Source organism: Eublepharis macularius, chromosome 2 (assembly GCF_028583425.1).
Source record: "Eublepharis macularius isolate TG4126 chromosome 2, MPM_Emac_v1.0, whole genome shotgun sequence".
Taxonomy (NCBI): domain Eukaryota; kingdom Metazoa; phylum Chordata; class Lepidosauria; order Squamata; family Eublepharidae; genus Eublepharis; species Eublepharis macularius.
The window spans coordinates 139797449-140064129 of record NC_072791.1 but is presented as its reverse complement, the minus strand read 5'-3'; the positions used below and the strand labels follow the sequence as shown (position 1 = coordinate 140064129).

At 42.1% G+C, this 266681-nt stretch overlaps 2 protein-coding genes across 4 annotated transcripts; one reads left to right on the top strand and one right to left on the bottom strand.

Annotated features, from left to right (window-relative positions):
* The first annotated feature begins 25581 nt into the window (after positions 1-25581).
* Positions 25582-164385, top strand: LRRC56 (leucine rich repeat containing 56). 3 transcript variants are annotated; one of them, XM_054970202.1, is made up of 15 exons: positions 25582-25608; positions 27154-27463; positions 30625-30728; positions 55827-55993; positions 62006-62093; positions 67455-67515; positions 102495-102591; positions 103718-103915; positions 135027-135204; positions 138590-138787; positions 139960-140024; positions 141733-141851; positions 144159-144349; positions 161363-161726; positions 163371-164385. In XM_054970202.1, the coding sequence occupies exons 4-15, from the start codon at positions 55838-55840 to the stop codon at positions 163561-163563; spliced, it is 1908 nt and encodes a 635-aa protein (XP_054826177.1). In that variant the 5' UTR covers positions 25582-25608; positions 27154-27463; positions 30625-30728; positions 55827-55837; the 3' UTR covers positions 163564-164385. The 3 variants fall into 3 exon arrangements, with proteins under 3 accessions (XP_054826177.1, XP_054826176.1, XP_054826178.1); XM_054970201.1 differs by having other exon boundaries at positions 25587-25670; XM_054970203.1 differs by lacking the exons at positions 25582-25608; positions 27154-27463 and adding an exon at positions 29327-29352.
* A 777-nt stretch (positions 164386-165162) lies between these two features.
* Positions 165163-231836, bottom strand: LMNTD2 (lamin tail domain containing 2). The gene is made up of 14 exons (XM_054970011.1): positions 231649-231836; positions 228274-228459; positions 206399-206480; positions 204779-204940; positions 197708-197806; positions 193770-193885; positions 192026-192177; positions 189954-190074; positions 184790-184985; positions 184125-184244; positions 182613-182824; positions 173644-173747; positions 167134-167219; positions 165163-165309 (listed from the first exon to the last, which is right to left on the bottom strand). Exons 1-14 carry the CDS (start codon positions 231834-231836, stop codon positions 165163-165165), a joined length of 1971 nt encoding a protein of 656 aa, XP_054825986.1.
* Positions 231837-266681: the final 34845 nt, after the last annotated feature.

Sequence of the window (266681 nt, the reverse complement as noted above, 5' to 3'; positions counted from 1 at the left end):
AAGTGTGGAATTTTTGTTGTCCTTTAAAGCAGGCTTACCAACATTCTCACCAATTATACATTATTAGTAAAATACCTTCATCACAAGATAAAATATGTAGAGAAGGGCATAAATATTGCCAGAGGATATATACGTATTCACCTCTCCTTTAGTTTTGACTAGTGGTTGGTAATGTAGTATTCCCTTTTTCTGCAAAATGCTTGAACAGGTGCTAGATGTACAACTCTGGGCGTTCTTGGTTAAAATCTGGATCCATTTCAGTCTTGCTTCCAGCTTAAGTAATGAGAGGATTGATACTGCCTGAATGGGCAATCTTTGCCTGGAATCAGGAGGAATGCTGATTCTCCCGGTCATCCAACATCTTTCAGTTCCATCCTCCATGGGATCCTTCAGAACTGGGTGGCCAAGATGGGATACCATATTTTGACGGTTCCAGTCCTATCAGATTGACTGGTTCTAGAGGGTGGTACTAGAAGACAGTTGCTTAATTTGACATTTATGCTGTGAATGTATGCAGGATTCCATCAAATCCTTTAAGCTGTTCATCATGAACTTGTATCTTCTAGACAGTTTGGTGAGTAGCCATGTTGGTCTGCAATAGAACAGCTGGATTTGAGTCTAATGGCACCTTCAGAGACCAACAAGATTTTCAGAGCGTAAGCTTTGAAGAGTCAGAGCTCTTTTCTTCAGACTTTGTAAGGTGCCACTGGGCTCAAATCCTGTTGTATCTTCTAGAATAGGTTGTCAGCTGATCTGAAGTGAGATGTCATTGGTATACTGATGACATCCAGCTCTTAACTGTCAGGTGAGACAGTGGCTGTTCTGGATATGTATTTGGAATCAATAGCAAGCTGGATGGGGCCAAACAAATTGGCAGTCAATTCAGACAAGATTACAGTGCTGCTGGTTGGCCATGTAACTAACCACAGATTAGAGAGTGTTCTTGATTGAGTTGCACTGTTGTATTCTTCATAAAGAAGCAGGTTATCAATATTATTAGATTTGTGTCTACTGACTGAGGCTCAGGTGTTTTCTGTGTCACACAGCAATTTGACTAGTCAAGAAATATCCTTGAAAAGCATGATCTAGCTATTACTGTGTGCACAGGCCTCAATTTCCAAGGCATGCCAAAGAAGCAGTTTGCCAAAGAAGCAGTTCATGCTCTGATCACAACCAAGTTAGTTAAATATCATGTGCTGTACAAGGAACTGCCTTTGAAAATTGTCTAGAAACTTTAAATAGTGCAGAATGTGACAGCAAAGCTGTTAATGGGCATAGACTTAAGATATGCTAACGTTTAGTTTTGTTATACCTATTGTGCTGATTTTTTAAAAATACCTATTTTGCTGCCAGTTTCTGGACCAAATTCAAAGTTGTTTCTTACCTTAAAAGCCTTATATGGACTGGGATCAGGCTATTTACTTCATTTATATCCTACTTTTCTCCCTGATGGGAACATACATTCTCCTCTTCTTCATTTTATCCTCATAACAACTCTGTGTGGTATGTTAGGCTAAATGTGTGTGAGTGGCCCAAGGTCACCCAACAAGCTTCCATAAAAGAATGGGAATTCGAACCTGGGCCTGCCAGATCCTAGTCCTGTGCTATAACCACTACATCACACTGGCCATTTGAACTGCCTACTCCCATACAAACCTTCTCATTAGTTATGATTAGTTTGAGTTTTACTATGTATGTTCCCACATTCCTAAGCAAAGTTGGTGTCAAGTCAATCCAGAAAACATTGAGGATGCAATCAAAACAAGTTAAATATCCTTTAATAAATAAATGGGTCTATAATCTGTAAATCGTAACAGACCATGTAAATCATAAAATACCAAACGCGTTCCAACAAGATGTCTTTGTCATTGGTCTCTTTACAACTGATAAGCTATTGTAAAGATTTGCTTAATTTTGAACCACCCTGTAGTGATCAGCCCTGTTTTTTAAAACCCATGGCTTTGAACCTTAAACTACCTTACACTACCTTAAACTTATGCCACAGGAGGGCTCTAGTTCCAGTCCACACTCTTTATATTTCCACTCACACAGAGCTTCAGGTGTTCTCTACTTTACCCAGGTTAGTATCTCAAGAACACTTTCCCCATTTTGTTTGTTTGACCTATATATTGCTGCTTCCCCAAAAGGTTTTTGCTGCCACCAAAGGCTTTCGCCTTAGATCTCTTCTGCTTAACTGCTTCTACAGGTGGTTATGAGGTAAAAAGGGATTTTTTTTCTTAAACCAAAGTAGAATTCATTCTAATTACATAAGCCTCATGGTTGCAGTTTTGATAAGTGTATTGGTTTCAGAATAGTTCTTAAGCTTGGTAGTTTCAAAGATGGTTATATATTCACAAGCCCAGTCACACAGGCTAATTTTCCACACAGATCTCTAACAATATAAACACTCATCCACACAGAAGCTGCCAGCACCGATCTCAGCGGGGCCGGCATTTGCGGGGTGAAGGGAGAGAGGTTCTGCCTTGCCCTCCCGTCTGGCTCCTGATGCGGCTCCCAAAGGCACGCAGGGAGCCGCTGGATTCAAACCTAGACAGTCAGAGGCTGGCCAGGAGGAATAGGGGCGGGGATGCAGTCCCCGACCTGAGGAAGATAGTCTTCCCTCAGGTCCACCCCCTTTCATTATTAAGGGAGCTGGCTGGGGGTGTACAGCAGTTGGGCTCTGACAGCAATCAGAGCAGGTCGCTTCAGGCCCTTTCGAGGCCATAGCTTGTACTGCCGGCTAGCTCTTTTGCCGCCTGCGTCAGTCCCCGTTAGGCACTGATTGTCAGGGGAACGCAGCGCGGCGGGGTTGCTAGGCGGCAGGCTCTTTGTGGCTTCGCAGGCTTTTGCTCGGGGGCGGATCCCCTTGGGAGCGTGGTTTCGGGCTCCTGGGCTGGGCCTTCTTTTGCTCCGGGAGCACTGCAGTCTCCTTGGGGGAGCATTTGGGGTGGTGCAAACGCCCTCATTTTGCAGGTAGGCTTTGTCCTGTCGGAGTAGGATTGCATCCCTCTCCCCCCTTTTTTCCTTTGAATCCTGGGAGGAAGGCCTCTGTGTTGTGGAGTTATGCCGCCCAAAGCAGCAAAAGGGGCGTGCGGGTCCAAGGGGGGGCCATCTCCTGTTAGGGATGCCAGGGGCTATAAGGCTGGTGAAAAGCCTACAGCCGGCAAGGGTAGGAAAAAGGTGCCGGCTAGGCCAGCCACTGCCTGTGCGGTAGATGCTGTTGCAGGCTCATCTGTAAGCGAGGAGGAAAGGCCTGTTGGGCCTACTGCAGCCACGGAGATTAGGACTTCTGGGAGTGTTGGGGGCAGGCCTCCCAGGACTGTTTGTGCCTCCATCTATAGGAGGGCCTCAGGGAGCTGAAGGAGGAGCCCTACCAGGCCTGCTGGAGCCAGTACATTGAGGGCCTCTGGGGGCGGGGAGGAAGGGCCTTCCATGAGAGCTTCTGAGCAGGGAAGGAGACGGCCAGCCAGGCCTACTGGTGCCTTTGCCCGGGGAGCGACAGCTCAAGCTGCTGGGAGGGCCAGGTCATCTGGGTCTAGGCGGGCCTCCTCTGAGGCACATCAGCCTTCACGGGCATTGGGGTCAGCTGCCCCCAAGTCTCAGACGCCATCTTTATGGGGCCTGACACAGGCTCTGGACTAGCTTTCTCATAAAGTGGACCGGTTAGGGACGGCAGAGCTGGGGTCTGGGTCTGAGCTATCCTCTTCAGGGCCAGAGGATGCCTTGGATTGTGCTGCTGCCAGGCAAGCCCCCTCTTCTAAAGGGCGAAGGAGGGCTAGGACTCCCACTCGTAGTTCGTCAACCAGCCCTGAACGTGGTAGGTGTCCTTTGGCCAGGAAGAGGCACAGGACCAGACGACCTAAGAAGACGTCGCATCATAGGCGGGGATCCAACTCGTTGGAATCTTCAAGTGAGTCTTATTCTTCTGAGGAAAATGACAGGAATTTGGATGGGGATTATTGGGGTGTGGCGGCCGCGGTTCCAGGCATCCCACCTTGGGCCGCCCGGCAGCACAAGGTGAAAGGGTCGGATCCAGCGGCCCCTGGGGCAGTCTGGACTGGGGATGCATCTGAGGTGGGTACCCCCTTTACTGGAGGTTACGGGGAGCGTGATGACCCCCCTGGGATATATTTATCTCGGAAGGTGCAGAAGTGCATCCTTGAAGGGTATTATGTGGATGTTTTTTCGCTTCTGCGTCCTGAGGCAGAAGATGGCCTTTCGCGTCCTCCGTCCAGGAAGCGGAAGGGCAGGGATAAACGCTGGGGAGTGGATAGGACTTTTAGCAATTGGCTGGAGGGGTTTACCTTCTATCTGGGGGTTGTGCAGGTTGCCTACCCGGAGAGGGGCTGGCACCTCTCTAACCACTTTGCCAATGTGCTCCGGGCCTGGGCCCTTGCGGGAGAAGGGGCTGCCATAGAGTATAACGAGGTGTTCCGCAAGCATGCTTCGCATGATGCGTGGATGCGTTGGGATCTCATCAGCCAGAAACTTTGGCTGTGGCTGGTTGATCCCCAGATGAAGGGTAAGCCTGATGCCCCTGCCTCGGCCCGTTGGGGTACTTGGAGGGAGCATGGGCGGGATACTTGTTGGGAATATAATCGGTAAATGCCAGCATTCCCGGTGTAAATTTGAATACTTGTGCGATGGTTGTATGGGCCCTCATCCCCCCACTCTTGCCCTCGCCAGGGTTCTAATCGGCAGCCCGTTCAGGGCAGCTGGCCCTCCTCAGGAAGTGCCCGCAAGGATGGAGGGTCTGCCAATGCCAGTGGCTCATCAACTCAGTCCCAGGCCACTAACAAATAGTGGGGAGTCCCTATTCAGCGGGAGGCCCTCCGTCTCTTGCTGGATGAATACCCCAATAAAGCAGCAGCGGCATATTTGTGGGAGGGATTTTCTGTGGGTTTTCGCATCCCTTACACTGGCCCCAGGGTATCCACGTCTTCTGGCAATTTGATGTTGTGGCAGTCAATCTCGCCAAGGAGCTGCAGGCAGGCCGGGGGTCTGGCCCCTTCACATCCCCCCCTTTTCTCAATTTACGGGTATCCCCTTTAGGGGTGGTACCTAAGAAGGCCCCAGGAGAATATCGCCTCATCCATCATCTGTCATACCCGCGGGGGTCATCAGTAAATGATGCCATTCCGTCGGAGCTCTGCTCTGTTTGCTACGCGTCATTTGATCATGCAGTTGGCTTGGTGCAGTCTTGTGGTCCCGGCCAAGTGCGATATTCGGTCCACTTTCCGGCTGCTACCAGTTCACCCGGATGATTTTTGCCTCCTGGGCTTTTAAGTTTGAAGGGGCCTGGTACTTTGACAAGGCCATGCCCATGGAGTACTTGATTGCCTGTTCAGCTTTTGAGGCTTTCAGCACTTTCATCAAATGGGCGGCCAAGGGACATCTGGGGTGCCCACAAGTCACACACTATTTAGATGATTTCTTCATATGTGGCCCTGCGGGCGCTTCCACCTACCATGACAGATTGGTTGAGTTTCAGGCACTTGCTGCCGAATTGGGTGTGCCATTGGCAAGGGAAAAAACTGAGGATCCCTCCTCGTGTCTCACTTACCTGGGGATTGAGTTTGACTCCATGGCAAGCTGTTCCCAGCTTCCACAGGACAAGCTACAGTCTCTGCGGGACCTCATTAGTTCTCTCCTAACCTGGCCCAAGTGCACACTCAAGGTGCTGCAGTCCATCATTGGTCATCTTAATTATGCTTGTAGAGTCGTTGCCCCAGGACACCCCTTCTGTTCTCGCCTTTCCAGGGACACAGCTAGGGTTTCTTCTCCCCGGCATCACGTCAGAGTCACCAAGGGCATGAAGGAGGACCTACAGATGTGGTTAGAGTTCCTTACCCAGTATAATGGTGTCTCCTTTTGGCAAGACACTTGGGCTGCAGGTTCAGAGTTACAGGTTCATTCTGATGGAGCCGGGAGTGGTGGTTTTGGGGTTTACCTTCGGGGTCGTTGGTGCGCCCAGCCATGGCCCCCCGAGTGGCAGGGGTCAGGTTTGGTTAGGGACCTCACATTCCTGGAGTTCTTTCCCATTTTGGTAGCGGTAACCATATGGGGGGAACACTTCAGAAACAAGTGGGTTCTGTTCTGGTGCGATAACATGGCTGTTGTCAAGGTCCTCAAAAGGCAGTCTTCACGCTCTGAGCAGGTCATGCGTTTGGTGCGCAGGTTTGTCCTGACGTGTCTGGGGTCTAACATTTGTTTTTCTGTGAAACATGTAGCAGGCACGAGTAACAACATAGCCGATGCATTTTCTCGCTTCCAGACAGAGCAGTTCTTTGCCTTGGCACCAGAAGCACGACGTGACCCAGACCCATTCCCGGAGGAGCTCTCCGTAGTCCAGGGAGTATTGTCATCGGTTTCCACCTCTACAATTAAGAGTTATTGCAGGGCGCTGTCTAGCTTCTTTTCAACTTGCAAGACCCCTTACGTGGTATATGTTGTTAGGTGTAGCTGCCCCTTATATCATGTGGGTAGCACCACCCATGCCCTTAAAATCAGGATGCAGGAACACATTTCTAGAATCAGGCACAAGGTCAGTGAGGCACCATTAGTCGCCCATTATTGGGAATGTCACCACAGTTTGAACGAATTTAAGATCTCGGTAGTAGATATGATTATAGAGCCACCTACCTTAGATGCCCCTAAGAGGCTATTACAATTAGAAATGAAATGGATCTTCAAACTTGGGAGTCTTGCCCCGTCTGGGCTCAACAATGAAATTGATTATTCCTGTTTTTTGGGGACCTAGGTGCTAACTGGGAATACTACATATATATGGGATTACTATTGTGATATTATGTAACCAAGTATAAGATTGTAATTTTCATCGTGTTGCATTCGTTTTGTTGCACATGGCTCTTCCAGCCGAAAGTCTTTCTTAAGTCCACTGGGATGTAAATAGAAACTATGGCCCTTTAAGGGGACCACGGGCTGGGCTCTGAGAGCATATTTATGAGAGTCAGCCAATTGGCTTGTGACTGTCCGTTTTGAAAATTCAAATGCATGTGGTTTGAGGAAGAACAGAGGAGAATCATGTTATTGGTGACTTGTGAGTAATGAGATTGCAATAATGTTTTTAATGTACTATTTATATATTTTTATGTGTGTATCAATATAATTTTTTATTTCAGTCCAATAAATTGTGCCCTGGAAGAAGATGCGAAACGGGAATGTTTAACATGCACGCATAAGCCTGTCGGCAAGCCCAGTTACCATCTGCTTTGGACTGGAAGTCGCCCTCTTGACCCTCGCTCATATGCTTGTGAATTTTATGATTGATAAAGGATTTCTGTAAAATAAGACTCGGACTCGGACAGAATCTCGTTTACATATTTATTTATTTATGAAATTGTATTTATTGATTATTTACTTATTCACTTGCACTTGGCACTTTACACAAATATGAATTTGAATATTTATGCACTGTTGTATTGTATGTATATTCCAGGACTTGTGTTGTTCCGTAGTAGTACTATCCGGACGTCCCCCTTTGTATTGCAGTATTGTCGCTTCCAGACAGAGCAGTTCTTTGCCTTGGCACCAGAAGCACGACGTGACCCAGACCCATTCCCGGAGGAGCTCTCCGTAGTCCAGGGAGTATTGTCATCGGTTTCCACCTCTACAATTAAGAGTTATTGCAGGGCACTGTCTAGCTTCTTGACACTTTCTGCTAGATGGGGAGGGTCAGGTTCCTTGCCCACTTCCGGGGCTTTAGTTTTGCGTTATCTGTCCCACCTTCGGGATTAAGGTTTTGCACCCCGGACTATGAAGTGCCACCTGGCTGCCATTGCCTTTTTTAGTAAGGCGTGGGGTTTCCCAAACCCATGTGAATCTTTCGCAGCCAGGTGGGCCATTGAGGGTTGGAAGCGTCTGGCTCCACCCTCTCCAGATTCCCGTAGACCCATCACATACGAAATCCTGGTACAAATTTTGGGGCACCTTCCTCGGATCTGCCACTCTGGATATGAGATCACATTATTTGAGGCAGTGTTTATTTTGGCCTTCTTTGGGGCTTTCCGGGTGGAAGAATTGGTAGCCAGCTCTCACTGGGACACTTCAGGCTGGGCCCTAGCAGTGGGCGATGTGTCCTTTATGGGCGCTGGGGTTACTATTACCCTTCGGAAATCTAAAACGGACCAACTGGGATGGGGGGGCAAGGTCTCCTTAGGCAGCGCACCTTCTGGCCCGTGCCCCCGAAAGGCGCTTTCCGCCTACATGGCTGTTCGCCCATGGGGTTTGGGTTTTCTCTTTATTCACGTGGACAGGGCCCCTCTCACCCGTTTCCAATTCTCCAGTGTTCTGTGCATGGCCCTGGCAGCGGGTGGGTACCCCTCTGCAGATTTTGGGGCCCACTCATTTCGTATAGGTGCTGCTACTGCAGCCTCAGAGATGGGCCTGCCCCGGGCCCGAGTTCAGGCCATTGGGCGCTGGAGGTCCACTGCTTTCAGGTCTTACATTCGGCCTGAACTGGTGCTGGATTTACATTCTTGTTAGTTTCCGCAGGTGGACACAGGCTAATTTGGATCATGGGGCACAGCATCGTTTACTGGGTAGCTGATTACGCCAGACGGTCAGCCTGAATCTGGGACTGCCGGAAGATATCACCATCCAGTGGTTTGGCATAATAGGAATGACTTGGGATGCTTTGCTTCCTCGTTTTCTCCATCTGTCCAAGTGGTTCAGAATGCCGGATGCCGTAGTTATCCAACTCAGTGAAAATGACTTGCCCACATGGTCCTGCCTGGATTTGCTGCACACAATGCTGAAAGACCTAGAGACGCTTCAAATTTGCTATCCTAAAATGGGTATTCTCTGGTCACAGCTGTTGGAGTGCTGCTCTTGGTGCGGGGCTCGAAAGAACAACAAAGTTGACCTGGCTTGCAGACGATTGTCAAAGAGGGTGGGCTGTTATGTTCTTGAATCTGGAGGCCTGGTGATACCTCACCCGGGCATTTCTTACTGGTTACAGAAGTTATATCGAAAGGATGGAGTGCACTTGTCCAGTTGGGGGCAAGATCTTTGGTTGCAGGACATCCGGGAGGGTGTGTGGAATTGGTTGTAGTTTTAGGAGCTTTGGTGGGAGCCATTTTGTGGCTCTGGTGCCAGTTTTTGGTGTTGGGCATGGATCCCCTTGGGGAAAAACAGGGCCTGTGAGTGCTGCTTCCCCATAGATGGAGATCCCCATAAGGGATCTTGGAGCCGGCATGGACAGGAGCAAGCCCAGCTCGGGGGGCTGTCAGACCATGCCTGCTTCCAGGTGGCGGGGGAACCAATCAGAGGCTACCACCCATTGGCTCCCACTAACTGTCATCCTGCGGTTTCCCTTTCAGTGGGCAGGCTGTAAGGTGAGGGGTCATTGGCTGGCAGGCGGGGCAGCCGATGCAGGGATCTGCACCCTACGCCAAGCCAACGCTCCTAGCACTGTAACCAATAAAGTTGTGGCCTATTTTACTCCACACAAGGTGTCAAGCGTGTTTATTACAGCCCGTTCCCTGAGCCTTAGAGCCTGCACTCGCAAACATTCATTTGGGCCTTTTCATACTGCTTGCCTGATCTACATAGAATAATCACTCTCTGAGATACACACAGACTGCCCCAGGCGCGCACACAGTTTTCCTGACTTAAAATCTTTTGTCTAAGAAACACACATACTTTCTCAGGAATACACAGTTTCATGGAACTTGGCAGAATAAATACTTTATCTCAGAAACACACCGTTCAGGCTTCATACAGGTTACCTGACTTAACTAGAATAACCTCTCTCTAAGATACATACACGCGACTGAAAAACTTTCCCTCAGCGCTGAATAAAAACTGCAATTAACTCTACCTCCCAGGGTATAGCTACCATTTAATTAGAGCACACTTACCCATCCAGTCCCCCTCCTCCTTCCCTCAGAGGCCTACATTTAAACTCTTAACAATAACTTTTAAAAATCCACATTAGCAAACAAAAATAAAATACTCAAACTTAATTATATGCAAGACATTACAGCTATGATGATGCGCTTCTGTCTTTTTCTCAGCTGAGGTCTAGATACGAGTTGTCAACTTCTGATGAATGGCAGTATTTAAAACTGCAAAATTTGTTGGTATTTCAATATAGTCCTACAGCACTGAGTATTTCAGAGTCTTCCCTGCTTTGAGAAACTCTTACTGAATAATGCAGAATATGAAATCTTACAATATGTTTGTATACATATTTTATGTCAGTTAATAAATATGATATGCAGAGTCCCCGGAGTTGAATGGAATAAAGATTTAGCTCACCCAGTTTTGCCAAAGCAGTGGGATACGGTCTTAATTTTTATACCTTTTATTTCCATGGATCTTAAGCTGTAACATATTCAGCAAAAAATTACGTTTAGGGTACGTTAGACACCACAGCACCTTTTTATGAAGGGGTTAAGTCTTTTAATCGTTGGTGTTGTGACTTAGAGGATGCATATCTTATGCATATGTTTTGAATGTGTCCAGTTACCTAGTCTTTTGGGGAGGAAGTCCTTGCTCATTAATTTTGTCTTAGAATACAAATTGATTTTTTAAGATGTTTATATACTTTTACAGTACTTGCCTATTTCCTGGACCCTAACCAGTGGTCAGCCCTCAATGCCCTTACTGTAGCTAAAAGACTAACATTACCGCATTGGGAAGACAAATGCCCACCTCTCATATTTCAATAGAATGAGGATCTTACAAGTTTAGCAACATTTGAACCAATGGCATACAGACAACAGTTGCATATGGATTTATTTTTAGATATTTGGGGACCATTCATAGAAGATTACATGTAGACTTACCACCATTGTCGCTACATTTTTATTGTTATTTGTTCTAATAATAATAACTTTAAAAAAAATTAAAAAGTGATACCTTTCCTAAAGTGTATACATGCAACTGTTCCTTTATAAGAGATAAATACATAGAATTAAAATATCAAAATTGCTGATGAATTGTCAGTATGTTTTTGAGCCAAGCCCAGTCAGTTGTTCTATACAGGCTTATTCCCCAAGACCTAAACAATGTAAAAGGAATATATAAATATATTTTAAAATCAATTATATAAATATAGCAATATTTTTACCAACTGTAACATAATAATTCCACTGAACATCAGAGGGTAAAATTAAAACAAAGCAAGAAATTAAAATGACACCTTTCCCACACTCTTTTTCATAACACAGAAGCCCAATACAGATGTTCCAATTTTATATTTTATATATAGGGAGGGCTGGGATCACGTATGTGGAATCAGTCCATGTACAGTTATAACCATAAAGCCTGGAGTTATAAAAATAGCAGCCCTTCTGGAATCAGTTGTCAGATGCTATTGCTTCATTTTACCCCATGGTAAGACTAGCCCTTAATTATCACTGTAAACATGTTTCATTGTGTAGAAATAAAACTTTCATATTTAACATATTTCTTGCCATTATTCCAGATTGCAGTATGTGGTTCTCACCTCATTCAGTTTATCCTCACCACCACCACATTGAACTCATTGAGATTTATTTCTCAGTAAACTTGTATAAATTCTATAGGAATTGCTAAATTCTGTGGAGTAGAATCATAGAAGACAAATTGCTCTAGTTCAGTCTTATAAAGTTTATAATCAGTCTAGAGATGTAGCATTTATTAGTGAGATAAAAACTAATTCATCTGTGATAAACATTCCTGAGGCTACATGAAAAATTTAGGGATATTTTTAAGAAACAGATACTAAACATGTTCATACGTATGTTGTCACTATATATGCTAGTAGCCCAGTACAATTCTATGGCTAGGAAACCATTGTTCGAGCCAATGATCTGTTATCATCAGGGATGTAATTCTGTAGAATCTCCTGTCATGTTAGCCTTGAATCAACATGAGACACTTATTCATCAAGTGTAGGGAGATGCAATGTTAGCCAGGAAGCATAGTTTTAAAAGACAGAGCCTGCAGAGATTGCTCCTAGGAGGGTTTGTTAATTTCATTTTGACCTCCCAGAAGGCTCTGTCAATTTCACCTCTCCAGTCTAAAACTGTGTGGGATAGCAACCAGAAGGCAGTGAGGAATGGAAATGGGCTGGAGCTGCCTTCCAGAGCTGGACTTGGACCTGGAGAGGTTTATATAGACAGAAGTTTCCCTTCTAGCATTTCACAGCTCCTTCACACATCTCCAGTGTATAGCAAAGTCTTTACCCTGCTGCTGGCTCTGTCTTTTTAAACTACCCTTCCTGGCTACCATTGTATCTCCCAACACATGTTCTTCACATGTCAGATGTCTCATGTAAAGAGACTCAGAGATGTTTACTCCAGTGATGTTAGAACTACTTTGGCTTGTTTCGGCCCTGATCTGGCTAGCCTCCTCAGATCTCTGAAACTAAGCAGGGTTGGCCTCGGTTATTAATTAGACAGAGACCACCAAGGAAGACCAGGGTCACTATGCAGAGGCAGGCAATGGCAAACCACCTCAGTTAGGTTCTTGCCTTGAAAACCCCAGAGGTGGTTGCCATAAATCAGCTACAACTTGATGGCACTTTCCACCACCATCAAGCCCTGCTTCACTTAAGACTCAAAGCAGGTAAAATGGATATGTCTTTGAGACTTGTTCATTTATTAAAAAAGGATCTTTTCAAAAGTGGAAGGGAGAAATGCTCCTCTGCAGTTCAAAGGATGAGAGGAAAGCATATGTTCCACTTCTATAATTGTGAAGACTGATTAACAAATGTATGGCAGATGCAAGTTCAGTATATGGTAAGCATATCTCAGTAGCAGAGGAAGGGAATTTAGTAATATTCCAGTAGTAAGGGGTTTTCAAGTAGGTAGCTGTGTGAGAGCCAAGCTACAAGTGACGCCTTACACAGGTTGGACACTTGTCAGCTTCCCTCAAGTTTTGATGGGAAATGTAGGTGTCCTGGTTTTACAGCTTGGCTCTCCATTACAGCTGCAAGATCAGGATGCCTACACTTCCCATCAAAACTTGAGGGAAGCTGACAAGTGTCCAACCTGTGTCAGGCGTCACTTGTAGCTTGGCTCTTAGTCTGCAGTAGAACATCAGGATTTGAGGCTAGTGACATCTTAGAGACCAACAAGATTTTTAGAGTATCTGAAGAAGGGAGATTTGACTCTCAAAAGCTTATACTCTAAAAATCTTGTTGGTCTTTACATTGCTACTAGACTGAATTCCAATGGTTAGGGGCTTTCTTTAGTGCCTTGCATAGCTCTTGTCCTTTCCAGTGAGTAACAGAATTATTCTGAACTAACACAATTATGCAAATTAGCTTCATGTGCATAATTTATCCAGGTTGAAATTTCAGCTTTTCTTGGTACATTATTTGGATTTCCTTGCCTTTGATTTGTTTTAAAGTCATGGGGAGATGTGCATTTTTAAACAACCTTGTAGTGTTGATCTATGATGTTTTCACAGATGGAACACACATTTCCCATTCTGGAACCAGATAGATGACTGTCCCTGAAGAATCTAGCAAAAAAAAAAAAGATCAAAATAAACAGGTCTTAACGGGGGGAAATGCCTTAAATTGAGCTCTTAAATTGATTTCATAAATATAATTTTGTAGCAAACAGTACAACACCTCTGTTCATATGCAGAGTGCTGAGAGAATAATGGCTTGCCTATAGACGCCCAGTCCAGTGAATCATCAAGGTAAGGTTAGAATTAGTGACTCAGAGCTCACATACTCAGCCATTTTCCCCACAATTTTTGTAAGAGAGGATGCTGTTGTTTTCTTCTGAGTAACTATAGCAATGCCAAAGGGGTATGTTTCTTCACAAGCACATGCAGGCGTATCATTACCATCTTTCTGCTCTGCCAGTCTAGTCTTGTCCTAGCCATAGGAGCATCCAGGCTGCCACATGTGAAATGTGCTCTCCAGAGCAATCTGGAGATTGAATTTAACACATAGATATTTATTGGTCATGCCTGACAAGGAGGAAGATTAATAGGACAGAGGAACATAGACATATCCTGGGGGAAAGGGGCAGGAAATCTTCAAAGTTTGGTTCTGGGTTTATTTTTTTAAAATATTTATATGTTCACCTTTCTCCCGAGCATTTATTTGATCCGATAATGTTGTCAACTATCTAAGAAGGATTTTCTTTTCTTTTTGCAATGTGAACATATTCCAGTACCTTTCATGTTTTCAGTTGGTGGCACACCTTCATACACAAATATTTCAAAGTAGCAGCTGGGGTCACCTAATTCTAATGGGTCATATTCACAAAGTTCTACTGTGGTATGACTCAATGTTGCCAGGATACGGATCTGTACATCCTTTCCAGAACTTCTTACCTTTTTTAAAAATCAGACATCTGGAGCTAGATTCTCATCTAACCCAAATAATCAGCCTTGTAATATTTTTGACAAGACATGACAGAATCACACCTGCTAAATGCCTTCAAATAAGTAAACCTAGTGAAGAATTCTTTACAAAAATCAGCTCAGAGATTTTCCTTCCTCTTGTGTTGCTATCTGAATATATAACTACTTAAGTAATTCAAAGAATTCCAGGGTATTTCATTCATATTTTCCTGCTGACTTTTGTGTAGAAGTCACAGGTCTATCTGCTTCTCCACGGAGCGTCCATTTGCCACTTGAACTGATGTTTGCGTAACTTGCTTTCAGCCTGTGACCGTACTCTGGTTTTGTAACAGCTGATTTTCTAATGTGAGTCCTGATTTGATACCAGCTACGAGTTCTAGGCAGTTCTTCTGTGGGCTTGGCCTTGCAAAGTCCCCCACCAGCTAGGTTAATAACAAAATGCTTTTACTGGTGAAGTTAAAAGCTACCGTTGAGTCTGTGCCCTCTTAATTAGTCCATATTAGCATGCTATTAATTACAGAACAAAATTAAGAAAAGAATGAATGTTTGTTGAACTTCTGAACATCCCACTCCCCAGCCATTTATTTTCACACACATACTTGCAGGTGATGCTTTGTGATGAGACACCTATGGCTATCAACAGAACTTTTGCCAACTCTTTATAGGCTGCTAGAGCAAGTCGGATTCAGAGACAAATGTTTGATCATTTGTTTTGTTTTCATTTTGGGGAAAGCAGAGTGCATCCTTTTATTACCCAGCAATATGAGACAAGTGCTCTGCCATGGCAACCCAGCTCATGAAACAGAATAATGTTGATCATAAAGTACTGGTTGCTATGGGGATGCAAAGTTACCAGTTTCAGCTTTACACATCTAGTAAGGAGGGCTGATGTCAATAACAATTCTCATCAGAATGCACCTGAGATAGCACTCAACCTAAAAGGCCCATTGCCAACAAGAAGTACATAAATGTGCACAAGGCATAGTGCAGAAGTCATAGGGCATGTCTTGAGGGCTAATAATTAATTATTTGCTTAACTCATGGACAGAACAACTTTGACTAATGTGTGGAAGTTAGAGAAAAAATTCTTAATTGAATGGGTATGTTGTAGAATAGGAGAAATCTGTATGAAGTCGTTCCTGGTAACTCCACAGTTCACTTACTGGGTCAACAATATAAAGGCACTGGATTGCAGAGTGTAATGTAGATTGCATGGTATAGACATTAGGGAGGGCATAAAATACAGATACAACCCTGAAGATTTGCACCAGCGAAGACATGCCCTTAAAAAGGAAGATCAAGAAGAAAACAGCATTTATACAGAACTTTGGACATTCTAAAACAAATAAACACACCAATTATTACCAATCATTACTGTCATGAATGATCACAGTTCTTATTTTACATACATTTGAGCATTGCATAGAAATGTTACAAATGTTCTGTGCCTCTTGCATCTGATTAGTTTTTGGATCCACTGTCTATAATTATGTACAAAACAATGAGTTTCTGTTGGGTGTTGGGGTGAGGAAAAGAGATTCCAATAGCTGTATATGAAAGAGGAAGATTAAAAGCGAGGGCTGAAGACCTGCTGCTGGATATGCACAAAGGTTATTTGCAAAAAGCAAGGATTTAAAGAATATTTGTCATATTTACTTTTAATATCCTATAATCAGAATCCAAACTCACCCAGTTTTGCCACTCCTGTGGATGTTGTTGCATATGAAAGTGTCAAACATTAGCCAAGCTACCCCCACAGCAATCCCTCCATTTAATGGCTCTTCCTTCTTTTTTACTTGCATTTTTTAGGCCACATGCGCTCCTAAAGTAGCAGTGAAGCACAAACCTCCATGGAACATTTTTAGAAAATTGCAAAGCCTTGCCAAGAGATTTTAGATACTAGGAAAATAAAACTGACAATTCTGTATTGCAAGATATCTCTCCCTTTCCCTGTTCATAGTTGACAGAATATAGAACCATACGTATATTACAGGGAGATTACCAAAGGAAAAATTGTAGGTAGTTGCATTGGTACTTAGAAAAAAGAGTATGTTTTTTATCTGAACCAACCAATATATCACAAAAGAGTGAGTGCAAACATTCAATGTGCCCACAATTCTCCATTAGGCTTTTTTTAAAAAAAAAAAAGAAGAAAAAGAAGAAGAGGCAGAGAGGAGAGGATATTTCAGAGCTTTCAAAGCCAAGTATTAAAATGGAAAAGTGGCAGTTCTGAAATTCTTTGTAGGATTAGGTGGATGAACCAGCATTCTCATATAAAACTGAAGCCACTAAGAGTCAATTATTCTCAGATGGCAAAGGACATAAAATGTAAATAATTAGCTTATCTGTCAAATATTTAATGTGTCTGAAAAAGCTGATGTTAAGTATACTTTGACTTTATGAACTATCACTTTATTTTGTAGTCGCATTACTTCAACAGAATGAAAAACAGAATAGGTGAATTTATAATATTGGTCTGGGCTATGCTGTCCTGTTGTTGCCTCCCTTTAGCTTTGGCATAGTTTGGCCACTAACAATAAATTATAATTAGCCAATTTAGCAAATTGTTTTGGCAATTTGAATGGTCAGTTCATGCTTACTAGCAGGGGGGAGGATGCTGTGAAACTTGTTTTCCTAGTTTGTGACCAAGCATTGGTCAAGAAATCTGGAAAAGCAGCTGTTCTGAATTCAAGCAGAGAAAGAAAAAGCTGTGCTGAGTTTGGGAGCTGACTGGGAAGGCTTCCAAAGGGGATTTTTTTCTAGTGGGAAGAGATTTTTTAGGATTTTAGTTTTGGGAGATTACGAGCAACTTTCTGGGTTACTTGCTGAGATGCTACTGGAAGAAGCCAAGAAGGACCAGCCCAGAGGCCCCTTTCAAATCCACAGACAGAGCTCTTGTACCCGAGCCTGAATTTGGTTTCGATATTGAGGCTGTTTGGATTCCATTTTTTGTCACAAATACCTTTAATAAATAATGTCAATATTGAAATAGGAGTTTCAATCAAGACTGCCATGTATTCCACTGTAAACTTCCATGAGTCAGAGTTTACAGGTGCTTTGAAGATGCATAATGGTTGCCCAAGTCAGTTACCAATTCTTACCTCTAAATAATTATCCAATAGTTACCCAGCAAGTTGTATGCTTCTCTCTAGTCATGAAAAGCAACCCACTAGGGACTCAATAAACCTTACAGAAGACTGCAAAAACACACTATGTGTCTGTGGATCAAGCACCTAACAGGCACCTTGTGAGCTACATTAGAGTCACAAGTAGTCCAGTTCTGGACATATGCAGTTTCTCTGACAGGAAGCCCTTGAAGAGTGTTCTGTTCTTCAAAGGTTTTGGATAACCCTTTCTTCATCGTCTGCTGTGAAATTCCCATATGCCTGACAACATTCAATATCCTCCAGCTGATCTGAGGTTGTTTATACCCACCCCCACAAAATGAAGCATCTGAAATTCATTATTTGCTTTGAAAAATCCTGACAAGTTTCTGAGTTACCTTTGAGTTTTTTTCCTAATCAGTGAAACTCCTCCACATGAAAAGGACTCTTGTCAGTTGAGGCAATGATTGGACTGCTGTCCCTTATAAAATATGTGACTAAGATGCTCATCTGGTGATGCTGTACTAAATACAGTGTGATTTCCCAGCACTCATTAGTAACATACTTTATAAGAAAAGCAAGTGTTAGCTATAGTTTCCCTGCAGTAAGATCCTTAATCATTGCAGTTTACTGGCAGAAGAGCTTTTGGGGTAGCTTATGCGATCACAAAGAGAATTAAAAGAATTCTATAGTAGGACACAAAGGACACATAATTCTTTTAATCCAGATGAAAAATATGAGATAGTTCAGGTTTGATATGCATGCAGTATTGAAAAATAATGTACGGAGTTATGACAACTCTTTTACACAATCAAATCTTATACCTGTTCCACAGAATAAATAACATATTATTTAACCAAGCAGTCAGTTTAGCAATTCTAGTTTCACTCATTCTAAGCACCTCTTTGTGCTGTTTCAGATTAGTATTCCCATTTTACAGGAAGAAGAACTGTGAGTAAAAAAGACTGGCTTCCCTAATGATACAAACCAAATAAGTGAGTGGCTAAAATTAATTTCCAATGCAATACCACAGCAATCAAATTAAGACCACTAAAACTAAGTTTATAGTATGAGCTAATAGTTGGGTATGTTTATATGTGAGAAAAACCTCAAATTGTTTGTGACAAGAACAAGCCAAAGTCCTCAGGCTTGCATGCTTCCCCTACCCTACCTTAACCCACAGCACTAAAGACTGCAATCTGAGAAGTCTCCAATAACCATCATTTCTTGCTAAATCCTAATCAGGCACTAGAAAACTGTAGTTTCTTCTTTACTTGCAAACAGGAATTCTAAACCATATTTTAATGCCGGTTTGGAATCATGATTTGTAAGCAAAAAACAAACTGTAATTTATTGAAATACTTGGATGCCACAACAAATGGCAGTTTACGAAGATTTCCTGGTTTTTAAGCTTGGTCTGAGGAGAGGAGAGAGAGCATGCAAGCCAGAGGTTTTTGACTAGAGGAGGGCACAAACCAAAATACGAACCAAAGTTCAGCATGAACTGGGCCGGTACAGCATTCGCAAACCAGCGATTCATGGGGCCCTGATTTTCACGAACCATGACAACTTTTGGGCCACTTCGTTCGGTTCGTAGGCGGTTTGTGAAGTTAGACAGCCTAGTACTGATCTATCAATTCCCTAGGCAACGGAGGGGCTGGACGTCTGCAGACCTTCTGCAGCCCTAGGAACACCAATCTTAGTCCTCAAAACCTTGTTAGGCAGCTCTGGCTGCCAACCAGAGAGCTCCCATTCTGATCTATGAGAGCAAGGAGTATATAACTCCTGAGTCCCAGCTCTCAGCCTCATGGTTTCACTTTCCAGCTGGTGGAGAGAGAGGGAAGGACTGCTGCGCTGGAATTTGGAAAGAGAGAGGGGGGGGGAGGATTTTGGAGCGTTTTGGTGGCATTGCTGATAAACTAATCAGTCTCTTATTTAATTCTTATTAGAGAAACCACTCATGGCTAGGAAGGTGCCTGAGTTATGGGTTAGGGGCTTCTCCCACCCCAGCCTCTGTGGCAGCACCAGCCTCAGGGGCCAAGCATAGTAGGTTCCTTGGCTGAGGGCTCACAGTATTCTGTTTTATTTTTGTTCTTATTCTTATTTTGAGCACCTCTCCCAGCTGGGAAGGTGCCTGAGTCATAGGTTAGGGGCTTCTCCCACCCCAGCCTCTGTGGCAGTGCCAGCCTCAGGGGCCAAGCTTCATTCTGGATATCTTCATGTAGCCACTGTCTGAACGTCCACTGCTGTCTAAAGCGGAGGAAAACAAAAAAGGCATGTGCTACTTTAAAAGTGTTTAGTGGATCAATGTAAGGAGATTGCCTCCATTAACATTTCTGCAGTCCCTCTGAGATACCTCAGAACATGCACCACTTGCTTGCTAGCATGACAACTGTGACTTAATCAAGAAACATGCTCCCCCCTCTCCATGTTAGAACAGAACAAGAAATGGTGAACCGTGGGATATCAGACATCAAGATCAAGGTGAGCTCTAGGGACCAGAAAATTTAGTATACTAAGTTTAGTATAAGAGAAAGAAATCACCATAATAGCAAAACACTAATCTTTGATACTTCAAATTTCTGCTGCCATACAACCAGAGAGCTTTTCCAAGTTTCTTTTAATTGGGAAGTGCTTATTGTACTATAGCTCAATAATGTTATAACTATATAAATATATTTATAATATATTGTATTCTGTATAAATTTAAATACTACATGTCTGAAACCTTTTTTATTTATCTCCACATTGAAACCACAAAATTAGCTATTTGATTTTGATAGATTTAGATTGGAATTAATCTGCATGCTGTTAGGGAATAATACTACTCAGAAGTATGTATCCTTTTATTCAGGGCTTTTTTTCAGGGGGAACGCGGGGGAATGGAGTTCCGGAACCTCTTGAAAATGGTCACATGGCTGGTGGCCCCGCCCCCTGATCTCCAGACAGAGGGGAGTTTAGATTGCTCTCCGCGCCAGCAGTGCGGAAGGCAATCTAAACTCCCCTCTGTCTGGAGATCAGGGGGCGGGGCCACCAGCCATGTAACCATTTTCTCCAAGGGCAACCTACTGAGTTCCACCCCCTCTTTTCCCAGAAAAAAAGCCCTGCTTTTATTCAATGGGCTTGATCACAAGAAAGTGTTCTTAGGATTGCTGCCTCAATTTCCCCCTTCCTTTCATGTTAGCATACCTAAGATATGCATGTATATACCCTACATATGCAGGTTAAAGTTATATCTATCCTCATGGAGAAATAAAAGAGAAAGTTGATTTTCTTAATTAATTTCTGCATGGAACAATCTAAAGAAATGTATCCAATCAACATTCACTAATATCACACAGTGCTTAAAAACCCTAGGGTGCATCCACACCAGAGATTTTCTCAACCTAAGCTTCCAAAATACAGCTTTTAAGAAACAGTATCTGAACATCATCCTCTAATAGTTCACTTTCCAGCTTTCTTTGTTCTTGGTATATTCTTTCTCAAATCTTTCTAGAAAGAACACAGATCAAGCTAATGTATAAGTTGTCTGGTAGAGAAGAAATGTATTATAGAAAGTCCTGCCCATATCTGAACTAGTCTCCTTGCAGTCTCTGGTGGCCACCATTTTCACCTCCACACTTCCAGAGGACTTTTTTAAAAGATTGCAATTACTATTGTATTATTTTGTGATAATGTTATTATGCTCAGTTGCCATGATTTATTCATGCCTCTGAGTTCCCAGATTTTTTAAAAGAAAGTCCCTAGGCCTTTTTGTTGCAGAGATATAAGGCACCTTCCCCCTTATAGCTCCACAACAAAAAGGGCTAGAGAGCCCCCTTTAAAAAGGAGATCTGGGAATGGGAAATATTTATTTCCTTCCTAATGGAGAACAATTGGGGCTTACATCATTCTCCACTCCAACGCTGTGAGATAGATTCGGCTGAGAATGTTACCAAGGTCATGATGCAAACTTCCACAGTAGAGTGGGAATTCAAACCTGGGTCTCCCAGATCCTAATCTGCCACTCTAACCACTATACAACACTGACTTAATTAAAGAGGTAGCATTATAAAGCTCTCTTACCCCCCCCCCATTTCTGAATAGTTTTCATATAACATATGGCTGCCTAGCAATCAATGTCACACCTTCCTTTGCATCTCCTAGTATTTTAAGAACACTCCTCTTCCTTAGAATACTTCAACAAAATTCTGTGGAACTGATATTAAAATTATTAATTGCATGTAATTTCAAAGGCAATTCCTACTTTGCACAATACTCTGATGGCTGGCATTCAGTTAATGCTCAGCAAAGAACCTAACAGCAACCTAAAAGTTATCTCAGTCATAAAGAATACTACTTTCCTACCCTATAGGACATTTAGGCTTTTTTTTGCACAGGAGATTTTTACTGCTTTTGACCCCATACCTCTCTGGGCTTTCTTTTGAATTCTGGACACATAACTCCCCCTTCAGATTTTCACGGAGCATTTCAAGGGTTCTCTTCCTCATTTTCTGCCTGTACTTTTCCTGCACATCAAACATTGCTCATGCAAAAAAGACCTTAATTTGAAAGCCACACCAAACTTACTTGTGCCTTCATTAAGACCTAAGGTGTGTTAATTCCTAAACTGAAAAATCCAAGTGACAAACACACTCTATTTAACATGGGCCACAATCCACTGGGAAGCTTTCCTTTGCAAATTTAATTGAAACGAATGGAACAACACATAATTTCCACTCTGCCACTATGAATGCTACTCAAAATTAACTTCCTGTGGCAGATGCATCACTTTATCTCGTGATAGCACTGCCTCAGTGTCCTGATTCCCTCTTAAAAAACCCTGTTTAATCTTTGATATTCTGATGTTATATATGTGTGGATGGGTTGTGTAGATCTGACTTGGATAGCCCAGGCGAGCCCAATCTTATCATATCTTGGAAGCTAAGTAGGGTCAGCCTTGGTTAGTAATTGAATGGGAGACCTCCAATGGACAAGGGTTGCCATGTAGAGGCAGGCAATGGCAAACTATCTCTGTTAGTTTCTTGCCTTGAAAACTCCAGCAGGGGTCACCATAAATCAGCTATGACTGGACAGCACTCTCCACCACATGTGAGTGTGTGTGTTTGTATTCTGCCTTTTTCACTGAGACTTGAGGCGGATTACACAGTGCAAGTCAACATGATCAACAGTTAGTACATTCAATAAACAGATACAACAGAGTATGGGTTGCAGAAATTTGAAAACAAGTATAAATCCAAATACAGAGATGAAATATTGCTGAAAAAGCATAAGAAATTAAAACATTATACCTTAATGACACAGTACCTAGTATTATAGTCTACAGCCTCTGTCCCTTTTACTAAAGCATCTCTTTGAGCCATTTCTTACAGCACAGACCTATTAATTGAGTAAAAAAGCCCTTCTGAATAATGCAATTTTGCATAGTTTGCAGAAAGTGAGGAGAGTGGGAGCTTTCCTGACCTCCTCATACAAACCATTCCACAGAGAATGTCTATGTACGGGCAACTGCTGATTTTGCCCAACTGCAAGATGGTATCTGCAGAAGGCATGTTCAGATCAGCAAAGCTGCCGTGGTGGAGCATAAGGGGAGAGGCAGTTACACAGATATGAAGGTTCAAAGACATGAAGGGTTTTGTATGTAATAGCCAAAACCTTGAACTGAGCCCAGTGTCTGATGGGTAGCTAATAGAGTGACTGAAGAAAGGGAGTAATATGTATGTTCCACCAAGCCTCTTATAATAAATGAGCTGCAGCATTCTGCACCAGCTGGAGTCTCTGAGTTGATTTTGAGGGAAGACCTATGTAGAGTGCATTACAGGGGTCTGGTCTCTATGTTAGCATGGCATGAATCCAGGTGGCCAGATTGGTTGTATCAAGGTATGGGGCCATCTTCCAGGCTAATCTGAGTTGTGAGAAGACTTTTTTTGCGGCTGCATTTAGTTGCTTCTCTAGCAGCAGTGTAACAGAGTCAGCCAGAAGTCAGTTCTGTTTAATGGACACCTTTGAAAGCATTCAAATTAAGGTGAATTAGATCAATCAAAATGAAGAAAACAGCAGTATCTGCCAAATGAAACAGTTCATTTTTCTAAATAAAATATAAAATTTAGAGAAATTTTAATACTTAAAAGACAATACATAATTCCACAATGAATACTTAAGCATATCCTGAATAAAAGGGTCCTGAATTATGGCTTAATCTATTCACATTTCAAGTCTGCCAATATCTCAAGTCCCTGAGATATTTTGGAGACTGTGTTGTATAAAACTCATCCCTAATATTCAATTCACTTTTTAAAAAGAAATCACAGACAGAGCTTTCTTCCTACTGCAGTTCAAGTTGCTAACTTTTTTACAGATAATCAGAAGTGGCTTTTCATAGCTCAAAGCCGCACCTATCTCCTTCAGTCATCTGAGCATGAGGCATTTTCTGTCCTTTGTTGCAGCCCAAGGGGGAACTTGCTTCATCAAAGTACAACTGCACTGTCTACAGATCTAACAGGTTTCCATATTCCCTGGGAAAATGCCTCCCTGTGGTATTACACAGTGACAATAAATCAGAACATAAATGGTTCCTTCGGGATGTTGTGCTAGCAAGCTGCGGCTGCTTCTTGAACAGACTGCAGAAGGAAAAGTAAGAAAGCATATCTCATTATGTTTGTGAGCTCTCTGGAAGAGTTGTTCAACATATACCCCAGACGGCTCCAACATACAAGGTTTTGTGCTAACTCCTGCATAAGGATTACAAACTAGGTGTCATATTAGTTTTCTGCTTCTGTACACCTGTGAAGGAATTACTAGGGCTGATTCATTGTATTACATTTTTTGTTCATAGGCTTTTGTGTATGTGCATGCTTTACAGTGTAAAGAATGATCATTTACTCCAGTACACTTACTAAGAAATGGATATGGAAATTGCATTCCCAACAGATATATCTCACACTGTGTAATCCACCTTGAGTCTCAGTGAGAAAGGCAGACTATAAATGACATAAATATCTGGAGGAACAAGTATACTACTGCACTCATTTTGTATTACAAAATACACGTTTATACGTAGGTATTCAAAAGTCTAATATATAACATGTACATACAAGCAATTTTCTCCCCCTTTTTTCATTAAAAAGTAGTCTCAAGAGACTAGAATGGGGAGAACACACTCAATCCTCCTTTCCCCTGTGGTCACTTTTCAAAATTGGCCATTGGAGCTGCTTCTCTATCGGGGGTTGTGCATCTTTTTTTTTTTCTCCATAGGAGGGAGGATGCAGCTAGGTGGCTATTTTGAACAGAAAAGAGGACAGGCATGGAAATAAACTTCAGAAGCTTCCTTGAAATAAAAAATTGGGATAGGTGTGTGTGTAAAACATTTAGTTTGTCTGTGATGAGAATCAGTCCTCTGCCTGGATAAGAGACAAGGTGACCTATACTGAATTGCATTTGTGGAAAAGCAGTAATGAATTTTAACAGGGGCATAACTGGAGCTAACAGAAAGTGACCTCTGTGCCTTTATACACAGGCGCATCCTGCCATGGGAAAAAAATGGGGCGCAGGAGAACAGCGTCTGACAATCTCTTGGAGCCTTTAAGAAATGCTCGAGACAGAGCGACGCCCTAGTCGGCCTTTCCACTTTCAAAGGAACGTGAGATCTCTTGGCAAGCAAAACAAAAATGCTGCGATTCTCTGCATCTGATAAGGTGAGCTCTAGCTCAGAAAAGCTCATGGCGGAATAAATGCTTTAATCTTCCAAGCCTTCTGTTTCCTTTTGCTTCAAGAGATCGCATGACCAGTCCGTGTCATCCTATGCACACTTATTTGAGGATCTCCTATTAACATCAATGCGCCTCTTTGCCGAGTAAACGGGCTATATAGTACGTATTCCCCTGCGCATCTCCTTGAGGGAGCAAAGCTAACCAAGCAGTTCGCGGCGACATTCACTACTGCCGAAGAATTTTGCCTCCCACTGCTCGGCGCATTCCATAGGCGGGCACTGCGGCGCACACGCCGCGCCCATCCCAAAGGCCCCGCCGCCACTTTGCGGCCTCACTGCGAGGAGGGGACTGACTCTTGAGCGCCTCCGGGCTCATGAATATGGAATGAGCGTATTCAAATCAGCCGGTTGTCACGGTAACCCGAGGCCCAGCTGCTCAAGCAAAGCCCTGCAAGCGCAAAGGTAGCAAACATAAGACCAGCTTTGGAGTTTGTTTGGGAGTGAAGAGAAGGACCACTTTCGCTGTGAGGCGGGATCTTTTGGTATTTCTTTTGGTTTTGACGCTGCGGGTGGGAGGGATGTAACTGAGCGTGTCCCCATGTGTTTGCAACCGGAGATAGTGAGAAGGAGGTTGGCAGGAGACTTCTGCAAGGGTGGGTTACCACTTTGAGAAGCAGTCTGGACATGTAAGTGACGCCCGCACCCTCGGACCCAGAGCTTCTCTCAGTGGTTACCTTACATGGTTCGAATTCAGGCCTGCTTCTTTTACTTGGAAGTGTTGCTCCTGACACACACTGCATGTGCTCAGGGGTTCTTTTTACTTTATTTGTTTGGGAGCTGGGCCCTGACATTTGCATAGGATCAGGCCGGAGCTGGGTAACGGCTTTCAACAAAAGACACAAAGCACAACACACCATAATAATGATTTTGTTGACTAAATATCCCATTGTATAGGGAAAGTGTTATCTGGTTACATGGAGGTAGCTATTTTAGTATGACACATCTAGACTATATAATTACTAAGTCTTGTGGTGCACCTTAAAAACTAATGAATTTATTATGGCTTTTGTGAGCTAGAGCTCATTTTGTCAGATGTTTGGAGTGTTTGTAGCACTCATTGAAAATATATGTATGTAGACAGTTGCTTAATATGTGGATTTAAAAAAATGTACAAACACTAGAAAACATTAAAATAAATATCAACATAACAATGTGTGAACAAGCTGGCCAGTTATTTCAAACCCTGCTGGCTATGCTCCTGCCTGTAGAAGTGGTGACCAGAAACAGAGTTTTTTTAATGATAGTACATCATATGTAGGGTGTCCTCCCTCTTTAGGATTGCCTTACACCTACCGTACTTTCCTTTAGGTGTCCAGTCAGAACATTTATTTAAACTCAAGTTTTAATTTTCATCTTTTTAGCTGTTTTTGTGGCCAACTTCTAGTCTGGGGATTGTTTTATGAATATCGCTTTAGGTTGCTAAGCAATGTGTCGTGTGGTGCTTATGCCCTGGTTTGTTTTTATGGCTGTTGTTTTTATGATTTTGTGTTGTTTTATTTATGAGCAACTTCAGCGGGTCTCTGGAAAGGGGGCATTACATTTTCTAAATTAATAATAAACAATAGGAGGTAGATGCCATGCCAGCAGACTGTAATATATGGTCTATCTAATGCACTTACCTAAAAAAATGTTGGCAGCATTTTTTTAAGGAACCTTAAAGAAAATATTTGCTTTCTAATATGTACCTAATAAATTATAACAACACAGATGCTCATGTAACAGCTTGTGCAGGCTGAAGTCATAATACTATAAGACATTTGGAACTTCTGTGGCTACACACAATGCATCTTTTGCGTATAGTCTTAATTGCACAAATTGTAACAGAGTTGGAATGTATTTGTTAGGGTTACTAACTGATATGGGTTGATGGCCATCTGTCTGTTTGTATTAAGACTTCTCTTTCTTTAGCATCCCATCTTATTTTATTTATGTATTTATTTATTTTAGGAGAACCTCTGGCTTGAAAGAAGATTACAGTAACTAATGAAAACAGTGCACTTGCAAGTAGATTTTCTGTCGGAAATGATTACTGTATGATGGATGACACAACAAGTAAAAGCTAACCTAAGAGAGAGTTGAATTAGGAAGAATGATAATTTAATGGTGCAAAAATGTTACAGAATTAAGACAAAGAGGAACCATAGTGTGCATAGTTCTAAACTTGGCACCTTTTTGCAGAGACCAAAAATATTGCAAAACTCAAAAAATAAGTATATAAAATTAAGGGTATGTACAGGATAAGTACATAACATTAAGGGTAAGTTCATTCTTTATTAGTGCGAAACAATCTTCTATTAAGTATTACTAATTAGGCCTCAGTTATATTTCATGTCTATGTGTTTCCAAAATGCAAAAAGAAAAACAATTAAATTTGAAAATCAAATGAGAAAAAGTAACCTTAACAATTTTTGTTTTGCAGTCTATGTGCTGAGACAATAACATTTCCATTTGCAGATGTTTAATTTGCTTTATAAGAGAAGAGCATCCTGAAAGTAATTTTTTGGGGTTTGAACCCAGACTTAAAGATAAGAACCGGTAGTTTGAACTGTGCTTGGAAACAAATTCACAACCAATGAAGTTCTTTTAATGCTAGGAAGCTGGGTTCAGTATAACCTCTACCAGTAAAGTCTAGTTGCAGTATTTTGAACCATCTGACGTTTCTTGATCATCTTAAGGTAGCCTCAGCTAGACTGCATTCCAGTAATCTATGCTGGATATGATCACAGCATGGATAACCCAGGGACAAATCTCACTTTACAAGGAAAGATAGTAGTTGGCATACCAGACTTGGTTAATGGCACTACTTGTTTGTGTATTGTATATTAATTGTACATTTATGCCTTTATAAGCAGCAGTGGGAAGGAAGGTGGCGTGGTATAGCTTAGTCTTTCAGATCTTGGAAACTTAGCGGGGTCAGTGATTGGATGGAGGACCGCCAAGGAAGCCTCTGCAGAGGAAGGCAATGACAAAACATTTCTTATCACTTGCCTTGAAAGCCCCTTGTTAGGGTTGCCATTTGTCAATTGCGACTTGATAGCACATAAATATGTATGAGTACCACATATGTGCATGCCTGTGGTTTGTGTGGAGAACAGCGACATTCCACCTGATCTTCACACTAGTGATGCCATCGAAGCTGGGCTTCGAGGCAGAAGTCAATGGCCTCAGCTAGAGTCTCAGCAGGGAGGCAAAAGCTGTAGCTTCATGTTACACTGTACCAGCTAAATGGGCCCACTCATAAGTCCATACAGTCCAGAGTCTAAAGTTACCTTATTTCCCCACTGCCTTGAACTGTTTCATTGACCTAGTTGACATGGTGTTCCTTCCTTTAAAATGTCTTTCTGTTGTTCCTTATTTCTGTAATGGTGTGAAGAAAATGGCTTTCCTGATTCAAACTCAAACTGTAGCCATGTTTCAAATCTTTGGTTCAGACAGAGAGGACAGGGAATAGAGCTTGTTAGAAGCTCTCGGTACACAGTGACCTTGGAGATAAGATAGCATGCTGCCTCATTAGCTGGTTAGAACCTCCATGGTACAGCTTTGAGCTAATTAACATTGCTGAACACTCAGCACATTTTGCACCTGTGGGAAAGGGGTTGGGACCAAAGCTGCAGATTGGTTTCATCTCTGCCCACTCAAGTATTCCCCCTAGCAACGGTGACGTCAGCTTTTGGGGTCCTGATTGGCTAATGAGCCTGAGCCACTTAGGCCCCCAAACCCATAAAAATAGATTAGCAACATGGAGCTCTAGGCTTTAGGGAGGCTTTAGCTTTGTTCAAGCTTTCAACTTCAGCATCACTATGGCTTCAGCTCTGGCTCTGAATCTGTAAGATGGAAGTTCTTCTGCAACCATCTTTTTGTCTGCTGTAATGGACTTGCACAACTGAAGTCCGGTTTTCCTCTGTGCAAGTCACTCTGTTATTTTGCACCTGTGCCTAACTTGTGTTTTGCCTTCTTGAACTACCATTGTATGAATAGTTAGAGCTTACATGCTAAGGTTTTGTTATTTTATTCCCCAGTCTGTCTTGTATTATTTTGAATATCTTTGCACCTTAAATCAATAATTTTTTTTTTTATCTTGTGTGGTTCTTGACTCTGAAACCTCAAAGAGCTAACCTGCGTCTTAACTCTTGAACCACCAACCAGGTAAATTTCTGTTAAAGAATTCTGCTTGCAAATCATTTTTGCAAGATAGACCTTCTGTTTAGTTCCCTGATGGGCTTGGAGATTTGACCTTTTACTCCTGTGCCTTGGGATAGACTAAAAGGACTGGTGGCAGCTATTGAGGTGAATGTGAGAGCAGTCTCTCATTGGCAGTTTTGTAAAGTTCTGTCTAAAAAGGAGCTGTGGGCTCTGTGCATGTTCTCCCCTACCCTGGTTAAGGCGACGGGCCCCGCGCTTCCTTGATAACTGGTATATGGTGATTCCAGTAACAGACTGCAGTGAAAGGTGAAGGATAGAGAAGTTCTTACCTATAACACCTTAAGCAGAGACCTGGTCATGTTTACATATGTTGCTTTTTTAAGTTAACGTATATTTTATAAATAAATGATAAATATTTTTCGTCCATTTGTGGATTTTTTCCTAAATCAAGGCAATTTAAGCCCACAAAGCTAAACTTTATCCTGTATGAATATCATTCTAATACATAATTCATGCTGAGATTCCTGCTGTGAGTTTTATATCCTAGATTCTGCCTAAATTTCTTTATATATTACAATTACGATTAGGGCTTGATCTAAGCTACTGTGTAAAATGCTTCATTTTCAAAAGTGTCATATTTCTAGGCTTAGTTTGAATGTTGTAGTGGGATTTTCTTTTGTATTGGTGCTTCTGACAGATCTTCAGCTCCTTCAGTGTATAAATAGCAGTATAGGGTGGGGAAATTTGGATTAGGATAAGGAGGTGTGACTCCTCCCCATTATCCCCTTGGTATGTTCATCCTGAGGAGAGGAACATATGATAAACAGAGTGTGTGCACCTGTGAGTGTGCCTGTATGATTCCCTTATGGAGCAGATAACAATTCTAGGGGAAAAAATTAAGGTTGAGAAAATTATTCAAGGAGAAAGTATTAAACCCACTCTCCCTTCATTGAAGCCCAGTCTAAATTGGCCAGTCCACATAGCTTTCTATTTACACTGTAAAAGGAAGATTGATGACAGATCTCCATGCATAATGTCTCGTTTAGCTCTAATACAGTCAATTGGCCATCTCACTTGCTGGAGTACTCTTACCCAAGTTAAAAAGAAAATGAACTAGGAGGTAAGATGATACTATTAATCTTCCCTGGCAGTCCTGCCCTGAATCTTGACAATTGGAAGAGGGTTAGGGGAGGCCTCTACCAGTAAGTAGCATTATGCTGTTTTTGGAGGTCACAGTGCTAATGGCAGTTGTTTCTTTCTTCTTCTTTGGGCTAGAGCCTGCAGCCTCAAGGCCAGCTGGATTTATGTCTCTTGCACTCTCTTTGAAGCTGAAGATCACCTTGTTATCTGGGAGATTTGTACTTAACACGAGCGAACAGGTAAGATATATCTTTCGAAGAATAGTGAAACAGTTTGCTTCAACACTGACATTCATAATGGAGTCTACTTCTCTGTTAGTTTTTCTCAGCATTTAAAAAACAAGACCTTATAAAGCAAGGAAGAGATGTGCAGCATATTGTTCTTACTATTAAGAACTGATTGATGTAACAGTAATTTCCTGTTGACATCATAGTAAATCTCAGCTGCCTAAAGATTTTTTTTTCAGGAAGAGGTTATCTTCAGGGCACTTTCAGAAAATTACACCTGAAATGCCATTCACAGCTCCCTAAGGACTTTCAAAGCCAAACTATGCATGCTTTGATCTGTACAGATTTCTTTCTTTATTTAATGATGGTAGTACCACTTATGTACATAAAAATGTATGATTATATACTCCTGGAATGCAGTAAAAATCCATAAAGGAGAGCACTGGGCTTTCAAAACAATGTTTTAGGTCTATAGTGTAGAGAGAAGTTTGATTACTGGTATAAAGCTACTATAAAATTTATAGCAAAATAGATAAATGTGTTCTTCAGATAAAATGGGAATTATATTATTGAATGGATAAATGTAATGTTTAAAACAGTTCAAACTTCTTCAGGAATAAGAAGATTCAGAACAAATGTTTCTTATGTATCTAAATTTGGCTGTGTATTGATCATCTATGGGGCTCTGAGAACAAAAGAGATGTCATAGAAACCTTTATGGATTCTAATACAGTTCATTTCATTTGTTTGTTTAAAACATTTATTAGTTGCCTTTATACTTTGCAGGAACATAAGGAGGCTTACAAAATAAATAGGATAACAATCAAAGTGAACAAGACAAAGTTTTAAAATGCAGTTATAAAACAAAGTTTAAAAACAAGGGTTAGTACTGCAAATAAATATAAAAATTAAGTTAATTAAAATGAGTTCTGAATAAAAACATCTTTGGCTGCCTCCTGAAGATCAGCCATGAGGGGGCCAGGCATACCTCCCTGGGGGATTCTGTTCCATAATCATGGGACTGCCACTGAAAAGGCCCTGTCTCATGTACCCAACAAGTGAGCTTCTTTAGCAGATAGCATAGTCAGGAGTAGACATGGGCACGAACAGCATTACGAACGCAAAAAAGCCACGAACAGCCCGATTGGTGGTTCGCGAACAAACTGTTTGTGAGACCCCATTCTAGATGAACAAGTGGTCGTTGCAAGCCTCGTTTGTTGCGTTCGTCCGCTGTTCGTGAAGCCAGACAGTCAGGCGCCTTCAATCAATTCCCTTGGCAACGGAGGCAAGGACTGCCTGAACTCTGTCTGCACTCCTTCTGTCGCCCTGGAAACCCCAATCTAAGCCCAACTTAGCTTGATGGGCACGTCTTCCTTCCAAGTGTGGAGCTCCAAATTGGATACAATTGGTTACATGGGAGCAGACACCAGGGAGGGGGGAGGGGGTGTTCTGTGGCCATGGGAATTCCAATTTCATCCCTGCAAACCCTGTTAGGCAGTTCCGACTACCAATCACAGACCTCTTGTGTTGCTCTATGGGACCTCTGGTTATAAAAGGCACTGTGCTCCCAGGCTGGCTTTCAGTTTCAGCAGGCAGTGGAGTGGGACAGAGCTGTTGCTAGCCTTTTGGAAGAGTGCATTGGAGCTGGGATTTTTTCTGCGTGTGGTGGGATAGGGATCTATCCCCTCTGGTTCTAGCGCTGCTGCCAGGCCCTGGGGCCAAGCTCAGCAGGCACCTCGGCTGAGGGCTCACACTGATTAATATTATTATCAGTGCCTGATCTGGTCAGATTTCTGGGAGTGCTGGGCTAGGGCTCTATCCCCTCCTTCTGGTTCCAGGGCTGCTGCCAGGCCCTGGGGCCAAGCTCAGTGGGCACCTTGGCTGAGGGCTCACATTGATTATTATCGGTGCCTAATCTGGTCAGGTTTCTGGGAGTGCTGGGCTAGAGCTCTACCCACTCCCTCTTGTTCCAGGGCTGCTGCCACGCCCTGAGGCCAAGCTCAGTGGGCACCTCAGCTGAGAGCTCACATTATTATTAGTGTATGATCTGGTCAGGTTTCTGGGAGTGCTGGGCTAGGGCTCTATCCCCTCCCTCTGGTTCCAGGGCTGCTGCCAGGCCCTGGGGCCAAGCTCAGTGGGCACCTCGGCTGAGGGCTCACATTATTAGTTCCTGATCTGGTCAGGTTTCTGGGAGTGCTGGGTTAGGGCTCAAGCCCCTCCCTCTTGTTCCAGGGCTGCTGCCAGGCCCTGGGGCCAAGCTCAGTGGGCACCTTGGCTGAGGGCTCACATTATTATTAGTGCCTGATCTGGTCAGGTTTCTGGGAGTGCTGGGCTAGGGCTCTACCCCCTCCCTCTGGTAGTTCTTGTTTTCTGGCACAATGAGGCTTCTGGCGGGGGCCAAGGGTGGTTGTGGGGGGAAGTGCAAAGATTGTCCCTGTTGCCCCTTGGGAAGCAGTACTGGGCAGGGCTCTGGGGCAGCAGAGACTCCCGCTCCCCAAAATTCACCTGCGGGGGCTGTAGAGGAGGCTGAAGAGCTCTTGCTGCTGGGGGAAGAGGAACTCTTTAAACAGTTTGAGGAGGAGGAGGGTGAGGGATCTATGGAGGAATGGTTGGGGTTCGATGAAACATCCATCCTGTCCCCATCCCAAACTCCCGGTGCTGTCCCTGCCTGCAGTCCACTCCTCACTCCATCTTCCATTGCCAGCTCCGCAGCGTGGCCTGTAACCCTTTGGCCTCCTTCTGCTGGAACAGTTAGTAGGCCACAGTTCAAATTCACCTGTCATCAACGATCCTGACTAGGCACCTGAAGACGCACCAACCGAGCCTGTGGTCTCCGTCCTTGGCCAGTGAAACATCCAGCAGGGGGATACAGAGTTCCTCTGAGCCGGGATCAGTGGGAGGGTCACCGGAATCCACCCCAAGCAAGAAGCCTTGTCCCGAGGGTGCTGCTGGTGGGAGCGGAACGGTCAGGCAAGCCGCCCTTGGGGAGATTGTTCCATCAGGGTCAGGGATAGTGCCGTTGGAAAGGGTGAGGTCAAGGGCTTAGGAGGTGGGCATTCGTGTCATGGCAGAGACAATTGCCCTGCAAGGATTCCCCCTATCTCTTGTGGAGGGTGTGGGCTTCCAAAGGCTGCTTCAGCACTTTGCCCAATGGTTCTCCATGCCTTCACGGCACACCGTTGGGCGTCGAGTCCTGCCTGCCCTCTACTAGTCTGTGCAAGACATGGTGCTCAGGGAGCTGTTGGCCGCCAGAGGCCGTACTGTACACTTCACGGCCGACCTCTGGAGCAGCTGCCATCATAGCTACTTTGCCATCACTGCCCACTGGTGGCAACCAGAGGACCTCTGCTGCCCCAGGCCAAGAACTGACACCCGGAAAAAGGTGCCATGCTTGACACCAGGCTACAGGGTAGTTCTTCTCCAGGCCCAGGGGATGGATGATGTCCATACTGGGAAGAACATCGCCACCACTGTAAAGGTGGCACTGAGGGAGTGGACAGCCGGGGAGGAAGGGTTTGTCCATGGCTTCATGGTGACGGACACAGGAAGCAACATGTTGGCAGCCCTGAAAGAGGCGTCCCTCCTGGGCCTGGTGTGCATGGCGCACAAGCTGCACCTGGTGATGAGGGACGTGCTTGAGCTGAGGAGTAACTCAAGGGACAGCTGGGACGAGGGAACATTGTGGACGTGCAATCTGCTGGACAGCTGCTGCTGCATTGCTTCCCACTTCTCCTGTGTCAGACTGTGGCTTATTAAAAGTTGCAATCCAGACTATCTCTGGCAATTAGACATGAGTCCATTGGTTTCAAAAGACTTTACTGAATATAAGCAACCATTATAGTCCACTGGCCAAGATTCAATATCTTGGCTGGTACAAGGATGTTGTTACGAATGAAGGTAAAAGTTAGGATACAGAATAGCATAGCCCAGCAAATTCCATCCTCCCCCCACAGTTCTCAAAACACGTGGCTTGAAGCTGAGAGAATGAAACGTTCCCAAGGCTGGAAGGACTGTAGTCAAAACATTCCTCTTCTTTGAGATAAGTGTTGCTGGACTGCTTGTCACCTGCAAAAGAAGAGCTTGAAACACTGACAGGATTAAAATGGAGTCTCTCTGGTTAGAGCACATAAGACACACATGTCAGACCTGACATCCTGCAGCATCAACTCTTCCCACAAGCTGTTCCAGAGGTAGGGGGAGGTGGGGACCCTGAGCACCAACTCTTTCGGGACCTGCCCACCCGCTGGAACTCCACCTACAATATGTCGTCTGGTGGAGCAGAAGGGCCCATTGCAGGACATCCTGTCATCTATGGATGTTCTGAGGAGGGGAGAGGAGCTGAGCCTCAGCTCCATGGAATGGAGAGTCCTTGCCCAGATGTCCCGGATGCTGAAACCCTTCAAGGGTGCCACCGAGCTCTTGTGCGCATACAAGGCCAGCCTGGGTCAGGTCATCCCCTTGATCCATGGGCTCAACCAGTACCTGGCCAAGGAGCTCGAGCATGAGAAAGAGCTGCTCCCTAGGGTCAGGGACTTTAGGAGGAGGATGCAGGCATGCGTGGCCAAGCACTTGCATCCTCTGTGCCACGAGGTGCCATACCGAATGGCCTCCCTCTGACCCCCGGATGAAGGGCAGCATCGTCATGCGGACGGGTCAGATGCAGCACTGGAAAAAGGAGCTCTGCACAGCAGTGCTCCATTTCCAGAAAGAGAAGGCAGGACGGAGGGAACCGGGCAGGGGCGAAGGGCAGGCGGCAGAGAAGGAGGGGGAGGAGGTGGGAAGAGAGCTACGTCAGGAGAGACCCACCCAAACAGCCCCACTTGATCTCTGGGCCTCGTCAGTGGGCTGTGTGGTTGGCCGCAGCACAGTGGGCGCTTCTCTCACAGTGGAGGACTCGGCGGGGGCTATGGTGCGAGGGTACCTTGCGGAGCCCCCCGCACCCCTCCTATTCCAACCCGTTGAAGTATTGGGCGAGTAAATCTGCCGTATGGCCTGACCTGTCCATCGTGGCAACCAACATCCTGTCCTGCCCTCTCACCAGCATGCAGAGCGAGCAGGTGTTGTTTCACCTGGGAGACCTCCATCCCTGCCGCACACGTCTGCACCCGGGCCTGGTGGACATGTTGACCTTTGTCAAGGTCAACCTTAACCTACTCGGGTATCCCTTCGTGGACCTGGACCTACCTGGGCTCTGAACCACCTCAAGTCTACTGTGGTTCTAGGCCAAGGTCCTCTGCAGTGGGCTCTAGCCCCCCTCAGTTCTTGGGGCTGCTTCCACGGCTGGTAACCCTTTGTCCTCCTCTCCTAGATAAGTTCCCGTTTGTCTTTCAACCTCTCCCTTTCTGTATGGCACCAATATGACCCTTCCCCACAACTTGTCCTGCCCATCACGTCCTCTCCCTGACAAGTTCCTGGTCCCTCTTTCAACCTTGCCCTCTCTGGATAGAACCACTATGACCCTTCCCAACGACCTCTCCTGTCCTACCCATCCCGTTCTTTCCGCAAAGGCAGGAAGGTGGGCGATGTCAGCTGCCGCCACCTTTGGGCATGAGGGACAGCTCAGCTGCTGTTGTGCATGTAGTTGTACGGTACCGCACAGTGCCCCCTATCCATGATGCCTTCTGTCCCCTCTGATCAGGGGGGAATGGGTTCTGTGCCATGACTCATGTCCTTTCCGTGAAGGCAGAAAGGTGGGTCATGTCATCTGCCGCTGCTGCCCTGCGACTCAGTGGGTTTCTCTGCTCATGGCTCACCAATGAAGGGGTCTTCCCGGTCCTGCTCTGCAATGCGGCCAGTAACCCTTTGTCCCCCTCTCCCTGCCAAGTTCCTTGATGGTCCCTCTTTCAACCTCTCCCTCTCCGGAACCACTCAGTTCCCTCCCAACCTCTCCTGTCCTGCCCATCCCGTCCTTTCTGTGAAGTCAGGAAGGTGGGTCATGTTGTCTGCCGCCACTGCCCCACAACTCAGTGGGTTTCTCGGTTCATGGCTCATCAATGAAGGGGTCTTCCTGGTCCTGCCCCTTGATGTGGCTGGTAACCCTTTGTCCCACTCTCCCTGACAAGGTCCCGGTCCCTCTTTCAACCTCTCCCTCTCTGGATGGTGCCCAAACTACCCTTCCCCATGACTTGTACTGCCCATCGCATCCTCTCCCTGGCAAGTTCCCAGACAATCCTCTTTTAACCCCGGCTTCTGTGGATGGAAGCGTTTACTATTCCCCTTACCCACTTCTGGCAGCTTTTATCAGCCAAGAAGGACGTCAAGGGCACAGGTGGTAGGCCTTACCTCTCCAAGGATCTTATTCACATATTCATTCCGATTCCCATTCCCAGGCCAAATTCATCTTCCTTAATCGGTTCCCTTCTCTTTGTTCTGCAGGAGTTCTAAACGCCTCCCACAACTTCTCTGCATCACCGCAAAGTTGCTTCTTGCACAAACCCTGCTTCTGGTAGAATGGGGAGTTTGTTATCCGCCCTGAGCCTGCGAAAGCAGGGAGGGCGGAATATAATATAATAAATTAAATTAAATTAATTAATTTAATTTAATAGCGCCTGAATTGTTTAGCCCCCAAATGTTCTTAATTAGCTTAGAAGCAAAACCAGCATTCCATAAAGAGTGGCTGAGGTTCTAAGCTGCATGATTCCCTCTTTAGTTTTCCCTTTTTCTAGGAAGCAGGCGATTCTGCCTCCCATTGTTTAGAAGTGCTTCCCTATTGACAAAGTGCTTAACTATGTTATTGTGACTAGGGCCTGGGAGACCCAGATTCAAATCCTTTCTCTGCCATGGAAGCTCACTGGATGACCTTGGGCCAGTCATACACTCTTGAACTGACCTACCTCACAGGGTTGTTGTGAGTATAAAATGGAGAAGGGGAAGAGGATGTTGCAAGCCATATTTGGTCCCCATTAGAGAGAAAAGCAGGGTATAAAATCAGCAGGAGAGAAAGACACACTTTTGCTCAATGCTATTGTCCAGCCTGATTTGGGTGTGACACTGGTGATCTCAAAGAACTCGCTTGTGCACCTTTGAACTCGCACAGCATCTCATTTAGCCCTGACTGTATCTGAGGCAAATGCCAGCACTGCAACTGCCTGTTTCAGCTAGCAGCTGCTGCGGTGCATGGGATTCCAAAGGAAAATGCAGTGCCTGCACTCCTTCTGCTACCAGATTGCCTAACCTGCTGTGGGAGAATCAATAGACCAACTGTATATAGCAGAGCACATATGAAGGTCTTCATAGAAAGATCACATCAGTTGAATTTATTATGGATCACGGATAATATTATTTCAAAGAATCCTGTGTGCTTCTCCCTCATTTCCCTCTTGAGAGTTCCACCACCTCTTTTCTCAGAAAAAAAAGCCCTGTCCTTTTGTATTGTTTATTGAATGTTCTGGTCGATTACTGTATTGACTTCCACTGTGTAATCCTCCTTGAATCACATTGAGGAAGGTAGACTATAAATAATATAAAGAAATAAATAATAAATGTTTAAAAACAAAAATAATGATCTACACCTTGTGAAATATCAAGACACATGTAACATAAAATATTTTGGAATTCAATCCATTCAAGTTTTACAATACACTTTCTCAATTTTGTTTTTAGTAATCCCTTTATGTTTTCTTTTTCTTCATTCTGCTTCCTTCAGTGAAGAAAAATCTTGTCTTTAGGTTTTCACTAATTTTTTACTCCACAATTATTATTTTTCTTCCTTATGACAGACACACAGTAATTTAAAGAGAAATGCTAACTTCACCATGTGTGCTGAACAGGGGGCTGTCCTGCCCCTGAAAGGTAAAATAGCTACTCAGCTGTTTCATCCCTGAGCCAATGGGAGTGCAGCCCCATCATCCAATCACCTTTCAGAGGGGAGAATAGAAAGTTGGAAGGAAAGAGAGCAGCAGTTCAGTTCAGTTAAGTCTGCCTTAGCACGAGAGCAGACAGTTTCATATATAGCTCTGCCTCGTATTGTGGTAGAGTGGTTTATTTGTACCAGTACTGATCCTTTACTCTGTCTAGGCCAGGCTATCTGTGTGGAATGGCCTGAGTTAATATACGTCTGTGTGGATGAAAAGAAAGTTTATTCTGTTAGTGAAGATCTGTGTGGAAAATTACTGTGTGACTGAGTCTGTGAACATACCTTTAAGACGATATAATTATTTTTGAAACCACCAAGCTTAAGAACTATTCTGAAACCAATATGCCTATCAGAACTCTGCAACCACCACACTGATGTTTTTACAAATCTACTTTTGTTTAAGCAAGAAAGATCCTCCGTACAACTACCCTCATGTGCTGACTGTTCTGTCAAACTACCATCTGAGAGCCAAGCTACAAGTGACGCCTTACACAGGTTGGACACTTGTCAGCTTCCCTCAAGTTTTTTTAAATTTTTTTTTATTATTTTTTACAAAGTTTTTCAACTAACAACAGTACTTCAATATACAATATATTAAACAGATATATTCATTAACATGGAAATAATGTTCAACATTAACCATAAACTTAGAACATAATAACAATAGAAAAAGTTTTTAACTTGTAAACAGCACACCACAAATCCTGCAAGGTGGTAGCCTATTTATCTTAAGAAAAGAAAATGTGAATTTCTTATAAGCAGAATTGAATATTATAATTATAAATAAGCCATGGAATAGTAGAGGTCTTGTTTTGTTGTATTTTTATATCCAGTATCTTCTTTAGTCAAGTAGTCTAAGACAGGAAGCCATTTTTCAAGAAAATATGATTTGTAGTTAGGGTTTTCTCTCTGAGCCATCTGGTCTGTGATTTTTTGCATAGTAAAGTGGTCCCAAATGCGGTTTTCCCAACTAAATGAGGTCCAATCTGGCAGTAGGAATCTCAGGATTTTCCCAATAGTTTAGTAAAATTATTTCTGGGGATTTTGGGACCTTACAGGTTGTTATGTGTTCAATTTCTTTAATTATTGCATCCCAAAAAGAACTAACAAATTTACAACCCCACGAGCAGTGAATATAAGTACCCTGTTCCCCACATTGCTTCCAACAATTTGCAGATAAAGAAGCGTTCATATAATGCAGTTTAACTGGGGTCAAGTACCAATGAGAAATTAATTTTAAGAATTGCATCTTTCTGTTGACTATTTTTGACCTGAAGATTTGAGATTTCCAAATAATACTCCATTTGTCATTGGAAGGATCAAAATTACATTCTTTATGCCACATTTTTTGGTAGGACAAAATTTTAGTCTTCTGTTTTTCTTCTAAAAGAGTAGAGTAAATTCTGGACAATAGGCCCTTTTGCTTTTCTGGCCTTTCTTTTAGAATTTTTTCAAAATTTGTAAGAGGCTTTTTTAGTAAAGCTTTAATATTGGGAGACTCAATAAGATGCTTAATTTGTAAGTATTCAAACCAGGGGATATGAAGGGCTGTGTTTCTTTCAAGTCTGACTTTTTCTTGCAGTGAGCCTCTATCTAAAACATCCGTTAGTCTTGTTTTGTTATTAAGTCTCCACCATTTAAATGAGTTTGTGTTATAGGCTGGGGGAAACCAATACTGTCCTACAAAAGGAGAGACTAATGAATGCGACTGTATTAGCTTATTTCTGAGATTGTCCCAAATCTTTAAGTCACTTCTTATAAAGGGATTATTTTTTAAATTGGTAGGGCGCTCAGAATTTTTATTCCATATACATTCACTTATAATTTTTCCTTGCATATAACTTTGTTCAATACTCTTCCAGTCAAGTGATATGGATTCATTTATTATCACTGCTATGTTTTTAAGGTGGGCAGCCTCATAGTAAGTTTTTAAATTGGAGAAGTCAAGACCACCTCTGCTAGTGGTTCTTTTCATTGTTTCTAATGATATTCTTGGTTTTTTCCCATTCCAAATGAATTTGCTAATTCTTGATTGCCAGATGTTGAAGGTTTTGTCAGCTATGGTAATGGGAATTGCCCGAAACATAAAAAGAACTTTGGGAAAAATAAATGATTTAATAAGATTTATTCTTTCAGTTAATGACAGTTGATTTCCCCCCCATTCATCTAATAATGAATTAATAGAATGATTGATTTCAGATAAATTTATATTTAACAGGTCACCTAGGTTAATTGGTATTTTGATCCCTAAATATTGCCAGCTCTTTTTAACCCACTTGTACTTATAACTACCTTTAATATCAGTAATTAGATCTGTTGATAGATATATAGGGTATATTTCACTTTTATTAATATTGATAGACAGGCCTGAAGCTTTTGAGAATTCGGTTGAAATGCCATCTAATTTTTCCAATGAGAGCTTAGGATCTGAGAGATATAAAGCCATATCGTCTGCAAATAGGGAGAGTTTGTATTCTTTTTTGCCTATGTTAATACCTTTTATTGTAGGACAGTTTCTAACATGGTTTGCGAATGGCTCTATTGCAAGCGCAAAAAGAAGTGGGGAGAGAGGGCATCCCTGTCTGGTGCCTTGAGAAAGGTTAATTTTTCCTGATTTGTAACCATTGATTTTGATTTGAGTAGTAGGGTTGGCGTAAATCGTATGAATAGCCCTTAGAAAGTTGTCTCCAAAGTTCATTTTTTTTAGTAGCTCTTTAAGGTAAGGAATTTCCACACGGTCAAAAGCTTTTTCAATATCTAAGCCTAGAATGAGTGAGTGTAGCTTGGCCTGCTTCCCATAGTTAATAATATTCAATGTTTTTCTAATATTATCTGTTAGTTGTCAATTTGGTATGAATCCAGACTGAACTTCATTGATATAGTTTGGAATAATGTTATTGAGCCTAGCTGTTAAGATGGCTGTAAAGATTTTTGTATCCTGATTCAATAGGGATATTGGGCGGTATGATGTTGGATTGGTCGCATCTTTTCCAGGTTTTAAAAGAAATACCATACTTGAATCAGCCCAGGAGGGGGGAATTTTCCCCTGATCTAAGATTAAATTACAGACGCTAGTAAGGTGGGGGGCCAACAAATGCGAGAATTTTTTGTAATACTCTGCCGGAAAGCCATCGTTTCCAGGGGATTTATTGTTTTTCAAATTTTAGATTACTTCTTGGGTCTCTTTGATTGTTATTGGTTGGTCAATAAGTTTTTTATGAGCTTCTGTTAGTTTGTTTTTGTCATCTAGATTGCTCAGATAGTTATGAATTGTTGTTAAATTTGGATTATCTGAACTATATAATTTTTGATAGAATTTTTGGAAGGTTTTAATAATTGTTTCAGATTTAGTTTGAAGTTGACCTTCTTCATCTCTTATATGGTTTATTAGTCTCGCAGCTCTTTTTTCCCTACTTTCCAAGCAAGAATCTTCAGATTTTTAGAGTTTTTTTGCCAAAACTTATGTTTTAAAAATAATAAGTTTTTCTGAATAGATGTAGTTTCGAGAGTTTCTACTTTTTTTCTTTCAACTAATAGCTTTTTGTATATTTTCTTGCTACAAGTTTTCTTATGAGTTTGTTCTAGTTGGGAAATTTTATTCAATAGTTCCAATTTAACCTTGTCCTTTTTTCTCTTATAGGCCGAGGCAATAGCAATATATCTGCCTCTGACAACAGCTTTCATTGCATCCCAGATTAATTCTAATGAGACACCACAGTTGGAATTATATTTGAAATAATTTTCTATTTCCTCTGTTATATCTTTTTGGGCTGCAGAGTCGAATAAAAGGAATTTATTTAAACTCCAGTTTAGTGGTCTGATTTTTTGTTCTGACAGTTGTAGTGAGCATTCTACCCATGAATGGTCAGACCATAGTTTGGGGCCTATTTTTGAATTAGAGATATGCTGTAGAAGGTTTGGTGATGCTAAAATATAATCACTCCTAGTATAAGAATCAAATCTAGGAGAATAGTAAGTATAGTCTCTTTCAGTAGGAAATTGTGTCCTCCATATATCCTTTAGATCAAATTGTTTTAGGATGCTTGCTAGCTGGCCTATCTTAGAAGGGTTTAGATTAACAGAGTTGTGATTTTTGTGTTTTGCGTGGTCTAATTTGGGATTGACAATTAGATTTAAATCTCCCCCTAATAAAATGTCTCCCTCCTGGAATAGTTTTAATTTAGCAAAGGTTTCTTTTAAAAATTCACTTTGGTTGCTATTTGGAGCATAGACGGACGCTAATGTGAGTTTTTTTTAATCAAATGTGCCTTTTATAAATAAATATCTTCCTTTCTGATCTATTTCTGTAATAATTTCCTCAGTTCTAATATTTTTTGATATTAATATCGCCACTCCCCTAGATTTTGAGTTGCCATGTGCTTGTTCTAGGAGCTGGTGTCGGGCAGTGTGGCGCCGGGTAGGCTGCGGGGGCTGGACGTCTTAGTTGGAGCGGAGGTCGTTGCACAGGCCGGTATGGACATTGCGCCGCAAAGTGACCGCATGCCCGGCCACCAAAATTGGCGTTGTACTAAATGAAGTGTTTTTAAGTACCCATAGTGTCCTGCCGTAGGGGCATCGTGACAGCGTTGTACAACTTCCTTTCTTAGTTGGTGGAGTTCCCACCACTTGGACTTAAATACCTGCTTCACTTTTTCAGACAGATGTGTTTCCTGCAATAGTAGAATATCAGGGCGTTGTTTCTGTAGCATAGATTGGATTCTTTTACATTTTATGACATTATTAAGACCTCTGCAATTCAATGAAATAACTTTGAATTCCATTTTCCTGCAAGATATAGAATTAAATTAATAGACCAAAAATATATATCTCATTCAACTTTTCTGATACTATAGATTGCTCTGTATCTTGAATGAACTTTAAAAGTAAGAATTTCCCACAATAGCAAAAACGAATTGACTCTTATATGATATATAATTTTGAGATTTGATAGAGAAGTCAGATAAGGATCTGAGATGTATGAAGTTGTTTAAGAAAGAGGAAATAGATAGAAAAAAGAGAAGGGAAAAGTAAAGTATAGAAAGAAGAAGAAAAAACCCCACAAGCCTCCTTTGTGTTTACAGAGGGAAACTTAAAAAAAAAAACAGGTAGAAAAAGCGGGAAGAAGAAAAACAGGTCAAACAAACAAACAAGGCAACCAGCCTCCTCTAACTACACCAAGGAGGAAACCACCAGAGCCTTTTCCTTTTTGGAAAAGGAAATATAAACGCTAGTAACCAAAATTTATATTCCACTGTTCCTGAGTTAAGCTCAAGAAAACCCAGTGTCTGGGGTTTGTAGATATGCTGGGGGTAGTCAGTACCTCAAAGCCATCCCCCCACCCCCACCCAGCCCGGCTTTATATTAACTGTTATAAGCCCAAAATACCAAATAAGCCATGAACATGTTTTTAAATAAAGTCTACGAATGCCCAAATATTTCTTTTCATTCTTCTTACTTGTAAAATGTTATAGTCCCTTTAGTCAAGACAGTTCCCATTATTTGCTTGCATCTTTTTTCACAGGAATCTTGCTCCAATTGTTCTGTGAAGATCCAGCTTTGTACGTCTTAGGTTTGCTTGGAGAAACAGATTGCCAGTCTAACTGAAGATCTTTTAGCATTTTAATGCCACTTTCTACATTGTTAGCTTGAAATGTCTTCCCTTGTAGATGCACCAGAATCTTTGTTGATGAAGCCCATCTATACCTTATTTCTGCTTCATTTAGTTTGTTTATGATAGGCTTTAACTCTCTTCTTCTGGCTAATGTTTCATTTGAGAGGTCCTGAAAGATGTATATTTTTTTATTTTGGTAGGAAAAATTCCCTCTGGATCTTGCTTCTCTCATGATTTTTTCCTTTGCCCTGATATCAGGGAGAGTTATTATTATGTCCCTCTGTTGTCTGGGTCTTCTTGAATTGTTAACTGATCCCACTCTATAAGCATGGGTAATAATGGGTGTAATGCCTTCTTCTAATTTCAGTTCTTGTCTAAGCCATTCTGCAATGAAGGCTATAAGGTCAGAGTTGCATTCATCATTTTCTTCAAAACCCTTAATTTTGACATTATTAAACCTTGATTTATTGTCAAGGTCCATTATTTTTTCTTGAAGAAGTTCATTTTCAGCTTGCAGGACCTGGATCTCCTTTTGATTTTCTTTGCTCATTTGCATAGCATTTTCTGCTGTTTGAGCTGCATGTTGAATAGATTCCTTAAGGTCACTCATTGCCATTTTGATTATGCCTTCTAATCTAGAAACTATTTTATTCTCTAGTTGTTCTAATTTAATTTGAAGTTCGTCTTCAAGAGCCTGCATTTTCTCAGGCTGTTCTAACTGCTGCACAGTCGCCATTTTGATCAACTCTGGATGATTTGCAGCCAGAGCTTGCCTTGTTTCTAAGGGCTCAAGGAAGGCTTTTAAGGAGGATTTGCTGGGTCCTACTGGTTTGGCTTTACCCCCTCCAGCTTTTCCCATAGTTTTTATGAGCTTACCACTGTTTGGGCGCTTGCTGGGAACCACGGCAGGGGATCAGGGTATGGAGTGAGGCTTTCAGACGCCTGCCATCTTTGCACGACGCCACGCCCCCCCCCCCCCAGCTTCCCTCAAGTTTTGATGGGAAATGTAGGCATTCTGGTCTTGCAGCTGTAATGGAGAGCCAAACTGTAAAACCAAGATGCCTGCATTTCCCATCAAAACTTGAGGGAAGCTGACAAGTGTCCAACCTGTGTAAGGCGTCACTTGTAGCTTGACTCTATAACAAGACTTCCTTATATTACTAATTAAACTGAGGAGGTCTAAGGCAGCGTTTTTCAACCACTGTGCCGCGGCACACTAGTGTGCCGTGAGACATTGTCTGGTGTGCCGTGGGAAAAATTCCAATTTCATCCGTAACATGCGGCTTCGGCTCACAAATAGACCAATCATTAGATTCAAATAGACAGGAGGAGACATCACAGTAGATCGCCGATGCGCAGAAGAGTGCCGATGGATCTGGACTCTGGAGGATTATCGCGGACGCAGCACAGAAGAGCGCTGAGTGATGGATCTGGAGGAGACATGAGCAGAAGAGCGCTGACTGATGGATCTGGAGGAGACATGAGCAGAAGAGCGCTGAGTGTGACGGACAGCGGCTATCTGGAGGAGACAAGCGCAGTAAGTACTGAGTGACAGTGAGACAGGAGCAGATACTGCAGTGATGGACAAGTTTTTGAAAAGGAAAGAACTGGACTCAGAACAAAATTCGGAGCAAGATGACAGCCCAAGTATGAGTGGGGATCAAAAGAAAGCAAAGATGGTTAGCTCAAGCAAATTCTCTGGCACAAGGCAATATAGCGAAAGCTATATTTCATTTGGATTTACTTTCACCGGAGATGCAAAGAAACCAACTCCACGGTGCGTGGTGTGTGGTGAAAAGCTATCTAACAGTGCTATGGTCCCAAGTAAACTTAAACGCCATCTCCAAACGAAACACCCTTCGCTTCAAAACAAGAATGCGGACTTTTTTGTTCGCCTGCGTGAAAACACGGAGAAACAGGCAACTTTCATGAGAAAAACCACAAAGGTAAATGAAAGAGCTCTTAAAGCTAGCTATCAAGTTGCTGAACTTATAGCCAAGTCAAAAAAGTCGCACACTGTGGCAGAGAAATTAATACTTCCCGCCTGCAAAGCTATTGTAGAGGAGATGCTCGGACCTGAAGCAGCTAAGGAAATAGCCAAAGTCCCTCTCTCAGACAACACAATTTCCAGACGTATTAATGACATGTCTGCAGACATCGAAAGTGTGGTTTTGGAAAAGATCCGTATCAGTGAGAAATTTGCATTGCAACTTGACAAGTCTACTGATATCAGTGGACATGCTCAACTCTTGGCCAATGTGCGTTTTGTGGATGGTGATGCAATTAGAGAAAACTTCTTTTTTTGCAAGGCGTTGCCAGAAAAAACAACAGGAGAAGAAATTTTTCGGGTCACATCAGAATACCTTGAACAAGGAGGACTTAAGTGGGAAAACTGCACAAGTGTCTGCACCGATGGAGCTGCAGCCATGGTCGGGCGCACCAAAGGCTTTGTGAGCAGAGTGAAGGAAAGAAATCCAGATGTGATTGTTACGCATTGTTTTTTACACCGTGAGGCCCTTGTAGCCAAGACTTTACCAGCAGACCTAGTTCCTGTGTTGGATGATGTTGTGCGCATGGTAAACTTCGTAAAGTCACAACCCGTGAAAAGTCGCATGTTTGCAGCTTTGTGTGAGGAGATGGGAGCGAAGCATAAAACCTTGCTGTTTCATACGGAGGTCCGGTGGTTGTCGCGTGGCAAGGTCTTGGTTCGTGTGTATGAGCTGCGGGAGGAAGTTAAAGTGTTTCTGACAAATGAGAGGTCAGATTACGCAAAGCTGCTTGCAAGTGATGAGTGGTGTGCAAGGCTGGCATACCTGGCAGATATTTTTCATCATCTGAATGAACTGAACACACGAATGCAAGGCTGAAATGAAAACCTGCTTACAAGTACAGATAAAATAAATGGATTCCGTTCAAAGGTGCAACTCTGGCATCAACACGTGGAAAGTGGCAATCTTGAAATGTTCACACTCACCAAGCAATGGCAAGGTGTTCACACTGCTGCACTGTGTGAGATAATAGTTAAACATTTAAAAACTCTCGAGGAGAAGTTGTCATTTTATTTCTCTTCAGTCTCCACTGAATGCCTTGACTGGGTTAGGGACCCCTATAGCTCAGCATCAGTTGGTGGAAAGGACATGACTTTACAGGAGCAGGAGGAACTAACTGAACTGAGACAAAATCGTGGTTTCAAGCTAAGATTTGCTGATCTACCTTTGGACAGTTTTTGGTTGGATACTGCCAAGGAGTTCCCCGTTCTGGCAAACAAAGCTATTTTGACATTGCTCCCATTTTCCACTACATATCTGTGTGAGATGAGCTTTTCAAGCCTGATTGCTATGAAAACTAAAGACAGAGAGAGACTGAGAGCTGTTGACGAAGAGCTACGTGTGTGTCTTTCTTCGATTCCTGCCAGAATATCATCTTTGTGTTCAGCCAAACAGGCCCAAGTTTCGCACTGAATAAGTAATCAGAAAATTTCTTTGTGTTTATTTGATTTCTTTTGTGTTCATTTTGATAAGTAAACAGAAATATGAACAATTATAAAATAAAGTATTATTATTTCATAATAAAGTAATTATAAAATAATTTCTTTGTGTTTATTTGATTCCTATTCAAGAGAATTACTTTATATATAGTCAATATAGGCACAGAGTTAAATTTTTTAACATTTTCTAATGGTGGTGTGCCTCGTGATTTTTTACATGAAAAAAGTGTGCCTTTGCACAGAAAAGGTTGAAAAACACTGGTCTAAGGTGAGAAAGCCTTGGGTGTCAGTGTAAACTTTTGAGGAATTCAGGGAGGCAGAAATATGAAGGTCACACAAACACACAAAGGAAGGTATTTTCGAGGTCAAAGCTTGAGTAAATTAGAGAACACCTGAAGCTCTGTGTGTATGGAAAATAAAATAAAATAAAAGACCAGAGCCCTCATGAGGTATTAAATTTAAGTAAGAAGGAGCTGGATTAAAGGTCCAAACATAAGGTTTAAAAGGTAAAAAACCCCAAATAAACAGTAAACCATTACAGATCTCAAGAAGGAAGATTTGATTCTTGAAAGCTTATATCCTAAAAATCTTGGTGGTCTCTAAGGTGCCACTGGACTCATGATCAAGAATGTGTTTCTTGCCCATCACTGAATACATCTTAACACACTGATTAACAGACAGAGGCCGTTTTCACACTGCTTACCTTCCCTCGCAACGACCTGGAACATCGTGCAAAAAACGTGGATGATTGCGTTTTCTCGCACGAGTTTTGCGTGACATCGCGCAAATCTCACGTGAGAAAACGCAATCTTCTGCATTTTTTGTGCGAAGATCCGGGTTGTTGCGAGGGAAGGTAAGCAGTGTGAAAACAGCCAGATATTCAACCCAGAAAGGAATGTAGAACTAAAGCCTCCGCCTGCTTGGAGGAAAAAAAGAAAGTTGTTTGAATAGATAATCAATGAAGGTAAATGGCTTATGTGATGGGTCTCAAAAACTGCCCTCAGGAGTGAGCTCTACCATTCTGCTTACTGGATGGACAAAAAAATCAGTTATTTAGACTGAAGGAAGTACTTTAATCATGGCAAAATGCAACAGTGTAGATGACATGAATTGACATATATTGAACTGGATCTAAAGAACCACAAGGAAAAGAAGATGGCCTTTATTGCTGTTAACCAAATCCTTATGCAACAGCTTGCACAGAAGTTCACATGGTACTGTAACAAGTAGGTACTATATCATTCTACTTGCTTCTGCAGACCATGCACAAGCAGAACACTAATGAGGGCTATATATGTAAAGTAACACTAAGGATATTGATTAAATAATGCAACTGTATTTAATGTCCTTACTCCTTAGTAAATATCTTTAGGATTCCAGCCTTTGTATTTTTCCCCCTGTAATACTTTAACTCAAGGCACAGAAACACCATTCCATGGACAAAAGACGGTCCCCACATGAGGAAGATCTCTTAATTCTGCTCAAGGCTCACAAGAGTGAATCAACACATGTAAAATAAATACCTCATCCCCTCAGTACATTGCTGTTGCAGTTCAAAACGTCCTCTCATCTCTGAAACGTGTTGAAGCAGCTCTTACTTACAGTTTGACAAGAAGATCAATTTGTGGTTTAATATCTGAAGCGATGCTCTTGATTTTATACTTCCCAGTGTTGAGCCTTTACTTGTAATTCACGTAGAATGAATTAGCAGGGACAACAATCTTTTCATGGCCAGCTCCTTAAAGCACTGTGGCACAGTGAAGGAAGGCATGAGTGAGGGTGGGCTTTAGTTCTTATCACCCGTGAGCTCAGTTTTTAAAATTACCTCCTTACTTCCTTTATATGTGTGTGTTATGTGTCATCAAGTTGCCTCCAACCTATGGCGATCCCGTGAATGGGAGACCTCCAAAATGTCCTGTTATTAACAGACTTGCTCAGATCCTGCAAACTGGGAGACGTGACTTCTTTTATTGAGTCAAGCCATCTCATTTTGGGTCTTCCTCTTTTCCTACTGCCCTATCTTCCACTTTCCTAGCATTATTGACTTTTCCAGCAAATCCTCATCCTCAAAAGCAGCCATTTTATCCAGGGAAACTGAACTCTGTAGTCTGAAGATGAGTTGTAATTCTGGGAGATCTCCAGTCCCTGCAAGAACTAGCAGATGCAATGGAGGCTGCTTTCACTGCCATCCAGCGAATCTTGATCTTCTCATGATGTGACCAAAGTACAATAGTCTCAGTTTTGTCATTTTAGCTTCTAAGGAGAATTCAGGCTTGATTTGATCTAGTACCCACTTATTTGTCTTTTTGGCTGTTCATGTATCCGCAAAACTCTCCTCCAGCATCACATTTCAAATGAATCAATTTTCTTCCTGTCAGCTTTCTTCACCATCCAACTTTCACATCCATTCATAGTAATGAGGAATACCATAGTTTGCAAAATCAAAAAGCTTTTTGATTTTGCTACTACAGACTAACACGGCTAACTCCTCTGCATCTATTACCATAGTTTGGATTCTCTTGATCTTGGTTCCCAGAGAGACATCTTTATCTATAAGAATCTTTTCTACCTTCCTCACAGCTGCTCTTCCCAGGCCCAATCTTCTCCTGATTTCTTCATTGCAGTCTCTTTTTTGGTTAGTGATTGAGCCAAGGAATAGAAAATCTTGAACCATTTCAATTTCCTCATTGTCAACTTTAAAATTGTGTAATTCTTCAGTGGTCATTACTTTTGCCTTCTTGATGTTCAGCTGTAATCCTTCTTTGGTGTTTTCTCCTTTAACCTTTATCAGTAGTCGTTTCAAATCTTCACTATTTTCTGCCAGTAACATGGTGTCATCTGCATATCTCAAATTGTTAATGTTCCTTCCACCAATTTTCACTCCACATTCTTCTAGGTCTAATCCATCTTTTCTTATGATATACTCTGCATAGAGGTTGAACGGATAGGGAGATAATATGCATCCTTGTCTGACACTTTTGCCAATTGGAAACCATTCTGTTTCCCCCTATTCTGTCCTGACAGTAGCCTCTTGCCCAGATTACAGGTTGTGCATTAAAACAATCAGATGTTGTGGCACCTCCATTTCTTTTAAGATTCTCTATAGCTTTTCATGATCCACACAGTCAAAAGTTTTGCTGTAATCTATAAAACACAGGCTTATTATCTTCTGAAATTCCCTGGTATGTTCCATTAGCCATTGTAAATTTGCAATGTGATCGTTAGTGCCTCTTCCTTTTCTGAATCCAGCTTGAACATCTGGCATTTCTCGTTCCATATATGGCAAGAGTTTTTGCTGTAGAATTTTGAGCATCACTTTGCTTGCATGGGAAATTAGTGTAATTGTCCAATAGTTGCTGAACTCTTTGGCATCCCTTTTGTTGGAACTGGAATGTAGACTGAGTGTTTCCAGTCCATGGGCCATTGTTTTTTTTTCATATTTGTTGACAGATTCTTGTTAAGATTTTGATGGACTCCATTTCTGTAGCTTGAAATAGCTCTATTGGTATTACATCTACTCCAGCTGCTTTGTTTCTCTCAATTGGCGGTGCCCCCTAGCTGGGGGAGCACAGTATATGCCCTCCCTACTAGTGACACCTCCATCTCTCATACATCCCTGGCAAAATACTCTGGAGAGGGCTAAATAGGGGGTTGTTTGGATTATGTGCCGCTGTGTTTACATACATACATACACATATATATATGTGTGTGTGTATGTGAATATGTTTACATGTATTTTAATCTATGTATTGGGATGTTTTATGATTTTAAATTGTATATATGATGAAATTTGTTTTTAAACTTGGTTGTGATCTGCCCTGAGCCTGCTGATGTGGGGAGGGCAGAATATAAATTAAATATAAATAAATAAACAAACAAACAAACAAACAAATAAATAAAAATTGCTTTGAGTGCAGCTTTTACTTCACTATCTAAGATTTCTGGTTCTTCATCAAAAGATTCTTCGTCAAAGGTATCTGTCATCATTCCATCTCTTTTGTATAGCTCTTCAGTGTATTGCTAGCATCTTTCCTTATTTTGTCCTGATCAGATACTGTATTTCTATGTTGATCTTTCATCATCCCAAGCTGTGGCTTGAATTTCCCTTTGGTTTCTTGGATCTTTTGGAACAGATCTCTTGTTCTTCCTTTTTTTGTTGTTGTTTTCTATTTCTTTGCACTGGTTATTATAATAGATTTCTTTGTCTCGGCGTACAAGTTGCTGAAAAGCTGCATTTAGAATTTTGACCCTATTTCTGTCACCTTTTGCTTTTGCTTCTCATCTACCTTTAGCAATTTTAAGAGTTTCCTCAATCATTCATTTAGGCTTCTCCTTTTGGCTACAGGAATAGTCTTTGCACATTCTTCCTTGATACTATCTCTGGTTTCAGCCTATAGTTCTTCTGTCTCACGATCAATTAAACTTGGTATTGCAAATCTGTTCTTTACATGGTCTTTAAATTCTTCAGGAATATTGTTTAGATTGTATTTTTGTATTTAAGAGTTTTTTTTCAGCTTTATTCTAATTTTTGATATTAGCAACTCATGATCTGTATTTCAACCAGCTCCTGGTCTTGTTTTAGCAGAGAAGATAAAACTTCTCTGTCTTCTGCTTCCAATTATGTAATCTGTTTGGTTCTGTATTGATCACCCAGTGATTTCCACGTATACTATCAACTTTTTGGTTACCTGAAGCATGTGTTAGCAATGAACAGCTTGTTGGCTTCACAAAATTCTGAGTCACTCTCCTGCTTCATTTCGTGATCCTAGTCCAAACTTTCCAACTATGTTTGATTCTGCTTTGTCTCCTACTTTTGCATTCCAGTCACCTATGATTATCAGCATATCTTGTTTAGGTATACGATCAGTTTCTTCTTGGACACTTGCGTAAAAGTTTTCGATTTCTTCCTCCTCAGCAACCGTAGTTGGAGCATAAACTTGAATGATGGTTATGTTAACCGGCTTTCCCTGAAGTCTGATTGATATTACTTGGTCAGACTTTGCGTTGAAGCTCTTAACTGCTTGTGCTATGTCTCGCCTCATTATTAGAGCAACACCCTTTCTTTTGAGTTAATTTCCGCAGTAAAACATTGTGTGATTTTCTGACTGAAAATGTTCTGAGTCGGTCCACATTAGTTCGCTCACATCCAGGACTGCAATGTTTAAATGTTCCATTTCTTGTTTTATGATTTCGAGCTTACTTGGTTTCATACTTCTCATTTTCCATGTTCCTATTATGTGTGTCACACAGTTTTGGATGTTCCTTTTGCATCTATTCATGTCCACAACTGGATGTCCTTTTGGCTTTAATCTAGTCCCATCATTAAGAACAGCGCTATTTATACTTGTCCTCAGCTGTTCCCCAGTAGCCAATTGAGTGCCATCCGACCTGGGGGTCCTGTCTTCCAGCACTATATCTTTTTTTCATTTTGGATTGTATCATCATAGAGTTTTCAAGGTAAGAGGTTATCAGAAGTGGTTTTCCATTGCCACCTTCTGCGCAGTAGTAATCAGGGTTAGTTGAAGACGCTCTGCTGTTGTCTGTGAAAGATCCTCCGCTAGTGTCTCCTTCCACTACTGCTGCTGTCCAGTAGCTAACCGTCAAGAATTCCTCTGCTCCCATCACCATTGGAACTTTAAATTCTCTTCTGCTGATGTGACTATTGATTCCTGAAAGAGGTGGATGCATCTTAGTCTGGTGTATCAGCTCTAACCATTCTGCCTTGAGTGACTCTTCCAGGAGTTTAGGCTCTTGACCAAGTCTGTGCTCCTGACAGTGTTGCTCTCAGCTTCACTGACACATCCAACCCCCCTCACCATGTTAAGATGTGTATCCAAGAGGATCCTTTCTATAATAAAGAATAATAAACTGAAGCTTAATCCTGACTAGGTGGAAGTGCTACTTGGGAGCAGAAGGTGAACCTCCAATTGGGAGAAAAGAAATTGTTATCAGTCCCTGGCTCCAAGGAGGCCGGCCTGGCCTTGACTAGAGCCAGAGCTTTCTCAGTCCTGGCTCCTACCTGGTGGAATGCTCTGTCTACCAAGACCAGGGCCCGGCAGGATCTACTATCTTTCCACCGGGCCTGTAAGACAGAATTGTTCTGCCAGGCTTATGGCTGAGGCTGGGCCTCCGCTGGCTGGAGGATACAACATCTACCCCCCTCCCTATGAGAGCTGCCCACCACTGTTCTTAAGCTGCTGCTATGTTCAATTGTACTGTTGCATTATTTGTTATTAACTGTATTGCTGCCATCAGGAAAAAGAGTGCTGCTATTTTTTTATATTCTTGTATGATGCTTTTAAATGTTTTATATGGAATGTTTTAAATGTTCTTAATGCTGTTATCTGCCCTGAGCCTGCTCGCGGGGAGGGCAGAATACAAATACAATTAAAAAAAAAAAGGTCTGGTCCAGGATTTAAGGCATCACCTGTTTTGAATGGAGTTTACATTCCCCTTAAAAGACCAAGTCTGTAGTTTAGGGGTACTCTTGGACCCAACCCCACTACTGGATAAGCAGGCGGCAGCTGTGGCCTCTTACGAGCTTCATCTGGTTAACTTGCTTCAGCCTTCCCTGAACAGAAAAGATCCAGCCACTATGGTCCATGCCCTGGTTACATCTAGATTAGATCACTGTAATGCACTGTACATGGAGCTGCCCTTGAGAAGTTTTCAGCAACTTCAGTTCGTGCACAATGTAGCAGCCAAGATGTTGATTGGAATGGATTGTAGGGGCCACATCTTGGTTCAGTTACACTGACTCCCAGTTTATTTCTGGGCACAATTCAAGATGACAGTGTTGACCCTCAAAGCCCTATATAGTTTGGGACCAACATACCTGAAGGACCATCTAGTCATGAACCTACCTGATTACTGTGATCATCTTTGGAGGCCCTGTTTCTGGTGCCCTTTCTTTCTGAGATTAGGTGGGTGGAAACACAGGAGAGGACCTTCTCAGTTGAGGCGCCAAATTTTAGAACTCTTTCCTCAGGGAGATTCGTCTGACCCTTTCTGTTGCCGTCTTCTGACAAGCAGGTGAAGACACTTCTGTTTTGTCTGGCGATTTCTCTGTGATCTCTCCTTTGTGCCCAATGTTTTAATTATTTTATTTCTTTGTATGTTTTTAGGTTGTTGCTATTATTGTTTTAGTTGGTTTTAATCATTTTTAAAATGTGGTTTTATTATGTATGGTTTAATTGGTTAACCACCTTGGTGGCCTTTTGAGGGTTGAAATGCAGGATATAAATTTGGTTAAATAAATAAATTTATGTGAACAAATGAACTCATGTAAATGCACAAAGATAAATGTAATTATTACTGTACATTATATGTGCCCATTAATTGCTTTTTTGGGCTGCCAGATGCCTCTCTGTACCTAGGTACCTCTGAACCTATTGTATAAGCAAGAATTTTAACTGTTTATAAAACAGGTGCTTTCTCCTATCTGTATAAAATATGGCAGGGAAGACCCTTTGCATGAGGAGTATATTCCCTGAGAATGGAGAGGGGAAAGTTGTAAGTGGAAAACATTTAACCTGTGGAAATGAAAATATCTTAGACATAAGATTCCCTGACCTGTATGGCCCAGGCTAGCACAATCTTGTCAAATTTCAGAAACTCAATAGGGTTGGCCCTGATTAAAACTTGGATGGGAGACTGCCAAGGAAATCCAGGGTGATTAACAGTGCAATCCTAAGAAGAGTTAGATCAGTCTAAACCCATTGAATTTATGAGTTTAGACTGGAATAACTCTTCTTAGGAATGCACTGTAAATGGAGGCAGGCTATGGCAACTCTGAAGTCTCTTGCCTTGAAAACACTATGGGGTTGCCATAACTTGACTGTGACTTGACAGTACTTGCACCACCAAACATAAAACAAGTAGCTTTAGTAGCTAATTAATGAAACCCAATTAAGTTTGTTTTTTTCTTAAAGATCTATTTGTGAAGGTGATCCTGTCAAATTATTAGGTACTAGAAGTAAAATATAGATGGTAGGCATTTGAGTATTGCATTAATTTTATATTAGCATTTCTATCTGTTTTCAGTATTATTTTAGAATAGTTATCAGAAATCTGGATACTTCAGTCTCATATTAGCTTACACATGTTAAGAAAATGCTGGTATCAAAGAACTAACTTTTGTTTATGTTTAATACTTAGGGCATTCTGAGATGGAGCTAACCTGGAAACTAGATCAAGTTCCAAGATCAGGTTCTGCTACAGTTCGGGTGACAGACTTGGGCTGGCAAGGACTCTTGAATCCCAGTCCATCAATTAAAGATGATGGAGAGTTACTAGTGGATGAATATCTTTCTCCTAGTAAGCTGGTGAGTAGTGCCTTTTTTAATACATCTGTTACGAAAACAATGGAATATAAATTAGCCTTGCTAATCAACATTGCATTACTATGGCCTGTCTGATAGAACTATAGTTGAATTACTAACATAAAATTTGAACATTCCTGGCTGTTTCCAGTCTCTTCTGTACACAAATGTGACTAGCATGACTTCTCTGTTAACTAAATTTACCAAAGGAGGAGGATGGGAGAGCATACCAAATACTTGAGAAGAGACTGAAGCCAAAGCCGAAAGATATAATTTAAAAGACCTATGTAATATTTCCTTTTGCTGTAAAAATACAACATAATGTTCCTATATTATATTAACTGCAAAAAGGAACTTCACATTAAACTTTTGCTTATGGTTTCTTAGTTAAATTTATACTGAATGGCATACTTGTTCTTGTTTTAGTATCAGAAGGATTTTTTTACAATAATTAACTTTCCTGAATCAGGAAGGCCAATATCTAAAAGAAGGCCTTTAAAATATGACTCAGACATTTGAAATATATAAATGAGTGCATTTGTCATGCTAGAGGGTTTTTCCTTGTCTGGCATTGTGTACCCTGAATGTCAGTATTCCTTTAGTGTCTCAAATGCTCTTCTCCAGGTGTGATATCTGATATGCTGTAGGTAGCAATGCAACAAATTGAACCCAAGGCCTGTCACTATTAAAATCAGCTCCTTCATCCATCCTCTCTCTTTACTACATGACAGTCTATTAGAAAAATGAATACTCAGCAAAGTGCATAAACTTCACATTTCTGTTAATATTTGAATAATGTTCCTTGTTAGTAAAATAACAATCTCTTGAAAGAGGAAAAAAATCTGAATACCCTTGTGATAATACATTTTTGTGTTGTAGCATGCATTATTTATTTGATCACTAATTAAGGACTGATTAAAGCTGGCCAAGGATTGGTAGACAACAAGCTGCATTGGAGCCACAACAAGGCAGCAAGGGGAGATTCCCTATCTGAATAGAAATGAAAAATATTCTTTTGTTTCAAACAATTTGATGATTTCAGCACAAAGCCTTCTTCTTTAAAATAGTATGAGTCTGTCAGAAAACGGTGTATGGCATTTCCTGATAAAAGTAAAACTTCAATAAGAACTGCAATAGAAATTAAGTGTGATAGAGTTGGCATTTTTATTAAAGTGATAATCACTTGTATAGTAAGGTTTATTATTGTGCAGTGTGGGGCACAAAACCCTGAGGATGTCCCCTCACTAATCATCCTTCTCTGAGAGTTAAAAGACTAAAGAAAGACCCTGCTTGATAACGGGAGATAGAATGTTTGAATACGTTGCTCACATTGTACAAAATTGCTTGTACATATAGGAAAAGGGTTAATCTAGAACCTTATCCTTTATACACTACTTTTTTATGTATGGGGAATAGAAGTGGGCACGAACCAGAAGAATACCGAACCGTGCAGTTTGTGGTTCGATTCACAAACTGCAAACCACGAACTTGCTCCAGTTTGCGAACTGGTTTGTTTGGTTCATGAAAATGTCACTTCTGGGGTGCAGAAGGTCACTTCCGGTGTTGCAGAAAGCCCATCCCCCAGGTGCCTAGGAAACTAATCGGCACCAGGCTGTCTGCAGTGACAAACAGAAAAACAAACCAAATGAACTGGTCTAAAGTTAGTGGCAGTTCGTCAGAAATGGGCTCTGACGAACTGCCGGCTCGGTTCGTGACAAATTTTGGTTCGTTTTTTGGTTCATTCCCGCCTCTAATGGGGAGTATTTTAATCGTTTAGAAGAGTGATATATAAACTCAGTTATTATTAGTCTTCCCCTCAGCTCATTCAGAGACTGTTGACTCCATTTTTCTTTTGAAACTTTGGGATCTTTCCTTGCCAAGGAGGAGTGTCCCACTTCTGCTTTATCTTTCATTTTTTTGGGACGGGGGATCTTTGGAAGTTCTGCCTAAGTCCCTTACTATGCTACCACTTTTCCCCCTGGCATAGCCATTGCCCTAGTGGTTCACTCCTGTGACATCCTTCATGAGTGTGGTTAGAAGAACTTGCTTAGGCTCAGTTTCTGGATCATCACCCTTTGGTGGTGTCAAATTTCTTGATTTCATATTCAAACTGATTTTTAGGTACAGGGAGTTGTGGATTCTAAACCTAGAAATGAAAAATTGAGACCTTGTGTGAATGTGCATTTCGTAGAAAATGTTGAGGATTTATTATGAGGTTTATGAATATATTCCGTAGAATAAGATGCCTGCCCCCCTCCCCCACCCTTTGCCAGTAAATTTATTGGAACTTGCTGGGGCCCATAGACATTGCTACACTGAATATACAGAATTGTGTAATAGGTTTTATGACTCTGAAGCAGTGCAGGGCCAGTGCAATAAAATCCTAGTCAAGAGTAAGCTGTCTTTCACACTGAATGTCATCCAAACCTAATTTCTGCTTATTTGGATTTCCTTGTTGTGCCAAAACAGCTGGAAACAGATGCTGAAACCATTATCATAAAGGAATCTTTACACAATATAGGGTTTACTGTTGCAAAGAATTGCAAAAATTAGCAAAGAATCCTGGAAAAGAGGATGAAATACTCCAAAAATCTCCAGTTGTAGAAAAGGTGCTTTTAATTTATGACAGTTTAGAGTAGTCCAGAGGTCTATGTTGCCTTTGCAGCTTTTTGTTAGGCAGCCATAGTACCTACAGTTTCTTATTCTGGAGTACTTTAAAGGGAGTAATCTATTTTAATGTTTCAAAAAACAAAAAGACCTATAGTATCTTAGATAAACTATTTTACATTGGCATAAATTTGCGTAGATCACAGCCTATAAACTGATTCTGTGAATTGTGAAAAATAGTTTTAATCCACTTGTAGGCTGCACTGAGATGTCATGATAAACCACAGTTTATTGTCCAATTAACCTCTGGTTTAGTATGATGTCTGCAGAGTGCCCAAGCAATAGTGGTTGCTGGGTGCTAAATCAGAATTCTAAACTATAATTTGTTGGAATTGTCACAGTGTTTTAATACAGAATGTGTGTACGTATGACATCATTGTTCATCAAGCTAGATTCCTGGACAAAAAACAAGAAGGGTGGAGGGAAAAAAGATGTATCAAGGTACAGTGGAAGGATATACAGTGTGGTTCTGGACCTGGGGAGAAAGCTCTGCTCAAGCAATGTCAATTGCATGGTCACTTCACCAGCAATAATCATCTCACCCCACTAGCTGGGAGTCCAGGGCTCATTTTGAGGGGGAACGCGTAGGAACGCAGTTCCGGTAGTTCTCCAAAGAGGTCACATGTCAGGTGGCCCCGCCCACCTGATTTTTGGCCATTTGGGGCCTGTTTTAGTCTGGATTGGGCCCAAAATGGCCAGGATTGGGCCTAAAACAGCCAGGATTAGTCCCAAAATGGCCAGGATTGGGTGGTGGCTCACTCTCCTGCTCAGCAGCGGCCCAATTCTGACCATTTTAGGCCACTTTTCAGCCATTTTCAGCCCCTTTTTGCCATTTTGGGTCCAATTTCGGCCCTGAATGGCCAGGATTGGGTCCAAAACAGCCAGGATAGGTGAGGTCAGGGGGTGTGGCATATGCAAATCAGTCATGCCAATGACACACTTCCGGTGATGGCAAGGGGCGTGACATATGCTAATAAGTTATGCTAATGAGTTCCTGCAGCTCTTTTTCTACGAAATGACCCCTGTGGGAGTCTATTCATCATGGTGAAAGCCAGAATGGTTAAAATACTGGACTAGTATCTGGGAGATCCTGGTTTGACTACCTTCTCTGCCATGGAAGCTTGCTGGGTGACCTTGGACCATGTTATATGTGAAGGACAATGCAACATCTCTTTGCAGCAAGCACACCTGTACTTATGGGGGCAGTAGAACTAGCAAGGTGGAGAAGTCAAATTCTTCTGTTTACTTTTCTCTTGCCTTTTCTGCTGCTATCTTTTTGTTACTTAGACTGCTGCTCTTAGGGGGAGGAGAATTATGATGTAACCTAATCTACTTTGGTATCCCTTAGGGAGAATTGCAGGGTATAAATATTTGAATAAATGCTTTCTTACCTGTTGATGCTGAAGTGGGCAGTGGCTGGTGCCTACTGTGTGATTGCATCTATAGTTCAAGGTTCTGAGGAGAAAACAGTTATGAAGTCTTGGCGGTATTTTTCTGTGAAATTCCCTTTCATCAGGTTACAATCAACAAAGCCCTCAGAGTGGTACATGACATGCAGCCAGCATGGCATATTCTCATCAAATAGCCCTGTATTCTGAGCTCTGGGCATCCTAGAAAGGGTTTATATCTTGCTGCTAATGTGCTGTAATTAGTTAAAAGTTTGCTAGAACATAGGCCCTTCTGGAGCTGCATGAATGTTGCAGGAAAGAGTCAATCTTGCCTTTTCATGGACCTTAATGGCAGTGTAGCCATGTAACTTTACACTGCTGGAGAAGGAAGGACTTTTCAGAGGGGAAACATAGGATCATGACTAAGCTGGCCACTCATCTCTTTCTTCTCTGGAACACCCCACCTCCTCCCATTTCTGGCTAGTTACTGTCAAGTAGTTAGTAGTCTCTTTAACCATAACTTCCTTAGATTTCCATACCTTGTAATTATGAACCATGTAAGGATTTGTTTAAATCCTTACCTCCTTCTGGCAGTTGTAAACTCAAGGTGTAAACTTAATTGGATTAGATGGGGTTGGATGTAAAAAAAAGTTTCAAGGTGCACCAAAGTTTAGTGGCACAGAGAAGCAAACAAAATATGGCAAATCTTCCTTTGAGAATTAAAAGCCGGCAGTTAATGAAGTCTTCCCAGCACTAACTGGAACACACACGGCCCTTGTAAGACAGAGAGCAAAAGAAAAATATGGTAGTCATATTAACAAAACAGGAGATTAATTTTAGTTGGTGCACTAGGTAAAGATAAAAATCACCCTCCAAACCTCCTACCTTTGTAGCTGGTTTTCTGAATCCAAGACTGCTTCCTCACCCTCCCAATTGGTTCACTTGCTGAAATAACTCAACCTTCTCTCATCTCCTATTCTTGCCATTCTATTTTTCCATTCTGTATTATGGAAATAATCTTTCTAATTTAAGAGCTATTTTCTCACTTGTTCTTTTGGAGTGTTGTTCTGAATTGGGAACCTGGTATTCATAGGCAGATGTTTCCAGAGTTAATTGCCCAGGTGATTTGTGTTGAATCTTACAAATATAAAGGGAGCTTTGCACATTTTAGCTCCTACACAGGTACCTCATTAGGTAACACCCTGCAGTGCAGCTTAACTCAGCTTTCTCTGGTGGCTTCATGGTGCTGACGGTTTGCAGCTTGTCACATGCAACTGCATGTACCCCACTGAATAGAAGAAAGCTGCCCATCCTGATGAAGCTTCACTGGGCTCTCCCCTCTACCAAGCTTATGTATTGCCACCCCACCACCAAGCAGGACACTTGCAGCCCTGCTGAGGAAGAGGGAAAGTTCATTGTCTGAGCAGGAAATCCTTATGCCACCCTGCAGTATTTGGATATGGGTCTAGCGACCTCACAATGGAAAGGTTACCTCTCTTGCACTCTGGTGCTCTAGTTGCAGGTCCACTCTTCCCTTTTTTTCCTGCCTGGGCAACGTAGACCAAGCCAGTAAACGCCCCAATCTCAGCAAGCCAGGCAGTAAAGGGAAGATTAGAGATAGAGTCTTTATAGTGCTAGGCGTGTCTCCTGCCCAAAGCCAGGCTTGCAACACTGGGGTGGGCTGCTTCGATGCTTCCTCAGAGTGAACCCAGCTTGGAGGCTAGCTGTCTAAGCATGCTTGCCTAAGAGTAAACTCTACTGAACATAGTGGCAGTTACTCATGAATAGACATGTCGCAAACCATTTTGGGACTGAGAAACAGAGTTCAAAGATGCAGGAGAGGGCACTATGATGCTTTCTTCCATGGCTGTTATAGTTTCCCAGTTCCCCCCAGACTTCTTCATATACTGCCACAATGCAGGACTTCAGTTTCATAGTGACCATTTGTTTCCTGTTGCAGCAAGCATTGACAGGGCTAGATGATCTGCAACAAGTGAGGGCCCTGGAGATGCGGGTTGACACAAGAGAAAACAGCTTGGGAAACTTTGGTGAGAAACACTTGATCTGGATTTTGTTGTTTGTTTCTTAATAATCAGGGGCTGGGAGTTCCCGAAAATGGACCATGGGGTATGTTTTGTGGGGGTTTTAAAATTAAGTTCTTCATTTCTGAATGCGGACAAATCTGGAATTGTATTCAGCAAGGAAATTCTTAGAAAATAGATCTAGAGGAGTTAGCCATGTTAGTCTGTAGTTGCAAAATAGTAAAAAGTCCAGTAGCACCTTTAAGACTAACCAACTTTATTGAGGCATAAGCTTTCATGAACCACAGCTCTCTTTGTCAGATGCAAGGACGAAGAGAGCTGTGGTTCTCGAAAGCTTATGCCTCAATAAAGTTGGTTAGTCTTAAAGGTGCTTCTGGACTTTTTACTATCTTGGAAAGTAATGGTAAGTTTCTTATAATGCTGTTAGGTTTCTTTAAGCAGTAGCCACAAATCAAGTTACTGAAAATGTACCTTTATTTGATTTTTGCCTTCTGGCAGACACACTAAATTGATTGTGACCTTGATGCTGCGTTTTTCTCTGGGTGAGGAAGCAGTTTAAAAGCAGAAAGTGGTCTTAGAACAATTTTGATAAAAGAAAAATAGGGTTTGTTAATTATACATTTGTAGTGGAAAATACTTAACACTCATTAGCCCTTTCATCCTATTATTTTTAGTCCTGCTTTTCCCTGTAGCCATAAATGTATTGCTTTCTAATACAGGCTTGACATAGAAATTAGCACTCATAAACCATATTATCAGTAATCACTTGATGACAGTATTAAGAAAATCCTTAGTATACTAAGAGTTTTATGTTTATTTAAGGAGTCATAACTAGACATGGGCATGAACGGAGGGAAAACCCCGAACAGGCTATTCAGTCTTCATTCCTGACGACGAACACGAACAGCTGACTGGAACCGAACATGTCCCGTTACTGAACGTGTTTGGTGTTCGTCAGCACCAGAGCAGCCGCATTAGCACTTAGAGAGCCCATATTCACAGGGAATGTGCAGCAGGCTCTTCTCCAGCCACCACCCAAGTTTGGTCAAGTTGCAGTATGGATCTCGGAGTTATACATTCCCAAATTCGACGCCCCCAGAAAACTCGCAATCAACACAAATGGGGCCACCCTCCCCAGTTCACTTGTGCCCTGTGTGGTGATCCTGAAGGCGTGCTGCCTCCCCTCTCAGGGACAGCAGGTCTGGCCACTCATCAACAGGAACCCCCATGTGCCCCCCCCCGCCAGGCCTGCTGGTGGGAGGAAAATTATCCACTTATGCAGCAAGGTGAGTGAAGACTGCGGCTGCCGTGGGAGGTTTGGCTGCTTGCTGACGGCACCCCCCCCCATGTGCCCACCCCAAGCCTCTGGGATGGAGGCAGACAACGCATCCGCTTGTGCAGCAAGGTGGGCAAAGACTGCGGCTGGCGGGCACGGGAGGTGGTGGCGTGCCATGTCCCCTCAGGGGGTGGGGGGTTGGGCCGCTTGCCAGCGGCACCTCCCATGTGCCTGCCCACCAGGCCTCCGGGTCAGAGGCGGACAACACAACCGCTTGTGCAGCAAGGTGGGTGAAGACTATGGCCGCTGGGCATGGCGGGCACAGGGAGACGGTGGCATGCTGCCTCCCCTCAGGGGTCGGGGGGTCTGGCTGCTCGCCGACAGCACCCCCCATGTGCCCGCCCGCCAGGCCTCCAGGTTGGAGGCGGACAACGCATCTGCTTGTGCAGCAAGGTGGGTGAAGACTGCGGCCGCCAGGTGGTCAGAGAGAGGAGGACCCAGGGGTTCCGGCCGTGGCAACGAGCCACACCTGGAAGATCCTGCGAGTGGGATGGGAAGACCCCTGCCATCACAGAAATGAGGGGACGGGGCGGTGCAAGTGTTGGGGAAGGGACTCGTGGCAGTACCCGAGAGGGAGAGGAAGAAAGAGGGAACATGAAGTGGTCAGGGTGGAAGAGGGGGCTCAGGGGTTCCGGCCGCGGTGATGAGCCACACCTGGAAGATCCTGCGACAGGGCCTAGAAGACCCCAATCCATCAGTGGCTGCTTCACCCACCTCCGTGCCATCACGGAAAGGAGGGGACGGGGTGGTGCAAGTGGTGGGGAAGGGACTCCTGGCAGTACCTGGGAGGGAGAGGTATGGACCGGGAACTGGAAAGCTCCCATGCGAGAAGTAGTTGGGAGGGGTCAGAGTGGTCCCAGAGAGGGAGAGGAAGAAATAGGGCAGTGGCAGCAGCTGCCATCGCCCACCTTCCTGCCTTTGCGGAAAGGACGGGAGTTGCGGGACACATTCCCACCCGGCTCAAAGAGGCCCAGTCAGTCCCGTTGACAAGGGAGCCGCCATGCTGTGCAACCGACTGTATCCCTATACGGTACAATCAGCTGTGCGATCGCAACCGAGCTGTCCCTCATGACCAAGGAGAAAGCAGTAACAGGATAGTCCCTCGTGAAGCGGCGGCTGATATGACCCGCTGTCCTGTCTTTGCGGAAAGAAGGGGATGGGCAGAACAGGAGATGTTGTTCGTAAGGGTCAGAGTGGTTCCACAGAGGGAGAGATAGAAAGAGGGACCAGCAGCCCTGAGAAATGAGTGGGGGCAGAGCAGTTCCACACCACTCCGAGTCACCTCACCTGTGCAGGCAGTACGGGCACTAGTCATAACAGTTTGGGTGGCATCGCCAGACACCAACTGCCTTCCTGCCTAAGGAGGGGATGGTAGGGACAGGAGACATTGCTTGTACAGGTCAGAGTGGTTCCAAAGAGGGAGAGACAGAAACGGGACAGCAGCAGCTGCTGACATTGGCCGCCTTCCTGCCTTTGCAGAAACAAAAGGAGTCGAGGGACCCGTTCCCCCCTGCTCAGAGGGCACAGCGTTTGCAATGGATAGGGCCACCGTGTGGCTCGACTACATGTGCAACAGCTCCTGAGCCCAAAAGAGGCTGCCGCCAGCATCACCCACTTTCCTGCCTTCGCAGAAAGGAGGTGTCATGATGATCTGGCTGTGCCAGGAAGGCCTGTCAAGGTCTCAGAAGCCTGTTAGCAGTGGGAGTGGGCTTGGCTAAACCTGACCCAAATGTGCCAGCCCTCATTCGAGATACCCGCAGGACTCAACAGGCAAGGGTGTGCGGCAACGGCATGGAGAACCAAGTGGCAAGATTCTTTAGTAGCCTGTGGAACCCCACGCACTCCACGATGGATATGGGCAAGCCATGTAGTGCAATCGTCTCTGGTGCCCACTGAGCTTGGCCCCAGGGCCTGGCAGCAGCCCTGGAACTGAAGTCTGAGGCTAGAGCCCTAGCCCAGCACACCCACAAACCTGACCACCAGATCAGGTACTGTCTGATACTGATGATGATGATGATGATGATGATGATAAGGATGAGCCCTCAGCCGAGGTGCCCACTGAGCTTCGCCCCAGGGCCTGGCAACTGGAGGCTGAGGCTAGAGCACTAGCCCAGCACACCCACAAGCCTGACCACCAGATCAGGCACTGTCTGATACTGATAGTAATGATAATAATAATAATCAGGGTGAGCCCTCAGCTGAGGTGCCTACTGAGCTTGACCCCAGGGCCTGGCAGCAGCCCTGGAACCAGAGGGGATAGCTCTCTATCCCACCCACCACACACAGAAAAAAGCCCAGCTCCAATGCACTCTCCCACTCTCTCCTCCAAAACGCTATTAACAGCTCTGTCCCACTCCACTGCTTGCTGAAAGTGAAACCAGAACTGAGAGCGCAGTGCCCTTTTATAAGCTGAGGACTCATTGAGAAACGCAGGAGGCCTGTGCTTGGCAGTTAGAACTGCCTAACAGGGTTTGAAGGGATGAGATTGGAGTTCCCATGGCCACAGAACACCCCCTCCTCCCTCCCTCCCCTCTGGTGTCTGCTCCCACGTTCCCAATTGTAACCGATTTGCAGCTCCACGCTTGGAAGGAAGACCTGCCCATCAAACTAAGGTGGGCTTTGATTGGGGTGTCCGGGGCGACAGAGGGAGTGCAGACAGAGTTCAGGCACTTCCCCCTCCATTGCTGAGGCAATTGATTGAAGGCGCCTGAGTGTCTAGCTTCCTGAACGGTGGCCGAGTGCAACCAACAAGGCTTGCGCCGACTGCCTGTTCAGCTGGAATGGCGCATCATAAACAGCCTGTTCACGAGCAGCTGAGCGGCCTGTTCATGGGTTTTTTCCATTCGTAATGCTGTTCATGTCCATGTTTAGTCATAACCTGCCTAGTTTATTCGAATCTGCTCCTATGTACAGAGCTAAAATCACTATAAGCTCAGAATTCTTTCCCAGTCCTGCTTAAACCAATTCACTTATTACAAAGTCCATGTGGCAGGCCTAAGTCCATCACAAAGACTTTGGATCAGATGTCTGCCTGGAGTTCCATTCTGGGAAATGGGCCCAATTCAGATTAGGATTGCACAGCATGGGAAGAGGGATCTTAAGCATTTGCCCTGCACCATTTTCCTAACAGAAATGGCCCTGGGGCGCCACAACTTGCCTCACTGAGAAAACTTACATGTACTGATGGGTACATGTAATTTTCTACTGTGCGGCAAAGAGCCGTTCCTGAGACTATTTTAGGCTGGGAAAACAGGGCAGAGGAAGGCTGAAACTCCTGTTTCCAGTGTGCCACAGTCCTGATCTGAGTTGGGCCTCAGCATACTTCGGGATTAATTTCCCAGCTGGAACTCCAGATGCCCATCTGGATTTGAGTTCAGTGGCACCTTAGAGTCCAACAAGATTTTCAGGGTATAAGCTCTTGAGAGTTAAAGCTCCCTTCTTCAGACACATGACAGATGCCCATCTATTAACATTCAATGTTTCCGTCATGTGGATTTTGCAATATATGAATACGCTTAGATGCGGATGGAGCAAGAAATTACATGACAAAGTTCAAGGATAGCTGTAAGAAACATATCTTCAAAAATCTGACTCAGTATAAGGTTGATTAATAAGCTCTATAAGGGGTAAGTGATTAACATAAGTTGAATACAGACGATAGTTTTTGAAAGAGTTGAGGTGAACTTGCTTCTTTTTGCCCACTGTTGCCTCTAGTGAAGCAGATTTCACAGGGTTTGAGAACATAGTCTGTCTCTTGCACAAGTAGATATGAGACATTGGCTGCATTTAGATGTCGCAACAAACTGTGGTTTATAAAGCATGGTTTGATTAGTTCTGGTTTTTCATGATATCCAAATGGAACATATCTTTTTAAAATTTCTAGCCAAGCTTTCTGTTACTGTGTACTGTGTATTTCCTAAATCACAGTTTAGAGAAAATGAGTGGGACCACTGTATTTAACTAAATGTTATGGTGATCACATTCTAGTGTAGCAACCAACAAATTGTTATTTTTCTTTCCTGATTGTATAGGTGCTTATCTCCCTAATTTAAAACAACTGAAACTGAACAACAGCATGCTTACATCTGTGAGGTAAGAAGCTAGAAGTAAAATCCACTATACTCTTACATTGTCCTCCTCTACTTAAGGCCAAAGTATATGTTTGTGTTTTTGAAGAGCTAGGTCCAGGTCTCCCAGACAGTCCCAAAGCAGCTGCAGGGAATGGATTTTAAAAAATAAATGAAAGCCCAAATAGGCTCAGAATGCCATGCAAACAAGCTCAGAACAGGATCCAGAGGAGTTGGCTGTTTTAGTCTGTAGTAGCAAAATAGTAAGAGTCCAGTAGCACTTTTAAAACTAGCCAACTGCATCTGATGAGAGAGCTGTGGTTCTCGAAAACTTACGCTACAATAAAGCTGAGAACAGACTCCTTCCTTCCCCCCACCAATACACTTTCCCATGCAGAAACAGTGCTGGGGGAGTTATTTCTGTTTTTTTTCTGTGCCATGAGCATAGAGTAGTAGCAAAAACAGGGAAATAACTCCCTCAGCACTCTTTCTGCAGTGGAAAATGCCTTGGTGGGTGGGGGAGGGGTTGGAGAGGCAGGAGCCTTTTCTCACCCCAGGGCAGTGTTCCAAGAATGTTTGGGCTCTAATTTTTAAACAGCCATTTTCTGCACCTGCTGTATGGCTGTGGGAAACCCAGATAGGGGAACCTAGTCTCAACTCTTTAAACTACAAAGATGTAGTTTGGCCCTTCCTGTACTTAGACTGTTATAATCCAGACCAAGATCTTGGATATCTTGGGAACAATCCACTGATCTCTTTTGTTTTTTTGTAATTATGCTAGATGTAGATTGAGTACTTAAGATGTGAGATTCATATTATATGCAGCCTGCAAAACCCACAGCAATTCAGGGAAGCCAATGCATGATCCTTATTCTGTCCTTTATATCCTTGGACTCAAGAAGAACATTATCAGAGAGTCTGGGGGGCGGGATTATTCTCACCCACAATTCTTCAAAGTTTTCCATTTGCATTTTTTGATGCAGTATTTTGAGCTTCTGATAAGGTGCATACTGGAAGCAAGAGATAGAAGTACACAGCAGAGAGCAGAGGGTGTAGCACATGGCATAAGGGGAAAAGGACTAGAGATGTGAAAAAGTTGAAAGTGCTGCTTCCTAGCTGATGGACTGCTTTTGGTTTTCAGAACCTTAATAAATTCTGCTTGTGTCCTCAGCAGAGATGTGAAGGACTGGAAAAATCAGGGAGTGGGCAGTGTTGCTTTTTTCCCAAGCACTTAAAAAAAACAAAAAACAATTTTTCTGATAGGAAAGATTGGGAAATTTGGAGAAGCACTGTAAAACAAAATCTATGTAATATTTTAAGACAAAGTTTTTTCACACCCAAAATATGTAGCATGAAAAGGTCTTATATTGGAGATTAGGGGTGTGTGCTTTGGGTTTCCAATTCAGGAAAAATGCCCATGCCCAAATCAGACCCGATCTATAAAGATTCGGGGTTCCCAAATCAGGGCCAGCATGCTTCCTGAAAGCTTCCTGAAGCAATTCAGGTCGCTTCAGGAAGCTTGGGGCCTTTTAAAAGGGCTCCCTTCCAGTGTTCCCGCTAATGTGAGCACATGAGCAATCGCTCATAGATTCTGACTCCTCCACTCACAGCTTCTCAGATGTAGCTCACAGATACTAACCCTCAGGCGGCCCCGCCCTCCCACTCAGCCAACATCTGCAGGTGGGCCCTATAGTGATGGAGCACGGATGGAGCCTCATCCCACTTCTCTCCTCCCTTCCTGGCTGTGGCTGGTTTGGCCCCCAGGGTGGTGCCAGAGAGCACCTCCAGCCACTGCTGGCTCTCTAGCTGGGGAACAGAGCAGAGCTGAGTGATCGGGTCTGGCCTGACCCATGCAGCCTGAAATCGCTAAGATCCCCTCAGCCCCAGAGAGCAGAGGAGAGGAGGTAGCGCCTCAGCCACCACCATGGTGAAAGCGTCATTTAACTTGGCCTTGGCGCAGAAGGAGGCTGAAGAAGTAAGCAAAAAAAAAAAAGCTCATCTTGAAATAAATGTGCTACTCTTTAAGGTGCCATTGCGTGTCTGCTTTATTTTGCGGCAACAGACTAATACAACTATCCCTTTGTAATCAGCATGGACATATCCATTTTTATACAGAAGTATACTCTGATTTTTGTGGCCCTTTCACCTAATGACTTTTATAGTTAAATTGTTTTAATTGTAATCAAAACAATTTGATTGTAATTTTTTTTTTAAAAGGAGGTACACTCAAAACTTTAATGAAAGTTGTTTCGGCTCACAAAGTAGATTTTTAGCTCACAACACTGCAAAGCTTAGAGGGAACATTGCGGTCCCCTGGGCCTTCCTGGCAGCTGCAGAGGTGGCTGCGCAGGTGGCAGAGCTGGCTGCAGCCTTCCAGGCCATCCAGCTGACCGCTGTGGAGGTGGCGGTGCGGGTGGCAGAGGTGCCAGCTGCAGCCTTCCAGACCCAGCTGCAGCCTTCTGGAGTGGACCCTGCCTCCCAGCTGGCCACTGTGGAAGCGGAAGTGCAGGCTCTGGCCTTCCATTGCCCAGCTGGCAGCACAGAGGTGGCAGCACGGGCAGCAGAGGCGCCGGCTGCAGCCTTTCAAACCCAGCTGTGGCATTCCGGAGTGGACCCCACCTCCCAGCTGGCCACTATGGAGGTGGAAGTGCAGGCTCCAGCCTTCCACCACCCAGCTGGCCACATGGTAGCAGTAGTGGGGGTGGGGGCAGGGGTGGGAGTGGGGGCATGTAGTGGCACAGGCAGCGGAGGCGCCAGTTCTGGCCTTTTCCGCCACTCTGCTGGCTGATGTGCTGGCGAAGGTAGTGACTCCAGGCCTTTCTGCCTCCGAGCTGGCTGCTTCGCCGGCAGAGGTGGTGGCAGCATGCTCTCCCGCCGCCCAACTGGGCGTCCCTCTGGTCTAGAGTGAAATAAGTGTGGTGGGGGGCGGGCTGGGACAAAGCTTCCCCCTTCACTTCGGTATGCTCCAAACCTTTACGGAGCTTATCGAAGCAATTTAAAGATCTGAATCCCAAAGCAGCAAGCCGTTATTCCAGATCAGAAACCTGAATTCCCCCCCCCCCCCCGTGCACACCCCTGTTGGAGATATATATAAAATTTTCAGTTTTTTGCTTAAATGTAAATTTTGTCAACAATTAATATTCTATAATGTTTTTAGTGATAATACATTATTAAAGTGTTCAGTGTTTTCAAAGTTATAAAGTTTAGCTTAATATGTAGATATGCTGGAAAACCTACCTACTGTGACTCTGTGATACAGTTTCTGTCCAAAAATTATCCTTTCTTTTGTTTTTTCCAAAATTTCCATTTTTTTCTAGAAAAGGGTTTTTAAATTCAAAATTTCCAAAAATTTTACATCTGTAGTCTTCAGTCTTTCTGCCAGAACAGTAAAGTCAATGAACGTGTTCTTTTGTTAACTGAAATGCTATCTATCTTTTTCCTGCTAGCTTACAGCCGTGTAGGTTTCTGGATCCCCTGAATATGATATATGAATAAGATACAAAGCTTTATCCACTATTGATAGTTGCAACATTTGGCATACAATGCAGTACATTGATTTTAATATGGTTAGACATGGTGATAAATTACAAGATTGCTTCTGTGTATCAGTATGATGGATTAGATCCCACAAAAGATTTCCACATGCATAACAGCCCTTATGGAAATACTAAAAGTACTCCTTATGGTTTATTTGTGCTAAATAAAGTGATTGTATCAACAATCTTTTCTGTGTGCAAAACAAAGTGCAAGATATTCCTTCTAATAAAATACCAAAAACAAGTAAAATCATGCAAACCATCTGTTGTACATTCCATTGGTCCATATGTATGATGTTATTTTGTTAAAAATTATATTGAAATACAATGTGCTGCTGCAGCCCTTGCACCATTGCCTTGCAGGTGGGACTATGCCAAGTATATTTTCCTTTCTGCTCAGACTTTGCTCAGACCTGAGCCATTGTGGGAAGCTAATGATATGGCTAAGAATGATAGCAGGATACCTTGTAGATCTACCAAAAACAAAAACATAAAAATAGTTCTCTGATATAGACTGAATATGAAGAACACTCTCGTATTTTCTCCAGTATGCAAGACATGGGTCGCTTCCACACATCCTTAATGAGACGGCCTGCCAATGGAACTTTGGAGGGTTATCTCACTCATTACACACATCATCGTTTCCCATTTGTGAGCAGGTCATCATGATGATCCTCGTTTTTAAGTGTTTTTTGTGAGACCTGTTTTATTCCAATTTTCATTTTTAATGCCGCTTTTTCCACGCGATTATTACCGTATCAATGCACGTGGAGGCTTTTTTGCACTTTTGAAGTATCCTCCCACAAATCGAACGAACACAGACAATTTTGCGCCTCCAGAATGTGAAAGAGGAGGAAAATAAGGATTTACGGGGTCTGGTCTCGGAACTACTGGCGACACCCGCAAGGGCAACTAAAGAAGAAGTAAAAAGCGCCATTTTGGAAGTCCGTTGGGCGTCAGCTGCCTCGCGAGATCATCATTGATTTTTCATCTAAGAGGATCCGGGACACTATCCTATATAATTCATACAATGCAGATTTGGACTTTTTGGGTAATAAAGTTAAGATATTGAAAGACGTCCCATTTTTAGTTCGGAAAAGACGTTTTAAGTATAAAAAGTTCGCAGCTCTTCTGAGAGAACGTGGAATAAAGTACAAATGGTTATTTCCGGAAGGAATCTGGTTCAGTCACAAAGATCAAGCTTTCAAGATATTATCAGAAGATCAACTAAGGGATTTTGAGGATAAAAATCCGGAATTTCAGTGCACCAAGCAAGACGAAAAGGAGAAGTCTGAGGGGGGGGGGAGGAAACGAGCACTGCGGCTGCAGTTGATCAGAGAGAACTGCGTCCGGGACCCAGGAGGGGAAGGAAAATTTAATTTGAATTTAAATTGTAATTTGCATTTAGTAAGGTCAACCACTCCATCAATATAACATAAAGCTTTAACTTTTGAATAATGGCAGTATGAAGGGAAAACATTTTGTGTAGCATAGTGGTTACATGTTGTAGTTGTTGTGTTTTTTTTTCCTTCCTCCCCTTGTTCCCTTTCTTCCCTTTGTATTGTTAGTCAATGTAGTTAATAAAAAATAAAAATATTATAAAAAAAAAATGATGATCCTGGTTTTTAAGTGTTTTTTGTGAGACCTGTTTTATTCCAATTTTCATTTTTAATGCCGCTTTTTCCACGCGATTATTACCGTATCAATGCACGTGGAGGCTTTTTTGCACTTTTGCACTATCCTCCCACAAATCTCCAACCCCTCCTTTCACCTTACCCCTCCTTTCACCATTACCCCTCCCACACATACGTCTGGCTCACATGCACGATCATATAATTCCCTCCCCCTTTTTTTACTTTTTAAAATGGTCCTTGCGCTATTACGATATCTATGTATACAAAGGGAATAATACTGCAGTGCTTGCTACACTAGATCGCTCAGCAATCAGAGTATCAGTCTAGGATCAACATTGACAATGGAATGCCATTTCTAATTTTATTTCAAACTATCAATAAGGCCTGTTGTTTGGGAAAATATAATGGGCTCTAGCAACAGTTCCCCCCCTCTCCCCACAGCATCAGTCAAGGGTGGGGCGGGGAAAAGAGCAGGGGCTCCCTCCTCCAACCCTTCGGCCACTGCTTGGCTTGTGCGCAGCCCTCCCAAGGCCCCACAGAGGTGGTGGGGAGCCCCGCCCCTGCTGCTATGGGACCTTGGGAGGGCCTCACTGCCGTGACTCGCTTCTTATCCCTGCGTACTGCACTTCTGCGGGGATGAGGAGTGAGTGGGGGGGAATATAGTTTGCCTTTTATGGAGTAGGATATGGAATCGCATGATCGTGCTACTTTCCTGTTTACATATTTATTAAACACTTTTGCATTTAAAACATTGAGTGGGGAATCAACGGTAGAGAAGGAGCACTTCGCATGCCCAGTTTCTGCAGAAGCTGAAAGACAGGACAGTGGTATAGCGCAATCCTGCATGCACTCAAAAAAAAAAAAAAGGAAAGTTGGGCGGGAATGCACCAACATCATTTGTGACGAGGCACAGATAAAGAATGTATTTTCTGTTTTGGGACCTTTTTTTTTCTGCGACAAACACCCACAAAACGTGCATGAGGACAGTGCATGTGGAAGGTGAGTTCTCAAAGTGGATCGGGAAGACATGGCTTTGGAACAGGGAAAACCTGAAAAAATTGGAGCGTGTGGAAGTGACCATGGTTTTGAAACTCTTTCTTGAGCTCCACAGAAGAGCTTTTGGGCTCTGTTGTGCTCTTTGATATCCTATTTTCAAGATCAAACAGAACGAGTTCTCTGAGTTTTCATTTGCTTTGCTAGTTGTGAGGCAGAATTCTGAAAAGTGAGTCATAAGCTCAACAAACCCATGTTCTTCCAACTACAGCAGAATCAAAGCCTTTTAATATTTGCATATTACCCTGTGGATTGCACACTTATTTCTCATTTGTCTGGATGTTGGCCAACTTATGGTGTGGTCAGTGGGGAAAATGTGTACACAGTATATGATGAAAGCTAAGAGCCCCGTGGCGCAGAGTGGTAAGCTGCAGTACTGCAGTCCAAGCTCTGCTCACAACCTGAGTTCGATCTGAGCGGAAGCCAGGTTCAGGTAGCCAGCTCAAGGTTGACTCAGCCTTCCATCCTTCCGAGGTCGGTAAAATGAGTACCCAGTTTCCTGGGGGTAAAGCGTAGATGACTGGAGAAGGCAATGGCAAACCACCCCGTAAAAAGTCTGCCAAGAAAATGTCATGATGCAATATCCCCCCATGGGTCAGTAATGACTCGGTGCTTGCACCTTTGCCTATATGATGGAAAGGTACTGCTTTGAGCCCTTGTTAATTTTCTACTATTCCCCCTTTTTTATGAGGCTTTTACATCCATTGCTTCTATCTCGCTCTCTGCAGCCAAGTGATTTCAGATTTATGAAATAATAATTGAGGGAGAAACATGGAACATTCTCCGAAGAGAGCAAGTTAAAAAACTATCTTATTCTTCCATGATGACATATGTTACTTGTCTCCCTAATGATTCTGGCAAAAAGGGCTGTATTTCAGAGTTAATGGGGTATTCGTTCTAGTCTGGCTAGCAGCCACCATTTTAAAATCTAATTGCTTCTAGTTTCTAATTTCAGGGATGAGTAAAGTGATATATGTAAAATCCTAAATAAATACTTTCTGCTGTTGTATTATATGCAGCTTCTGTAGCTGTGCTCTGGGTCTAAACAAATGTCCCCAGTTGCTAAGTGACGTATCATTTTTAAAGGTATCACAAAGCTGCTTGTTTACTTTGAGCTGACCTTTTCTTTGCAGTAGCAGCTAATGTATAGTAGCTGTTATTTACATATGGGAAGTGCCTGGCTGTGGTGTGTGTGGGATAGCTGCAAAGACATTGGGTTACATCCAGACAACCTCTAATGAAGTGGAACTTGCAGAAGGGGCCTTGGATCCTATAAATGAGTTCCATGTGTGTTAGCTAGCTAGTCTCTGCTGCAGTGTGTGATTCCTTTTCTTCTAAAACTTCCATTTGCACAAGGTCCCATTGAAAACCAGTGATATATTGCACAAACAGTTTTGGAGGAAGACGAATGTGCTCTGCAGCAGAAACTATCCAGCACATGTAGGACATAGGATTCAAGCTGAGATCTTTGTTGCTTTCTTCTTTCTGTAGCCCTCCCCTCAAAGGTACTCTGAGAATAGGGGCAACCTCAATCACAATCTGGGACGCAATGCAGGGAGATACAATGAGATGAGAAAATCTGTTGAGATTGTCCTGTCCTTACAAATTGTTGTGAGAACTGAGTGGGATCTCATGTGGAGGCAGAGGGCTTCTACAAGTTTCTTCTACCTCATATTTAGCGAGACAGACAGACTCAAAATTCCATTATAATTAGGTACACAATTTTTTTTTAAAAATCACCTTCGGTATCTTTCCTAACAAATTAAGGACACTGATTTATCAAGGACTGGTACTTGAAAACAATGGGTCTGTCCCTAATGCATAGGAATAGTTGGAGCATATGTGACAATAGAACTTGCCCCTCCTTCACAATAAAGTTATCAAACCTCCTGAGCCTTCTAGCCACTTCCCAGCAGTCTTAACAATTTCTTATAATTTTGCTTTGTCAGTAATTCAGTTGCGCTCTGTAGGATTTACTACTAAACTTCTCCACAGATTGTTGCCAATATGAAGGGCATCAGAAAGACTTCTAAATCATCCATTTGAATTATCCTACAGCATTTCTCCTTTCTTACTTATAGCTGTTCTAAAATTAAGAAATGTCATGTGATTCAGCTATCTCAGGATTATCTCAGGATTATGTCTGTTAAAATCTAGATAGTTTGGTATCAGAGTGTCTTAAGGGCTGCTTTCTCCAACATGGGCCCTCCATCACTCTGAGATCATCTGAGCGCTAGGTTCTGCCACCTTTAGAAGTTTTATATGACAGAGCCTTCTTGGTGGTGGTGTTGAAACAGTGGAATTCCTTCCCCTGTGAGGTGTATTCGGAATCGGCACCATCCTTCTAGGTTTTTCATAATCTAGTGAAGGCTGTTTCATAGAGTAAGGCTTTGAATTGGATTTGTTATATTCTATCCTTTGCCTATAACTACTCAGCCATGAAAATATATCTGGTTTTTTAAAAAGTTTTATTTTGCTGCTGCTAAATGTTTTATATATTTTAAATATTTAATTGTGCTCTTAGTTGTTTTTGATCTTCACTGTATATTTTAAATTGATATTACTTTGTAAGCTGCTTTGGGAGATTTCTTGTGGCCAAAAAGCAGGATATAAATATTTTCATTTATTTTTAAAATGTTTCATGTACAAGAAGGTTTTTTGTTTGTTTTTACACAAGAGAATATGTGATCCTCCCACCTGCATTCTGGAATGGCTCAACATGATAGGGTACTACCACATGATGTTTCTGAATGTTCATCTTGGCTTTTTCAGTATCTGGGCAAAGGATGCATTTAAGGTATAGTTTCAATAGCAACTTGTACAATTGGAGTATTTTTAACAATTGCAAAACAGCTTTGATTTTGCTGGAAGTAATGTTGATAAACATTACCATTTTTTAAATACCAGGTACAGCTTTGAAAATCGGGGGGGGGGGGGGAATCAGAATTTACATTTTGCAATCCACAGTCATTTTTATTATAAATTATGAAATAAAGTATCTATGATTTTTCTGTGTAATAGAAATTACTTTGTGTTGTAAACAGTGTCTGTATTTGATGTCAGAGATAATTCTGGTATCCATCAAACTAGCAATAAGAAGTCATGCACACAGAGTCACAGCTGGCAGGTGCCATTGCAGTTGCATCTACTGAAAGATGTCTTTTTTCATGCAGCAGGGGCTTGCTTCTTTGGCAGGACTATTTCATTTCATGGTTTATATTTTACAGGATATTTGATGTCTTTTAGTTTGTCCCTGATTTTAAGATATTTTGTCCTGGATCTGACCTTTTAAGGAATTAAAAGTTAACAACTTTTAATTCCTTATGGAGCACAGGGTTTGAGAAGTATGTGAGTAGTCCATCCCTGACTGCTTCAGCATGATGCTGAAGGCTCTGTTATAGAGGTTCTAGTGCTTGACATTCAAGGGGTCTAGTAGGCATAGGAGTAACTTCTTCTGACCTTGGTACAATTATTTTCTCTCTTTAAGAGTAAGCTCCAGCTCTTCTAAAATTTCCCTTTTGTTCAGTGTGATGGTTACTTTTTTTCCCTTCTCTTCCTCTATGTCCTATCTTTGACCACAAAGTTTAGAAATATGAGGTTTTGGAACAAACTGGAGATCTAATAATTTAGTGTGCCTCCAGATTTCTATTGTAACGTGCAATACAAGCCAAACCCTTTTGTTAACTTAAGTATCCTATCAACTTGAAATGCACCTGCATTATTTTGCTCCCAAAGGTTATGTAGATTGATTTAGTGTGAAATGAAAGCAGAGCAGTTATTATCACCTCTGAGAAAATGCAAAGAATTGAATGTTGGGAACTAATAGTATAATTAGACAACTGCCAGAACAGTAGCCCATCCTTATCAGTCTCCGTGGCAACAGTGGTCCAAGGAACCACTGAATAGGATATTCTTAAAGAAATTCATAGAAAATCATCTTCAACAACAACTGTGAATAGTCTGTATCCATTCTTGCCTGTGACTAGTGTTTTTTCTAAGAAAGTTGCATTAACCAAGAAATTTATAATGCTGGAAGCAAAACTGGAGGCACTTTAATTTATGATGGTTGTTGTGGGGATCTCTCTTTTGGTGCTACACCTCTGAAGATGCCAGCCACAGCTGCTGGCGAAACGTCAGGAACTACAATGCCAAGACCACGGCAATACAGCCCGGAAAACCCACAACAACCATTGTTCTCCAGCCGTGAAAGCCTTCGACAATACTTTATGTTGCTTATTTGCTCCTTGGGCAAGGCTGTGCAATAGTATTCAGAATATCAGAGTTAATTCATAGACATGTTATCAAAATAGATTATATCTATACATTATTACTGTACGTGCTTTATTATTCAGTTTACTGAAAGTATTGTTGAAAACAGAAGTTGCAGCTTTGGCAGAAGAATCCTGTCAAAACACTTTGGGTGTTATTTTATTTAAAATGTACTGTTTAATGTGCTGCAATTAATGTGCAGCAAATTTATAATAAAATACCTCTTTTACACGTTTCTTGAACATATTGAAACAAGGAAGCAGTAATGCCAAGAAATATAACTGAGTAGACAGAGGGGTCCAAACTTGTTGGATTATGGAAGTATTAACTGGAGCTATATCCTTGTGCAGGGAGCTTTTATTAATCTGGAAAACTAAACTTGTGTTCATGGTATTCCCATGATATGCTTCACCTATGGGATATCTTCTCACACGTGGTCCACTGGCTAGTACAAACTAGCCCTGTTTCAGTTTTGTAGAGTCTGCTTTATCTTAAATCTGCATAAATTCATATATGCTTTATAGGACACATATAATACCTATTCTGCATCAGCTGCACTGGCTCCCAGTGGCGTTCCAGATCAGGTTCAAAGTTTTGATCTTAACCTATAAAGCCCATAAGGGTTCAGTATATCTGCGGGGCCACTTCTTGCCATATGTTCCCTGGATGGTGCTCCAATCAGCCGATATGCAGTTGCTGGTGGTCCCTGGCCCTACGGACGCTCACCTAGTCTCAACCAGAGCCAAGGCCTTTTTGATCCTGGAACTGGCCTGGTGGAACTCCCTGTCTGCTGAAACTCAGGCCCAGCAGGACTTGTTATCCTTCTGTCAGGCCTGTAAGACAGAGATGTTCAGCTGGGCATATGGTTGAAGTTAGGGCATGGGTAGGCTCTCTTGCTCATCTCCTGTTGAGGGGGAAGTGTAACCTCCTTGCACTGGTTCTCTACTGACTCTTTTATCATTGTTTTACCATCTCCCACCCCATGGGATGTATTGGCTTGCACTGAGCAACCTTGAACTGCCATGTAGAGGTGTTTCCGTTTTTACTGTAATTGTAATGTGATTATATTATATGATGTCATTCACTCTGAGCCCATTCATGGGGAGAGTGAATTATAAATTTAATAAATCAAATCAATCAATCAGTTGTCTTAATCATGCTAGATCGCATGCATTAAAGGAACATAAATGCAGATGTGGCACCTGTTATACTGTAAAATACAGTGAAATGCTAAAAAGTAAATCATGTAAGTATGTTTTAGTACACTTTTTAATAGACTTGTACTGCTTCCATGCCAGGGTGATTTTCCATAGTAGTCTGGTTGCTGATGCAATTCTATGTGAAAACACCCTTGCAACAGAGATTCCAGACAGCCCATGGTAATCCATTTCCTCCATTTCTGGCCATGGTTCCCTTTCATACCTGATGTGCACTGACACCCATACACGCATACACACAGAGTGTTCTCACTTGACCCTCAGGATCCTCTGCCTACCTTTTAAAATTTTTTTGAGGAGCATGGGTAAAACTGCATAGAAATAATGCAATACTTTTTAAAAAGACCTTTTAAAAAAACTCCACATATTTGCAGACATCTCCAATTATCCCCTCCCTAAAAGGCAGGCTGAGCTATGAGTGAATATGTTTAAAACACACACACACAAACATGGGTGACACTGGATAGGAATAACACAATTCCTTTAACAACATTTTTAAAGATCAAGATGGGTAGCCGTATCAGTCTATAGCAGTAGAAAAGAGCAAGAGTCCCATAGCACCTATAAGACTAACAAAACTTATGATAGGGTATGAGTTTTCGTGAGCCACAACTCACTTCTTCAGATATCTGAAGCTCACAAAAGCTCATACCCTACCACAGAATTTTTTAAAAAGAACTTGTGTTTGCAGAGATTTTAAGGATCCCTTCTCTGTCTAAAAGGTAGGCAATTCTCTTCTGTTATGTTAATTTCTACTCCTTGCAGTCATCAACAAATGAATAGAGTAACTGACTGGCACTTCACTGAAGTCCTTCAGATTTCGGCCTCTTTGCAAACAAAGGGGTTGGAGACCAAGTGGACAGTTCTGACAGACATCCTAAACTCTGAGAAATACCAGTTTCCATTCTATGTCCATTCTATGTCTATTTCCATTCCTGGCAGATGAGGTAACCCACAAAATGATGAAGTCACATTGTGGAATAAGTGCTCCTGTACAATGATTTCATTAGCCCTCTGTGATACCAGCACGCAAGTAAATCTGACTGGCTATGTCACACTGTGGCATTATCATATTTACTGCATGATCTGCACTGTTTACCCTTCAGATACAAGAAACTGCTTCTGCCCAGGAAACATTTTTTTTACAAGCTTAAAATAAAGCATATTTTTGTGGGAGTAACAGGCTGTTAACAGTCTGTCCACAAATAGAGGACAATATCATGTGGAAACATGAAAAAAGCTCTAGTCAGGTGGCTGAAACTTGGGAATTCATTGTGTGAAAGCAGCGTTGTTTTAGAATAATATGATAGATAGTTGAAATCTTATCATGACTCCCGTTGGTCTACATTTCTTTTATATTAAAGTTACAATTAATGGTAGAATTCTTTTCTTCATGTTGTTTTGGAACTTACAATCAGCCTCTTTGATTCTAGACAGAACATTTCTCCTTAGACTTTGATATATTCCCTGGGAAGCTCTCTAAAATTTTTATCAAAATACTGAGATGCCAGATTTGTTTTTCAAGAGCCCTATTTTTCCAGGGTATAATTATGTAACCTTTTCTTTGTTCTTTGGATTCAGATTTTTTAGTAGAGAGTGAACATTTGGAAAGCTTTCTCTTACCTTCTGTCAGTTACTATCCTCTGCCATGGCAGCTTTGCTCATCACCTTGTAGAATGGCCTGCCTGAGGAAGTTAGGCTTTTGGCTTTCTACTAACTATGAAATACTGCATTATTTTTAATGCAGGTAGTAGGGTGTTACTGTACCAAAATGGTTAAGAGAGATGCTTTGGAAAATGGATAGGGACTGCAGACGACAAACACATAAAAGTATGTTAAAAATGAGCCCTCTAGTAACTGACCGGGGTTTGAGGCCCAACCCTGGACTTACTGGGAGGAGGGGATGGGAGACAGACAGGAGACAGCCACCCCAACTGACACCCCGGTCCAAAACACGACAGCAACAGAGGGAGGAAGAGAAGCACCAAAGCCTCAGAAGGTCAGGCGGAGCAAGTGGAAGCCAGCTAGCCTCACCCTCCAGTGGGAGGCTAAGAGCCCAGGCAGGGAGAGAGGGGACAGCCAGGAGGGGACCAGACCAAAAGGGAAAGGAGACATGGACAGCCAGCCAGCCAGCAGCTTTACTGGCAGGGGAAGAAAGGCAGCAAAAGCAGCATGACCACACCCCAACTTGCAAGTAGGGTGGAAAGGAATAGCAAGGGCCAGGTGAGGCTGGGAGCAAGGCAGCCTCAGGTGGGAGTGCCTGAGGCGATCATCAAAGAGAGCCCAGCAGCCAGCAAAGGAGGCACATGTGTGGCTGGCCAGAGCAGCCAGTGGAGCAATACCAGGTGTGGCTGCCTAGGACAGCCTGGGCCATGGCTAGAGTGCTGGGGGGCATGGCTGGCAGGTGGAGCCAAGAATGTGTAAAGGGATATAAGGGAAGTTCTCTCACAAGGTGAGGTGGTGAGTTAGGAGCAGGAAGGGGGAGAAGGAGGACAGTGTGGATTGTGTAGGAGCATGATGGAGTTTGATAGAGAAGAACTGGAAGGAGGAAGATCGTAGAAGATGGAGAGGAGGAAGACTGAGCCTGGAGGAGGCAAGGAGGCCGAAGGCTGTGGAAGGCGAGAAGGAAGGGGAGGCAACTGAGACTCTGTCAGGTTGAGCAGGTCTGTGAGTGGACTGAGAGGGAGCAAGGGTGATGTATACCCTCCTCCTTCCACAAAGCGAGAACCTGTGTTGTCCCTGATGACCTCCCAGCGTCAGGATCAGGCGTGTCGGCGCCTGGTCTAGCGGTGCCCAGGACAAGACCTGACACTGACCATGACCATAGCTCCTCCTCTTTGTTCCTCTTCTTCTCGCTTGTGCCTTCTCGGCTTCTTCCAAACAGCTTGCCTTCCTCCCTTAACAACCTCCCTTTTGATCTCTGGGGCTCCACATACGCTGGCCAGCCTCAGCTCTGCCCCTCCCTTCTTTGAGCCCTGTTCTTCTCTTAACTCCTTCCTGGCCTTACTCCACCTCAGCTGGGTTTGCACAGGGCTAGCCAGAGCCTTTTGCTGCCAGCCCAGCCCCCAGATGATGCCTTGGGGCGATGCAATACCTGACCCTGCTACTGTGCTCAGCAGCTGATTTTCAAGGGGCAGGATCTCTAGTGGGTGGTGCACCCCCACTCCTGCTGAGGCCATCAAGCTGCTACTGTCATCTTGAGCTGTGCCCCACCCTGTGTTGGAGTGGTTCAGGTCTCCTTTGGCCTCTGCTGCCACCTTGCCACACTGATTTATGACACCATACCTTTCTCTGCCCCCAATTCCTTCCCTTTCTCCCTCCCTTTCTGTAACTTTACTGATAAATATGAGAAAAAATATCTTCATTGCTTTGGGGGAGTGAGATCTGTCTCATGAAATTTCATGCTGGAATAAATGGGAACACTTTAGTGCCACTGGAGTGTTTTATCTTGGTGCTTGCCTTCCAAACCAGAATTGGAAGTTAAACTCTGATTTCCAGTTCTAGTTTGGAGGGTGTGTACAAACCAGGTTGATGTGCAACAGCAAATTATGGCTTGTAGGAAGTCTGGAAAAGAAATGGATCATGTGAGAGAAGGAGAGAGTATGCAAGCCTCAATTATGGGCCTAGCAGCCAGTGCATGGTTTGTGAAACACTTTGAACTCTCTAAAACCAGTGGATAAATGATGTGTTATTATATGATGCCATCCTATATAACCAGTTCTTCTGCCTTTGCCATGGCACTCCCCTGAGACCTTCAGAAATTGAAAGTGACCACATCTTAAATTAGGTTTCTACTGACCTTGCATTTCTGGGTTTCAAACAGCTCATTAACCATTGTAACAAGCAAATTTGACTCACAGCAATTACTGTCCGAGCTGGAAACAGCATGTATGACCAATAGACATAATCAGGCAGGGGGTTGGATGAGATAGGATTTTTTTTAAAAATCAAATGTCATAGGAGAACAAAGAGCATCTGGTCACATAAGTGATTTTTTTTCCCAGCAGAGCTGTCCCATCTTGGTCCCAAAATGAAAACTGCATTAATTTTAATGATGTGCCTGAGATTTAAAATCCATTCAATATAATAATACTTATTAACTTGAAAGATCGTTACTTCTTTGGCCCTAATAGTCCTATTCAGACCCATATTATAAGTAACTGTTTGCATCCAGTTTGACTGTTTTACGTTTTGTGTTTGGGTAGCAATTAAAAGTTTCTCGACATTCACCTTTGTCCATTATACCTGACTATACAGTGCAATAGAGATACCATCCCTGTTATTTTTATAGTATCTGTGGAACTCAACTGCCCTTATTCCCTATTTCTTTGTGTACCTCTGAGTAATAGTGTATATTAGAATTTACTAGCTCTGTGGGATAAAATTGTAGTGGGCATGACTGAATCTCTGGCAGTAGACATGATCTGTGATCTCATTGATTGATATATATTGTTGTGATTTAATTATTAAGAACTTAGATAAGTAGTTGCTATAAATAATTACCACTTAATCAGTACAAGGTTGCTGAAATGAGAATTTAATTTTGTGAGCAAAAGAACGATACAAAAGTGCATATATCCTACTCACACGTTAACATAGTCATGTGCTGAAGAAGTGCTGTTCCTCACAACATATTGTTAGTGGTCAGACTTGCCCTCACAATATTAAGAAGGCTTATGAATATGGCTATGCCATAAGCCCCTTCTCTGCATGTTTCAAAAACAAAATACTGCCCAAGCAGGCAGGATTATGGAAGCTAGATCCTGGCCAGGAGATGGAACGTTGATAGTGTGTAAGATGTCAGGTGAGCCCAGCTTTCAGTCCCCAGTGCCCCGGACAAAAGGGTCTTCCCAGAGTTCCTGAATTAATCACTGTAACACACCCCACCAATCTTCCCTTATTCACTCTCCTATACTCAGGTGACTCAGGGCTCTGATAGTTCTACCTACTCATATCGCGGATCATTGATCATCACTGATAACTTTAGTTCCACTCAGGAAGACTTTATCAAACCTTCCCAGTTAATTGTCTTGCCCCAGAGACAGCTGTCCAGTCCTTTGTCCCACCCCAGGGACAACCATTAAGTTATTGTTTCGGGGCAGAAAATCCAATCTTGCCCCAGCATACATTCCACAGTATGACTGGACTACCCCTCCTCTGTAATTGTGTTGATCTTTATTATTTTCAATTTTAAAAACCCTTTGATTGAAATGTCTGCCTCTTCATTGAAAAAGTTCTCTAGCCGGGACAATCCTCATATACATAGGTGGACATCTCACAAGTTCCATCTTGTTGCCTCTCCTTGCATGCTGCTTGTCCCAACTCACAAGGAGACCTCCTCATTGGGTAACAATATATCAGTTTTGATCAAGATTGTTATACTGGACAAACAGTGAACATGAGATTCAGAACTTTAAAGTTCTAAAGAGTTTTGCTCACATAGCAAAGGAGCTGAGTTTTGGGTGCAATCCAGCTAATTAAAGCTGCAATGTTAATGAAGATTTAATTAGTTGGTTTGCAACTGAATTAAATCACAGTTGTGACATGTTTCATGCTAGCCTTTCCTGGTTATGTGAACGTAATTTTTGTAGGTTGATATGACTGAACTGTAAGTTTGATGAAATTAAGAGAATAGTGCCTGACAAGTGAAAGGAGATAAAGACCTGGTCTTTGGAAAAGGAGTAAGATAGGGAGAGGGATGGTGGGGCTGGATTCCACCCCCTCTCCTGAAGAAATAACTTTTGCCAGGAGTTTCAAGAGAGGCATGCAAAAGGGAAGGCAACAACTTGTTTGGAACTATAAAACTACTAAGATGGAAAATACTTGTTGAGTGAGTAAATACAGTCCACAAAGTTAGAAAACACATTAAGGACATAAAGAAGGGGAGCAGAGGAAAATACTCACAGTGCAAAAGACACAGGGACAACTTAGCTGAAAGTTGAAAGTGAGAGAGATTGCGGAGAGGCTAAGTACACAAAGCAGACCAGAGAGAGAGCCTGGGGGAATCTCTCCCCCTCCTTGGAGTGATTACCTAAAGACAAACAGCCATTTGGACTAAAGAGGGAAGCACGGAGGGAGAGGGAAAGGGTGGAAAGAAAGGGGAGGAAGAGGCCTGGGTAATTAATTCAGTCTATTTATGTTAAAGTGTGTTAAAGCGTGTTAAAGAAGAAGAAAGTTGGTCTTATAAGCTCCATAAAGTGTGAGAGTTTGGTCAAGCTTGTTCCTAGGAATCTCTCCCAATGCGTGTGATAATGTGAGGTCAGTGAGGTCAGTATTGTTCAATGTAACATAACTATTGTTTAAGGGTGATAGAAGGCTTTGACAAGGCAATTTAATAAGAAAAGACAAAACAAGAAAGAGGACACAATAATTGGGTAGGGCAAATTTAAAGGACTAATAGCAATAACGTATATAGATAGGAGATTAAAAAATTGAGTAAAACCACAAAGCCAAATCCTGCAGGGCAATCAAAATCCATAGGCATGATGTTGACACAGGAAGCTATAAAAGAGCTTCAGCAAAGTTTACAACAGATGTTTACATCAAGTATAGTGCAGGTGCAAAACAGCATTACGCAGGTATCAGAACAAATTAACTAAAGGGGAAAATGCATGAAGTTCAGGGATAGCTGAAAGAAAACAAGCAGGAAATAAGCAATTTGAATCAATTGTTAAAGTAGATGAAAGAGTGGATTTAGTAAATCAAAAAATGGAAGAGGTTGAAAATAAACAGAGCTTAAGAAGAAGCTATAATGGAAATGGAAAGAGCAGCTTGCATGCTGAGGTTCCAGAATAATCCAGAGAATAAGGGAGAAATACTGAATGATATACCGAGTGAAGCAATTGCCCCTATACTGAGAATGGAAAATGAAGAACTTCAAAAAGAACTGGACATTGCCTATAGAGTGAACTCAACCTTTACAAGAGAAAACAAGTTACCAAGAGAGGTACATGTGAAATTTACAAAGAGAAGAATGAGAGAAATAGTATTGAAGAAAATGAGAGACAAAACCTTAACTATAAAGGGAAATGAAGTAAAGATACTTAAGGAGATGCCATGGACTCTGAGGCAAAAAAGCAGAGAATATTATTTTCTCTCCTCAGTATTGAGCCAAAATGAAATCACCTACAGATGGCTCATGCCAGAAGGCCTCCTTTTTACATATAAAAAAGCCAGAGATTTAAGATTGATTCCATACACAAAGCAAGAGACTTCCTAGACACGCAAGGGAGAAACCTTAAGAAGGGAAGAAAGGAGAAGAAAAAACCCAAAGAATTCAGGAGAGGATGAGCGCTCACAAGAAAGCTCAAGAGAATCAGAACTGGAATTAGAGGAAAGAACTAAACTATCCCCACTGAAAACAAGAGGACAGAAGAAAAAAATGGTAATAAACCAGAATTGGGAAATGGATAAGAAGCAAATGAAGATCCTCTCTATAAATATTAATGGATTAAATTCACCACAAAAAAGGAAGAGAACATATGCACAGCTTAAGAAGTTAAAAGTAGACAATATGTTTGCAAGAGACACCTATTAGAAAGAGTGATCAGAGATTGTTGGAATGTAAAAGACTGGGAAAAAGATTTGCAGCTTCGGACCAAAGTAAGTAAAAGAGAGGCCTTGTAACATATATCAGGGAAGAATATGATCCAAACTTAGTATATGCATCAGAAGATGGAAGACTATTGCTAACAGAGTTCCAAAAAGAGGGAAAGAAAATACTATTAATAAATCTATACGCACCGAAAGACCATCAAGAAGGCTTCTTCAGAACAACACAGCAAATAATAAGAAACTATGACTACTCCGAATACTGTTGGATGGGGGACTTAACGCAGTATTCAACAGACAAATGGAAAATCTACCTTGGATCACTGTATAGTATTGTCCCACCTAATTGCCAAATACACTGGGGTATCTTGCAACAAGTTGTTCGCTGCCTTAGATCGCAGTCCCAAGAGACCTTTTGTGGGATAAGTTGGCCAGAATGAACATGGAGCCCAGACTACTTTTTTTAGTTAAAAAACTTTACACAGACACTAGTTGTCAGGTTAAACTCAACCTTTTACTGTCTCAACCTCAACTCTAACCCCTAAAATTCCAATTCACAAAGGAGTCAAACAGTGCTGCATTCTTGCCCCCTCATTGTTCAATCTGTTTTTAAACGACCTGGCCCCTACCCTGTCCGAAATTGATGGACATTTTCCCAAAATTGGTCACCGCCATATTCCAATTCTTCTATATGTGGATGATGCCGTTTTATTATCATGCTCTCAAATTGGACTGAAGCGACTTCTACATCAATGCCTGACCTATTGTAATAATAACAGGCTAACTTTGAATTATAAGAAAACAAAGATTATAGTCTTCACTAAAGCCTGGAAACAGTTTGCATGGTCAATTCAAGGAAATCCTATTGCAGGTTAAAAACTTTAAATATTTGGGGATTAACTTTTTCTACAAGGGGGGATGGGCTACACACAGCAAAGGTGCTATTAACAGAGCAAGAATTAGTGCAGGTGCTATCACCTGATTTTTCTATCTGAGCGGCAATAGGTATGTTCCCATGGCTCTAAAAGCCTTTCATGCCAAATCTAGTTCTCAACTCCTCTATGGAGTGCCTGTGTGGATAACTGCAATCAATCACTCAACAGAGGGGGTACAATCTTATTTCCTACGGAAAATTCTGGGCCTTCCTGTGTCCCATACACTGCAATCTATCTTGAAACCAGACAGATGCTGTTAGAAACTCGGGCCTGGCTCCTAACCATTAAATTCTGGCTTTGCCTTTTATTCAGTTCCAATTCAAACTCTTTTACTTTTTTAATGCTTTCAGATTTTCATGAATCCAAGTGGTTGGAATTAATCCACAAAAAAGTCAGGTGTATGGGTATACCTTTAGAATCCCTTTACCTTGCATCTGCTTCAGCAGCATTTCAGATAATTAAACGGAGGTTCCTAGACATTCAGTTCCAGCACCTAATTGAGGCAGCTGGGAAAACCTGTTCCCCAATTCACCTGGGTATTTGACAGAAAAATGGACAAAAAAGTTTCAAAGCTGACAAAAAGAGCATCAATGCAACTGCCAATTTTTTTTCTACAAATGGCAGAAGAATATAGCTTGGTGGATGTCTGGAGAACAAAAAATCCAGTAACAAGGGACTATACTTTCTATTCACAGAGATACGAATCATGGTCAAGAATAGACATGTGCTGAGCTTCTGCAGCCCTGATGAAGGACGTAATGGAGGTAGATATATTGCCAAGAACTTTTGCGGACCACAACCCACTAATGGTGACAATGATAGGATTTACAAAAAAGTGTAACTGTAGATGGAACATATTCCAGCTGAAAAATAAAAATTTTGTGGAAGAAACAAAAAAAGAAATGGAAGCATTTTTAAGCAAAATATACAATCAGAAATTGCCATAGCGGGGGCGTGGCTTCAGCTCCAAGGGAGAAGGAAGCTTAGAAAGTTAGCTCCATCCCTCCCCACCCTAAAGCCTCAAAATAAAACATCATAACAGAACTTAAAAGTGAATAAAGAAAGAAATATGAGCAAACAAAACCTTGAGAAGGAAAAAATGAAGGTAAACACTTCAAAAAAGCTTCAGGAATTCTTCCCAGCCTTGCAGCAAGCAACAGAGAAGAAAAGTGCGACATCCAAAATGGCTGCTGAAAACAGCAAGGGTAAGAATAAACTACTCAACTTATCTAGCTCAGCAGACCCAATACTAGCCAGAATGCTTGCTCAATTGGAGCAAAAAATTATGAATAAAGTCTCAACTATTCTTCAACCCTTTGAGGAACAACTTGCTGAAATAAAATCGGCTATAGACAAAGTAGCACAAAAGGCTAATCGTGCCCTTATATTAAGCAATTCATTGCGAACTGAAATAGCTGTTTTACAGCAAGAAAATAAACAGCTACAAGAAAGACTATTACAATTGGAAATCCAGACAAAACAATCTAACCTTAAATTCAGAAAGTTTGATGAGAAGATATCTGATAATGCAGATCTACCCTCCTTTTTAGAATCATGGCTGTTACAGCATTTACATCTTGAAAAGGAAGCAACTCCTATAATCACCAAGGCTTTTCGCCTGGGGTCACAAAATAATCCAAAGTATAATAAACCAAGAGATATATTAGCCACAATCCCAGACTGGAAGACAAGGAGCAAAATACTAGAAATAGCAAGAAATAAAGGATCAATCCCCTACAAAGGGACAAATATTCAAATACTTACAGACTTGCCATCTACAATATTAAAGAAAAGAACTCAGATCTACAACAGAAGCATTGAGAAAAGCCCAAATAAAATATAAATGGACTAATTATACATATCTTCAAGTCAAAATACAAGATACAATCTACCAAGTTTTAGATCAGGAAGCTGGAAAGACATTATTGCAAGATCTTGGCATTGAGACTTTTTCAATCAGAGATGGAATATCACAGAAAAGAAAAATGCTCAGTTTGTTATCACCCTTTAAGGAAAACAAGACCCAAGCAAGACACATTTAACAAGAAAGAAAAAACAGACTGAAATGTTAAAATCCAAGTTGATAGCAAACTAAAATATCCTGTAAAATGTTATGACTGTAAAATACATATATGTAATATCAGATTAGAGGCATGGTGGGGAGGGAATGGAGCTCACAGACAGGGCCTCCAGTTATTTACAGTTCTCCAAGTTGGTAGTAGTAGACCAAATAGTCTATAGGGGGTTACTCTTGGGCTATAGAGAACTGTTATTAAGCAACTTAATTAATCCAATTTAAATAGCACTATTTAGTAAAGTAAGAGGGGACAGAGGGAGAGGGGAGGGGAAAGGGGGTTAATTTAGCAAGGTTTATAAGGGTTACAATAATGAGTATATAATATCATTGTTGGTTCTTCTATTAATATCTGTAATCGAAGGGTAAAAGGTTTGACTTCATAATAATACTTATTTAATCATTATTATATATATTGAAAATATCTTCCTTAAACAGTATTTTTATTAATAATCTAATCATTATCAAAGTAGTTCAATCGTCTATGTTTATGATATAAATCCTCTATAATAAGGTTAAGATTTGTTATCATTTAGTATACCAACCTTTAATGGAAATCCAAGTTGAAATACTCATTTGTAAGAAAATTCATGGTTACAAGGGCATGTAAATTATTATTAATATGTAACAGAAGATTTCTTAGTTATCAATGTTTAATGACTTTCTCTCAATATTGTAACTATTAATGTGCATAATTAAATAAAAACTTTTTTTAAAATAAGAAAGAAATTGCCGTAGCAACAGTGTGGGACACAAGCAAGGCCTTCTTTAGAGGACTAGCAATTAGGTTTGCTGCTCAGCAAAGGAAAGAGAAAGCATGGAGATTCCAAGAATTGACAAATACTATAAAGAAAAATGAAGAAGAATTAAAGAGAAACCCTACAATACAAGATTTGGAAACAAAAATAAAAATATTGCAGCACCAAATTAATGAATGCTTGATGGAAGAAATTGCAAAAAATTAAATTTGCAAAACAAAAGTATTTCGAAAATGCAAACAAACCAGGGAGATGGTTAGCATATAAAACCAGGAAAGAATCAACAAAAAGAATAAATACATTAAAAGATGAAGAAGGAACAGAGAAATATGGAAAAGAAGACTTTTAAAAGATCATAGGAAATTTTTATAAAAAATTATATCAGAAAGTAGAAATCTGCCCAGAAAAACAGAACTACCTGAAATTAACTACAAATACAAAGTTAACGGAAGAACAATGTAGAATATTAAATGATCCATTTACTATAAGGGAGATAACTGAAGCAATTGCAAACCAAAATAGAGGTAAAACACCAGGACCGGATGGACTCCCATCAGAATACTATAAAACATTTGAAGAATGCTTGGTAATGCCCTTTAAACAGCTATTGGAAAAGATTTATGAAGGAGAGAAGAGTCCAGATTCATGGAATAAAGCAATTATATCTCTAATCCATAAAGAAAATACAGACCCCAAAGAAATAAAGAACTATAGACCTATTTCATTGTTAAATGTGGATTATAAAATATTTGCCACAATAGCAGCTAGGCTGAAAAAGATATTGAATCAAATAATCCACCAACACCAAATGGGTTTCCTACCAGGAAGACAGTTAAGAAATAGCATTAGAATAGTATTAAATATTTTAGAATATTACGAAGCACACCCAGGAAAACAAATAGCTCTAATATTTCTGGATGCGGAGAAAGCCTTCAACAACGTCAACTGGAGGTTTATGGTAGAACAACTAAAGGAGATGAAATATGGAGCCAAATTTGTAAACATGATCCAAATGATACATACGGAACAAAAGGCAAAAATAAGTGTGAATGGGGACTTAACAGAAAGTATAAAAATAGAAAAAGGAACAAGACAGGGATGCTCTCTATCGCCACTTCTATTCATCTTGACATTGGAAGTGCTAAACAATGAAATCAGAAAGACAGAAGCAATAAAAGGAATAAAAATAAAAGGGGAAGAATATAAGCTACAAGCATTTGCAGACAACTTGATATGTATTTTGGAAGAACCTATAGAAGCAATTGATTCCTTGTTGAAGAAATTAAGAAGATTTGGTGAAATGGCAGGAATGAAACTTAATTACCAAAAAACAAAGATAATTACCAAGAATATGACAAAAATACAAATTAAGAAGTTAATGGAGAAATCCAGTTTTCAGTGGGGAAAAAAAGTAAAATACTTAGGAATCCACATAACTAATAGAGTTACCTCCTTAATGGAAGACAACTACTAGAAATTACTAAAAGAAGTCAAGGAAGATCTGAATAAATGGAAATACATGCATATCTCTCTCTTGGGCCGAATAGCTACAATTAAAATGAACATATTACCAAAGTACGTTTCTATTTCAGACCATTCCAATTATAAGAAATCAATAATATTTTCAAGAATTAAATAAAATAATTTCAAAATTCATATGGCAAAGTAAAAGACCAAGAATAAGATTCAAAGTCCTACAGAACTCCAAAGAGAAAGCAGGATGTGACCTACCTGACTGGGAACTATACTACAAGGCTTGTACATTGGTATGGATAAAGGAATGGATCCTACTGTGCAACTCAAGACTTTTAAAATTAGAAGGACATGACCTTAAGTTGGGATGGCATGCCTACGTCTGGCACCAAAACACAGATACAAGGAGAAAACTGGCACCTTGTTCCATATATGGTGGCTATGTAAAAAAGAAAAGAAATATTGGAAAGGGATACATGAGTTGCTGCAAGAGGTGCTAGAAATGAAGATACCCTTCAAACTGGAAATGCTCCTACTAAATATAATGCCGGAGGAGATAAATACGGAAAATAGATATTTGATAATCCATATAATAACAGCAGCAAGAATAGTATATGCCAGATATTGGGAAAATACAGATATACCAACAAAAGAATTGATAGAGAAAACCTTAGAGACGGCAGAACTGGACACACTGACAGAATTAATAAAAGAAAAAAACAAACATGATGGGAAACAAAAATGGACCCCGCTCTATGGATGGGTTGAATGGACGTATAACATAGGGACATAACTGTATGTTATCAAAACACAATTAAATGAACGAGGAACAGAAAAAAAGTACTAGAATTAAAGAAAGTAGACGTACAGTGATAATAGCTTCTTGAAAAATAATATAACTATGATGGAATTTGTAGAGACGAAATGAAATGCATGGTATATATCATGTAACCAAAAAATGTAAGATTTTTTATTAACTCTGCTATCAGTATAAGCTGGAACTAAAAACTAATGTTTAAAAAAGTAATTTTTTAGGTAAACAGAATTTTATGTAAAATGCATATAGACTCTTCTGTGAAGATGGCTCATTTGAAATGTGGTTTCGGAGGGGAGTTTTATGGATACCATGGACTGGCAAAAAGACAAATAAGTGGGTTCTAAATAAAATCAAGCCTGACTTCTCCTTATAAGTTAAAATGACAGAACTGAAGCTATTATAGTTTGATAACATTATAAGAAGACTCAACCCACTAGAAAAGACAATAATGCTAGAAAAAGTTGAAGGCAGTAGGAAAAGAAGAAGACCCAACGTGAGGTGGATTTACTCAATAAAGGAAGCCACAGCCTTCAGTTTGCAAGACTAGAGCAAGATTGTTAATTCATAGGGTTGCCATAATTCAGAAGGAACTTGAAAGCACATAACATGCATGGAAGTGGCAAGAAGCTTGGAAGCAGAATTCCAATATCTTTATGCCATGCTTGTTAACATTAACACTTAACTGTGATACTTCAGTAACTGCAATGAACAAATGTACCTGGAACTGCAGGATGGAAATATATTTATAGTAACTATGGGACTGATAATATATCTTCAGGTAGTTTTTTATATGTATGCACTTTAGGAAACTTGCAACTTGCTAGAAAGAACTTTGGAAAGTTGTCTTATGAAAGGGAACCAGTGCATCGGACCATTTCTAATTTTGCAGTCCATAGATAGTAGCTACAATGAAAAGTTCTGAAGGACTCTGATGCAAACTGCAGAGAGTGGGTCAGTACTACTTACACCAAGTTTTATATGCACCAAAACCATTGGATCATGACAAATATATATGTGGTTCATTCGAGGTTGGTTCTACTCCTGTAGAAGGTAGCATAAAAGTTAAAACAGTCTACTAAATCCATTGGAGAGCTCCAGACAACTGCTGTCCTCTTCCTGCAGCCACAATGGAAGATAGCATTCCAGCTAATTGAGAGCAGTCGGTATTAGCAAATCCTGAGAATCAGCTCTAAATTTGTTGGTGAACTAGCTGATGACCTGATACACTTTGTTAAAAGCTTGAGTAGACTAAATCTGTAATACAATGTTAGTTTAAAGTCAGATGAAGCGCATCAAATTCTTATGGGGACTTGTTATAATACTCGGTGTGCTTTTTGAAAGTAAAATTAAGAGGGCTAAAGAGAAGATGACTCTTAACAGAACAAAATGAATAATGCATACTTTATTAGCATTGCAGGTTCCAAATATTTATAAAGACAATCACTGTCAGATTTTACTTTCATAACCTATTCTTCCTATCATTTATAACTAATTTGTAGTTCTATTAGATGCTTCTTTTTGTAACTGCTGTTCAAGGAATAATTACAATAACATTTTGGGTAGCATTCTTTATGGAACTATATGGTTAATATATCTGATTGTCTTTCTAAACTAAGAAACTGCAGGCACAACCGAAAGCTCTGCACACACTGCTACATTTGTCCACTAGCTGTAAACTTCCTGTACATATCAGCTGCATCCTTTTGGATCTGCATACTTGGATTTCTTGGGGGAGTAAAGTGATGTGGCTATTTCCACACAGGTGATTTGCAGTGATGTTTTTGGAAAAGATCACAGTAAAGCCAGGCTTGCTGTCGTATGTGTGTGAAAGTCTATTTTCCTGGTTCTACCCACACAGTAGCCTTTTTTCCTGCCCTACTCTCTCTGGCAGCCGTCTGCCTCCTCCGTACCACCAAGGGGTTTTTTTTGAGGTTTTAAAGAAATCAGCCATGGTTAGATTGATATAGTGGTATATTGGTTTGTCCATTACCATCTTATCTCCCATGTTATTTAACCTCTAAAGGTTAAATAACCATGTTGTTTAACCTTTGGGAGGATTCATTCACAGCTATGGAGTGGATGTCATCAATATGCAGATGACACCCAACTCTATATCTCACTAGCCAGGCCCCCACAAGATTTAGTAGAAATCTTGGATTGCTGCCTGACAGTTGTGGTAAAATGGCTGAAAATGAACAAATTGAAATTGAACCCAAACAAGATGGAAGTGATGCTTGTTGAGAAGGCAGAGATCCTGAAGGAAATTGTACCCCCCACTTTCAATGGAGTTCATCTAACTCTTGCAGACTCTGTTAAGAGCCTAGGGATAATACTGAATCCAGCACTATTACTAGAAAAACAAGTTAAGGCAGCCACAAAAAAAATGCTTTTTACAACCTCTCCCTAGCCTGGAAAATGGCTTCTTACCTCAACATGGCCAACCTGGACACCTGGATCTATGCTGTGGTAACATCAAGACTTGAATATTGTAATGCACTATACATAGGTCTCCCATCCAAACTAACTAGGTGACTCCAATTGGTGCAAAATGCCGTGGCTAGACTGTTATCAGGAGCGAGCAGGAGCATGAACATCATTCCCATCCTGCAGTCACTCTGTTGGCTACCTATTAGTTACCGTGCTCAGTTCAAGGTATTGGTTATCACTTAAAGCTCTTCATGGCCTTGGTCTGGCTTACCTACAGGACGGCCTCCCTCCCTGTGCTCCTCCATGGCAGCATCGTTCTTCCAAACAGGGTCTCCTGCAGGTGCCACCCTGTACATGGGTGAAATCAACAGCAGCCTGTGCATGAGTTTTCTCTGTGGTGGCCCCTACCCTGTGGAATGGCCTGCCTGAGGAGGTCAGGAGAGAAGTGAGGAGATCTTGAATTTCCGCAAATAATGCAAAACTGAATTATTCAAAAAGTTTTACTCAGATAGGAGGCTTGTATTGTAGGGAGGGGATCTCAAATGATCTGCTAATGTGTTAGAAACCATAGACTTCACCACTATTTTGTATTGGATTCCTGCTAATGCTATGTCTTTGTGAACTTGTATCTATTTACCCTATGGCATTGTTTATGGAAACATCCTTGCTATTGACTGTATTAATCTCATACTGTGTAATCCACCTTGAGTCTCAGTGAAAAAGGTGGACTATAAATGACATAAATAACAATAATAATAATAATAAACTTTTGTCTTTATTGAATGTGAATTATAAATTTTTTACTTCGATAATGACAGAAAGGTTAGGAAACTGCATAACAAAAGTAATTCATCCTGACCAGACTGGCTTTGACCAAAGAGATTTATGAAGGAAAATGTTCGATTTGTAATTGATGCAATTGAATTCATGGAGAAAAAAAGACAAAAAGCAACATTTATGTTCTTAGATGCTGAAAAGGCCTTTGACAATCTTTCCTGGTCTTTTCTACAAAAAGTATTACAATATCTACATTGCGGTTACAAATTTGAGAATTCAATACAAGGAATTTATACAAAGCTGAATGCAAGAATTTTAATTAATGGAGCATTAACAGAAGAATTTCAAATTGAAAAAGGGGATAAGACAAGGGTGTCCATTATAACCAGTTATTTATTCTTGCAATGGAAATATTTGCTTTTAAAATAAGACAAGACCCCCAAATTGAAGGATTAAAAGTAGATGGAGAGAAATATAAATTGAAAAGTTACACTAATGATGTTTTGACAGTCTCTGATCCACATAAAATACTACAAGATGTTATAGAACAAATTGTAAGATTTATTTTTTTTTGAAAAATTTTTATTGGGTTAGAATCCATTATTTCCACATTTACATTCAATTTTCCCCAATTTTTTCATCTCTAACCCCCTCCCTTCCCCCCCCTTTTTGTTGACCTCCAACAGCTTTCCAACCCTTTGTCCCCTTTCCCTTACTTTTATTAGCTTCCTCTATCTAAAACAAATATATATTCTCCATTATTCTAAGCAGTACATCCTTAACTATTTTTAACATTATATGCCCAAACTGTAAGCCTTTGTTTCCATCTTAGATAAACAATTTATCCCAATTTTTCAATTTCAGGTATTTCTATATATCATAAACCATATAGATCATACGTTCGTTTATATCAAACAATTTGACTTATTCTCTATATATATTACTCATTCTATCTTTTTATAATAGTTCTATATATCTCTCCTCACGTAGTCAATCAATTTGACCCATCTATATCTTCAGACATTCAGTTTGGTACAAAACTTGTCAGAAAAAAAAGAAAATATTGTTAGTTAATCGCTCCTTATATTTAGTCCTTATAATTAATTATTTTCTCTATGTTCTGTTTGTTAACCTATATATATCTATATATATGTCAATCTATTAATCTGACTGCTTATTAATTCACATTTATCTCTTCTCCCCCCGGTAAAGTCTCCCCCCTCTACTTCAATACTTCAGTAGTTCTCAAACTGCCACAGTTTTCCTCCCACCTCCCATTTCTTCTCCAGGTATTGTTTCAGCTTCTCCCAGTCTGTGTTGAACTGCCCTGAGTCCAGATCTCTCAATTTTCTTGTCATCTTGTCCATTTCAGCCATATACAGCAATTTGTAAGTCCAATCTTCAATAGTTGGCACTTCTTGTACTTTCCATTTTTGCGCATACAAAAGTCTAGCTGCTGCTGTCATATAAAATATCAACGTCCTGTGTTGGGCTGGAATTCCCTCCATTCCCAAGTTCAGTAGCAGGAGTTCTGGGTTCTTATTAATTTGAAATTGTAAAATTTCACTCATTTCTCTTATTATTTCCCCCCAGTACTGCCTGGCTACCTCACACGACCACCACATATGATAGAGGGAGCCCTCATGCTTCTTACATTTCCAGCATTTATTAGAAGTATTCAAATTCCCTAGCGCAATCTTCTTTGGTGTCATGTACCAACGATAGATCATTTTATAAATGTTCTCTTTGATATTAATACATGTCGTTGTCTTCATTGTAGTTTTCCACAAGTATTCCCATGCCTCCATTGTTATTTCTTTATTAAAGTTTATAGCCCATTTCACCATTTGTGTTTTAACTATCTCATCCTCGGTATACCACTTCAACAGTACTTGGTATACCTTGGATATTCTTTGTAAGATTTAGATCTTTGGAGGGATTTAGAATTAATAGGAAAAAAACAAAAATAATTTCTAAATTTTTAACAAAGCAAGAAAAGGAAAGTATTAAGAAAATTATGGGATGTGAATTAACAACAAATCCAGTTAAATATCTGGGCATAAATCTGACTGGGCAAAATGACACATAATAGAACAACTATTATGTAGTTTGGAAGAGAATACAAAAGGATTTTGAAAGATGGTCTAAACTAAAATTGTCCTGATTAGAAGAATTTCTGTAATAAAAAGAACATATTGCCATTTTTTTAAAATTTCAAATGATACCAATTAACATACAAGAGAAGACTTTGAAAGATTGGCAAAAGCAAGTAAGTAAGTTTATTTGGAATGGTAAAAAGCCAAGAATCAGATTCAAACTGAAAAAAGATGTCTAGCAGTACCCAATATTAAGTAATATTATCAAGCAGCTGGCTTAATTTGGATCACAAACTGGATTAAAAATCCAAATCAGAGATTAATGAAATTAGAGACTGCAGATTTGAGTGAAGGGTTACATAACCATCTATGGGTAAAGAACCCAAATTCAATATAAAAAGCATGTAATTAGAGATAGTCTGTTTAAAATTTGGAATTCTTTAAGAATGAGAATTTGTCCACCAATCTCACCAGTAATAATAAATGCATTTTGCAATAAATATGTGAAGAAAACTAATGATTTTATAATTTACCAAGGCATGATAAATTCACAAGGAGAAATCAAATTGTGGCAAATGGTTAATGAAGAAGGAAAGAAGATACAATGGCTGGTATATTTCCAATTAATTTCTAGACTTAAAGATGCTGCTCATGCATACAGAGGTTGAATAAGAGACTTAAGTGATTTTGAAAAGTCAATTACTCAATGAAAAGACCATTTATTAGGACAAATTTACAAACTTTTACTTAAATTTGACACAGAAACAGAACAAGTTAAAATTTGTAGGTTCAAATGGATCCAAAATCTTGGAAAAGAGATAACCTTTCAACAGTGGGAAATCTTATAGACAAAAGATATTCAATTCATTACAAGCCAAACATTAAGAGAAAATTGTTGCATGATGTTTTACCGATGGTACATTACCCCAAAAGATATTGAAGATATGGATAAGGTGTATATAGGGATGGGCTGGAAGTGCAAAGAAGCAGAAGGTACCTTTCACCACATGTGGTGCGCATGCAAAAAGATTTTAAAAATTTAGAAAGATATACATGGTGCGATTTAGAAGATACTAAAAATTAAGTTTGCTATGAAACTAGAAACCATGCTGTTGGGAATTTTACCAGATAATTATGAAAAAAACCTTGCACAAATATGCAGCCAGTGTAGTAATGACAACCAAATGGAAAGCCGAGGTATGCCCAACCAGTGAAAATTGGAAAGATAAAATAGCAGAATATGCTATAATAGACAAATTAACAAATTATATAAACAAAAGACTGATGAAAGAATTTGAAAGGAAATCTGAAATGTATTACTCTTGCTACCATTGCTATATACTTGAATGGTTCACAATGTATTTTTGCAATTTTACTTGGTAAAATATTTAATAGCATATTTTTCGGATCCATTGGAAATTTGCGATTTAATATTTCTTGCATTTCTTCATGTATCTCTATCCATGTCATCAGATAATGCATTCTTGATGCACTATAGCAATGGTTCGCAATTGTTTCACACAGAAAAATCCAGTTGTAGATGATCACTATAGTGTATTGAGACTGCATTATACAACGGTATATGAAAGAAGCCTGAGATATGAGAATGAAAGTTACAGTGTATGCTCAGAACAACCTTCTGTATTTCAGGAATGATTCCCAGATCCACCATCTCATCTGTTTCCAAGGAGCCAGGATTAATCAAGGCTTTAAAAATGATGCCTTCTACTAGTTTTTTTTTTACACTTTGAAATTGTTCATTTGAATTCACATAGACTTGATGCACCATCCCATTCACTTCAGGTCTCCAGCAGCCCATGCTAAACTATTCAGAAACTTGCTGCATTTATCCATGTGCAACTCAACTCCTGCTCTTACTACCGCTAGCCTTGATTGGGAAAGACTGGGCTGCTGGATATTTCATGGTGAAAGGGAGAGGAAGCATTTATTTGGATTCATAATTTTAGCAAAAATAATTGCCTACATTATAGGTAACTTTTCAAGGTTGCAAAACTGTTACATAGTCATATCCTTTAAAACACAGCAAAAAGATGGCATTTAAATTACCTGTGACATAATTCATTATTTAGTCAGGGAAGATCAATTCTATTCATGCAAAAATATTTTCATATACTTTCATGTTTTCTAAAATACAAAATACTACGTAATGAAGTTTACACATGTTATGGTAGATGTTACAGAACTACCTGAATATGTTGTTCTTTCCAAAATGCCATTCTGTGCTGAACCAACCTGACTTTTCCTTTTGGTTTCAAAAAACGTCATCAACTTGGATGTCATGAATGTGCATTATGGAAGTCTATTATTAGATCATCTGAATTCTGGGAAGCTGTTAATGAGCAATTCAGTTTCAACTATCCTGAGGCACAAATCCTTTTATTCACTTTTCTGCCTCTCCACTTGCAGTGCCAAACAATCCCTAATTGCTTGGGAAAAGATTGGGGTAAGCAACAAAAGAAGTATTTCTTAATATAACAGGCAGGGGGACCCACAAGGACTTGTAGGGGGTATCTCTCTTGCCCCTGTATTACTCTCCCATTTTCTCTTTCCCTTCCCTAGCAGCCTTCCCAGCCTCTTCTCTTTTCCTGCTTCCTTCTCTCTTTCCAACCCACCAGCCTACCTACTTTTATCTATCTTCCTGTCTTCACCTTTCCTCCTCCTGACAATGTCTTCCCAAGGAAAGTCTGGCTGAATTACTCAGTGGCTGTCAGTGGAGGGCCTGATTGCATTGTGCACAGTGCTGGACCAGGTGTGTAAACATGTGACTTCCTTCAGGTTTGTAGAGAAATCCCTCCTAACCATTCCTAGCTCCATTTTGCTTAATTATTAACCCAAGTTCTGTAGCCTGGGTCAGAATTAGATATATGATGTAAAGGGAAAGTTTTAGAATTTAATTTAAATCAAATTTGAGTTGCAGTTAGGGTTGCCAATTCTAGGTTGGAAAATTTCTGGAGATCTGACTGTGAATCCTGGGAAGAATGGAGTTTGTGTAGGGGAGGGAGCACAGCATAGATATAGAATCATAGAGTCATCTCCCACACAATGCAGGAAATTCACAACTACCTCCTCCCCACACCCCCAATGACCCCTGCTCCATGCTCAGAAGATAACAAAAAGCTTCCAGGATCCTTGGCCAAACTGACCTGCAGAAAATTGCTTCCTGACCCTGAACTGGCAATTGGCATTACCCCCAGGCATGTAAGAAAGAGTCACGAGAATAAGCACTGATATAACTCTGCCCTCCCTCTCATGAACTGCCAAGGTTCATAGACTCAGCATTGCTGTCAGATGGCCATATAGGGATGTCAGTTCCCTTGACTCTCCCAGCAGGAGGGTGGGGGACCCAGCACTTACCTTTCTGGTGTTTGTGGGTGCCCCTCACACAAGTGCAAAGTGCGCACATGCGCTCCTGTGCCTATGTGATGAAGTCACTTCTGGGACCCATTTGGAGCCAAAATCGGCCTGCTGAGAAGCATAGGAGTGCTTTCAGCGGCAGCATTGTGATGTCACTCCCGGAGGTGATGTTGTTGTGCCGCCCTGGGAGCATGCTTGAGGCAACGCTCCCCCAGGTGATGCTCCCTTGTTGGCCAGGTGAGTAGAGACAGTGGGCAGAGGGTGGGAGTGGGGATCCCTCACCCTCAGCAGACGAATGGCATTGCTGTGGCCATGTGATACCATAGAGTGTCTGAAGCTGTGATTTTCTCCAGGAGAACTGATCTCTGTAGCCTGGAGAGAACTTGTAATTCTGGGAGAATTCAACACTCCACCTGGAGGTTGGCAAGCCTAGTTGCAGTACACCTAGTACAGTAAGCAGCCCCTTTGTCAATGGATACTTTGGAATTGAAGGAGCTTTTATTTTACTCATTTCTTTCTCATGGATAGAAGATTGATTTGAGACATGAGATACACAAACAGAATCTAAAGAATGATAAGAGATCTATCTGGTGCCCCCTTTTTCTCCATGCCAGGGTTTGTGTGTTTGCTTGAGTGCAGATGTAAGGAGTTGATACTTCCAGCTCATTGCCTAGGGCCCAACTTGCCTGTAGTTTGTCCCCTTGTACACATTCTATGTCTATCATTTTTTTTCCAGTTAAGGTACTCTCATGCTGATTTTAAGTTCTGTACTTCTTTTCCCAGCTTTCGGAACAAAGAAAACTATTTCTGGGAATGTAGGTGTATGCTGTTTTTTAAATCTGCCCAGGGTATGCTGCATAATTGGAAATCTTTGCTCACAAAAATCTAATTTCTGGGAGTTTCCTTCGTCAGTGTACAGTACTCACTTGTATGAGCTCCTGAATACAAACCTAATATAATTAGTGGGTGAGCTGGGCTTCAAAGTCTCTGTTACAACTGTTGTTCTCTTTAGGGACCTTGGAACAGCTCTGTCACATCTTCAGGTCCTTTGGATGGTTCGCTGTGGGCTTTCAGACTTAGATGGCATCTCTTCCTGCTGTTCTTTGAAGGTAGGGCAATCAATAATTTGAAACTTTCCTATAGTTGATTCCTTTACTCAATATTTAGCTTCCTTGTATTTCCACTAATTAGTTATTTCAAGTGACTTCATTTATTTATCCCCCTTTCTCAATGAGATCCAATGTGAATTACACAGTACTGGTAAATACAATATAATCAACAGCTAGGACATTTAATGAGCAAAATACAATATGATTATCTATTAGGACTAGAGATGGGCACGGACAGAAAAAACAAACCGTGTGCTTCATGGTTTGTCACATTTCACGAACCACAAACTTTCATAAACTTGTCCCGGTTCGCGTACCAGTTCATTTGGTTTGTGAAAATGTCGTATCCAGGTCAGCAAATAATCACTTCTGGGTCAGCAGAAGGTCACTTCCAGGGCAGCAGAAGGCCACTTCCAGGTCAGCAGAAGGTCTGCAGGAAGTCCATCCCCTGTTGCCTAGGAAACTGATTGATCAGCACCAGGCTGTCTGCAGTGATGAACCAAAAAACAAACCAAACCAGCCTAAAGTTCATGGCAGTTCATCAGAAATGGGCTCTGATGAACCACCGGTTCATGAACCACGAACTGGCCCGGTTTGTGCCAAACTTTGTTTTTTATTTCGGTTCGTGCCCATTTCTAATTAGGACATTCAATGAAAACAGATATAATAGGGTATGGTTGCAGAAAATTTAAAAACAAGTATAAAGCAGAATACAAACATGAAACCTTTCTAAAACAAAGCATAATTAATTAACATGACAGCTTTAGCAATGTGGAACTACCCAGTAGGATTCCCAGTATCCCTTTTAAATGCTAAGCATGGGACCAGGCTTAATTTTTTTAAAGATCTAGCATCCCTTTTTTTTAAGATACTAAATATGAATCAAGGATTTAAAGAAAATAATTTTAACCTATATCCAGAAAACACTATAGTGCATACTTCTGTAAAGGAACCACCAACATAGTTTATCATATATTGTACTCATGTTAACTCCTGGCTCAAAATTATTTAGGATCTAAAATTACTGTGCCATATCCAAAAGACTGGAAACTTTTCATTCAATGTCTTCACTTAATATAGCATAGTTAAAACTTAATGTTGATGAGATTTCTTTCTTCCTCTTTAGGAACTCTATATAGCCTATAACAATATTGCTGACTTAAGCCCAGTGAGCCTATTAGAGCATCTTGAGATTCTAGACTTAGAAGGAAACAACATTGAGGAACTTGGTCAAGTCCAGTATCTAGGGCTGTGTACCAAACTGACTACTCTTACCATGGAAGGGAATCTTGTTTGCCTGAAACCAAGCCCCAAAACTTCAGAAGTAAGTATTTTATTCAGACTTTATGATAAAATATTTTTAGTTGTTTATCTTAATTTATGCTTCTTCTACATGATACAAGTCTCTTGTGCATTTGTTGCTGCTGCTTTTTGTTGGCTTTTAAAAACAAGCAGTTGCTATATTGATGTTGTGTTTGCAGAACCAGCTTGGCTTAGCTTGGCATGCTTTCTTTCTCTCTGATCCATTCAAAAGCCAAGCATACAATATATGCACCAAACAATACAAAAGAAAAATTTTATGAGAATTTTTTTGATAAATTGTTGGATTTCCAAGAAGGAGAAATTATTATCTGCTGGGAAGTACTGAAGTACTGGATTTAAAGAAGGACCAATCGGAAAAAAAACCAGAGGAGGAAAATTACCCAAGAACATCTCGCACTACATGGAAATGTTACATCTAGTAGATGCCTGGAGAACTATAAATCCAAATGCTAAAGATTATACCTTCTTCTCAGATAGGCATCAAACATATTCGAGGATAGCTATGTGCTGGATATCCAAAACTGCATTAATGAATTTAAAGAAGGAAGAGATACAACCAAAAATTTACACAGATCACAATCCTTTGCTGATAGAATGGCAAAAAGGTGAATTTAAGGAAAGAAGATGGAAACTGAATGATAATATTTTACTGCAAGGTGATATTCTAAAGAAGTGTAAAAAAGAACTGTTTTTCAAATCATTGCACCGATGGCATCTCCATTACTACAATTTTGGAAGCAAGTAAAGCTTTTATGAGAGGGAACCTGATAGCTTTGATTAAAAAAAAAAAGGGGGGGGAGGAGAAAACAAAACAGATGAATGAAATCACAGCCAAAATTCAACATCTGGAAGAACAGCATAAGAAATCTCTTAAGATAATATTAACTGAAATTAAATAATTAAGAAATTAATTGAACTTATTGCAAGCTGAAGAAACGCAGAAGAAATTAAGCTTCATGAAGCTCAAAAATTTTGAACATGCAAATAAACCAGGTCATTTTCTGGCTCACTGTTTTAGGAAAGAATCTGAAAAAAGTAGGATAACAGGAGTTAAAAAGTCAGATGGAATTACACATATAGAAAAAGAAATACACCAACAATTTATTTCCTTTCCCCCCCGAATTATATGAGAAAGAACTTTCTAAAGAAGAAGGAATGGAAGATACATTAATCTCAAAGTTTAAATTAGAAGACAAGGAGGTGATGAAGTACAGTACAAGAGATTTTGCAAGCAATAAGAAAAATGAAAAAAGATACAGCTTCGGGCCCAAATGGGCTAACAGCTTTGTATTATAAATGTTTGGAAGAAGAATTGATACTGCCTCTTCAAAAAGTCATGAAGAAAATAAGTGAAGATATGATTTTATCTCCAACGTGGCAAGAGGCTCATATAACATTGATCTATAAAGAGGGAAATGATCCAATGTTGCCTCAATCATACAGACCCATCTTGTTATTGGACGTAGATTACAAATTATTCACTTCTATATTGGCATAAAAAATATTATACATTCTGACCAGACAAGCTTTGTCTCAAAGAAATACATGAAAGAAAATGTTTGATTTGCAATTGATGCAATGGATTTAGTAAGGGGAAAAGGACATAAAATGACATTTATCTTTTTGGACACTGAAAAAGCATTTGACAGCCTCTCTTGGATTTTCTTACAAAAAGTAATACAGAATTTAAACTGTGGCCCAAAATTTGAGAACTGGATACAAGGAGTTTATACAAAGCAAAAGGCGAAGATTTTAATCAATTTACAGAAGAATTACAAATTGAAAAGTGCACTAGACAAAGTTGTCCACTGTAACCACAATTACTCATTTTAGCGATGGAAATTTTTGCTTCAAAATTAAGGCAAGACTCTAAAATTAAAGGTTTGAAGGTGGGTAACGAAGAATTTAAATTGAAATGTTACGCAGATTATGTTGTTTTGACAATTTTGAAACCACAGAAGACATTACAACATGTAATGGAACACCTTGAGAGTTTTGGAAACCACTCAGGATTTATTTTAGTTTTTTCCCCACACCTGAGACTGGGAGACCCAAAACTGCAAATGAATGTATTCTTCAAAAGATCATTTAGCAAACACAAGGGCTTTTGTAAGGCAAAAAAGCACTCTAAAGGTGTCAGAAGACATTTTAGTCCAAAATCTAGTACATGTATTTTGACAAAGAGTCCACTTCATCAGATGCATGGTGATCACTTTACTCTGGTTTGGTTAGATATCACTTGAAGTACTGTGTTCAGTTTGGGGCATCACTGTTTAAGAAGGATGTTGACAAGCTGGAACATGTCCAAAAGAGAGCTAGAAAGGTTGTGAGGGGTCTGGAGACCAAGTTCTATGGGGAGTTATGTTTAGTCTGGAAAGAAGATGACTGAGAGGTGATACGATAGCCATCTTCAAACATTTGAAGGGCTGTGACATTGAGGATGGAGCAGAGTTGTTTTCTGTTGCTTCAGAGGGTCAGACCACAGAGCTAATGGGTTAAACCAAAAGAGGTTTTGGTTAAACATGAGAAAGAATAGGGATAGCTGTGAATTTCTTGCATTGTGTTGGGGGGTTGGACTAGATGACCCTTTGGGGATTCCTTCTTGCTCTACAATTCTATTCTATGAATGTATGAATTGTTACATTTGGTAAGTGTGTGTGTGTGTGTGTGTGTGCATGTGAGTATGCATGCATGCACACACACACAAACACATACATAATATAACTGCAAACAGAAGAGGGCAGGCAGTTATTACAAAAAAAAGTCAAAGGGTTCCGTTTCTTAATATAAGGAGTGTTACATTACATTGAAAAGCATAAATGAAAAAGATCTAGTCAAAAGTGTAAATGATCTATTGTACCTGTGTGGACCACTCCTAACTGTTGACAAACTGGCTGTCAGATGCGCCCTGCTTATCTGCCATGTATGTCTATTATTTTCTGTACTCTGTACTCTGTGTCTCAGAATGTGTAAAGAACTACCTGTGTAACTGTCTGATTATGTAGCCAAGAGTAGCTTATCTTTGCAGGTGGCTGTTTTCACTTTCTCGCCTGGCATGGGAAAGTGTCCTTGGAATGCCAGCCAGAGCCGTATCTCCCTGAGACATGAAATGAGCTCATCTTTGTCTACCCCTCAGGGCCGGTGCGCCCATTGAGGTCAGGTAGGCGGTTGCCTCAGGGTGTGGGGTGCCGGAGGGGGCACCGGAGGAGGCACTAGGGGTGGGAGCGTGCGCCACGGAGCTGCAGCCTCCCCCGCCCCGTGCTGCCACCGCCGCCGCCAGCACATGCCCCCGGCCAGGTGCAGCAGCCATGGGCAGGCATCTGGGGTGGTGCAGGGCAACTGAGTGGGAGAGCTGGGAGGCCACCCACGCGCCGTCCCGGCCGCCCGCCGCAGCAATCAGGCCAGCTGTCGCGTGTGCCCGTGATGATGTCACATGTGACGTCATCACGCAGGCTGGTGTGTGCGCACCTGCCCGACCCGCTGGCTGGCCGCAGGTGCCAAAAACCCTGGCGCCGCTCCTGCTTCCCCTTCCCTACCCCCTCCAACCTTCTAGACCCTGCGCGCCTAAATTCTAACGGTCTTTATCCCAAGGTGGGAAGCCTGCCCTATAACTAACATTGCTTTGCCCATTTACGTCACTTCTGCCAATGCTGTAGTCTTGAGTGCACTGATACTGATGGATCTCTAATAAAGAAACTTTTACTGGATTCTTGAAGTGTCCTCAGTGAAGTAACTGGGGATCTAACTGGCAGAGCCTGACACTGGCAAAGTTACATGTTTGTAAATTAAGTTAGGCATCCTGCTGCCAGGCTATAACATACCTTCTGGATTGTCAACTCCCCCTTACCCTGACAGCCTCAGAGAAGCCTGAAACTAGAGACTCATATATGAAAGAGAAGCCATGGGATTGGACAACCAGAAGAAAACCAAGATTAATTAGTCAGTGACTTAGCCTCGGTCACACAGAAATATTTAATTGAGTAATTTTAAATGCATTTTAAATGCATTTTTCTTTTCTTTTTCTTTTCTCTTGGAGTTGCCAAGCCCCGTTTGCCCCTATGGAGGAGCCTCCCCTGGCACATAATAGCATATTTCATGTTAGAGGATTTGTAAGTGAATGAGCCCTTGGTGGTACATCTAATGTTTCTGGGTCCTTTGACGGTGTCACTTGAGTAAATATGTGGACAGAGCAGGCATCAGGTTTTGTTGCAGTGGCTGAACCTTAGGTTTGTATCTCCCTTGGGTGATCCTGGTGAATAGTGGCTTCATGTTGGGGGCTATCTGTGAGCAAGGACTGGCTTCTCCCCTGTGAGAGAGAAGGATTGTCTTTCTGGACTAATCATGCTTTGGAAAGGTTTTAGCTGTAAGTGGCAACTCGTGGTGATGTGTTGTTTTCTCTGCTTGGTTACAAGATACCTTGATGTTTTGGCTGCAGCAGAGTAACAGTGCAATCGTAACCCATGTCCAATGGATTTAGAAAGGTATACATCTGTTTAGGACACACTGAATCATGGCTACCCCTTTGGAATTTAGATTAGAAGCTGCTCTTGAGAACTAGCTCTTGTATCTAAAAATAAAGATACTTCATGTACATCTTGAGGACTGTTGTTGTTTAGAGGGGCCAGATACTTACCCAAAAAATGGGAGCTGCAGTCTCTATCCCTATGAAACACATCGAAGGCTGATATTCTCGAGGGACTGAATCCGCTTGTCCTAGATGCTGCTGCTTGATGATACAATTTGATGTTCGGTACAGCCAGTCCGCCTCAATTTTTGTCATCTTGCTATACTTTGAATCTTATCCTTGTTTTTTTTCCTTTCCATATAAAGTCATTTATTGCTTTCTGCCATCTATTGAAAGTATTTTGTTCAATGTAAATTGGAATCATTTAAAATAGGAAACTTAATTTAGGTAATATGTTCATTTTAACTGCTGCATTGAAATGTTTAAATTTTGCCATCTCTGCAAATGTTCAATAATTCCTGTCCAAACTCTTTGATAATTATCTTTCTAAAGGTTTCGTGATGATACATTTATCCCTAAATATCTTACTGGCTTTGTAGTGATGGTACAGTCGGTTATGCTTCCGATCTTTTCACATTCCTCTTTCGTTGTCAAGAGTAACAATATCTTTGTTTTCTTCTTATTCAGTTTATAACCAGAATGCAGCCCAACTCTTAATATTTGTTCCGTTACATAAATCAAGGAGGTCTGTGGATTTGTCACTGATATAACCATATCATCTGCATAACTTTTCATCTTATACATCTCTTTCCCCTCCTTTATTCCAGCAATTCTGCTATCTTGTCTGATTCTTACTGCCAAAACTTCAAGTGAAATGATAAACAATAGTGGTGAGATTGGACATCCTTGACGTGTTCCTTATGTTATTTCTTTGTAAATGAGCCATTAACTAAAATTGCAGCTTGCTGTTTGGTATAAGTACTTTGAATCCAATTCAGAAACTCATTCCCACAATTCATTCTTTGCAGTGTTTTCGTAAGAAACTTCCAAGAGATGATGTCAAATGCTTTTTCAGCATCAACAAACATAAATGCAGTTTTTTCACCTTGTCGTCTTGAATGTTCAATTGCACTAAGAAGGTATCTGATATTATGTTTCATATACCCCTTCAGGACAAAGCCTGTTTGGTCTTCATCTTTTCAATCTTTGAGCCATTATTATTGTAAATATAATCCAACAAAGAGAGAGGTCTGTATGATAGCGGTATTAATAGATCATTACCTTCTTTATATATCAAAGTTATATTTCTTCTTGCCACGCCGGTGGTAATATCTTCTTACTTTGTATCTCATTCATCACTTTTTGCAGAGGTATGGCCAATATATCCTCAAAAGATTTGTAATAAGCAGCCGTAAATCCATCCGGACCTGGAGCTTTTGCAGTCTTCAAAGTTTTGATTGCAGAATTTATCTCTTGTATTGTTATTGCTTGATTTAAGATAATTCTGTGCTCAGTGGTAAATTCTTTAATTGGTGTCTCTTGTAGCTATTTCTCCATCTCTTCTTCATTTATTGATACTTCTTTGTAGAGATTGGAAAAGAAACCTCTAACTTGCTCTTTCATTTTCTGATCTCTATAAATTACTTGGTTGCCTTCCTTAATTCCCAGTATCCTTCTCTTCTCTGACTCTTTCCTTAGACAATACGCCAAATATCTTCCAGGCTTATTTGCAGCTTCAAAATATCTATGCTTTAAATACTTCAACTTTTTCTGAATTTCTTCTGTCTCCAATAAATCCAATTTGTTCTTCAGCTGCTTAATTTCTTCCCATTTTTCTCTATCCCTTGTTCTTTTCCAATTTTTTCAATTTTTGGGTTAACTTATTTCTTACTTCAAACTTAATTTTCTTCTTTTTGGATGCGATTGCCATCAATATTCCTCTCAGATAGGCTTTACTTGCTTCCCAAATTGTTATAGGGTTGGCATCGTTTGTCATATTTATTCTAAAATAGTCAGCCAATTCTTCCCTGCATTTTGCAGTACATCCTCATTTGAAAGTAAAGTATCATATAATCTCCATCTTCTTTCTCTCTTATTGCCTCTTTGACATACTATATCGAATTATGCTCTATTATGATCCTTGAGTGAATTTCTGCTTTTTCTATCTGTGTCAGAAGGCTCTTAGATATCCAACACGTATCTATCCTGGAGTATTTTGGATGTCTACCTGAGAAGAATGTATAGTCTCTATCTATATATTGTCGAAGGCTTTCACAGCCAAGACCACAGCTATATAGCCCGGAAAATCCACAACAACTATAGTCTCTATCCTTTTTATGTAGTGATCTCCAGGCATCCTCTGCTTCCAAAATTGACATATAATTGAATACACACTTAGGAAGGTTTTGTCCCACCCTTGTCGATCTGTCAGTTTTACAGTGCAAGACACCATTCATGTCTCCAAAAATTAGAGTCTCTCCTTCTTGAAAGTCTAAAATTTTTTGGAAGAATCTCTCATGGAATTTCTTCTGGCCATCATTTGGTGCATATAAAGAGACCAAAGTCCATATTTGACCATGAGGAAGTCTTATTTTTAAGGCCACATATCTCCAATTCTTGTCTTTTAATTCTTGTAGGATTTTGAAGTTTTGATTATTGAGATATATGGCCACACCATTTTTCTTCAGTTGCAATGAAGATGTGTAAACCTTGCCTAATTTTTTACAATTTAGTAAATGTTCTTGGTCTTTTTTGATGTGAGTTTCTTGAATGCATATCATCATCATCATCTTTATAGTCTGCCCTCCCCGCAAATGGGCTCAGGGCAGATTACAACATACAAATAAATTACAATAAAAAGCAATAAAATCACAGATGCATACTCTAAATTCAGCAGCATAAAACAGGCTCTGTGATCTCACTTCTAATGCCCCAGGACAAGATTCCATTCATCCTTCCCCGCAATCCATATCTGCCCTTAATTTCTTCAATTGATTAAATGTTCTTGATCTTTTAGCGGGAGAATTTAATCAATTCATTTTTTTAAAAAAAGAATTTTTATTGGATGGGTTTACAAACATAAACATAATAATCATTATCATTTTCCACCCCATTACATTTTCCCCATCCTTTCCCCCCTCCCTTTTCTAATGACTCCCAACAGTTTTCCATACCTAACTTAACCTGAAGAATATATACTATAAATTCTTAAAATCTATAATAATATATATAATATATATCTATATAATACATACTAATCTAGTCAATTTAGTTGTATTAACTATCTTAATATAATACTTATCTAAATTAAGAGTATAAAAATATATAAATATATAATAGGTACATATACTAACTAAATATATATACTAATCCTTAAATACCTATTATCTATATTATAAATCTAATGCTTCTATTTACATCACTAAAATATTGTATATACTCCCTATTACCTATACAACCTTATTGCTTCCCATATGAATATGTTGTCTTACTCTTAACTTTATAATACTATAATATTATAACTCTATACTAATCCAATAAAATATAATAAAATATACCCCCTTTTAACCTTAAGTAAGTTTCTATCTCCCCCTTAACAACTATCCAAAGACCACAATTTCCCCTTCATGTCCCACTTTTTCTCCACATATTTCTTGAATTTTTCCCAGCTTAATATATATTCCAATACTTCTTGCTCTTTCAATTTCCTCGTTAGTTTGTCCATTTCTGCCATGTTCAGAACTTTCAAGATCCAGTCTTCCATAGATGGTATCTCCTGAGTCTTCCACAACTGTGCATAACACATTCTGGCCGCCGTAATCATATAAAATACCATAACTCTGTCCATTTTATCAAAGTCTTCTAGGTTCATACATAATAACAATTCTGGGGTTTTAATTATATTCCTTTGTAAAATATCCGACATAACCTTTACTATATCCCCCCAGAACTGTTTTGCCTTGTCACAAGACCACCACATATGATAAAATGAACCTTCATGTTGTTTACATTTCCAACATTTATCAGACATCTGACTATTACCATTGGCCAACTTCTTCGGTGTTAAATACCATCTATACATCATTTTATAAACATTTTCTCGCACCGTGGTACATGCTGAAATTTTAACTGTATTTTTCCATACCTTTTCCCAAGCTTCCATTGAAATTTCCCTATTACAATTTATTGCCCATTTAACCATCTGAACTTTAACAACCTCCCCCTCTGTAAACCATTTCAATAATATCTTGTATATTTTAGAAATCATTTTCTTCCCCCCCCCCCGATGCAAGCAGTTCTCAATCTCAGAATTTTGTAGCCTAAAACCATTTTTCCTTTTGTCCTTCTCATACAAATCTTTTATCTGCATATATTGAAACCATCCATATTGGAATGGCAATTCGTCATTGTCTTTAAGAAAATAATTGTTCTGTTTTATCTCAAGAATTTCTTTATATGTCAACCACTCTTCCCCTGCATATTCTGTTCTCGGATTTACTACTTCAGCAGGAATAATCCACATTGGTATAGTCTCTTCCATATATTTCTTGTATTTGGTCCATACAGCAAACAAGCTTCTTCTTACATAATGATGTAAAAACATAAGAGTCTGCTTTTACTTTGTCATACCATAGATATGCATGCCATCCAAATATTTTATTATATCCTTCCAATGCTAACAGCTTCAAATGCTTCAATGTCAACCATTCCTTTATCCAGTCCAAACATACCGCTTCATGATATAATTTAAAGTTTGGTAATTGTAGACCTCCTCTTTCTTTTGCATCATACAGTACCTTCATTTTAACTCTAGGTTTCTTTCCAGCCCAAACAAAGTTTAATATCGTTCTCTGCCGCTTTTCAAATTGTTTACTATCTTTAACAATAGGTATTGTCTGTAGTAGAAACATCATTCTTGGAAGAACATTCATCTTAATTACTGCAATACGACCTAACCATGACAAATTCATTTTGTTCCATTTAATCATATCTTTTATCTATTTGTTGCCATAGCTTATCATAATTATTCTTATATAGATCAATATTTTTCACTGTCACTTCCACTCCTAGATATTTAACTTTGTTCACTACTTCACATTCTACCTTGTCCATCAACTTCTTTTGCTGTTGTTTAGTCATATTTTTACACAATATTTTGGATTTCACCTTATTTATAACAAATCCAGCTAAAACTCCAAAATCTTTCATTTTCTTCATCAATTTTGGCATGCACTCTACTGGATCCTCCACTATCACCATTATATCATCGGCAAAAGCTCTGACTTTATATACAAATCCTTTTATCCTCAGTCCTCTTATTGAATTATCTTCTCTTATTTGCCTAAGTAAAATCTCCAATACCATTACAAACAGAAGTGGGGGACACCCTTGTCTTGTTCCTTTTCTTATTTCCAACTTTTTTGTTACATCCGAATTAACAATTATATTTGCAGATTGATTTTTATATATTGCTTTTATTGCTTGTATGAATTTCTCTCCCAACTGCATCTTCTCCATTGTTGCAAACATAAACTCCCAGTTCAAATTGTCAAAAGCTTTCTCCGCATCCACAAAAAAAACCCCAACCTGCTTCCCTGGGTTTTTATCATAGTACTCAATGGCATTCAGCAATACTCGTAGGTTATTTTTTATTTGTCTTTCCGGTAAGAAACCAGCTTGATCTTCTATAAATTCCACTAACCACACCTTAAATCTTTCCGCTAATATCTTAGCAAATATTTTGTAGTCATTATTAGTTAGAGATATTGGTCTATAATTCTTAACATTACTTAAATCTAATGTCTCCTTCGGTATCAGTGTAATATTAGCCTCATTCCATGTATCTGGCATCTCTGCCCCCTCCAATATCTCATTCATCACTTTTTGCATCAATTGTTTTAAATCCTCTACCATCATTTTATAAAATTTTGCTGTAATTCCATCCGGTCCCGGAGCTTTACCAACTGTAGTAGCTTGTATTGTTTGCACCACTTCCATTGTTGTTATTTCAGCACCAAGCTTCCCTTTCAGCTTCTCCGGCACCTTAGGTAAATCAATCATGTCAAAATAGTCTCTTATCTTTTCATAGTCCACTGTTTTTTTCTGATATAGTCTTGCATAATATTTATAGAATGCTCTCTCAATCAGTCCTTGATCATATAATTCCTTCCCCTCTTCCATAATTTTACTTATTGTTCTTTTTTCTCTCTTTTTCTTCAGTTGCCACGCCAAATATCTCCCTGGTTTATTAGCTCCTTCAAATGATTTTTGCTTCATTTTCTTCAGTTCCCACTCCACTTCCTTATTTTCCATAACCCTGATTTGTTCTTGCAATAACTTTATTTCATACAACAATTTCTTTTTACCTGGCCTCTTTTTCAATTGCTGTTCTACTTGAATAATTTTTCCTGAATCTCTTTTAACTTCATTTCTTTTTTCTTTTTGTCTCTACCATTTAAATCCATCAACACACCTCTAATTACTGCTTTATATGTATCCCAGACCTTATGTGTTGACACTCCTTTATCAACATTACATTGAATAAAAAACTTTGTTTCTTTTTTAAGCACCTCCACACATTCTGGGTCTCCCAAAAGATCCTCATTAATTCTCCATCTCCGTTTCTTGTTTCTCATTCCAAATCTCCACATCACAGGATTATGATCTGAGCTAATTTTCGGTAAAATATCAATCTCTTTAGTAAATACTACCAGTTCTTTAGACGCCCAGATCATATCTATTCTAGAAAAGGATTGATGACTAGTTGAGAAGAAAGTATATTGCTTCGATTTAGGGTTGTATTTTCTCCAAATATCCTCTAAATTTTCTTGTTCCTGAATCTCAAAAAATGACTTTGGTAATTTCCCTGCCCTTACTTTACTTGGTGATGAGCTTTTATCCAACTGTAAATCCACAACTCCATTCATATCTCCAGCTACAATTATATGATCATAAGTCCATTGTTCCATTTGCTCTCTTAAGTCTTTAAAAAATAAATCCTTAGAACCATTTGGTGCATATACTCCAAGTATCAACATTTTTTTGGCATTACATAAAAATTCCACAGCCAGGTATCTTCCATTTTTATCAGAAACTATTAATTTGGGCTGCAATTCTTCCTTAATATATATAACAATTCCCCTCTTCTTTTGTTTTGTTGCCGAAACAAATTGTTTTCCTAACTTCTTATTAAATAGATATTTAACATCTTGATCTCTAATATGAGTCTCTTGTAAGCAAATCATATTACTTCTTTGTTTAGATAGCCAATGTAACACAGCTTTTCGTTTAGAGGGTGAATTGAGTCCATTAGCATTCCATGAAATTAATTTGTACTCCATAATTATAATCTACTTGAGCTAGGAAAGTCTTTTCCATTCTCCATCAGAAAGACATCCATTGCATATTTTGACTTAATCACTTGTCTCCCTGATTGGAATTCAAAAGTCACTCCTTCCGGCAACTCCCATCTATATCTAATTTCAGCTGCCTTCAGCTTTTGTATCAAATCTCTATATTTTTTCCGATCTTGGAGCACTTTTCTTGGTACTTCTTTCATAATTTGAACCCTTGTCCCAGCTATTTCCAGTGGAGTCTCAAAATGCCTTCTAATAATTTCCTCCTTCATTCTCCTCGTGGTCAATTGGACAATAATATCTCTTGGTAAATTCTTTTGTTCTGCATACTTTGAGTTGACTCTGTACACGATATCCAAGTGTATCATCATTTCCTCCTCTATTTGTTCTAAAAAATTTGCCAATATTTCAGCTACTTGTTTCAGAGCAGATCCGCCCATTTTCTCCGGCACACCCCTCATACGAATTTGCCTATCCATTGCTTTACATTCCATCATCACAATTCTTTCACCCATGCCCATAGTCTCTGTCTTTATAGCCTCTGTTTTTTTTTCTCCATCCTGCACCATCTGTTGTGTTTCTTGCACTTTTTGTTGGGTATTCTGTAAATCTGTTTTTATTGCCTCCATCTCTTTTTTAACCCCCGTTATTTCCGTCTTAATCACTTCTTTAATTTCCATCATTAAATTTTGCTGCAGTTGCTGTACCATCTCCTGAATCTCTTTATTTCCCTCCGTTATTTTTTGTCCAAATTCTCCATAGCAGCTTGCCAATCCTTTTCTTTTTTTGAAGCCATCGGGCTTGCTTTGGGCCCCCACGAATCTGCTCTCTTTCTTAACTCCGTCTTCCTTTTAATTCAAGTCTCAATTCTTTTATGTCAAAATTTCAGGTGTCTGCCCTCAGTTAAAATGGCGGTTAAGGCTTCCCTTACCCTTAAGATGTCGGGCGATGTTTTTCTATGGTATAAAATGTCGGACGATCTTTCTCTATGGTAATGATGACAACACAATGATCTTCCCTTACTTTCAATGGTGGGCACTTTGCTTCCTCTTCTTCCCTTACTTTCAATGGTGGGCGCTTCACTCCCTCTTCCAACGTTGTTTTCCTTCCGGCTCATCCGACTCTTCCTGACCTCTCCCTCGCCGCCCTGTCTCCTCTCCGTCTATTATACTCTACTGTAACCACTTCCTGCCTCACATCGCTTCTTCCGATTCCCACGATCCTCCCTCCGCGTCGCTATCTACCCAACTGCAAGTATGCAAAACAATATTCTTTCTTTGCTATTTTTAGCTCTTTCTCACTCTCAAACTTCGAATTAAACAACTCAGTTCTTTAGTATGCTTTTTCCGCTTAGTATCTCAGTTCTTCATTTTTTATAAAATCGGTCTTTGTTCAGTAAAACAGTCCATTGGGGGAGATAGTAATCTTTACTTAACACAGACTTCTTGGGTTGTACTCACTGCTTCAAACGTCCAATTCTATCAAATTCTGTTCCTGAGGCTTGGGGTACGACGAGCCTATGCCAATTAATGACCCCAGAAGCTGCTGCAGAGATTTTAGCTGCCCTTCTCCGAGGAGGATCTTAAGGCTTGGGAGGAAAGCCCTTAATTCAGAGCCTCCCACCCACCAAGACCCTTCACTCTCAGGGCTTCCGGCCTGATTTCTGACTGAAATCAGGGGGCTGTGGGCAATCGATGCACCCCACCAGCTAAAAACAGCACTTCGGATGGTCCGGAGCTCCAGATCACGACGGTCTCGCCATTACCGGCAACTGGAAGTCTCCGAGAATTTAATCAATTCACATTAATTGAAATTATCTTAATCCCATTCATTTTTCTTCCTTCTTCTGCTTTCGTTTACTTATTGCTCCTCTCTATCTGAAGAGTTCATTACTGATGCTACTGTTAAGAATATTAAGAATATTTCCAGTATAGATAGGCTTCCTGTTTGGGGTTGATGGCGAACTGAAGTTGCCTGGCAAGCTGGGCAAACAAGCGCATCTGTTTTGGCAGGCCAGGTGCTTTGATCGCCTGCTGCCAACCCACCCCAGGTAGGGGGGTCTAGAACGCTATGTGATCCTGAGAGTGTGTGATCTCGGCGGAGGGGGGGTTCTGAATAAAGGATTTTCCCCACCACCTTGAGGTCCCCTCTGAGAAGGACAACCTAAGATCTCTACAGAGCTCTTTGGAGTCAAATGCCGATATAAGATCGCCTGAACCCAAGCATCTGTACCGAAATTGAACATCTTTAAATGGAAGAAACAGCACCATCAGCCCAAATCTAACAAGAAAAGGTAAAGATTGCTATCTCACTTTCTAGAATTAAAAGTGAAAGAAAAAGGATAAGAGGAACAAAGTAAAAATACAAGACTGCTAGATGAGTAAAGGACTAAGGCAATTTTGAGAAATTTGGCAAATTTAAAAGAAGAAAATAGCGTTAAAAGAAAGAAAATAAGTTTTGTTTATACATACCTGTGGTTTTGCAAGAGACGCTGGGAAAGGGAGGAAGGAGCAAGATCAGTGGGAGCATCGCGAGAATAGTGTGATAACAAAAGGGATATTGAGAATAGACAACCTTCCTGCCTAGAGAGGAAGTGGAGAGGAAGTGGAAGAGGAAGTGGAGGAGGAGAGTGGAAAAGGACTCCGGAAGCAAAACAAAGGCACCATTGAGAGGAGTGGAGACTAGAAGGTTAGCTGGAAGCGGAAGTTGGCCATTTTAAGAAGGTAAGGAGGAACAAATTGGACAAAACACCATAGAGAAATTCCGCCCGACATCTTGGTGAGGTCAAAATATTAAGTTGAGGGGGGGAAAGTTAATTTTTAAAGTAAAGACCTGGAAATTAAAGGAAGCAGACGTGAATATTAAAAACGGAGCTCAGAAAGAGAGCAGACACTTGGGGTGGTGTGAAAACTAGCCCAGTCATGACAAAGAAAGGTGAGAAAGAAATGCAAGCGGCGCTGGAGGCGCTGGAGAAAAAGTGATTGATGGCAACAAGGAGTTGTCTCAAACAAAAAACGAATGGAGGAGAGACAGTCTCAATCAATACAACGAATGGAGGAGAGCTTGCTAAAAAATTTAAAAGACCTAATAAAAGCAGAGGTCTCTGAATTGGCAAAGAGTATAGAAGATGTTAAAATGGAGCTTCAAACAATGAATCAAACAGTAAAGGAGGTGGAGCAGACGACCTCTGGTTTAAAAACAGAAAATCAAGTGTTAAAGGAGCGGATGGCGGTGATGGAATGCAGAATTATGGAAAATCAATTAAGATTTCAAGGAGTCCAGGCGTCCTTGACTCAAAATACACAGGAACAAATGGCTAAAATATTGTCAGATTATTTGGAAAAACAGCCAGAAGAAATTCAAGGCAATATGGATTTGGCCTACAGAATAAATTCCAGTTATGCACAGCAGAAAAATTTACCTAGGGATATAATTTTACAAGTCGCAACCAAAAGAATGAAGGAAGAGACTTTAAGTAGGCAATTTCAAAACCCTCTGATACTGGAAGGAAGTAGAGTCAGAATTATGAAGGAGTTGCCAAAGAAAATTTTAAAAGAGCACAAAAAATACTGAGAATTAACTGGGAAATTGAGAGAAAAAAAGATCAGGTATAGGTGGGAAATACCTGAAGGCTTGAGCTTTACGTTTAACTCCACAAGAGTGACCATTAAGTCAAAGCATGAGATGATTGTGTTTTTGGTGGATAACGAAAAAGACTTTCCAGGAGTAATAAAAGAGTAGAAATATGGAGTACAAACGAATATCTTGGAATGTTAATGGTTTGAATTCACCCCAAAAACGTAAAATGATGTTTCATTGGGTCAAGAGGCAAAATTGTAATATAATCTGTTTACAAGAAACCCACATTAATGAGCAAGATTGTAAGTATTTAAAAAATGGACAATTAGGACAAGAGTTTTGGGCATCTGCTAAACAGAAGAAAAGAGGGATTGTGATTTATATAAAACAAGAATTGGACCCTAAATTAATTTTTAAAGACAAAGAAGGAAGATATTTGGCAGTGGAGATTATTGTGAATTTTAAGAAGACCCTGGTTTTAGGTATATATGCACCAAATGGAGCTAAAGATGATTTTTATAAGGAACTAATTCAGAAAATGGATAAGTATGCATATGAGCAAATTATAATGACTGGGGATTTTAATGGGGTGGCTAATTTGCAATTAGACAGGAAATCCAAAATACAGAAATAAAAGGCTGGGAAGTTACCAAAATCCTTTTTTGAATTGGTTGGACAGGAAAATTTGGAAGATATTTGGAGGAGCTGGAATCCTAAAATAAAAGACTTTACTTTTTATTCAACAAGACACCAGTCATTTTCAAGAATTGATATGATCTGGGCGACAAAGGATTTAAATTTGATTACAAAGAAAATAGAAATTATGCCAAGGGTGAGTTCGGATCATAATCCAATGATGTGGACAATTACGATAGGAGTCAGGAAGTTTAGATGGAGATTAAATGAAGATCTTCTACAGCGCCAAGAGAATGTTGAAATAATTCAAAAAGAGACAAAGGACTTTTTTCAACTGAATGCTGATCAAGAAGTCCCAACACATACGGTGTGGGACGCCTATAAAGCTGTGATCAGAGGGATCCTGATCACATTGGACAGCAGGGAATAGCAAAGCAAAGCAAAGCAACTTCAGGAGATACAAGAGAAAATTTCCAAAAAAGAGAAAGACTTACAGAAAAGACCGGGGAAGAAATCAATAATCCAGGAAATTAAGATATTACAAGAACAACTAAGAGCTTCTGCAAATAAAGAGTTAGAATGGCATTTAAAATCTCTGCAACAAAAATCCTTTGAGGGGGCCAACAAGCCAGGGAAATATTTAGCCTGGCAATTGAAAAAGAAAAGGGAAAAAAAGTTATAGGGAAGATAATAGAAGAAGGAACAGAAATAATGGACCATCAAGGGATGAAAAGGGCTTTTTACAAATACTATGCAAAATTATAATGACTGGGGATTACAGTCATAGAAAATGATAGATTTAGACAAAATAGAAGCATATTTGGAACGAGCAAAAATACCAAAGATTTCAATGACAATGAAAGAGATTTTGAATGTTCTAGTAACAGAAGGAGAAATTTTAGATGCTATAGAATCAACTAAAATAGGGAAAGCACCGGGTCCAGACAGAATTACAGCAAAATTTTATAAAGTAATGAAAAAAGACTTGATGCAGCCTCTACAAAAGTTGAATGAAACTATTAAGAAGAAAAATCTCCCAAAGACTTGGAATGAAGCAAATATTTCACTGATCCCAAAAGAGTCACAAGATTTACGAAATGTTCAAAGTTATAGGCCGATTTCTTTATTAAACAATGATTACAAAATTTTTGCAAGACTTATAGCGGAAAGGCTTAAGAAATTTTTGATAGAATTCGTAGGGGAAGAGCAGGCCGGATTTTTACTGAATAGACAAATTAGGGATAATCTGAGAGTGGTGTTGGACGCCATTGAATACTATGATAAGCATCCAGAAAAGGAAGTAGGCCTGTTTTTTGCTGATGCTGAGAAAGCCTTTGACAATTTGAATTGGGATTTTATGTTTTTGACAATGGAAAAGATGGATATGGGGCAAGATTTTTTTTTAAAATAAAATTTTATTGGTGAGTGGAAAAACAAAAGAAAATTTTCCAAATTTAACACATATAATCCCATTTTTCCCCTTACTCTGTCCCCCACCCTTTTCCTCCCCCCTCCCTATTGACTTCCAACAGCTTTCCAACCCTTAACCCTTCTTATTACTTAAATCTATTTCATTTATATTTTCCTACCAACTTTGAATCATAACATCTCTTACTCTAAGCACATTCTTATTCTTTTACATAAACTCTATCAAACATACTATCAATATAGTATATCTCATATCAATATAACATAACAATATAGTATAATATATAGCAGGGATCGCACTATCTCTTACTTTAAACTTATTCTATTTCTTTTAGGCATATAATCCATCAAATAAACTATCAATATAGTATATATTATAGTAATATATTATATATATATTGTATGCTATGCCACCAATGTAGCACAGCACACAACACCATATAGCATAACCACATAATATGTTATAATGTAAAGTCTGATCCACTAACCCTTTATTTTATGTTATATATCATATATAGTATATCTCATTGAGATATCTATTTACCCCTTCTCATTATCTCATATATTCAATGTAGAATTCCCTTAAATATTATATTATCTTAGATTATAATTACATTCCCCCTAAATGGTAAGATCCCTTCTCTCTTCTCATTGCAACATTGTTTTTTTAAAATTTTTCAAACTGCCACAGTTCTCCTTTTACATCCCACTTTTTTTCCAAAAATTGTTTCAATTTCCCCCAATCAACAATATATTGTCCTAGGTCAAGATCTTTAAGTTTCCTTGTCATTTTATCCATTTCTGCCATGTACAGCAATTTATAAATCCAGTCTTCTACAGTTGGTATTTCTTGTGTCTTCCATTTCTGCGCATACAAAAGTCTAGCCACTGCAGTCATGTAAAATAACAATGTTCTATACTGCGTTGGAACTGCCTCCATTCCCAAGTTCAGTAGCAACAATTCTGGGTTCTTGTTTATTTGTATTTGTAAAATCTCATTTATTGCTTCAATTATTTCTCCCCAGTACTGTTTAGCTACTTCACATGTCCACCACATATGGTAAAATGATCCTTCATGCTTTTTACATTTCCAGCATTTGTCTGACATATTAGTATTTCCTAGCGCAATTTTCTTTGGTGTTAAATACCATCTGTAAATCATTTTGTACACATTCTCTTTAATGTTCGTACAAGTTGAAATCTTCAGGGGGGGGCAAGATTTCATTAATGCAGTGAAAGCTATATATTTTGAACAAAATGCGTCATTAGTGGTAAACGGTGATTTGACAGAAAAATTTGAGGTAAGAAAAGGTACAAGACAAGGATGTCCACTTTCACCATTACTATTTGTTATGGTGTTGGAAATACTTTTGAGGCAAATAAGAGATGATGACAATATCAAAGGTATAAAACTCAAAGGGTTTTCTTATAAGTTCAGAGCATTTGCAGATGATGTAATGTTTATAGTAGAAGATCCAATCCAGACATTACCAATATTGTTAGATAAAATTAAAGAGTTCGGAGATCTGGCAGGATTTTTTATTAATAGATCAAAGTCGAAACTGCTCTGTAAAAATATGACAAAAAAGAAACAAGAACAATTAATGAATGATTCAAAGTGTGAAGTGGTTCAGAAAACAAAATACCTGGGGATAGAAGTATCAGCTAAGAATATAGATCTATTTAAAAATAATTATGAAAAACTGTGGTCGCAGATAGAGAGAGATCTGTTGAAATGGAGCAAATTGAATCTGTCATTGTTAGGACGTATCTGTTGTTAAAATGAATGTATTACCGAGAATGATGTTTCTGTTGCAAACGATTCCAATTGTTAAAGAAATGAAGCATTTTGATAAATGGCAAAGAAGAATCTTAGATTTTATTTGGGCTGGAAGAAAACCGAGAATTAAGATGAAGGTACTGTGTGACGCAAAAGAAAGGGGAGGCTTGCAATTACTAAATCTGAGATTGTATTATGAAGCAATTTGCTTGGTCTGGCTGAAAGAATGGGTGAAATTATCTAATCTAAAATTACTAGCTTTGGAAGGGTTCAATAACTTGTTTGGTTGGCATGTGTATTTATGGTATGAGAAATATAAAATGGATGGTATGTTTCAGCATCATAGTTCAATGTCAAATAAATGTTGGAAATGTGAAAAACATGAGGGCTCCTTTTACCATATGTGGTGGACCTGTGAAAAGGCCAAAAAGTTTTGGTCTAAGATTTATGGAGAAATGCTGTTAATTATGAAATGTAATTTGTTAAAGAGCCCGGAAATGCTGTTGCTAGGATTGAATATGCAAGAAGTTAACATGAGGGACAGAACTCTGTTATATTATATGACTGTTGCAGCAAGAATTTTGTATGCACAATACTGGAAACAAGAAGACATACCAGAAGTTGAGGAATGGATCCAAAAGCTGTTGCATATGGCGGAAATGGACAAATTGACAAGGAAATTGAGAGAGCAGAATCCGAATGAATTTTTAACTGATTGGAAGAAGCTTAAGGACTATGTGGAAAATAAATGGGATGTAAGAGGACAACTGTGGACTTTAGATAGTTATTAAGTAATATGAGCTATGAGAATGAACATGAACTTTACCTTAGATAATAGGGACTACATAGTAATTAGAGATAACAATAAGAAATTAAGGGTTTTTAGTGCTGTTGGAAGTCAAAAAGGGGGAGGGGGAAGGGATGGGGGGCATATACTGTAATTATAAGGGTAAACGAGTATGTATTGTGTATTATGTAATATGTTAAACCATTCAATAAAATTTCTATTAAAAAAAAAAGAATATTTCCAGTATACACTAGGAATTTTCCAGCAGTATCTTGTTTCTTTCTGCTGCAAACATTTTGTCAGGTTCCAAAATTCTTTACGTTTTTAATTGTTATTAGCTGTAGATCTTGAAATATCTGTATCTCTTTCCCTTCTACTTCCAGTGGTTCTTACCTGTGCTGCTGAAGAATAGTATCCTTTGTTTTCTTGTGTGAAAAAGTAACTAATATATCTCTTGGAAGTTTATATCGAGTCGCATGCTTTGAGTTGATCCTGAAGATTTGTTCAATTTCTGGAAAATCTCCTTGGACTTTTACATAATTTTGAATCAACTTTCAAAATTTGTTCTCAAGATCTTGAAGCCTAATTGATTCTGGAATATCGCAAAATCTAAGATTCATCTTCGTTCTTCTGTGCCTCCACACATGGGGACTGCGCAGGCGCAGGCCAGCCGCCGGAGAATTTTCTATAGCTTCTATAGCTCCGAAGGGGCCATTTGTCGCGCGCCTCAGCGACCGTTTTCCCACCCAAATGGTCACATGCTCCTCCAGCGACCAACGGCCCCTTCCCTCAGTTCTCTTCTTGCCGCCGCTTGGAGAGAACGTGAGCTTCGTTGCTCTGTGCTTTTGGTGTGTCTTTTGACTTGGATTGATCTTTTGGCTTGAATTTGGACTTCGGACTTCGGACTATTCTTTCGCTTACTGATTTCGACTTGACTCGGCCTCGGTAAATACGACTCGGACTGTTTGACCCTTCTTTTTGCGTGCCCGTGAAGATGGCCTCAAAGGCGCTCTTCAAACATTACCTCCAGTGCCACACTAAAATGGCCCAAACCGATGGCCATGAACTGTGCCTGTTTTGTCTGGGGGAGACCCACAATGTCCCAGCCTGTAAAATATGCCAGGGCTTTACCAACAAGGCCCGGCAGGAGCGCAAGGCCTGGTTGAACTCCCTGTGGCAGAAGGTCATGTCTGAGGGTACTCCGTTGCCTTCCCCCAAGGCCGGCCCTAGCCCCTTTGCTGAGAAGCGTTCACGAGCGGGCTCAGTGGCTTCTGCGAAGTCAGCAGCAAGATCCAGGCCGACGAGCGCTGCGGCGTCAAGAGCCGCCTCTCCAGCGCAGGGTTCGGTGAGACCGCCCTGAAGCGCCTCCGAGTCTCGATCGGATCCGAGGGCGTCCGACTCCGAGACGAGACTAGTGGTGCCAAGTCCACTGTCGGATCCGAAGAGGGCCGCATCGATTCCGAAGAAGTCGTCTTCAAGCAAGGTGTCTAAGCGGTGGAGTTCCACAACGAGCCCATCTTCCGGAGGAACGTCGGTTCCGAGGGCCTCGTCGGTACCCGCCGGTCAAGAAGCCTAAGAAGGCGCACCGCCATCGTTCGCCGCGCTCGGTTCCGACGGAGGAGGTGATTGAGATCCCCCGCACACCTTCTCCCCATCTGGATTCACCGGTTCCTGAGGAGGTACCCAATCCGGTGGCCTTCGAGGAGGTACCGCTTGCGCCTCCTGTGGTCTCGGATGCGAGTCCATCGACCAGTCGTCGGATCCGACCATCGCCGGATCATCGACCCCCAACAGCTTCCAGCCGTGAGAGGCGCTGTTCCGAGACTGGTAGCGTCGGATCCGGGCACTCGGTGGGTTCGCACCATCGTCAGGCCTCCTCCTACATCCCTCCAGCCTACCACTGTCAGTGGGAAGGGGCTCCTGTCGGCTTCGGGTACTCGGATCCGAAGCCATCGACGTCGGCGCAAGGTTGGTTCCTTCCACCGTTCCGGGGAGAGGAGTCAACGCATGGTTCCGAGGAAGGGGAGGCTGAAAGCATCGGGGATTACCGATCCAAGACCTGGTCGGAACCGTCCCCGGATGACAATGTGGCGCCGAGCACCAGCTCCCCGTACGAGGACCTGAAGATTTATGCTGATCAGATGGCCCGTATGGCACAGGCGCTGGAGATGGATATCTCTTCAGCGACCCCCCAAACCAAAGACAAGCTCCTGAAGAGGATCTATGGAGACAACCCTGCTACCATTGGCTTCCCCATGTTAGAGGGTATTGAGGAGATCGTGGAAAGGGTGTGGAAGGTGCCCTGTGACCAGCCTGCAACTTCCAAGAGGATAGAACAGCTTTATAAGATCAAACAGGGCACCTGGCAAGCACTGGCGAAACACCCCCCACCCTCCTCCTTGGTGACAGAGGAATTCCAACCTCGTCGGTCGGGCCCACCTTCAGCACCACCTGACAAGGAGGGCAGGGAGATAGATGCAATGGGTAGGCGCCAGTACTCCATCTCTTCCCTGGGCCTCAGAATCGCCAATTATCAGACGATCATGGCAGGGTACCAGCTGTATTTGTGGGAGAAACTGGTGTCCTACGTGGGAGATTTGCCTCCTGAGAAGAAAGCTGTGGTCTCCCTGCTTCAGACCGAGGCTGTGCGTCTGTCCAAGCAGCAGATGAACGCAGGGAGCCATGCTGCCGACACTGCTGCGCGTGGGATGGCTTCGGCCATAGTCCTCAGGCGCCATTCCTGGCTTCGATCTACAGCTCTCTCACAGGAGGTGAGGTCTCAGGTGGAGAGTCTACCTTTTGAAGGGGACTCCCTGTTCTCTACCTCGACTGATGAGGCCCTCAAAAAGAAAAAAGAGGACAGGCAGACGGCGCGATCCTTAGGTTTGGCTCTGACGGACAAGCCCGCCTCCAGGCCACGGTACGCTCCACGATACACCCCGTACCATTACCAGGGCAGGTTCCAGCAGCAGCGTCCAGGCTACCAACAGTATCCTGCCTACCCACAGCGGCACTACGCCCCTCCACAACAACCCAGGCGGCGTAGACCCTTCAAACCTCGCCCGTCACAACCTCCGGCCCAGCAGAAGGATCAGCAGGGTCTTGGGAGGCAGTACTGACAGGGCACGCCAGCCGTATCCCCAACTTTTTCGGACAGACTGAGTCCACTCCTCTCCGAGTGGGAGTCAATAACATCTGACTCATGGGTCTTAACGATTGTTGATAAGGGATACGGGCTGGAATTCATTGAGCTGCCTAGGTGCAGTTCACCCTTGACAGCTGTAAATAACACTATGGCCGAGCTGGATGTGGAAATCGTGTCGCTCGTGGCCAAGGGTGCTGTGGAAGAGTTACCCTATGAGGAATCCGTGACAGGGTTCTTCTCCAGGTTCTTCCTGGTACCCAAGAAGGATGGGGGCTTACGCCCCATTTTGGATCTGAGGGGTCTTAATGCCTTCCTCAAGGTCACTAAATTCAAGATGGTTACATTGGCTACGGTGCTCACCTTACTGAAACAGGGTGATTGGTTTGCAGTCCTTGATTTGAAGGACGCATATTTTCACGTGGGGATACGGGAAGAGCACAGGAAATACCTGAGCTTTGTTTATCAGCATAGAGTTTTGCGGTATAGGGTGCTTCCCTTTGGTCTATCCACTGCCCCACGAGTGTTCACTAAATGTGTGGCCCCTGTGGTCTCGTTCCTCCGTGAGGAGGGCTGTACCATCTTCCCATACCTCGATGACTGGCTCATCGTGGCTGAGTCGGAGGCTAGGCTTGTGCGGGACATTGACTTGGTGCTTAGCACTTGTGACCGCTTGGGGCTCTTGGTGAACTTTGAAAAATCCAAGCTGGTGCCCACCTGCAAGGTTTCCTACATTGGTGCACTGTTGGACTCCGTGGAGGGTAAGGCTTTGCTCCCCTTGGAGAGAGCTAGATCCCTAAGGGGTCTTGTGTCCATGTTTAAGAGGAACCGTTTCCAATCTGTGCGCACTATCCAGTGCTTATTGGGCCACATGGCGGCTACCACATCGGTGGTGCCCTTCGCCAGGCTCCATATGCGCCCTCTCCAAAACTGGTTTGTGCGGAGGTACGATGCTCAGCAGCACCCTCCGTCCCTCAAACTTTCTATTCCAAGGGTCATCCTGGCCTCCTTGGACTGGTGGCTGTCTGATGACCACTTGTTTAAGGGTACCCCTTTTGGCTATCAGCATCCTGAGGTCACGGTTACCACGGATGCCTCCCTGTTGGGATGGGGGGCTTATTGTGGTGATGTATGTGTGCAAGATGTCTGGTCTGAGAGGGAAAAGACCCTCCATATTAATGTGCTTGAATTAAGAGCCATACGTTTCGCACTTGTGTCCCTTACAGCACTGTTGAAAGATCGCCAGGTGCTGGTGCAGACGGACAACACGACTGCCATGTACTACATAAATCAGCAGGGGGGTACAGTGTCCATGGCTCTCTGCCGGGGAGCCACGCTCACTTGGCAGTGGGCAATCAAGAATGGCGTGACAATTCGTGCATTACACGTGGCAGGGTCGGACAATGCCCGAGCGGATGCCCTCAGCAGGGTCCTTCTACTGGACCACAAGTGGGAACTGAACGCAGAGTGCATTGGGCCGATCTTTCGGATGTGGGGTCATCCAGATATAGATGTATTCGCAACAGCAGCGAATACCAAGGCCCAAATGTTCTGTTCCAGGGCAGGGAGCGACCCCCTTTCTATTGGGGATGCCTTCCAGTGTATGTGGACTCAGGGCTTGCATTATATGTTTCCTCCGTTCCCTTTGATGCCCAGGGTCCTGTGCAAGATAGAGGAGGACGGGACGGACTGCATCCTGGTGGCCCCCTTTTGGCCAAGGCAGGTTTGGTTTCCAAAGCTCCTGCGGATGTCCCAACGGACATATGTGAGTCTGCCGCCTCGGCAGGACCTCCTCCTGAATGGGAGCCTAGTCCATCACGACCCCAGGAAGCTGCACCTGACGGCTTGGCGGATCGTTCCTCCCCTGTAGGTTTTTCGGAGGAGGTACAGAGGGTCCTTCTGAACGCTCGCAGACCATCCACTAGGCGCTCTTATGCGGCCAAGTGGCGTAGGTTCGAAGGATGGGCACTTGCTAAGGGTGTAGTGCCTGCCAGCTGCCCCCTGGGGGTTATATTCGATTACTTGTGCCACCTGCGTGACCTGGGCCTGAAGGTTTCCTCTCTTAAGGTCCACCTTGCAGCTATCTCTGCTGCTCACACCCGAATTGATGGTGGTACAGTTTTTTCTCACCCAAAATCCCGTCAATTTCTTAAGGGCATGTTCAACCTTTACCCACCTGTGTTTGCACCGGTGCCTCAATGGTCGCTGTCCCTAGTGCTTTCACGTCTTATGTTGCCTCCATTCGAGCCTCTGGCAACCTGCCCCTTGGACATGTTGTCGTACAAGGTGGCATTCCTGGTGGCGGTAACGTCTGCCAGAAGGGTCAGTGAGCTGTCTGCGTTGCGATCTGACCCTCCATTCCTTGTGTTTCATCCAAACAAGGTGGTCCTGTGTCCCTGCATAGGTTTCCTGCCTAAGGTGGTGTCCGCTTTCCACCTCTCGCAGGATATTGCATTGCCTGCCTTTTTTCCTCACCCTTCCTCGAAAGGAGAGGAGGCCCTCCATTCACTAGATTTAAAAAGGGCCCTAGCCTACTATTTGGATAGGACAAAGGGCTTCCGATCAAGTCCTCACCTGTTTGTGTGCTTTGGGGCCAAGGACAAGGGTAACAGGGCTTCTTCACAGACCCTGTCTAGGTGGATCGTGATGGCCATTAGCAAGGCCTATTCCCTAGCTGGGGTAGCTTGCCCACTTCATGTCAGGGCCCATTCTACGTGGTCCCAGGCATCCTCCTCGGCACTCCTCAGGGGTGTGCCCCTGGCTAACATTTGCAAAGCGGCCACATGGTCCTCTGCAGACACCTTTGTAAGGCATTATGCCATAGATGTCAATGCGGAGCAGGATGTGTCTGTGGCCAGGGCGGTCCTACACTCCCTCTTCTCCTAAGGGAGTCTTGGAAAAGGTTTCTTTGCGTACCTGTTAGGTACCCTTGAGTGAAGGGGTGTATATATATTTTATGTGTATATATATGTAATTATTGAGTACTTATATATCACTACACAACTTGTATAGATGTATATATGTATATGTATAGTGTTGTTGTTCTTGTTCTTTAATAAAATTGTGTTGGACTTCACCCCACCTTCCTTATTGTGTGAAGCTTGGTACACTCCCATGTGTGGAGGCACAGAAGAACGAAGATGAAAACAGGGTTAACATACCTGTAACTTATGTTCATCGAGTTCTTCTGTGCTGACACACAACCCTCCCTCCTACCCTGCTGTGAATTCCAATGCACTACAATGTGATGGCTGTACCGAGAATTGGTGTTTTTTAAGGTGTTATGGCTAAAGTGTATTGGTCAAGCGGCGGCAAAGGAGAACTGAGGGAAGGGGCCGTTGGTCGCTGGAGGAGCATGTGACCGTTTGGGGGGGGAAAACGGTCGCTGAGGCGCGCGACAAATGGCCCCTTCGGAGCTATAGAAGCTATAGAAAATTCTCCGGCGGCTGGCCTGTGCCTGCGCAGTCCCCATGTGTGTCAGCACAGAAGAACTCGATGAACATAAGTTACAGGTATGTTAACCCTGTTTTCTTACTTCTGAGTTGAATTTCTAACGACTCTATTCTTTGTTCAGCTTCTTTTATGGACACTGCCTGTTGTGTTTGCAATGCTTCAGTGTGATCTTGTGATTCCTTCAATTCCTTGTGTTGTTCTTTTAGCTCTTAAATGCTTTATTTTCTTCAATTTTTTTCATTATTTTTTGCAGTCCAGTTGAAGCTTCAGTCTTTAAATTTTGTAATTCCTTTCTGATTCCAGAAAATGATTCCTCTGTCTTTTGAATTTGAGTTGACAGATCTCGGACCTCTTTCTGGATCCCTCCTACTATATCTTTGGTAGTTTGGATCAACTCTGATGTTAGAGCTTGAAAGTGCTGTGAGATAGGTAAATTTCATCTTCAGAGCAGAGTTCAAGTTTGCCTTTTCTAGTGCCTTTTGCCATTCTCTTGACTTTAACTAGTGTCCTTCATCTTCTGACGGCTGCTAACAACCTTTCCATACAGCAATAACAACATATAATCTACAACCCCCCCTGGCCTCAATCAAGCTCACCCAACATTACAAAGAAAAAAACCCATACATATAACAGTTCAAATTATATAATTAAATTATATATAGTAATAATGCAAATTCCCTTGAGGATAAAAAAGGATCTTAGATCATTTTTTAAAAAGAAAACTAAGGGGAAAAAAGAAAACAAAATTCTTCAATTGTCCAGCAGATGGCAGCAGCTGATTTTCTGCATACAAACTCTACTCAGCCATCTTGATTGCGCAGTTTTATTATTTCAAAAAATAAGATCCACTGGAAGTCACGGTACAAAATAAACAAGCCAGGAGGAATAATTCAAAATGATTGTAATCCACTTTAATTCACAGGACTATGATTATCACAAAAAGTATATTCTAAATTCCAAAAGGTAAATAGAAGTTTTAATCCATTCTTCTTGGTAAATGGTGCCAATTCCAATGATTCCAAATAATTATAATCCACAAGATAAAAACCAATACAAGCCATGACATAAAACAAAATAACCTGCACTAGAATCTCAGCACAAGTCAAGAGAAGGAAAAAAATGGAGGTATCTTTGACCATCCAAAGGAGAAAAAAACAGAGTCAGAGCAGACGGAGAAAACAGGTGAGAAGGAGAAGATTTTTTTTTCTTAAACAGCAGAGATTAGCTGTTGGATGTAATCCCAGACCTTCTTCAGATTGCTAACAAAGTTATTTACTTTTAAGAGTCGATAGTCATCTAATTAAAACTTATTTGCTGGTAAAACTCAGTCACAGAAGAAAATGCTCAAGCTGTAGATAAATAGTCCCGGCCAGGAAAAAAACATGTTGGGAGGAAAATTTTAATATAATATAGTTCAGCTATATGAAATGGTAGAAGGGTGATGCAATGTCTCCCATGTGACAAGAAGATATTCTCTCAAAGGAGGTGGAGGGGAGGGGGGGAAGAGAGAGAAGGGAACACTGGAATGGCAAAGACACGGCACCTATTCAGTTAGGGCAATAGTCGAAATCAAATCCGTCTCAGACACAGCAAGTCCAGTCCACTTCTTCATTAAGTCCCCAAGGCATCAGCGTCTGGAGGTGGTGAATCCAAAACACTTCTCTTTTCTGCAGGAGTTTGTGAGAGCCTGAAGATGTGTTCTGTATAACTTCCACAACCCAAAATTGCAGCTGCTTCTCTGTATGGCTGGCAGTAAGATAGTGGTTAACAAGTGGGGCATTCAGTTTCTTTAATCGAATACAGCTCTTATGCTCACAAATACGAACTTTAACAGGTCTGGTAGTCATACCTACATACATCAAATTGCAAGGACACTGAATAACATAGATAACTCCCTTGGAATTGCAGTTGCTGAATGAATTAATTTCAAATGTCCTAGTATTTGACAAATTATGAAAAGTTTTTTTAGGCAAAGAGCCATTCCAGTGTTCCCTTCCTCCTCTCTCTTCCTTCCCCCCCTCCCCTCCACCTCCTTTGAGAGCATATCTTCTTATCAGATGGGAGACATTGCATCACCCTTCTACCATTTCATATAGCTGAACTTTCTTAGGTTAAAGTGCCATTTTATCTTTACTGCAGATTGATGTAACACTCCTATACATTGGAAACCAAGCCTCAGGTTGGTTTGTGATTGGGTTTGGAGAACCTGGGGGGGGGGGGTCAGTTAAGAGCATGTTAGGGTATAATTCTCTAATTTGGTACATTTTTTCTTTAAAGTGCAAAAATAAACAAAGAGCAGTGTGTGAATGCAGTCCTGCATCTACTGCAATATTTGTAGTTTATTACACAATACTAGAGGTAAATTCTGATTTTACCTAGAATAATTCTAGCACTGAATAATGGACTATATTATATTAAAATTTTCCTCCCCCCTTCTCCTTTTGTTACAGCTCTAAATAAAACTCTGGGAGCATTGCATGATTGGTTTCTATATGTGTGGGTGTGTTTGATCATAAATTGTTTACAATTGACCTCTGAGGAAGGCCATAGGGCCAAAACGCGTCTGGTCGGTTTTTACTGTACCTTGGTCTATTTGTGATGTTTTAGCAAGTTTTAGTATACATATGTAGCCTGCCATTCAGGCCTTATATTTTAAACTTGTTTTTAATTGTTTGTGGGGATTTTCCCACCAACCTTTTCGTCCTTGCTGTTGAAGCAGCTGTTGCCAGGTGGCATAACACTCACAGAGCATAAGAGCATGAGGGAGGGGCCCTTCAGCATGGCTTCAATGAATTCCCTAAATTACTGCCTTGTTGCCTGCACTTATTGGACTGTTCCTCTGACTACTGGCCTTGGCTTGCCTTCAACCACGCTTTTGAATTACAGACGTTGTTTATCCTGCTGATGCACCTTGCCCTGCCAGCTGGTCTACATTAGCATGTCAGCTGTACTCTGAAGATGCCAGCTCCTGCCTGAAGCAGAACATGAGGGCAGAAAAACTTACCTTGTCCTCTAATATATCTGCAAGAACTGGGAGCAATCAACAAGGAGGGATGGTGTATGACATCCAGTGTTTGACCTCCTATTTTCCTTTGTTTTTAACGGAATTTTATTAGAGTTTTAAAGTTAAATAGGACAGCCTTGGTCAGCCTGATCTTGTCAGATCTCAGAAACTAAGCAGGGGCTGCCCTGGTCAATAACTAGATGGGAGACCTCTAACAAAGACCAGAGTTGCAGAGGCAGGCAATGGCAAACCTCCTCTCTTAGTCTCTTGCCATGAAAACTCCACCAGGGTTGCCATATGTCAGCTATGACTTAAGAGCACTCTCCACCACCATAAAACATACCCCAAAAAAGAGAAGAAAAAATAAGAAACAGAAACAGAAAAACAGGATGGACAGACCAATTTTCTGTTTGAAAAGTTCTAACCATATAACATATTATGTACGATCTCTTAAGTTACCATAAGTAATACTTTTCCTTTCCATCCATATATTCCTCCCCTCTCCCTGATCTTCAAAAACACAGATCATTAGTTCATTTCTTTCTGTTTCCTGCAAAATGTCAATAAGGGGCTTCCAAATGCTTAAATGCTTATCTAATGTCTGTTTCCTGATTAAAGACATCCGTTTGGCCATCTTGGCATAATCCATCAATTTTTCCAGCCAATCTTCTACTGTAGGTAATGTTGTAACTTTCTATTTTTGTGTTTGACCTCTTATTTTCATACTGCTTCAAGTATGTGTTTTTAGACTTCAACTAGACAAAACTATCCACTAGTTCTGCATGATTACGGCCATGTAACTCTTCTAACGAAATCATATATACAGATCCAGTTAAACATATAACTCTGTCTAAAGGCACTTTGTTTGCTGTATGTAATGGGATTTCCAGATGAGCTCACCCCTTTTTGACATCTAAACAGAAACCGACTAATGACAAATGTGTCAGTCACCATCACAGCTGTTGTTGTAGAAGCACTGTGTGTGTATGTCTCTGTGTGTAATATGATACACCTTTCAAACAGGATAGGATTGCAAACTAGAAATCTCTAGCATGGGCACCATGTTGAGCCTATCATAAGATGATTTTGTCTTCTGTATTTTTTCTCATGTGGGTAAGAACATTGGCTGAAACCAATTCTAATGTGATATAAATTGCACAATGCTCCCTAATCAAAATGGACTTTGTGGTCCATTTTAAACAAATCTTTCCAGTTGTGTGTGCTCCTTCTGCTTGCCTCTTCCAAGCCCTGGTGATCACTGAACAAAATCATTTCCTGACATTCAGTGCCCATGTAGGAGACATCTACAGTTATTAAGATGATTTTGTAGGATGGACCTATTGATCAGAAGCCAGGCTTGCAACAACTACTTGCACTGTTTTGAATGTGGTGGTGTGAGGCATTTCTTGCTCATTTCTTAGACTTTTTGTGAAAAGTATGGCTAAAACTACTACACTCAAGACTGATCTGGTTTCTATTGCAGGTCACAGACTATAACTATAGAGCTGAAGTGAAAAAACTCATCCCTCACTTAAAGAGTTTGGATGAAGTACCAGCAAACCAAACTGACATTCCTGTCCCATGTAAGATGAACAAAGACTGGCTAATCGTTAAGGAATCCATCAAAGATGGAAGTTTAGTTGAAGAGGCATCTGGTTTTGGTATGCTAAAACACAATGCAAATCACATTTTCATTAGTGTTTCAAGGAAGTATATACATTCTCTCTTGTACATAGCAAGGCAGGCTGAGTTATCTGGAATTGTGCAGGACTGGAACAGAAAGGTACAGCTAAGCAGGGGCAATGCGTCAATGGAGGCAAGTTGGGCAACTGCCTCAGGCGCAGAGGTGCCGGAGTGGGTGCGCGTGCACTGCAGAGCAACTGAGCGGGAGGGCTGGGAGGATGCACGCACGCCAAGCATTCCCCCTATCTCCTGCCTGTCGTCTCACAAACTGGAAAGGAGCGGAGGAAAAGTGATAAGTTTCTTTGGAGGGACTAGGTGGGAGGATGAGATGGAATAATGACAGAAGAAAGCAAAGGGGAAGGGAAAGGAGAAAGCAGAAAGGACCTAGAGAATCAGTGGGGACATTTCTCTCTCTGCCATTTCCCCCCTCCTCTCTCTCTCTCTCAATTTAAGCCTTGAGCGAAGCTTCCACGTGGAGCAAGGAAGAGAGACTCTAGCTGGCTGGGGAGCAGCTTCTCCCCCTTGCTCCCTCCTTTCTTTTTTGCTACCCCCCCCCCACCATATACTAAAAGGAATGACAGGAGGATTGCCCATTGGAAATAATAGGAGAGGCTTGAAGGCCCATTGGAGATAATGGGAGCCAGGGATGCCAATTTACTTGCCTGGGCTCCATTGAAATGCACCACAACACAAAAAAGTTGCAAAGAAAATGCGGAATAGATTTTCCATAAAGGTCTCTGGAACCAGATAGAATACTCTGGGAGTGAAATGACAGCACCCAGAGTGCAATGACTGTCCCTAGCTATAGAGTTTGTGCTCCGGGACCAGAAGGACAGGTTTCAAAGTGGAATGACAGTCCATGGAATAGGCTCAATGCTCTGGGACTGGAAGGACAGCCTCCAGAGTGCAGTGCAATGATAGCCCCTGGGAGCAGAATCTGTGCTCTGGGAAGGAATGACAGGTTGCACAGTGGAATTACAGCCCCTGGTAGTAGTAGAAGCATTCTTGGAGTGGAATTACAGGCACCACAATGGAATGACAGCCCCTGGGAGTAACAGAAGTGTTCTTGGACTGGAATGACAGCCCCAGAGTGGAATGACAGCCTCTAGGAACAGAACCTGTGCTCAGAGATTGGAATGACAGGTCGAAGAGTGGAACAACTGTTTCTGGGAATAGGGTCAGGGCTCTGGGACTGGAATGACACCCCTTGTATTCCACACCCACTGCCATTCCAGTCCCAGATCACTGATTCTTCTCCCAGGGACTGTCATTTCACTCTGGGGCCTGTGTTGATAGATCAAGATGGGTAGCCAAGTTTATCTGTAGCAGTAGAAAAAAGCAAGAGTCCAGTAGTGTCTATAAGACTAACAAAATTTGTGGCAGGGTATAAGCTTTCATGAGCCATAGCTCACTTCTTCACTACTGGACTTTTGCTCTTTTTTTGTGTTGTAATCCATTTCAATGGAGCCCATGCAAGTAAATTGGCATTCCTGGCTCCCATTTTCTCCAATGGGCCTTCAAGCCTCTCCCATTATTTCCAATGGGCAATCCTGTCATTCCTTTTAGTACGTCCCTTTCCCCCTCCCTGGATGGCATCAATTCTACTTCTCACCTTTTCTCAGGTTTTTTTTGGGGGGGGGGATGCTTTTGGTGGAAAGAGTGGGTGGTTGTGTGTGCACCACCACAGAGGAAGGAGGAAGTGAGGTGAGACACACACAATTCCCTTCCTGTGTGACAGGTAGGAGCAAATCACTATTGTTGGGTTTAAAGTTGTTTTAAATTCTATTACTTTCCTCCCCCTTCTCCCTTTCGTTCTCCCGCCCCCTTCCTCTTCTCTGATCTCAATGCTGCTCCCCCTTCACTCCAGCAGAGCAGCACCCCGCACTGCGCCCCTTCTTTATCACCTCCCTTCTCTCATTCCCTAGTTTCCATATATCACCTCCACCTTTACCCCTTTCAATATTTATACACCATATGTTTAGCTGTCAGCTGCTGCTCACTTCAAACCCAAGGGTGGGGGGGGGGAGAAGGATGAGCATGGAGGGTAGTTCCCAAAAGGGATCTCTGACAAAGGTGATCAAGCAGGCTCTGTAAGAGAAGTCCTCCTTCTACTGCCAAGAGTCTCTGCTCACAAAATAGATTTTTGGCTCACAATAAGAAAATCAAAGACTTGTTATTTATTCTCACTTATTTAAAAAAATAAAATTTAAAATTTAAATTAAGAAATAAAAATTGAATTAAAAATGTAAAAAGTTTCAAGTTTTGTGCTTTTCATTTTTCCTACATTTCTTCTTCTTTTTTTTTAATTGGTTAGCGGGGAAGGGGGCGCAAGTAGATATCTCACCTCAGGCGTCAGAAACCCTGGCACCAGCCCTGCAGCTAAGCATTAAGGTAGCAGAACTACATTTTCAAACATGGGGCTTGTCAAGCAATTGTAAAGCTAAGAGGGAAGTGTGTGGGCAACCTGAAGTAGAAAAGCAACCAACAGGAAGGGTGTGCTGAAATCTTCCTTCATGTGCTGTTGCTTCTGCATTTGGAGACACAGCTTTGCTACCATCACAATTAATTTCATCCCACAGTGGCTCTTGATCTGTAACTGAAACAATTTATAACATTATCATCTTGGTGAGGTTCTGTAGTCCATTGATTATATTTCTTATGGCAAATTTCATTGTCCAGGAAAAAGTATTCTAAAAATTCTCAGACCTGTGAGATTACTGCATTCATTTAAATTATCCATCCATTTATAAAATAACTTAATAAGGCTCAAAAGCTCTTAGTGCCTCATCTGTTCAGAAGTTAATGTCCTGTATTGTGCTGTGTTCTTAAATGAAACTGCCCCTTTAATGAGACTTTCTTTAGACAGCAAACATCTCTAGAAAGACAAGTAAACATGCTGGGTCATTTTTATTTTGATTTAAAGTTCCTTTATTGTAGCGAAAGTACAATTGGTAGTATGGGTTCTGTAAAATTCTCACAATTTTTCACCTAAATGTTAAAATCTAGAATTCACTCTAAAAAAAAACCTTTTGCTTGTTTTTTTTTTAAATCTTTAATGAATGTATGTTCTCTGTCTTGACCATCTGCACATATTCATTTGCACTGTCATGGTGACTAGAAACTGACATTTAAATAAAGGAAGTCAAGCATACTCAAGTCTCTAACAGACAACCTGCAGTTGTACAGAAGTAGTCTGAAGGACACAAGTCCACTCTTATTCTAGAAGATGAACATGAGAGAAGAGAAATGTTAAATTTACCTTAAGATAGGGAAAGAATTTTCTGTGTTCTGTGCTTTATTATTCCTTTGCTAACATTGAACAATTGTGCCTTCTCAATATCTTGGTGAAATTTTCCCCTTTAGATTCTTATTCAGGATCAGTAACAAGAAGACCATGTTCTGCTGGAAGACCTGCCACAAGTAATTTCTTGTCAGCTTCCAGACCACAGACTGCACAGAGACCTCCTAGTGCCCATTTACTCTCTAGTAATAACACGCTCACAGAGTCCACAATTTCTGATGACATAGTACCTGAAGATGATTCCAGTGACTTGACACATGGTAAGAGATTATTTTGTGCTGTTCTTCTCCACCTTCACATTACAAACTTCTCTTAAAGAAAATATGGACATATATACACATGATAGAGTATTGTCTTTCCCAAAAACTTTCTCGAGTGATGTGTACACATGGTGCCTTGTAAGATTATCTTATTTTTGTATAGGATGAAATTTTAGCCCACTTTCTGATTTGTCCTATATGACCCCTCAGTAGGTGAGTTAGAACAAATCCCACTGAAGTAGAAATTTAATGTTTTTCTTTGGAAGGTTGCAGGATTGTCTTCTGCTGTAGTGCTTCCAGTTACTTACTATTGAGAGTGGTTATACACATTGAACAAACATAATATGGGCTTCATTTTCTTCAAGAAAAAGGGGAAAGTGTGGGTGGCATTCTTTCTGCATCAAAGTTCCACTGTGGTAGTCTTCATGGGAGAAGAGTTCATGAGTGCCAGGCTTTTGGTCTGGATACACTTGCCTGTTCTCAGGCACTGTTACCTAATATAAAAATAAATTAACATTCCACAAAAATATTGGGGGGTTTGTACCTAAAGGAACTCTTAGCCATAAGCATATTTTGAGCATAATAATTAACCAGCATCAATTCAGAATGATATTTTGAAGGCCTCCTCAGATGGCATTGTTTTCACTACTGATATCCCGTTTCTCCTTTGGTTCATGATTAAGGATTATGCTGTACTAGGAGTAGGCTGGTATCATTGTAGCACAAAGTCATTGTTGAACTTCAGCGTCATAACATTTGAAATTGAGATTCAACTTTTAATGTTAGAGTCTGAAATCCAGTCCAACCTTTGGAATTTAAGGTTAAAATTCAACCTTACCAATCTGATTGTAGTTGAAATTCATCACTTTTGTGTGGAATAATATTATCTGTAATTCTGTGCTAGTTCAGTCTTTCACTCTATAATCAGTTGGTTTCCCTATATATTTTTACATAATTTGCATAATGATTTATACACAGACATGTGAACTATATTTAGAGTATTTTTCATAGTATTCTCTGTTTGTTTTCATGGTTTGTTTTTAATGACCTTTTTATTGCCCTCTAGTTTTTACTGCATATAAATGGACTGGACATACTGAGATAGAAAATAGGTTTTTAAAGACTATAAAATGGTAAAGTAGGACAAAACCTTTTTCATTTCTTTTTGCCAGGTGTCAGCAAAGTTATATGTGGAAACCCTATCAAAGCTCTTCATGCACGAAGACAAAAACTAGGTGTAGGTTTTCTTTCATATGTACTTTACTTTTTTGTTTTTTGGCAAGCCAGTGTGGTACAAATTTTATAGTGCATTCACAAATAGAGTTACACCTTTCTAAGCCAACTGACCTCAAAGGACTTTGAAGGGTACAACTCTGCTTTGGATTGCACTGACAATGCTCTAAAAGCTAATAGTTCAATAAAATATCATACATTTCTACTATCTGAAGAAAACCTTCTTATGAAAAAATAAACAGTGGAGAAGGCTAAAAACATGTCTATAGTACAGAGGCTGTATGGGGCCATACCACACCACTGCTCCTGTTTGAGATATGAATTGCCTCATAATTTGCTTCCACATCAGTCAGCAAGAAAGGAAGGCACACATGTTCTAAGGAGTATTTCAGCCCCTGCTCAGTAAGTCAGTAGAACAACAGAGTGGGGGGCGGGGGGACTTGAGTTTGCATAAAATCTTCTGAGTCTAAAATATTAATAATTAAAAACCTTATTAGGCATGTCTTGGGAAGAAGTGATGGAAAGTAGTTCCTCAGTAATGCAAATTGTTGCCTCCATATCTGAGGCTAGGCAAGGCCATTTGCATGCCTTAGAGGCTTGCACACTTAATGAAAATGCAGTATCAGAAGCCTTTTAAGGACTGATGTCCTTAAGTGAGGATTCAAACATGACATCCCTATATTCTGTACAAGTGCTTATCGTGCTGTTAATGCTAAATAAATGAGATTGTTGAAGGTGAAATTGACAGGGTAATACTTTACAGTTAGGCCCAAGGTATTGGGGTATTAAGCTGCAGTTTAACTGGATTGAGAACTGGATAGTATATCTCATTTAATAATATGTCAGTTCCTTGTGTTTTTGCACACTTTAGCACCAAGCCAAGAAAAGGAACCCAGGCCAAAGAAGCACACAGAAGGGCTAGTTCAGTTCTCAGTTGCTCTCACCGTTATATGTGAAACAAAGTAAATAGACTACAACTTAGGACAGTTTAGAGAGTGCAAAACCTATGTAGGGCCCCAAGGGCCAGATAATTTATTTCAAACACCCAGTCTTCTTTTTACTTTCTTGCATAAATGTAAATCTTCTTTTTACTTTCTTCTATCTTCTTTTTACTTTCTTACATAAATGTAGATAGCTACATTTCACTGTTGTGAAAAAATAATGTGCTGCAGTGGAGGGGGAATATTTTACCAGCTACCTTTGATAGTGATGGCTTGGCCTCAACCAACAGGAAATACATAAGGTGTGTCATGTATCTCTATGTACTCTGGGCATTCAGAGGTCTTTGCTAGCCATAACCCATCCTAATCCTGTAGTATACTGCTTTCCTAAGCTATACACACAGCATCTTACTAGATATAATAAAATCTATTTCATTACTGATGAGGAAGAGCACTGCTGGATCATCATGTTAAGGCAAGCAGTAGATGTGGTTGGACACGGGAGTTGTCTCTGAAAACAAGGAAGGGCTGCTGTTCTTTCATCCTGCCATGGGACCTCCCTCAGCGCTTCATGGCACAACAGCATCTGCAGTACAGTGTGCACTGGCCATGACTGGAAGAATTCTTTACATCAAAAATGGCAGGAAAGATGAACTTGTAAATAAATAAACAAATGTCTTAAAATGTCCATCACTTGCAATCAGGAAATGAGAATTTTTTTAGGGTGATGAACTGCAAATGCTTTCTGACAAAATTCTACAAATGTTTCAGTCTACAGTAATGAATCTGTTCCAGCCACAGTGTCATACACATGACTATCAAGAAACTAATGATGTAAATGTGGAAGAAATCTTTGCTGAACTGAACATTTGGACAGAGCAGCATAACCAGTAAGTTCAGGTTTAGTCAAGTAATAAAGCTTCTCTATATGGAACTAAAACAAGCTAGCTTTACGTTACAGTTTGTGGCATGGAAAAATGTCCTTAAAAGAAGAGGAAAAAACAGGTAATGTTTCTATAATAATAATAACAACAACATTCGATTTATATGCTGCCCTTCAGGATGACTTAACACCTACTCAGAGCAGTTTACAAAGAATGCCCATTATTATCCCCACAACAAAACACCCTGTGAAGTGGGTGGGGCTGAGAGAGCTAGAAGCTGTGACTGACCCAAGGTCACCCAGCTGGCTTCAAGTGGAGGAGTGAGGAATCAAACCTGGTTCTCCAGATTACAGTCCCATGCTCTTAACCTCTACACCAAACTGGCTCTCTTGAATGGCCCAAATCTATGTTGGTGCAGTTATGATAGGGAAAGGAGCCAGTTTGGTGTAGTGTTTAAGAGCACGGGACTCCAAACTGGAGAACCGGGTTTTATTGCCCCCTCCTCCACTTGAAGCCAGCCATGTGACCTTGGGTCAGTCACAGCTTTTAGGAGCTCTCTCAGCCCCACTTGCCTCACAGGGTGTTTTGTTGTGGGGATAATAATGACATACTTTATAAACCGCTCTGAGTGGGTGTTAAGTTGTCCTGAAGGGTGGTATGTAAATCAAATGTTATTATTACTATGATGATACCATATCTCCTGGCCCCTTCAAAACATGCCAAAACATCAGGGTGAGTTCTAAAGAATCGTATTTCCACAAGTTGCAACTCAGGCTTTGACTACCTTTGTTCAATATTATAATATGAATAAAATGAAAATAAAAGGTTTTCTCTCTGTTTCCACTGGCGTAAACATTTCAGCCAGCCTGTGGCAATGCTGAGGAATTGTCTTTGACTTTCAAATTCATATGCTTTCCATACTGGAACTGATTTGCAGCCTTGCAATCAAGTTAACTCTCCTATAAATAGGATAAATTATCTTCGGTGATTAAAAAATTAAGGTTATGTAAGCTAAGATTCTTTGTAAGACATGGTAGAGCAAAATTTGATTCCAGTAGTATCTTAAAGACCAACTAGATTTCCAGGATATGAGCTTTTGAGAGTCAGAGCTTCCTTCAAGATATGAGTGGAAAAAGGAAGGAATCTTTATAATCCAGCCAGAAGGTGGGAGAGGTATTGAAAATTAGTGTGGCAAGAATCCAACTACATGTTGTAGTTACCTTGATAGAGCCTGGGTGCAAAATACAGTAAAGCTCCTATGCATACGGCCCTTGTACCATGCAAATGTCTGAGTGTGATGAGCTTTTATTATCTGATCTGCTGCATTTTGTTTACTGCTTGTTTGCTGACTTGGGAATGTGAAATTTCCCTTTGCCTAGCATCCTTGATCCAAAGCTGCCAATTCCTTCCTTGTTTGAATGTTTTGCTAGCTGCCTGAAATGTTCTCACCTCCTGCCTATGAAGGGTCTAAAGAGGCTATTCCAGATGAATTTCTTTGACAGACTATCATTAATTGTCAAAATCTGATTTGAATATTGTGACAGGTAGTCTTTAATGTTTTCTGTCATCTGCTAAAGGACACCTGTAGATGCCACCTGTAGTTTCTTTTTCCTTTTCAATCCCTTACTACTACAGTCAGTTAGCAAAACACCATTGGGGTATTTTATACGTGCCTACCCAGGTCATACTTTGGACAAGCTATCAGAGTTGCTCCCCAGATAATACTGGAATTCTTATGTTCTCTATAGCTACTCAAGAAGTGACAGTTCGTGGTTTTAGACCTGTGGTTGGGTTCCTAGAGACAGCTTTGGGTTCCAGACTAGAAGCAATTCTGCACAATTGAAATGAAAACATTTTCATTATTGGTTGGTATCCAGCACTCCGTCTTGAACCTTATACTCTTAACTGGCTATAAGAGATATGGAGATGAAATGTACTAATATACTTGTATATGAGTGATTTTATTATGTATATATACAAGGTTTTAGTACTTCTGTGTTGAACCATATTGTGGATGTTTTAAAATAACTTACGTATTGAAACTGATTAATTAAATTATATACTAGTGTTTTCAATATTTTTTCTTACAATTATAGTTATATTTTATTTTTTTATTTTGTTCCAACCTCCTTGGTTATCCTTCATTTGCAGGGTTGTTGTTTTTTCTCCCCTTTTCATTGTCCTTAGCAATTCTGCACATCACCAGGCATCCTGTTCTTTACAATGAGACATTAATTTTTTTTAATGTTGCAATATACCCTATGGCTGGGGCAGGATGAAAATGGAATTGAGTAGATGAAATCTTTCTGGCAGGTACCCACCCACCATCCCCAGGGAGAAGTCTCTCCAAATATTGAAAATAATACACAGTGATGAAGAGGAAGAAGAGTGGAGCCTGAGTGACAGCTGTGAGGAAGATTCAAAAGAAATGAACAATGAGGACCTAATAGAAAAGATGTCTCCAGATTCCTCCTATCAATCCAGTGTTTCTCAGTCATCCTCAGGTAGAGAACACAAAGGGATTTATCCAGCATTCCCCAGTTGCTTGAAAGCTTTTATATTATTGTTGAACAAGTCCGCATTAAAAAGTAATAGAGAACTATCTAGTCCAGGCATAATGGAGAGCAGAGTCACAGCTGCTTGCTCACCCTTGAAAATCATCACAATCAGGACTGATGTGCACTCCAGCTCCAGAGAGACAGGATGCCTAAAAACAAACCATTTATGAAATGGGACAGTGGCTTCCAGACATTCTTCATTCTTTCTCTTTTAAAAAAGCAACTAGATTAGTACTTTGCCAGTGTGCCACAAAATAAAAATGTTTAGCTTCTAAAAGCATTTAAAACATTATTTTTAATTAAAATGAAACTCAAATGATCAAAATATGGTGTGGATACTGGGTTCTGATTTTCTCCGCAACAAATATATATTGTTTTCAAAGTCTCACTTATTCTATATTAAACATAAGAGGCCTCTTTCTTCTATTGTTCATGTTTCTTAATCCATAAATCCAGGTATCATCAAGTCATTATTATCTATTTCATGTAAAAAGTCTATAAACAGTTTCCATTCAGCCACAAATGTAGCTAATGTCTTTTCTCTAATCAGTGTAGTAAGTTTTGCCATTGACGCAAACTCCAAAACTTTTATCCTCCATTCCTCCGTTGTAGGCAATGTTGGAGTTTTCCATTTTTGTGCATACAGTACTCTTGCTGCCATAATCAAATATAGAAACAAAGTCCAAAAAGTTCTTTCCAACTGGCTATCCATCATTCCCAACGGAAAAGTCTCTGGTTTCAACTGGATTTTGATCTTCAAAATCTTCTGAATCGATGATTTTATCTGCGACCAGAAACTCTTTGCTTTCTTACATGTCCACCACATATGATAAAACGTCCCTTCTTGTTTAGTACATTTCCAACATACATTTGAGGCATCCTTGTACATTCTAGACAATTTTTCAGGGATCATATACCAACGATACATCATGTTATAGACATTCTCCTTAATGCTAGCGTTCCCCCCCCCCCCCGGTGCCATTTTTTCCAGTGGGCTCTAGTCACACATGTACAGCTACCTGGAATGGGAATTTCTCCTGGATGCAAAATTTAATGCACCTAGTGTTTAGAAATTCAGCATCCTTAGAACAAAAGCAAAATCTCAAAGGATGTCTGGATTGTTTGCAGACATCCTTTGTACTTGTGTTAAAAATAAGTTGGTTGGAAATTTCCCTAGCCCGTTGTAGTTATTTAATGGTTTTAGCCAACAAGCACATAACACCTGTGTCCTAAAGTCTCTTTTCTTGGAACCAGCAATACTGGATCAACTCTCAAAAAGTTCAGCTTTCTTTTTAAAGCAATGAGTTCTTGTATTTCTTGAGGAAACCTTTTGGAATCCGTCTGAAGACTCACAATTTGTGAACTTCTTAGTCAGGTGGAGCTGTGCAGCTGCTCTTTCCTTGTAGCCATTTAAATCTTGTATGTAAATGGACTGCACAGGCAGCAGCCTCTTGTCTGGCTCAGAGGTAAATGCTTAGGCTGGATGAAATGTTCCATTTTTTTTTTAAACTCCTGTGCTGTGGTTTGGTTTTGGTAAAATAAACTAATTAGCAATCCATAAACTGCTTTAAGCCTTGGCTTGATCCATAGGCAGAATCTTGCTATGAGGACTCAAGAATGTGTACTTTCATGACTGACAGTGCAGTGGGCATGCCAGCTTCAGTTTGGAAACAGGAAAACATGGGGCCTGATTGGGACTTAAATGGACAAACATCCAGTTATTCTAAAGAGACAATTTTAGTGTTACTGTGATATTTTTGTTTGTAGTAAAACTACATTTTCCGTTTTCAAACATTTTCTAAAAATATATGTAAAGAGCTATCCTATCCATTAGGCATTTTCTCTTGTTGTATACCATATTGAGAATTTTAACAGGGATGCATTGTTTCCCCTTAGCTCTCAAACTGGAACTTATTTTGGGGGATGCAATCCACACAATGTTGTCCTCCATTCATCATTTTCTCAGTTTCCCTGCTTTTTTATGATGCTCCCAAACTTGTTTTAGTATGATCTTCCCTGAAAGATTGCAGTCCAAACAGGTTTGTATGCCTTGTGGATGAGAAGGTGCACAGACCTCCTGCCCACATTGGCATCATTTTGCTGTCATCATCTCCTCGTGGCTGTCATTTCCCCCCTTCCTCATGCTTAACACATACACACTCTCACACAGACTTGTTGCTGCTTTTTTACATTTATAAAAAAGCCTTTCAGTGGAACAGGGGTGCAGAGAATGGAGATCACGAGGAGACTGAATAAAGTACATAGAATCCCCCCCTGTGGATACTGCATTGTAAATGGCCTGCATTTGCAATGGCAGTGACTGCATAGCAGGGAATCATCACACTAGGGAAGCAACCAATTTTTTTTGTGCTACTTTGCTAACTTCCTAATCAAGATCCCTATGCTTATTGTAGAACAGAAAAAGCACTACAATCATGTGCTCGGAAGAAATAATAATGCATCAAAATAGTGACTTTCCATTCAAATATAATATTTTACTCCTCTCCAGATTTCAGAATACTATAGCAATGAGTTGGGCTACAAAGACAAAGGAGTTGAGTCAGTCTAGTAGCAGAAACGGGTGGGTTGGAGGGTGAAGCATGACGAGGTATATAGGAAGCAAAAGCCCTGATCATTTAAACTTCCGGAAGCTTTACTCAAACATCTCTTTCATTTCCTAAGATCTCTATAGTGATTGCCAGCCTGTTTTCAGGCTTTCCATGATAATTACCAACACTTACAACAAACCAATAATCCAAAGTGGAGACTCGGAAGAAGCAATATTAGAAAAGAATTTCTACACGTATAGATGCGTAGAACACACAGAGTTTGCCCTGTAATATCTTTATAACTTAAGTATTCCGAAAGTTTGACTGGATCCTTTAGGATTTTGAAACTGTTCCTAACAAATACATTAATGGGAGTTCAGGTCATTTTCCCTTCCCTACTATGAAGACTACCCAATCTCAAATCCATCAAAATAATTAAAGTTCATCTTCGTGGCTTCTGTGCAGTCCCACATTGGAATTGCACACACACTGGACAGCCACAGAGAAGATTTCCAGAGCTTTCTAGAGGACTAGAAGTGCCCTCCTCTCTTTGGCCCTTTGCTGCCAAAATCATCACATGACCAAGAGGAGGTGACCTATTCCCTCAGTTCTCTTTTTGCTGCCACAGAGAACGTATCTCCATTGCTGTTCTCTGCTTTTCTGTCACCTTGTCCTTGAGGCTGAGAATTATTTCTTTTAAAAGTTTTTAACCATCAAGAGAGGCCTCTTCAAGATGCTGGAAAACACCAGCCTGATTAAAGGCACCTGCTCCCTCACTGGTACCCTTGATTACCAAGGGCTAAGTCTGGAGGTGTGGCCTGTCAGAGCCTCCTCACAACAGCTTTTTCTTCAAGGCTGCAGCTGCATGCCAGCCTGATTAAAAGCACCTGCCCCCGTGGTTCTGAGGGAGAAACCTGGAAATGCGGCCTGACACAGAGCCCTTGGTTCACAATCTTTTTCTCAAATGCTTTGCCTGCATGCCTGCCTGGATAAAGGCCACTCCCTTGGCTGTGTTGGCTCTGAGGCGAGACACATCTGGAGGTGTAACTTAACAGAGGCCTGGGATCCGGTTGAGAGGCTTTTCCCCAAGGCCTTTGGAAATGTGCCTGCCTGATCAAGAACTCCCTCCTCCTCTCAGGCTGGCCTTGGTTGCAAGTTGCAGTCCCTAGAAGCAGGAGTTAATACAGCTAACACAGCAACATAGCAGCCTAGAACCTTCAATGTAATGATTGGGGCTCTTTAGCTGCTTCTGTTTTAACAGAGATAAACCTGCACCTCTAAGCCCAATGCTTTTTGAAGACACTCCCCCCCCCCCCGTCTGTTCCATGTATGTCCACACACTGTTTTTCCTACCAGGGAATAGTGCTGGCTCTTCCCACTGTCTCAGTCTCATTGCTGTAAGATTCAGCAGTCATTTAGGAATGTGCAGAGGGTCTCTTTTAGTCAACACAGATTAACTTTATTCAGCAGAAACAAATAAAAGAACACAAGGCCTAGCGTTTACACAGACATAAATAAAACCCGGACTGGAACTGCTTGAGATTCTAGTATCCTAGAACTAACAATACATGAAACAGACTCCACAGCATTACACACTGCTAGGAGAGAGTTCTTACTGCCATTGTGTTAATCCTGCCTCTGAGGTCATTGCTATATGACACCATTCTAACAAGAGCTGGTTTGGTATAGCAATTGGAGCATTGGACTAGGATTTGGGAAATCCTGATTCAAACGGCATTGTGCCTGAAAGGCTTGCCTGTGACCTTGGGCCTGTTGCATTCCTTCAGCCTGGCTTGCTTTGCAGGGCTGTTGTATGGATGAAATTGAAAGGAAAGATATAAAATTTTATAGTCACTTTGAGTCCCAGTTGGGGCTGAGAGGTGGGACATAGATAAACTCCACACCCATATTTTTAAAGGACATCTTACGTTTCTACTCAGAAAGGGTGCCCCAGGACAAGAAGTCTTTGACACATAAACTTACATTAAATTGGTTGTTGTCTGGGCCCCTACTGCAACCCTTTAGGAAATTTATACTTCATCTTCGTTCTTCTGTGCCTCCACACATGGGGACTGCGCAGGCGCAGGCCAGCCGCCGGAGAATTTTCTACAGCTTCTATAGCTCCGAAGGGGCCGTTTGTCACGCGCCTCAGCGACCGTTTTCCCGCCCAAACGGTCACATGCTCCTCCAGCGACCAACGGCCCCTTCCTTCAGTTCTCTTCTTGCCGCCACTTGGAGAGAACGTGAGCTTCGTTGCTCTGTCACCTTTGGTGTGCTTTTGGATCTTCTGGATAGTTGTGACTTGTTGGATCTCTTGGCTTGACTTTGGAACTCTTGACTACGAACTGTTGACTGTTTTGGACTTTGTTGGAAACCGGTAATTACGACTCGGACTGTTTGACCCCTCTTTAGCGTGCCCCTGGAGATGGCCTCAAAGGCGCTCTTCAAGCGCTGTGTGAAGTGCCACACGAAGATGGCACAAACTGATGGCCATGATCTGTGCCTCTTTTGCCTGGGGGAGACCCATAACGTGACCGCATGTAAAGTCTGCCAGGGGTTCACCCACAAGGCCCGGCAGGATCGCCAAGCCCGGCTGAACTCCGCCTTGTGGAAGTCCGTTATGTCGGAGGCCACCCCGATGCCCTCGTCCAAGGCCGGCCCTAGCACCTCTGCCGAACGGCGATCTAGAGTGGGTTCGGTGGCCTCAGCGAGGTCAGGGTCGAAATCGCGGCTCCCAAGTGCCTCGGCGTCGAGAGCGGCCTCACCGGCGCAGGGTTCGGCAAGGCCGCCCCGAAGCACATCTTCCACCCGCTCGGAACCAAAAGCACCCACTTCGGAACCGAGGATCGTGGTGCCGAGCCCCCGGTCGGAGCCGACGTCCGGTTCGATTCCGGTCAGTGCAAAAGGGTCGAAGCTGAGGTCCGCCTCAACAATGAAGAGCCCTTCGGTTCCGAGGTCCTCGTCGGAACCGCCAGCTAAGAAGAAGAAAACTAAACATCGCCACCGGTCACCGCGTCCCGTTCCACCAGAGGACGTCATTATACTCCCTCACACGCCCTCTCCTCACCTGGGTTCCCCGGAACCAGAGGAGGTCCCGGAACCGATACCGGAACCGATGGCGTTTGAGGTCGTGCCGGGCGAGTTTTCTCCAGGGCCGGAACCGAGCCCCTTAGCGAGTAGGAGCCGACCATCACCTGCCCGTCGTTCCCCTGCTGCTTCCAACCGTGAACGGCGTCGGTCCAGGGAGAGTGTCGGTTCCGACCATTCCATCGCTTCCCGTCATCGCCAGGCTTCCTATCTCCCCCCGACGTACCACTGCCAGTGGGAAGGGGCACCTGCCGGTTTCTCCTACTCGGAACCGAGGCCTTCTACATCAAGGCAAGCGTGGCTTCCTCTGCCGATCCAGGGAGAGGAATCACAGCACGGTTCCGAGGGAGAAGAAGTGGAGAGCATGGGGGACTACTGTTCTGAGTCCTGGTCTGAGCCTTCGCCGGATGACAATGTGGCGCCGAGCACCAGCTCACCATACGAAGATCTGAGGATCTACTCAGACCAGATGGCCCGGATGGCGCAGGCGCTGGAGATGGACATCTCATCGGCGACCCCCCAGACCAAGGACAAACTCCTGAAAAGAATTTACGGGGACAATCCAGTATCCATCGGCTTCCCCATGCTAGAAGGCCTTGAGGAGATTGTGGAGAGGGTTTGGAAGGTGCCCTGTGACCAGCCTGCGACTTCCAAGAGGATCAAGCAGCTTTATAAGATCAAGCAGGGCACCTGGCAAGCACTGGTGAAACACCCTCCACCCTCTTCACTGGTCACGGAAGAGTTCCATCCTCGGCGTTTGGGCCTGCCTTCTGCACCACCAGACAAGGAGGGCAGAAGGCTTGACGCACTTGGCAGGCGCCATTACTCGATCGCTTCTCTGGGCCTTAGGATTGCCAACTACCAGACGATTATGGCTGGTTACCAACTTTATCTCTGGGAAAAGTTGGCATCCTATGTTGGTGACCTCCCACCTGACAAGAAGGCAGTGGTATCCCTTCTACAGACCGAGGCTGTGCGGCTATCAAAGCAACAGATGAACGCAGGGAGCCACGCTGCCGACACTGCTGCTCGGGGAATGGCTTCAGCGGTGGTCCTCAGGCGCCACTCCTGGTTGAGGTCCACCGCCCTCTCGCAGGAGGTGCGATCCAGGGTAGAGAGTATGCCCTTCGAAGGGGCCTCGCTGTTCTCCACTTCCACCGACGAGGCCCTGAAAAAGAAGAAGGAGGACAGACAGACGGCACGGTCCTTGGGGCTGGCTCCTTCGGACAAACCCACTTCCAAGCCACGGTACGCTCCCTGGTACGGCCCATATCACTACCAGGGCAGGTACCAGCAGCAGCGACCAGGCTACCAGCAATATCATGCCTACCCACAATGGACCTATCCTCCTGCACAACAACAGAGGAGGCGTATGCCGTTCAAGTCTCGCCCGTCACAACCACCGGCCCAGCAGAGGGATCAGCAGGGTTCCGGGAGGCAGTACTGACAGGACACGCCAGCCGTACCCCCAAAATTTTCGGACAGAGTCCACTCCTCTCTGAGTGGGAGTCAATAACATCTGACTCATGGGTCTTAACGATTGTTGATAAGGGATACGGGCTGGAATTCATTGAACTGCCTAGGTGCATTTCACCCTTGACGGCTGTCAATAATACTATGGCCGAGTTAGACACGGAGATCGTGTCACTTTTGGCCAAGGGTGCTGTGGAGGAGGTGGCCTATGAGGAATCCGTGAAAGGGTTCTTCTCTAGGTTTTTCCTGGTACCCAAGAAAGATGGGGGTTTACGCCCCATTTTAGATTTGAGGGGCCTTAATGCCTTTCTCAAAGTTACCAAATTCAGGATGGTCACGCTGGGAACTGTGATCACCTTGCTGAAGAAGGGGGATTGGTTTGCAGTCCTTGACTTGAAGGACGCCTATTTTCACGTGGGGATACGGGAGGAGCACAGGAAATACCTTGAGCTTCGTTTATCGGCGGAGGGTTTTCCGGTATAAGGTGCTTCCCTTTGGCCTATCCACTGCCCCACGAGTGTTCACAAAATGTGTGGCTCCTGTGGTCTCCTTCCTTCGGGAGGAGGGCTGTACCATCTTTCCATATCTCGATGACTGGCTCATCGTGGCTGAATTGGAGGCTAGGCTGGTGCGGGACATTGACTTGGTGCTTAGCACTTGTGAACGCTTGGGGCTCTTGGTAAACTTTGAAAAATCCAAGCTGGTGCCCACCTGCAAGGTTTCTTACATCGGTGCACTGTTAGACTCGGTGGAGGGTAAGGCCCTACTCCCCCTGGAGAGAGCTAGGTCCCTAAGGGGTCTTGTGTCCATGTTTAAGAGGAACCGTTTCCAATCTGTGCGCACTATCCAGTGCTTATTAGGTCATATGGCAGCGGCCACCTCTGTGGTCCCCTTCGCTAGGCTGCATATGCGCCCTCTCCAAAACTGGTTTGTACGGAGGTACAATGCCGTGCAGCACCCTCCGTCCCTCAAGCTCTCCATCCCATGGGTCATCCTGTCCTCCTTGGACTGGTGGTTGTCTGATGACAATTTATTTACAGGGACCCCTTTTGGTTATCAGCATCCTGACGTCACGGTGACCACTGACGCCTCTCTGCTGGGATGGGGGGCTTATTGTGGTGATGTATGTGTGCAAAATGTCTGGTCTGAGAGGGAAAAGACCCTCCATATTAATGTGCTTGAACTAAGAGCCATTCGTTTCGCACTTGTGTCCCTTACAGCTCTGCTGAAAAATCGCCGGGTGTTGGTACAGATGGACAACACGACGGCCATGTACTACGTAAATCAGCAAGGGGGCACAGTGTCTCTGGCTCTCTGCCGGGAAGCCACGCTCACTTGGCAGTGGGCAGTCAGAAATGGCATGACGCTTCAAGCTATGCACGTGGCAGGTTCAGACAATGCCCGAGCGGATGCCCTGAGCAGGGTCCTTCTACTGGACCACAAGTGGGAGTTGAATGTAGAGTGCATTGGGCCGATCTTTCGGATGTGGGGTCATCCGGACATAGACGTGTTCGCAACTGCGGCGAATACCAAGGCCCAAATGTTCTGCTCAAGGGTAGGGAACGACCCCCTCTCTATTGGGGATGCCTTCCAGTGTATGTGGACTCAGGGATTGCATTATATGTTTCCTCCGTTCCCTTTGATTCCCAGGGTCCTGTGCAAAATAGAGGAGGACAGGACGGACTGCATCCTGGTGGCCCCGTTTTGGCCACGGCAGGTTTGGTTTCCAAAGCTCCTACGGATGTCCCAACGGACATATGTCGGCCTGCCCCCTCGGCAGGACCTTCTCCTGAACGGGAGCCTAGTCCATCACGACCCCGGGAAGCTGCACCTGGCGGCTTGGCGGATCGTTCCTCCCCTGTACGTTTTTCAGATCAGGTGAAAAGGGTCCTCCTGAATGCTTGCAGACCATCCACTAGGCACTCTTATGAGACCAAGTGGCGCAGGTTCGAAACATGGGCACTTGCTAAAGGAGTGATGCCTGCCAGCAGCCCCCTGGGGGTTATATTTGATTACTTGTGCCACCTGCGGGACCAGGGCTTGAAGGTTTCCTCTCTCAAGGTCCACCTTGCAGCTATCTCTGCTGCCCATACTCGAGTTGATGGTGGTACAGTTTTTTCTCACCCGAAATCCCGTCAATTCCTTAAGGGAATGTTCAACCTTTACCCACCTGTGTCTGCGCCAGTGCCTCAGTGGTCGCTGTCCCTGGTGCTTTCACGTCTTATGTTGTCTCCATTCGAACCTATGGCAACCTGCCCCTTGGACATGTTATCGTACAAGGTGGCGTTTTTGGTGGTCATAACTTCTGCTAGGAGGGTCAGTGAGCTGTCTGCATTACGGTCTGACCCCCCCTTCCTATTATTTCATCCGAACAAGGTGGTCCTGCGTCCCTGCCTAGGTTTCCTGCCTAAGGTGGTGTCCGCTTTCCACCTCTCACAGGATATTGCGTTGCCTGCGTTTTTTCCTCACCCTTCCTCAAAAGGGGAGAAAGCCCTTCATACTCTGGACCTAAAAAGAGCCATAGCCTACTATTTGGATAGGACGAAAGGCTTCCGGTCCAGTCCTCATCTGTTTGTGTGCTTTGGGGCCAAGGACAAGGATAACAGGGCTTCTTCGCAGACCCTGTCTAGGTGGATTGTAACGGCCATTAGCAAGGCTTATTCCCTAGCGGGGGTGGCTTGCCCACTTCATGTCAGGGCCCACTCCACGCGGTCCCAAGCATCCTCCTCGGCACTCCTCAGGGGTGTGCCCCTGGTTAACATTTGCAAAGCGACCACATGGTCCTCTGCAGACACCTTTGTAAGGCATTATGCCGTAGATGTTAATGCAGAACAGGATGTATCTGTGGCCAAGGCTGTCCTGCACTCCCTATTTTCCTAAGGGAGTCTTGGATGATATTCTTTACGTGCTTGTTAGGTACCCTTGGGTGAAATTGTGTATATATGTATATATTATGTGTATATATATGTAAATATTGAGTACGTATATATTGCTACACAGCTTGTAGGGATGTATATATGTATGGATATATTGTTGTTGTTGTTGTTCTTTAATAAAATTGTGTGGGATTTCACCCCACCTTCCTTATTGTGTGAAGCTTGGTACTCTCCCATGTGTGGAGGCACAGAAGAGCGAAGATGAAAACAGGGTTAACATACCTGTAACTTATGTTCATCGAGTTCTTCTGTGCTGACACACAACCCTCCCTCCTGCCCCGCTGTGAATTCCAATGCACGATGCTGTGATGGCTATAACGAAAATTGGTGTCTTTGAAGGTTTATGGCTATGTGTATTGGTTGAGTGGCGGCAAGTGAGAACTGAGGGAAGGGGCCGTTGGTCGCTGGAGGAGCATGTGACCGTTTGGGCGGGAAAACGGTCGCTGAGGCGCGCGACAAACGGCCCCTTTGGAGCTATAGAAGCTGTAGAAAATTCTCCGGCGGCTGGCCTGCGCCTGCGCAGTCCCCATGTGTGTCAGCACAGAAGAACTCGATGAACATAAGTTACAGGTATGTTAACCCTGTTTTCGTTCCAGTGGTCATTGTTATTGTTGTTGATGGCCTGCAGATTAAATAGCAGTTCATCTCTAATTCAGTAACTGTAGAGTATGAATGCTATAAACTGTTGGCCTATGTGGGTAGCAGAATTCTCCTGCTGCAATTTTCTTTTAAACTGCTAATCAACAGATCATTATAATTCTTTTACATCCCCTTTGATGGGAGCATGACAAATGTTTTAATCCCACCCTGAAGCATTAAGGGTATTCACCAAAGTATTATAAATTGAGACCACTGAACATCTCTAATGGCGGATACCTCTTTGCATAATAAGATAAAAATCCAGTGACCCTCTAAAGACTAACATTTATTTGCTGTGAGCTTTTCTGAGTTCAGTTTATGCCTACAAATATCTATGTCTTTCACAGCCTATAACTGTAGTGTATGTGATGAGTCTGTTCCTTTAATCTGGAAGCGGACTGCCCTAGTCCATGCTAGGACTTAGTGTTTTTTTTTAAGTAGTGGCTGTTACTGAGACTTCACACAGAGACTGTGTGCAGAGGAACAGGTTTGTTGTTGAATTCTTTAAATTCATTTGTGATGATTTACTCAACAAGAGAAAGTAAAAATAAAAATTCAATGGTCTGCTACCATGTCCACCACTCACAGTTTTCCTACAATTCTTTTTCACAGCTGTGTTGCTTTGTGAGCTCAAAAGACCCAAGGTCTTCTCCACCTCTCCTCTCAGGGAAGGTTGCCTGTCCTCCCATTAATTGAACTATTCAGTTCAGAATTTCCCCTGAGACAGAAAAAAGGTTGTTATTTTTTAGTGCTCCTTACCTATTAAGGAGAACAGATGGAAAAGCCTATTTTAGGTCCAAGTAATCTAATTTTGTGTATTGTAGTCTTTATGGTTGTGTTTGGCTATTTTATTCATACATCTCTTTACCCTTCCTGCAAAGAGTCTCTCTGCTGTTGGGGAAGCAGACTGTTAGTGGAAGAATTACAACACCTTGAATCTTTCTAAAATGCACAACAACTAGATTATTCCACCTGAGGCTGCAATATAGTTTTTTCCCCTCTGCTCTGTTGATGGTTACTGACCCTTTCCAGAGCAACCTCCATTTTTTTGTCCTATTAGTTGAAAAAGAGTTTCCTTGGCCTTTTCATTCTTGGCCTATCCACATTGTTCAGTGTTTTCACTTTCACAAATGCAGTTCTGTGTTCTTAAATATCTGTATGTGTTATCTTGGCAGAATTGTTTCACACTTCAATGCATACCAAAATTTGTTTTCTTCTTTTCTAGACAGAGCATATGTGCATCTTTCTTGTGCGTTCCATGCTCAGTTCTTCCCCGGTTACTCTTGTGATGCTGTGACTCTGAGAGCTGGTGCTATCTCAGGGGCTGTCCCTGCAGTGTGGGAGCCCTGTTGTGAGGGTGTGTCTCCACGTGGCTCCTGGTCTTCTGCAAAATGTCTTTTAATTTAATTTAATTTATTATATTTATATTCCGCCCTCCCCGCTTTCGCAGGCTCAGGGCGGATAACAAATACAAACATGTTTAAAAACATTTAAAAACATTAAATAATACATTTAAAAACATTTAAAAACATTAAATATAACAATTCATGCTGCATAGTGGTTCATACATGCCTCTGTGTTTGCATAGGGGTGATGGTTTAACCCCCCCTTCACGGGGGGGGCGGGCACTGCCCGGCGTTAGCCATATGCCTGGCGGAATAGCTCTGTCTTACAGGCCCGGCGAAATGCAAGCAAATCTTGCCAGGCCCTTGTCTCGCAAGACAGAGCATTCCACCAGGTCGGGGCCAGGACTGAAAAGGCCCTGGCCCTGGTCGACGCCAGGCGGGCCTCCCTAGGGCCAGGGACACTTAAAAGATGTTTTCCGCCAGAGCGGAGAGTCCTCCGGGGCTCATATGGTGAGAGACGGTCCCTCAGATACGTCGGTCCCAGTCCGTGTAGGGCTTTGTAGGTTAACACCAAAACCTTGAACCTGATTCGGTACTCCACTGGCAGCCAATGCAGCTGGCGTAGCACCGGTGTAATATGCTCCCACACCGGTGCTCCAGCAATGACCCGCGCTGCTGCATTCTGTACCTGCTGTAACCGCCGGATCAGGCCCATGGGAAGCCCAGCGTAGAGCGCGTTACAGTAATCCAACCTAGAGGTGACCATTGCTTGGACCACTGTAGTCATGTCACGGGGAGACAAATAAGGGGCAAGCTGCCTGGCCTGCCGAAGATAATAAAAGGAAGACCTGGCAACTGCAGTGATCTGGTCCTCCATCTTCAAGGAGGAATCCAGAATCACCCCCAGGCTCCTAACCCTCGGGGCCAGTGTAAGTGCTGCCCCATCAAGTGTAGGAAGCCGAGGTCCCAAAGCCATCTCCCCACGACCCACATACAAGACCTCCGTCTTCGTGGGATTCAATTTCAGCCGACTTTGTCTCAACCAACCAGCCACAGCCTCAAAAGCACGCTCCAGGGCATCAGGGGCCGATCCAGGCTGCCCGTCCAACAACAGATAAAGCTGGGTGTCATCCGCGTATTGGTGACACCCAAGCCCGAAACTCCGCACCAGCTGGGCGAGGGGGCGCATATAGATATTACATAATAATGGAGAGAGTATCGCTCCCTGTGGCACACCACAAACCAGTGGCCTACGAGATGACACCCTCTCCCCGAGCGCCACCCTCTGTCCCCGATCATGGAGAAAGGAGACCAGCCACTGCAGTGCTGTCCCCTGAATCCTCACATCGGCAAGGCGGTGGGTCAAAAGCTCATGATCGACCGTATCAAACGCTGCTGACAGATCCAGCAAAATCAGCAGTGCTGATCCGCCCTGATCCAGATGTCTGCGGAGATCGTCTGTGAGGGCGACCAACAACGTCTCGACCCCATGTCCCGGGTGGAAACCAGACTGGAAGGGGTCTAGGGCTGAGGTCTCCTTCAGGAAATTCTGCAGTTGCTTCTCTGCCGCCCGCTCAATCACCTTCCCCAAAAACGGAAGGTTGGAAACTGGTCGGTAATTGAGCAGGTCAGCAGGATCTAATGATGATTTCTTCAGAAGAGGCCGTACCACAGCTTCCTTCAGCGCCTTGGGAAAAACCCCAGAGCTCAAGGACAGGTTTATAATCGCCTCCAAGGAATCCCGAAGCCCGTCAACACTGGCTTTCACCAGCCATGACGGGCACAGGTCCAAGGGGCACGTGGTAGGCCGTACCACATGCAGAATCCTGTCCACCTCTTCCCCGAAAAGAGGGCTGAAATGATCTAATATGGGTCCCGAAGACGGCCAAGGGGCCTCTAGTTCATTTACTGTATCAACTGTGGCTGGTAAGTCGCGGCGGAGAAGCAAGATCTTATCAGTAAAAAAGCTAGCAAAAGCCTCACAGCTTATCTCCAAATTCAACTTTTGATGGTCTCCACCTGATTGGGAGACCAATGAACGGACCACATTAAATAATTTAGCCGGGCGAGAGCTAGCTGATGCGATGGAAGCTGCATAATACTCTTTCTTCACAGCTTTCACCGCCATCTCATAGGACTTCATAAACAGCCTATAGGATGTTCTTGCTTCCTCGTCACGAGATCGCCGCCACACGCGTTCAAGTCGTCTTAGCTCCCGTTTCTGTTGCCGCAGCTCCTCTGTATACCAAGGAGCCTGGCAATTCCGGCAGCGAAGAGGACGACGGGGGGCGATTTCATCGATGGCCTCAGAGAGCCGGACATGCCAGCCCTCCACTAGCTCATCTAATGAACCACCGTGGAGCATTGGTTCCCGCAGAGCATTCTGGAACCCAATTGGGTCCATAAGTCTCCGCGGGCGAGCATAAATTTGCTCACCGCCCTTGCAGGAGGGGGGTGGCACGCCAGCCGGGCCTTCACAACCACGTGGTCTGACCATGGCACCAACTCTACTTTATCCAGAACCACATCCAATCCCATCCCGAAGATCAGATCTAGCGTGTGGCCTGCTTCATGTGTGGGTGCCGATACAAATTGGGAGAGTCCCAGTGTTGCCATGGCTAACTCCAGGTCCGTGGCCTGTATCGAGGTGGCATCATCTACATGGGCATTGAAATCCCCCAGCACCATCAACCTGGGGTACTCCAAGGCCCACCCAGCAACCACCTCTAGCAGGCGCGGTAAGGCGTCTGCTGGTGCGCTGGGCGGTTGGTACACCAAGCAGACAGCCAAACTCTCCTCGGCATTCCACACCAGGCCCACACAATCAATGCCAGAGATCTTCGGAGCGGGAAGCGGCTTGAAGGAGAAACCCTCCCGGACAAGGATTGCCACCCCTCCCCCCCGACCCTCAGTTCGTGACTGATGAAGGACCGCATAACCCGGGGGGGTCAGCTCACCAAGAGCAACTGTTTCTCCTTCCCTCACCCAAGTCTCGGTCACGCATACCAGGTCCATATTAGCTGCCATAAAAGTATCATGCAGCATACTGGTCTTATTATTTATGGACCTGGCATTGCACAACATCAGTGTCGAAGGAGGATTTTTCCTAGCTCCAACACCGGCGTGCCTCGGGATGGGGCGTAGGTTAGAAGGGCACCGAGCCTTTCCACATCTCCGTGACCTTCTCCCTTTAAACCAGGCCCCACCGCCATACCTCCCCCGTCCCCAGAGGACTGGTATCCCTGTTGTACTACCACTACTTTCACCTAGAGTACTAGACCTACCTTACCTTTCTTTGTCTTTGTTTTACTGCAAATGCACTACGTCATTGCAATAATGTTGCCTCAACTAACTGATGCCAGCTCCTAGATATTCTGAGCCTGCCTGGCGGGGAGGGCAGACTAAAAATCTAATATAATAAAAATGAATAAATTAGAGGAATGGGCTGTTTGGCCTTGCAACACACTGTGATGGTCCATGGCCTGCCCTTTTGTTTTCTCCTTTGCTGTCAGGGACCCCTGTCATTAGGGAATGCCCTTGCACTGGCAAGGTAATCTGTTTTTATACTTTATCTCCTAGCTGGTTTTTACTGCACAGGTTGTTCTTCTAGCAGCAAAAGGTTCACTCATGGTGCATACTCTCTGTCCTTTCTTTGGCCCCCATCATGTCTGCTTCATTATTCTGGTGTGGATCTGCTATGTTTCCACTCCCACTGATGACTTTGGCAGTTTTGATCAGCTCCTTTTCCTGCACTACAGCAGTAGTCTCACTTTTTTCTGAGTGACAACTGCTGCTCCTTGACTACCATATCTTGCACCTCTAAGTGGGTAAGAGTCTCTATTGAAACTTTATCAGGACTTGGACTCTGCTTCTTGTGATATTATGTTTGGGATCCAGACATTCTAAACTTTCCTGTCCCTTACTGGATCTCCAAAGACATTTCAAGTAGGGATGTAACCCTTTGTTAACTCTTTGCACCTCCCTGGCACTTCTTTTTTAGTATACAGCACTTCCACCTGTGGAATGATGACATTGGGTTTTTAACCAAGCCCTCCCCGCTCCCATTCATAGAGTTTCACAATGTTAATGTGTCCAATGCTTTGGCAAGGATTCCCTACCTGGGTTGGTTTTCAGCCCTCATGTCTAACAATACTATTGGTTGTATTATTCCAAGAGAGACCTGGCAGTATCCTTACACAATCCTTTCTTTGGGGATTGGTAAAGGCGATCACACTGTCCCTTGAGTGCATGACTATTCAGTGCTCTTTACCTAGCACGGCTCTCCCCACCAGAGCACTGTTTTTTCCTTGCTGCGTTCCTCCTTGTACTTTGGCAGGGGCACTTTTAGAGTGCTCCCTACTTCTTTAGAAGCACCTCTGAGTGAATGTCAATGAGACTCTAAGCATTTGTTGGGAAGGTGGTCCTCCATAGTCTCTTACTATGAGAGCATCACAGCCACCTCCTTCAGTAATTGAACTTTCTACTCCCCCAGTGTAAGACTGTGCAGAAGCCATGGAGATGAAAACAGGGTTGGACTTACCTGTAACTGTTGTTCATTGAGTGGTCTTCTGTGCAAGTCCACATGCCCCCCTCCTGCCTTACTGTGAACTCTCTAGAACCTTAGTTTCTGGGCGTCTCTGAAGGTGGCATGGAGAGAACTGAGGGAATAGTGCCCCTTGCCCTGGTAATGTGATTATTTTGATGGGAAAGCGCCAAAGGGAGGAGGTCTAGAAAGTGCTGGAAATCTTCTCTGTGGCTGGCCTGCATGTGTGCAGTCCCAATATGTGCCTGCACAGAAGACCATTTGATGAACAACAGTTACAGGTAAGTGCAACTCTGTTTATCTCAGTTATGGTAGCTATTGGAGAATGGTCTCAAGTTAGGAAATAACTCTTCTTCTAAATCTTGTGCTTTCCTATTGCATTTCAGATTCATTCCATGCCTTGGAAAATGCATTACCCACTCTTATAAAGCACCCTCTCGTGCCTTCTCCTCCAAAATGTCCATCACCTGCATCCATACAGGGTGTGAAAGATGGGCTTATCAGAGCCAGGCGTCTGAAAGTACCCAGCTCAACAGAGGTAGCTCTACTGAAGCCAACTTCATCAGCTGTGAACAGAGATGCACTGCAGCATGTGGTTGAGAAGACTACTGTTTTTAGTCTCTTCAGAAAGCCTGATGCCTCATCTAATGTATCTGCGTTAGGACCGAAGTATAGGCATTGTGGCAGCAACAACAAGCCAACCAGAAGGCCTGTTTCAGGACCAGCAGCAACTGGATCAACAGACATCAGGTTTGGTTCCTTAAACTAGGTTAGGATTGCTAAACAAATAGATGAAATATACATGGGATAAATGTGGGCTCATTGACCCTCTTATGGTAAGGTCATAATCCAGCATAGATTTGGGCATAATCAAACCCATAAACCTCAGTGGATTTGTGCATACATGACTCTGACAGTGTGGTCACAGTCCTATTGATTTTATAGTTATACTTGCTTTTTGATTCTGAGTACATGCCTCTAAGATTGTGATGAGTGCATTTCCCCCATCAAGGAATAACCACAGATAATATGTATGCACACATATGTGGAACTTAGTCAGGAGGCATGACTTGGATAGCTTTGTTTCTCAGCTTGTGTCTTTTAAAAGACTAGTAGCTACAACAATAGTCTTCCCTCCTATTTTCTATTTCTCAATCTATTCTTCATTCCCACTCATGGTAAGTATGCTACAAATGGTATTCTCTGTTTGCCTTGTTTGTTGAAAGGGGTGCCTTGTTTGTTTAAAATATTCATACTCTATCTTTTTATAAGGCATATTATTCAAAGCAGCTTGCAACTAACTTCAAGTAAAACAATAAACCAAATTAACAGTGCAGTCCCAAACAGCGTTACACCATACCAAGATCATTGACTTCAATGAGAAGGGCATAACTCTTTTTAAAACTGCACTATGAAATAATAAGAGCTCACGATAAAGGTCATAAAACATCAGCTTTAAAACGTACTCAAATTAAAACAGAACCAGCACCCATGAATATCTCCAATCATAGCTGGAACCAACCAATAAATACTTCAGTAAAACTTCTAAGGAAAATGATTCCAAAGGATTTTTAGATTAAAAGTATGTTAGTGGGTGAACTTCTGTGGGGACTGACTTCTGCAGTCTTGGCACCACCACAAAAAGGTCCTGTATTGGGTTGCTCACTGTTTCTGCCAGTGGGAACACAAAGGACAGGCTCTCTGATAATGACTTTAGCCAGTGGACAAATTTATACTGGAGAGGATTGTCCTCCAAGTGGCACAATCCAAAACCATGTAGGGCTTTAGAGATAATAGTGAGCACTAAGAGATAACAGAGAGCACTTTAAGTTGTGCTTAGAAGCAATCTGGAAGCCAGTGTGGCTCTTTCATCACTGGGGTAATAGGATGTAATCAGAATATGGATAACTGGCCAAATCATGCCTGTTATGGAAGAGCTTCAGCTAGCAAACCAGCAAAGTTGATTAAAAGTGTGATGTGCCATAGAGATCACCACCTCTATCTATAGGCCTGGAACTAAAATCACCCCAAACTGATTCTGCTCTTTAAGGAGGAATACAGCCCTTTCAGAAGAGGCTGACTGCACAAAGCATTATTGGCCTTACCAACCAACAGCACTTCTGTCTTAACAGAATGATAGAAATCTTAGCAGGGAAATTATTTGCACAAAGGTGAAGACTAACCATCCATATTCTTATTGTACAGCTGAACAGCCTCATATTCTCTATGCTAAGTGGTGGTGGTAGAGTGGATTTAAATTTGTAGAAAATCTTCAATTTCTCTGTGTTACATCCAGCACCAGGCATAAATACAGATGCATATAATATCCAGCTCAGTCTTTCAAATGTATTTGTATTAGTTCACTATAGTTTGGTATTTTCCCCTCCTTTTCAGAGCCACTGTGGATAAAAAACTTCACAAGATGATCAGCCCTCATCACCCAGTTGTTCACTCAGGCATAAAAACTTCAGAGACATTTGCAATGCTGAATGTGGGCCGCCCTCTGTCCGCCAAGGCTGCCCTGCAGAGCTTGCCAAGCAGGCCGAATATCTCTATGATAGCACAAAGCAAGTTTCCCAAACTGTAGGAAATGCCCTGAGCAGCTGTGCATTCGTCATTGCCAAGTCACAGAAGTGTTCATCTGTTTTCTGTGTTTCCCATTTTCCTGTGAGCAACACAGGCTGATTTCTCTTAGTCATTATGATCATGAAGCACAACAGTGGCTCTAGGCAAGCAAAGTAGTTTAAAGGAAACACCTTTATTACCTCAAACAAAAGTAATCTGTGAAGAGAGAAGCTTCAAACCTCCAATCAGGAGAGACAGCTTGGGCCACTACAGACATCTCAAGAGACAACATACCTTACAGATCAACTGAATGACTGACCTAACAAACCAAGATGGCTCCCTTGACTCAGCCAGTGGGAAGAAGATACAGACTGCCCTTCAGCATTCACCCTAGTATTCATCTGCAGTTGTTCAAGTATCAGCCAATGCATTCCCACACACAAAATAACAGAACAAACTGGGGAAGTTGTGTTACAACAACTCTTTTGGATTGGATTTGTGTGGGCTTTCTGTGTTCTTTGGACAGGTCTAACTTGCAGAACATATCCTTGATTCTGGAACTAGCTTCCCTTTTACACTGAAGTCTAAACTGTCCATCCTTTTTGAAATTACTCTGTTCAGCTCCAAATAACTGAATAGTTCAGAGGGCGGTTATAATCAGAAGGATTTTATCACATCACTTTGTTTTAATAGTGCTTACTAGAAACTCATAGCACTTTCCCACAATGGCTATCATGCAGATATACATGAGTAGGTGGGTTGTATGTTCTCCAAGCCAAAATATGCTTTCAGTGGATGTGGGTGATTCCCCAAGAATCCCTCATTTACTTCATCTTTGTCATGCCGTTTCATAACCAATGTACACTTGCAATAAAATGTTCTGTAACTTTAAAGATTTGTTTTAGAGTGACATAAACAACATATTTTACAAGTTTCTTCCAAGATGACAGCTGTAAGGAGATTATCCCTATATAATCTGAAATAACATACAATGTGGTATACTGTGAACTGTCAACTGGTTCACAGATTGAAATACATAATAGAGAATGCTGCAACAAACCCAAGTATGAAATAAAGACTGTACAGTCCAAATCTTCAGCCAAACCAACAGAAAAATTGAAGCATCTCCACCTCCACACCTTTCTAAATGACTGGAATGCAGTCCTAAGCAGTGTTACATCCTAAGTCCATTGAACTCAGTGGATTTAAAAGGGTTTAACTCTGCATAGGATTGCACTGTGGAGCAATTCCTTTAAATACATTTACGTTTAAATACGTATGTTTAAATACGTTTAAATACATAACTAGTTTGGTCCAAATATCAAATTATTTACCTATTTCCCATTCACTTGTAAAAGGGATTCATCTATTAAAACCAGTGTTTAGGTATGATTACATTCCACTCTGAAGCCTATTTATGATAATGTTGTTTCTTTCTTCTGCCTCCTACAGTCCTTTTTGTGGCATTCAACCCTTCCAGGATAGGTTAGCAGGCACCAAAAATCACCTCAGAATTAGTACTGCAAACCATGAAAGTTTTCTCAGACAGATTGTAATATTTTGGTGTGTGTTTAAAGAAACTGTGCAAACGGAGCTTTTGTTGCCTCCTTTCATCAGTACGTCAACTACCATAATAGTACCGCCGTAGATGCAGATCTGTGCTGGTGGGAATATGAGTCATATACTTGAAACCATATTTTGAGCGGGCACTCTTCTGTCCTATCAGAGCTACCATGGGAAGCATGGTATCTAGTGTTGTCTTGAACTCCTAAAGAAAAGGATACTACTGTCACCAACAGATAACTGTATATTAAATTAACTGCATGCTTGCCACACCTCATCAAATGTAACTGTGCAGTTAATCCAAGCCCAGTATTCTATCACTGCGAATATAGTACTTCCATCAACTACTGAGATCATAAAAAAACAAGTTCAGGATATAACTCTGTCATATATGACCACTGCATTGTTGGATGATTTGTAGAAACAAGATTCTTGTCATCGTAGTAGGAAAACAGAATCACAATCTTGGGATAGGTGTTGTGCTACTCATAATTCATTATCCTTTATATAAAACAAGTGATAACTTATGACACCTGAACCTGGCCTACATGCTGCTCCTGGGTCTGAATCAAAATACATTTTCAAAAAGCAGTGTTTATTATAGAACAAATGTTTCCAAAACTATGAAGGGATCATGCCAGTGAAATCCCTGATCGCTGCCCTCTTATTGCATACTCCCAACTCTTGAATTAATTTTAAATCTTAACACAAAGAAGACAAAAAATGTCTTATTCTTAAAATGACAAAATGAAGCTATTTGTTGAAGCTACATAGCAAAGTGGATAGCCCTCTGTAAGTTAAAACTAAATATGCCAATTTATGCATTTCAGTAAGCCATCTTTGGCCTCAGTGATAATAAAATGTTAACTGGTAGTACAGGTAGAGAGGGAAACAGCTTATCTAGATCATTTTTCCTTTAAAGAATATTCCATTATTATTTCCGTCTTTAAAATAAGACCTGCCAAGCGTCCTGTCTGTTGCCTTATTTCAGAGTTCCTAGAAAATGCATATTATTCGATAGAGTATTTACAGTGAGGTTTGATATGTTTTGCAGGGCTGCATAACTGACAGGAAAAGCAGGAGGCCTTGGCTTTTAAAAAAAAAACAGGCTGAAAAAAAGAAATCTACCTCAGAGCCTGAAAATGTGTAGGATGTGTAGGAAGACTTGAAATGATAGTGGGCTTAACATGATACTTTTCATGTTTAATAACAAAATATATATTCTGGATCTATTCCATCATGTGGACATGAGATGCCTTTGTTGAGAAAGCATTAACTGCATTCTTTCTATACTTAAAGCCTGGCATTAGCACCCAGACATTCTGAAAGGAGTTGTATTCAGTTTTCTACCATAGCCCATTCTATTAATGCTACACTCACAGAGTCCCAGGGTTCAACCAAATGCTAACATCTGTCAATGTTTTATTTATTTATTTAATTTATAGTCCACACTCCCTGCAAGCGGGCTCAGAGCGGATTTACATCAAAAATTTAAAAACAATGTAAAACATTGGTAGCAACCATAGGATACAGCATTTAAACATAAACAACAACATAAATGTTGCTGTTTCTTCATATTTGTGAGGCCAAGGGGCACCAACAAATAGTCCCCACCCCCAGGGGTCCACAAGTCCTGACTTGACTAGGCAGCTGTTATTTGTGGTCACTGCCATTGCCTCTCCCCCACCCCCACCCCAATACCCATGGAGAACATGAGGGCAGAGGAAATCTGCCCACTTCATACTTGGAATGGGACAAAGACATGCCCTGCTTCTACAACAGGCCTGTGTAAACTGAAAGAAGACCTTTTTCCTACCCGAGTCACCTGGCATGAGAAGGGGATTTGGAGAGAAATGTGTTTTGACCCTTGCTTTGAAGAAGGAAAGAAGCAGCAGCCAGAGCCTCTCATTGCTTCCTCATCCCCAATGTCTGTAAATCTGAGCTGGAGCTCAGAAAAAACTACATGGGATTGTACAGGTTTGGGAATGCTGTTACTTCTCCACATATATTACTAATGGATTTTACGTACTCTGGCTTTTGGTTCTTCAAGTGGAGGTTTCCATGTTTGAGATACAAAATATTCGTCCTCACTGGATGAAGAATGGCTCTCTTTGACTGCCAACACAAAAATAAAAGCAGAGTACCTAATCAGTACTACTTATGAGCAGATCTGAACTACCAGAAGTTTAATATTTCAATATATTAGCAGAATCCAAAGCTCTCAACCATCTTTATGTAGCCCCATACAACAATTGACCATCTTAATCTACTCTCGTGTGTGTGTGTGTGTGTGGGGGGGGGGGGGTCAAGTTGCCTCCAACCACTGGCAACCCTATGAATAAAAGACCTCCAAATTGTCCTATCATTAGACTTAATCAGATTTTGCAAACTGGAGGATGTGACTTCTTTTATTGAGTCAAGCCATCTCGTTTGCAGCCTTCCTCTTTTTATACTGCTTTCAACTTTTCCTAGCATTGTTGTCTTTTCCAAAGAGTCTTGTCTTCTCATGATGTGACAAAAATACGATAGCCTCAGTTTTGTCATTTTAGCTTCTAGAGAGAATTCAGGCTAGATGTGATCTAGAACCCAATTATTTGTCTTTTTGGTCAGCCACAGTATTTGCAAAATTTTCCTCCAGCACTCTCAAATGAGTCAATTTTCTTCCTGTCAGTTTTCTTCATTGTCCAACTTTCCCACCCATACATAGTAATGGGGAATAACATAATTTGGATTATCTTGATCTTGGTCTCCAGACAGACATCCTTATCTTTAAGAATATTTTCTAGCTCCCTCATAGCTGCTCTTTCAATCTTCCTCTGATTTCTTGGTTGCAGTCTCCCTTTTGGTTGATGATTGAGCCAAGAAATAGAAAATCTTGAACCATTTCAATTTCCTTATTGTCAGCTTTAAAATTGTGTCATTACTTTTGCCTTCTTAAAATTCAGCTGTAATCCTGCTTTGGTGCTTTCTCCTTTAACCTTTGTTAGTAGTGGTTTCAATACTTCGCTGTTTTCTGCCAGTAATATGGTGTCATCTACATATCTCAAATAGTTAATGTTCTGTCCACCAATTTTCACTCCACCTTCTTCTAAACCTAATCCAGCTTTCCTTATGATATGATCTGCATAGAGGTTGAACAGGTAGGGAGATAATATGCATCCTTGTCTGACACCTTTGCCAATTGGAAACCATTCTGTTTCCCATATTCCATTCTAACAGTAGCCTCTTGTTATAGGTTGCACATCAAAACAATCAGATGTTGTGGCACCCCCATTTCTTTTAACACTATCCATAGCTTTTCATGATCCATGCAGTCAAAAACTTTGCTGTAATCTATAAAACATAAGCTGATTTTCTGCTGAAATTCCCTTGTATGTTCCATTAGCCATCGTATATTTGCAATGTGATCTCTAGTGCCTCTTCTTTTTCTGCCTCTTCTTTTTCTGAATCCTGCTTGAACACCTGGCATTTCTTGTTCCATATATGGTAAAAGTCTTTGCTGTAGAATTTTGAGCATCACTTTGCTTGCATGGGAAATTAATGCAATGGTCCGATCGTTGCTGTACTTTTTGGCATTCCCTTTTTTTGGAACTGGAATGTATAGACTGAGCATTTCCAGTCTGTGGGCCATTATTTTGTTTTCCATATTTGTTGACAGATTCTTGTTAAGATTTTGATGGACTCAGTTTCTGTAGCTTGAAATAGCTCTCTTGGTGTCCTATCGGGTTTCTTTCTTCCAATTGTTTTAAGTGCAGCTTTCACTTCACTTTCTAAGATTTCCAGTTCTTTGTCAAAAGATTCTTCTTCAAAGGAATCTGTCATCCTTCCATCTCTTCTGCATAGTTCTTCAGTGAATTGTCTCCATCTTTATTTTGTCTTGATTGGATACTGTATTTCCATGTTGATCTTTCAGCATTCCTAGCCGTGGTTGAAATTCTGTTGGGGGTGCAGCAGCCATGAGATATATATATGTAAGCAGAGTAAGTAGCCGAGTATGATAATAGCACAGTGGAAATAAGTAGACAGACTTCTGTTGTTCTGTTGTATAAAAATACTTTACTACATAACAGGGTAAAAAGGGTACATTGGTAGGAAAAATAATAAACACTGACTGACTACATCTTGATGGCTATGCTAGGTACTAGAGAGAAGCTTAGAGACTAAGACTGAATTGAAACATAGTTAGAACAGACTGAGAAGTGAACTGAACAAAGACCAATAAAACATTAGTATATGTTGCTAGCTAATTGCCCCCCAATAAACCAGCTCACCCAATAGACATTCCTAGATTCTCTCATTAAGATTAAAGACTCCCACTTTATCTGGCGGGAACTTTTCTTGACGCCTAAGTGGTCCTATGCTAACTAGCTATCTGATGAAACAAACAGAATAACAATTTAACTCTTTCATGACTGAGTGTAGGACACTTGCAAAAAGTCTAACAAATTCCCTTTGATTTTCTGGATCTTATAGAACAGGCCATTTGTTTTTCCTTTTTTGTTGTTCTCTTCTGTTTCTTTGCACTGATTATTATTATAGATTTCTTTGTCTCTGAGTGCAAGTTGCAGAAAAGCTGCATTTAGAATTCTATTTCTGTTATCTTTTGCTTTTGTTTCTTATTTGTCTTTAGCAATATTAAGAATTTCCTCAGTCATCCATTTAGGCTTTTCCCTTCTTTTGGCTACAAGCATAGTCTTTGCACATTCTTCCTTGATAGTATCTCTGGTTTCAGCCCATAGTTCTTCTGGTTCATGATCAATTAAATTTACTATTGCAAATCTGTTCTTTACATGGTCTTTAAATTCTTCAGGAATATTATTTAGATTGTATTTTGGCACTATGATTCTTTTAGTGTTTCTCTTCAGCTTTATTCTAATTTTTTATATTAGCAACTCATGATCTGTATCACAATCAGCTCCTGGTCTTATTTTAGCATAGAGCATAGAGCTTCTCCATCTTCTGCTTCCAATTATGTAATCTATTTGATTCCTGTATTGTCCACCCTATGATTTCCATGTATACAATCATTTTTTTGGTTGCCTGAAGCACGAGTTAGCAATGAACAGGTTGTTTGCTTCACAGTGATCAATTTCTTCTTGAACATTTGCACAAAAGTTTTCTATTTCTTCTTCCTCAGCATCTCTAGTTGGGGCATAAACTTGAATGATGGTTATGTTTATAGACCTTCCATGAAATCTGACTGATATTAATCAGTCAGACTTAGTGTTATAGCTCTTGACTGTTTGTGCTATGTCTGGCCTCACTATTAAAGCAACATCATTTTTTTTGTTTGTCATTTGCACAGTGAAACACTTTGTAATTTTCTGACTGGAAAGGTCCTGATTCAGCCCACATTAGTTCACTCACACCCAGGATTGCAAAATTAAATATTCAATTTCTTGTTTTATGATTTCTACTTTACCTGGCTTCATACTTCTCACGTTCCATGTTCCTATTATGTATGTCACACAGCTTTGGACATTCCCTTTGCATTTATTCACATCTGCAACTGGACATCCTTTTGGCTTTAATCCAATCCCATCATTAAGAATAGCACTATTTGTACTTGTCCTCAGCTGTTCCTCAGTAGACAGTTGAGTGCCATTTGGGAGTCCTGTCTTCCAGCACTATATCTTCTTTCATTTTGGATTGTCTCATCAGAAGTGGTTTACCATTGCCTTCTTCTGAGCAGTACTAACTAGGGTTAGCTGAAGTGACACTGCCGTTGTCTGCAAAAGATTCTCTGGCAGTGTCACCTTACATTACTGCTGCTACCCAGTAGCTAGCCTTCAAAATATCCTCTGCTCCCATCACCATTTAACAGTCAATTCTTTTCTGCTAATGCTACCATTGATTCCTGAAAGGGGTGGATGCATCTAAGGGTGGAAACACACAAGACAAACTGCACATGAAGAGCACATGTTGGGTCACACAAGCTTCCCTGGGAGCGGTAGTCTTACCCTCCCCACTCTCCAAGCTCCTGGAGGAAAACTGAGCTGAATGGATTTTCTTACAAAGAACAGCCGCTTGACTGGAAAAATTCTCTCTTTCAAAAATCCACTTGCTTCGGTTTTCCTTCAGTAGCTCAGAGACGAGGCAGAGGTGGGGGGGGGGGAATCTGCGCTGTGATTCCCTGCAGGGAGAAGAAGACTGGGTGGGACTGAGTTTCTCTCTTGCTTGCAAAACACCTTGGCTTTTTTCCTGCCTCTTGTTCTGTCACTCCCCACCGCCCCACCCCCATCCCAAGCTCCCAGAGAATTTTTGAAAGAGGGAAGAGAAAGAGAGTGTGTGAAAGAGAAAGTCCCTCCAGTTGTGATTCTTCCCATCTGAGAATCACATTGAATGGCTGTTTTTTTAAATAAAAAAGACTACATTTCCCAGGGGTCCTTGCAGGATCTGACACGCGTCCGTGTGTCTTGTGTGGTTCCACTCTTAGTCTGGTGTCTCAGCTTTGACCATTCTGCCTTGAATGACTCTTCCAGGAGTTTAAACTCTTGACCAAGCCTGCACTCATGACAGTATTTCTCTCAGCTTCCCTGACACATTCAACCCCCCTCACCACATTAAGGCATGTATACACAAGTGTATCTATTCCCATACAGTGATGTATTTGGGAGCACTCACTCACACCTACACACACAAAATTATTAATTTGTCTCATTTTTTAAAAAAAAACTATTTAGAACATGTTGATACCTATTGGTGGGTACCTGAGTAGGGGTACCAGGAAATATTGTTCACAAATTGGCAGGGAGGAGAATGAGGTGATACAGGGAGAAAGAATTAGGGAGATCTGGATTCATACTGAGAGGGGGACAAAACACTGTCCCTTTCAAGAGATAGAAAGGTCAGGGATCTATCCTTTCTACTGCTTTGCTGCTATCCTTTGAAGAGTAGATTATATTCTCTGGGACTTCCTCTTCATGACACCTCATCTTCCTCTCTTTGTCACACACTCCTTTCTCCTCTCCATCTTGCTACCATGGGTGTAGGACATGCGATCCTACCAGCCACTGGCATCTTTAGATTAGATAGCTAGATAGTTAGAAATCTATCTCTCCCCTTTCTTATCCTGTACGGAGTGCAAACAATAAATGACTTCTTATTGCTGTTCTAAAGCTTAACCAAGGCTCTGAGAGTAAGTTTGTTTCTGTCCACACATGCATGTCTATAGCACAGACACAGACGCACACACACTTCACTGCATAGTATGCAACTCTGCCATTATACCCATTTAACCATGAATGTTCACTGGGTGCCCCTGGCCAGTCACTCTCATTCAGCCTAATGTATCTCAGGGTTTTTGTGAAAATAAAGAGGAGGGGAGAACAATATATCCTGAGTGCCTTGAAGAAAGGGTGGGATAAAAATCTGGCAAGGAAGTCTACTCCCAGTTCCCAGTAACTACTTATTGGGGATACTGTGGATCAGCTTACTCAGGCAACTTTGCATTACCACACAGGCTTTGTAAGTTGTTTCAAAAGGACAGGTTCCCCATTCTGCTCTCCAAACATATTACGCTGTCTGAGCCTCAGTATTGTTTGGTGTGTCTGACAGGTACATGGGCAACATACTCTCCATCAGAGTGAACTGGAATTCTTTTTCAGTAGAAACATAACAGCACAGCCATTTGCCGTACAACCAGGTGTTGTATGTGTTACAAATTATCATAGTAATAACTTGTTGCAGTATCAAATTAGCGCAGTAGTTTTGATATTTTATTCATATTATGAGCACAGGATAAAGCACAGAGTTTGATTGACATCTGTCTTCCTAGTTAAAAGAAACAAAAGTAGAAGCAGAGAATAGGTGATGTGCAAAAAGCTTCTAGGGTTGCAGAATGTATTTAGATGTGTTTCCCTGTACATATGGGCACAATTTCTAAGTGTGTCTCTGCACTGAAGACACCTAACCATTACATTTTAGTCAAGATAGTGAGAATTCCATGCTAGAGATTCCTATTTCTGCATCCGCCTGCCCATTCATTTCCCAGACAATTTTTGAAAGTAGCCATGATTGTTATCCAGATTTACATCTGTGGCACAGACTTGTCTTAAGAGGTCAACTACATTGTAAATGCAAACTTGTACTGGAGCACCAAAACTTTTAAAATTAAGTTTCACAAAAGAGTTATTTTGGTGTGGAGGTGAGAGGAAGGGGATGCTTAATCATTTCCCATGGATTCTCTGCTCAAAATCACCTCCCCTAAGCAAATTATCCCTTCAGGGTTCAAAGTATGAGTAAATATGTTTGGAGCCCAATGAGGGGTGGGGGGACATTTAGAGGATGATTTGAAGCTGATAAATTGGTTGTGGTGGTGGGGTCTAGTTAGGGCTTCACTGCATGTGCTTGCATGTAACATGTAGTTAGTGCATCTGTGCCTGCCGCTGAGTGCATTCAGTTAAACCATTTATACATCCACATTATCTTTAAGGTAGATATGTTCTGTGTAGTGAAAGAGATCCTAACATAACGTGGCTTAACGCTGGATAACTCTGCCCAACAGTTAACACAGAAATCTTTATGTTGATCTACATACCCAAGAGTGGGTAGCTGATGCTTTTTAAGGACAAGATGGAAGACTGATCACTTGCATCACTGATTCTCTTCTTTGTTGCTTTGGGAAGGACATTCCAAATTGCACTGCATGAAGAGTTAATAGAAAATGGGTGTGTGTATCTGAGAAGAGAAACCAAATTGGCTCAGTATAAAGCTAACCATCATCTTCAAAACAATCTAAACAAGAATCTACTCTTTGCTACCAATGCACTGTGCTAGGCTTGATCAACTTTTAAGTGTTTTCAGGCTGCTGAAAACAGTTCATGTCGGCAACATCTGGAAATGAAAATAATCTACCTGATATTAAGTAATTAATTTAAGAGCTAATACTGTTTATAATTCATTATTTATTTATTAAAATATTTATACCTTACTTTTCTGCATGGCTCAAGGTAACTTAACATTACAATTTAAAACCAACAGAATAAAACCTCAAATATCCCCTCCCCGACAAAAGGTGAGTCCTGTCTATATTGGCTTTGCAATGCCCCCTGAGGATTTCTAATAATGGTGCTCCCCTCACTTCCTCAGATAGCCCATGCCTCAGAATGGGAGCTACAATGGAAAAAGCCTGGTCTCTGGTTGATGCCAGGCAGGCTACCTTAGAGAAACAGCCAATGGGTAGCAGTCTGAAGAGTGCTGTTGGTACGTATGGGCAGAGAGGGTTCTTCAGCTATGTGGGTCATAGGCCATGTAGGGATTTAAAAGTCATAACCCTCACCTTGAATTGAACTTGGAGCAAACTGGCAGCCAGTGTAGCTGTTTTAAGATGGGTGAAATATGTTCCTGTCAGCTAGCCCCTTATGATAGTCAAGTGGTTGTGCATTATGTGTGATCAAACCAGTTTTCACACATGCAGTACACTAATCCTTACCATGATTCTTGAGGGCAGGTGAGTATTATTAACCCCATATTTCAGGTGGTGGGAACTGAGCTCACCTAAGGGCATCTTACAGTTTTGTGGCTGAGATGAGACTTCCCTATTCACAACTCACACTTAGCCACTCTGGTTCAACAGATCACAAAATGGTGAAGAGCAAGAGGCACATGTGATGACAGAACTTAAAATGCTTAATTCCTTATGCTTCAGAAGGACCAGAAGAATCCAAACTACATCAAACTTGTTAGCCACTGCTGTGACAGTATCTGTAATAACAGCCTCTGACAATGGGGTGGGGTGGAAAATCACACAGCACTGGAGTCCTGTGATAGAAACCACAGAAATGTCTTTTGGCTCTAAAAAGCAGTCATCAGGGTGGGAGAGGGAAATGAATCAGGGCTACACTGCTGGAGAAATTTAGAAGAAAAGGTACTTTATAATTCTCACTGCTTTTCCCCTACCAGAACTTAAAGCAGCCAGTTGGGCCAGTTTTGATTGCAGACATTATATAGGAAAGAGAGTTATTATTAGACATGGGCACGAACCGCATTACGAACATAAAAAAGCCACAATCCACCCAATCGTCCGTTCACGATCCGGCAGTACGTGAGCGTCCATGGCCAACGAACCCCCATTCATAAGAGGTCCAGTTCAGTGCATTCTTCCACGGTTCATGAAGCCAGACAGTCAGGCACCATCAATCAATTCTTTTGGAAATGGAGCCGGGGGGAATGCCTGAACTCTGTCTGCACTCTGGTGTCGCCCTGGAAACCCGAATGGAAGCCCAGCTTACTTTGATTGGCAGGTCTTCCTTCCAACCATAGAGCTGCAAAGTGGTTACAACCTGGGAGAAGACACCTGGGGGAGGGAGGGGGAGGGGGGTGTTCTGTAGCCATGAACACTCCAATCTCATCCCTGCAAACTCTGATAGGCAGCTCTGACAGCCAACCACAGACCTCCTGTGTTGGTCTATAGGACCTGTGCTTATAAATAGCAGTGGGCTCCCAGGCGGGGTTTCTCTTTCAGCGAGCCATGGAGTGTGGCAGAGCTGTTGCTTGCTACTTGCTAGCCTTTGGGAAGAGAGACAGAGAGAGTATAATTGAGCTTGGATTTTGGGGATAGGGATCTATCTCCTCTGGTTCCAGGGCTGCTGCCAGGCCCTGGGGCCAAGCTCAGTGGGCACCTCGGCTGAGGGCTCACTATTATTAGTACTAGTGCCTGATCTGGTGGTCAGGCTTGTGGGTGTGCTGGGCTAGCGCTTTAGCCTTAGCCTCCGGTTCCAGGGCTGCTGCCAGGCCCTGGGGCCAAGCTCAGTGGGCACCTCGGCTGAGGGCTCACATTATTATCACTGCCTGATCTGGTCAGGTCTCTGGGAGTGGTGGGCTAGGGCTCTACTCCCTCCCTCTGGTCCCAGGGTTGCTGCCAGGCCCTGGGGCCAAGCTCAGTGGGCACCTTGGCTGACGGCTCATATTATTACCAGTGCCTGGTCTGGTGGTCAGGCTTGTAGATGTGCTGGGCTAGGGCTTTAGCCTCAGCCTCTGGTTCCAGGGCTGCTGCCAGGCCCTGGGGACAAGCTCAGTGGGCACTGCAGCTGAGGGCTCACAGTATTATTAGTGCCTGTTCTGGTTAGGTCTCTGGGAGTGGTGGGCTAGGGCTCTAGTCCCTCCCTTCCTCTGGTGCCAGGGCTGCCGCCAGGCCCTGGGGCCAAGCTCAGTGGGCACCTCAGCTGAGGGCTCACATTGATTATTATCAGTGCCTGATCTGGTCAGGTCTGTGGGAGTGGTGGGCTAGGGCTCTAGTCCCTCCCTCCCTCTGGTTCCAGGGCTGCTGCCAGGCCGTGGAGCCAAGCTTGGTGGGCACCTCGGCTGAGGGCTCACAAGTATTATTAGTGCCTGATCTGGTCAGGTCTGTGGGAGTGGTGGGCTAGGGCTGTAGTCCCTCCCTCCCTCTGGTGCCAGGGCTGCTGCCAGGCTCTAGGGCCAAGCTCAGTGGGCACCACAGCTAAGGGCTCACAGTGTCATCTCCTTTTCTGTCATCCTTAATTCTAGTTTGGTGGCACAATGAGTCTTCCTGTTGTGTTGGCCGTCAAGGGTGGTCGTGGGGTGAAGTGCGATGGCAGTCTTCCTGGTTTACTTGTGGAAAGCAGTAGTGGGTGTGGCTCGGGGGCAGCAGAGAGTCCTCCTGCTCCCCCAAATTCACCTGTGGGGGCTGTGGAGGAGGCCAAAGTGGTCTTTCCGCAGGGGAGAGAGAATTTCTCTCAACATTTTGAGGAGGGGGTGGGTGACAGATCCCTGGAGGAATGGTTTGTGTTTTATGAAAGATCCCTCCCATCCCCATCCCAAACTCTCAGTGGTGTTCCCGCCTGCAGTCCACCCCTCACCCCATCATCCATGGCCAGCTCCGCAGTGCAGTCTGTAATTGGTCATCCTCCTTCTCCTGGGACAGTTAGTGGTCCATGTTTCAACGCCTCCATATGGAGGCACTTTCAGGCCCTTTCTAATGACCCCTGTGTGGTGCGGTGCCATGCCTGCGATGTCCTGGTGTGCAGGGACAAAAACCCAAAGTACCTGTCTTCGACGGTCCTGACTTGGCACCTGAAGACGCACCACCCAAGCCTGTCTCCCTCCTTGGCCAGTGAAACATCCATTGGGGGGAGAAAGGGGGTGACCAGCTCTTCTGAGCATGGATCAGTGGGAGGGTCACTTTGCCCTGAAGGTGACGCCGGTGGGAGTAGAGCGCTCCAGCAGGCCGCACTCACGGAGGTTGTCCCCTCAGGGTCTGGGACAGTGTCACTTAGAACCTCAAAGTTGATGGCTCAGGAGGCGGGCCTTCGCGTCATGGCAGAGACAATTGCCCTACATGGCTTGCCCCTATCCATCGTGGAGTGCGTGGGGTTCTGCAGGCTATTAAAACATTTTGCCCCTTGGTTCTCCATGCCGTCGCCATGCGTCCTTGCCCGTCGAGTCCTGTGGGTATCTCGAATGAGGGCTGGTACATTTGGGTCAGTTTTAGCCAGGCCCACTCCCACTGCTAACCGGCTTCTGAGACCTTGCTAGGCCTTCCTGGCACAGCCAGATCATCATGACATCTCCTTTATGCAAAGGCAAGAAAGTGGGTGATGCTGGCGGCAGCCTCCTTTGGGCACTTGCGCAACAGCTCCTGAGCTGTTGCACATATAGTTGAGCTGCTCAGTGCCCCTATCCATTGCAAACTCTGTGCCCTATGTGCAGGGGGGAATGGGTCCCTCGACTCATGTCCTTCCCGCAAAGGCAGGAAGGTGGCCGATGTCTGCTGCTGCTGTCCCATTTCTGTCTCTCCCTCTCTGGAACCACTCTGACCCATCCATGCAATGTCTCCTGTCCTGCTCATCCTCTTCTTTCCGCAAAGGCAGGACAGCGGGTCATGTCAGCTGCCCCTTCACGAGGGACTATCCTGTTACTGCTCCTTCCTTGGTCACAATGGACAGCTCGACTGCGATCGTGCCGCCAATTGTATCGTATAGGGATACAGTCAGTTGCACAGCATGGCGGCTCCCCTGTCAACAGGACTGACTGGACCCCTTTCAGCCGGGTGGGAATGTGTCCTGCAACTCCCGTCCTTTCCACAAAGGCAGGAAGGTGGGTGATGTTGGCTGCCACCAGAGAAATCCTCAGGGGGACCCTTGGGTGAGGCCCCACGGTTGCTGGGGGATCTTGCCACTTCCCCTCCAAATGACATGCGAACGCTAGAAATAGATTCAGAGTCGGACAGAACAAGATAGCCAGATAGATAGAAGGATGGATTGAAAAACAAAAACATTAGAAAAAGATCAATACACAAACATATAGGTGAAGATAGAGAAAGGTATGTAGAAAACGATATAGTTATAGAAAGAGAAAAAGACAGCTAGAGATAGAAAGAAAAAGGAAAGGGCAGATATACATAGAAAGATATAGATTCAGATAGATACTGGTGGAAAAACATAGGAAGAAACAGAGATAGAAAGTTACGAAGACAGTGAGAGGAAGATACAGAGAAACAGATAGAAAGAGGTACACAGATATCAACTGTTCCAGATCTAGAAACAGAATGTGAATGCAACAAATAGATATAGAATTGAACAGAACGCGACACATCCATGGATAAAAGGATTGAAAATCAAAAACAGAGAGAGATACAAACATTAGAAAATGTATAAGTATAATGAACAATACACTAGAATGTATGTACATACATTAGAGAATGTATGTTAACAGATAATGGTATATAGTTGGAGAATTGTATGTAGAAAATGATAGAGATAGAAATAGAAAGAGAGGGGACATCACCCGCCTTCTGGCCCTCGCTGGGAATAAATGCGTGCTCCTCTTTGGCCTGGCGGGCAGGCACATGAGGGGTGCCGCCAGCGAGTGGCCAGATCCCCTGCCCCATGAGGGGAGGTGGTTCATCGCTGCTGGCCCGGCGGCCGACATCATCACCCACCTTCCAGCCTGCACCGGGAATAAACGTGTGCTACTCTGAGGCCTGGCGGGTGGGCGCATGGGGGGTGCAGCCGGTGAGCATCCAGACCTCCTGGCGGCACGCCACCGCCTCCCTGTGCCCGCCAGGCCTGGCGGCCGCCATCACAAACCACCTTTTGGCCTGCGCCGGGCATAAGCACACGCTCCTCTGAGGCCTAGTGGGCAGGCACATTGGGGGTGCAGCCGGCGAGCAGCCAGACCCCCTTCCAGCCTGCACCGGGAATAAACGTGCACTCATCTGAGGCCTGGCAGGCAGGCACATGGAGGGTGCCACTGGCAAGTGGCCAGATTCCCCACCCCCTGAGGGGCGGCGGTACGCCACCGCCTCCCTGTGCCTGCCAGGCCTGGTGGCCGCCATCAGCACTCACCTTCCGGCCTGCGCCAGGAATAAACGCACGCTCCTCTGAGGCCTAGCGGGCAGGCACATTGGGGGTGCAGCCGGCGAGCAGCCAGACCCCCCATCCCCTGAGTGGACGTGGCCCGCCTTTGAGTACACCCCTTTTACGCTGGGCCAACGTCAACTGGTGGCTCTAATTGTATCAAGTGGGAGTTTCCTGGGGGGCTCGGATTGGAGAGACTATAACTCCAAGATCCCTATTGCAATCTTGACCAAACTTGGATGCTGGCTGGAGGAGAGCCTGCTAAACACTCCCTGGGAATATGGGCTCTCTAAGTCCAACGGGGGCCATTCTGACACCCACAAACCATGAACCATGAACCGGTTCGTCAGCAGGAAAAGTTTGTTGCGGTTCACGACTTCAGGTTCGTCAGCAGCAGCGAACTATGAACCGTGGGTTCGTTAAATTGTTTGGGTTCGTGCCCATGTCTAGTTACTATCTCCCCTCTCCAAGTACCATAGACCTTCAACTACTTTAACAAACTCGAATTCATTTTTTTTAGTAACTGTGTGTGAGGAAGTATCAGACACCAGTTTGTTCAGATGCCTACATCTAACATCACCAAAAAATGAAGTTAGACTGAAGACTTTAGAAACAAGGATGCTGCATATGTGATGGGAGGAGGGAATACTTAAGCACAGCAAGAAGCCAGGCCTTCACTTGTGACAAACAAACCTCTGTTTGCTCATGACATCTTTAAAAGGCTAGAAGGATAGTGAATGTATTTTCTGAAAAGATTTTTCCATGGCACCTTTATGTGTTTTGCAACTGTCAACACTGCTGCACTGATGGAATCTGGTGATTCAAAAGCCACCGCTGGTATGTAAATGAACCAATAGGACCATAACTATCATGAGGTTATGAAATCACCTGTACATAAAGGAAGTAGGATAGTAATGTATTAGATGACACCATGTTCCATTCTTCCTCCCAGCTGGCTAGATTTATGTACTTAAACCTCCTTCTTAATTAAATCTTTACCTGTTAATCCTAAAGAAGCTATACCAGAATTAATAAGAGAGATCAATGAATATGGAATAATCACAGGATTATGCATCAACTATAAAAAATCTGGAGCATTATATATAAAAAGTAAACCTAAAATACAATATGAAATTCAAAGTAATCTGGGTATTCCAACATTTTATAAATCATTCAAATATCTAGGTATAAATATTTCAAAAAATTTAAATAAACTCCAGCAGTTAAACCTCCACCCAGTAATTCAACAAATAAAAAAAGATATTAAGAGATGGTCCAAGATACATCTGACAATCCTGGGCAGAATCAATGCTATTAAAATGGTAGTGCTGCCAAAATTAAGGGTTTTTTCCCCAAACACTTCCCATAGCAATCGAATCAAAAGAGCTAGCAAAATGGCAAAAGATATTTACTGATTTCATTTATCAAAGTAAAAGCCACAACTTTCAAAGGCTTTGAGACAAAAAAGATTAGATAAAGGGGGATGGGGAGAACCCAGTATAAGTAAATATTATGAGGCAAACCAGCTGAAAACATTGATGTCATATCTGGAAGGTTCCCCTGATAAGATATGAGTGGGCATGGAAGTAAATAGGGAGCACTTGAAATTAACTGAAAAAACTATTTTGGAGGGGGGAAAGTAAGAGATATAAAATGAGCTGAGAACCCCTTTTTATACACATTAAAATTTGGAATAAATAGAAGAACAAACTGGTCCCAAAAATATCCCCATTAATTCCATTTACATTGCACCCCAACTTTCCCTAGAGAAAATGAAATAATAGATGGAAAGAAAAAGGGATTCACAGAATGAGAGATCTTTACAAAAATGAAGCTCCCCTCACTGTTGTATAATTAAAAGAAAAATTTCAAGAAATCCCAATAAATTGTATACTTCTTTATCAATTACATTATTTAATTGTGAATCCTACAGTAAGGCAAACTATGACCAGAAAGATGACCAAATTTGAACAGATCTTAATTTAACACATGGATAACACAAAAGGAATAACCTCCAAAATATATTCATATTTAATTGAAATAGATACAAGCACATCAATCAGACTGAAACAATTTGGGAAAACGACACTGAGATAAAAATAGAACAAAATATATGGGAAAAATTATGGACAACTCAAACAAGGAAAACAGTATCAATAGCCCTCGGGGACAATTCCTTGAAGTTATTACACCAATGGTATATCATCCTGGTACGTCTTGCTAGAATAAATAACACAAATAACACAAACTGTTGGAGGAGTTGCAATCAGCCATATTCACATGTGGTGGTCATGCCCTGTAGTATCAAAATTTTGGAGGAAAATATTTATAGAAATGGAAAATATCACAAATCAAGTTATTTATGCCACACCAGCACTGGCCCTGCTAACAATATGGCAGTGGGGGTGGGGTGGGGAGAAAATGTGTCATCCAAGAGATTAATAGTGTTCATGTTGATGGTAGTGCGTAAGGTAATAGCAAAGTGCTGGAAATCTGCAGGATCATTATCATTACATCACTGATACGCTGAGTTTTGGCAAATAGCTATGGCAGAAAAACTGACACATCAGCTTAGGATTGTTAAAGATAATACCAGAATGTCAGATTTTTATGAAACATATCAACACTTCATTTCATATACTCAGGGCTTTTTTTCAGGGGGAACGCGGGGGAATGGAGTTCCGGCACCTCTTGAAAATACTCAGCAATAGTGCTTGAAAATAATATGATTTCAAAGAATCCAGTGTGTTTCTTCCTCATTTCCCTCTTGAGAGTTCTGCCACCTCTTTTCCCAGAAAAAAACCCTGCATATACTAATCAGAACAGTACCCAATGTCAACATTTTTTCAAACCCTTCCTCAAGATATGGAAAAGAGATTAGATTCATAGTATATATAGAAATGTTTTGAGGGGGAAAACCTCCCATATGTCATTAAAAATGTCCTCTCTAAGTTTTATATTGTGCAAGATAAATTCGAAAAGTTAACAGTTTGAGTCAACGTTACCTGTTTTCTTTTTCATCTTTTTCCCTTTCTCATTATTCTTTATTTTCTTAATCTTTTTTCTTGCTGTACTATATGATCACTCCTTATTCTTATATGTAATATTGTATGTTATTGTATGTGGTTTAGACGGTGGGGTTTTTTTGTGTTAAGTTTGGAAATTAATTTTTAAAAAATTAAATCTTTACCTCGTCTTTATGGCTCTGGAAGAACTATCCATCATCTCTTGCTGGAGAGTTTGTGCAGGCATAGCTAGCTCTTCCTTTGAAGGCCATGATGATGCAACCAATTCCTCCTTGTCATCAGTAAGTGGAAACTTGTCCACAGAAAGGTCCACATTATCACTGTAGGCCTCTGTAACTGCTGTGTATCTTTGGGGTGCTGTGTATTGTGACAAAGTCTGGGAGGGGGGGGGAATATACCAGATCTCAGTTGACTAGCATTTATTGACATTTATATACCCCCTTTCTGTCAATACACTCAAGGCACCTTACAATTTAAACTCTCTACAAAAAATTGATACAAAAGTTAAAACAAAAAAAAGCAGATATCTGTAACACTATTGGAAGTTTCTTCAGCAGCTGATAGTGTGAGCTCCCACAGCTGGCCTTCCTCTCTTTTGCATTCCCCTCAGGGCACTCTGGTATTTGGATGTGTCTTTTATTAACCATAGTCGGGTACCAATAGCTGATAAGGGGTACATAATCCAGAGTGACAAACTCGGGCTCTCTTGCACTAAATTTGGCAATATTTGTTACAATCATTTTCATCTAACAAACAACAATCATTTCAGTTTTAAAATTCAGATTACACTTCAGGCAGGTAACTATCTGGATATAACAAGAAAGACTAATATGCTTTCCCACAGGTAGCATAAAATTCATGGTAATGACACAGTACGGTGAGAATTAGGGGTGTGGCTCCATTCATGCTGCTGCCTTCTTTCTGCCATTGCAGCTGTCTGCAGCAGCAGCCTACAACCAGATAATTTGGCCTAGGAAGTCCAGGTGCCCAGATCTGATGCAGAGTTCAAGGTATGCAATCTGATTTAACCAGATTAAGTCGGATTGACATAAATCTGTTTTTTAAAATAGTTGCTGAACCCGGATTGCACACCCCAATTGAGAATCATTATAGTGTAGGAGATAAAAATGTGGACTTGGATCAGGGAAATTGTAGGTTCAAGTCCATACTTAACTACAGCTTTGAGCCAGTCACCATCCTTCAGCGTAATCTACTTCACAGAGCTGTTGTGAAGATAAAATAACACAACATGAGCTCCTTAAAGGAAAGGTGTGATAAAATGTAATAAACTGTCTCATCCATGTGTCAAAAAATTGGCACCAGTAGACCTTCCCAAGGTATATTTTCTTGTATAATTTCTACAGAGCCCCAGGATTAATTAAGCTGTTCCCAACCAAAATGGTATGGACATGTCAGCTTCCCTCACTACACAGCAGAACAAAAATTATTGAAAAACTCAGAAATCTGAATACACCACAATTGAGTGTTCAATATACCTTGCTGATGATTTCCAACAGACAAAAACACATTCTGTATTATGAGCTTATATTAAAGTTCACAGGTGATACAATGCTGATCCCCCCACTAGATGATAACACATCAGCCTTCTCCATACTATTTTAACAGCAAGTACAAAGCAGCATATCCTTTCCAAATTGTTCAACAAAGCAATTTACCTGGCCACTGCAATTGTAGAGGATGGTAGTGCATTCTGGCCCTGCTTTGAAAAACCCCTGTGAGCATAGGACTGTGTCTGAAGGTTGCTTTTGAGCAAGGTTGGCCCCTGGAGCCCACACCTAAAAAACAGTGCAGATGAATAAGATATACTCTCTAAGATCTACAGGTCACTTTTAGATTTAAAAACTTTGCATCTTCATCAGAGAGCTAAAAGACACATTATAGGCAACCATGGCAACTGTAGCTTGACAGTCCTTAGCCTGAATAAATTGCAGCCCTTTCAATAACTCCCTTGAGAAGCTGGTTTTAAGCTGGGAGCTTCAAGATACTTGTTGCATGTAATATAGTTTGGCCTTCAGTATCTTAAATTATTGTATTAACATTACATTATATTACAGGGCAGACTGAGGCAGACACAATGAGACTCTGCATCAGAGAAATATGCTTATTTTCATTTCAGTGGGGAAAAGACACACATGTTGGGCCACATGAAAAAGACTCTGGTGGGATTAATAAATGGGCATTTGGTCAATGAGATGTGAGTCTCACCCAAATCACACTCTTGTTTCTTCTCATGAATGGAGATATCATCTCCTGTTTTGCAAGTCAAAAGGGTTTATATCGCACCAGGGATTGGGAAGTGAGAGAGATCTCTGCTCCTTACAGTGATGTGGTGCTGTGCAGGCAGAACAGTGCCATTTGGGAAGCGGTACATAGATACCGGGTACCCTCCAACCCATTGCTGGATGATGTAGCCACTGAGGTCTACCTCCTTGTTCAACAAATTGTTGAGGATTCGGACAAATTTGCCCTTACGATGTATGCTGATGATCTTTAGAGAGCCTGTGATGTTAGAATCCCTGGAGGAAGAAAACGTAGAAAGAAAAATGTAAAAAGATATCTTAGACATTGTTTGTTTAGAAGCCTTTCATAAAAATTGACCCGACAGAAGGGCATGTGATTGAAGTGGAGCCAAGATGCCTAAAACATAAGGTAGGCATTCCGTAGTAAACACAGGGGATTGCTAATGTGTAATTCTTCCAGCTAAAGAAGCAGAGTTTGATATAGCTGCTCTAGATTTAGGTTCAAAATTGATAAATGCCAGCAAGTATACCTACTACATAGGGGCAGTTAGTATGTACTTAGCACTCAAAGAGAACTGAAGCAGAAAGTAAAGTATGGGGATCAGGAAAAGGTAGAGGTTTGGGGGAGGGGATAACAAACAGATCCTTTGGAATGGATAAGGGTAAGAAGTAGCTATGGGAAGTACAGATAATTTTGAATACGAGACAAGTCTGCACACATACCATTAAACTATTGGGTCAATATGCATGCAATGCATTTGGGAGGAATTCAGTAAAAGTGAAGTAGGCTGAGTTATCTGACAAGGAAACCAAGTACACAATCAAAGTCAGTCGACACATGCCCACATCACTAAACAATTTGGAAGTCTCTTAATAGATATGTACTGACACTGAAACAAGGTGAATTATATTAGTACAATTAGAGAAGCACAGTTTGAAGTAGCTGCTTTAGATTTAGCTTCAAAATTGGTATACACAAGCAAGTATCTATTAAAAAGGGGCTATTAATATGTACTTAGCACCCAGATTAAGGATGCAGCAATCTGAAAGAGGATATTAGTAAATTAGGCACTGTGAGTTTTTTGGAAGGAAGAATTACAATGGGAAACACTGGTACCATTAGTATATTTCATTATCCTTTTGCATAACTGCATATTTGCTATATGTAAACTGGCCCTTGGCAAATTTCCTAGAGAACATCATCATCATCATTATAGTCCGCTGTCCCCACGAATGGGCTCAGGGCGGATTACAACATACAAATAAATTACAATAAAAAGTAATAAAATCACAGATTCATACTCTAAATCCAGCAGCATAAAACAGACTCTAAGATCTCACTTCTAATCCTTCCCCACAACCCATAAAAGGCAAGGGGGTGGAGATGTGAGATTGATGTTTCAAATTGCTACTCATACATGGGGGTAGGCATATGACACCATCACAGAACTGGTCAACATCACATCTATTCAGAGATTGTATTGATTGAACTTCACCAAATGAAGTCGAAAAGAGTCCAGTAGCACCTTTAAGACTAACCAGCTTTACTGTAGCATAAGCTTTCGAGAATCACAGTTCTCTTCGTCAGACACATCTGACGAAGAGAACTGTGATTCTCGAAAGCTTATGCTACAGTAAAGTTGGTTAGTCTTAAAGGTGCTAGTGGACTCTTTTCAATTTTGCTACTACAGACTAACATGGCTAAGTCCTCTGGATCTATGACTAAATGAAGTGACATATCCCAGGATGTAGGGAAAGAAAATAAAAGCAAACCAACTGGGAAAATTAAGAACCAAATAGAAGAAAGATTTGAAGGAACTGTGGAAGAAGGTGATTACGTACATAGATTTTGCAACAGATGTGAGAGGAAATAAGTGCGTTGCTAAAGTTACTTTTATCTGAAGTAAGGTGATTTGAATGGCTATTTCTTAAATAAGGAGGTCTGGATGGAAAATATATTAAAGGATTGTTTGCAAGATGATGGCTGTGCTACACAGTGTGTGTGTGTGTGTGTTAGTTATAGAGAGAGAGAGAGTGACTGTCATGGTTTCAGCAGTTGTCTGCAAACAAATCCCCTTAAAAAGAAATAAGCTGTTACCTTGAGAAAGTTCCGACTGCCTTGGGAGGTTATAAGTTTAACATGCTGGAATCTCAAAAACATGTTGTGCTCAACTGACATCTGTATTACCAAATGGCTAATGTTTTTGAGAACCCAGATAATGGTGCATTTTATTTGCCAGGCTTTTTAACAGGGTGTACACTGCAGTTGTCTTTTGTGAGAAGAGGGTTATCTGGGGGTATATTTTGTTGGTTTTTAATCACAATGTTTTTAATTGTGATTTGAGCCGTAAGGAAAGGAGGGTAATAAATATTTTAACAGACAGCAGACAAACAAATACTGTTTACAGCTGGACTTTTTTCCTGGTCTACCTTTCAGGATCCTTATAATACATTGTCCCTTTTTGCACTTACGGTTTAAACCACCATTTATGAGCATTTGCCCCAATCACAGTGGCTTCGGCATTGCACCTGTTCGTTTCACACTGTTTGCTGCAGTTTTGATTTGTCATCTGTGCTTCATTTCAGACCCGCTTTGAAGCCTTGGTGCAGTTTAGGGTTTTCAGGGCTTTGCAATTCACATCACACTTTTTTATTTAACTTTGACCATGCATAGTAACATTGCAATGTTGGAACCCATCTTCCCCCTTTTGCTGTTTGAGCTGTCCCCTGCCCGCTGGAGGGCAATTGGTGGCAGAGTTCTGGGGAAAAACACGTACCACTCTCGTTTTTTTAAAAAAAGCCAAGCCAGGAAAGGGTTAAAATGCTGCTGCTTCTTTTCTTCTGTGCAGCTTTGATTTGCAAACTGCTGTGAAAATGCTTTTTTTTTTTTTTTTACATTGGCAGAAAACGGGTAGGGAGGGAAAAGCAGCCATTTATCCCTTACCTGGCTTTTAAAGCCAGGAGAAATCAGGAGTAATGTTACAACACTTTCCTAGTTTTGAAAAATAAAATAAAAGAGTGTGTTCATACCACTGAGGGAGGAAGGGGAAAGCAGCCATTTCATCTTTTCCTGGCTTTTAAAGCCAGGAAAGAATAAGCAGTAACTTCAAATCATTCCTGGCTTTAAAAAGAGAGAGAGCATGTGCACATACCCTTGAGAGAGGAAGGGAAAAGCAGCCATTTATCTCTTTCCTGGCTTTTAAAGCCAGGAGGGAATTAGCAGGAAGCTTAGGAATCATTCCTGGCTTTGGAAAAGAAAATAAGAGGGTTTGCATATCCTGGCGGAAGGAAGCCAACGGAGAAGCAGCCTTATGAACCTTACCTCGCTTTACTAAAAAAATGGCGGACAAGGAGTTCAGAGAGCTGAGGAGGGTGAGAGAGGTTAATTCAGCACAGACCAATCAGCTACCAGGGAAAAGGAGAGGGGGGAGAAAAGAAGCATAAGGGGAGTATAAGTGTTCTCACTGACACTGATCGCACCAGCCATGACTCAGCAGTGGCTTAAAAATAAACTCACGGTATGTCCACAGGGGGAAAAATCGGAGATGCTGCGGACAAACATCAGTTCTGTATCCCATGACTACCTTGCAAGTGTGAAAGTCCCTCAAACATTTTAAAGTCCCAGTATGAAAAGGACCGTTGTTACTGGGCAGCTGCAAGCATACTAAATGCCTGCCCCATAGTGGCCTGGAGTTTCAGGCTCCCACCACATCACTGACTGCCTCCTTAACGTCAATCATTGAAGGATAGGCTGATAGTCTGAAGAAGTTCTCTCAGAAAAGGTGTACCTAGAGGAAGAAAAACTTCTTATATAACAGTTGGGAGAAGTGAGGAACAATACAGCATCTCAAATAGCAGCCAAAAGTGGGGTGAAGGACAGATAATGCAGGAGCTTAATGTCTGTCTTTCACTGCCAAAAAGAATCCAGATTCCAACTAGTAAAGAAAAAAGAATTCAACAAGTAGCTCATTGTTAAACTGCTTAAGAGTTGTGTTTGTAATTTAAAAATTTTGAATAAAAATTATAAATTTGAAAAAAAATAATTCCACAAGCAGCTTCTCAGACAATAAAAAAACTTCTGCTCCCTGCTTGGACCAAGCCCATGCTCTCTGCTGAAGGCAGAAATGCTGCATCAAAGCACAGCCTCCATCGTACAGTTAGTAACAGATATAGCCTGACCCCCGCCCTACCCAGTAGTTGACCAGGAAATGTCAACTAAAGCAGATTGGAGCATGACTCCTCCAGGGAGAAGGATTTCTAAATGGAAGATAGCAGCAGTCTCTTCTTCCTCCTAATTCTGGCCAAGATGTAAGAGAAATGTTATTTTTTTTCACCATATGTCCTCTGGTCAGTTCATAGGCATGATTTAGACCAATGGTTCTGAACCAGTGGGATGCAGAAGTTGTCTAGGTGGGACACAGAGTGTTTATAACAGCTACTAAGAATTCACTCATCTCAATCCACATATCCACCTGCAAAGTGAAATATGCAATCTCTTGCCAACCCTACCTGCCATGGATTAGCCATCTGTGATCTTTTGGCATACTAACAGTAACCTTGAGTATTTGGCATGTCTCCTAATCCCCCATTCTCCTTGCCCACCAGCAAGTGTGCCTGATTTACTGCTTCCTGCTGACCATACCTATCAGGGATGACCCACTAAAGTCATAGCAATAAAATTTACTCCTGCCAATCCCACTGCAATTTTTATGTCCTTAAAATTTACTGTAAATGATAAATATAATAAGAGAATGCCTGAAAACATATATATGTTCTTCTCAGGAAATGTGGGCTTTTTGTTTCTCTTGGGTTGGGACTCAGATTCTGATTGGTAGGACATAAGACAGGAAATGTTGAGTACTGCTGTTCTAGACACTCTACACTTCCCAGGCATGCAAGGGCCTAACTTGGATTGGGACTGAAGTGAGTGGGGGCTTAGATCTCTCTGTATGCACCATCTTGCTAACCTAAAACAGACCTGGGAAGCTATCTGCCCTGTTGCAAGCTGCATGTGTGCTGATACAGTCAATAAGTCCCATCTCCCCATGTGCCATGGTCCCAATCTGAATTAGGCCCCTGTATGTCTGGGAAGCCCAAAGTTCCCAGAAAATGCCTGTGAACTGCCTCAGGATGTGGTTGGGAAAAACACAACATGTAGTTAGGCCTGAAGTCACACAGAAATGATACAAGTATTGTCCCTGCAGGTGATGACCTCTCAAAATTCGTCTAAGGTGTGGCACTTACCTTTTGTATTCTTCTGTGAACGGAATGGGCTTCCATGGTGCTTTCCCAAATGAGGGTTGTCCGAGACTAAAACTAGACTGAACAATGCTCCATTGATCCACAGAGTGACTTGTGTCGATTGCTTTAGAAAGTTGAAACACAACACCCCCCACATAGCATATTAATACTTGCCAATAAAAACTTTTGGGGCAAACTTTTGGCACAATCCAGCTTTCCAGGATCACATTAGAGAATCCTGGATCTGATCTGGGTACCTGGATTGAGAGCCCCCCAAATAAATCTGGATAAATTGAGGCTAATTCTGGAAATGTAGTGTGGCTGTTTCCCTTGCTGTTTCCTTGCAAAGAAAGAGTATTTTTTGAGAGAAGGGAGGGGAAGGAAGGAGTGAGGCAGAAAGGAGTGGGTGTGAGACAGGGAGGGACAGTGAGTGGCCAATCCTTGCAGGAGCTCTCCTCTGCAGTTTGAGAGCTGGGGTGGAGAAAATACTCCATATGGTGTTGACACAGCCTTAATTGGGAAACAACTCATGGACCAAGGGGCAGAAGGGGCAGCGTGGAGCTAGCAGGAAGGATTGGGGGTGGGGGTGGGTCACAGAGGAAGGGCTGCATGGCAAGTAAACAGGATAATGATAGGGACATGAAGGAGGAGAAGAGACCATGAGAGTAAGTGAGTTAAGGTCAAGGCACAGAGACAGGCTGAATTAAGGCTAATCGATTCATAAGCCAGGATCTAAGGAGAGAAGGAATGGAAGAGCCTGAGATCTGAGAGACATGGTGGAGAGGGAAGGAGGTACAGAGCAGAAGAAGGGAGCTACAGAAAAAACGTCACAGATTCTGGAGCTCAAAAAGGCTGATGGTAGTGATAGACAAAGGAATTCTGGAGGTAATGAGAAGACTGTGGACCTGAGAGCTGTTACAGCAGGAAAGCAGTAGCTGCATTTTGTATACTGTTTTGAACTGATAGAACCACATGCTGTCTTTAACTGAAAATTACATCAGTCTTTCTCCATAGTTGCATGTCTATTTTACCATTCTGTGGACTTCTCTGAATAAAATCAACTTGCACAGAAAGGGTGCAAATATTTTGGAGGAGATGCAAACTCATGATAAACCCCCAAGGACTTTTGTTCTTCCAGGAACTGCATTATCCATATTGAGAGTCTCAAAGAATTGATTTTGCAATGCATTGTTTTATTACAGTGCAAAAGTAGAAACCTGGATGGGAAGGTGCTTGTTATAGATGTATATGAGCTGGTTGTGGTTGCTAATTGATGAGGAAAATGCTCTTTACACCTGGTTAGAATCAGACTCTCCCTCCCCCTTAGTGTTCCAGGATCAGGGCCAATTCCAGATGACTAACCTTAAGGCGCTTCATGCCGCCCTCTTCCGGATCGCGATGGGGAAAATGCGAAATATTGCGTTTCGTCGCGCAAAACTCGCGTGAGGAAACGCGATATTTCGCATTTTCCCCGTCGCGATCCGGAAGAGGGCGGCATGAAGCGCCTTAAGGTTAGTCATCTGGAATCGGCCCAGGTTTTGCATGGGAAAATAACCCCAGGTGCTTAAATTAAAAATGGGATTATTGCCACTTTGGAACTGAGAGACATTAGCTGCTATATTTTCAGCTGGATGGTGTTCATTTTTTGTTCTTCTGAGCATGCAAAGGGCAGCAAACTTATACCAGTCAGCCACACACCCTGTGACCAGTGAAAACAAAGCATCCTACACAAGATGCAGAAAGGTGTCATGACTACCCCCCCCCCCTGCCATTTCTTTTTATAATCCAGCCTGATGAAGAGATCTGGAGAACCTAAACGTTTGCACAATGTGTTGCGGTACTTTGGTTGGTTGTAATAAAAGGAATTACACAGCTTCTGTTCTTGCATTGCACTGGAACTGCATTTTCTCAGCACACCTGCTCTAGTATAGATGGGGTATTTCAAGAGATTAGCCTGGATCACAAGAGGGTTGTTGGGGTGTTTACGCGTTTGTGTGTATACATTGCATGTGTGACTCTTTGATGTACCAGCCAATGCCATGATTTTTTTATAAAGAGGAAAGATTTCTACTTACAGCCCCCCTGTTGGTATTTCTCTATTACTGACGGCAGACTAGAAGAAGATTCCATTGTTCTGGTATCAGTTACAGTTGAGACAAAATCTGATTTCTGAGAGGTGAGAATAGCCCATGAAGATTGTTCAGATTGACTCTCCTTTGTTTTTGAGCTGTCAGGGAAAAGAAGTTCTACGTGAATTCTTTGAGCTCCCCCCCCCCTTCCTACAAAACTACATGAACTCTCCAGTGCTTCCACAGTGTAATGAGGGAGGGTTCAATCTAAACTTCTAAAAAATTCTCGTGGGCAGGGGAGCAATGTTGTTCCTCACTAGCAATGTCTCAGGCACTACACAACCAGTACGTAGGACACTCATGTAACCACATTCTACACAGCAACTGTAGAACCAATGATTCACTAGATGGGGGTGGGGGCAGAATTGTCAAGAACATTGTCATTTGCATGCTGGGCAAATGACAGACTCCCCACAATGCAACTGCTGCTTTGAAGGAAGCCATTTGGATATCACACAGCTAAATGAGTTAACAAACTTGCATTTCTTACACTGAAAACCTATATGGAAAGGCATTTAGAGAATCACAGTTCCACAGACCAGCCCATGCCATTCCATTCTATTACATTTTTCTTTCTTGCTGTCCTGATAGTAACAGTCTGCTTGGTTCCCATTCACATATAGTGTCTCCTCCCAAACTGATCTGGGAATATCATAGTTGCCAAGGCCCATGCATCGGGTCACAGAGAACCACCCACATGTATCTGCCTCTTTCACTTGTTTCCTGGAATGGGATGTGTGTGTGGCGATGAAGGCTTGGGTGCCTTCTTGAAAACAGGTAAAAATGGCACCCCTTTCCCCTTTCCCCAAAGTCCATTAAAAAGTATTGGTGCCATGTCTGAAAAGGACTACTTCAAATTGAAGAGGAATGGCACAGATCTACAGAACATTACCAAAGATGTGGACTAGAGTAGCACAATTTACATAGGGGTTGGAGTGTCCCCAAATGATAGGGAGGATGGAAGGGCCAGAAGAAAAAAAGAGAGAAGGGGGGATAGAAGGCTAAGAGGAGAAGGGAAAATAAAAAGGCAGCAAAAAAGAATCTGAGATGACTGGATTGTGGGGATTGCTGGACAAAGTCACTCAGTGGGTATCCTTTCAATATCTGATGTACTCAAAATCATGATAATTAAATAAAAAATAAAGAACGATTTTTCCCAGTTTTGCAATGCACAGTTATGAGTAGAGCAGTATTCCAATCTGTGCTAGTGATTGTGAGTGAGAACGTGCGTATGCACACAATTCCTCCACGTGCAGAAATGGGAAAACTCCCCCCACCCCTGCACTGTTTTTGCACAGGGAAAAAAGCTTGGGAGAAAGGCAGGAGCTCTCCCTCCTCTGACAGCAGCTTTCCGAGCCCATTTGGGCTCTCCCTTTTTTATATACAAGTAATTTCCCAGAGCTGCTGGCTCCATGGTGGACTTGTGAAGGAAGTAATATTTAAAGTGACTCTCTGAACACAGCAAAAAGAGGGAGAGGGGGACTCAAATAAACACTCTCAGCATCCAAACTGTTCAGAGCCTTAAAAGGGGCTACCTCAACCAGGTTCTTTTTTCGTATGCATGTCTGACAATATTTTCTAGTACAGAAGCTCCTAAAAGAGGCTGCTGTTCTCTCCCCCTCAAAAAAGATTGCTTCAGGTCTCCTCCATCCCTGCCCATTCCATTAGAAAGCTTTAGATTTGCAGTTACCTTTCCTGTGAACTCTGCGTTGGGATGGCATGTCTCTGTTCTTTTACTTCACCTGAGTCTGTACTACTGATTACTTTCTCATCTTTATCCTCATCAGAAAATATGATACTGCCAAACTAAAACAGAGAAAAGCAATGAAACCACAGGACACTGCACATGAAGTACTCATTAATCTGTTCCAAAATATATGTGGGGCTTCTGTGATTACTAAGTGTCAACGTCTATGCTCTCTCCACATAGTGTATGGCAAATCCATGGAAAAACAAGGGATCTTCGGAGGTCCCATCACCATGTAGACCTGCCAGACTTCCCCTCTAAGGCACTCGTTCCTCTTTCAGAAAAAGGTTTTCTTTGAAGCATATTCATGCTTAAACTGCATTTCATTGTTCATATGCTGATAAGTAGCAAAAGACTGTCCAAGCACCAACAACTGACCAAAACAAACAATGGATAAAGATGAACTATAAAAAGGGATGTAGCAAACAAGACCACTCTGAAGAGGAACCAGAAAACGTACACAGCAGATCGTAACAGTTTTTTTCCTTTAAACTTCTCTGTATTAAAGGGTTGCTCACTCTGCATTAAGAAGTCTTGTTTCTAGTCAACATCCAATGTGGATGAGAGAAAAGCAACAACCCCTCAACTTGCCCGGATGCAGGAGCTGATTAGTGTCAGGAAGGGGGACTTGCCTTATAAATTTTCAACAAGATGAATGAAGATGCTGCCAGCTCAATAGGTAAGCAGGAAGAGTCAACACCAAAAGGGTAATTTCCAGGAGATGGTAACTTCTAGCAAAGCTCTCTTCAACCATGCTCCTAAGAGCCTGTAGTAAAGGTTCCTGTTCTCACATATACACATATACACAGGATGCATATACACAGTCAAACTAGATGAGATCCCAGACACGAAAATGGCACATGTCAGTTTCCTGCAAGTTTTTATGGGAAATGTAGGCATCTTGTCTGACTGCCACCCACCCCGCGCTTGCTTTGCCCACCCTGCACCTGCCATCTTCCGTCTTCCTTCAAGCTGAGGGGCAAGAGCTCCAGGGCCTCACCTCGCCCACACCACGGAGCTCCCCAGCCGCGGAGCAGCATGTGAACTGGCTCCCTGGCTCCCTCCCATGCACTCTTGCCTTCCAGCAACCCTGGATGGCAAGCGAGACAGGTGGGTAGGAAAGGGGGGGAGCCGCAGCCGTTCCCGCCGGGCTTCTTTTCCAGCTGTGGGGAGCAGCATTAGGCTATTGTTGCCAAGGAGCCAGCTGGCATCACCCACCCCCCTCTGCAGCCAGTATCTGGTGAGCTGACCCACTGTCCTGTTCTCTGCACCTGTTGGGTGGGGCTGTGTTGGCAGGACTCGGCCTCTTTCTGTGTCACAAACTCCCCCCCCTCCATTCAGTCTATGCTGCTCACTGTTTCCCAAGCTCCGCACTGGCTCCTGTTGAGGGCCACCTCCTTGGAAGGAGCAGCCAGGAGGGAAGCTGCAGCCCACCCAACAAAGAAGGGCAGTGGACAGAAGAAGCCAGGCGATCCCATGGGCGAGGCAGAGCACGGGATCCAAGAGGGGGCAGAGGGGAGTGGGTGATGCCGGCTGGCTCCTCCTCAGCAGTGACAGCCGAATGCCGCTCCCCACTGCTGGAGCAGAAGCCCAGAGGCAACAGCCACAGCTCCCCCACCTTTCCCACACACCCGTCTCGCTCGCTCATCCAGCACCCAGGATGCTGGAAGGCAGAGCGCATGGGAGGGAGCCGAGGAACCAGTCCACATGTTGCTCTGTGGCTGAAGAGCTCTGCAGTGCGGGCGAGATGAGGCCCCAGAGCTCTTGTCCCTCGGCTTGAAGGAAGGCAGAAGACAGCAGGTGCAGGGTGGATGAAACAAGCACGCGGCAGGCAGCAGTCAGACAAGACACCTACATTTCCTGTCAAAACTTGCAGGAAACTGACATGTGCTGTTTTTGTGTCTGGTGTCTGTTTGACTGTCTGTTATCCAGCATTGTCAGGCATAGTGGCATGGTTTGAGCATAAAAGTAGGAAAAGTATCACTGCATTACCCATGTGGAAGTGACACTTCCTTACTGCAGTCGATGTTTTGGGGGACCAAAGTTGCAGTATCAAAAGGCATATATGAACCTAGGAACAGTCAGGATAACTGAAACATTGAACAGGAGATTCCTATTATTGAGGGCCTAAACTAAATGATGCATTTTCCCTTTGGAAATCCTTGTGTGCTTGTGTGTTCCTCAGAAGGCACTCAGTTCCCAGGCATGTGGGGCCCAATTCAGATTGGGACCATAGCACCCAAGAAGGGCTTTCGCCTCCCAGTCACACTATTTTCCCAACCTGTGGGGCTGCTGTTTGCCCCTCTGGAGGCTCTTCATCTATTGATGGGGTACACAAAAGTGTCCCTTACAGGGCAAATTGTGCTCCTGAGGGACCCTGTTGGGTCAGGAAAATGGAACAGGGAAAGACATAAGAACCCAGTTCTCATGTGCCGCAGTCCCAGTCCAAATCAGACCCTGTGCATTTGTGAACTCAGTTGCCAGTGGGGAACTTGCAAGCTCACATCTAACTGACCGTCCTCATGGTGGACCTGGATCTCATCTGAGGGCAGTGTATTGTGTAGTCAGGCCCTAGTAAGGCAGATGATCCCATTCCTGGTTTAGAAGCTGTAAGCATGAAGAGTTGTACGTTAATCCATACATTGGTTTTGATGTTTGTTTCCCTGCTGCATCCTTGTGAAGAGCTTAATTTGAGCAAGGACTTACCATAACTCAGCCCTATAACATATTTTGGATGTGTATATTTATGGAAGACTCAAACAACAACATAAAACAATAAAAAGACTCAAATAACAACATAAAAACAATAAAAACATTTGCCACTGAGCATTACTACTGAATAATCACAGATAGACCCACATATATTTTGGAATGGATTAGTGAGTCAGGTCTTCCAGATTATAAATTGTGGCTTTTTGGCAACTAAGAATCCAGTTCTTCTCACTTTAGAAATCCAGGCACTCACTAAGACCTCTTTAGTACCCATCTATGTCTGTTTCCAAATAATTAATCCACAATAAGCTGATTTTTCCTTAGAGTCTTTAAATAATTAAGAATAAGGTGGAGGAACAGAACTTTGCAAATAAATACTCATTCACAATCTAGAATGAATTTAGAAGAATCAGAATGAACGTGTGTGTATATAGTAAGGTTGCTTCCACATAGATGTTGTGCTTTGGCTAGAGTCTAAAACTGCAGCGCATTTTTCAGAACTTCAGTAAACTTTCATCTCCCACTAGTTCTCCAAATGTTTATTTCTGTGTTTCTTGTGCTTGGGTCCATTTTTGCTGCAACCAGCTTTGGTATGATCCAGAAAAATTGTACTCAATATGGATTTGCCAAGCATGTGGACAGAACAGTACTGATTTCTGTACCTCCCTATCCACTGACACCACCCCACCCTGTACCACTAGCTGACTTTAAAAATTGGTAGTAGCTATATCATTATGGCATCATAACACTATAGTGATATAGCTATGCTGATTTTTAATAAACAGCAATATCCCCCCCAGCAGTATGGCGTGTGTGCGTGTATGCATGTGTGGAATGGTGGGTGGAAGAGAAATGGAGGAAAGAACAGGGAATCCCTGGTATGGATGTTCCATTGCTGCTGCATATGCCTCTGCATTCACAGTGGCGTAAGTGCACAATGGGGAAGAAACTCTGTGTGGAAGCAGCCTAACTGTGAGCAGGTAAAGCTATTACACTGTTATGATACTTAATGCCAATTTAAATGGCATCTGTTTCTCCAGCAACATAGTATGTGGTGCTAGACCAAAGGAGTATCAGGCCAGAACTGCCACAATAACACTATGTGGAAAAACCTCTAGCCCTCACACTTTTCTGATTTGCAACAGAAGCCTTATCTTCATGGGACTGACCGTATGAAAAGCATCCACAAAGCTGGTATGCTTGGGGATTCTTCGAAGCCTCAGGTCACTCTTTTCTGACAATAGTCTGTTTCCTGTCTCTGACCAGAGCTACACAAAGAAGCATAAAAGTGACACATTATTAGGGCTCATTTATTTGTTACATTTGTATTCAGGTTTCCCACCCAGGATGTTCAGAATGGCATATGAAGGATTTCTAGACAGGAAGGCACGGATGAAACGACAGCATGCGTCTCCTCTGAGCATTTGAGTTTGCCTCTTCTTACTCCAGAATGAACCACAGACTGTTACTCTTCCATCCCCTTCACCAAATGAAATTGTTTGGGGAAGAGAAAAGACCTGGGAAATCAAAGTTTCCAGTAATCTCTGTGATCAATTGTACTTGTTTAAAAAGTTGAATGAGGGGTTAACTCTTTTTGGAAGTAGCTTTGGCCTCACCAACTAATCTGCTCTTCAACTAATGTTTTGACAATGGAATTGAGATTCCAAACAATACAATTGTTTGTGAATTCTGAATTTATGATTGCTTTGAGATAGAGTTCCTCCCCACTGGCATCAGCTCTACTGATTGGCACTTGTTCCTTCTTGTCAAAAAGGACACAAAGAAAGGGTTGGAGGATCACGTTCACAATTTTTTGTGCAGATACAGAACCAAGCATTACTGCAGCAGTGAGCATGCACAACCTTGTGAACCATCAAGCTGAATGCAGCTAACTTCCCATCTGCTGAGGTTGGGCCATCATTAATGTTTGGCTTGGTGAGTTACAAAGTTGTACAGGCCTGATTAGTTTCTAACCTGTTAAAATCTGCATTCAGGTGTACCTGGAGAAACAATAAGTGTGGCTACCATGCAACTAAAACGTTAAGAGTGGGTAAAGATTTTAAAACTCAGCCCTGGATTTTTAGAGAACCTGTAGAATACACAAGCAATGATGCCATAGAAAAGTCAGCCAAAGGTAGTTTACAGACACTTGCATTATTTCAGGACTTGAAGACTCCCCAAGCCCTGTTCCAATGCCTGGAGGAAGGATGCTGAGTGCTGTAAAGCAAAAGACCCTGTTCCCTCTTTCCTCCAGTGGGGGTGGGGGAGGTTAACAGCAATTATGGTGGAAATCTACAAGGAACTCGGTCTATGTAATCCTGTGTATAGTATCCACATATAGGGTTGTACTTTTCTACAGTTATACTAGTGATAGCAGATCTTTCCTGCTCTTCACTTTCTTTCAGTATCTTCCCATGATTCACAATAAGGCATAGATGGAGGAAGAGGAACCCTCACAGAAAAAACAGCCATGTGAGATTGCAGTGAAGAAGGGAACCAAGCATGTTCACCCCACCTTTCTAGTTCATATAGAGTGGCACTAGGACACAACCTACAGTTAACTGCCAATACCATAATCCTAGAATTCCAAAACAACGTGAATACTGCTACCACAAGGCTAAGGTCTATGGGAACATTTGCCACAAAAACTGTATGTAGACATTTACCTCTTGGCAGAAGAAAAATGATACCAATTGTTTGCCTCATGTTCAAGGTTGACACCTTTCCAGTTTAAACAAGTAACTTTTGTTTGTACTTTCTGATTAGGTTTTCCTTTTTCACCTTTGGTGCAGATGTTTTTAGCATAATACATAAATCATATGTAAATGACCAATGGGACAACCTATTCTCACTGCTGGGTGAGGGCAACTCTGATTAACAACGCTCCTCTCACACCAAATTCAGGTTTCCCTTCAATGTAAAGTGCAATGGAGAGGAGTATTAGAACTGAGCTCGAGTACTGGACTTAAGGTGGATGGCCAGTCCTTTTAACTTATTAAAAGTTTGAAAACCACAACTGGGTAAGGTATATTTTGGCTTTGGAGTGACTGATGCTTTCCAACTTGAGCTTTTGCTCCAAATTCTTTCCTCAAGTGCATTTTTTTTTTAAATTCCAAGCATGGTCTAATAAGGTCGCCAACTGGACAGGGGGGAAAAGTCCTGCCTTCTTAGCAGAGGCTTAATGAGTGGAAATGGGTGGTTGAAGTTTTCCATGATGAGAAGTTAAATAACATTGCCTGATAATTGCTGCTGATCAAACTGATATTAAAGGGACAGCTAAAGGGATCGATTTAAAAGTGGCAACCCTGTTCAATGGCCTTCCCCTTTGAGCCAAAACAAATGAGGAGGAGGAGGATAAAAAACACTATTCGTTCCAGAATGGGGGGGGGGGCTGCAGGTGAGAGTCCACATGGACACTTGGCCTGCAGCCAGTCTAGAGAGGGGACAAAGCTAAGCTCCATTCCCTCCCTTTAGAACTTTAACAGGTTTCCACTTCCAGCTGACCAGTGGTGCTTACCCTTAGCTGTGAAGTGAAAGGGGGGAAACCCATTTAAACCCTATTTAAAAACCTACAGGTACATTTGCCAAATCCAGGTTGGGAAATTCCTGGAGATTTGGGGATGGAGATTGGAGGAAGGCAGGGTTCAAGGACGGGAAGGACCTCAGTGGAGTATAATGCCATACAGTCTACACTACACAACAGCCATTTTCTCTAGGGGAACTGTCCTCTGTAGTCTGGAGATCAATTGTAATTCCAGGGGAATCTCCCAGCCCCACCTGGAGGTTGGCAACCCTACTTACCAATCATCCCTTTTCCCTTCGCAGCTAAACAGTTGTGTCAAGGGGCAGTTGTGCCATTAAGCCCTTCAACGGGCTCACCTCTCCAGAGTTCTGAGGCAGCACTACTGCTCAACTGTGAAGAGAGAAAGGGAGCTCCCTGGGAAGGTGTGATTCTGGTCAGCTCAGTGTTTCTGCAACTATGTGATGGATCACAAGCAGGAGGGGCAGGGAGTGCAGCAAGCAGCATGGGGATGGGATCATGCACAGGCTCTCCCTCCCTCCCACCTCCACCCTGCTCAGTGCTGCTTCCACTATGGGGTACTTTTTCCTGTCTCCATGTGGAAGTGGCCACAGTTTGGTGTGACGGAGGGGGTGGGGTGAATTCAAAATATTTTGTGGATTAAATGGAGGTGAGTAGAACCATGTAGCAAGAACAAAACTCAGACAGACAGCTCTGCAAATAAGGAGTAAGAAGAGGCTGCTGTCCGTGGCGCACAGACCAGAGACACTATCCTGAACACCCACTGGTTGCCAACCTACTTTAGGTGTTTGGGCAGAGGATGAAGGTTACAATCTTCACTGGATTATTATGGCCAGAAAATGATAGGAAACCCAAAGCAGATTGTCTTTGTGCTGGTTTTTAAAAATTGGAATATCTCATATGCTTTTGTTTCATTTATTTTATCGATCTATCCATCACATTTTAACCCCACCTTTTTCTAAGGAAAGTGGTGATATTCATGTTTTCCCCTGATCCAATTTATTCTCACCGTCACCCCATGTTGTAGTTTAGACTCTTTTAAAATGTCTTTATTGATCCTGATACAAACCAAATATGATATATAATCAAATCAATAAAATATATAACATCTGAAATATGACCAACTGTCCATAATCACTCCACATAAGCTACAACTTGGGATGCTTTAAAGAAAACAAGTAAAGGGAACCATGGATCAAAGATTTGGTTAGTATTGAGTGCCCCCTAATGGTTAGATATTGAAATTAGTCCTTGGTTTTCTTTTGGATTAAAAAAAAACACGTAATAGCTTTTATTGAAGCCAACCCAAATGGCACGAAATATTGTGCAAGTTCTCAGGTTCTATAGAACACCACATCACATGGGAAGTACAATAATTTAAAAAATGAAGAAGCACAAATTTTCAGGGTCCATAATTGAAGACTCTGTCATGCCAGCTTTCGATGCTAGGTGCTGGCAGGCTCAGTTTGATTGCTTCAGGTGGGTAGCCATTGTTGGTATGAACTAGGAGAGCAAAATTTGGGTCTGGTAGTACCTTAAAGGCCAACTAGATTTCCAGGGTATGAGCTTTTGAAAGTCAGAGCTCCCCTCATCAGATATCTGACAAAGGAACCTCTGACTCTTGAAAACTCATGTCCTGGAAATCTAGTTGGTTTTTAAGGAAGGGAACTCGGACTCTTAAAAGCTCATACTCTAGAAATCTAATTGGTCTTTAAGGTACTACTGGACCCACAGTTTGCTCTCCTACTCCATACCAAGTTTGATTGCTGTAGGTGTCAGATTACAGCACTTGCATTCTGGGAAGAAGAAACAAACACTGGAAGCTCATTGCTGGGCTCTAGTTTTTCAAATGAGATGATCCTCCATTGTTTATTTCTTCTTCCCAAAATGATACAGCAATCAAACTGTGAGCCTGCCAGCCCCCAACATCAATTGTTGGCATGACATGGGCTTCAGATCTGGACCGAGGAAATGTGCTTTTTTCCCCCTTAATTTTTAAATTTTTGTACCACCCACCTAATGGAGGATTCTATAGACCCTGAAACCTTGTACAATTTTTCGTGTCATTTGAGTAGGCCTCAATAAAAACTATTAGATTATTTTTCTTTTTGACAGCCTTGTAGAGCTGTTATTAGGGAAATGTAAATGTAGCCATCATTAAGATTCCAAATATCAGCTCCCCAGGACTGTTTTAGATTAGGGAAACAGTGCTGGGGTGGGTGTTGCGCTTCTCCCCACACATCTTAGTCCTGATTCAAACTAGGCCCATGTGCATCTCTGAAGCACGGAATTCCTACCATACGTGTGATGCAAAATTCTCATGGAGGCCATGTGAATTGTCCCAAAGTCACAAGAGGTTACAATTTAAACTCAATCTTGATACTGAAGTAATGCTAGTGGGACACTTGGTAGACTCAATAGAAGGGGGGAAGCAATGTGGTGGCAACTGCCACTGAAATAATGTTTTTAATGGCCGATCAGAAACTCTACTAGGCAAGAGCGCCAACTGACCTCATTCACTTCCTAAAAATACTTGGCAGCCACCAGGAAAGTTTTTGGTGGGCATCACAGTGCCCACGAGCACCATGCTGGAGATCCCTGCTCTACTGTAATGCACTACTGCTGCTGTTCCAGATGATTTGGAAACTTCAGCTGGTGTCAAATGCTGCAGGCAGACTTTTGTTGGGTATTATTGCATAAAACAATATCACCAATCAATCAATCAAGTACCTTTAATGGCATACAAAGATCTAAGAAAAACAATATCATATTGATATTGAAACAACTGCACTGGCTACCTGTCTCTGGGCCAAAAATGAAGATTCTGACTTCAGCCTATAAAGCCCTGCATGGTCTTGGTCCTAGAGATCTCCAGAAGAGTCTACTTCAATCTAAGCCTGAGATTTGGGACAACTGGAGAGGCCTTGCTTTGAATTCCACTGATGGTAGGGCCTTCTCAGTGGTTGTCCTGGAGCTCCAGAATGGCCTTCACTGAGAAACCCACTTCCGACTACAGGCAAGGAAAAGTTAATTCCACCTGCTTACTTATGCAGTATCTCTCCCCGCCATAAACTCTTGGTGTGTAAGGTTTTGGCCTAGACTTTATGACATGCTACTTTTCACATGCACAATATTTTATTCATATATTGGACATTCATGTTAGTTTATTTCCGGAACTGGCTTTCTACAAGAGCCAGGACTTCTTCCTTTCTGTACACAGTCTAGTGAATCCATTTGCAGCTCATGCAATTTAATCTCATTTGAGGCCAGAATAATATACAGGATTCATTTCTAGTTCAAATATCTTTTAATATATAGCCAATCCCTTAGCAAACCACCATTCTGTCTCACTTCTCTCTGCCTCCATTTTCTGCACAGGCTAGCATTTGACAGAATACATTCCTTTACACTGCAATAAGTGAATAAGGGATGAACAGTGCACTGTAATTCAATGCATGTTTGAGCAATTATTTTCTTGAAATTTTAAATTCAAAATACATTTAAATTCAAAATACTACATTTCGTGACAATTCCCACAAACTTTTTTCAGAATTATGTATCATAAATTGTCTGTTACAATTTTTTACTCTTCCATAGCATTCCAAGACATTTTTTTTCAGAATTGCAAGATTCAGAACATAATAGCAAATTTTCCTTCTAAGGTATTGTTGTTCGCAGTATATAGAATAGATCTAGAGGAGTTAGCCATGTTAGTCTGTAGTAGCAAAATAGAAAAGAGTCCAGTAGCACCTTTAAGACTAACCAACTTTACTGTAGCATAAGCTTTCGAGAATCACAGTTCTCTTCGTCAGATGCATGGAGAGTAAGAAGAAACTTATGTCATGTCTGAGCCCCATCCATGCCAAGGCTATCACTGACCTGTTGTTCTGAATCAATGTACCTTGATGTCATATTGATAATGCCATGAATTAATATTTCATGCTATGTACCCTGATGTCATATTGCCAATGCCATAACTGTTTCTTTCACAGGCTTATTGCAGGTGCTTATCTAATGGACTGCAGAAATTTTCAGTGTTCGTGACCTTGTATACTACTCACTCCCATGCACTGCTATGTCTTGCTTTCTCAGTGACTCAACTTGATAGTACAAATATGTGAGGTGTTCTCACACCAAGTTCACGCCAAAAGTCCGGTTTACTGTTGGGAGGGGGGAAGGAGCAAACGTGTGTGTTAAGAGGATTTTTCCACATGTTACTATTCCTGTCAATCTTGCTCTCACTGCTTAGATGCTTACCTTGCTTCTGAGCGATCCTATGGACATATATATGGATATGATTTGATTTCTGAATAAAACCATTTAACCAAGAGCCTGGACTTCTTGTTGCAATGGTACAGGGATCTGTCTGCCATATCCTGTCATCCATAGCCTGACAACTGGTCAGATATATAGGTGGAGAGGGGAGGGGGGACTAGATGCAATCAGTAGCTTCTGATAATGGGATCAGTTTGCTTCTGATAATGAAATCAGTTACTTCTGATAATGAGATAACCATTCATCCGTTGGATTCCCGTTGGAAGCTGCTGAATTGGAATTCATATGTAAATTTGACTCAGTCAGGCTTGGATTGAATAGGGACTATGAATGGTTCAGCTCTTGTTCCCAGCCCATGTCAGCAACTGGTAAACAAAGGAAGAAGAAAGATAATAAATTTAAAGGAATGCATTTTAGCTCCTACCTCAAAGCTCTCACATGCTAATTCTGTCCCTTCATCCAGTGATGTGCTGGACTCTGAGTTGCTTTCATTCTCTGACTTTGGCGACATGTTTTTCATGTCATCCTGCAGACGCAGGGTACGCAATTGTGATCTCATGAGTTTCTCTTGCAACATTTGCATCTCCTTTTTATAAAGAAAGAAAAAGAATAGAGGAAAAATGGTAGAAATGAGAGGCTTTGTTTAAAAGTCAAGCAGGACTCAAATTCTCTGTTAACAGAAATGCCAAGATTAAGCTAACAGAAAACAGGTCCCCTGTCCTAAAAATCTACTTCCTCATATAATGTTTCTTTTTATTTTGTGGAAAAAACCCTCCCAACTGCCCAGGCAGGCTCCAGAGAGGAGGGTATAGGGCAGAGAAAACATTTCTATTGCCACTCTTAGATCACAGGCAGATAACAGCAGAGAGAGTACACTGTCTGCTGCTGCCTGACCAGCATCCTCCATTCCAGGTAGGTTGCAGAAGCACATTGTCTGCTGCACCCCAACCTTGAATGGATCCTTAGTGGACAGCAGCAACATGAGAAAAAGTATGTGCCTCCTGTCATGACACCTGGCCACAGAACAAAAAGTCACAGGGATACAGTGTATAACTGTGAACACTTACTAAATACACTCCAAAATCCTTTTATATAAATGTTTTGCAAACAAATATTACTACAAAATATCAGTGCTTACATCAGTGCCAAGCTTTATACAAGGAGTGTTACTTTCCACCAAGGTTTTTCATACTGGCTGTTGCTTCAATCAGACCACCTGATCAGGTGGTCTGATTGAAGCAACAGCCAGTTGTATAAAGCTCAACATGCTCCTGAGGAAGAAGGATGAAATACAGGAGGCAAGCCAGCTCTGTGTCAGCATAAGCAAAGCCGAGTGAAACCATGCTTCAGCCCTGGCCCAGCTAGCTCCAGGGGGAGGCATTTGTTGGCCCTGCAACAAGAAGAACTCAACTTTGGAATGACTTATGGACTTTTCTGCTATTTGAAAACAGCGGTTAGGAAATGTTTTGTGGAACATCGTGCACCTTAAGAAATGTATACTGTGTCAGAGCACTGTGCACTTTAAGAAATGTATGCTGATAGGATGAATTTTTGATGTATCACTTGTTTATATATCTGTGTAAAGGTTCTTTGAGGGTACATTTGGCACCTACCTGCTTTATCTTGAATGATTCTTTGATGGTACAGGTTTGAAATATTGAATTTTATGATTCATGAGGTATATCTCTATATGACTAATTTATAATTTGACCAGTGTAGTTAGATAATCAACAACCAGTGTTGTTCTAGTTAGGATTCTATTCTGTGATTCTCCTTAGTACTTGCTACTAGCTGTTAGGTCCACCAGGGCTTTCTTGGTAATAAAAATACCAATCAACACCCAAGGTAACATTACACTATTTGCCTGAATTGCATCTTGCAGGTAAAAACAGTACACTTTCATCAAGAGTTGCCTATCATCTGGCTGATTTTTTCATGATTTCCTTCTTTGGTTTGTTTGTTTTGCTGCGTAAATGAGTGCTGCAAGTATGTATTGTCCTTGGCCTGCCAGAGTTTAATGGCCACATTATCTGCATCTGTTCACCTTCATGTGTCTCTCCTTGACAGCTTTCAGCTCAGAGTTCAGTTGCTCTATCTCTTTCTGAAGTATATCTTCACGATGGCTTCTACACAGACACATGCAAACAAATAAACAAATAGTTAAAACTTGCTTCAATTTCTTAAAAGGGTTTTTTTTTGCGGGTGGGTGGGTGGGTGGGTGAGGGTGGAGAGGAACCTAGATGAAAGGAACAGACATATTAATTGGCTTACCATCCAGACCAATAATTTCTATGTTCTGTGGTCTATACTCCCTAACAAGATTTCAAGGAATGTTATCCCTAACTACAACTCCTCATAGAAATCAGTTTTTCATTACATTTTCAGAGATCACATAAAGACATTGAAAGGCAAACTAAAACAAACACACGAGATCAAATTTAAAAAACTGAAGTGTTAGGAGCATTTCAATGCTCAGATGAGCAAGTGATGGCAAAAATCTGCATAATACTACATGGCAATTCTTAAGCTAAATACCATGAGGAGAAGCCTTTATTCCGTTCTGTGGAAATACTATCAATGTACCTTCAGTGAGCAAATTGCTGATGGCTACAATTGCCATGGTTTGACATCTTCTCAAAGATTAATTACATTCTGCCACTATCAGAAAAGCCCATTTGGGCCCTATGAGGCATCTAGGCACTTGATGGCCATCCCGAATCTCTGCCCAGCAACACAGCACTCACCCGAGTCTGCACGACTCTCAGAGGATTTTTCTCCGCTCCTCTTTAGTATTTCTGCTACCACCAGCTGGTCAATTAGAGTATTAGCAACCAACAAACACAAAAATGAGGGGTCCCCAACAAATCTAACTCCACTGCGGGCAAACGCCCTAGGAACCCAATAAATCTTCAATTATGATATCAAAATATTTTGTTATCTGCGTCTACTTCACCATGTGAATACAAAAGATGTACAATCATTCAAAATTCTTACAATACATACATATATATAAATATAAATACACATATGTGTCCCAAAGTTGCTGCAAAAAATCAATGGCAGTTCTTTTGTATAACCTCCTATGAAAATTACTGGAGGGGTAAAAGTTCCTGGAATAAATCTTCGTCTTGTCCACACAATCCGTATAAATTTCCCCTGGCATACATTTTAGATAGTGGAGGTTTATATGGTATGCAGAAAAATACAAAAGGATAAAATCTAAAATGATTTATTGAAAAAGTAAAGCCCACACACATATTCTGCACAGCAACAGATAGAGCAAGAATATAAAGAAAAGGCGTAAACTGCCCAGGCTGGTCTTATTCTATGACAGGCTCTATAAACTTACAGTGTTCTAAAAGCTTCTCAATACTTTGGAATCTTTGTTCAGGCTGCCTGCCCTTTGAAAGCTGCACATGTCCAAATCAGCCATCATCATGGAGCCCCAGATGTAAGAACTCCTTCCTCCAGATGAAATCAGTCAAAATGGACCTCACAAAATGGACTTCAATCCCTTTCTGTCCAGGGAATGTATCTCTTCTGTCTACCCACACCCCTCTGGGTTATTCTTTTTATTCCTGTCCTTTGCAGGAAGAGATAATACCTGACATTTGGCATCTCCAAGTCTCTGTTCCCCTCTAAGGGATTACATTCCTGCCAGGGTGTGAGATGACCCTTTGATTATTCTCTGTTAGCTAGAAGCATTTGCATAACCAAGCATTATTTATTGGGTGCTTGGGAAAACCATCAGTGGGATTGGGGTGCTTTTTTCTGGTTTCCTGACCTTGTGCCAACAGAGAAACTTCTTAAAATGAATGTGGGAGTTTTGTAGCCCTGAAACAGAACCCATTTCTCTACATATCCCAACAAAACTTAATCCAGCTCCTCTTCTTTAGAATGCAAATAGATTTTTCCAGCTAACTCCAATTCTTAAATTATCTCAGTGTTACAGTTGCTATTTGGATGCCTCTCTGCATGATTAGAGGCATATGTAGAGCATCACTAGGGCTGCCAACCTCCAGATGGGAGCTGAAGAATTAAAACTGATCTCCAGACAAAAGAGATCCCAACCTAGAGCTGGCAACTCTGAGCAGCACAGATTGTTAGAATGAGGAAAAGTCAGAAAAGAAGGTCTTGGAACATCAATGGCATAGGCTGGAATGCGTGCTGTAGTATAAGTACTGGGGGTGATGATTAATTCATCTGGGACCAGGACTGCCCATCATGAGTATGTTGCAGCAATAGGTCACAAATCTGCCCAGGTTATTTTAAAATTTGCATGTAATAAAGGAGGTCACTATTGACCAGCAGCCATCCGGCTATTTCAGGCCAAAACATTGCCTCAGCTAATGTATGGGTCAATACTTGGCCCCTCCTCTTCCTCTCATTTTTCTCCTTTAGAGCGAGTTCAATCAAGATTCTTAAGAGCACTGTTCCAAGTACCTAGCTGTGAGCCAAGCTATAAGTGACGATTCCTCCCAGTTCACTTGACATTCACTTGCTCTCCACTTGATTAAGTGGAGCGCAAGTGAATGACAAGTGAACAGGAAGGAATACACGTGAGTCTGTTGACTTGCCAGGCAAGTGTAATTCGTCACTTGTAGCTTGGCTCTGTGTCTCCAACGCTAGCATACGCCTTGAATCTGGTTTGGTTAAGGTGGAGACCAGGGTAAGCATAGCCTCTATTAATTTTTGGCTAAAGCTAGCATTTAACTCACAGGGTCTGACACCCTTAGTTCTCCAAGATAATTAGTCTTCTTGGGTGAAGGCCATCCATTGCAAACTACAGAGTTTAGGATTCTCTTTAGAAAACACTCTGAAAATGAGATACGACCAAGGAATGGTCAAACAAAGACTGTTTGATACTGAGCGACAAAAAGGTAATGACAACATTCAAAATTTTCTGACCACTGAGAAAGCACCCCTACCCTTAGTTTCTCTTGAATCACCGGCCTCTCCAGAGGTTAGTGAAGAGAACCTAGCAGGGCAGGAGGAAGAGTATGTGTGCCTGCACAGAAGACCTCAATGAACAATAGTTATAGGTAAGTGCAACTCTGTTTTCATTGTTGGTCTTCTTGTGCAGTCCCACATGGAAGATTAACAAGTCACTTATCATGGAGGAGGGCAGGTTCTTTACTGGAACGACTGGGGCACTGCTTGGCCCACTACTGCCTCCTTTCTGTTAGCCACATCCAGTGCATAGTGTCTGATAAATGTATCTGGTGATGCCCACATTGCTGTTCTACATATGTCCTGAAGTGGAACCCCTTTAAGGAGTGCAGCTGATGATGCCTGCGACCTGGTAGAGTGGGCATATATTTCCTAAGGACAAGATAAGTTAGCATTCTTATAACAGACTTTGATAGCTTGAATTACCCATCTTGCAATTGTCTGTGATATGGCCTTTCCCCCTTTGTTAGGTCCTGAGTAGCACACGAACAACCGGTCGTCCATCCAGAATGTAGCTGTTCAATCTAGATAAAACAAGAGTGCCTTATGAACAGGGCTGGCGCCACAGTTAAGGCCATGAGGCGGGGGCTGTGGGCGCCATGGGGCCAGAGGGGGTGCTGGGGGCAGAGGCGTGCGCAGCGCCGCTGCTGGCCAGCCCTGCACCGCCGCCGTCGCCACCCCCCCCTCTTTCTCCCTAGTCCATCTAGCTTCCTGTCCTCTTTCTTGGTGGGAGTTGAGTGGGGCCCCTGCCTGTGCTTGAACTGCATTTCCTCCACGAAGAGGGATGATGGAGAAGGCTAGCTAAACAGAAAACGACAAACATCTTCCTTTGTTTTGTATAGCATTTTAGCCTTCTTGATGTTGGTGATAGTAAAACTGGTTTCTTGCAGAGTGAAATCACTATGTCCACGAAACCTTCAATGATAGGGAAAGTGATGTTTGCTGGATTCCCTGACTACAGATGCTGGAGAATTTTGTCCTTAGGCTTTGGCTTGGTAGCAGAGACATCAATATCCAATGACTTCGCTCTTTGGTGCATTTGCTCCATGTATAAACAAAAATCGTCTGTTGGGGAGTTTGACCAGTCCACTATTAGTGCCTCACCTGGTGATGGGTCTGATAGTACACTCGGGTTCCTATCCTCTTGGTAAGGTTCAGGGTCCAACTCTGGTAACTGGAAGGCCATAAAAGATCTGGGCATATAATATGGGTTCTTATGCCTTTTTGGTTGGATGAGTTCTTCAACAATAGAGGAAGTTGACTCTGGCTCCTCCAGATCAATGGCATAAGCAGATGGGTTTTCTTGATGAAACCAAGGTGAACATTTATGGAAGCAACAGGGGTGAGATTGGCCCTGTCCTTGTTCCCAGTTAAATCAGTCAGATGAAGCCCTGGGGAGCTCATCCTCTTCCTCTGACAAGTATTCTGATTGGGATCTTGAGTTCATGGATGGAGTCTGTGGGGTCTCAAGGACCGGCACTTCTGGAGGCTCTGTTTCTATGTCCATGGTGCATGTTCCCTTTTCTATCTTCCCGTGGGCATGTCGTGACTTTGATCAGACCTTCTTCTTAGGTGGTTCACTTGACTCCATTACCCATGCTTCCGTCTCACTGGGTGGCTTCAGAGTCAGGTCCACAGCTGTTGGCATTGTGTCCATGTTGAGAAGACCTCTTGACTTTGAGTGATGGTGGGTTGGCTTTGTCCACACCGGTTCCGATAGGCTAGGTGAAGAAAGAGTCAGGTAAGAGTGTCGGTTCTGAGGTCATTCCAATAAGCTCCGTGTTTCTGGAGATGGGTGTCAAATCTGAACAGGCGCGATTGGATTTGAGGGGCTCACTGGCCTCGACATTAACGTTGCCTTCAGAATCACATGACATCGGTTCCGAGATGGTATAATCGGATCCGAGGGAGCATGCATCCCCAAAGTTTAGGACTCTGAGGGGATTAAATCTGAATGCGCAGCCAAATCTGACAAGGCAGAAGATTTTGCAGTCTTAGTAGCTGAGCTATTAGATGCTGAAAGTGCCCACTCCCATAACAGTAAACGACAAACCAACAATACGTCCCTTTCTGGTGCGCTGAATCTATGCATTAAAGATTGGCTCTCCATCGACAGTTGGGACTACACACCAGGGTCGTTTCCACACCGTCCCTGAGGAAGCGGTCATCTTGAAACAAGCTGTTTAATCCAGACGTTTGTAGGGCGGTGCAGCCATCAACCTGGTGTGACTGGATTCCCCATAGGGTGCTTTACATCCACAGTGCGACCCACCCCAACTCGGAGTTTTTCTTAGGGACCCTCAATGCTTTGCTATCTGTGGCTAGATACTCCAGTGAACTAGGGGACTGTACCTGGAATGTACTGCATGAAAAATCATTTACAAGTGTTGTTCACTGGTGGAACTCATTGAGGGTTTATGGTCTATTGTGAAGCAATTAGTCACATTGTTAAGAATGTTTGATTATACTGTTATTTTTGTATGAACATACTTTATTATTGTACATAGTATACACGACTAAATTGATTTGTACTTTGTTATATATTTCATTGTGGCTCCTTATTGTTGGTTTGTCATTTATTGTGTCTAAGGAGCCGCCTCTGCTTCTGTTGCACTCCCATAACAGGGCTTTTAGTCTGGTAGCCCTCTCAGCCCGTGCCTTTGGGGTAAACTTCTGGCATGATGTGCAGGCCGGAATGTTGTGTCCGTACCCCAGGCAAACAAGGCACAAATCACACCCATCCATACGGGTCATCTTTCTAGAGCATTTAGCACATCTGTTAAACAAAGCTTTATCTGCCATTTCGCAGATTACTGTTAACTGTGCAAAAAAAAATTCAGCAGCTTGCAAAATCCATTGGGATTTTCAATTTTCGTAAATTTTGACTACTGTGTAGCAGGACTGACCTTCTGTATTTTGTATTTGCTCTAATGTAAATTTTTCTGATCTTTTAATTTGTTATACAAACCTTGTTATACACCAAAAAATTGGGCCAAATTACTTTACAACCTTTGTACCAAGATTACAATAATAGTCTCTTTCTGGCTCACACTATGCATACTGGCAGCATGCGGCCCCAATCCCATACAAACAAAAGAGAATACAATTTTGGGAACAAAAGGAGCAAGAACGTGAGGAGAGCTGAATCCTTTTCTCCCAAGCATTTTTCTTTAAGCCAATCTTTGCCTTTCTCCCTCTATGTCTGCAATGGCCTCCCCTTCCCCTATTCTCCAAAGTGATATCTGTCCTTTTTCAAGGCCTTCCTCAATAACAACTTCTCCTAGACTCTGTTTGAGCCCCCACTCACATTGATCTGGAGCAGGAGTAGGGAGACACAAAGTACAAATGTTGTGTTCCCTGTTTCACCTCCATCTTATCTGATACAGAGCTTGTTCACTTTCCCTACATCTGCTGCTCTGAAAAATTGTGCACGCTGAATTTGTACATCTTGGGTGTATGAAGAAAGATGTGAAAATTCTAAGAGGAGGAGGAGAGAGGGAAGTACAAAGGTTTGTGGCCAATCAGCTTCAGACATAGTTGCATGCACACCACAGCAGGCAGGCACAGGCTCTTCTTTGGCCAACCAGCTTTGTAGTATTAATTGGGTTAACATCACATACAGTCAGCTGGATCTAGATCAAGAGTTATGGATGTTAGGCACTAATAACAAACAACTTGCACTGCATGTGTGGATGGTTGTCCATCCACTATGAGACTGAGACCTAAGACAATCAGCCATGTTCTCTCTGATCTAGAACCAATGATCATGTCAAGTTAGTAAAATATGAAGTCTAAGCACTGAGAATACCAACAGCTTCATTCAGATTTCTCTTAGCACTGGTTTCAGCTCGCCTCCCTCCTTTAGACATTTTCTTTGCAGAACTGACGTTATGCCTTGCAGCACATACTTTAGATGGGAACATTGCTCTAAGGCAGGGTAAGCTCTTGCTTGATTGCCATTTCCAAGTTGTATGATTTAAACTCCCAGCAATAACTTAAATGTGGAAAACAAGACAGAAAGGAAGAAAACTAGCAGGCATCATTAAGGAGCCAAGCCAGAAAACTGTTAATACAGAAACCCTTTTCCAGAATCAGCATACAGGGGCCGATTCCACACTACCTTAGCTCCCGCTTTTCTTGTGCAATGATTGCTCCATCTGTTATTGCGCGTTCTTCGCTTCTTTGTCCACATCACCCTTTGAATAGCGCTTCTCCTGCGCAATCCGTTGATCACATCCCCTTTCAAAAAGACGGGTAAAGGGGCGGGAAAAACCCGAACGGCCCTGCGGTTTTTTTTTTTTTAAAAGGACAAATTGACGATATATCGACGAGTAAGCATCCTGGTTCAATGGTACAACGACACCATTAATATAATATATATTAAAAAATCACCTGAGACACTTACGATGAGCGCTTGGAACATCACAGCCTGCATGCTGGTTGAAATCATCCGGGAATGGGTGAGCGGTCACGATCACCTACAGCAGCATCCCACAGCAGAGCTTCATTTTGTCTTTGGAAAATTGACATCTGTGCCTAACTCGTCGGCACAGTCCGTGTCGGGCATAACATGAGCCATGATTTCAGTATCATGTGGATGCCCCCCCCCCAAAATATAAATTGAATTAACATATGAAATTGTTCCTCTGATATTTGAAGTCTGCCCGCTTTTTTAAAATGAGATTAATATGATGAGATGTCACCATATCGACACGGTACTCTTTTATTTTTTAAAAAAAGGGGTGGGGACAAAGGCGGAGAATTACTCCTTAATTGGGAGGCAGGTCAAGAGAGGCTCGGAATTCAATGGAGGGCAGTTATTCGTCAAAAGATAACCTGCGGCGAAAGTGCAATGGGCTGTGGTGACGCCATGCCGAATTAATGACGGCTTCGGAGATGATGCGTGTGAACAGATGAAGGAATGGCGCTGCGGAAGTGAAAAACTGCTGCGAGAATGACGGTAGTGTGGATTCAGCCAGGGAAATAGATGCATAGCTGCTACACATTCTGTAATAGTGATACCTCGCATGTGGAATGACCTTCCTCCTTGAGACCGCCCTGGAACCTATGTTGCTTTTTTTTAGGTGCCAGGCCAAAACATTTCTCTTCACCCAAGCTTTAAGTTAAGTTTTTAAATATTTTAATCTGTTTTATATGCTTGGCTGGATTTTAATTAGTATTTTTTATCTTTTTGGGTTTTTTAATTTTTATTTTGTAAGCTCTCATGGGCAGGTTCAAAAATAAATAAATTATTTGTGTGGAAATCAGACGTCTTGTCTCATTGTAGCTCTTCAGTTGCAAAAAGAACACATTTTCTTAACATTGATATAATATTTTGTCATTGACTCCAGCTAGTACATCCATTGCTCTTGAAGCAGCTACAGGGAACGTGATTGTTCAAGTGCCACGGCAGGGTTTCCTTCCTGCCATTTTATCCTCATAAACACTGTAGTGAGTGAGCCAAGATCCTGCAGTGAGCATTATCTCAGAGCATGAATTTAAACCTAAGTTCCATCAAAATCCAACACTCTAGCCATTACACAACACTGGCTCTCTGGTGATGAAGAGTGACACAACTTCACCCTAAATATATCATTTTGTGTGCGTTGACATTTTAGGATTTTATGTCCTTGATGGCAGTTTGCTCTTCTCATACTCATATTTTTAAAATGCATTATCTTTAAATCATGCTTGGCTGCAATAGCAGCGTAGGCTATCAGAATACCTTAGGGAGTATCTCCCCCCTCCTATGTTAATCTTCTGGCCCATTATGATCACTGAAGTGGCCCTGCTCCAGGTTCTTTTTCTGTCTATAAAGTGCAACTGCCTTCAGAACCTCCTTGTACGTCCCTTTTCAAAGAGGCCCACTGCCTGAACTCTTCTGTTCAGTCATTTAGCAGACAAGTGGAAATTTACTCTTGAGGCAGATAATTCTAAAGTAAGTTCACTGGCTTTTTATATATGCTTTTCTTGCTGTTGTTTTATTTTAGTGGGCTTTTGACTGCCACCGGAAGGGGGGGGCGGGGGGGGGAGCCTGATTTGCAGTTGTGCATTTAACAGCACTTGATCTGCACAAACCAGCAGGTGACGTCATGAAGATAAGATAAGCATTATTATTAGAGTTCCCAATAGGCTTGGAGAAAAATATCCTGTCTCTTCAATAGAGTAGAAATGGGCAGTTGAATGTTATCGTGGCATACAGATAAATACACTGGAGAGCCAGAGTAGCATAGAAGTTAGAGTCCAGGATTAGGATCTGCTGTGGAAGCTTGCTGGGTGATCTTGGACCAGTTATATACTCACAGCCTAATCTACCTCACAGGGTTGTTGTGATAATAAAATGGAGGAGAGGAGAATGATGTAAACCACGTTGGGTCATCATGGGGAGGGGGGATATAAAAGAAGGAAATGAATATCACTTGGTAAATAACATCCCATTATAAAGGGACAGAATATTTTTCTGCAGGCCTCCTGACAATAATAAGTATTTATGAATAACACAGAATTACAGGCATTGGTGATTCTGTACTACTCTTCCTGACTTCAGCTTCCAGTTTTTAAATTTTATTTTATAAAAATATATACCACACCTTTCTGCCCTCATAAGGGCCACCAAGTTTATCTGTTCATTGAATCATTGCTTTTGACATTTTTGCTTGCCTGGTGATACATGGGATATGAAACAGAACACTCCCTCCCTTAATATAACCCATGTTAAGATAGCTGGTTAACATTTTATTTTACGATAAAACAAAGAAGGAGTTTGGAGAAATGGCTCCTACTGGTGTGCACTCAAAGAGCAATAGGCCATATGAAGGTAACTAAGTTGCTCTTATATTACAAACTGCAAGGAGTACAACACTCAATCACACCAGCCAGTGGAAGGAGGGAGAAGGTCTGCAATCTGGTATATAGCAGGTCCCCAAGAGGCAGCAATTACAGACTGAATTTCCCTGTTGGAAGAAGTTATAAAAGCAAAGGGGTTTCAAGAAGTTGATAGCACGGTGTGGATGTTTACAAGAACTGGCTTCAGGTATTGTTTAAAGGAGTGTATAACTCTAGACCCATTTTAACCACTGTAAGGGAAAACTGTATTAGCTAAACTTGACAAGATGGCAGGCCTCACCTTTCCATGTTTCCTTTTCTCCTTCCTACCCACCCAACCACCAACCTTTTATTTGCCCTCTATCTTCAGTTATATTTATTACTTCATTTATTCCCCATGTTGCTTGCCAGTTGGGACTTAAACAGCATATGACACTTTCCTCTTAGGCTAATAATATGACTGGCCCAAGGACACCCACTGAGCTTCCATGGCAGAATGGGGATTAAAAGCTGGATCTCTCACATCCTATGCCTGAACTATGAAACCTACACTACACTGGCTTTTGTGGGGTGTTTTGAACAGTATCAAGCAGTTGGGACCAGGTCTGTTATGCAAGGTGTGTAATATCAAGTCACCTGGTGGTGATATCACCTGTAGTATATCAAATAATGACTTGCAACTCTAATAATGTAGTATATCATATAAAATGTGTGTGTGGATTTCTATACATGGCCAGCAGCATCCGCCCCATAAAAATAAGACTCAGTGAACATCCATCTCAGATCAGGAACCAGATATTAGAAGTTCCTATGGTTTCCTACCACACAGAAAAATCTCATAAGGAAACTGACATTTTCTGTTCTATATAGATCTCAAGAAACAAATGCAGAATTGGTCACTAGGGATTTATGCAGGAAAGAAACGTTTTGGATATATAAGCTGCACTCTCACTCCAGAGGGCTTAAATATCAATGATGATTTCTCCTGTTTTTTTGATTGAGTTAATATTGATAATGGGGACTTAGTTCCCTTTAAGACACAGATCTCCATATGGGAGGCAGGGAAAAGGATTCCATCATAATGAGCTTGAGAGACTTCATACCACACCTTATGCTATACCGGTAAAGAATTGACCGTGCCTGTATGTCTGAATGATACAATTTGATATGTAAGTAGTTCGCCCAGAGCCCACCTGTTTGGGGAGGGCGGACTATAAATTTAAGAAAATAAATAAATAAATAAATAAATAAATAAATAAATAAATAAATAAATAAATAAAGTTCAAGTTCAAGTTCAAGTTGACTTCCTGTTTGGGATCCATGGAGGTCTAACACAGCTCTGGGAGCAGAGCTGACCGGGCTGCCGTTTTTAGTGACCGGCGGGGGCAAACAAGCCCGAGGTCCCCTGTTCTCAGGCGGAGAACAGGCTTTGAACGCTCAAGTACCTCAGGGCGCGTTGATCTCGGGCGAGGGGGGGTTCTGCGCAACGGACTCTCCCCCGTCCCTTGAGGTCCCACCCTAAGACAGGTCGGCCTATATCTCTGCGGCAGTTCTGGGGCCAGTGACGGCTGGCATAAGATCTACATGCCCAAGCATCAACAGGAGGAAAGAAGGTGAAAGAGAACCTGAGTTTGAAGCAGTGATTACAACCCAGAAAGACGTTTGAAAAGGTAAAGATCACTATCTCTTGAAACGGGACGAATTACTTAAAGTAAAGAAGCATTAAAGGGGACTTTTAAACTGCAACAGTTTGATTAAAAGTAGAGGAAGACTGGGCAAGAAACAGATTAGTAAAAGGACTAAGCTAAAAGAAGTAATTAGAGAAATTGGAGGATTGTTGTTCATACCTGTGGTTGTGAGGAGATAATAGACTGTGAGAAAGCTTCTACCATCGCGAGAGCTGCTGTGAGGAGACGGGAAACAGGAAGTACGTAATTGTGATAGAGCTGCTGGAGAGAGACGGCCCTAAGGCAGACAGGAAGAGGGCAATCGCCATCTTTGAAGAGGGAAGGGCACGGGCTTCAGCAGAAGAGGAAGTATGCCATATTGGATTACAAAAATATAGAAAAACCATAGAGAAAAGACGCCCGGCATTTTGGATTTTGTAAGTGCTTTTTTTTTCCTTTTGAAACCGGGACATTTGAATTAAATTAAATTAAATTAAAGGGACACTTAGCCAAGCGCCACGGAGTTAAGGAAACGAGCAGATTCGTGGGAGCGAGGCAAGTCAAGCCCCACGATGTCGAAAAAAGAGTGGCAGACGGCTATGGAAAATTTAGACAAAAGATTTTCGGAAATGTTAAAGATCCAGCAGGAGCTGGTGAAAGAGATCAAAGAAGTTAATGAGACAGTTAAAAGTGAATTGGCAGAAATGAGAAAGGGAATGGAAGCAACACAGCAAAAAGTTAACGTGGTGGAGAAGGCGATGGAGAATCTCTCAGACACGCAATAGACAGATATGAGGACGATGAGGGGCAGAATGGCTATTGTGGAGAGCAAGTATATGGAAAAGCAGCTAAGGTTTCGCGGTTTGCCGGAAATGGAGGGAAAGACAGCTCAAGAGCAAGTTGCTGAAGTGTTAGCTGGATACCTGGGGAAGGAAGAAGAAGAAATCGTGGCTATCCTAGATGTGGTGTATCGTATAAACTCAAGATTTGCGACCCAGAGGAAGTTACCAAGAGACGTGATTGTGCAATTTACAACCAGAAATATGAAAGAAATGATTGTGAGCAAGCAATTCCAAGACCCATTGGAGGCTGATGGCAAGACGGTGATTATTATGAAGGAGTTACCTAGATCGGTGTTGCTTGATCGGAAAAAATATAAAGCCTTAGTCCAAATTTTGAAGGACATGAAAATAAGGTATAGATGGGAATTACCAGAAGGACTGGCATTTGAGTTTGGAGGAGTGAAAAAGCGCATCAGATCTGAATTTGAAATGGAAAAGTTTATGAGGGACAATGAAAAGGACTTACCAGCAACAAGGCTATGAATATGGAATGTAAGGTTATATCTTGGAATGTAAATGGACTTAATTCACCCAATAAGAGAAAAAGTACTTTTCACTGGCTATTAAAACAGAAATGTGATATTGTTTGTTTACAAGAGACTCATATTAGAAAACAGGATGTAAAATATCTAAAACTGAGCAAATTGGGCACTCATTTTGCAGCGGCCACAAAAAAGAAAAAAAAGGGGAGTGGTCTTGTATATTAGAGAGGAGCTGCAGCCAAAGTTAGTGTTTAAGGACCCAGAAGCCAGATTTTTAGCGGTGGAATGTACATGGAATTTAAAGAAAGTGCTGGTGATTGGAATCTATGCACTTAATGGAGCAAAAGAAAGCTTCTTTGAGGATTTGAGGAAGCAATTAGATGAACTTTCTTACGACCAGATAATTCTTGCAGGAGACTTCAATGGAGTTACAAATTTGGAGCAGGACAAGAAATCAGCAACTGCACAAAAGAAAAGAGGACTACTACCAAAAACTTTTTTTGCATTAATGCAGCAGGAAACTTTGGAAGATGTATGGAGAATACAGAATCCCAAGGGCAGACAATTCACATTTTTCTCCGCAAGACACTCTACTTTATCACGAATCGACATGATCTGGGCCTCAAAGGACTTAGTGTTATGGACTAAAGAGGTGGAAATAATGCCTATGGTAGGCTCAGATCACAATCCAATTATGTGGAAGTTTGGGAAAAGAACTAAGAGGAAAGGATGGAGAATAAATGAGGACTTGTTGCAAGAGGGATAAAACTTGGAGATGTTGAGAAGGGAAACTAAGTCCTTCATACAATACAACATGAATCGAGAAGTACCAACCAACAAGGTATGGGATACCTATAAGGCAGTAATTAGAGGCATACTAATGGACTTAAACGGAAGAGCCAGGAAAAAACAAGAGGAGAAGAGACAGGAGATTACAGAGAAAATAAAAGCCAAAGAAATACTACTAAAGAAAAGACCAGGGAAGAAGAAAGTTTACCAAGACATTAAAATTTTACAAGAACAGTTGACAGCAATGAATAATAAAGAACTGGAATGGAATCTGAAGAGAATGAATCAAAAGTCGTTTGAAGGAGCAAATAAACCTGGGAAATATTTGGCATGGCAATTGAAGAAGAGAAAGGAGAAGAAGACAAATAAAATATGTGAGGATAATAAAGTATATCTGGAACAGACTGCTATTAGTAGAGCCTTCTACAAATTTTACGCTAAATTGTATAATAAAAAAGAGGTGAATAAAGATTCAATAGCGACATATCTGGGGAAAATGAGGCTCCCAGTGATCTCGGAAGATTGGAGAAATAAATTGAATAGTGAAGTGACAGAGGAAGAGATAAGGAAGGCAATAGTCAACAAATCTGGGTAAGGCGCCAGGGCCTGATGGACTCACAGCTAAATTTTATAAGGTAATGGTCAATGAACTGGTGTCATTCCTAAAAGAAGTGATCAATGGTGTTATGAGAGACCAAAGAATTCCAGATACTTGGAGTGAAGCTAATATATCATTGATCCCTAAAGAAGGACAGGACTTGACTAACGTCAAAAATTACAGACCTATTTCCTTACTTAACAATGACTATAAGATCTTTGCGAAGATCTTAGCGGAAAGAGTAAAGGGATGGCTATCCGAAGTTATTGGGGAAGAACAAGCTGGTTTTTTACCGAATAGACAAATCAGAGACAATTTAAGGACAGTTATAAATGCTATTGAATATTATGATAGGCGTTGTGATAAGGAGGTTGGGTTCTTCTTTGTGGACGCTGAAAAAGCATTTGACAATTTGAACTGGGATTTTATGTTCGCCACTATGGAACAGCTACAGTTGGGAGAAAGATTTATCAGAGCAGTAAAAGAAATCTACAGAGACCAGAGTGCAGCAATTGTGGTGAATGACGAGGTGACTAAGAAATTGACTATAGGCAAAGTTACAAGACAAGGTTGCCCGTTGTCTCCACTGTTGTTTATAATGGTTTTGGAAATTTTGATGATACAGATCCGAGAAGATAATGCAATCCGTGGAATAAAGATAAAAGACTTTTCCTATAAGGTCAGAGCATTTGCAGACGATATAATGTTAATTGTGGAAGATCCAATTGAAAACATGCCAAGGGTAATAGAAAAAATCACAGAATTTGGAGATTTGGCAGGTTTTTTTGTAAACAAAAAGAAGTCAAAGATACTGTGTAAAAATATGACTAAACAAAAACAACAGCAACTTATGGAAATAACAGACTGTGAAGTAACAAATAAGGTGAAATATTTGGGAATTGAACTGACTGCAAAGAATATAGATCTATTTAAGAACAATTATGAGAAATTGTGGACTCAAATAGAGCGAGACTTGATTAAATGGAATAGATTGAATTTGTCATGGTTGGGAAGAATTGCAGCAGTCAAGATGAATGTGCTGCCAAGAGTGATGTTTTTGTTACAGACAATACCAGTTATTCGGGATTCCAAGCAGTTTGAGAAATGGCAGAGAAAGATATCGGACTTTGTTTGGGCAGGCAAAAAGCCTCGAGTGAAAATGAAAGTGTTACAGGACGCGAAAGAGAGAGGCGGAATGCAACTGCCCAACCTAAGACTTTACTATGAGGCAATCTGCTTGGTTTGGCTGAAGGACTGGATGATGCTTAAAAATCGCAAATTGCTGGCCTTAGAGGGATACAAAAAAATATTTGGATGGCATGCATACTTATGGTATGATAAAGTAAAAGCGGACTCTATGTTTTTACACCATTACATTCGGAGAAGCCTCTTCACAATATGGAAAAAGTACAGAGATTACCTACAAGAAGGAATTCCCTCCTGGGTGGTTCCTTATGAAGCGGTAGATCCGAGAACTGTTGATAATGAACAACAGTGTTTAACGTATAAGGAGATAACACGAATAGAATTTTCTAAATTAAGAATAAAGACGCAAGAAGAGTTGTCTCCAAATTATGACTGGTTTCAATATAGACAGCTCAGAGACCTTTATAAATCGGATTGTGCCAAGGGAGGGATAAGAATGGAGAACTTGGACTTGGAGGAAGTAATTTTACAAGAAGACAAAAAGGAAATTTCAAAGGTCTATAAAGTGTTGTTAAAATGGTATACTGAAGAAGAGGTAGTTAAGGTGCAAATGGTGAAGTGGGCTATAAATTTTAATAAAGAAATAACAATGGAGGCGTGGGAATATTTGTGGAAAAATACTTTGAAGATTACGACATGCACTAACATTAAAGAGAATGTCTATAAAATGATCTATCGTTGGTACCTGACACCAAAGAAAATTGCGCTAGGGAATGTGAACACGTCTAATAAATGCTGGAAATGTAAAAAGCATGAAGGATCTTTGTACCATATGTGGTGGACTTGTGAGGTAGTCAGGCAGTACTGGGGGGAAATAATAAAAGTAATAAGTGAGATTTTACAGTTTCAAGTTAATAAGAACCCAGAACTCCTGCTACTGAATTTGGGAATGGAAGATATTCCAGCACAACATAGGACATTGCTTTTTTACATGACAGCAGCGGCTAGACTTTTGTATACGCAAAAGTGGAAAGTACAAGAAGTGCCAACTATCGAGGACTGGATTCACAAATTGCTGTACATGGCGGAGATGGATAAACTGACAAGAAAACTAAGAGACCTTGATCCAGGACAGTTTAACACAGATTGGGAGAAGCTGAAACAATATTTGGTGAAAAAATGGGAGGTGGGAGGAGAACTGTGGCAGTTTGAAAATTATTGAAGAAAAACAAAAGAAGAGAGAAGTGACTATACCGGGGGGAGGAGAGTTAAAGAAGAATTACTAAGCAACTATTCTATTTGATTATTCTATACAGTATTAAGTAATAGTTATTATGTGATATATAAGAATAGAAATTAATTAATTAATTATGTTGCTGGCAGATAGGGGTGTAATTGAGAATTAACAGAATTAAAATTCATGAATACAAGAAGGGGGGGAATGAGAAGTAGCATATAGAATATAGGTTAAATTGATTGACTTATGCTGAAGGTATTTTTGGTTATAGCGATATTTAGAAATGTGCAGAACATGGGTTAAATTGATTGACTTATGTCGAATGTATATTGTGTTTGTAGGTATATTTAGAAATGTGTAGAACACGAGTCAAATTGATTGACTTTATGTTATAAAGATAAGAGATATAAGAGGAAGTAAAGAGTAACATATAGAGTATAAGTTAAATTGGTTGACTTATAAATGTATTCATCACTTATGAGTACTCAAGTTATGTATAGGGAGGGATAAATTGTTTGTCCCATATTGATGACATTAGAATGAATAAGTTACAGAATTTTGTACAGAATTTATCTACAAGAAGGAACCCCTTTGTGGGTGGTTCCATATGAGGTGATAGACCCGAGAGCTGTTGATAATGAACAACAATGTTTAACGTATAAAGAAATAACTAAAACTGAAGCATCCAAACTTAGAATAAAGACACAAGAGGAACTATCACCTAACTACGATTGGTTCCAGTATAGACAGATCAGAGACTTATATAATTCGGACTCTGTAAAGGGAGGTATACGAATAGAGAATTCGGAACTAGAGCAGACCCTTCTTAAAGAAGATAAGAAAAGAATATCCAAGGTATACCAAGTACTGTTGAAGTGGTATACCAAGGATGAGATAGTTAAAACACAAATGGTGAAATGGGCTATAAACTTTAATAAAGAAATAACAATGGAGGCATGGGAATACTTGTGGAAAACTACAATGAAGACAACGACATGTATTAATATCAAAGAGAACATTTACAAAATGATCTATCGTTGGTACATGACACCAAAGAAGATTGCGCTAGGGAATTTGAATACTTCTAATAAATGCTGGAAATGTAAGAAGCATGAGGGCTCCCTCTATCATATGTGGTGGTCGTGTGAGGTAGCCAGGCAGTACTGGGGGGAAATAATAAGAGAAATGAGTGAAATTTTACAATTTCAAATTAATAAGAACCCAGAACTCCTGCTACTGAACTTGGGAATGGAGGGAATTCCAGCCCAACACAGGACGTTGATATTTTATATGACAGCAGCAGCTAGACTTTTGTATGCGCAAAAATGGAAAGTACAAGAAGTGCCAACTATTGAAGATTGGACTTACAAATTGCTGTATATGGCTGAAATGGACAAGATGACAAGAAAACTGAGAGATCTGGACTCAGGGCAGTTCAACACAGACTGGGAGAAGCTGAAACAATACCTGGAGAAGAAATGGGAGGTGGGAGGAAAACTGTGGCAGTTTGAGAACTACTGAAGTATTGAAGTAGAGGGGGGAGACTTTACCGGGGGGAGAAGAGATAAATGTGAATTAATAAGCAGTCAGATTAATAGATTGACATATATATAGATATATATAGGTTAACAAACAGAACATAGAGAAAATAATTAATTATAAGGACTAAATATAAGGAGCGATTAACTAACAATATTTTCTTTTTTTTTCTGACAAGTTTTGTACCAAACTGAATGTCTGAAGATATAGATGGGTCAAATTGATTGACTACGTGAGGAGAGATATATAGAACTATTATAAAAAGATAGAATGAGTAATATATATAGAGAATAAGTCAAATTGTTTGATATAAACGAATGTATGATCTATATGGTTTATGATATATAGAAATACCTGAAATTGAAAAATTGGGATAAATTGTTTATCTAAGATGGAAACAAAGGCTTACAGTTTGGGCATATAATGTTAAAAATAGTTAAGGATGTACTGCTTAGAATAATGGAGAATATATATTTGTTTTAGATAGAGGAAGTTAATAAAAGTAAGGGAAAGGGGACAAAGGGTTGGAAAGCTGTTGGAAGTCAACAAAAAGGGGGGGGAAAGGGAGGGGGTTAGAGATGAAAAAATTGGGGAAAATTGAATGTAAATGTGGAAATAATGGATTCTAACCCAATAAAAATTTTTCAAAAAAAAAAAAAAGAATGAATAAGTTAGAGTACAGGATATTGAGAATATTACCAGTATTATTACTATTGAATAACATGCCAGGAATGTATTAGTTAGTTGATAAGTGAAGGGAAATTGACTTAGCACTGTGTTATAATAGACTAGCTTAGAAGAGTGTGAAAGTATATGTTTAATTGACAAAATAAGTTGAAATGAGTAGGGGAAGAATAGACAAAGGGTTGGAAAACTGTTGGAAGTCAACAAACGGGGGGGGGGGGAAAGGGAGGGGGTTAGAACTGGAATATTAAAGTAATTTGATTGTTATAAATGACAAAATATTTCTAATTCCAATAAAATTTTTTTAAAAAAAGTTCAAGTTCAAGTTCAAGTTAGCCTTCATTGGCATATAAATATGTAAGTAAATGATATGCATATTGAGGTGTCACTTTTTGTATTTTGAATCTGAGATACATGTTTTGTTAAATTTATTACAGTGACTATGATTTTTTGAGAAAGATATCATTTGAAACAGGATTCCTTGGATCTAGATGACCCATTAGAACAAGAGACTAATCACAGCCATTTTCAAATACAAATGACCAACTGAACGCATTCTCAAACTTTGTGGAATTATTGTTGAACTTTCTGTTAAAGCAAGGACAGTGTGTGCATGAATTTTTGAGGCTTATCACTTTGTATATACCATAGGCTAACTAGCACCCTAAACAATGGACTTGTGCAATATGATCAGTTTGAATATGTTATAGACAAAATTAGTGGCTCTGCTTATGGATTTGTGAAATATGTTATATGCAAACTGTATATCTTGTATTTAGAACAATATTGGTGCACTTGCATTTTATTGTTAATAGGATATAGAACATCAAAGATTTTGATAATAACAAGTTGATTAGCACATGCCACTTTAAGAAGGTTGTTTCTTGTTGGTATGGTGATTAAGCATTTAATTTGTTCATTCAGAAAATTGCGTTTCTATATATGAATTATTGCCTTATGATACGTTAGTAAATTGCAGTAATGGCTATATAAATTGGATTTATTTTTGACACTGAAGTTTGCACTTAATAAGATTTCATGAGTTCTTTTTGCTGTGTTACCCGATATCGCAATTCTCTCCTTTTTCGTTGTGTTTTGATACTGCAGAATACATATCTTTGTCTTCATATATTGATTAGTTAAATTTCCTGTTGCTTTTTTATTTTCTCAGAGATGATGTCATCATTTGTTTAGAAGATGCATCCACAAATTTACGAGTTAGAATCTAATTTAATCATTTCCTATTCTGGATATTCCTACATCCCTATTAACCAATTTTCAACAAATTCATTATAAACTGTTACTCTATGAAGCGCTCTTCTTTCTAGTTGGGAGAATTACTGTGCAAGGGTAGGCAGCAAGAGGCAGGTAACTTAGGAATCTTTTGTGCCTATGTATATGAGGATCCCTTCCTCTAGAGAACTCTTTTAATAAAAAAGCAGGTGTTCAATCAAAAAGGAGTTTTTATTTAAAATAATAAAGATCAATTGCACGCAAAACACACAACACACACACAGAGCTAACTAGAAAAACAGGGAGGAAAATTGGAGAGTTGCAGGTTTGGAATATAATCCTTGTCCCTGACACTGGTGGACAAACGGAGGCAGCAGGGAGCACAGGCTTCAGCCTGCACCTCAGGAGGCAGTGCGGTGGCAGAGGGCTCCAGGCTGCCGCCACTGCCGCCTCAGCAGCAGCAACCCCACTGGCCAGCTGATGTCTCTCCTGCTCTCCCTCCAACCAGGTAAGTGGGTGGGGGGGAGGAGGGGTTGCCTGGGGGTGGCAGGGTTCCCTGGAAGGGGTGGGAGGTGGGGGTGAGGGAGTCGCCCCCCTCACTTCTGTATGCTCCAAATATTTATGGAGCATACCGAAGCGAGTAAAATAGCATAATTCCGAAGTGGCAAGCCGCTTCGGAATTATGCTATTTCCGAATGTTTTTCCCACTTCAGGTAAACCTGAAGCGGGAAACCCAAATATTTTCAGGCTGCACACCCCTACTGGGAAGTTGTCTCTGATTTGAGACAATAAAATTGGGAAGTTTTGATTGCGTCTTCCTGAGAGAAACTACAGTCCAAATTCCTAAAAGCAGTACTTCAAACACCGAAGTATGTGTCAAATGCAGCTGTAAGATTGGAATTAAGTAAATTTCTAAAGGTAGTAATTTGTTGAAATATGTGCCTTTTTAATATTTATTTTAAAATGGCATGTGTTTTGCTGATGTGCAATCATGTAATTTTGAATTGATTTCAAGAATGTGATGGCCTCTGGCTAATAAACTTTGTTGTTGCCTGTACAGGTGTAAAAAGATTGATGATCCATGGTGGCTGGATGGGTGAGGCTATAATAGGAGAGTAGATAAGGATAGGACTGGAAGGGTGTGTGAATGGATTCATTCAAGTACTTCTGGAGACCTCCATTGTTTTGTGGTTTTGCACATCTCTGGGCATGGGGGCTGAGAGTTAGTCTTACCCTCACTGCTCACATTCCAGTACTTTTCCATTTTCTGCCTAGTCAGACAACTTGTCTATGTTTAAACACATGAGGAAAGGGGCTTATGATACTGCCATAAGGCTTCTTAATATCATGAGGCCTAGTCTGACCACTAACAAAACAGTGTACATGCATTGCTATTACCACCTCCAGCTTTCCAATATGGTTCCACTTGACCTCTGCTTATTGTGTACTATAATTTAGCTCGATAATAGGATGTTAATTTTACATTATGTAGACCAATCTGATATAATATTTGGCCCTCACTTTTGTGATTTCCATAGATTCATCCACATATTTCTCTCAAGATATCAGGTCAAAGCAGCTTATTGTTAATAAAAGAAAGGCTTCATCCACATAACACCCTTCACCCAACACTGAATAATTCCTACAATTTATGCCAATTCTACCATCCTAGCTGTTACTGATGGCCACTGCCCCCTTTGTTATCTGATTTTGCACAGTCCAGTTTTTCATGACACTCTTACTGTATCTGCTTCACATGCAGAAAGTCCCAGATTCAACTCCCCTTAAAAGCATCAGGAAGAATTTGACAAGAAAAACCTCTGCTTGAGATCCTGGAGAACTGCTGCCAGTCAGAGTAGACAATGCTGACCTTTAGTCTGACTTGGTACAAGGCACCTTCATATGCATGGAGTGCAGATTTACTCACTTCTTCAATGGTCCTTTATGTTTTGCTCTCACAAGCTCCTGCAAAATGCAGGCAAGCCGGTCAGGTGGATACCCCCGGGCAGCATTTTTCAGACCTCTGATTTCCAGATCCTTCTGATGAAGCAGCAACAGCAGGACATGTGGATTGTCTATTGGCTGGGAGTTCTGCTGCACAGGATTAAGGCCTCTACAGAAGAAACAAAGAAATATACTTTGTTAAATTTTTATTCCAGCTTCCATCTAAAAAATCAGGACTTTGTTTACAGTTCCTTCCCCCTCCTACTTTATCCCCCAACAATGCTTTGACATAGATTAATGACTTGTACTAGTTTGCTGAGATTACATTCTACAGAATTTTTCTGCTAACTATGGTATTTCCTTCTAGGGAACAGAGCTTTGAGCCAGTGGAAGAACGTCTTGTGCTGAGGAAGGCTCTTCTGGCTGAAGAAAAATGCCACCTAATGGAAAACTGCCATAGACTCCAACCTTCAGAGAACTTCATGGCTGAGCCTGAGATTTAAATCTAGGCCCCTGTCCACTCGGTATACCACACTGGACAATATATTTGAGAAAGTGACCTCCTTGAAAGATAACAGAGGCACTAAATATTTGAAAAACTGGAATAAAAAGGCAGTTTGGAAGAGGGAATGCAGGTCAGGAAGTATGGGTATGCAGAGGATATGTAAAGCCTCTCTCAAAACTCAGTTTCTTAAAAGCTATTATGTACGACCAGCCAATTAAATATTTATTTATTTAGATTCCTAGGCCACCTTTCTACCTTGGCTTGCCACCCCCTGGCCCTGCTCACCTGGCTGGTAGTGGAGGAAGCATGTGCACACCCTCCCCCATCCCACTGAACTGGCTTCAGTGTGCCCAGAGTGGAAGGAAGAGCTGTGGGGCATGCTGAAGCCAAAAATTGCCCATTTGGAGGTTTCAGTGCACCTGACGTTTCTGCTGGAGCTAGGGTTGCCAGCCTCCAGGTAGTGGCTGGAGTTCTCCCGGAATTACAACTGGTCTCCAGGCCACAGACATCAGTTCACCTGAAGAAAATGGCTACTTTGGGGGGTAGACTCTGGAATTATGCCATACCACGGTCCTTTTGATCCCCAAGCCCCACTTTCTCCAGGTTTCACCCCCCAGATCTCTAGGAATTTCTCAACTTGGAGCTGGCAACCCTAGCTGAAGCACACCTCAGGGCTCTTCCTTCGTACTGGAAAACGACATCATTTTCCAGCACAAGGGAGGAAACACCGGGAATACTGAAACCAGTTCAGCAGGATGGGTGTGGTATATTTACTGTATATATGTATGTATGTAATGGAATAGTCTGCTCCTCCTCTAATATTTGTGTGATTTAATTTTGTCCTATTGGGTGAAGCTTTAGTTTCAGTTTTCCAGTTCTGTATGTTAGCTTAAGTTGTTGGTTGATGGAGTTGTCTCTTTGCAAATAAATGGTTGATGTTTTGAACTAGCTTGTTTGTGCTGAATGGATCTGAGAATGGGTGCCTGAGTGAGTACTCTAGCCAGGGAACCCACAGCAAAAGGGAACATTACAGTGGGGGAATGCAGGAGTGCACAAATACACAAAGCGCATGTGTGGGATGTAAGTACCTCGCTGCCCCCTAAAACCTGCTTTGCCCCTGGCAACCCTATTCCCACCGAAAGTTCCTCAAGGTGGCTAAAATGCAAGCAATAGTATATAAAAACATAGATGGTTAAAGCACAACCACTACAAAAATCAAATCAGTGGGCTTAGGGTTGCCAACCTCCAGGCAGGGTCTGGCGCTCTCCTGGAATTACTGTGTATTTCCATACTACATAAATCAGTTCCCCTTGAGAAAATGGCTGCATTGCAGGATGGACTCTATGGCACTATACCCTACTGAGATCCCTCCCCTCCCCAAACTCTTTCTTCCCCAGGCTCTACCACCAGATCTCCAGGAATTTCCCAACCCAGAGTTGGCAGCCCTCCCCTCCCCATTATTTCCTTTGTTTGCTGAAAGCTCCCATAACTTCCCCTCATTTCCTGCTTACTTCTCACCTATCAACCTTTATCTGCCCCCTCCTTAATCTTCATCTTTCCCTCCCCTGGCAGCTTCTACCTGGGAAAACCAGGTGCCAGGTCAGGACCAGTTATGCAACGCTGGCTACCAGACCAGGTCCTGCTGCATGGTGGTGAACCCCTTTCCCCTGTATCCCCTTCTACACACTATTTCTTATTTCTCTTCTCCTGGGTGCCTCGTATCCTCACCTTTCCCTGCTTCCATCTTTTCTTGCCACCCACCAACCTACTTTTTATTTACTCCTCATCTTCAGCTATATTTATTATTTACTCCATTTATACTCCACCTTTCTCCACAATGGAGACACAAAACAGCTTACGTCATTCTCCTCTCTTCCATTTTATCCTCAGGACAACTGTGTAAGGTAGATTAGGCTGACTGTGGCTATAACTGACCCACCCAATGATCATCCATGACAGAGTGGTAATTCAGACCTGGTCTTTTAGATCCTAGTCTTAAACTCGTAACTGCTACACTGGCTTCTGTGGGGTGGCTGCTCTTCACAGAAGTAAGCAACAGGACCTGGATAAGTTATGCAAGTCACTTGTGGTTGCTGCTAGCCCTGATGAGTCCTCCATCAAAGACCAAAACAGCCTTGAAAAGGGTCCCTCCTCCCTTTTACTGACAGAAATCAAGGCTTGAAGGCTAGCAATATTGTTGTTAACTAGGATTCATTTCTTAAAGCTCCAGGTGCTATTTCTCTTATAGAAGAGGGTAAACCCTATGATTAAAAAAAAGAAAAGAATTCACATGTCAGAGAAAATCTTAACAGATATGTCTAGGTGAATATGATAGCACTGTCCTAGCATGAGGTTGTAACAAATTGAGATTCATTTATTCCCTTACGTTTTTATTTCACCCTTCCATCTCTCTCCACTTCAAGCTTATGACAATCCTGTGAGGTCGGTTGGGCTGAGAGTCTGGTTCAAGGTTATCCAGTGAATTTTTTGGCAGAGTGGGAATTTTAACCTAGTTCTCCATACTCCCAGTTTGACACTTTAACTACTACCCAACCCGAGATATCAAAAGTGGCTACATTCCCTCTAGGAGGAAGTTTCCGTTCCTTTAAAAGCTCTGAGAAAGTTAGATGATCTATATCTGCAGCTTCTCCCACCACAAGCATAGGAAAATTACCTCCCTTTGAAGGTAACTTTGCTCCAGATATCTCCACGCACCTTTCAGCTCTAATGAAGGTATTCTCATACAGAAAATCAAACTAGTTTTATCTGACCTGACATTGCTGCAGAACATTTTTTTGTGACAATAATACATGACAACTTAAAGGCTATGAAAGTCTGTGAAGAAACACTTACTCAGGCTCTTGTTTCGTAGGTTCAATAATAGTGTGGGAAGAGCTGGAGGAGCTGTCATTTCTTCCATAATCTTTAGGAGTGTGGATCAAGCTGACCTTGGTGATTACAGGAAGTTCCTCCTTTATAGTATCTTCCATTTCAACTTCCCTAATGCTGTCCTTTTTTCCTATAGCTAGAAGATCTTCCATAGTCAGAAACTGAATGCTGGATTAGTGTTTTCTGTATAAAAGGAACACCATATAGGACTTCTCTGGTCACTAGAACATTCTGTATTATTTTTCTATTTTCATTAACTCTGTTACTATTAGGGTTGACAACTTTTAGGTTAGTCCTTCTAGCTGTCCCTTTAATATCAGTTTGAGGTAGTTACCTAGTGATGGTATTTAACTTTATGCAATGAAAACTTCCACTGCCCATTTCTACTTATTAAACCTCTAGCAACACCTTGTGTACAAAGAAGATCCTGCAGGAACCAAGCAAGCTCTAGTTAGACAGGACTGTAGGGGGAGTACCTTCTTTCTAATAAGGGATTTTCTCCTTGTCTGTCTCAGAATGCTACTCTTAGGGTAATCTTCCCCTTCTCAGAATGCTCTAGAGCTCTCTCCCCGAACAAGGCAGCTGAATTTATTTCTTTTCTTTCCTATCCAGTTTGTTAGTTTATTTATAAAGCTTTTGTAACTCTTAATCAGTTCAGTGTCCTGACTGCGGCTGTGATATTCTGCCAACACAACTGCCAGCCCTAATTACCACTAGTCTCAGGAGCATTATACATATTGTATGTCCACATATCTGATTTTGCCACCACTTGACTTGAAGGGTGCCTCAGCCAGCCTCTAGTTCCTAGCTAGTATGAGACATGTTTGTATGTGGGTATTTGTTATTATCATGCCTTATATTTTTAGGATTACACAGGATTAAGCAGGTAAAAACTAAAAGTAATCATGTGACAATTTAAAAATTAACAGATTCTTTATTTTTGCTACAACTGTGTAACATGGCACCCCTAGTGAAACGCTTCACATCTAATGGAGTTAGCCGTGTTAGTCTGTAGTAGCAAAATCAAAAAGAGTCCAGTAGCACCTTTAAGACTAACCAATTTTATTTTATTGTAGCATAAGCTTTCGCGAATCAAGTTCTCTTCATCAGATCAGGCATCTGATGAAGAGAACTTGATTCGCGAAAGCTTATGCTACAATAAAATAAAATTGGTTAGTCTTAAAGGTGCTACTGGACTCTTTTTGATTTTGCTTCACATCTAAGAAAATGGTTTGTGAAGTGGCTTTTGTTCCCCAGTGTGTGTTTCCTTAGTTTAGAAATAGATATACTTTACAAATTATAGTGGAAGTGTGAGAAATATATATGCTTTGCACTTCAAGTCATTTGTTTCCAGGGCAGAGAATGTGCATTCAAACCACTTCCACAACATGTGAAATTTCTGTCTTCACTTGAATGGGATTATTAAGTCAACTTCACTTAATCATGATAGTATCTTCTAGAGGTAACCCCATAGAGATAGATGGTACCTGGACATACAGTCCAGAACAAGGGGTTTCCTTCAATCAGCAAATCTGCATGAATTCAACAGGAAAGAATTCTGAACAGGTATGGAGAGCTTTCTACATATGGATTTTTTGCAAGGTTTGAGCTAATTTCTTTTTAAGTGGGGTAAAATTTAAAATATATACATAATTTGAAGACAGACCACATGAAACAAATTATCAAACAGAATAATTACAGAAACTATTAAAACTTTTGATTAAGATTCACAATTACAGGCCCATATTGTGAGTGATCTACAAGGAGGAGCTTAATATTCTTTAGTGTACCATAGCATTTTCAGATATTGAAAAAATGTGTTTGATACTGTTTGATCTTATGTGTTTGATCTTTCTACGTGACCACAATTGCAATACTTACAATAACAACAACATAATGGATTCAAAAGGCTACAAATGAGTACTCTGCTGGTTTGAATCCCACTGTTGCCATGAGCTCATTAGGTGGCCTTGGGTAAGCTACTCCTCTCAGCCCCAGCTCCCCAGCTGTATTGTGGGGATAATGATGACATTGACTTTGTTCACTGCTCTGAATGAGGCACTACTATGTCTAGAGGAGTGGTACATGAACACACTGTTGTTATTAATATCGAGACATAAAACCGATTAATTGGATAAAAGCAAATTGTGGTCAAAAACCTTAGAACAATGTTGTAATAAGCATGAATCACCTCTGCGTATAAATATTCCTTTTAAAAATAGTCTACTAGCAAGGATTTAGGTAGTATAAGAGTAAGGATATCTTTTAAGAATAGATGAGAACTGTGATAATTAGGATAATGATACAAATAATAGTGTAATAAACTACATCAGAAGTATTTCAGGAATGGTGGTTTCCATTAGGATATTGTAGACATGGACTCTAAACAAAGCAATTCAAGGTTATGTTTCTCCAGCTGAAGATGAATAATTGTTATTCGGAACTACTTGAGATGGATGCTGAAGGAGAGTCGCTTGCTTTCATTAGCATATATATGAACTGCGTGGTTCTAAAGATTATCCCACTTCATTAACTGGATGGGATTCAGAATGTTTTATAGAGCATAATTTTTATCCATTGTTACAGACATAGACATAAATATATCAGTAGTTCATGGATACGCTGATGTAATAGCTTGAATAAAGTTAATTAAGGCTTTTGACTATGTTGTAGCCTATACCAGAACATCCAGCAGGATTTGAGTCCAGTGAATGATACTAAGAGACAGTCTGCTAAAAGACAAGCTCAAACCAAACAACAGAACACCACAGGTGGTCACATTCAGCTCTCAGCTCAAACCAGTTCAACGCATCATAATGACTTGCAACCTATGCTGTACTATGATACTCTTCTCTCATAAGTATTGGGAGACAAACCTTTTCTTGCCCACAGACAAACTTAAATAACATCTCACTCACAATAATGTACTTCCCAACACACACATGGACTCTGGAACCAGAACCTACAATAAACCAAGGTGCCAACTCTGTCCCCATATTTACTCAGAGAGCACCATCACTGGACCTAACAAAACCAGCTATACCATCTCAGGCTCGTCATGATGGTGCCTTCATGAGCACGATAGTGCCTTCATGTACTTCTCAGGCAGCCCATTCCACATGATGGTGGACACAACAGAGAATGCGTATGTGCAGGCAGCTATCAATCTTACCCATTTCACACACATTTTCCATTGTTATCATTGTGTTCTCCACTTACTTGCCACTTAGTTGCTTATTCTTAATTTTCTTAGGTTTTCCTTGTACCACCTTGGAACAATTATTGCTGTAGCACAATCTAAAATTAAAAGGGAAAAAAGTTAATACTGTCAGGTTAGAATAGAGGTATTATGCCAGAGTGTAGAAAAGCCTGCTAATTGAAGCAAAAGAACTGAAGAAGTTTACTAACACTATTCTAATTTGATATCCAGGTTTATAGGGTTGGCTGGCCTAAATCCTACGATGAACTCTGTGTAGCTTTAATAGTCACATACAAGCAAATTTCACCTTTGTGGCATTGTGATGAGAAAAGCTTAACCTGATGACCCATTTCTAATGCAATTCTTGCTTGGCAGGAGGTATGACAGCAATTTGTTCTGTTGTGTCCATGATCCATCCTCCATTATCCTTCTATGATTTTACCGTAGAGTTCCAGGCAATTCCTAGAGCTACTCTATGTTACAGTTTTTCTCCAGAAGTAACATTACGACATAGCTGTCATTTCCCCACCCACAACCCTCCCTCTGGTTGCCAGACTCAGCCTGGCAGCCCTACCTCTCCAGCTGTACTTTTCCAGGGGAATTGATTTCTATTGTTTGGAGATCAGTTGTTATTCCAGATCTCCAGACCCCATCTGGAGGTTGGTAACCATAGATTAAACTAGGTCATGAGAACCGTATGTGCTCATGTCATTATAAACAAGTTCATCATGATGTCTGAATGCAATCTTGAGTTGGAAAGGAGGTATGTCTCTCCAGGTCCAAGTGCATGTTTTTTTTCTGCAGCAGAAAAAAAGATTTGCCATGCTGGTGGGGCATGCTGGTGGGGCAGGTGGGGCATGGCACTCTCAGTATAAAATGCAACAATGGCATGCACAATAATGGCATATGGCCACAACATAATAATGGCATGGATGCTGGCATACATGACAGGCAGGCAGACTCCTGGTGGTTTGCCTCTCTGCTTGCCAATCACTGGCGATCGGTGGAAGGAGGCAAGCTGCCTCGTGTTCACTGTCAACTGATGGCATCCCAGGCAAATGTGTAAGTGTACCTCCATGCCCACAGCGATAATGTCACTTCCAGAAGTGACATCATTTCATGGGGAGACAGGAGCATGTGAGCGCTTTGCACCAGGGCCAGTTTCTTCAGAATCAGTCCAAAATATAGCCCCTGCCCTCCCAATCCCTGGCAGTTTCCAGGGCAACCTGACACTACTATGTGCAATATAGACCCAAAGAAGCTTATAACATTTTCTTCCCCTTCTCCATTTTATCCTCCCAAGAACAATTCTGTGATGTAGGTTAGGCTGAAAAAGAGCCTTTATGCAAAATAGAGATTTGAACTTAGATCTCCACGATCCAAGTCTGAAACACTAACCACCCCATCCCACTGCCTCTCCTCATTCCTGATTTGTTATGTCAATAAAAACCACAACGGGGAAGTTGTCTGCATGCGTAATCAATCTGCGTCTCACGAAAAAGGTGTAACTGTGGATCCTCTGTAGAATGGCCACCCAGGAACTCTCTCTCAGGTCTGAATCAGGTGAATCTAAACACCAGTGTCAAAAATTGTGTTAAATGCAACATGATAGGCTTAAAAATTAGATTTTTTGAAGACATAAAAAGTATGTAAAGACATAAATTATTAATTTTTTTCTTTCCTCAGATTGTTCATATGTTTAAGATATTCATAAAGCAGAGGACAAACATCTGTAATTTTAAGTGCTGTAAAAGAAATTCTGCAGGTACTATTTTTTCTAACTCTTGAGGATCTGTCAAGCTCCATCTTTAGAACCCTCCATCAGTACAAACTCATTAAAGGAACACATCCTGTCCTTGATATTCACCCCACTTTTGAGGGTTTGTTTGCGGTCTTAAGCCTATCATAGGGTCGTTAAACAGTCACCTTTTCACAGAAGAAAAAATATAATCCTAGCATCCCCCCATCTCACACCCTGCAAAAGAAAACAAAAAGATGTGGCCTGCAGCAGATCATGCTTACCAGTACTGTACCTGTCAGTTACTATGGAGGAATATTATTGCAATCCTAGGACTAAGAAACCACAACCAAACTCTTTTCTCTCTGAACGAATACAAAGCATCTCCACTGGAGGTGCGGGATCAACTGCATTTGTCTTGAAGAGTGCCACAGAGTACTATTATCTCACCCATATTCTTTAATATGTATATATGAGGCTGCTGAATGAGGGAGCTTTGAGGTTGGGTGTCATTAATATGCAGGTGGCATCCAGTTTTATATTTCATTACCTAAGCATCCAGATGCAACCACCAAACCAGTACTTTGAGGCTGTGGTTGGGTGGCTAAAGCAGAACAAGCTGTAGCTGAATCCAGACAAGACAGAAGTAATGCTGGTAAGGAAGGCTTATATTCTAGAGGGAATGGATCCACTTGACCTAGATGGAATGAAGTGGGCTTTCTCAGAGGAGGTTAAGAGCTTGGGGTGCTCATGGACCCTGCCTTGCTCTTTGAAAAACAGGTTGGCATGGTAGCCAGGAGAGTAAATTTGCTGGTCTGGTTCACTGGCTGTTTGTTTATATAAGCTCAGCCACTTTGATCCATGGTTCAGTAACCTCTCCGTTGGATTCAATGGCTGGCTGCCCTTGAAAACAACTTGAAAACTACAACTGAGTTAGAATGCAGCAGTCTGACTATTGTCATGGGCTAGCCACTGGGACAGATGTTGACCATTTTAAAACATTCTATCTGTTTCCAAGCTCAATTCAAGGTGGAGGTTATGATCTTTAAAGCCGTTCATGACCTGAGATCCACATATGTGAAGGACCATCTCCTTCCATATGTCCCCGTGCCCCAGCTACGGTCTGCAGGAAGCCATGTGCTGGTGAGCTCGCCTCTAAGGCCAATCCTTCTGGCATTGCCTTCTCCGTTGTGGCCCCTGCTCTTGAGAAACTGTAGGGATATTTTCCATTTTGATTAGCAGAGTAGCAGATAAGCGCATCAGATATAATGAGAACACACTCTCCAGTTTAGCTCTGTAAGAGTTTACTACATAAAGGATAAAAGGTTACATTGGAATAAAATAGAAATGCCTAACTAGGTCACATCCTTACTAGCTAGAGAGACTGGCTTAGTCTGAAGAACTGTTACATCCTAAGAGTGAGTTTTGATTGAACAAAGAGCAAACAAACTTCTGTATATCTTTCCACAATTGCCCCCCTCAATCAACTGGTTGCCCAACAGAGAATCCTAATTCTACTACATTTAAGAATAGAGACTCCCCTTTCTATGGTGGGAATCCTTACTTAAAGCCTAAGTGATTACATGCAAATAGGTTTTACTAACACAAGTAGTTTAACTCTTTCATGACTGAACATACTTACTACTACCCAACAGAAATGGGCTGCCTGAATAGGTGAGGAGAGCTCCCACCTTTAATATCTTTAGGAAGCATTGCAAGTCTTGTTTGCCAGGGCTTTTAAGGGAGCTTGAATGACAGTAATCTTTGGCGGAGAGGGAGCAAGGAATTTGGAGGTTGTTAATTTATTGTGATTTTAACTGAAATTGACTTCAATCAATTATTGTAAACTACCTTGAACTATGAGGAAAGGCAGAGAAAATATGTTTATAAATAAATAAATAGTCTAAGAGTCCTGGGCTGAAATTTCTAGTTCTGATCACCATTTCTTGATCCTTTACTTATAATGTGATAAACAGAAAAATTAGCACAGTATTGTTATGAGGGCAAAATCAACAGGCTCTGAAATACTGAAAATATTGAGTAGAAAGGAAAATGGTTAAGTCTGTTGCTGCAATAAAAATACATCTCCTAAGAATTGTTTCTCACCTCCCACCCATCCCCAGATGGGATCCAATAAATGCATAATCATATTTGCTCATTCACATAGATACCAAGGGACAATCTGCTATAAGAAAGACCTAAATGAAACAACAACAGAACAGCACCAGTGGTCACACATACAGCTCTCAGCTCAAACCAGTTCAATGCATCATCAATAACCTGAAACCTACACTGGACAATGATCTCTCTCACAGGCAATGGGAGGCAAACCTTTTCTTGCCTACGGACAACCTCCTAATCTTAACTTCCCACTCACAATAGTGTACTTCCTAGACACAGAATCTGGGGTCAGGTCCTGAAAACAAACCAAGAAGCCAACTTGATCCTGATATTCATCCTAACAGCACAATTAATGTGCCGGGCAACCAGGGCTCATTTGGAGGGGGAACGCGCTGGAACAGCATTCCTGTAGATCTGAAAAGAGGTCATGTAGGTTTTGGCCCTGCCTATGTGATTCCTTTTCCTCCCCGCTGCCTCCTCTCCAAAGGAGGGTAAGCTGCTTTAAATTCATTCTGCTTTATTTTCATTCGTGACGAGTAAGTGAGTGCGTGCATGCGTGCAAGCCGGACTACTGGGGCTGGCTTTCCAAAGGAGGGTAAGCTGCTTTAAATTCATTCTGCTGCTTTATTTTCATTCGTGACGAGTGTGTGCATGCGTGCCTGCAAGCAGGGCTGCTGGGGCTGGCTCTCCAGAGGAGGATAAGCTGCTTTGAGTTCATTCTGCTTTATTTTCAGGAAATACCTGGAGATTTTAGAGGAAAGGGGCCTGAGGGGTGGCTGTTGCCTTCTGACACACTTCCAGTGATGTCAGAGGGTGTGGCATATGCTAATGAGATATGCTAATGAGTTTCTGCAGTTCTTTTTCTACGAAATGACCCCTACTAGCAACACCAACTGTACCATCTCAGATTCATTCACGTGTTCATTTTCCAACATTACATATGCTATCAAGAGTCAACAATGCCCTTCCACTATCTGCATTGGGCAAATAGATAAGTCCCTACACAAAAGAATAAATGGACATACATCTGACATTAGAATTCATGAGACTCAAAAACCAATGGGAGAACTTTTTACTGTTCCAGGACATTCCATTGTTGACTTAAAAGTGACTGTGCTCATACAGAGAAACTTCAAAGGAAAGAGTACAACCTGAAAGCGAGCTCATTCACAAATTCATAACAATGGAACCCCAGTGCTAAACAGGGGCATGGGATTTTTCTCTCACTACAGTTACTAATTTTCTGCATTTCCTCCCTTGCTCTAACCAGTTAATTACATTTCCCAGTGTATCTTCATACCCTCTCCTACTTCTTTATTACACGCATCCCATCTTCTAACTGAGATAAAAAAAGACTCAGATCTCCATTCCTAATTGTATCTGATGAAGGAAGCTTGACTCTCAAAAGCTTATACCCTGAAAATCTTGTTGGTCTCTAAGGTGCTACTGGATTTGATCCTTGCTCATTTACTGCCCTTTGTTATCTCTCCTCCCATTGCACCTGCCCTGCTCCCAGCTCTATAACTCACATTTTATTTTTGTATTTATTTTACAAAATTTATACCCGCCTTTCTGCGCTTATAAGGGCCACAAAGGCCCTACCTGTCTGTTGTCTGTCTTCTGCTGAAGCTGTTCTCCAGAGGGGAGGGAGGAGGAGCTTTCTGATCCTGGTCCTATTGGTTGTACCTGCCTGCCCTGGAAGTCTAGTGTGGCCTTTGTTGAGGTCACCGTAGTAACAATATTAAAGAAAGGGATAAACCAATGAAGTCTGATGCAGGGAGGGAGACTAGGAGAGAAAACCTCTAGTCGGATTGGGCCCTGCCTGAAAAACTCACATACAAAGGAGATTTGTAGAGGAACAGAGGAGTTAACCATCACACTAGTAGGATGGATGAACTGTATATAACTTTTTCTCTTATGTGAAACAATACATTTTGATTGTTCTACCTGGGGCTTTTTACTACCAACATTTTGTTAGCATTTTTGAATGACGGATACTTTACATATTGTGTTCCCCAGACATTCTTTCCCCCTCCCCAGAACCATTATAACTAGGGAAACCTGGGAGTGGGGGTTAAAGGAGTGAAAATAGAATGAGGAAGAAGGAAGACAGAGATGAAATCTTAGTTTATGAATGTATGTATACCAGTGATTTCTCAACGGACAACTCACACTTGATGATTTACATGTGAATATGTTAACTGACTCTACTGAGAAACACAGTGTTTTGGGTAACGTGAGGTCATATGAAACTTTAGAGCATTCATTCAGTTTGTAATGGCTCACACTCATACCTGTGAAACTGGACATCATATTGCAATGACTGTGATGAACATGCTTATGAACAACTCAGTAGAGGGTAATAATACTTCCATATTTTTTAAAACCACATAATCAGTAAATTACTTTGTATTTCAGAAGGCTCTAGGAATACCAGTAAAAGCATGAGAAGAGGTACAGACCTCAGTCCAAACAGGATGGATTGGTAATTACTTTGGCAATATCTGTGTTAGAAGAGTAAAATAGACGAAATACCATTGTAGGAGCTTAGATCTCAATGCTGGATGAAGGAAGTAGACATGGAGTCCGCTTGGCTCCCTCTGGCTGCTGCTGGCACATTCCCCTTGCTCCCCTAAATGCTATGCAAGGAGGGAGCATGGTGGCCAGAGAGAGCCAAGCGGACTATGCTCCAGCCCTCGGCCCTAGGGAAGTGGAGGAGCGTGTGCAGCATTTGCTGGATCTCTGAGCAGAAGCTGGTGGCTGGGGCTGCTACAACCACTCACTGGGGCGAGAGGAGGAGGGAGCGCTGGGTACCACTGTTACATGGCAAGGCGGGCATGTGGGGGGCTGGCTGCTGGCTTCCTGGGCTGCTCTTCTCAATATGGTCCTCGAGTGGTGAGAGGGATTCTCTCCTTCTCCCAAGTGGAGAATCGCATCAAATGGCCATCCTTTCTCACTACTCTTCCCACGGAAACTTGCGGGAAACCGACAAGTGAAGAACACGTCAGGCATCTCATGTAGTTTCCCTCTTTGGATTCTTTAAAAGGGTAAAAAAGGTTATTCTAAGGGGTTCTTTATATATGTAAGTTTTATTGGTAGGATACAGTATGGTGCTTGTCAAATCATGATCTGACTGTTACATTTTGAGCTTTCCTAAAGTAATAGATTCCCAAAGCAGATAGCTTGCTGAGGTTGCAATGGGGAAATGTCAAACTGACAAAGCTCCAAAGGTAATAAATTACTCAGAATCAGTTTATCAAATCACATCTTGTACTAAACAGGGTAAAACCAAATTTATATAAAAATACTAGTTTGATCCCCTGCTTTGCTACAGTATTTAACTACTTTAAGTCCAATTATAATACTTATGGGTATGTAACATTTTTTGGTTTGTGGGGGGGAGTTGAGTTGGTTTTGTAGTATAATAGGATAATACCCAAGCTTCACAAAAGTATTTGAATAAAGCGAAGTGTGTTGATGCCAAAAACTGATGAAGTGAAATTCGAAATGTAACAGTTATTTAAGAGATTTTTAAAAGAAAAAGATTGTAGTGTAATGAATAAAGTGAAAAATATGTACAACCGTTTTTTTTTCTACTGAAGGACCTCTTTGTAGACCACATTGGTGGTTTTTCCCTCACGTGCTAGGATCACCAGGTTGCTGGGTGAGCACACTCTGGAGCAGGCCATATAGAATGCCCATGTAAGAAGCAATCCTCCCTCAAGTCAATTCCTGCCACCTTCAGTGTCTACCCCTGGGACTTGTTAATTGTCATAGCAAAGCAGGCCTTGAGGGGGAACTGCAGTCTCTTAAATTCAAAAGGGTTCTCTGATGGTCTGAGTGGTATGCATGGTATGAACCCCAACCCACCCCCCCATCCCAAGCACTGCCGGTGAACAACGTGGCCTTGATGACGTTCCTGTGGAGGGCTTTTACTCACAGCCTGGTGCCATTGCAGAGTTTGGGTTGATTGAGGTTCTGGAGCAGCATCACTGGAGCCCCCACTTTGAGGAGCAGCTTGTGGTCTGGGAAGCCAGGAGGGTTGAGTGTGTTGAGGAACTCCACGGGGTTGTGGACCACGTCATCCATTTACGCCACTGAGTCCCCAGATCTGTACTCCATTTCTGCCCCTTGGAGGGAGTTGTGTTTCATTAATGATGGCAGCCTTGTCATTCCTGGGGGTCAGAATGGCACTCTTGCACAGCCAGTCCATGGACTTCTCCATCGTCACTACTGTGCCCAGATCTGCAGGTATGGTCACCTTTCCCTTGAACTCAGGATATTCTCTGTTCCCTATTTTTTGTAGGAGTTCAGAGAATTCCCTAGCAGACACTTCGTCTCTCAAGTGGACCCTCATGTTCTTTCTTAGTGAGAGTTTCTTGATGAGGGGCCACAGATACAATGTCTTAACTAGGCATGAGCACAAACCAAAAAAATTTAATGAACCAGTGGTTGGCGGTTTGGTGCCACCGACGATCCCGAGATCGTGAACCGCAACGAACATTTTCCGTTACCGAACCGGTTCGCAGTTTGTAGGGTGCGGAACGGCCCCCTTGGCACTTAAAGAGCCCATATTCCCGGGGAGTCTTTTGCAGGCTCTCCTACAGCCATCACCCAAGTTTGAACAAGATTGCAAAAGGGATCTTGGAGTTATACCCTCTCCAATCCCAGGAAACTCCCACAAAAATCCAAGCTCAGTTATACTCTCAGTCTCTCTCCCCAAAGGCTAGCAAGTGGCAAGCAAGAACTCTGTCCTACTCCACTGCTCGCTGAAAGTGAAACCCAGCCTGGGAGCCCATGGCTATTTATAAGCACAGGTCCCATTGAACAATGCAGGAGGTCTGTGTTTGGCCATCAGAGCTGCCTATCAGGGTTTGCAGGGATGAGATTGGAGTGCCCATGGCTACAGAACACTCCCTTCCCCCTCCCTCCCCTGGGTGTCTTCTCCCAACTTGTAACCACTTTGCAGCTCCGTGGTTGGAAGGAAGAACTGCCGATCAAGGTAAGCTGGGCTTCCATTCGGGTTTCCAGGGCGACAGAAGGAGCACAGACGGAGTTCAGGCATTCCCCCGGCTCCGTTGCCAGGGGAATTGATTGCTGCCGCCTGACTGTCTGGCTTCCCGAACCGCGGCCGAACGCACCAAACCAGGCCCCTCCCGAACGCTGGTTCATTGGCCATGGACAATCACAAACCGCCGGATCGCGACCATGCGATTGCCAATTACTGGGTTTTTGAAGTTCTGAATACGGTTTGTGCCCATCTCTAGTCTTGACACACACAATAACCTCATCAGTCCGAGTTCCCCTTGGGACTACTGGCAGAGTCTGCCAGAAGTCTCCAGCCAGCAGCCCGGTGACTCCCCCCCCCATCACTCTCTTGTAGCCCCTGACATCTTTGAGGGTTATGCTCAGTGCCTCAAAACACCCCTTCCTTCTTTTAGCATGGTGTATCCTGCACGATGTCTGATAGGAGGCTTCTTGGGGGCAGTAAAAGGTGATGGCTGCAAGAGGTGTGAGGCTGTAAAAGGTGATGGCTGCAAGAGGTGGAGTTGGACTGAGGGAGGGGTGGTGTGGTGGGCACTTTAACAAGCTCATGTGAGAGGTTCACATTGAAATGGCCCCTAGAAAGGTCATACACCATCTTCCCATGAACATTTAAAAACACAGATGCCATACTGACTTTTATATAAAATCCCCATTCAGGATTCTTGTACTGTCTTTCTTCAACTGTCTGCAGTTTTTTGATCCGATTTTTACCTCAGAACACAGAATTCCACAACTGAATCATCAGAGAGAGGGGTGCAAGCAGGCAGGCATCACAGCAGAGTTGCCAGGTCGAAGTTGGGAAATTCCTAGAGATTTTGGGAGTGGAGCCTGGATAGAGTGGGGTTTGGGGAGGGGAGGGGCCTCAGAATGGTATAATACCATAGAGCCCACTCTCCAAAGCAGCCATTTTCTCCAGGGGAACTGATCTCTGTCACCTGGAGATCAGTTGTAATTCTGGGAGATCTCCAGCCACCACCTGGAGGCTGGCAACTCTACATCACAGGGAGATTGGCAACCCTAGTGAACTTTTAGAGGAAGACTGTGAGGTGCTTTTTACCTCAAGACACATTCAATGACTCCCTTAGCAACTATTTAGAATGTTGGCCCCATATGCAAATGACCCTGAAAGCTAGCCCAGTCAGAGAAGAGTGGCCGAGTTGGCAGTTGGCAGGGGAGGAGAAACCTGCCAGCCACACAGGGAAGCTGTATCCCTATGGGAAAATACATTTTACCCCTTTTTACCCCCTTAGGGGGCACATTTCTTAAAATCCCTTCTTATTGAGCCCCTACAGCACAAAAGGAACATCCTGCCCAAATTTCATGTTTCTAGGTCCAGGGGTTTGGGCTGGGTGTTGATGAGTCAGTCAGGGCATTGGCTTTATGTATATAGATTTTCATTTTGTATGTATCACATGAAAGTATAAAAAGCAATACTGTAAGAGGAAAGAAGTGGAAAAACTACAATAATAAATTCCCTTAACTAAGAAATAAGTACCACTGAACAGTGGAACTTTCAGCAACTATACTTGCTTAAAAATCTACAGGTTTTTCCTACCAGTTGGTACTGTCCAAAATAAGAATTTTGGCACTAGCCCTTTTATCTGTGGTTTAGTCCTTGGCTGCCTCCCATTGTCTGTGTTACTTTTCATGGTTCAGAGTAGAAAGTACGAAGTTTAGCACAGAATAACAGACAAGTGGAGCCATAATAATGGTCATAATATGGGATACCACTATATTAGCTGTTCCCAGCATATACATATTAGCACACAAAAAATCTTAAACCCTAAAGGCTTATCTCTTTAAGCTAGTTTTTCTGGACTATTATTACAAGCTGGGACTAATTTAATTTAAAAGGAAGATTCAAAGAATAAACCAAGTTAGCCTTTTATTGGGTACTAATTTTTAATAATGTTCAACTATACCCACAACACCATCCTGTATCTCCTGCAGAGCATTCAATTAATCAGTTTACCACAAGCTGGGTTTAGCCCACACACCTCATCCTGTGTAGCCCTAATCAGGGATACCACACTTCTAGAGACTATTTTTACAGATGAGATTGTCAGGGCTTGCGGTGGCTGCCGCTGGGTGTGGCACCGGTCTGACTGGCCCTGATGTCAAAGGGGTGCCATGGATGCTGCAGGACCCTGCTCTGTGGAAGGAGGGGTGGTATACCTCACCCAGACTCCCTCTCAGTCCACTCGCTGGCCTGCTCAACCTGTGCCACTCACCCCCTTTGATCTCTGCCATCTCCGCCTTTGTTGACTCTCCTCCTTGCCTGCCTCCCCTCCATTGCTCCTACTCAACTCAATCCACCCTGCCCTGTGGGTGTGTTTCCCTTTTATCCCTTCATCCTAGCCATGCTCCACCTGCCAACCACACCCTCCTGCTGCCTTCCACCCATGGCCCTAGCTGGCCTAGGCAGCTGCACCTGTGCTTGTTTGGCTGGAAGCACTGGGCTGGTCCACCTGTGCCTCGTTGGCTGGCTGTCCAGCCTCCCTGGCTGATCTGACGGCTGAAGGCAGGCACAGCTGAGTGCGTTAGAATTTACTGCCGCCCAGACCGGGTCTCCGAACCAATGTTTTCCCCGTGGTTTTGCCGTTTACTCCTGAGGAAGCTTTTGTGAAATCTGTGCTTCAGCCAGCCCCAGATAGGGTGAAAAGGTTCGCCTTGCCAGTCTCAACCTTGTGGCTTTTCCACCATCTGGAGGAGACATCTTAAGATAATTGTTGGAAGAAACGACAACGGAGACAGGACATGGACATTAACCTTATAGTTCCCGGTTGTTCCAGTAGAATGTATTTAAACTGTACATGAATTGTTGCTGCTATATTGCTTTTATGAAGAGTTAGCTACTTATTATATTTATTACACTTAATGTATTGCACTAACCTTGTTTATAGCACTTGCACTTTAAAAACTGAAAATTTATAAAAATTTATTTAAGTGGATGATTGATATTGTTGAATGCTTCCCGTGGGTTAGTCCCAACATTCTTGCCGAGCCTCCCTGGCTGGCTGTCCATCTCCTCCCACAGAATGCCTCAGGCAGCTTCACCTGGAGCTGCTTAGCTCCTAGCATCCCTTGGGCTAGGTTACTGCTTTCCAGCTGGGCTGCAGGCTGGAGCATGGCTCTGGGCTTCTGAGGCTGCTTCTCTTCCCTGGCTGGTAAGGCTTCAGCTTGGCCTGCTGCTGGCTGCCTGTCCCCACTGTCATGGTCCTCTCTGTTTGCTCTAGTCCCCTATGGGTTGCCCCCAGTCTCCTTACCTGGCCCCCTGGACTCCCACTGGAGGGTGGGGCTGGCTGGCCTCCACCTGCCCCTTCTAACCCTCTGAGGCTTGGGTGTCTCTTCCCTTCCCCCTGTGGCTGGCTGGGGCTTGGGTGTCTCTTCCCTTCCCCCTGTGGCTGGCTGGGGCTTGGGTGTCTCTTCCCTTCCCCCTGTGGCCGGCTGGTGCTGGGCCTGGCTGTCTGCTGAGGCAACTGGGCCGCTGTCTCCCAGGGGTCTCCCATCCTTTTCTCCAGGTAAGTCCAGGGGCTGGGCTGTAGACCCCGGACAGAGATAGTAACTTTCCCACAGTATTCTGGGTACAGACTGTGTAAAACATTGCCCTTTCTCCTACATACTTTCTGTGTGAAGTGGCAAGCTATTGAGCTTGCCTACTTATGGATGAATATTGTAGCCTACTATTTCATGCCATAAACTGGATCACCTATCTATAGATCTACCAGTGTGTAAACTGTTCATTACTATCTGTTCTAAACTCAAGGACCTGCTCCAGTTTTCCACTAGACAATGTGAGTTAAGATGCTTACCTATCAGTAATTTCTGCTGTGCTCTTTGCATATTTGAACTATATGTGTACGTATATTGGCACAAGAACATACCAGAATAAGATAGGATAGATTGACCCTAGTCTCAAAATGCAGTGTATGATCCTCTGTGGCTGGTATAAATATTAAATCAGGGCTGAAGATGAAGATAAAGCATTTTCTGTGGAATCTAAAATCTCCTGTCCTCAGGTAAGCTCTTGTGTGTATGTTAATATCTTTGTTGTAGTGGGTGTTAGATAGGGTGACTAAAAAGTCCTCTCCAGAAAGTGCCTAGGGGAAGGGCAAATGGTACACCTTACAGGGGTCAGGGGCTTATCTCAAGCTGCAAGTTCATAACTATGATATGATCTATTTTGTCCTTGCAGAAGGTTTGAAAGAACCAAATATACCACTCAGCAGCCATGCAGGACACTCCTTGAAAAAAAAACCCGATTGAATTGACTAAAGAAAGCTGGAAACAGAGACTTTTGCAACCAGCCTACTAGCTTTCCATGTTGGTTCCAGCTGACTGGGGGTAGATGTTGGCAAGACTGAATCTTCTAAAGAAATGTGAAAAAGAGATCTTAGGGAGTCATGGTGGGGGAAAAGGGCTGAAGGGTTCAGATGCAGCAAGTCCCTCCAGGGGCATTATGTAAACAGGATGCCTGCCTTGCATTTTTACCTTTTGTGCAGCCCTGATGACCGCAAGTGCTTTACTGCTATTAAGTACTTTAGGACTGCAAGACGATGGGCATTCAGCCATGAGTAAGTGCCATTGAGATCACTGAGAGTTACTTCTGAGTACACATGGTTAGGCTTCCACAGTAATTTTCCTAGTAATTTCAGTGGGAGACTTAAACCCAAGACTTTGTTTATGGTGGTACTCACTGGTATTGAATACTAGCATTTTTCTGGGGGCGCTCCCAGGTTCTGAGAAGGGAATTGGTGGAAATCAGTGCAATCTTATATATGAATACTGGCACCTTTTTAAGAAACAAAAAAGCACTGGTTAAGCATATGCTGTTTCCCTTTCAGAATGCCAAAACAAAGAAGGGCACCTCGCGTAGTAACAGAATGTCAATAATAAACCTACAGCGAATCGGTCTAAGGACCAACAATATTACACTCAGCACCACCAATTTACACACTTTATACAAGTTTATAGTGTATTAAACTGCCAAGTGCTCAAGAATGTAATAAATACAAAAAAGGCAGACATCCAGCAGACGAGAAAGTCTAAAGTATAAATAATGAATCCTTCTTGCTACTCCCGATGCAGTCTCGTCCGAAGTACTGGAGACCTCTTCACTAACGGGAGAACACAGTGAAGCTGCTGGACTTGCTGCGAGAAGTCGCTGCCCGACGCTCAACAGGGCAGCTTAACTCCTGTTTCGGGTCTTTGTCAAGAGCGTCAACAGACAGCAAACATTCCTAATGAAAAAATCAGATGTACAATGCAATCGAAATACAGTCAAAAGGTTACATACCACGGCAAATACAAGTCTTAATTACAAAATCAAGAGAAACTTACAAAACTGCAATACACTTCCCTCCTCTCAGTCCCAGTGGAAATCAGAAACAGGTGTGCGAATGAAAACGACCACTCATTTAAATGCAAAGTGGCAGAGGACACTCTCAAGATTTATTCTAGGAAAACTCCAGCCATAACCTAGAGGTTGGGAACCCTAGTAGATTCTGGTTAGGGTTGCCAACTGCCTGGAGAAAAATGTTCCATTAATAGAGGCTTAATAGGATCTTGAGGAGCCCTGTGGTGCAGAGTGGTAAGCTGTAGTACTGTAGTCCAAGCTCTGCTCACGACCTGAGTTCGATCCCGGCGGAAGCTGGGTTCAGGTAGCTGGCAGCCTTTGATACAGTAAGACCATGCCATTTTGTTGAGGTGTTTGGAGACAGAAGAGGGTATCAGGGGATGTGCCTTGGACTGGTTTAAATCCTTTCCAGTGGAATGGAATTAAAGGGTTGCTGTTGGAGACTGGCTATCTTCAGAGTGAGAATTATCTTGTGGGCTTCCATAGGGCACAATCTTATTCCCCTTGTTATTCAACTTCTACATAAAGCCTTTAAGAGAACTCATTCTTAGCTATGGTATTTGATGCCACCAATACACAAATGCACCCAGTTCTATATTTTACTATCCACATCACCACAGGATGCAGTAGAGATGTTGGGTCACTGCCTTACAGCTTTGGTCAAACAGCTAAAAGCAAAAAATTGAAACTGAACCCAGACAAGATGGAAGTGATGCTGGTTGTGAAGGTGGAGATCTTGAAGGACATTGTACTCCTCTCTAAGTTAACTCAGAGACCCCAGTTGGAGCAGAATGCTGCAGACTGGCTATTATCGGGAGTTAGGAGGAGCATGAATATTACTCCCATTCTGCAGTCACTCCATTGGGTACCTATCAGTGACAAGATCAATTTAAGGTATCAGCTGTCACATACAGAGTTCATACATAGTGCATTTAGTCGAAAAGCATATTAAATTTAGAAATTCCAAACTCTGTGCAGCTTTTTTAGACCTCCAAGGAGCATTTGATTCAATTGATAGAGAGCTATTGTGGGTTAAATTGTACCAATCGGGCATTGATAAGAGACTCCTTAAACTAATTGTAATGCTACACACTTCTACTACCTGCCAAATTAAATGCTCAACTAGAGGGGAATTAACATCTAAAATTCCCTTCAGTAAAGGAGTCAAACAGGGATGTATACTTGCCCCTTTCTTATTTAACCTATTCCTTAATGACTTTGCCCCCTTCTTAGCAGAAGAAGATTGTCATTTTCCTAAACTGGGTACTACTTATGTACCCATTCTACTCTATGCGGACGATGCAGTACTACTTTCTTGTATAAGGGTGGGGCTCAGACGTCTGCTGAATAGATGCCTTAGCTTCTTCTTTACAAATAAATTACAGCTGAATTATGAGAAATCCAAAATATTAGTTGTTACGACCTTTACTTTGTTTGAGTAGATTTTTCTTTTAATCTTTCCCTTAATCCCCTCTGGGTAGTTTGCTGCCACCAGGAATATTATATTCCAATATATTTTATTTAAGTTTTCCCTTTGGTAACGTTCCTAAGCGTCAGGCTCCTTCGTGGTTCTATGTGGCCCTGAGGATAAGAATGGGCTATAGCAGTGATAGCTACTCTGGGATATAACAAAACAAAATAAACTTTTATTTAGTCAAGAAGCGTATCGGTTTCATAAACGTAGTTCTTGGTTCTTAAAGTTACTTCCTATAAACTCACTCACACAGATCTCTTCTAAGGCTTCACACACAGTTAGCCTCTTTCTCTGACTCTATATTTCTCTCACAGAAATGCTTAAAACTCCTCAGGCAGCACACAGCCAGCCTCTCTTTCTCTAACTCCTATTCACAGAAATATTAAACCTGCTCGGGCAGCACACAGCTGGCCTCTCTTTCCCTGACTGAGTGTCCTTTCACAAACATGCTCAGTTCAGGTTCCACACAGGTTATATTTCTCTCATAAATACTTCAGTATACTCAGGCAGCACACAGCTAGCCTGCTTTCTTCTGACTGAATATTTTCTCTCTGCACTCACAGTCTAAACTGCATTCACTCCGCCCACACTCTCAGTCATCAACCAATCATATTGCTCACTCATCCCTCTCACCCCCACTCTCCACCTATCTCACCAAGCATTTAAAGATACATGCACACATTTACTTGAAATCATTACATTAGTATTTGCCAAGTCCTGTAAAATCCAAAAATCAGTGGAAAAGAAATAGAACAGGTAAAGCACTTTAAATATCTGGGTCTTCCCTTTACTTATAATATGTCTTGGCTAAGCCATCGTAAATCAACAATTAATATAGCTACCATTAGTGCATCAGCTATCTCACATTTATTTTTCAACATAGGCAATCAGTTTGGGCCAGCCACGCCAAAAGTTTTTAAGGCCAAAGTGATTCCACAGTTACTGTATGGTATTTCAGCATGGCTAAGTGCCTTCGAGGCTGGTATTGAAAGAGTCCAATCCAAGTCCGTGCAGAAAATCATGGGTCTCCCATTCTGTGTTCCATATGCAGTCCTTTATTTAGAAACCGGCCTTAACATGGTAGAAACAAGAGCATGGCTTATGTCAATTAAATATTGGCTACGAGTGCACTATAATGCTGACCCCAGGAGCTTTTTACATCAAATGCTGTCAGAATTTACCATCTCCAACTGGACTGCCTGCATAGAGAAAAAAATAACTACAATGGGCTTATCTTTAGATTCATTATCTATGTTCCCTCTTTCAAATGCATATCAATCAATTAAGCGCAGAATTTTGGACATTGAATTGCAAAAGCTTGCCAGTTCTGCCAAAAAAATCCTGCTCCCCTCTCAATTTTGAAATCCCTTTAATTACTGGCCGACTGGCTCCTTACCTATCTGCCTGTTATACCCCACAAATGCGCAGAGCGTTTGCACTCGCTAGGTGCAATGCTATCCCTTCTGCAGTCACCTATGGCAGATATAATAAGATCACATATTCTGCAAGACTTTGTGCTTGTAATTCAAATTCAGTTGAGACCGTTCCTCATATTTTACTTCATTGTTACCAGTATGCTGATGTTCGTTCTAATCTCTTAGACCCAATTTTACTTAATATGCAGGGTCATTCAGAGGCCTTAATGGTGTACCATCTTATGAATTATTCGTCATCCAAAATAACTGAAAAGGTAGACTTAGTTTTAAGTCTGGTAATCAAGGATTGATTGAAAAATGTCTAACTGTTTATATTCAAATTACCCTTGTTATCTTTATATTTGTGTACTGTATTGATAACCTGAGATATGCCAATAAAGGCTTTGTTGTTGTTGTTGTACAAAGCTCTTCATGGCCTTGGCTCATCATATCTATGGGACCACTTTTCTCTTTATGTTCTGCTATGGCAGCTTCACTATCTGAACAGGTGCCACAGGTGCCACCTTGCACATGGACAAAATCAACAGTACTCATACACATGCATTCTCTGTGATGGCCCCCACTTTATGGAAAGGTCTACCTGAGGAGGTTAGGAATGCTCCCACTCTCTTGGTGGCACATGCCTGTAATCCCAGTCCGGGAGGCTGAGGCTGGAGGGATCACCTGAGCTCAGGAGTTTGGTCACTGCAGCATCGCAAACTCAGTATTGGATTTCTGCTGGTTTTAAATATTTGCAAATTTGCATGTGTATACCCAGGGCTTTTTTTCAGCTGGAACGTGGTGGAATGGAGTTCCGGCACCTCTTGAAAATGGTCACATGGCCGGTGGCCCCACCCCTGATATCCAGACAGAGGGGAGTTTAGATTGCCCTCCACGCTGCAGCTCGGCAAGCAATCTAAACTCCTCTCTGTCTGGAGATCAGGGGATGGGGCCACCAGCCATGTGACCATTTTCGCCGAGGGCAATTTAAACTTTTAAAAACTCCCCCCTTGTTCCAGCTGACCAAAAGTGACATTATTGTGCGGTCCTGAGTGTCATGTCTGACTATGCCAATTCATCCATGCCAATTTTAAGCTTATGGTCCTGAGTTACCTCAGTATTGTAACTGGTCTCATATTGTAACTGATAAGTACATTCCTTAGCTTTCAATAACCACTTTTGTTTTCTCACTCTCCCAGCATAGCTGGCAAAGCGCAGATAATCTTTTCTGTTGATATTGTTTAAACTGACCTTGAGTGTCTGAAGTGTTGCATTGCTCAGTATCTGGCCTGCCTAGTATGTGAACTCTGGAAATGTTTCCCATACTGTCTCTGTACTTGTGGTTTAGGAGGGAGGGGGTTGATTGAGTATATTGCCTTGTAACTGCCTGAAGCCTTATTCCTTTCAAAGAGAAGTTGCCATGCTCATATGCATTTTACTTCATGTACTCCTATGGACCTGTGTATATGGGAAAAGACTGATTTCCTGAATACAAGTCATTTAACCAAGGACGTGTCTTACCGAAATGATCCAGAGATCTATCTGCCATAATCTGTCATCCATAGTCAATTAAACACCTTCAGCAACCGTCCTCACACACGTCTAAAATGGAGGACGGTTGCTGAAGGTGTTTAATTGAATGATTATTGGGATGTGTATATGTGGAACTTTGATATAACAACTGCCAGGATGAAGAGATGAAACAGGCAGATTGCTGGCTTCCCGTCGCGGTTGTTATCCTTTTCATCACCGTTGTTGCTGTTATTACCATCGTTATTGCATAAGACCATATATACTTACTGTTTCGAAAAAATATTTCTGACAAATTGTTGTTGTAGACTCTCTTTAATCGCACCGTCAAGAAATACTTTGGATGGTAGTTACTTTGTAGACATTTTTGTCAATTTCAGGCACTGGCACTTTAAAACTTTACAAATATTCTGGTTGATTATTGCTTTGCTAAATGCTTTGCCTTATGATTATGTAACCTGACCAACGTATATATTCACTACTTCTTTACTTTATATTATGAAATTGTGTCTAATATTGTATTAAATTATATATTACTTGTTTGTTAGTTAGTTTATCACAGCTTTGTGTGTTTCTTGCCTTTCTGTGTGGTGATTGGCAAACACACAGGGGAGCCGTTCAGTCGATCCTATCTAAGGACTAAAATACAAATATAAACATGGGGGAACTATGAACGTGTGGGAAATCTGTTAAGTACATAAAAACCAAAGAAAAGATTGAACAGAGTTTAAGATGATGACACATACCTGATGTGCTAGGTGTCTGGCCTAGTTTGGCCTAGTGCTCCTAGAGACGAAGCTGAAGTTGGTTCCCAGTTCCCAGTTCCTTATTCGCAGTTCCTTATTCCTTATTCGTTATTTGCAAAGCCAAAGAAAAATATTGTGGGAAAACTGAAAAGCTATAACTCCAAAATGAAGTTTGCAGGGGCACATATTATACACCTCGATATTCAGAAGACTCAGCACTCTAAGTGGACCTATACTGGGTCATCCTACAAAACCCAGATCTTGAGTAAACAGCTTCAAAATAGGATGCCCCCAGAACATTTCAATAAGAAGAAAGGGGCGGCAGTTGCAGCAGAAAAATACTTTGGATCACCCCAAATCACACACCCCTGAACTCCAGAGACTGTCCCCTACAAGAGGACATGTGCAGGTGCTGATCCAGTCTCTGGTTCTGGACCAAAAGCCTCGAATGTGGCCTGTCTCCAAGCACCCTGTATTAGACATGGCTTTGAATAAGGAAGTGGTGAAAATATAAGCCCCTGCAAACCCAAATAATCTTTGGATCACCCCAAATCACACACCCCTGAACTCCCGAGACTGTCCCCCACAAGAGGACATGTGCTGGTGCTGATCCAGTCTCTGGTTCTGCACCTAAGGCCTCGAATGTGGCCTGCTTCCAAGCACCCTGAATTAGACATGGCTTTGAATAAGGAAGTGGTGAAAATATAAGCGCCCTGAAACCCAAAACAATCTTTGGATCACCCCAAATCACACACCCCTGAACTCCAGAGACTGTCCCCTACAAGAGGACATGTGCTGGTGCTGATCCAGTCTCTGGTTCTGGACCTAAGGCCTCAAATGTGGCCTGCTTCCAAGCACCCTGTATTAGGCATGGCTTTGAATAAGGAAGTGGTGAAAATATAAGCGCCCTGAAACCCAAAACAATCTTTGGATCACCCCAAATCACACACCCCTGAACTCCAGAGACTGTCCCCTACAAGAGGACATGTGCTGGTTCTGATCCAGTCTCTGGTTCTGGACCTAAGGCCTCGAATGTGGCCTGCTTCCAAGCACCCTGTATTAGACATGGCTTTGAATAAGGAAGTGGTGAAAATTACAGCCCTCTGAAACCCAAAACAATCTTTGGATCACCCCAAATCACACACCCCTGAACTCCTGAGACTGTCCCCTACAAGAGGACATGTGCTGGTGCTGATCCAGTCTCTGGTTCTGGAACAAAGGCCTCGAATGTGGCCTGCTTCCAAGCACCCTGAATTAGACATGGCTTTGAATAAGGAAGTGGTGAAAATTACAGCCCTCTGAAACCCAAAACAATCTTTGGATCACCCGAAATCACACACTCCTGAACTCCAGAGACTGTCCCCTACAGGAGGACATGTGCTGGTGCTGATCCAGTCTCTGGTTCCTGAACAAAGGCCTCGAATGTGGCCTGCTTCCAAGCACCCTGTATTAGACATGGCTTTGAATAAGGAAGTGGTGAAAATATAAGCCCTCTGAAACCCAAAACAATCTTTGGATCACCCCAAATCACACACCCCTGACTCCAGACTGTCCCCTACAAGAGGACATGTGCTGGTGCTGATCCAGTCTCTAGTTCTGGTCCTAAGGCCTCGAATGTGGCCTGCTTCCAAGCACCCTGTTTTAGACATGGCTTTGAATAAGGAAGTGGTGAAAATATAAGCGCCCTGAAACCCAAAACAATCTTTGGATCACCCCAAATCACACACCCCTGAACTCCAGAGACTGTCCCCTACAAGAGGACATGTGCTGGTGCTGATCCAGTCTCTGGTTCTGGACCTAAGGCCTCGAATGTGGCCTGCTTCCAAGCACCCTGTATTAGACATGGCTTTGAATAAGGAAGTGGTGATTATATAAGCCCTCTGAAACCCAAAACAATCTTTGGATCACCCCAAATCACACACCCCTGACTCCAGACTGTCCCCTACATGAGGACATGTGCTGGTGCTGATCCAGTCTCTAGTTCTGGTCCTAAGGCCTCGAATGTGGCCTGCTTCCAAGCACCCTGCATTAGACATGGCTTTGAATAAGGAAGTGGTGAAAATATAAGCGCCCTGAAACCCAAAACAATCTTTGGATCACCCCAAATCACAGACCCCTGAACTCCAGAGACTGCCCCCTACAAGAGGACATGTGCTGGTGCTGATCCAGTCTCTGGTTCTGGACCAAGTCCTCGAATGTGGCCTGCTTCCAAGCACCCTGAATTAGACATGGCTTTGAATAAGGAAGTGGTGAGGATATAAGCCCCCTGCAACCCAAAACAATCTTTGGATCATCCCAAATCACACACCCCTGAACTCCAGAGACTGTCCCCTACAAGAGGACATGTGCTGGTGCTGATCCAGTCTCTGGTTCTGGACCTAAGGCCTCGAATGTGGCCTGCTTGCAAGCACCCTGCATTAGACATGGCTTTGAATAAGGAAGTGGTGAAAATATAAGCGCCCTGAAACCCAAAACAATCTTTGGATCACCCCAAATCACAGACCCCTGAACTCCAGAGACTGCCCCCTACAAGAGGACATGTGCTGGTGCTGATCCAGTCTCTGGTTCTGGACCAAGGCCTCAAATGTGGCCTGCTTCCAAGCACCCTGAATTAGACATGGCTTTGAATAAGGAAGTGGTGAAAATATAAGCCCCCTGCAACCCAAAACAATCTTTGGATCATCCCAAATCACACACCCCTGAACTCCACAGACTGTTCCGTACAAGAGGACATGTGCTGGTGCTGATCCAGTCTCTGGTTCTGGACCTAAGGCCTTGAATGTGGCCTCTCTCCAAGCACCCAGTATTAGATATGGCTTTGAATAAAGAAGTGGTGAAAATATAAGTCCTCTGAAACCCAAAACAATCTTTGGATCACCCCAAATCACACACCCCTGAACTCCAGAGACTGTCCCCTACAAGTGGAAATGTGCTGGTTCTGATCCAGTCTCTGGTTCTGGAACAAAGGCCTCGAATGTGGCCTGTCTTCAAGCACCCCGTATTAGAGATTGCTGAGAATAAGGAAGTGGTGAAAATATAAGCGCCCTGCAACCCCAAATAATCTTGGGATTACTCCAGATCACACACCCCTGAACTCCAGAGACTGTCCCCTACAAGAGGACATGTGCTGGTGCTGATCCAGTCTCTGGTTCTGGACCAAAGGCCTCGAATGTGGCCTGCTTCCAAGCATCCTGCATTAGACATGGCTTTGAATAAGGAAGTGGTGAAAATATAAGCGCCCTGAAACCCAAAACAATCTTTGGATCACCCCAAATCACACACTCCTGAACTCCTGAGACTGTCCCCTACAAGAGGACATGTGCTGGTGCTGATCCAGTCTCTGGTTCTGGACCTAAGGCCTTCTAAGTGGCCTGCCTGGAAAAAACTTGTATTAGACATGGCTTTGAATAAGGAAGTAAGGAAGTATAAACACTCTGAAATCCAAAACAATCTTTGGATCACCCCAAATCACACACTCCTGCACTCCAGAGACTTTCACCTACAAGAGGACACGTGCTGGTTCTGATCCAGTCTCTGGTTCTAGACCTAAGGTCTCCTATGTGGCCTGCCTGGAAAAAACTTGTATTAGACATTGCTGTGAATAAGGAAGTGGGGAACTATAAGCCCTCTGAAACCCAAAACAATCTTTGGATCACCCCAAATCACACACCCCTGCAATCCAGAGACTGTCCCCTACTAAAGGACGTGCTGGTATTACAGTATATCTGAATGGGAATAATAGGAAAGGGCATAAAAATCAACACTTTAGTCCAGGCTCCAAATCTGAGCAGACTTGAGACCAGGGCTGCTTTGAGAGAGAAACTTTTCCGAATACAAGCTTCTTGGAGGCAGCTGAAAAGGGAGCTCACAGCACCAGAACCACTTTGGGGGGCAGAGCGCTTATATTTCCCCCACTTTCCCCCACTTTCTTATTCAAAGCAATATCTAATACAAGTTTTTTTCCAGGCAGGCCACATAGGAGGCCTTAGGACCAGAACCAGAGACTGGATCAGAACCAGCACGTCTTCTTGTAGGGGACAGTCTCTGGAGTTCAAGTCTGTGAGATTTGGGGTGATCCAAAGATTATTTGGGGATGCAGAGGGCTTTTATGTTTCTCACTTCCTTATTGACAGCAATGTCTAATATAAGGTTCATGGAGAAAGGAGAAATAGTAGGCCTCAGCTCCAGAAGTAGAGACTGGATAAGAACCAGCACATGTTTTCTTGCAGAGGGCAGTCTCTGGAGTTCGGGTCTGTGTGAGATGGGGTGATCCAAAGATTGTTTTGATGCATAGGCTTTCATTTTCCCCAGTTCCTTATTTACAGCAATGTCTGATAAAAGGTTCTGGGAGGCAGGCCAAATAGGAGGCCTCAGCTGCGGAAGCAGAGACTGGATCAGCACCAGCACATGTCCTGTTGTGAGGGACAGTCTCTGGAGTTCAGGGGTGTGTGATTTGGGGTGATCCAAAGATTGTTTTGGGTTTCAGAGGGCTTAGATTTTCACCACTTCCTTATTCAAACATGTGTAATACAAGTTTTTTCTAGGCAGGCCACATAGGAGGCCTTAGGTCCTGAACCAGAGACTGGATCAGCACCAGCACATGTCCTCTTGTAGGGGACAATCTCTGGAGTTCAGATCTGTGTGATTTGGGGTGATCCAATGTTTTTTTCTGCTTCAGCTGCCGCCCCTTTCTTCTTATTGAATTGTTCTGGGGCATCCTATTTTGAAGCTGTTTACTCAAGATCTGGGTTTTGTAGGATGACCCAGTATAGGTCCACTTAGAGTGCTGAGTCTTCAGCTTCTAGGTTAACGATAAGTTTAAGGATTGGGACAAGTTAAATTTGCCCTGGGCTGAAAAAATACTGCTAGTCAAATCCATGATTTTACCTCTTTTCTTATTTAACTTTCGTATGCTGCCTATTCATCTCACGGATCAAGATATCCAGTCATGGCAAAGTCTCATAAATAAATTTATCTGGGCTAACAAACGCCCTAGAATCAACTTCTCAACCATGAAACGTGCCTCCAATAGAGGTGGATTGGCTATACCTGATTTAAAACATTATTGCATGGCTGCTCAATTAGCTAATATAGTGCTTTTGTTAAATCCTACAGAAAATTTAGACTGGAGCTATGCTGAAACGACACACATTTCCCCACATGACATAAAAGATATAATCTGGACAGATCATAAAAGCAGACCAGTTCAAACATTTACCAATCCTTTTCTGAAATCTACTCTGATAACTTGGGACAGGGTAAAGCAGTATCTAGCCCCCACTCCTTCTCCGTTATCATCCTTCCTGGACCAATCTTGGTTTCCACCTGGAAAGGATTTAATCTCATTCCAGAAATGGAAGATACTTAAGAAAAGTAGAATTATGGATATAACCTAACAAGGGGCCATCCTAAGTAAAGGGCAAATTGAAAAAGATGCAGCTGATACCTTGCCATGGTACCAATACTTACAACTGTCACACCTTATAAACAGCCAACCAATTGCAAATGCTTTGAAACGTGAGCTAACAGACTTTGAGTTCCTGCTAAAACAAATATCATCTCAACATAAGGGACTTATAGCAAGAATTTATTCCATTTTAAACCTAAAAAAATGAACATCCACCCTTAAAATACCAAATGAAATGGAACAGGGATTGCAAGAACATACTAACGGACAACCAATGGGCCCTGATTTGGTCAGGCAGACACCTAAAAACTAAAGCAATCAATATTAAAATGTCATCTTTTAAAATAATGTCGAGATGGTACGTGACACCTAGTTCCCTCCATCACCTTAATCCTACTATAGCCCCGCTTTGTTGGAAGCAATGCGGCCAAATTGGAGATTATATTCATCTCTGGTGGACGTGCCCTAAAATCCAGTCATTCTGGGACTTAATCTTGAGGTCTGTTACAGAAATCACAGGCTATGATGTACCTAAAAATCCTGAGACAATCCTTCTGGGTCTCTGGGAAGACCCAACAGTACCAACGATCAGGAGAAACTGAATACTCTTGTTATTAGCTGCAGCGAAAATGCTTCTTGTGTTATACTGGAAACAAGACAGACTTCCAAAATTGCAGCAGTGGTACCAGAAAGTGTGGGATATCTTCACCATGGAGAAAATAGCGGATTATCTTCACTCTACTGATAATCCACAGCATCATTCAACATTCTTTACACAATGGATACCTTTTTTGAACCATCTTCATGCTACCAATAAACTGCTGAATGCAGATATGAACACTTTCAGCTTTTTGGCAATCTTCTGAGTCTTCTCTAGTATTGTACCTTCTCTAACAATAATGTACTTTTCAGTGATAGCTGATCTCTTATTGACTGTTCCAAGGTTCACTGTTTATGTTTTTTGCATGTTATGTGTAAATTTTTTGTTTAAATTGTTATGTATTCCAGAAAATCAGAAAATAAAAAGTTCAAAAAAACCAAAAAAAGAACAACAGACAGCAGGTTTTTCTACAGTGGCTCGGGGCTTTATGTGCACCCAGATCAGGTTTTCAAACCCCCTCCCCATTGTCTGGAGTTAGCCTGGGGCTTAAAATATGGCTTCAAGCCAATACCGGTTGCCTGGATCCAACAGACAATCAAAAAGAGATGTCTTATCTATCTATCTATCTATCTATCTATCTATCTATCTATCTATCTATCTATCTATCTATCTATCTATCTATCTATCTATCTATCTATCTATCTATCTATCTAAAGACAAGTGTCCTGACTGACTCATCAATGCCCAGCCCAAACCCCTGAACCTAAAAGCATGAAATTTGGGGAGAACGTTCCTTTTGTGGTGTAGAGGCTCACTAAGAAGGGATTTTAAGAAATTTGGCCCCTAAGGAGGTAAAAAGGGGTAAAATGTGTTTTCCCATAGGGATACAGCTTCCCTGTGTGGCTGGGAGGCTGCTCATCCCACTCCCCCTGCCAACTGCCAACTCAGCCGCTCTACCCTGAGGTCATTTGCATATGTGGCCCTGATTGGTCATCATCCCAACATTCTAAACAGTACTGAGGACACATTCAATGACTCCCTGTGGAGTTCCTCAACATGCTTAACCCTCCTGACTTCCAAGCCCACAAGCTTCTCCTCAAAGTGGGGACTCCAAAGTGGGAGAAAACCACCCGTGAGGTTTATAAAGAGGTCCTTCAGTAGAAAAATAAGGTTGTACGTATTTTTCACTTTATTTCTTGCACTACAATCTTTTCCTTTTAAAAATCTCTTCAATAAATGTTACATTTCGAAATTCACTTCATCAGTTTTAGGCATCAACACACTTCGCTTTATTCAAACACTTTTGTGAAGCTCGGGTACTATGCTATTATACTACAAAACCAACTCAACCTGCCCCCCCCCCAAACCAAAAACGTTACTTACCCATAAATATTATAACTGGATTTTAAGTAGTTAAATACCATAGCGAAGCACGGGCATCAAGCTAGTTAATATATATAATCAACCAAACAAAGGAAACTGCTTCCCCATAGATCAATTCAGTCAGTGGGTCAAAATGAAGGTGAATGCAACAATAATGGAAAGGGGCTGTGTGTGAACATTGAACAGTGGATGAATGTGAACAAAACTTGGCGACATGTCGGTCAGAAAGCTGCACAAAGCATGGGTATTTGGAGAGGGATTTGACTAAAGCGTCAGTAAGTGCATGGAGAGATGATTCAAGCATATAGAGGAGACCAGCAGAGCTGATTTGAAGAGCGGGAGACTGGATAAGATTGCCAACCTCCAGATGGGGCCTAGAGTTCTCCTTGAATTACAGCTGATCTTGGGGTTCAGATGGAACGTAAGTTAAATATGAGCAGCCAGTGTGATGCAGTGACAAAAAAATTTATATTGGAACAGATATTAAACACGTCTGTATGCAAGCATCTGATGGACAACATAGTGATATGCGGAAGTCAGCATGGATTTGTCCTCAATGGGTCCTGCTAGACCAACCTCATCTCCTTCTATGATCATGTGACAGGCTTACTGGATCATGAGAATTGATGTAGTTTATCTGGATTTCAGTAAATCTTTTGGCAAGGTTCCTCATGATGTTCTGATGGGTAAACTAGAGGACTGTGGACTGGACTCTAGGATAGTTAGGTGGATAGGGAACTGGTTGGAGAACCGCACTCAAAGAGTAGATGTCAATGCATTTCATCTGAACAGAGGAAGGTGCCCAGTGGGGTGCCACAGGGCTCGGTCCTGGGCCTGGTACTTTTCAATATTTTTATAAATGATCTGGATGAGGGTGTGGAGGGGCTATGCATTAAATTTGCAGATGACATTGAATTGGGAGAAGCAGCAAACAAAATCAGTAGATAGGCATAGAATTCAACGAGATCGGAACACATTGGAAAAGTGGGTGGATGTGAACAAGATGCAATTTAACAAGGATAAGTGCCAAGTTCTACATCTGGGTAGCAAAAATGAGGAACACACATACTGGATGGGGGATACACTTCTGGTTAGCAGTGTGTGTGAACAAGATCTTGGGGTTCAGATGGAACATAAGTTAAATATGAGCAGCCAGTGTGATGAAGTGACAAAAAGGTGAGTGCGATGTTGGGGTCTGTCAACAGAGGCATAACATCCAAATTGCATGATGTCATAGGGGGACATGATTGCTCTCTTTAAGTATTTGAAGGGCTGTCACTTAGAGGAGGGCAGGGAGCTGTTCCTGTTGGCAGCAGAGGATAGGGTTTAAATTATGGGCCAGATGATACCAGCTGGATATTAGGAAGCACAGTAAGATGGGCTTCGGAGGGGTATAATGCCACAGGCACTGACCTCCAATGACACCATTGTCTCCAAGAGAGATAACGTCACCATACGGAGTTCAGTTGTAACGGAAACAGATCTCCAGGCAGGTTGGCAACTACTGTAAAGAGGTGCTTCAGACACCCCAGTTGCCAATACCCAATACCATCATTGTCTCCAATTTAGGTAAAATAGGACATATGGAGTTCAGCTGAAATGGAAGGAGATCTCCAGGTACGGCAATCATAATATGGAGGGTCCTCAGTGGGGTATAATTCCACAGAAGCCACACTCCAAAGCCACCATTCTGTTTGAGATAATTAAAACTTGTCATTTGTAACTCTCGGAGTTCTCTAGGTGGGTTGGCATCAATTGTCCAACCTATGTGGGGTATAATAGGCCAGCCTAAGAAGCCGCCATGTGTTGGAGAATGTTAAAATCTGTCATTTGGAGATCAGTTGTAATTTGTGGGGATCTCCAGGAGGGTTGGCAACCACAGTGTCATCAAGCCAGGCGGCCTTAGCATGGACCTGCCTGCTGCCAGACCTGCCACTGTCTCCCAAAGAACTCCAGGGGCAGCGAAGGCTGAGGGTAAGGGCAGAGGCATGGACCAAGCACAGGAGCGCATGCCTGGCAGCCCACGGCCTTCCCCCTGCTGAGGAAATGTCAGGAGAGCCAGTACAGGATCTGATCTACTCCTCCTGAGTAGCAGAGATGAGCCAGCTTGGAGAAAGAAGCTTAATGAACCCAGCCTCACCTGTAGGAGAAACTCCCTTTATAAGGCCGCAGCTAGCATGGGGTTAGCCAGTCAGAATTGTGGTATTCTGGAATTGGCTGTTGGTGAGTGCTTAGGTTCTGGCTGTCTGAGCCTTGGTGGGTCACAGTCTTTGATTTTGGAATCTGTTACTTGACCATGGAGTTTGACCTGAGAATCTTTGTTGTTGGCCCTGTTGTCGTCAGAACTTGCCTCCAACCTAGTGAGCAGGATATTTTTAATCCTTCTGTTTCTATTTGTTACTTGCCATTATACTCTTAGGTTATGTTGCTGCTGTTTCTGTGGGTTTGTCATGAAAATATGGTTTAGAGCACATTATACTAAGTGATACATGTGTATTCTAACGAACTTTGTTTTAGAATTTCATTAGGCTGTCTTGGTTTGGGGCATAAATTGAGCCAAAGGTGTAAGTTTGGTTTTCTATAGTGCCTTTAATAAATATGAATCTGCCTTTTGGATCCCTCAGTGTATCTTTATGTTGGAAGGGTAAATATTTTTACTTTACGCTTCCAACATAAATTTTAAATTTCAGGCATGGGAGAGACGGAGCTCTTTCAATGTGCTATCATTCTCTTCAACACCGACACCACACCCTCCACTTTTCTCCATTTCTCAGCTTCTTCTGGTGGTAGCTAGGATAATTCATCCCATGAAGTAGGTTCAGGTATTTCTGCTATTCTTAGTGCAGAGGTAGTCAAGTCACATTTATTATTGTCTGCGACCAGTACATATAAAACCATTTGCAAATCAGTTTAAAAACAGTCGAGATTGGATACAGGGGAAGAACGATGAATAAATATAAGAGTAAAAAAATAAGATCATCATAAATTAGTTGTTTAAAAGGTTAAAATACATTCAGTCTGCCTTATGCGATTTATGTTGCTTGTAGACCTGGCCACAGAATCTTGCTACTTGATGTGTCGTCTGGTGATTCCGATTAGACAAAAGATAATCAAGTTTGATTTTATTTGAACTTCCAGGGAATCTTTCTACTAATGGACTGATGGTTTCTGCTCTAATTTTACTGTGACTTGGGCAGTTAAAGAAGATGTGCTCCATTGAGTCAGTTTCTCTTAGGGGATAGGAGCAAAGCCTAAGAGAGTAAGGGACAGAGGGTGGCGTTGAACTCCTAGCTAAAGTAAATGCCCTTCTGGAGTTACTGGATTCAAGAAAGTAAAAATAGGCTGCAGGAGCGGCAATATATTTAGTAGTATCTGAAGAAATAAAACCTGGTGCTCTAAGTAAATCTGTTTGTCTTTCAATGTCTGTCACTCTCTGCTTAATGAGTGATTTTGCTTGGTCTAACCCCATCACTAGCAAACTTTGAGGGGAAAGACCCAATTTTCCCAGGGATTTCAGAGTCGCCTTTTGCCAATTAGATTGAAATTTGTCTTGGAATAACAGAAGGAGGAGACCTTGCGGGTTTAGACGTCCTGACAGCCATTTGAAAATGGAAAGGATGGTGATTCTGGCCTCTACCCTTAACATCCCTGTTTCCAGTCTAACCCATGAGTTAGGCATGCATTTGGGCACTTGTAATAGGGCTCTAAGGAATTTGGACTGCACTCTCTCAAGTTGAGAGAAAGAGGAGGATGGCAGCCCCAAGAATGATCCGTATACTAATTGGGCCAATGGTTTGGCTTTAAACAATCTGAGTGAAGCCGGTACATACTGCCCCCCTTGTGATCGATAGAATTTCAGTATATCGTGTGCTGTTTTTTCTCCCACATCAGCAATGAAGCTGCTATGTGTTGTTTTGGTACCTGAGGCTTGCAAAACTACACCCAAATATTTGAAGCGGGTAACTTGTTCTAACTGATGCCCCTGAAGCTCCCATTGTCTGATCTTTGGATTTTTAACAAAAGCCAGGATCTTAGTTTTTTGGTAATTAGTTAGAAGGTGTTCAGTATCACAGAATTGGGAGAATTTTTTTAGGGCTCGTTTCAGCCCTGTGGGGGTCCTAGAAAGTAATACAGCATCATCTGCATAGAGCAGTACGTGAATGTGCCTATTTGCTAATTTGGGAGGGTGCAATCCAGGGTCATTCAAAAGGTTTACCAAATTGTTGATGTAGAAGATAAACAGAAAGGGGGCTAGAAGGCACACCTGCCTGTAAGTTTGAATGGGGTCAGTCAAATGCCCAATTCGGCTGCACCTTACTCAGGGCAGTTTGGTTGTGCATAGCCCCAAAAAGGAACAGCAGTCGCCTATCAATAGAGGAGGCCTGCAGTTTCCTCCAAAGTCTATTTCTAGAGACTGTGTCAAAAGCTGCTTTTAAATCAACAAATGCCCGGTAAAGTGATGCTTGGTCTCCTGTAGCGTATTTCTCTACAAGGTGTTGCATTACTAGGCAGTGATCTATTGTTGACCTGCCAGCTCTAAACCCAGCTTGCTCATCAGCAATTATATCCTCCTGTTCTAGCCAGTCTAAAAATTTCTCCAGCAGATGTTTTGTAGACAACTTGCTTACAATGCTTAGTAAGCTGATTGGTCTATAATTGGATGGATCCTCCTTCTTTCCCTTCTTATGGAAGGGGACTACTATAGCCATTCCCCAATCATTGGGGATGTAGCCGGTTTCATCAATATAAGTAAATAGGGAGGCTAGGAAAGTTGCCCACCAGTCCTTATTTGTTTTTAGTAATTCTGGAGATAGTCCATCAAGCCTAGGGGCTTTTGCATTCTTTAACTGGCTAATATAAGCTTTTACCTCTTCGGCATGAACTGGGGGGCATTTGGCCAGATTTTCTATTGTTAGGGCAGGAGGGGGTTGAATAGGATCATCATACATTTTTTGGAAAAAAGAAGTCCATTTATCTGGGG

Bases quoted from the DNA above. Each gene is read 5' to 3' on its own strand.
- LRRC56 (XM_054970202.1), top strand. From the start codon at position 55,838: ATGGAGCTAACCTGGAAACTAGATCAAGTTCCAAGATCAGGTTCTGCT. The intron at 102,592-103,717 runs GTAGGGCAATCA...CTTCCTCTTTAG, and splicing joins CTTCCTGCTGTTCTTTGAAG to GAACTCTATATAGCCTATAA. The intron at 144,350-161,362 runs GTAGAGAACACA...ATTGCATTTCAG, and splicing joins TGTTTCTCAGTCATCCTCAG to ATTCATTCCATGCCTTGGAA.
- LMNTD2 (XM_054970011.1), bottom strand. From the start codon at position 231,836: ATGGAAGATCTTCTAGCTATAGGAAAAAAGGACAGCATTAGGGAAGTT. The intron at 182,825-184,124 runs GTAAATTGCTTT...CCCCCCTCCCAG, and splicing joins TCTACAATTGCAGTGGCCAG to ACTTTGTCACAATACACAGC. The intron at 165,310-167,133 runs GTACGTAAAATC...CCTTTTCTTTAG, and splicing joins TTGAAGAACCAAAAGCCAGA to GAGTTCAAGACAACACTAGA.